A 288,358-nucleotide genomic window follows, 5' to 3' on the forward strand; every position below is an offset into this window, starting at 1 on the left:
AATGCCCGAGTTGAGATATATGAAGTCTCCAACAAGTTCTATAGCTGCAAGATACAGGAGAATAGTTCTGTCAGTGAACATATACTCAAAATATCTGGGTATCATAACCACTTGACTCAGTTGGGAGTTAATCTTCCTGATGATAGTGTCATTGACAGAGTTCTTCAATCACTGCCACCAAGCTATAAAGGCTTCGTGATGAACTATAATATGCAAGGGATGGAAAAGACAATTCCCGAGCTCTTCGCGATGCTAAAGGCTGCGGAGGTAGAAATCAAGAAGGAGCATCAAGTGTTGATGGTTAACAAGACCACTAGTTTCAAGAACAAGGGCAAAGGTAAGAAGGGGAACTTCAAGAAGAAGAACAAGCAAGTCGCTGCTTAGGGGAAGAAGCCCAAGTCTGGACCTAAGCCTGAAACTGAGTGCTTCTACTGCAAAGGGACTGGTCACTGGAAGCGGAACTGCCCCAAGTATTTGGCGGATAAGAAGGATGGCAAAGTGAAAGGTATATTTGATATACATGTTATCGATGTGTACCTTACTAATGCTCGTAGTAGCGCCTGGGTATTTGATACTGGTTCTGTTGCTCACATTCGCAACTCAAAACAGGGGCTACGGATTAAACGAAGATTGGCTAAGGACGAGGTGACGATGCTGGTGGGAAATGGTTCCAAAGTCGATGTGATCACCGTCGGCACACTACCTCTACATCTACCATCGGGATTAGTTTTAGACCTGAATAATTGTTATTTGGTGCCAGCGTTGACCATGAACATTATATCTGGATCTTGTTTAATGCGAGACGGTTATTCATTTAAATCAGAGAATAATGGTTGTTCTATTTATATGAGTAATATCTTTTCTGGTCATGCACCCTTAATGAGTGGTCTATTTTTGTTGAATCTCGATTGTAGTGATACACATGTTCATAATATTGAAGCCAAAAGATGCAAGGTTAATAATGATAGTGCAACTTATTTGTGGCACTGCCGTTTAGATCATATTGGTGTAAAGCGCATGAAGAAACTACATGCTGATGGGCTTTTGGAATCACATGATTATGAATCACTTGATGCTTGCGAACCATGCCTCCGAAACAATGGAGCGAGCAACTGACTTGTTGGAAATAATACATACTGATGTATGCAGTCCGATGAGTGTTGAGGCTCGCGGCGGGTATCGTTATTTTCTGACCTTCACAGATGATTTGAGCAGATATGGTTATATCTACTTAATGAAGCATAAGTCTGAAACATTTGAAAAGTTCAAAGAATTCCAGAGTGAAGTGGAAAATCATCGTAACAAGAAAATGAAGTTTCTACGATCTGATCGTGGAGGAGAATATTTGAGTTATGAGTTTGGTCTTCATTTGAAACAATGTGGAATAGTTTCGCAACTCACGCCACCTAGAACACCACAGCATAATGGTGTGTCTAAACGTCGTAACCGTAATTTATTAGATATGGTGCGATCTATGATGTCTCTTACCGATTTACCACTATCATTTTGGGGTTATGCTTTAGAGACGGCTGCATTCACGTTAAATAGGGCACCATCTAAATTCGTTCAAACGACACCATATGAACTGTGGTTTAGGAAGAAACCTAAGCTGTCGTTTCTTAAAGTTTGGGGCTGCGATGCTTATGTGAAAAAGCTTCAACCTGATAAGCTCGAACCCAAATCAAAGAAATGTGTCTTCATAGGATACCCAAAGGATACTGTTGGGTACACCTTCTATCATAGATCCGAAGGCAAGATATTCGTTGCTAAGAATGGATCCTTTCTAGAGAAGGAGTTTCTCTCGAAAGAAGTGAGTGGGAGGAAAGTAGAACTTGATAAGGTAATTGTACCTTCTCCCGAATTGGAAAGTAGTTCATCACAGAAATCAGTTCCAGTGATTTCTACACCAATTAGTGAGGAAGTTAATGATGATGATCATGAAACTTCAGATCAAGTTACTACTGAACCTCGTAGGTCAACCAGAGTACGGACCGCACGAGAGTGGTACGGTAATCCTGTTCTGGAGGTCATGTTACTTGACCATGACGAACCTACGAACTATGAGGAAGCGATGATAAGCCCAGATTCCGCAAAATGGCTTGAGGCCATGAAATCTGAGATGGGATCCATGTATGAGAATAAAGTGTGGACTTCGGTTGACTTACCCGATGATCGGCAAACCATAGAGAATAAATGGATCTTCAAGAAGAAGACTGGCGCTGACGGTAATGTTACTGTCTACAAAGCTCGACTTGTTGCGGAAGGTTTTTGACAAGTTAAAGGAGTTGACTACCATGAGACCTTCTCACCCGTAGCGATGCTTAAGTCTGTCCGAATCATGTTAGCAATTGCCGCATTTCATGATTATGAAATTTGGCAAATGGATGTCAAAACTGCATTCCTTAATGGATATCTGAAAGAAGAGTTGTATATGATGCAACCAGAAGGTTTTGTCGATCCTAAAGGTGCTAAGAAAGTGTGCAAGCTCCAGCGATCCATTTATGGACTGGTGCAAGCCTCTCGGAGTTGGAATATACACTTTGATAGTGTGATCAAAGCATATGGTTATACAGACTTTTGGAGAAGCCTGTGTTTACAAGAAAGTGAGTGGGAGCTCTGTAGCATTTCTAATATTATATGTGGATGACATATTGTTGATTGGAAATAATACAAAATTTCTGGATAGCATAAAAGGATACTTGAATAAGAATTTCTCAATGAAAGACCTCGGTGAAGCTGCTTATATATTGGGCATCAAGATCTATAGAGATAGATCAAGACGCTTAATTGGACTTTCACAAAGCACATACCTTGATAAAGTTTTGAAGAAGTTCAAAATGGATCAGTCAAAGAAAGGGTTCTTGTCTGTGTTACAAGGTGTGAAGTTGAGTCAGACTCAATGCCCGACCACTGCAGAAGATAGAGAGAAAATGAAAGTCATTCCATATGCCTCAGCCATAGGTTCTATCATGTATGCAATGTTGTGTACCAGACCTGATGTGTGCCTTGCTATAAGTTTAGCAGGGAGGTACCAAAGTAATCCAGGAGTGGATCACTAGACAGCGGTCAAGAACATCCTGAAATACCTGAAAAGGACTAAGGATATGTTTCTCGCTTATGGAGGTGACAAAGAGCTTGTCGTAAACGGTTACGTCGATGCAAGCTTTGACACTGATCCGGATGACTCAAAGTCGCAAATCGGATACGTATTTATATTGAATGGTGGAGCTGTCAGTTGGTACAGTTCCCAACAGAGTGTCATGGCGGGATCTACGTGTGAAGCGGAGTACATAGCTACTTCGGAAGTAGCAAATGAAGGAGTCTGAATGAAGGATTTCATATCCGATCTAGGTGTAATACCTAGTGCATCGGGTCCAATGATAATCTTTTGTGACAATACATGAGCAATAGCCTTGGCGAAGGAATCCAAATTTCACAAGAGAACCAAACACATCAAGAGACGCTTTAATTCCATCCGCGATCAAGTCAAGGAGGGAGACATAGAGATTTGCAAAATACATACGAGTCTGAATGTTGCATACCGGTTGACTAATCCTCTTCCACGAGCAAAACATGATCAGCACCAAGACTCCATGGGTGTTAGAATCATTACTATGTAATCTAGATTATTGACTCTAGTGCAAGTGGGAGACTGGAGGAAATATGCCCTAGAGGCAATAATAAAGTTGTTATTTATATTTCCTTATATCATGATAAATGTTTATTATTCATGCTAGAATTGTATTAACCGGAAACTTAGTACATGTGTGAATACATAGACAAACAGAGTGTCCCTAGTATGCCTCTATTTGACTAGCTCGTTAATCAAAGATGGTTAAGTTTCCTAACCATAGACATGTGTTGTCATTTGATGAACGAGATCACATCATTAGAGAATGATGTGATGGACAAGACCCATCCATTAGCTTAGCATAATGATCGTTTAGTTTTATTGCTATTGCTTTCTTCACGACTTATACATATTCCTATGACTATGAGATTATGCAACTCCCGAATTCCAGAGGAACACTTTGTGTGCTATCAAACGTTACAACGTAACTGGGTGATTATAAAGATGCTCTACAGGTGTCTCCGATGGTGTGTGTTGAGTTGGCATAGATCGAGATTAGGATTTGCCACTCCGAGTACCGGAGAGGTATCTCTGGGCCCTCTCGGTAATGCACATCACTATAAGCCTTGCAAGCAATGTGAGTAATGAGTTAGTTGCGGGATGATGCATTACGGAACGAGTAAAGAGACTTGCCGGTAAAGAGATCGAACTAGGTATGATGATACCGACGATCGAATCTCGGGCAAGTAATATACCGATGACAAAGGGAATGACGTATGTTATTATGCGGTTTGACTGATAAAGATCTTCGTAGAATATGTAAGAGCCAATATGAGCATCCAGGTTCCGCTATTGGTCATTAACCGGAGATGTGTCTCGGTCATGTCTGCATAGTTCTCGAACCCGTAGGGTCCGCACGCTTAACGTTCGATGACGATTTGTATTTTGAGTTATGTGTTTCAGTGACCGAAGTTTGTTCGGAGTCCCGGATGAGATCACGAACATGACGAGGAGTCTCGAAATGGTCGAGAGGTAAAGATTTATATATTGGAAGGTTATATACGGACACCAGAATGGTTCCGAAGAAGATCGTAGATTTTTCGGAGTACCGGGAGGTTACCGGAACCCCCGGGGAAAGTTAATGGGCCTATTGGGCCTTAGTGGAGCAGAGGAGGCAGACCACGGGCGGAGGCGCGCGCCCCCCTTGCCACAATCCGAATTGGAGAAGGGGAGGGGGTGCAACCCCCCCTCTTTCCTTCTCCCTCTCTCTCCCTTCCCCTTCCCCCCTCTCCGTTGGAAGGAAAGGGGTGGCCGAATCCTGCTAGGAACGGAGTCCTAGTAGGACCCCCCCCCATGGCGCGCCCCCCTTGGGTCGGCCTCCTCCTCCCCCCTCCTTTATATACGTGGGCAGGGGCACCCCAAAGGCACAACTGTTGTTTCTTAGCCGTGTGCGGTGCCCCCTCCACAGTTTACCACCTCGGTCATATTGCCGTAGTGCTTAGGCGAAGCCCTGCGCGGATCACATCACCAACAACGTCGCCATGCCATCGTGCTGACGGAACTCTCCCTCGACCCTCTACTGGATCAAGAGCTCGTGGGACGTAATCGTGATAAACGTGTGCTGAACACGGAGGTGCCGTACGTTCCGTACTTGGATCGGTTGGATCGTGAAGACATTCGACTATATCAATCGCGTTACTAAACGCTTCCGCTTTCGGTCTACGAAGGTACGTGGACACACTCTCCCGTCTCGTTGCTATGCTTCTCCTAGATTGATCTTGCGTGATCGTAGGAATTTTTTTGAATTACTACGTTCCCCAACACGGGCCGCCCGCGTCGCCCAGACAGCGCCTGCAGGCGAGGGGCCCCCCGCCATTCCCCTTCGCCTGCGACCAAGGCTGCCACCGGCCCCGCGACCCAAGAGCAGCAGGCTTCGTTGCTGCAGCCTTCTGTGCGGCGTGATGGGCGCAATGCCACTCCGTTAATGATTCCGGCGGCTGCTTCGTCTTCTAATGCTCGTCGGGGGCCGGCGAACGCGCAGGCTGCGTTGCTCATGGGACGCGAGCTCCTGCGCTATTGCCCGACCGACAACTTCTATGAGGACTGGCTGGACCGCATCGCCGAGCTCGTCAGCACCGCCGGAGAGGCCCCTGCACCATCCCGCTCGCTGCCTCCCCGCTGCCTCTTGCGGGCGACATGGCACACGGTGCGCCTCCTGCACCTCCCAGGCAAGACGTCGTCCCCGAGCCAAGGTGTGAGGCTCCACGGCGCCAGCGCGCGACGAGGAAAGCTGCCAAGTGGCGCAGTGGACCCAAGGAGAGGCGCGTGCGCTCCCAGCACTGCCATGTCAAGACCGCGTGCCGCCCGAGCTGGTGGTGCACGAGCGCAAAGATTAGGCTCCGCCTCCACGGCGGGCCCCTGTGACCACGGCAGGATGTCGTGCGTTCACCCCGGAGCTACGCCCCATCGTCTGGCCAGGGAAGTTCAAGCCCGACCTGCCTCCACGCTACGACGGCACCCCGACCCTGCTGAGTTCCTACAGCTCTACCAGTTGAGCATCGAGGCGGCCAACGGCGACGAGAAGGTCATGGCAAACTGGTTTTCCATGGCCCTCAAGGATGGCACACGCTCGTGGCTCCTGAACCTCCCCGCGGGATCGATCTCCTCCTGGGATGAGATGCGAGAGCGTTTCGTCGCCAACTTCCAGGGCACTCGCGACCGCCCGCCGGCTGTGGGTGACCTTCGGCGCATCAAGCAGCAGCCAGGGGAGACCTTGCAAAAATACATCTAGCGCTTCAACAGTGTTCGCCTCAAGATTCCCAAGGTGTCGGACGAGGCCATCAATTTGGCGTTCACTGATGGCGTCCGGGATGTCAAGATGAAGGAAGAGCTCGCCATACACGAGGACATGTGCACGGCTCTAGAGATGTTCAACATGGCAACCAAATGTGCAAGAGCTGAGGAGGTCGCCTCTCCCTCCTGGAGCTTCCGGAGGCTGACCCAGAAGACAAGAAAACCAAAGGCAAGGACGTAAAGCGCAAGGGGACAGCTGTGCTCGCGGACGAACCTGAGATGAAGCGCAGCTGCGACCACCCGGAGTCATCCAAGAGCAGCCGCCCATTCTGTGTCTTCCACAACGTGCATAGCCACAACACCAGTGACTGCCAGGAGCTCAGGGCCATCCGTGACGGGTGCCTCGGTCGTCGCCCCGAGCGCAACGATCGAGGCTACGACCGCGGAGGAGGCCGAGGCGGAGGACGCTGGGACAACCGCGACCCCGCCAGGACTAGCGCGATCAGCCTCGTGAGGACCGCTGGCCAGGCCAGCCTCGCGAGGGTCCCTGGAGGGATCAGCCTCGTGAGGACCGTCCACGGGGCAATGCTGGCCTCCCTCCGCTGCCGCCACCGCCAAGAAGGAATGATGATCACCACAAAGATGATGGGGCTGGGGGCTTCCAAGAGCCTCGTGCCATCGCGTGCATCCTAGGCAGCGCTCAGGCCCCTGCCTCCCATCGCATCTTCAAGCAGTTCGCTCGCGAGGTGAACGCAGCCCTCCCCAAGCTCGAGGCAATGCGTCCGCTTAAGTGGTCCAAGTACGCCATCACCTTTGACTCTACTGATCAGCTCAAGTGCGCGGCCACTGCCGGCGCCCTCCCCCGATGCTCTGCTCGCCTACCATCAGCAATGTCCTCATCACCAAGACAATCAGCGATGGCGGCGGGGGCTCAATGTTCTCTCCATCGAGACGTTCGACGGGCTCCAGGTTCCATACGACCAGTTTCAGCCTACCAAGCCCTTCTCAGGAGTGACCGACGGCTCCGCCACCCTGATAGGGCAGATCCGCCTCCCTGTCACCTTCGGCAAGCGCGAAAACTACCGCACTGAGCTCATCGACTTTGACGTCGCCCACATTCGCCTCCCGTACAACGCCATCCTTGGGTATCCATCCCTGGCCAAGTTCATGGCTGCGACTCACCATGGCTACAATGTTGTCAAGATGCCGGGGAGCGGAGGCATCATCACGGTCGCCTCCGACGAAAAGGACGCGGTGTGCTCCATCGAGCGCGCCTACCCGGCTGCGGCGGTCGAGAACCCAGATAATGAGGGCGCTGTCTATCCTCCTGAGGCCATCCCCAAGAAGACGAAGCACCTGCTTCGGCTCGGACCTCATGAGGATGGGGTGGCTAGTGGCCCTGCCTCAGGACCTGCGCCCACTGATGGGGCGCCTTCCCCTCTCGCATAGGAAGGCACGCCCGGCGCCCCTTTCAGGGAGGGCTCGGGGCTCTTCTCTAGAGGGCCTCTGACCTGGCCAACATCACGAGGGAGGTGCTCGGGCACCATGTGGAGGCGTGCTTCAACGCGCGCTTCCACGAAAAGGGCGTAGGGCGCGAGGCACCAGGTGCTCAGGAGTTCATCACCAAGGCGATCAAGGAGCTTCAGGAGGCGCAAGCCATGCATGGCGAGCGTCGTCGCCCACCCCTCGGTGCAGCTGCTACCCCTGACGAGGGCAGCGAGCTGCGCATCTGCGTCAACATCCCAGGGCTCAACACAGCCGCGTCTCAGGAGCTCTTCTGGCCGTCCCAAGTCGGCCGGTGCGAGGGCCCCACTCAAAGCTATGTTCGCATGCCCTTTGGCCTGTCGAACACGGCTGCTACATTCCAGTGCCACATGCAGGCCGTCCAGGAGGCTTGCGTGGCCAGATGTAGGGCGATCTAGATGGAGGTGGCGTCGGACCCCCACGAGCACCCCGGGCCTCCAGAGCCTCATGAGGTTCAGGACCCGGACGACTCATGAGGAGCTACTTCTGCAGCGCGGGTCTTCAGCTACTTCGACACTTCTTCAGTAACGGTGCCATGTGACATTTTTTGGTTTGTTCAGTTGGGGGCGCTCCTCGGGCTGCATTATCGCCAAGCCGTGTGGGTCCGTTCCTGCGGTATGTATCATTCTTTGCATCTATCAGAACTGGCTTTATCTCTTCCACGAGTTGTTTTATGATTATCACCTGCCTATCCGGTGCTTCGTCGCCATGAACGTCGTGCGCCCTTGCAAACCCGCCCACGACCGCCTCATGATTAAGGACTGGCACGGCGTCTGTGCTCGGGTCCGTCCCTGCAGCGTTGCTAAACCCAAGTGGCTGAGCTATGGCTCGCGGGCCAGCTCCCGTGCACATCACCTCCCATGGTCCTTGGTGCTTTGTTCTCGCATGAGCTAATCGGGGCGGATGAGTTAGGGCGCGCGACCCGGTGCCTCACCGCCGTGGGAGCCGTGCGCCGGTTGTCTTTCTTCAGGACTTTCGCATGAGAAGACTGGGCACGGTGTCTGTGCTCGGGTCCATCCCTGCAACGTCGACAAACCCAACGGCTGAGCTCTGTCTGGCGGGCCGGCCCCGTTCACATCACCTCCTGGGGTCATTGGTGTTTGGCCTTTTCATGCGATAACCTCAGGAGATTCACTCGGCGCAGGCCACCTAACCATCTTGCGGGACTATCACAAGTGTTCTGAATCAAATTCAGGCGCAACCCGCCTTGAGGTAGGGCCTCGTGAGTCCCGTGCTGGCTCACGAGTGCCCATACACACCTCCTCCATCCCTGTCGTGCAAGCCACGTGTCAGGGCGGGGCTGTACATGCCCCGGAGTCTCCTCTCAGAGGGAGCTCCCACCCACGTACTACTGGAAGCCCCATGCTCCGCGCTGGCCGACGACACGGTCGAGGAGCCGCTATCCCCGTGCAAGATTGGAAGCACCATGCTCCGCACTGGTGAATAAACAACTGAGGGCAGCCTCACAGCTGCAGTAATATCAGGAGAGCCACCAGGGTCGCTGCTCAGCCTCACCGCGCCGCTTTTCCCTCGGGAGGGTTGCGCAAGGGGGCTGGGCACGGGGGCTACGCTCAGGTCATGCCTGGCGTACGCCACCTCGCCAGGTCCCTCGGACCTGGTCTTCGCGTGCCCCTCCCGAGCGAGAGCCCGGCGAGGAAAGGTGTGGAGGTTTGTTCGTACGTCAAGGGGGACTCCCGAGAATCGCGTCTCAGGAGCCTCACTGGTCATGTAGCCCCTCACTCCTTGGTCTCGTCCTGGTGATCCGGATGCCCCAACGGCAGCTGAGGTATGCGTGGGGCCGGGCCCTGCCGACGCAGAACGCTAAAACCTACACCCGCATCTCCTTCCCAAGGGTTGTTCGTACGTCAAGGGGGACTCCTGAGCATCACAACTCAGGAGCCTAACTGGTCACGTCGCCCCTCACCCCTTGGTCTCGTCCTAGTGATCCGGACGACCCAATGGCGGCTGAGGTATGCGCGGGGTCGGGCCCGGCCGACGCAGAACACTAAAGCAAATGGAAAGGAAATCGCAGAACCCTAGCAAATTATTACAAAACATACTATCTCTTAAATCTCAAAGCATAAAGTTCTTACGCCTCCACGAGGCACGATAAATGTTGCAGGACTAAAACAAGGGGAAGCGCCGCCTTCGAGCCTCTTCCTCAGTCTTGGGCACCGCCGTCGCCCGCCTGGGGAGGCCCGCCATCGATAACGTCGCCACCGTCCTTGCCATCAGCCGTGGTCGCGGGGTCGACGCAGAGGAACTTCTGTAGCAGGGCCTCCACCTGTACCACCACGGCCTTGGCAGCAGCGTCGTGGAGCTTAGGATCCACAGGTTTGAGTAGCGCACCAAGGTCGAAGCTGGCATCCCGAAGATGGAGGTGGCTGAAGATGCGCATCGCGTCCGAGGTAAAAAGCGCGTGGGCCTCTCCCTCCTCCATGGGGCCCACTCCAACGATGATGCCCTCGAGCGTCGTGGCAAGCTTGGGGAGCAGCTCGGCGGGGCCTTCCTCTGGAGTCGCCATCAGCTTCTCGTACCCTTCCCTGTAGAGGTCCTGCAGTGCCTTGTGGGACCTCGGCTCGAGGGAGACAAAGGTATCCCGCCCCACGGCGGCCGCCTTCTCGGCCGCGGCGAGGAGCTTCTCCCTGGTCTCCAGCCGAGCTTCGTCCTCGGAGACGAGCTTGGCGTGGGACGCCTGGGCCGCCTCCACCTCCTCCTTCAGCTTCTCTAGGCGACTGCGTTCCATGGCCCGTTCCTGGGCTGCCTGCTCCAGCTCGGTGTCGCGGTCGGTGAGCGCAGCCTCCCGGGCTTTCAGCTTCTCCTCCTGCTCCTTGAGCTGGCGGGCGGGTGGCCTGCTCGTCGCGAAGGGCTTTTAGCTCGGCCTCCGCCGCACGGCATCGCTTCTTGGCGGATGCTGCGTCGTTCAACGCCGCATCGTGAGCGGCTGCGGCTACGCCGACCACCTTCCTGCCCTCCTCGGCGGCAGCCTCGGCATGGCCCCTGGCCGCCCTGATGGACGAGTCGGCCTGGAGCCACCCCGAAACCAGCTCCAGGCGCCCTGTCGCCCTGCATCGGTCGGCTCCCCGAAGATCGGCCCGGAGCCGGTCCAGCGCGGAGAAGGCCTCCTCCAAAGCGCCAGGCATGGAAAAAGAACCATGGCCCGCTGGCGTGATGGCTTGGGGAGGAGACGACACCGGCGCCTGGGTCGGCGAAGCAGCAACAGCAAGGACGGCAGGGGGCTCCAGAGCCCTCGGACCCCCTGCAGGTGCAATGGAGATGGGCACCTCCGGAGTAAGCTCAGCCATGGAGGTGGGCTTCTCCTGAGGCTGGGCCCCCGAGCCTCGAGAGGCCAGCTCCATCGTAGGAGAACGTGAGGCAACCTCTTCCTCCCGCACCAGGGTCGCCGTGGGCGCAGCAGGCCTCTTGGCCTCAGCGGCCCTGGCCTCCTCCCGCTTCCTCTTTGCCGCCAGTGTCAACCTAGCCACCGAGAGGAGAACATCGTGAGCACGGCGACAAGAACAGGAAACAAAGACGAGGTGAGACCCTTACTCATCATCAGCCATGTACGACCTCTTCCAGCCTAGGAGCGCGGTGCCCCCGAGCTTCTTGAGCACAAGCGTCGCAGCACTCTCAGGAGCGGACGAGCGCACGACGGCAGGATCAGCGATGTTGGCGGCCGGCGACAAGGTGGAGGCGTTGTCGGTTCTATATCTGGCGTATCTCGTAGTAGGGGTCCTAAGCCAGGCATCTTGGAGTGATGGTAACACGGACACAGGACTTTACCCAGGTTCAGGCTCTCTCGAAGAGATAATACCCTACATCCTTCTTTTGATTGTATTCATATTGGGGATAGTACAGAGTACATACATCTACCACAAGATTGTTCTAATGAATATGAGATTATCTATTGACTAGTCTGGCCTCGGTTTATATAATACATCGGAGGCCTAGGGTTTTAGGAGAATCCTTGGCTTGGGCGCCAAGTCTTGTGGCGTCTTCCTTGTATGCGGCATGGGCTGCCCAAAGTGGCCCATTGGTAAAACGCCATGTGGGGTCCTTGGCCCAACCCACAGGTCGAGAGACGACGTGACGAGTACCCCCTAGTCCAGGACACCATCAGTAGCCCCCAGAACTGGTCTTCAAGTTGGGGACGCTCCTCGATTCTTTTGAACCGTTCTTCATCTTCGGTCGTCGGTCTTGAAAACTGGCTCAACAAATCTTCTCATCTTCGATCTTGAGGATCGCCGAAGTGAATCCGAAGAGTTTACACGTCGGGTATCCGAGGAGCCCCTTTAAATTTTTGGCCTCTATCAATGCATTGTTATTTTTATGCCACGCCTCGGGTTTGAAGTTGTTCCCGTGCGGCAGTGTCCTCTTGCGTCCGAGCTCCAACGCCGACTGCATCTGAGGTATCCTCTTGCAGCCGAGCTCCAACGTCGGACTGCATCCGAGCTCCAATGTCGGACTGCATCCGAGCTCCAATGTCGGACTGTATCTGAGCTCCAACACCGGACTGTATCCGAGGTGTCATGCATCACCTTGGTTCGAAAAAGTTGAAGGAGTTCTGCCGAGCTTAATGCCAGAAATGTCCTCTATGGAGCCAGCCATTTGTATCCGAGCATTATGCCAGACAACATCCGAGGTGGTGTACCACCTTGATTTTGGGCTGATTGTTCACGGATTTTATGTTATTTGCTGACGAGATGTATAGCCAGTAGCCCACAAGGTGTGTGTCGGCCTAAAATCCGAGATGCACATTTAGAGGAGATAGTGATCGGCGGACGGGCCCTTGAGAGAGGGTTTTGAGAAGTCACCGTAATATATTAGCTTGATGCCAGATAAGTCCCAGATGGTACCTATTGTTGTCCGAAGACGCATTTGCCCATAGCTCAGTCAAGCCGAACACTTCGAAGTTTGAATTTTCTGCATTGAATAGGCAATGCAGTAGCCCCCGAGCCACTGGTCAGGTGGCAACACCAGATCAGGGGATCGATGTACCCTATTAACGGATTTTAAGTGAGAAGCGCTAAGCCCAGTAGCCCCCGAGCCTTAATGTGGGCACGGGTGGCCGAATTAAGGATCGATATCCAGAGTAAAATCATAATTTATGTGTAATGATTCTATGTATCCAAGTACTTTACATCAGTAATGCTCGGATCCGCATTGTACAAGGCTTTGTTGACCGACCATCAGCGTCAACCTCCTCGGCCAGTAGCCGGGGAGTGTTTGTCCTACTTTATAAACCCTTTATGAGGGCAAAGATTTACGACAAACAAGGCAATCCGGCCATACGGTTTTATAAACAAAGGTACACGGAGAGACATGTTATATTACTTTTTAACGTAGAAAACATTTTCCAAAGAAAATAGTCCCGCTATCGGTACCTTTTTTGGGTTGTCATGCTGACCACGATCATGAAACCTCACCTCTGGTCAATGTGGGAGGAAAGTATTGAGGATTTAGTTTGGGGAAAGTTCCCAAACTCTACGGTCTAATGAACCGAAATTTTTCACTTACGTCGTTGCCGACCAATTATATCCTTTAAGATGACTAGCTTTCGGCTTCACCCTGTCTGAGGTACTAACTCGGATGACCCGATAGTAACAATCACAGAGGTGCTCCCTTTACCGCCTAGCCGAACGATCAGGAACATAGGGGTAAGCAACGGAGCCAGGCAACCCAGCTTGGCCAAAATCTTAAGTCAAATTGATGCATATTTTATGGCTTTATAACGATAATTACAGAAGGCAGCGCTTTTATAATAAATACAAACGCTGATGAGATATGTATATTTTGACTCGTTGCGACCGTTTATCATTTGAAAGTGGCCCATCGTCGGCTTCTACCCCTTTGTAGATGCTACACAGGGTGTTTCCGCAGTGACAAGATGTAACACCCCGCATGTAACTTGCCATATTTGTAACTCCGACTCTTGCCATTTCCGGCTATGTGATATGTTTTTCCCTCCGTTGTCGGGTTTTTGTCTTTCGTTTTGTATTTTGTCATGTCATGCATTTTCATATCATGTGCATTGCATTCGCATACGTGTCCGTCTCATGCATCCGAGCATTTTCCCCGTTGTCCGTTTTCCAATCCGGCGCTCCTATTTCCTCCGGTGCACCCCTCTTGTTTTTTTTCGTGTGCGTGTGTCAAACTTTCTCGGAATGGACCGAGGCTTGTCAAGTGGTCTTAATATACCACCCGGAGACTACCGGTCAAGTTTCGTAACATTCGGAGGTCGTTTGGTACTCCAACGGTTAACCGGGCATCCGCAAAGTCCATTTGAGTATCCAGCAAAAAACCCCTCCAAAACCAGCCCATAGCCCACCAAACTCTCTTCCATGCTCTAGTTCGTTCGATCACGATCGTGTGGGCGAAAACCGCACCTCATTTGGAGCCTCCTAGCTCCCTCTACCTATTTATAAGTGGGCATCCCGAAAAACGGATTCGCAGACGAACCCTAGCTTCTCCACCGCGCGCCGCCGGAGAAATCATCCCCCGCCGGACACGTCCGCCGCCGCCTCCTCGCCCTATCAACCGCCGCCACGTCACCCGGGCGCCGCCCGCGCCGCCGCGGCCCGCGAGCCCACGGCCGGCCCGCCCCGGGCCGCACCGGGCCCGCGCGCCTCGCCACCCGCGCCGCCGGGCGCCGCCGCCGCCATCTCCTCCGGCCGCCGCCGCGCCATCACCGCCGGACGCCGCCGCCATCACCGCCGGCCCCCGCCGCCGCGCCATCACCGCCGGCGCTCGCCGCCCCCGTCGGCGGCCCCTCCTCCGGCGCCGCCGCCTCGCCTCCGGCCTCCGGCCCCCTCGCCCGCCGGCCCCTGCCTCGCCTCCGGCCGGCCCGAGCAACTCCGGCCGTCGAGCTCGGGCTCGAGCGTCGAGCCAGATCCGATCCAGTTCGGTACCCGTTGACTTTTTCTCGCCCTAATTTCTTCCAAGTCCTAATTTCCATCAGCATGTGCTCCTGTTCCCGATGCGATAACTTTGTGCATGTAGCTCCGATTCACGCGTATAATATGTCAAATTGTTCGCCTCGTGATGCTCTTCATTTTGTTCAATTGCACCATGTTCATTAGAGGTCATCTTGATGCCCAAATCTTCGTTGGAAGAGGGCTAGTTGCTGTTATTCTCTGGTTCTTATCAGAACTTGGAGATTTGTCATTTTTGTATCATTTATTATGTGTGTCTTTTGAGCATAAGCTCTATATGTATTTTGAAGTATGTCATGCCATCTTTCCAGTGGTGTAGTCCATGTATTTTTGTGATCTTTGTGGTGACTAGCACAAGCATGCAAAGTAGGCCCCGTAATATTTCTGATTTCAGGGACTTGGTGATTTCTCTCAAGTCTTTGTCTGCTGTAATTTTGTTGCCATGTAAACTTCATGCTACAGAGAGATCCATGCATATTTTGGAGATGTTCAGTAAGGATGTTTTGTAGCTATAGTTGTAGTTGATGCATTCCTGCAATTGTTTGCAATTTTAGAGTACCATAGCATGACTCAATCTTGCTCTACGTTTGCTATAAAATATTTCTGGCAGATTCTTAACATGACATGCATTTTTGCCAAGCTTATTGTAGTTGATCCATATATGCTATGCAATTGTTCTTGCCATGGATAGCTTCATAAACATGCCATCTTTCTGTAGGTATGCTTGGTTTGTCATGCATTACTCTGTAGTGAGCGCATCAAGCTCACAAAGAGGCCTACATATTAATATTTCTGCCATGCTCTGTTTTCTGCTAAGTCTGAAACCTGATAACGAAACTTGCTATGTTTACATGCTTGCCATCATATCTTCTGGTCCTTTTTGGCTTATGGTCAGTAAGGGACTTTTGTTCTGTGAATTTAGTAGATTAATTCCATGGCTTGTTTTGCTAAGTTAAGTTCCTGTAGCATGTTGATTGCTTGCTCTGAACATTGCTACCTGATGCTGTTTCAGGCATGTCCAGTAATTTCACCAAGTCTGTGAACCTGTTATCTTTTGCACTTTTGCCATGCTTGTTTGAGCTTGATATGTTGTGAACTAGCCGTAGCTCAGTGTTCATCTTTTGTCAAGCATCTCCTTTAGATTATTGTCATGTGCTTTGTTGCTATGTTGGGGTGCTGTAGCATTGTTACTTGTTGTATTTTAAGTGCTATCTTGCTGTTTATCGCAGATTAGTGTCATTCTTGTTTTGCTTGCCATTTGCAAACCGTGCATCCGATTCCGGTGATCTTTATATCGATTTCGACCGAAATCATCTCATCTTTCTAGTGACATGCTTGGTCTGCCAAGTTACTGCCATGTTCATCATTTTCCTTCCGGAGCACGCATACGCATCGCATATCATATCTTGCATATCATACATGTTTTGCATCATGTTACTTGCGCATTTCTCGTTGTTGATTGTGGTTTCGTTTGTCTGTGTTCTTGTCTTGGGTAGAGCCGGGAGACGAGTTCGTGAACGAGGAACCTGTCGAGTACGCTTACGAGGATCAAGCTTTCGAGAACTCTGAGAATCTTGCAGGCAAGATGACCCTTCTTGCGACAAAACCACTATGCGGTTATGCCTCTAAGTCGTGCCTCGACACGTGGGAGATATAGCCGCATCGTGGGCGTTACACAAGACAACCCTTAGCTGACGTCTCGGTGCCCGGAGGCGGTTGTGTTCGCGGAAACAAGGCAATCGGATATGCAGGCTTTATAACTTTCACTTAGTCATAGGAGCTCAAAGTTGGGAGGCCAGCTACTAGCCACCGGTTAGTGTTCGGCGTCAGCCGAGGTTAAGCCGTTAACACTTCGGCCAATGTTATGAACGGCCCATCGTTTAACACGGGGTGATCTCCATCGGTCTTATAGTTTAACACCGTCATCGAATCGCTGACCAGTTTACGCTTATTGTGATAGTCAGTTTTCGGCTTTCTCCACTGAGGCGCTTAACCATGCAGGCTGGAAGCACAGTCGCAGTGGTTCTCCCTTTGCACACCTAGCCGAACAAAGCGAAACATAGGAGGCAAGCACAGGAGCCGGGCAACCCAACTATTGACCGAAGACACAACTCATAACCGATGCATATAAAGCAATATCCGAGAACGTTTTGCCGAGGACTCCTCGGAGTACCTAGGCTTTTCGCGGGTTCGACTCTAGTCGCAGCTCCGCGTTTGATATTACCGAAGCTTTAAAAGTGTCAGGCGTTGTACTGCAAGACTAATGCTGGAAACACACAAATAAGTTAAAAGTGCCATAAGCTTGGAAAACCAAAAACTTCAGTAAAAACTTTACGTCCGAACTAAATCAAGTTTTTGGTGCTAATCCGAAATTGGTCTTAAAATTTTTGTGCTTCTGTCGTGCATTAATATGACACATCCGATCTCAAGACTTCAAGTGGGTCAGCCTACGCCTGCAACCTCCTATCCCGAAGGCGGAGTACTGCTCGTTAGGCCAGTTTAGCGAACTAAAGTCGAGCGGCTTTGAGAGAGAAACTAGGCCATCTAGCGATTGACCATACACTCGAGTCGAGAAAGGAGTGGTAGAAAAAGACTTTGCAATGACTTAGAAGAAGAACACTTATTATAAAACAGCTCATATGAAGTTAAGAGCCCCCAGTTAACATGGGTTGTTTTTCACAAACAACTTTTTGTTGACAAACTAAGTTTTTAACACCAATATAATGTTTGGTCGAACCGAACAAGAATTAAAAAAACTGAGCATGGAAGCGACTTAGCTGGTTAATGTGCTCGGTGTCGATGCACGGTTCGAGCTTATGGCGGGACGAGGTCCCAGCCCCCAAGCCGGTCTCGAGGTGGCGGAGCGAAGAGCTCGGCACTCCGATGTGGCGATATAGCACGGCCAATGTGGCGAGGTGGAACCCCCAGTCCAACCGAGGCGACGGAGCAGGCCGGCAGTATGACGCCGGACCCCCCACGTCAGCCGACATGTCGAAAACAGGTCAGCGATGAGGATGTCAGTTTGATGAAGCGTACCGCGCCATGGAGACCACACATCTTTGTCGGCGGAGGCGGGACGACGACATCGGCACGCCGAGGTGACTGTGTGACACAGTCGAAGTAGACTATACCTGCACATATAAAATAAGGCAAGCAAGAAATAATAATAATATTTGAAAAAATTGCATAATTAAGTTTACGCAAGGTAAGTTATAGAAGAAAATATGGTCAATGCGCTGAAGTTGGATCGTCAACATGAGTCAGAACTTGCAACGCGGCGCGACATCGTCCAAACCATGGGGCGATGTGGACGAAGTTGGATCATTAACATGAAACTGGCCAAGCTGCACACTAAGCACCACAAAGATAAAAGCTAGATGACGTGGTGCCTCCATGTGGATTAGTATAGCTCGTCCATGATGCACTGTTCACCGGTCAAATCTCAAGAAACGTGCTTAACATGGAGTAATAATATTAGAAAAGAAAAGGAATCAAGCTAGAAATACAACTCCGTCGTGTTTCCTTTGAAAAGAAAAAATACTTAGCTGATTAGGCTGTTTTGCCAGGTCGGACGTGGTGATCAGTAACACGTCAGGACACCTTAAATGGGCGAGAAAAAACTTCATGGGCAGTTCCATGCGGGTGCATGCACCGCCCTGTGACTAGGACAATAGCAACCCTAGGCCTTGGGACGTGTGCGTACTGCCTCGGATCCTAGCAGCAATTTTCCTCGGGTGATGCTAATCGATCAAGGGACGATGGGCAGCAGCTCAAGGTATAAAATTAGACCTGCTTGCCGAGTTGACCTCCACGAAGGAGTTGCAATAGCAATTGATGAAAAATAGCAAGAGTCAAAGTATTAGGTTTAGTCCTCACGTGAACAAAGCAAGGTGGAGTATTTATCTATTAAATCTTGAAATTTGTGCTTGTACTGGGACTAAAAGTAGTACGTATCAGTTGGTGAATTAGGGGGTGTTTGATTCAGAAGTCCTAGGACTTTTCTAGTCCCTGTAAAAAAAGTCCCTCCCGTTTGGTTTCTAGGGACTTTTTAGGGACTTTTTCTAGTCTCTGGGACTAAAAAGTCCCTGAACCAAACAACCCCTTAATAAAACAAGTCTAAAAAGTAATAATTTAATTGACTTTCCTGATGGTCCACGTGGAGAGGAATTAGCAGGAGCTTTGATTGATTCCCTGCAAAGATGGAAAAAGGTCTACGGCATCGCGGCCGTCCCGAGACCACATGCGAAACCAAAAGGTTGTAGTGGTCGCAGCCTAATTCGGATCCGACATAATGGAACCCATGTCCGTATAGATTGAAATTCTCCAGATGATGATGTTCGCACGGTCCAACGACAAATGTGGTGGTGCTGGCGCCAGCCATGGTTGTCAGCTCAACGAGGCCATGGTGAGGCGATTCCTACATAGGGTTGTGTGCCAAGGTGGTGACACTACTTGGCAATACGAGCAGGACGACGACTTCGGCACGCTGAGGTGGCCGAGGTGACGGCGTGTCCTGTTAAAACCCTGTACACACAACATAGTGTGTGCCCAAAAATAATATCAAGAGGTAATAGCACCAGCAGTCCTGGAACTTGTCCAGGATGTGATGATCTAGTCCAAAACTTGCAAAAGCAAACTATTGCATCCCACAACTTGCATCCAATGTGCAAATTTGGTCCTAGCCAATCAGACGACGACAAGTGGAGCCTAGTCAGCAGAGCCGGTCAGCGCAGCACATTTTGCAATTACCCCCCTAGACTTAGCACTAATGAACCCGCACTACACAATTATTCACGTAAGAACAAGAGGCAGCATTTCCTTGGTCTTCACTGCGTTCATGAAGGAAGGCTCCAGCTTCTTGTTCTTCCAGTTGTAACCTGTGAGAATTGCATCATCGGAGCACGGATATGTCGGTCAGTCACTGGATCATCATCGCGCAAACGAAGATCAACTGAATGTTTGGTGCCATGTCAACGACGTTACCAAACATCTTGTGGAAATGGAACCAATCGTAGGAGCAGCCCGACATGTGCAGGTGCAGGTCGAGGCCGCCCCGGCCGTTGTCCTCCTCGAAGGTGTTGCCGACGTGCAGCGACCACATCTGCGACGGCGCCTCGACGGGCACGGTCCAGTCGCGGCCGCTGGCCACGGCCTCCGTGGAGCGCGGCAGCAGGTAGACCGGCGTGGTCCGCCTGCCCGGGTCCAGCGCGAGCGCCGCGATCATGGGGTGCGTGCGCGTCATGGCCAGCATCGACCCCGGGATGTCGAGCCTGATCTTGTTGCCGAGGACGACGTAGTGGGAGTCGGTGAAGGCCCAGTCGTGGATCATGAGGTGCGCTGGCAGCACGAACTCCATCTTCTGCACCAGCCTGAAGCCGGCGTCGAACTCTGCATACGTACCATCAGTGATTTGATTTTAATGGGCATATGGATGGACAAGGGGGTGCTGCCGACCGTAGAAAGTGAAGTTGGCGCGCGGGAGGAGCATGTCCTCGGTGTTGCAGGCCACCATGAGCAGCCGGTTGCGCTTGGGGTCGACCTTGTAGTGCGCCAGCAGCGGCATGCTGAACACGCCTGCACGGGATAATGGCGACCGGGCCGGCGCACAAATGTCAGATCATCCACGCTAGCTCGGTGCGCAACGACTAGTCTACTCTACTCAAAGTGAACAGCACGCACCACTGAGCACGGGGCGCAGCAAGCGGGTGGCCGCGTCGAGCCCGGCCTCCGCTGCGGTGCTGCAACGCGATGCTCACCGGGCTGGCCGTGCACGGGCAGGCACACGAGGCGGCGGCGCTGTTCCACGACATGTGGAGGTCGGGGCTGAAGCCGGACGGCGTAACATTCACGGCGGTGCTCACCGCATGCCGATCCATGGGCCTGGTCACCGAAGCCTGGGAGTACTTCGACAACATGGAGGCCAAGTACGGCGTGGCGCCGACGGCCGAGCACCACGCTTGCATGGTCGACCTGCTGGCTCGGTGCGGGTACCTGACGAGGCGATGGCCTTCATCGAGCGGTCGCCGGCCGACCCCGGAGCGAGCTCCTGGGGCGCGCTCCTCACCGGCTGCGCCATCTACGGCAACCTGGACCTCGCGGAGTCCGCGGCGAGGCACCTCTTCAAGCACCAGATGTTCAACGAGGCGGAGAGCCTCAAGTACGCCATGAAGGCGAGAGGGGTGGACGCCAGGCCGGGGTGGAGCTGGACGCAGGTCGGGCGGAGCGTCCACGTCTTCGAGGTCGACGGCGGGTCGCCGCCGTACCCGGAAACGCCGGAGATATACGGCGAGATGAGCCGGCTGGTTTCGCAGATCAGGATGGTGGGGTACGTGCCGGACAACGGCTGCGTCGCCTACGTCCTCCCCGAGGAGGAGAAGGAGCGGCTGCTGCTCTGCCACACCGAGAACCTGGGATCCTCGAATTCATTAGTGCTAAGTCCAGGGGGGGTAATTGCAAAATGTGCTGCGCTGACCGGCTCTGCTAACTAGGCTCTACTTGTCGTCGTCTGATTGGCTAGGACCAAATTTGCACATTGGGTACAAGTTGTGGGATGCAATAGTTTGCTTTTGCAAGTTTTGGACTAGATCATCACATCCTGGACAAGTTTCAGGACTGCCGGTGCTATTACATCTAATATCAAACAATAATAATAGTGATAATAAATTCTTTGCATAATCAAAATATATAAAGTAAATTATTAAAAAGATGAGGCCTGGGCGCCGAGGTCGATGTCGACACAGGTCGGCTGGCCGATGTAATAGCGAGAGGCTAGCCGGATCGACGTCACGCACGAACGTCGGTAGAATATCTCTGCAAAAATAAAGTACCAACCAACAGAAAATATTCTGTGTGTAATAATTTTACATGCTAAACGAATAGCCAAGATAAATAAAACCTGTTTGCCGACGGTGACCGTAGCAGACCGAAGCGAATAAAAGAAGCCGACTTGTGTTGTACCAGTACCGACTAGTACCAAGAACGTGAAGTAGTATTACTAGTTGAATAGCTAGTTTTTATCAGCTACTAGGTGAATGCCCGTGCGTTGCAACGGGATACAAAATATGGAGTATTAAGAAATGATAATCAAGGTCATAATTCAACTTCATGGGTATTACATTTAACTTCCACCTCTACTATGACCAATGTGCACCTGAAAAGTATTGCAGACTGTTTGTTTCCACAGGGTACATATAGTCATGTGAATGCATCAAGCAAATGCCATCCTATTTTCTAGCATAGGACAGGCTCCATTCATCTACTGGGACCACTATACGCCCCGTTCCTTCCTTTTCATTGACATCTCCAAACACACCCTCTTGGAAGTAGCCCAACACTACTAATCAAATGCACTAATAAGGGAATTGGTACTATTGACATGATAAATAACGTGATCTAAAATAAACATGAATTCCTTGGATATGAACTATAATAATCAAACGAGAAGTTGGATCTGGGGGATCTTGAATAAAGCTGGATCGGTGACCCCAGATTAAAGAAAATAATTGTACAATGAAATAACAAAGAAAAATGATATGCTTCGACGAGCACCGCAATATCCGCAATGGAAAAGCTATTGTAACACAAAAAATGGAAAAACATTGGATTCAATGGATACTTTGTAATGTCTCTATGAAGTAAGGGCAAATGATAACTTGCATGAACTGGTTGTAAAATTAGATTGCAGCCAGCGGCAACAAAATCATAGCGAAGGTTGATGCGCTTCCTACAACACAAAAAAAAACAGAATAGACCGTTAGAGAGCAACATAGGGGAATAATAAAGGGGGAAGTAGAAAGAGAACCAGAAAACAATAATCCACTTCGGAGCCCGGGTTCAGATGAGCCCGGTGAAGTAAAATCGCAAAAAATACAAAAATAAATCAAAAAATCCAACCCAAAAAATTGCAAGCGAGATGCGCATGTGCGTGATGTTCGTGCAATTTTTGGTGATAATTGGAAATTCGAAACGTGCGCGGCAAAAAAGATAAATCTGTACTGTTTCTGAGATGTTTCTCTCAAACCGGATTTTTTTTTGCCACGAGCTCCTCGAATTTCCAAATGTCACCAAAATTTGCACGAATATCATGCGCCTAAGCATCTTTCACCATAACTGTTTTGAATTTGTTTGATATTTTAAACGCATTTAGATGAGCCCGGGATGTGGGAGCCAAAACTCTGCTCTCATGAGACGTCCTTCCATGACCTACATCCGCACAAAATAATAAGAAAATATAAAGAATGCTCAACATCCTGTTAATTGCGGCAACACATGATCTTAGGCATGGTTGTTCTGCAACCTGCAGATGTGTATAAGAAAACCTAGTCAAATAACCAGCCCACTTGAGCTTCTACTTGGCTAATCCTATAGTTATTACCATAATCCAATAGTTGTCAGCTATCTTACATATACTATATAACCATTCATATACTATACTGCATCTATTTATTTTGGAGATCAAACTTGATATAAGCTATGGTTTACGCAATTCACAAAATTTGGGGTGTTGTCTCAAGTTCTTAAGTCGCCAAACACTCCATTAACTACAAGTTCACTGGTTCTTGTTGTCCAAAGAAGTTTATTGAACTCGAAAAGATCCAACATTCTAAGAAATTGGGCAAGTGAGGAAGCACAAAGCAAAGGTATACCTTGTGCTATGTGTCAACGAATCCACTTGGAATCCAATTTCTCTATGGGGGGCTCTCTGGGAGCTTTGTTTAGCTTTGGACTGACCATGATTTCTGGATTATCAGGCAGAGGTACAACATTCTTTATAGAAGTTGATTGGCTTGGGCCAACAGGTTGTTTCTAGCAGTTGATGCGAGGGAACTTCTGGGCACATGAGGCACATTTGAGTTCATGAAGAAGGATGATTTTTTATTTTGTGTCGTCTCAGGTTTATCACAAACTTTACTTGTGTCAACCTTGCCATACTTCTCCCGCATAAACATGGCACACATCTCTGCTTTTTGGATATCATCTGCAGATAATGGTCTGCTATTATTGTACATATGCTCCTAGCAGAATGAGCATTCTTCCCGGCAGCTTCCCGATTTGGATGTTCTATAAGTAGAACTTTTCTTCTTTCTTTGGACTCTATAAATTAGCTATAGAAATTGAAACACGCAGTGTGAACTATGCTAAATGTCAAGATAAGTAAAGTAACGGAGTACAAAATTCAATTTGAAGATGACAACATGCACAATTATATACTTATTATTATTTTTATTACTCATTAACCATCCAATTTACACAGTTAAAACAACGGGTCTGTCTAGGACACATCTATATGTGACATAGTTGTGTCACATCTAACCTGATGTCCACTATGCTTGTGGTTTATTTATTTTTTGTCTCAGCTTTTTTTTGTTCCTTGTTGCTACATTATTTGTGGGAGCTTAGATGTGACATCCTCAGAAAACATCTAGATGTGAATTAGACAAACTGTAAAACAACAATAGACAGCAAGACTGCCTTTTTCAGGACCTATGTGTCCACAAGCTGTAATTGAAGAGAAAACAGAAAAGAAAGCTATTAGTCATACAATTTTAACCAGACACAACACACATCAACTAAGGAGAAAATAAAAATTTAGGATTTCCTAAAGAGTCCTTATAAGACGTGCAAGATACTTATTAAACTACCAAAAAAGCCACCAGATCTTAGTACTGATTAATTAAGTAGACACTACTATTTGCTAAGAATGAACTATAATATGAATGTGACTGGAACAATAAAATATCCTATGATAGCATATTGTAAACACACACACGCAACAATATGTTCAGAAAAGAGAAGTAAAACTGGTAGCAATCTACTATAAACATAATAAAAGGATACTTGTATGCTCAGGACTCTTTTTTATACGACTAATTAGCAGAAGCAGTGAAGCAGCAGTAGAGTTTTCTTGGGCTCAGACTTTCTGCACAGTGGCACATAGATCAAGTGGAACATGGGCCGACGTCCAAGAATGCTGATGCTGGGTTGTAGTTTTACAGATAAACAGAGCACATACACCATCGATGGACAAAATACCTTCACGTGACCAAAGCCACCACCAACATGGAAGTACAAGAAACGCGCCGCACACGCCAGCGCCTCTGCAAACCGCTTGCTCGAGGCCGCCCTCGTCGCACGGCTGCTTCTAGGCCGTCATTGCCGTGCTCGAGCAGGACGTTCCGAGACGTTGTCTGTCATCTGCCGTTGCGACAGGACCAGGGAGCTCGCGGCTCATGGCAGGAAAAGTGAGGATGGAGGTTGGACGAGAGAGAGAGAGGGGTCCGAGGCGAGTGGCGGCGAAGGATGAGTACGGATGCAGATCAGTGCGGCGGCGCGGGAAGGAAAACGGGGCGTGGACGAGGGGATCGGCTGCTCCGAGCCTCCGATCTGGAAAGGAGAATCCCCATCCCTATTTTTTGGGAGGAAGTAAATGCCATTAATTGGGGCTAAAAATCATGGCAAGTGCGGAAGGAGGGAAGGACGTGCGGGAGGGGGAGGTCGGACGAAGTGGAGAACGTAAGAGGGGAGACGGATCCTTATGTTTCTTTTAGGTAGTAGAGATAAATCTTGGAGACCGTGCTGCAAAACTAATCGTTGACTGCATTAGCACTTCCGTGTATGGAAGTAGCAAAGACTACTATAAGAGGACAATAGCGGCTGCCTATGCGTAGAGTTAAAAAAGGAAATACTAGCATATAGAAGGAAAAGGACAAAAGAAGGAAATCTCCCTGGATGGCCGCTGCCCTTTGTTGATCATTGATCCCAACAAGTACTAGTACTTCTCGCAAATGATCAATAGGTAGTCAAATCCGAAGACCTACGCAGCTTCAGCCGCTTTTATCTAGTGACAGACTGGACGTTCGTGTCAGATTTTGTAGCCGACGCTTGAACTTCCATGGGAAGGTCGACTTTGTGGTCGACGCGCCTTTTCTTGGCGGCAGCAAACCAGACTGCTTCCGAGCAATATCTACTGCAGTCGGTCAGGAAGCCGTAGATAATTCGGATCGGTTGGCTTCCCCTGCCGACGTGTTGAACATCCCCGAATCTGCGAATAAATTTACAAACGGGCAGCAACAGTAGTTCATAAAGAATCTAACCTATGCGACACAATTATAACCGAAAACAAAAACACCTGATTTGGCATCAGTTGAGGATCCCATTGCGCCACGACGACACCTTAGCAGGCTCTCAATAAAAACACCAATGTCGGTTCTATATCTGGCGTATCTCGTAGTAGGGGTCCTAAGCCAGGCGTCTTGGAGCGATGGTAACACGGACACAGGACTTTACCCAGGTTCGGGCTCTCTCGAAGAGATAATACCCTATATCCTGCTTTTGATTGTATTCATATTGGGGATGGTACAGAGTACATACATCTACCACGAGATTGTTCTAATGAATATGAGATTATCTATTGACTAGTCTGGCCTCAGTTTATATAATACACCGGAGGCCTAGGGTTTTAGGAGAATCCTTGGCTTAGGCACCAAGTCTTGTGGCGTCTTCCTTATATCGCATGGGCTGCCCGAAGTGGCCCATTAGTAAACCGCCATGGGGGGTCCTCGGCCCGACGCACAGGTCGAGAGACGACGTGACGAGTACCCCCTAGTCCAGGACACCGTTAGGCGTCGCTTCGGGGAAGTGACGTCGTCGCGCCCTTCTTCAGGGTCCCCTGCTTCAGCCTCTTTAGAGGGGTGCCTCTGGACCTTGTGGCAACCCCGGTGGAGCGCGGCGACCCCTCGAGCAGGTACTCACCAGCATCGGCGTCGTCGGAGAGGACACGGAGGAGATCGCACTGCTGCTGGGGAGAGGTCTCCCCCACCCCCTCCAAGGTCGCCTCCGAGCCCCCCTTCTCCTCCTCCTCGGAGTGCTCGGCGGAGGACACCATCACCGGGGAGCTAGGGGGACGTGAGGGCTTCAGCGGCACGAGCCCCTGCTTGTTGAAGATGGGCATGGCGGCGACTACCTTCTCTCCATTATCGCGGCAGTACAACGGGAGATAGGCTTCAGGGAGGCTGCCTGGATCCTTCTCGAGCAAGGTGTGCACGGACTTGCTCAGCTCCTCATCGGACAGGTCGCCCTGGCACAGCCGGAGGTCATCTTCTACACCCTTGAAGCTCCACAGAGGGCGCGAGTGCGCCTGGAGCGGGGCCAGGCGCTGCGTCAGGTACTCCCTGACGAGCATAGCCCCTGTTAGCTTCTCCGCCTTCAGGTCAGCGGTCATCTTCTCCAGCAGCAGCTCCGCCCGGGCATCGGTGAGCTTCTCGTGAGCCCACCGGTCCAGCTTCGTCGGCAACGCGGTCGGCAGCTCCAGCCGAGCATGGGAGCGCTTGGCATCCATAAAGATCCACTTGTGCCGGGAGTCCTCCACCTTCTTCCCGGCCCTCGAGATCGCGTTGCTACCATGAGACGAGACGAAGCAGATGCACCCGGAGTGGCCGCTGCCCATCCGGAGGTAGAACAAATGGCGGAATAGCGCAATGGAGGGCGCCACCCCCACAAATGCCTCGTAGTAGAAGGCGAAGATCGACAGGAGGAGGATGGAGTTGGGATGAAGATGAAGGGCGTGGATCTGGTAATGGTTGAGGATGGCGTAGAAGAAATTGGAGAAAGGGGGACAAGCCCAGCGAAAACGCTGTACAGGAAGAAGGGGTAGAAGGTTTCCCCCAGGGATTCCGGATCAGCGGAGCCTACCTGAAGCACCGTCTCCCGCCCCTCATTGGCATTGCTCGCCGTCAGTGGGAGCACGTCGGCAAGATGCTTTTCCTCAGTGACGGTGGACGCACTGAGGGCCGGCTCGGGTGCGGAGGCCGAGCGTGCGGCAGGAGCTACTGACTTCGCCTTGTCGGTGACCATCGGTGGCGAGCTTAGGGAAAGATCCAGCGGATCTCTAGGTGCACTGAGTAGGGAGAGAAGGGGATCTGGAGCAAAGACGAAGGGAAGGCGATGAAGGCTCAACAGCAAGCGCCGACCTTTTTGTCAGCTCGGGACGGTTGCCAAGGCTGCGTGGTGAAGCGGAGACGCCCACATCCCATCAAGCACCACGCGTCGACCGAGGCCGCAGGCGGCTGGGGCCCGCAGCGCTCAGCACTTGCCCTTTGGCTTCACCTTGAATCCAAGTCCGAGCGCGCCTTGGGCCCGGGGGCTACTGTCGGCGTTCTAGGAACCGGGGTACCCAGACTTGCCTGTCTGCGGCCCATCGCGTGGCTCCATCGACGGCCTGGTATGTCCCATCTTCAGCACCAGTAGCACAAGACCCTCGTGAGGGGCCAAGCCTCGCGAGGCGGACGACATCAAGACCTCCAGAAGGAGCGGCCTCCTCAGGCTGGCTCCTGAGGAGCGGAGATTTCCATGCAAGCCCGCACCTTGTGAGGTTCCGATGACGCAAGCCATGACGACCAAGCCCAGGCAGGCGCCAGCGGGCGCAGAGCAGCAAGTTTCCTCTTTGGTGCTAAGGAGGCAAGTGCAGGCGCGGAGTCCCGAGGAATCAACTAAAGGTTTCCATTTCCATGCTACAAGACCAAGACCGCCAGGACGGCACGACGGAGGTCATCGCTGAGCCCACCACGGCGTCATGACCAGAGGCTTTGCACACGAGGACCACCTTTCGTCAGGATAAGATGTACTAGTTGTCTCCCTTCGAATTTGGCCATTGTGGGATCCCTTCCTGCCTTCATTTTGGGAAGAGGACCAAGGCCACTATAAATAGGGCCTAGCCACCACCATGGAAGAGGGGAGATCGGATCGGGTCCAGTCCATCCTCACACCCACCAGCTCACCCAAGAACACAGCTCCTGAGGTTGTTCTTCCACTGTACTAGTTCATCCTCAACCCACCTCGAGGCTAATCCACCACAAAGCAGGCGTAGGGTTTTACACCGCAAGGTGGCCAGAACCTGGGTAAACTGCTGTGTCCCGTTTCCTTCCAGTTCATCAAGCTAGGCTGTGGGATCGACGAGTTGGCAGACTGGGGAGGTTGAGTTCTTCGCGCGCACCCCAGAGTTCGAATACATCCAGGGTCTGCGGAGCCCGGAATCCAACAAATGATAGTACCACTTTCTTGTGGCACTGCCGCTAAGGTTGTATTGGTGTAAAGCGCATGAAGAAACTCCATGCTGATGGACTTTTGGAGTCACTTGATTTTGAATCACTTGACACATGCGAACCATGCTTCATGGCCAAAATGACTAAGACCCCGTTTTCCGGAACAATGGAACGGGCAAGTGACTTGCTGGAAATCATACATGCTGATGTGTGCGGTCCGATGAGTGTTGATGCGCGCGGTGGATATCGTTATTTCCTCACCTTCACTGATGACCTGAGTAGATTTGGCTATATTTACTTAATGAAGCATAAGTCTGAAACGTTTGAAAAGTTCAAGCAATTTCAGAGTGAAGTTAAGAATCATCGTAACAAGAAGATTAAATTCCTACGATCCGATCAAGGGGGAGAATATCTAAGTTATGAGTTTGGCAATCACTTAAGACAATGTGGAATTATTTCAGAGTTGACGCCACCTGGAACACCACAACGTAATGGTGTGTCCGAACGTCATAATCGTGCCTTATTGGATATGGTGTGTTCTATGATGTCTCTTGCCGATCTACCACTATCGTTGGGGTTATGCATTAGAGACAACTACATTCACTTTAAATAGGGCACCATCTAAGTCCGTGGATACGACACCGTATGAACTGTGGTTTGTCAAGAAACCTAAGTTGTCGTTTTTTAAGGTTTGGGGCTGCGATGCTTATGTCAAAAGGCTTCAGCTGGAAAAGCTCGAACCCAAAGCGGACAAATGCATCTTCATAGGATACCCAAAAGAGATGGTTGGGTATACCTTCTATCTCACATCTGAGGGCAAAGCGTTTGTCGCTAAGAACGGGTCCTTTCTCGAGAAAGAGTTTCTCTCGAAAGAATTGAGATGGAGGAAGATAGAACTTGATGAGGTTGTTGAACCTTTACTTCAACCAGAGAGTAGTGCAGCACAGAAAGATGTTTTTGTGGCACCTATGTCAGTTGAAGAGGAAGCTAATGATGATGATCATGAAGGTTCGGATCAAGTTACTATCGAACCTCGTAGGTCGACAAGGGTACGTACAGCTCTTGAGTGGTACGGTAACCTTGTCTTAGAGGTGATGTTGTCGGACAACAGTGAACCTACGAGCTATGGAGAAGCGATGGTGGGCCCGGATTCCAACAAATGGTTAGAGGCCATGAAATCTGAGATAGGATCCATGTATGAAACCAAAGTATGGACTTTGGAAGTATGACCTGAAGGGCAAAAGGTCATTCAAAATAAATGGATCCTTAAGAAGATAGACGTTGATGGTAATGTCACCATTTATGAAGCTCGACTTGTCGCAAAGAAGTTTCCGACAAGTTCAAGTAGTTGACTATGATGAGACTTTCTCACTCACAGCAATGCTAAAGTCTGTTGGGATTATGTTAGCAATTGCTGCATTTTTCGATTACAAAATCTGGCGGTTGGATGTCAAAACAAAGTTTCCTCAACGGTTTCCGTGAGGTAAGGTTGTATGTGATACAACCAGAAGGTTTTGTCGATCCTAAGGATGCTAAAAGGCATGCAAGCTCCGGCAATCCTTCTATGGACTGGAGAAAGCATCTCGGAGTTGGAATATACGCTTTGATGAGGTGATCAAAGCTTTTGGGTTTATACAAAGTCTGCAAGAAACTTGTATTTACAAGAAAATGAGTGGGAGCACTACAACATTTCTAATAAGTATATGTGGATGGCATATTGTTGATCGGAAATGATGTACAAGTTCTAGAAAGCATAAAGGGTTGTTTGAAAGGAGTTTTTCAAAGGAAGACCTGGGTAAAGCTGCTTACATATCGGGCAACAAGATCGATAGAGATAGATCAAAACGCCTGATAAGACTTTCACATAGCACATACCTTGACATGATTTTGAAGGAGTTAAAAATGGATTAGTCAAAGAAGGAGTTCTTGCCTGAGTTGTAAGGTGTGAATTTGAGTGAGACTCAAAGCTCGACCATGGCAGAAGAAGAGAAAGGACGAAGGTCGTTCCCTATGCCTTAGCCATAGGCTCTATACGGTATGCCATGCTGTGTACCACACCTGATGTGTGCCTTGCCACGTGTCTGGCAAGGGGGTACAAGAGCGATCCAAGAGTGAATCACTGGACAACGGTCAAAATTATCCTTAGAGGAATAAGGAAATGCTTCTTGGTTATGGAGGTGATAAAGAGTTCGGCGTAACGGGTTACGTCGATGCAAGCTTTAACACCAAGCTGGATGACTCTGAGTAGCAAACCTGATACATATAGTGGAGCAACCATTTGGAATAGCTCCAAGTGGAGTGTGGTAGCAGCATCTACAATATGACATAAAGATTTCTGAAGTACACATGGATCTGAATGTTGTAGACCCGTTGACTAAAACCACTCTCACAAGCATAACATGATCAAACCCTAAAACTCATTGAGTGTTAATCACATGGTGATATGAACTAGATTATTGACTCTAGTAAACTCTTTGGGTGTTAGTCACATGGCGATGTGAACTAGATTATTGACTCTAGTGCAAGTGGGAGACTATTAGAAATAAGCCCTAGAGGCAATAATAAATTGGTTATTATCATATTTCCTTGTTCATGATAATCGTTTATTATCCATGCTAGAATTGTATTGATCGGAAACTCATATACATGTGTGGATACATAGACAACAACGTGTCCCTAGTGAGCCTCTACTAGACTAGCTCGTTGATCAAAGATGGTTAAGGTTTGCTAGTCATATTAGACATGAGTTGTCATTTGATGACGGGATCACAACATTAGGAGAATGATGTGATGGACAAGACCCAAACTATGAACATAGCATATGATCGTGTCAAATTTATTGCTATCATTTTCGGCATGTCAAGTATATGTTCCTATGACCGCGAGATCATTCAACTCACTGACACCGAAGGAGTACCTTGTGTGTACCAAATGTCGCCACTGGGTGACTATAAAGGTGCTCTACAGGTATCTCCGAGGGTGTCTGTTGAGTTGGCATGGATCAAGATTGGGATTTGTCACTCCGTATGACGGAGAGGTATCTCAGGGCCCACTTGGCAATACAATATCACAATGAGCTTGCAAGCAATGTGACTAATGAGTTAGCCACGGGATCTTGTATTACGTAACGAGTAAAGAGACTTGCCGGTAACGAGATTGAACTAGGTATGGAGATACCGACGATCGAATCTCAGGCAAGTAACATACCGATAGACAAAGGGAACTGCATAAAGGATTAACTGAATCCTTGACATCAAGGTTCGACCGATAAAGTCTTCATAGAATATGTGGGAACCAATATAGGCATCCAGGTCCCGCTATTGGTTATTCACCGTAGAGGTGTCTTGGTCATGTCTGCATAGTTCTCGAACCCGCAGGGTCTACACAGTTAATGTTTGGTGACGATATAAGTATAGTTGAGTCATTATGGTGGTTATCGAAGGTTGTTCAGAGTCCCGGATGAGATCCCGGACATGAGGAGGAACTCCAGAATGGTACGAAGGTGAAGACTGATATATTGGACGAAGGGTATTGGAGTCCGGAAGTGTTCGGGGGGTACCGGGTGATGACCAGCATGACGGAAAGGGGTTTCGGGAGGCCCCGGCAAGTGTTGGGGGCCTCATGGGCCTAGAGGAGGGGGCACACCAGCCCACTAAGGGGTTGTGTCCCCAAGCCCCCTTCCCACGTTGCTTGAGGAGGTGGGGTGCCTCCCTAGGATTTCCTCCACTTGCCTTGGGGGCCAAAGCACCTAGGAGGAGGCGCCCAAACCCATCTAGGGTTTACCCTTGGTGGCCGCCACCCCTAGATGGGATCTAGGGGCGCCCCTCCCTCCACCCTTCCCCCTATATATAGAGGAGGGGAGAGAGGTTAGCGGACCCCATACGCATCTATAGTGCCACGGCGCTGCTCTTCCTCTCCCTCATATCCATCTTCTTCTCCGTAGTGCTTAGCGAAGCTCTGCTGAGATTTCTCCACCACCACCACCACCACGTCGTTGTGTTGCCGGAGGACTTGAGCTACTACTTCACCATCGCTCGCTGGATCAAGGAGGTGAAGGCGTCATCAAGTCATACATGTGTTGAACGCGAAGGTGCCGTCCGTTGGGCACTTGGATCGGGAGTTCGCGAGACGGATCGTGATTGGATCGCGAAGACGTTCGACTACATCAACTGCGTTTCCTAACGCTTCCTCTTAGTGATCTACAAGGGTATGTAGACGCAATCTCTCCTCTCGTAGATGGTAATCTCCTAGATTGATCTTGGTGAGCGTAGGAAATTTTTTGTTTCCCATGCAACGTTCCCCAACAATGTCAGGGATGTATCTTTTTTTGTAGTGATTAGATGGTGGCTTCTCCTAGTTTAGTATGCTCTGTTGGAAAAGTCAGTGCCTAGGAGCCGCTTAGGCACGCCTAGGCGCTAGGCAATGGCCAAACGCCTCGCCTAGGGCATAAATGGAGGTCTAGGCAGGGCAAGCAAGGAATTGCCTACCCAAGCAAGAAATCATGCCACATACTGCACTAATATGCCAAACGGGTTATATTCCAATGGTAGTAACGGAAATTAACTTATTTATATGCCCTAAACTAATATCAACACCCATATAATAATCACAAATACACTACAAGTAAAAACTATATTACCGCCTAGGCCACGCCTAGGGCGCTTAGGCACCGCCTAGGCACTAGGCGAAGGCCAACCGCCTCGCTTACGCCTACCGCTTTTTCCAACCTGTATGCATGTAATTGTTTATTGAGGTGCGTGTGAATGTTGTCTATACTCACTTATGCAATTGGATGTTTAATTTGGTTATGCAATCATGTTTTTGTAAACATATAAGTTGTTGTTCAGTAGACCGAGCATAGATGTTGTGAAGACAGAGCAAATCACATCGCACACGGACTAAACTACGAAACTCGTCGATGATGATTTCAGCAACCACTGACAATTGTATACCAGCAATCGTTTGCCCACAACACACACGACTTAATTAGCAGGAACCATGTGTGTTATTATCGGTCTTCCCACACAGTTCTGATTACTGACTTGTTTGTCGTGTATCACACGCATCTTGTTAAGCTGAATTGTTTGTGTTTATTTTGGCTCATTGAAAATATTTCATCCGAGTGAACTGTATGCCGTCTATCACACACACACCTTGATATAGCTGACCACTTCTGTTGTTTTGGCTCATCCCAAACAGTTCATCCGAGTGAACTGTATGTTGTCTATCGCACACACCTTGATCTTGCTGACATTTTCTATTGTTTTAGCTCATCACAAATAGTTCATCCGATTGAACTGTATGCCGTCTATCACACACACCTTGATTTGGCTGACCGTTTCTATTGTTTTGGCTCATCGTAAACAATTTGTATGGATCAACTGTATGGCATGTATCGCACACACAACTCTAATCTGAATCGTGCTTGACATTTTCGCCATCGCACACAATTCGTTTTATTGGTGACAATTTTGTTACGATACCGTTTGCGATTGATGCATCGCACACAGTTTGGTGGATTGGTCTCCTATACATGTGTCGCATTAGGACCTTCCTGCAGTAGTGCCCGCTCCAACGTATCTATGTCATACTCTCTTGTTATCAGAGGCAGTCACCCCGGCAATGTGGGATTCCCCTGAACATATAAGAACAACTCAGGAGGACCGACATTTCTTGCACACCCTTAATAGTAGCAGCTGCAAGCAGCATCCTATGACCTATAACAAACAAGAATGCGCATGCTAATTACATTCTTGCAGCCCCTGCATCACTATGCTATAGGGTTTTGTACCAAAACTACGAACAAGGAAGGAAAGCTTCCTGATTAGGGGCATCCGTCATCAGCAACGATAACAACGACCACGTCAAGCCCGAGGTTGAGATCACCAAGGAGGTGGCATTGGTCCCCCAAGGCATCATCATCCTCACTGAGGCCCCTAGGGATATTGGAGAGCTTGTGTACCTTGTTCCCTACAAGCTCGCGGATATTGGAGAACTTGTCTACAAGATGTCGGAAGAAGTCGATCAGGTTTGTGATGGGCAACGAAGCATGAAAATTAAAAAAAATCCTATGAACACCCAAGATCTATCTAGGAGAAGCATAGCAACGAGAGGGGAGAGTGTGTCTACGTACCCTCCTAGACCGAAAGCGGAAGCGTATATAACACGGTTGATCTAGTCGTACTCTTCGGGATCCGATCACAATCCAACCGATCTAGTGTCGAACAGACGGCACCTCCGAGTTTAGCAAACGTGCGGCTCGATGACATCTCCTCCTAGTTGATCCTGCTAGAGAAGGCGGAGAAGTGGATGGGATCGCAACCAGCACAACGGCGTGGTGGTGATGGTGGTGGTGGAGTCGAAATACCGGCAAGGCTTCACTAAGCGAAAAACCGTGGACGAGAACTATGCCAGGAGGGAGAGACGGGGTAGCAGCCAAGGCCAATGTGTTGGGGGTCCTTTCTGCGCCTCCTCCCCTATATTTATATGTGTGGGAGGGCTGGGAGTCCAGCCCTACTCCTAATAGGAGTTGGCGCCAAGTGGGAGAGGACTTCGACTCCCAAGTCCAATCCTATTCCTACTAGGACTCCCTTGTTTTCCCTTCCCTAGCTGCATGAGCTTGTGAGGATTTGGTGCGCCTAGCCCAATAAGGCCAGGGCACCTCCCCTCAGCCCATGCCAGCCCTTGGGACGTGGTGGACCCACTTGTGGACTTCTGGACCCCTCCGGAATCCTCCAGAACCTTTTTGGTAGTGCAATGGTAGAGAGCTATGATGTGTCTGTTACAAGACAAAAAGATCGACCCCTTGCGAGGCTATGGTCTCCCATATTTATAGTGTCGAGGGAGGACCGGTCGGAGGCTTCAATTGATTGAATATACATTCGAGTAGGCTGGTCTAGCGTGTACCACGGAGGCATAGATGCCCACGACATGCTTGCACGTGTGATGATGATGACTTCTCGGGGCAGTGTGTTGCCCCCCCCCGGGTACTTACATGCCTCCTTTGGTATACATCGGAAGGTGATGTCTTGCAAGTGCATAGGGCTATGTAGCAATTTCGTGATAAGTACAGTTTGTTGATCCCACAGGGAGCGAATAGGATGGCACCACAATTCCCGCAGCTGTGTCGTCATTTACACAACCACGCTCACACCCAAACCAGAGTTTGGAAATAACTCACTTAAGTAAGTTGCAAGGGAAAGGTAAAAAAGAGGAATTAAACTAAGTGCTAGAGAGAATGGAAAATAAATACTAAACTAAGCAGAAGAAATAAACTAAGAGAAGTATGTGATGTTTTAGATGAGATTGCTGGCATCTAAGAACGGCCTCGTTCGGTACGGGCACATAATGGAGATAGGGTTTTAGGACTATGCCACATTGTGACTAAGTCAGTACCTGCATTATAGGATACGGTGGTCTACCTCTGGTGGGTGGTCCCTCACATAACATTATCTCTCAAGATGCGCTATTGAGATAACTCATTTATCCTGCTTCTTGTCCCATACCTGAGGCAGCTAACAAAAATATATTAAGGTCCTCGTGGTTTGAGGACCGGACAAAGGTATTAGGTTCTGTGGACAACTCTGCCCCTAGAATAATCGTGTCCCCCTTAAGATATCTGCACTTGTCACATCGCAGGTCTCTCAGTTTCCACAACCATCTATATACTTCATGTGTGGCCTGGGGAGTTGGATGTCTCCAACTACGCCAATGGATAGGACATCTCCCATCACTAAATTACTGGTAGATATGCAACACAAAGCAACACGCATAATTAGACAACACATATCAAATAACCACTTACTAATCGATAGACCCATAGCCAACAATTACTCAAATAACATCACATATAAGGGGGTTCAAGAGTTGCTACAACCCATCACGGAGACCGTGATGGAGGAGGAAGAAGGAATGGTAATGGTGGTTATGATGGTAGCAACGTGGATGATGATGATGGTGATGACGACGGCGTGGCGGTGGTGGCCCATGGCGGCGCCCCACCATGGCGGCGCCCTTCTGGTCTCCTTCAAGGTTGCAACAATGGTGTTCTTGAGGTGGATGGTCACTGGTACTGTAAGGTGCTATACAAACGGTTTTTAACCCCTTTCCGCGACGGCATTTGGAACCGTCGCCAAGTGAGTGACTGCAATTAGGGGGTCCTTCCCACACGACCCAGAAACCATCGGGGATAGGCGAGCGGCTACTGATGATCGCCATAGAATAAATGTATGAGAAGCCGCCCCAGTCCCACACGTTACATCTCGACGTTACGTTTCTGATCCGAGAGACATCCCAAACGATTATGCCGCTATAGTCGTGTGAAAAGGGTGGACATCAACATTTAATCTATCGATATGTTTGCGATAGGTACGTTATCGCACATAGTTCAAGAATGTAAAATGTGTGTGGTGCCGCTATTAACGCCAACTTGTACATTTTCATAATTGTGTGTGATAGGTATCCCTATCACACACGCACACTGGTTTGAAATGTTTGTCATATTACCATGAACCGCACATGCATATGAGAGGAAACCGTGTGTGCGTCCGTCGGGCATCGCAAACGTTTCGCGTCAAAGAACCGTCTGTTCTTTATTTTTCATCGCACACGCTGTTTTCTTTCTAACCGTGTGCACATTATTTTATTCGCTCCTGTATAATTTTATTTTTCCCTGTAATTTATTATTCGAATTGGAAATTTTGAAAAATGAAACGTGGAATTCAAATTTTCAACACAATGGTTCAACAACGAATCCATAAATAAAATTGTCAGTACAATATGTTCAGTAATTACAGGATTAGACATCAATTAAATATAATGAACCACAATATTTAGAGGAGGTAAAGGTGAAGAGACAAGTGTAAATCATTTTGGCTGCCGATGGTGTTGAAGAAGCGGAATGCCCATAATGTGTCATCCTGCATGCCATAGGCACGAACAACTTTTGTCCAACCCCTTGTGACGATCGCCCGCCCATCCTTCACCGCCTTCGGGAAGACTTCTAAGAGCATTATCATGGTAGCATGAATTATATACTTTAACCTTAGTTGCCTCCACTCTGGTCATGTTGTTTGCAAGGTAATCATCAGTAAATAGCTTTAGAAACCACTGAAAAGAGAAAAATTTCAGATACTGAGGTCTAATAGAGTAACTTGTCGTGGGCACGGGAAAAGGCAAAATATTACTTACCATCCTAAAGTTCACTGTTGTCTTGGACAAAGTGTAAATAAAGAGCTTAATTCCCATTATCCATTTCTTTCGCATAACAATCGTTCTTAGTTTCCTCACTTGATGCTTGTTCATGAATATCTCATTGCCCCATACGCAAAAGGGATCGAAGCATGGATCAGTACCGCTCATATATGTACCTACAAGCAACCAGTAAATGTTAGAAGCTAAACTGAGATTGCACAAATGATGTAAAATACAACTACCTACGTTCCTAAGTACAAGTATTTTTAGAGATTTCAATATGAACTACATACGGATGTATATAGAATTATAGATATAGTTTAGATTAGAATCTAGATTCACTCATTTTGCTCTGTATGTAGTCTATATTGGAATCTCTAAAAATACTTATATTTAGGAACAGATGGTGTATAAGACATGGGATGCAACTAACCTCGGCGGCAAACAACAGCATCACCCATTGTAGCCCTGTGTAAGTACATGGAAAGCCAATGTTAACTACAACAGGGTTAACATCCACCAAAAATAGCAAATGGTAACAAAACGACAGCATCTGTAGTGATATCTTCATTGCGAAAGAGTAGCACGGTAGCAAAGGGCCGGATTAAAAAATTGATAGTTTACTGCAACACACAACCTAGTATAGCCATTGAAACTAGTACTGATAGAAATTAAATTGTAAGAGTTAAACATCGCAAGGCAGGTGCTACTAGAGCAGAGAATGGCCCTGTTGTCTATTAAAAGGTAGGGAAAATAGATAAGAGGGGCTAGGCGTGTTTACTTCAACATGCTTAATACATGAACCGTACAAAACATGGCCATTGCAATTGGTATTGGTAAGATGCAACTGGTGAGTTCATACTTGGTAAGTCCTGAGGGGTAGTGGCTGGGGCACTTCATATGGACAAGAGCCCGCCCCAAGTTGGCCGCAGCGGAGGCGGGGTGTTCATCCCGGTCGAAGAGTGGATCAGTGCCGCCGACATGTGTACCTACAGGAAGCAAGTAAATGTTAGAAGCCAAACTGCAATTGCACAAATGATATACAATTTTGTAAGACATGCGATGTAGCTAACCTCAACGGCAAACAACAACATCGCTCGTTATGGCCCTGCGTAAGTACATGGAAAGATATGTTAAGTACAACAGGGTTAGAATCCATGAAAAATAGCAAATGGGCAGCATCTCTAGTATATCTTCATTGCGGAGAGTAGCACGGTAGCAAAGGGACAGATTAAAAATGGATACAACTGTTAATTCAGGCTTAACAGCATCCTAAGTCATGTTTTGTAAGTTTGTAGCCATTGAAATACAACTATTTAAAAATGGATACAACTGTTAATTGCAACAGGCTTAATAGCCATTGAAACCGGTACTGATAAAAATGCAATTGGCAGAGTTAAAGATCGCAAGGCAGGTGCTGCCAGAGTAGAGAATGGCCCAGTTGTCTATAAAAAGGTAGGGAAAATAGCTTAAATGTGTTAGACATGTTTACTACGACATGCTTAATACATCGACCTACAAAACATAGCCATTAATTGCAACTGGTATTGGTAAGATTGAACTGGTGAGTTCATAGTTGGTAAGTCCTGAGAGGTAGTTGCAGGGGCACTTTATCTTGGCCAGAGCCCGCCCAAAGTCGGTGGTGGCGGAGGCGAGCTGTTCCTCTGGGTCGAAGCGTGGATCGGTGCCTCTGACATGTGTACCTACAAGAAGGAAGTAAATGTTAGAAGCCAAACTGCAATTGTACAAATGATGTAAAATACTGGACGACACGGGATGCACCTAACCTCGACGGCAAACAACAGCATCGCCCGTTATGGCCCTACGTAAGTACATGGAAAGGCATGTTAAGTACAACGGGGTTAGCATCCACCAAAAATAGCAAATGGCCAGCATCTCTAGTATATCTTCATTGCGGAGAGTAGCACGGTAGCAAAGAGACAGATTAAAAAATGGATACAATTGTTAATTGCAACAGGCTTAACAGCATCCTAAGTCATGTTTTGTATTGTAGCCATTGAAATACAACTGTTTAGATATGGATACAACTGTTAATTGCAATAGGCTTAATAGCCATTGAAACCGGTACTGATAAAAATGTAATTGGCAGAGTTAAACATCACAAGGGCAGGTGCTGCCAGAGCAGAGAATGGCCCAGTTGTCTATAAAAAAGTAGGGAAAATAGCTAAAACGTGTTAGGCATGTTTACTACAACATGCTTAATACATCGACCGTACAAAACATAGCCATAAATTGCAACTGGTATTGGTAAGATTGAACTGGCGAGTTCATACTTGGTAAGTCCTGAGAGGTAGTTGCTGGGGCACCTCATCTCGGCCAGAGCCCGCCCAAAGTCAGCGCGGCGGAGGCGAGCTGTTCCTTCGGGTCAAAGCATGGATCAGTGCCACTAACATGTGTACCTACAGGCAACCAGTACATGTTAGAAGTTAAACTACAATTGCACAAATGATGTGAAATACTGTAAGACATGGGATGCAGCTAACCTCGACGGCAAAAAACAGCATCGGCCGTTATGACCCTGCGTAAGTACATGGATAGGCATGTTAAGTACAACAGGATTAGCATCCACCAAAAATAGCAAATGGGCAGCATCTCTAGTGATATCCTGAGTCATGTATTGTAAGTTTGTTGCTGGTATTGGTTAAATTGAGCTGGACAGTTAATACTTGAACATCACACGGTGTGCAGTACTGAAATAAACAAGGCACGAACATGCTTAATACATAAACCATACAAAACATAGCCATTGCAAGTGGTATTGGTAAGATTGAGTTGGTCAGATCATACCTGGTAAGTCCTGGGTGGTAGTCGCTAGGGCACTTCATTTGGGCCAGAGCCTGCACCAAGTCGGCGGCGGCGGAGGCGAGGTGTTCCTCTGGGTCAACACGCACAGCGACCATCGCGCCATCGACCGCCATAAGCTCCTCGACCTCCATGTGATATGTGGTTGGGCTTGCACGGTGATGCTCTAGAGGTAGGGCGGTGGGGATTTGGAGGCATGAGGATGTTTCGCAGGCGCCATTTAAGCAATCAGGCCGGGGCCGTGATAGAGATCGGTGGGTTACCTAACTAGATCGATGATGCTCGGGCAGAACATAGATGTGGTTGAAGCTGTGGTTGTGGCGGCGACGGTTTGAGCTGCCGGTAGGGGTGAGGGGGGAAATACTGAGGAAATTTCATGTGTGGGGATGTGGTGGGAGGAATAAATTCTAAAATCACGTGCCTAATGAAAATTTTGCTGCGAAACTTGAAACTTGGGCGGGGGAAACACACAACACAGACGAAGCACGTAAAATACTCATGTGCGAGAAAAGAGAAAATTGGCAGATCCCGTCTCTTGATTTTTTCGGTCAATGGTACGCCTAGTTTATTAGGAAACATCGCACAGGTAACTGACTTATGGATCATTAACATGAAAAAACGCACACGGGTATGCCATAGAAACCGTGTGTTTTGTGATCTTATAATAATTCTTATATCTATCAGCATCTTCAACGGCACCTAATTTCAAAAATCTCTATCATTGTATTAGGGTTATTCAATGTACATGAACGAGGCAAGGTGACACCCGATGAGCAATCATCGGTTTATGAAATGCAATCAAGTGTCCACCTACCTCGCTCGCATAGCCAGATTTGATCCTATGCAACAAGAGGGAAGCTTGCTGCCATTTGCCGACGCGGCAATTTAAGCTGTGCGGACAACTCGCACAGCGAGGTGGGACAAAAAACCAGCTGCAGGCGGATGTTCGGGAATATTTAGGGCCGGGGTGCGGCTACAAAACTTCAGTGAACACATGCTAATCAACGTTCAAAGCCCTCAAAGGATGCGCTTACCGACATTGTATGTTAATAATAGATAGTACCAACTTAAAGTACTACTGGTAATTTGCTCTAAAACTAGTACGTATGTAGTACTGGTAGATGCTCATAATTAATTATACAAACTTACGGGCGACACACGCACTAACTACTTCTCACATGCTGCCATCGGGGCAATGCTGGCCAGACGTCGGCGTTCTCCTTCTCGGCCTTGTAGGTGGCAGCCCACCGTGCTTCGATCTCCGGCGAGCTCTCCTCAGCACAGCGTGCGGCCTCTTATTTCTTGCGGTGGCGGGACTCTCTTTTCTTGACTGCTTTCTGCCTTTTCCACTCCTTCTATGCGGCTTTGGCCGCCTCTCGATCCACCGCCCATTCGGCCATGGCAGCCTCAAAGTCCGCCCACGTAACTGTGTGGCTGTTGGCGGTGATGAACTCAGCGCGGCTAGATGCCATCGCTTCGTTAAAATGTGTGCGGTCGCGGGGGACGAGGAATGCGGCGCGGCGGGATGCCATCACTTCCTTACCAGTTACTGTGCGCCGCAGTGCCATGAACGACGCTTGGAGAGAGCTCTGGGACGGAGTGGCCGGGCAGCCGTACAGTGCAGTGGTTTTTAAGAGCTCAACGAGAAACGACGAAGGAAATTTGGCTTCCCTTACAATTTCGCTCCTTCATTATCGCACACGGTTCATCTCCGTCGCCTCCGGAAATAGTGTGCGCTGAGCCTATTGTGTGTTGCTTTATGATTGGTCGGAACACGCAGATCGCGCGTGTGCACCGTAGGATGCACCGCGATAGAACGGCAATCCACGTCCCTCACATCACACCTGTGCAGCTGTAGCTGGATTGGATATATATGCGCTAAATGCCTAGAAAATGCACATAATCCCCTAAATATGGTAAATGAGCCCGGAAAAATGCCAAATTTGAACACGGTGATTTGCAGGGTGTATATTCGTCGTAGAAAAAAACTCTAGGGCAAAGAACGAAGAAAATTTGGATTCCCCTTCAATCTTGGTGATTTCCCTCTTGAAAGCATGGAACCTCCTCGGTGATGGTTCGATTTATGAAGGGCGTGCATGATGACATAAGCCAAACCTTCTCAAATTTTTACCAGGGCATGGTGAGGCCATACCATGGCACCATGCCAGGCGTCATGTTTTTGAAGCATTTATTTCATTTTTTTATAGTTGAAAACCCAATAAACAAATGTTTGCGGTTGACTATAGCCACACATTTCATCGAAATATCTAGCCATTCCTTGTAAAAGTCATGAGAATTTACTAAATGGCACGAGCATGGTTTTCCAGGCCGTTCTTGTGCACCCTTTCATGCACCGATTGTTTAAACTTGAGAGTTTAATCTTTGGAGTTTTGGAGGCCCTAACTAGTTGCGTGAAGAAGAACTTTTTTATCGTGAAGAAGAAGCTTCTTGGACCTTGGTTACTAGTGGTTCGCGTGCACGATTTGCTGCCGCCGTCAATGCCTCCAGCGATCAACTCCGGCCATCGGTTTTTGCTCGTCTCGCGAATTTACCGAGCTCTAGCAATAATTTGGTCTCGGACAATAATGAGTCCTTAAGGCAGAGTTTTAATACCTCAGGAGAGGTTCACGCTGAGGCTTCCTAGGGCGGCAATCAGGGTTTTTCAAATGGCTCGCTTAAGTGTTACGCGTGTGGTTTACTGGGCCACTTTGCCAGGGAGTGTCACGTGCAGCGGCTACCTGGGCTTTTCCCTTTTCTTCGGTTTGCCTCCTTTCCACGCCCTCCCCATGAGGCCTGGAACCTGGACACGGTCCAGGACTGGTTTAAGTCAGTTGGCCCGGCCCGCGACCCTTCGGTGGTTTCCTCTTTCAGCGAGCTCTCCAAGGGATCTTTTCCTAATTTCCAGCCTCGATTGGCACTTGCCTCCTCAACCTCTCCTCATTCTGCCTCTGCTCCACCACAGTACACAAACTCTGCTTCTGTCACCTCCAGCGCGCCTGCGACGGTGTGCGCCTCTCCGGCTTCTACGATGGCCAACATTCCGATTGACCCGCGACCATTTGTGCCTCATGGGTTCGCCATCCAGCAGATTGCGGGCCGCAACGGGGTGGCACGGGTCGTCCTCCCGCATCATCCTCGTCGCCATGAAGATTGGGCTATTGCTACTATCCATCCGCTCCCTGCCGATGCTCCTTTCCCCAATGTAAGAGATGTTCTCCAAGAGTTTATTGTTGAGCATAGGCAGTTAGGTCTAAGAGACATCCAACGATGCCCGTTTGGAGAGGCGTATGTGCGTCTGACGAGGGTTAGAGATAGGGACAAGCTGGTGCTTGATAGCCCGCATGAATTTGGCGACGTTTTCATCTCTTTTGTGAAGCATGATGAGGGCAGGAATCATAGGAGGGTGCATTTCAATAGAACAGTTTGGCTGCTGCTGACAGGAGTTCCTTTCGACTTTCGCAATACTGAAGATTTGGCCTATGCTGTTAGCAAGTTTGGGCGCATGATCTCCTGGGACAAGGAGGATGACCACATGGGCCATATTGTGGTAAAGGCTCGTGTTATGAGCCTGGATATCATTCCAAAAAGCATGAGATGGTCTGAAGGAGATGAGTTTGACGAGGATGGCTGGTCCTCTTCGATTGAAGTTTTGGCTAGTGAGCTTCTTGGTGGGGGCCCAGCAGATGAAGACCCAATTCCACCTGACAATGTGGATCCACACCCCTTACCTGAGAATGCTGAGCCTGGTGCTGGCTTTCACAATGCTGCACTAAACAACAACAACTTAGATGTTTAGCATGAGGCCAACTGGGAGGAAGAGGACAACTGGAATATTCCACAACAGGACAACCTGCATGCACCTCTTGAGGACATTCTGGATGTTGTGCAGCAAGAAGAGATGGCCTGGGCAGATGGGGAAGAGTTATTGCCTGCTTTCAGCAACAGCAGTTTATCGTCAGGCATGTCTTTTTCTAAAGGAGATAATTAACCTGTTGCTCTGCCTCCTCCTGCCAACGTGGTTGCAAATGGCCTTCAAAACATTATTCGGGCATGTCAATCTGATGATGAGGAGCCCAATGTGTTGCATGAGCAAAATGTGGCTGCTTCTTTTGTTGCTGAGGATCTTCCTGTTCAAGTTATTGCAAGCCAGATGCAACAAATGGATGATATTAACCTTGCTAGGGGTGCAGAGGAAGATCTTGTGCCCAGTTCTGAGCCTGGCTTGGCTGCTCAAGTTGGTGTTTCTTCTGAACAGGCCATTCAGTGCAGGCCTGTTCATATCAATACCTCCAGAGGAGGGCTTGAACCTGTGACAAATATTGAGAATCTTCAGTCTGGTCTTCAAGGTAACTGGGTAAATCAAATTAATGAGCATTTCAGTATGGCACCCTCTCTTCTTGGTTTGAAATGTATACAGCTTGTTGCATCTGCTAATAATGATCATACTGTATCTGAAGAAGGTCTCTTTCTGTGGAAGAAACACTTTCAAGAGGAGTCTGTGGATAGCAAAAACTCCTTCTCTGCCAACATTCCTGTAAGTTGGTTTAATTTCATTGTCCACCTTCTCTTGACTCCAGATAAGTTTGATTGGACTGTCAACATGCTAAAGTCTGGAATGTGGGAACTTTTCTCTGCTGTGGAGAATATGGAACAAGCTACACTGTTTCATATATCTGATAAGTGTCCTACTTCACATGCTCCCATTTATCAGGCCATTGACCTGGAGGAACAGCTTGCAAAGGATAAGGACAAGGAGAATATTGAGGTGGCCCCCAACATGCAAGACATGGAGTCCCAGGCCCTTCTGCAGCCTTTTGGCTTTGACAACCTCAGGAAGAGAAGGAGTGGTAAAACTCCCCTGGTGGAAACAGAGGTAAGGAGGAGTGACAGAATTAAGAAAGATAATGATGGATATAAAAGAAACTCCTGCTCAAATCATAGTTGTCTACCTTGTCATGCTGTCCCTCCTGTCATTCAAAATTCAGTTGTTAGAAACCTCACTGCCTCTTTCTGTAAGGTTGCTGAGGGGGAGCTGGATGATAAGCTGGCCAAGAAGCCAAGAAGAAAGCTTGTTGAAGAGTTGGTCAAGGTGCCCTTGGCTACTGGAGAGGAAAACACTTCCACATCTGCATGATGATTGCTGGTCACAATTGGAATAATGGTTGGGGGGTAGTTTGGTTGGATCTCCATGTTCTCTTTTGGACAGTTCTTTCTATGATGTAATCATTGGTTACTGGTACTTTAAGCGACTATTTCCTTTGGAGATGTACTCTCTTAATGGAACTCCTGTGATGTATGGCCTTTGGATATGTTGCTGGTGAAGGAAATATGCCCTAGAGGCAATAATAAAGTATTATATATTTCCTTATATCATGATAAATGTTTATTATTCATGCTAGAATTGTATTAACCGGAAACATAATACATGTGTGAATACATAGACAAACAGAGTGTCACTAGTATGCCTCTACTTGACTAGCTCGTTAATCAAAGATGGTTATGTTTCCTAGCCATAGACATAAGTTGTCATTTGATTAACGAGATCACCTCATTAGGAGAATGACGTGATTGACTTGACCCATTCCGTTAGCTTAGCACTCGATCGTTTAGTATGTTGCTATTGCTTTCTTCATGACTTATACATGTTCCTCTGACTATGAGATTATGCAACTCCCATTTACCGGAGGAACACTTTGTGTGCTACCAAACGTCACAACATAAATGGGTGATTATAAAGGTGCTCTACAGGTGTCTCCAAAGGTACTTGTTGGGTTGGTGTATTTCGAGATTAGGATTTGTCACTCCGATTGTCGGAGAGGTATCTCTGGGCCCACTCGGTAATGCACATCACTATAAGCCTTGCAAGCATTATGACTAATGAGTTAGTTGCGAGATGATGTATTACGGAACGAGTAAAGAGACTTGCCGGTAACGAGATTGAACTAGGTATCGAGATACCGACGATCAAATCTCGGGCAAGTAACATACCGGTGACAAAGGGAACAACGTATGTTGTTATGCGGTCTGACCGATAAAGATCTTCGTAGAATATGTGGGAGCCAATATGGGCATCCAGGTCCCGCTATTGGTTATTGACCGGAGACGTGTCTCGGTCATGTCTACATAGTTCTCGAACCCGTAGGGTCCGCACGCTTAACGTTACGATGACAGTTTTATTGAGTTTTGATGTACCGAAGGAGTTTGGAGTCCCGGATGAGATCGGGGACATGCGAGGAGTCTCGAAATGGCTGAGACGTAAAGATCGATATATTGGACGACTATATTCGGACTTCGGAAAGGTTCCGAGTGATTCGGGTATTTTTCGGAGTACCGGAGAGTTACGGGAATACGTATTGGGCCTTATTGGGCCATACGGGAAAGAAGGAAAAGGGCCTCAAGGGTGGCCGCACCCCTCCCCTTGGTCTGGTCCGAATTGGACTAGGGAAAGGGGGCGCCCCCTTCCTTCCTTCTCTTTTTTCCCTTCCTCTTTTCCTATTCCATATGGGAGGTGGAATCCTACTAGGACTAGGGAGTCCTAGTAGGACTCCACACTTGGTGCGCCCCCTCCTAGGGCCGGCCTCCTCCTCCCTTGCTCCTTTATATACGGGGGCAGGGGGCACCCCAGAGACACAACAATTGATCCTTGAGATCTCTTAGCCGTGTGCGGTGCCCCCCTCCACCATATTACACCTCGATAATACCGTTGCGGAGCTTAGGCGAAGCCCTGCGTCGGTGGAACATCATCATCGTCACCACGCCGTCGTGCTGACGAAACTCTCTCTCAACACTCGGCTGGATCGGAGTCCGAGGGACGTCATCGAGCTGGACGTGTGTAGAACTCGGAGGTGCCGTACGTTCGGTACTTGATCGGTCGGATCGTGAAGACGTACGACTACATCAACCGCGTTGTGATAACGCTTCCGCTGTCGGTCTACGAGGGTACGTGGACAACACTCTCCCCTCTCGTTGCTATGTATCACCATGATCTTGCGTGTGCGTAGGATTTTTTTTGAAATTACTACGTTCCCCAACAGTGGCATCCGAGCCAGGTTTTATGCGTTGATGCTATGCACGAGTAGAACACAAGTGAGTTGTGGGCGATATAAGTCATACTGCTTACCAGCATGTCATACTTTGGTTCAGCGGTATTGTGAGATGAAGCGGCCCGGACCGACATTACGCGTACGCTTACGCGAGACTGGTTTCACCATTGCGAGCACTCGTTGCTTAAAGGTGACCGGCGGGTGTCTGTCTCTCTCACTTTAGTTGAACCGAGTGTGGCTACGCCCGGTCCTTGCGAAGGTTAAAACATCACCAACTTGACAAACTATCGTTGTGGTTTTCATGCGTAGGTAAGAACGGTTCTTGCTAAGCCCGTAGCAGCCACGTAAAATATGCAACAACAAAGTAGAGGATGTCTAACTTGTTTTTGCAGGGCATGTTGTGATGTGATATGGTCAAGACATGATGTGATATAATGTGTTGTATGAGATGATCATGTTTTGTAACCGAGTTATCGGCAACTGGCAGGAGCCATATGGTTGTCGCTTTATTGTATGAGATGCAATCGCCATGTAATAGTTTTACTTTATCACTAAGCGGTAGTGATAGTCGTAAAAGCAATAAGTTGGCGAGACGACAACGATGCTACGATGGAGATCAAGGTGTCGCGCCGGTGACGATGGTGATCATGACGGTGCTTCGGAGATGGAGATCACAAGCACGGTGCTTCAGAGATGGAGATCACAAGCACAAGATGATGATGGCCATATCATATCACTTATATTGATTGCATGTGATGTTAATCCTTTATGCATCTTATCTTGCTTTTTTTGACGGTAGCATTATGAGATGATCCTTCACTAAATTATCAAAGTATAAGTGTTCTCCCTGAGTATGCACCGTTGCGAAAGTTCTTCGTGCTGAGACACCACATGATGATCGGGTGTGATAGGCTCTACGTTCAAATACAACGGGTGCAAAACAGTTGCACACGCGGAATACTCAGGTTAAACTTGATGAGCCTAGCATATAACAGATATGGCCTCGGAACACGGAGACCGAAAGGTCGAGCATGAATCATATAGTAGATATGATCAACATAGTGATGTTCACCGTTGAAACTACTCCATCTCACGTGATGATCGGACATGGTTTAGTTGATATGGATCACGTGATCACTTAGAGGATTAGAGGGATGTCTATCTAAGTGGGAGTTCTTAAGTAATATGATTAATTGAACTTAAATTTATCATGAACTTAGTCCTGATAGTATTTTGCAAATTATGTTGTAGATCAATAGCTCGCGTTGTTGCTTCCCTGTTTTATTTTGATATGTTCCTAGAGAAAATTATGTTGAAAGATGTTAGTAGCAAAGATGCGGATTGGATCCGTGATCTGAGAATTATCCTCATTGCTGCACAGAAAAATTATGTCCTTGATGCACCGCTAGGTGACAGACCTATTGCAGGAGCAGATCCAGACGTTATGAACGTTTGGCTAGCTCAATATGATGACTACTTGATAGTTTAGTGCACCATGCTTAACGGCTTAGAATCGGGACTTCAAAGACGTTTTGAACGTCATGGACCATATGAGATGTTCCAGGAGTTGAAGTTAATATTTCAAGCAAATACCCGAGTTGTGAGATATGAAGTCTCCAACAAGTTCTATAGCTAAAAGATGGGGGAGAATCGCTCAACTAGTGAGCATGTGCTCAGATTGTCTGGGTACTACAATCGCTTGAATCAAGTGGGAATTTATCTTCCAGATAAAATAGTGATTGACAGAATTCTCTAGTCACCATCACCAAGTTAGTAGAACTTCGTGATGAACTATAGTATGCAAGGGATGACGAAAGTAATTCCTGAGCTCTTCGTGATGCTGAAATCGACGAAGGTAGAAATCAAGAAAAACATCAAGTGTTGATGGTTGACGAGACCACTAGTTTCAAGAAAAGGGCAAAGGGAAGAAGGGGAACTTCAAAAAGAACGGCAAGCAAGTTGCTGCTCAAGTGAAGAAGCCTAAGTCTGGTCCTAAGCCTGAGACTAAGTGCTTCTACTACAAAAGGACTGGTCACTGGAAGCGGAACTACCCCAACTATTTGGTGGATAAGAAGGATGGCAAAGTGAACAAAGGTATATTTGATATACAGATTATTGATGTGTACTTTACTAGTGTTTATAGCAACCCCTCGGTAATTGATACTGGTTCAGTTGCTAAGAGTAGTAACTCGAAACGGGAGTTGCAGAATAAACAGAAACTAGTAAAAGTGAACAAAGGTATATTTGATATACAGATTATTGATGTGTGCTTTACTAGTGTTTATAGCAACCCCTCGGTAATTGATACTGGTTCAGTTGCTAAAGAGTAGTAACTCGAAAACGGGAGTTGCAGAATAAACAGAGACTAGTAAAAGGCGAGGTGACGATGTGTGTTGGAAGTAGTTCCAAGATTGATATGATCATCATCGCACACTCCCTGTACTTTCGGGATTAGTGTTGAAACTAAATAAGTTTTATTTGGTGTTTGCGCTGAGCATGAATATGATTTGATCATGTTTATTGCAATACGGTTATTCATTTAAATTAGAGAACAATTGTTGTTCTGTTTACATGAATAAAACCTTCTATGGTCATACACACCAACGAAAATGGTTTGTTGGATCTCGATCGTAGTGATACACATATTCATAATATTGAAGCCAAAAGATGCAAAATTAATAATGATAGTGCAACTTATTTGTGGCACTGCCGTTTAGGTCATATTGGTGTAAAGCGCATGAAGAAACTCCATACTGATGGGATTTTGGAATCACTTGATACTTGCGAACCGTGCCTCATGGGCAAGATGACTAAAACGCCGTTCTCCGGAACTATGGAGAGAGCAACAGATTTGTTGGAAATCATACATACAGATGTATGTGGTCCGATGAATATTGAGGCTCGTAGCAGGTATCATTATTTTCTGACCTTCACAGATGATTTGAGCAGATATGGGTATATCTACTTAATGAAATAAGAGTCTGAAACATTTGAAAAGTTCATATAATTTCAGAGTGAAGCAGAAAATCATCGTAACAAGAAAATAAAGTTTCTACGATCTGATCGTGGAGAAGAGTATTTAAGTTACGAGTTTGGCCTTCAGTTAAAACAATGTGGAATAGTTTCACAAATTCATGCCACCTGGAACACCACAGCATAATGGTGTGTCCGAACGTCATAACCGTACTTTATTGGATATAGTGCAATCTATGATGTCTCTTACCAATTTACCACTAATCGTTTTGGGGGTTATGCATTAGAGATAGCTGCATTCACGTTAAATAGGGCACCATCAAAATCCGTTGAGATGACGCCTTATGAACTGTGGTTTGGCAAGAAACCAAAGTTGTCGTTTCTTAAAATTTTGGGGTTGCGATGCTTATGTGAAAAAGTTTCATCGTGATAAGCTCAAACCCAAATCGGAGAAATGTGTCTTCATAGGATACCCAAAGGAGACAGTTGGGTACACCTTCTATCACAGATCCGAAGGCAAGACATTCGTTGCTAAGTATGGATCCTTTCTAGAGAAGGAGTTTCTCTCGAAAGATGTGAGTGGGAGGAAAGTAGAACTTGATGAGGTAACTGTACCTGCTCCCTTATTGGATCACAGAAATCTGTTCCTGTGACTTCTACACCAATTAGTGAGGAAGTTAATGATGATAATCATGTAACTTCAGATCAAGTTACTACCAAACCTCGTAGGTAAACCAGAGTAAGATCCGCACCAGAGTGGTGCGGTAATCCTGTTCTGGAGGTTATGTTACTAGACCTTGACGAACCTACGAACTATGAAGAAGCGATGGTGAGCCCAGATTCTGCAAAATGGCTTGAGGCCATGAAATCTGAGATGAGATCCATGTATGAGAACAAAGTATGGACTTTGGTTGACTTGCCCGATGATCGGCAAGCCATAGAAAATAAATGGATCTTCAAGAGGAAGACGGACGCTGATAGTAGTGTTACTATCTACAAAGCTAGACTTGTCGGAAAAAGGTTTTTGACAAAGTTCAAGGTGTTGACTACGATGAGATTTTCTCACTCGCAGCGATGCTTAAAGTCTGTCCGAATCATGTTAGCAATTGCCGCATTTTATGAAATCTGGCAAATGGATAAACAAAACTGCATTCCTTAATGGATTTATTAAAGAAGAGTTGTATATGATGCAACCAGAAGGTTTTGTCAATCCTAAAGGTGCTCACAAAATATGCAAGCTCCAGCGATCCATCTATGGACTGGTGCAAGCATCTCGGAGTTGGAATATACACTTTGATAAGTTGATCAAAGGATATAGTTTTATACAGACTTGCGGTGAAGCCTGTATTTACAAGAAAGTGAGTGGGAGCACTACAACATTTCTGATAAGTATATGTGAATGACATATTGTTGATCGGAAATAATGTAGAATTATTCTGCAAAGCATAAAGGAGTGTTTGAAAGGAGTTTTTCAAAGAAAGACCTCGGTGAAGCTGCTTACATATTGAGCATCAAGATCTATAGAGATAGATCAAGACGCTTGATAAGTTTTTTCAATGAGTACATACCTTAACAAGATTTTGAAGTAGTTCAAAATACAACAGTCAAAGAAAGAGTTTCTTGACTGTGTTACAAGGTGTGAAATTGAGTAAGACTCAAAACCCGACCACGGCAGAAGATAGAAAAAGAATGAAAGTCATTCCCTATGCCTTGGCCATAGGTTCTATAAAGCATGCCATGCTGTGTACCAAATCTATTGTATACCCTACACTGATTTTGGCAAGGGAGTACAATAGTGATCTAGGAGTAGATCACTGGACAACGGTCAAAATTATCCTTACTAGAATAAGGATATGTTTCTCGATTATGGAAGTGACAAAAGGCTCGTCGTAAAAGGTTACATCGATGCAAGTTTTGACACTAATCTAGATGACTCTAAGTCTCGGTCTAGATACATATTGAAAGTGGGAGCAATTAGCTAGAGTAGCTCCATGCAGAGCATTGTAGACATAGAAATTTGCAAAATACTTACGGATCTGAATGTGACAGACCCGTTGACTAAAATTATCTCACAAGCAAAACATGATCACACCTTAGTACTCTTTGGGTGTTAATCACATAGCGATGTGAACTAGATTATTGACTCTAGTAAACCCTTTGAGTGTTAGTCATATAGAGATGTGAACTATGGGTGATGTGAATTATTGATGTTAAATCACATGGCGATGTGAACTAGATTATTGACTCTAGTGCAAGTGGGAGACTGAAGGAAATATGCCCTAGAGGCAATAATAAAGTATTATATATTTCCTTATATCATGATAAATGTTTATTATTCATGCTAGAATTGTATTAACCGGAAACATAATACATGTGTGAATACATAGACAAACAGAGTGTCACTAGTATGCCTCTACTTGACTAGCTCGTTAATCAAAGATGGTTATGTTTCCTAGCCATAGACATAAGTTGTCATTTGATTAATGAGATCACCTCATTAGGAGAATGACGTGATTGACTTGACCCATTCCGTTAGCTTAGCACTCGATCGTTTAGTATGTTGCTATTGCTTTCTTCATGACTTATACATGTTCCTCTGACTATGAGATTATGCAACTCCCGTTTACCGGAGGAACACTTTGTGTGCTAGCAAATGTCACAACGTAAATGGGTGATTATAAAGGTGCTCTACAGGTGTCTCCAAAGGTACTTGTTGGGTTGGCGTATTTCGAGATTAGGATTTGTCACTCCGATTGTCGGAGAGGTATCTCTGGGCCCACTCGGTAATGCACATCACTATAAGCCTTGCAAGCATTATGACTAATGAGTTAGTTGCGAGATGATGTATTATGGAACGAGTAAAGAGACTTGCCGGTAACGAGATTGAACTAGGTATCGAGATACCGACGATCAAATCTCGGGCAAGTAACATACCGGTGACAAAGGGAACAACGTATGTTGTTATGCGGTCTGACCGATAAAGATATTTGTAGAATATGTGGGAGCCAATATGGGCATCCAGGTCCCGCTATTGGTTATTGACCGGAGACGTGTCTCGGTCATTTCTACATAGTTCTCGAACCCGTAGGGTCCGCACGCTTAACGTTACGATGACAGTTTTATTGCGTTTTGATGTACCGAAGGAGTTTGGCGTCCCGGATGAGATCGGGGACATGACGAGGAGTCTCGAAATGGCCGAGACGTGAAGATCGATATATTGGACGACTATATTCGGACTTTGGAAAGGTTCCGAGTGATTCGGGTATTTTTCGGAGTACCGGAGAGTTACGGGAATACGTATTGGGCCTTATTGGGCCATACGGGAAAGAAGGAAAAGGGCCTCAAGGGTGGCCGCACCCCTCCCCTTGGTCTGGTCCGAATTGGACTAGGGAAAGGGGGCGCCCCCTTCCTTCCTTCTCTTTTTTCCCTTCCTCTTTTCCTATTCCATATGGGAGGTGGAATCCTACTAGGACTAGGGAGTCCTAGTAGGACTCCACACTTGGTGCGCCCCCTCCTAGGGCCGGCCTCCTCCTCCCTTGCTCCTTTATATACGGGGGCAGGGGGCACCCCAGAGACACAACAATTGATCCTTGAGATCACTTAGCTGTGTGCGGTGCCCCCCTCCACCATATTACACCTCGATAATACCGTTGCGGAGCTTAGGCGAAGCCCTGCATCGGTGGAACATCATCATCGTCACCACGCCGTCGTGCTGACGAAACTCTCCCTCAACACTCGGCTGGATCGGAGTTCGAGGGACGTCATCGAGCTGAACGTGTGTAGAACTCGGAGGTGCCATACGTTCGGTACTTGATCGGTCGGATCGTGAAGACGTACGACTACATCAACCGCGTTGTGATAACGCTTCCGCTGTCGGTCTACGAGGGTACGTGGACAACACTCTCCCCTCTCGTTGCTATGCATCACCATGATCTTGCGTGTGCGTAGGAATTTTTTTGAAATTACTACGTTCCCCAACAGCTGGTCCTATCATGTGCTGTGGCTCAGAGTCCTTGATAATGTTTTCTCACTTTTAATTGTGGATCAAGTGCTGGTGCATGATTTCTGGTGCAATATACATCTTTGTGTCCATGAATAGCACAAATATAAGTTGGAACATTCTTAACTGGAACATTAGAGGTATGAATTCACAGGATAAATGGTTGGCCTTAATGCAGAAAATAGATGAGAGTGACTGCAATATTTTGTGCTTACAAGAAACTAAGAGAGAGAACTTTGATGATGCTTACATAAATTTTTTTTGTCCCAATAGAATCAATAAGTTTGCTTTCCTCCCTTCTATTGGAGCTTCAGGGGGGCTCCTAGTGGCTTGGAATGGCTCTCATTTTGCCGGAGAAGTTATTGCCCAAAATAGATTTTCACTTTCCATTCAGTTCACCATTTTGCTCTCCAATCAGTCCTGGATTCTCACTAATATATATGGTCCATGTGACCCACATGACAAAATTGAGTTCATTGAGTGGTTTTTGAATATTCACATGCCTGATGATGTGGACTGGATTCTTATGGGAGATTTCAATTTCATGAGGGCTCCATCAGACAGAAACAGACCTGGTGGAGATGTTAATGAGATGCTTATGTTCAATGAAGCAATTAGTAATCAAGGTTTACTTGAGCTACCTTTGCATGGAAGGAAATTCAGTTGGAGTAACATGCAACAAAATCCTTTGCTGGTCAAGCTTGACTGGTTTTTTACTTCTGCCTCTTGGATGACCACATTCCCAAACACTATGGTTCTACCTCTTGCAAAACCAATATCAGATCACTTACCATGTGTCATCAAAGTTGGTACTTCTATCCCCAAAGCAAGAGTTTTTAGATTTGAGAACTATTGGTTGCATCACTCTGATTTCAAGCAGGTGGTTAATGTTGCATGGAGTATTCCAGTGGGGAATCTTGATTCTGTCAAAAGTTTGAATGCTAAGTTTAAAAACTTAAGGAGAGCTCTGAAGTTGTGGGCCAGATCTTTATCTTGTCTTAAAACCCAAATTGCTAAAATCAATGAGCTCATTTTCCTTGGGACTTTTTTGAGGAGTTCAGAGAGTTGGACACTTATGAGTGGAATTGTAGGATCCTTCTCAAAGAACATTTGCTAATTCTTCTGAGGAACCAAAAGATTTATTGGAAACAGAGGGGGAAAATTAAAGGGGTAAAGTTTGGGGATGAAAACACCAAATTCTTTCATACCAAGGCTTCCATCAATCACAGGCACAATCATATAGCTGTCTTGCAAAATGAGGCTCAAGTTGATATATCTGATCATGCTGGGAAGGCTGCTATACTCTGGGATACTTATAAGAAAAGAATGGGGACTTCTCACAAAACTTCCATGCATTTTGATTTGGAATCATTGTTTGGCCAGAGACAAGATCCCACACTGTTTGATACCTTGGAATTGCCTTTCACTGAGGAAGAAATCAATGATGTAGTAAAAGAATTACCTCTGGACAAATCACCTGGCCCTGATGGTTTCAATAATGAATTCTTTAAAGCTTGTTGGGACATAATTAAAGGAGATGTGCTCAAATTCATTTCTGATTTTCATGCTGGACAAATCTCTCTAGAAAGTTTGAACACCTCTTTCATAACTTTAATCCCTAAAGGAAGTACTCCCCTCACAGCAAATGATTACAGGCCAATCTCCCTCCTTAATTGTTGTCTCAAGCTAGTCACTAAATTGCTGGCAAACAGGTTACAGAGGGTAATCTTAAAATTGGTCCACATTAACCAATATGGCTTCCTCAAAGAGAGATCCATCCATGATTGCTTGGGTTGGGCCTATGAATATCTGCATCAATGCCATAAATCCAAGGAAGAGATTATTGTGCTGAAACTAGATTTTGAAAAAGCTTTTGACACCATTGAACATCAGGCAATTTTGGACATTCTAAAAGCTAAAGGTTTTGGAGATAGATGGATTAACTGGATCAAAATGTTGTTCACTTCTGCCTCATCTGCCATATTGCTTAATGGTGTTCCTGGTAAAAAATTCTACTGTTTGAGAGGAGTGAGGCAGGGAGACCCTCTGTCACCACTTCTGTTTGTGCTTGCTGCAGATCTTCTTCAATCAATCCTCAATAAGGCCATGCAGCTGGGTTTACTATCTCCACCTTTGCAAGTGAATTCCTGCCCTAATTTTCCAATAGTTCAATATGCAGATGACACTTTGGTCCTTCTTCAAGCAGATGCCAGGCAACTCCACTGCCTCAAAGCCCTTCTAAACACTTTTGCAGATGCTACTGGTCTAAAAGTTAATTACTCCAAATCCAGCCTCATCCCACTCAATGTGTCTGAGGAGAAAGTTGAGATTTTGACTAATACTTTTCAATGTAAAAGGGAATTTTTCCCCATTCAATATTTGGGTGCACCTTTGGGTATTCATAAACCAACTGTTGAACAATGCCTAGCTCTGGTCACAAGGCTGCAGAAGAAACTTATGGGACTATCTTCCTTCATGACCATGGCTGGAAGGCTGCTGCTGGTAAAATTTGTGCTCAACTCTCTGCTGATTTACCTCATGGGATGCCTTGATGTGCCTGTCACTATTAAAACTCAAGCTATTAAATTGTTGAGGCATTGCCTCTGGAGAGGCCCTGACTTGGAGGATCATAGGCCAGCCATGGTGGCTTGGAGAACTGTTTGTAGACCAAAAGACCAAGGAGGTTTGGGAGTGATGGACATCTTTGTCCAAAACAAAGCTTTGTTACTTAAGAATCTGCACAAGTTTTACAACAGACACAACACTCCATGGGTTAATTTGATCTGGGAGACACATTATAATGGTGATTTGCTGCCTGGCAACAGATGGATTGGATCATTTTGGTGGAAGGCAAATCTTAAGCTCATTGACAACTTCAAATCTCTGGCCAGATGTCACATTGGAGATGGCAAAAGTGCTTTTTTCTGGTCTGACCTATGGCACTCAGCTTACTTGCAGGACATGTTCCCCCATCTCTTCTCTTTTGTGAAGAATAGGAACTCCACTGTGCACACCATTATTCACACTGAATTTCTGGAGGATCTATTTCATTTACCATTGACAGTGCAAGCATTTCAAGAATTTGAAGCAATGGAAGACATTTGTATAGCTTTGAGGGGTTCTGAATATCTGGAATGTACAGATACCTGGAGCTACATTTGGGGAAATGGTCAATTTTCAGTTGCTAAGGCATATAAACTGATGATGGGAGTTAAAATAGTGCCCCAGCAATTTAACTGGATCTGGAATAGCTCTTGTCAACCTAAGCACAAGGTGTTCTTTTGGAGGTTATTACATCACAGGCTCAATACTAGGAATCTCCTTCGAAGGAAATCTTTTCAGTTGGGTAACTATAATTGTGCTGTAAATAATTGCCAGCAGGAGGAAACACTTCACCATCTCTTCTGGACATGTCCTTTTGCTGCTCAGTGTTGGGACCTGATTTGTCCCTCTAGACAGGCCAATGTTTCAGTGCTTGAAGCTTTTGCTGATTTAAAACTAAAACTTCATGTGCCTTTCTTCATGGAAATCATCATCCTAGCATCCTGGGCCATCTGGATCTCTAGGAACAATCTCATTTTTCAAGCCATTCAACCAAGCATACAGGGATGGCAAGCCATCTTCTTGGAGGAGCTCAACTTGCTTAGGTTTAGAATTAAAAAGAGCTATGCTAGAGCTTTCTGTCTATGGCTTGACAGCCTTGTACTGTAATTTAGTAGCTTTTAGTTTTTTACTTCTTTTTATTTTTTTGGCTTTTCTCAAGCCTCTTTGTACTGCTAGACATCTCTTTTTTGATATAATTTAAAAATTGCAGTGGGGTTTTGCCCTACCGTGTATAGTCAAAAAAATGCTTAGAAAATGCACATAATCCCCTAAATATTGAAAATGAACCCGGAAAAGTGCCAAATTTGAATACGGTGATTTGCAGGGTTTATGTTCATCATAGAAAATAACTCATAGACAAAGGACAAAGGAAATTTGGATTCCCCTTCAATCTCGGTGATTTACTATCACACACGATTCATCTTCGTCGCCTCTGCGAACTGTGTGTGTTCACCCACACATGCAAAAGGAAAAAAAGAAAACCTCGCCCACTTCGTCCCCACCCACTCGCCGCGGACTCCTCCGCAACTCTGCACCTCATCAACTTCTATCGCGGGGGCCACCCTAAGCTCGACGGCTTTCGTCAATGGGCGGAGGTCGCGCTCCAAACGGCACGGATTTCGCCCCTACCACTTGTCGCCGCCTATCTGCACCGACATTCTAGACTCTTGGTCGATTGGGGTTTTCTGCTGGATTGGGCCGGGGATTTTTCTCATGGAGAAGGTAATCAGTTTAGCGAAATATGCACTCATCTCTTATCGTAGTCCATCCGTCGCTGTTAATAAACCAGCGGAAATCGCCGTTGATTTATTTTTCTTCTAGCTGACTCGAGGGTTTCCATTCATGTGCCCACAGTGCGAGCACAAATCGGGCAAGTGTGGTCGCGACCAGTCAGAAACAAAGTTCTACCTCACCATTCTGGATGACTTCAGGGAGCGCTCCGTATGTTCAATCTCACCCTACCACGGTCAGAATGGCCTAAATTTGTGAACATATATCGTCTGTTGCTACATTTGGATAAAAGGTATGGTGCCACGTGCAGCCCAGATGTCGAAGCCGATTTGCCCCTATATTAGGCAAATTTATGATGTATTGTTCATTTAGTTACTCTCATATTTGGATCAAATCTTTGTTGCATTATCTTTTTTTAATTATATATTTTTGTACTTTGCCTTCATCTATATATTGATCGGTTCTATCAGTTACTCCCATATTTTGCATCTTGCTCTGTTAATTCAATGTATCTAATTTACGATCTTAGTTTTCATTTCAAGCAGTACATCCCTTTCTTTGCAAGAATAGGAGTAGAAGGAAATCTTGGGCTTTACTTTGTTGATGAATCCATGGATGTCATATTGACAATGCAGCATGGATTTACAATGACAGTTAGCGTAAAACTTGATAATGATGGTCACTCCTATTTTGATGTGGACCTTTGGAGAAAAATGTCTAAGTGTTATGAACTGAAAGCTGGCAATAAAATTCTAGTGCGTGCACCACAGTCTGGTCTAATTAACATGGATGTTTACTTCCCCAATGTCATGAGCCGATCAAAGTCTGATCGAGGTTAATGTCCTTTCAACTTTCTCCATGCTGGCATATTACTTAGCAAAATCGGGGTATTTGTTCTGACTAATTGATCACTATTTAAGCAACCAATTGTGATTTCATTTTCTGACTCCGTTCCTAGGCAGTAACAAATTCTATTTACCAATTTATGCGCACTATATATTCTTTTGCCATGTTCTGAATAAATAATACATTTCCACCTTTTAAGCAGGATATGTTGGATGCATAGTGAACGATTTGTATGTTACTAAGCATACCAAATTTCAATGAAGGACTTGAAGCATGTCATAAACTTTGTTGATAATCTGACAGAGATAGCACAACGTATGAACTCTGGATTTTGGATGGGATTAATTATACCTATGGTGCACACATTAAACAAGACCAATTGTGTGCACAAAACGCTGGTACAAAGTCTTACTTTTATGTTGATGCTCATAAACTATATATATCTTCAACGATATGTTACAGTTGGTTTTTATTCTACATTTCAACAGAAATTGCCCACTGTAGTTGTTCCTGGATCGATTTCCCGGCGTGGTCGAATCACACTTGTGCCAGCTAATAACGCCAAAGTGATTGCAAGGTACTGCATTTCCCGCAGAAATGCAACCATTCAAATTAACAAGTTCTCGCTTGTCATGGCAATGCATCCATATTGGAAAATTGGAGACACTGTTCTACTCATGCTCTACCAAGGCACAAGAGGGCTCTTCCTTTTCACTGACGAGATGCCGAGTCGCCACGATCAAGCTTCTTCTAGTGGATAGTTGTGGTTGTTGTCCCTCAGCCTCTTAAAATGTGCTAGTTGTTACTATGTTAAGTATGTAGATATGGACCATATGGTTGCCTCTTAAAATGTGATAGTTGTTACTATGTTAAGTATGTAGATATGGACCATATGGTTGTCAAAACTATGTTACGAAGATCCTCCTTTTATCGAATAGTGTACTATATATATGTTACTCAAATGCTGTTAGCCAAGTTCTTAAATTTTCACGGAAAGTATTAGTATCGTACACAGTTCATTGAGTTTAAGCGTGTGCCCGGTAGAGCGGTAGAGTAGAGGACGCCCATATTTTGGACATCGCGGTCAGCACCGATGTCCAGAAGGCATTTGCATATTAATTGTCCATATTGCAAATTCACACATGTGTTAACATAAGGAAACGTATGTGTAACTTACTAATCATCGCACACGAGTACTCGCAGTCGCATCGTGTGCGATACTCCTAGTCACCGCAAGCAACTAGTTTGCAATTTTCAAAGTTTTTTGTACACACAGAATCGCACACGAGTTAACTGTAGCAACCGTCTGTGTTGTAATTTCTCATCGCAAACATTTCATCTGAGTGGGCTTTTGCCGCATATCACACACATCTTGTTTACATGACTCGTTTGTATTCTTTTGGCCCATCGCAAACAATTCATCTATGTGAATCGTATGCCGCATATCACACATATCTTGTTAAGTTGAACTGTTTCTGTTGTGTTCCCTAATTGAAAACAGTTCGTCCAAGTGAACCGTATGCCGTATATCACACACACCTTCATCTGGCTAACCGTTTCCGTTGCACTCCCTAATAGCAAACAGTTCATATGAGTGAACTGTATGCCGTATATCGCACACACCTTGATATGGCTGCCTATTTCTGTTGTTCTGTCTCATCGCAAACAGTTCGTATGGATCATCTATGTGCCCTGCATTGCACACGCAACTAAAATCTGAACCGTGTTTGATGTCTCCGCCATCGCAAACATTTTGCATCTTTTTTGATGGTTTTTTACATCACCGTTTGCGATTAATGCATCACACACAGTTTCGTCAAAGGGTCTCTGATCGTAGTGTCACGTTAGCAGCATCCTGCAGTAGTGGGTGGCTGGACCTGGAGATGAGATGATGAATGAGACGTCATGATGATTCGAGATAGTAGCTAGGGTTGACTGTGTTTATATAAGAGCTCTCCCATAGCCTCCTCCATTGATGTGGCTTCTCTCCTTTGATCCAAGGGCTCTAAATGAGCCGAATCCTCTCCCAAATCATCCCTTGAAGGCCAAGAAAGTCATGGGAACAAATGGGGCCAAAATCCACGAAGAATCCCATCACAAGAGACAACTATTGAGGTTCATACGGGCGCTCAAACGACCGCACGCGGTCGTATGAAATGCCGTCTTTCATACTCATTTCTTCTACTGCCTCCCTTCGGTAAAACGACTGCCATTTCTTCATACAAACTCAGAATTTGAGGTTCTTAGGCTCGTTCGATTCGTATGAACGATGCCGATCTATTTCTAGTTTTATATTTTGATTTGGAGCACTTTGGGAAAATGATTTTTTTTCCACCTTCGAAATGGCTAAGTTTGGGTCCTATATGTCCATTGTTTGAACTCCTTTCATCGTGCTAAGTACTTGGGAAGTCCATCTCACCTACAAGACACACTAAGACAAATAAAACTAATAAAAACTAACAAAGAATAAAGATTATCAATGCTCGTGGTGAAAAGGATAAAAACTGGAAATCAAGCATATGGACATGTAATTGGCTCAATGGAACATGGTATGACTTGATATACAGAGATAATGTGCAACAAATGAGCTCTAAAGATGCGTAAAATATGGAGTCATCAGAAGGCAGCTGTCACGCCCAATATGCGACTCTATCCTAAAGGAACTCGAAGGTCCCACCAAGAATAGAACCGCATATTGACACGCTTTTGCAAGATGGATATCATTACATCGTACCATTACATAATAGTTGGGGATACATACAATAGGCATACAACGCCACAAGAATACATCAATACATCATACATAGAACAAAATCAGACTACGGATGAAACACAAACAGAAACTCAACGACATCCACCCTGCTAGCCCAGGCTGCCGACCAGGAACCTAACCCAAGATCGACGAAGAAGAAGAAGAACTCCAAGACAAGTAAACATCGCTCTCACGTCATGTTCATCGCATTACCTGTACCTGCAACTGTTGTTGTAGTAATCTGTGAGCCACGAGGAGTCAGCAATCCCATTACCATGGGTATCAAGACTAGCAAAGCTTAATGGGTAAGGAAGGATAAGTGATGAGGTTGCAGCAACGGCTAAGCAATGTATGGTGGCTAACTTACGAGTACAAGAATAAGATTAGAAACTACGCAACGGTCGCAGACTAGTAATGATCAATAAGTGATCCTGAACTACTTACGTTCAAACATAACCCAACCGTGTTCTCCTCTTGAACTTCCCCGAAAAGAGACAGTCACGGTTACGCACGTGGTTGGTGTATTTAAATTGAGTTTGCTTCAAGTCCTCTACAACCGGATATTAACAAATTCACATCTGCCACATAACCGCGGGCACGGCTTTCGAAAGATTAAACCCTGCAGGGGTGTCCCAACTTAGCCCATGACAAGCTCACGATCCGCGGAGACAATCCTCCATCGCGGGACCCTCCGATCAGACTCAGAATCCCGGTGCACAAGACATTTTGACAATGGTAAAACAAGTCCAGCAAAGCCTCCCGGCGTGTCGACACCCTGATAGTAGTCGCGCGTATCTCGTCTCAGACCACGTCCGGATGGGTCAGCCTACAGGTATATACCAAATACCTCGGGTTTCTCCGAGGCGGCCCCGCAGTCTGCCCGTTTGGGACCAACACCATCAGCACTGGCCCCTCCCTGTATTATGTTGAAAGAATCCTCAGGGACGCGACCCCCTATGCAAATTAATTAATTATCAGGTTTAGTTATTATGTTGGGAAAATGGTAAAACCAATGTTGGGCCTTGCTGGAAGAGTTTTATTCAAAGTAAATTATCAAGAGGGCCCCATACCCCTCACCGTGTTAGGGATGCAAAATCAAGGAACATAACACCGGTATGATGGAAACTAGGGCGGCAAGAGTGGAACAAAACACCAGGCATAAGGCCGAGCCTTCCACCCTTTACCAAGCATATATGTGCATTAATTAATAAAAGATATTGTGATATCCCATGATATCCATGTCCCAAACATGGAACAACCTGCAATTGCACCTGCAACTAGCAACGCTATAAGAGGGGCTGAGCAAAGCGGTAACATAGCCAAACAACGGTTTGCTAGGAAGGGTGAAAAAGGTTAGAGGCTAACATGGCAATTTGGGAGGCTTGATAAACAAGTGGTAGGTAGCGCAACATAGCGATAGCATCGAGACAAATGAAAATGAACCACCGGTAGGATTTGGGAAGAACGAATGAATTGGTATGATAAGAATGGAAGTAAAATTCTTAAATGAACCACCGTGGCAATGAAAACGAACGAAGATAAGAGAACGAATCGCCGGAAAGAATTAGAAAATGAACGAAGATACTTGAGTGAATCAAGATGCAAGAGAACAAAGAGGTCGCGAACTGATTAAGGAATGCTTGAACGAAGCACCAGTACAAATATGGAGATGAACGAAGCCAAAAACTTGGAACGAAGAAATATTCTGCAATGGAGGCCTCCGGATCATCGAAACAGAAACAAAAACTCCTGAAATACTCTGGATGGGTAAGAAACGAATTTCTGACAAACGGAATAATTTGAGAGGATAACATGAAGCTAGCGCCACGAATCTTCGGGAGAACGGACAAGATTTAGGAGAAACTCTTCTTCGGTCTTCAAATGTTGAGAATGACAACGAGGAACACCACCAAAATTGTTGAGATACTCCGGGAGAATGAAAAGCGAATAGGTTGAACCAACAATGAAAATAATTTGAAATCGATCTTGGAAAGGCATCTGACTGGTGAAATTCATTCTTACGTCAAACTTTGAAAAGAATTTGAGAATAATTCTGGGAGAATTAAAAGAGTCAGGTAAATCCTTGGAAAAGACTTGTGGGTTAGGGCCCACTGAAAAGAAACACCGTTGGAAAGGATTGTTGGAGAGAGAGATGATGCACCGGAATGACTGAAAGACTCGAATGAGGTGACAACCTCGAATTAATTGAATGCAGACACGAATCTTCTGAGATGTCTTGGGCACTTCGGAAGGATAAACTGACGAGAGGCGAACGAGCAATGGGAAACACTTGAACTGACGGAAAGAATATGATCGATTCGGAATACTTGAATTGAATCCACCAGAAAGAAGACGAGACGAACAATGATGAACTTGACAAAAATTCACCAGTTGAGACAATTGAGAAAAGAATGAAGAGGCTTCGCACGAATGAAATTGATGCTCGAATAGAGGCTCAGACTCCGGGAATAAAAGGGGTGGGAGGGCGGGAAAATCAAAGGCAACTTGGAACGGGGAACCGACGACTAACTTGAAGAGGAAACCCACCGGTTGAAATAATTGAGGAAAAAAAGCAAAGGCTTCACATGAGTAGGATGGATACTCGATTACGGACTCCGGCTACGAGAAGAAAAAGGGTGGGCGGGTGGAAAAAAGAAAGACAACTTCATACGGGGGAGCAACGTCGTTGATAAAGAACTGAGGATTGATCTTGCAAAAGACAAAGAGGGTCGAATGACTCGAGTGCGCTGGATAGAAGAGCTGACATCGCAACGAACGAAAACTAACTGTGTGATCCTAAAAAAATTTGAAGGGAAGAGGAGTATATCAGAACACCTACGTCGAGATTTCTCACCAGAGCGACGAAGGGCTGAGGAGTAAAAAGAATTCCTACTCTCCGATATAACTAGACTCCAAAAAAAAAGTTTTCTTCTAGACTCGACAACGGCAAACTACGAACAATCAATGGGGGCTCCTATGGTTAGTCGAGGCTCTGATACCAACTTGTCATGCCCAATATGCGACTCTATCCTAAAGGAACTTGAAGGTCCCACCAAGGATAAAACCGCATATTGACACGCTTTTGCAAGATGGATATCATTACACCATACCATTACATAATAGTTGGGGATACATACAATAGGCATACAATTTCACAAGAATACATCAATACATCATACATAGAACAACAGCCGACTATGGATGAAACACAAACAGAAACTCAACGACATCCACCCTGCTAGCCCAGGCTGCCGAGCAGGAACCTAACCCAAGATCGACGACGAAGAAGAATAAGAACTCCAAGACAAGTAAACATCGCTCTCACGTCATGTTCATCACATTACCTATACCTGCAACTGTTGTTGTAGTAATCTGTGAGCCACGAGGACTCAGCAATCCCATTACCATGGGTATCAAGACTAGCAAAGCTTAATGGGTAAGGAAGGATAAGTGGTGAGGTTGCAGCAGCGGCTAAGCAATGTATGGTGGCTAACTTATGAGTACAAGAATAAGATGAGAAACTACGCAACGGTCACAGACTAGTAATGATCAATAATTGACCCTGAACTACTTACGTTCAAACATAACCCAACCGTGTTCTACTCTCGAACTTCCTCGAAAAGAGACAGTCACGATTACGCACGCGGTTGGTGTATTTTAATTGAGTTGCTTCAAGTCCTCTACAACCGGATATTAACAAATTCCCATTTGCCACATAACCGCGGGCACGGCTTTCAAAAGATTAAACCCTGCAGGGGTGTCCCAACTTAGCCCATGACAAGCTCACGATCCACGGAGACAATCCTCCATCGCGGGACCCTCCGACCAGACTCGGAATCCCGGTGCACAAGACATTTCAACAATGGTAAAACAAGTCCAGCAAAGCCTCCCGGCGTGTCGACACCCTGATAGTAGCCGCGCGTATCTCGTCTCAGACCACATCCGGATGGGTCAGCCAACAGGTATATACCAAATACCTCAGGTTTCCCCGAGGCGGCCCTGCAGTCTGCCCGTTTGGGACCAACACCATCAGCACTGGCCCCTCCCTGTATTATGTTGAAAGAATCCTCGGGGACGCGACCCCCTATGCAAATTAATTAATTATCAGGTTTAGTTATTATGTTGGGCAAATGGTAAAACCAATGTTGGGCCTTGTTGGAAGAGTTTTATTCAAAGCGAACTGTCAAGAGGGCCCCATACCCCTCACCGTGTTAGGGACGCAAAATCAAGGAACATAACACCGGTATGACGGAAACTAGGGCGGCAAGAGTGGAACAAAACACCAGGCATAAGGCCGAGCCTTCCACCCTTTACGAAGTATATATGTGCATTAACTAAATAAGAGATATTGTGATATCCCATGATATCCATGTCCCAAACATGGAACAACCTGCAACTGCATCTGCAACTAGCAACGCTATAAGAGGGGCTGAGCAAAGCGGTAACATAGCCAAACAACGGTTTGCTAGGAAGGGTGAAAAAGGTTAGAGGCTAACATGGCAATTTGGGAGGCTTGATAAACAAGTGGTAGGTAGCGCGACATAGCGATAGCATCGAGACAACTAGCATAGCAATGATAGTAGTGAGATCCAAGGTGACGGTCATCTTGCCTGAAATCCCGCTAGGAAGAAGAACGAGTCCATGAAGAATACGATCCCACGTAGTCGAACGAATCCTCACAATCGCAAAGGAACGGGATCTATCGAGAAGGAGCACAACCGGAAAGAAGCAGACAACATGGTAAACACACAAGCATGAACAAGACATGATGCTCAACCAAGTATGATGCATGACAAGGCTATATGATGCTACTCATGGCAAGAGATGATGTATACAGGAACAACACATCAAAGCAAATTTAAATGAGTCCGGAAACAACATATAACAATTCCGGAAAAACCCCGTGTGCATATTTCGAATTTGGTATTGTGCTGCCCTATACACAATTTTAATGGTGTTAAACAGCAAAATAAAGTGCAGCAAGTTAATCTATGCATTTTTCTACCCCCATTTACATATAAAGTTTATTTAATTTGGAGCTACGGTTAAATAGTTATGAAATAAACCGTTTTAATATGTTACTGATGCAAATTAGTGCAAACAACAATTTTAAACATTTTAAACATGGATGAAAGTTGGAAATTGTGAAAGTGCATAAAAATCTGAGCAAGATGCACATATGACATGTTTCATTTGGATGCATGGATATTTAGTTATTAACAATTCAAAATGATGACATTGGTGTGAATATACTGAAAAAGAATAAATGCTAAATCACATGGGACCGGAAAAAAACATACACGGGCCGGAAGCATTAGAGTGCAGCGGCCCAGAATGGAATCAGGTCCATGTGTGTGAGCCGGGGAACAAAACAGAACTCAAAACAAAATAAAAAGAGGTGACGGTCATCTTGCCTGAATCCCGCTAGGAAGAAGAACGAGTCCATGAAGAAGACGGTCCCACGTAGTCGAACGAATCCTCACAATCGCAACGGAACGGGAACTATCGAGAAGGAGCACAACCGGAAAGAAGCAGACAACATGGTAAACACACAAGCATGAACAAGACATGATGCTCAACCAAGTATGATGCATGACATGGCTATATGATGCTACTCATGGCAAGAGATGATGCATACAGGAACAACACATCAAAGCAAAAGTTTAAATGAGTCCGGAAACAACATATAACAATTCCAGAAAACCCCATGTGCCTATTTCGAATTTGGTACTGTGTTGCCCTATACACAATTTTAATGGTGTTAAACAGCAAAATAAAGTGCAGCAAGTTAATCTATGCATTTTTGTACCCCATTTACATATAAACTTTATTTAATTTGGAGATACGGTTAAATATTTATGAAATAAACCGTTTTAATATGTTACTTATGCAAATTAGTGCAAACGGCAATTTTAAACATTTTAAACATGGATGAAAGTTGGAAATTGTGAAAGTGCATAAAAATCTGAGCAAGACGCGCATATGACATGTTTCATTTGGATGCATGGATATTTAGTTATTAACAATTTGAAATGATGGCATTGGTGTGAATATGCAGAAAAAGAATAAATGCTAAATCACATGGGACAGGAAAAAAACATACACGGGCTGGAAGCATTAGAGTGCAGCGGCCCAGAATGGAATCGGGTCCATGTGTGTGAGCTGGGGAACAAAACAGAACTCAAAACAAAATAAAAAGAGGGTGTACTAGGGCTTGAACCCAAGACCGCATGGATGTTTGAAAGTGTGGTCAACTAGTTGTGCTAGGATGCATCTGTGATGTGGGACGAGTTCGGCTCTGAAATACACAGAACATCGGACTGATCTGGAAAAAATAGGGGCGCCTGGGATTTGAACCCCTGCACTGAGAAGAACTACGATGGCCAGTTGGACTGATCGGTGCTCGTGATAATTGTGAGGATCGAACCAAGATGAACCAAGTGGGCGTGCGTGTGAAATATCAGTAACAACAACAACAACAACAACAAAAAATGTGGAGCTCACTAGGTTTGAACTCAAGACCTCCTGAACGAAAGACGAGTGCCTAACCAGCCGGGCCACTCTTAGGTTCGTGTTTAACAATGAGGAACGGCTCTACTTAACAGAAGGTAAAGGCAGCGCCTTAGAATCACCATGGACGCATGGTGATTGCCTGAGACGGCAGCGACCAAGCACGACGGCGCTAGCAGCAGCAGGGTAGTGGCGGGCGTACGGAATCCCTGAGAGAGTTCACTGAAGAAGGATGTGCGCGTGCGTGTAAAGAAAAAGAGAGAGGCTAGGCTGGGCTGCGGGCTCCTACTACTGGGCCGCGGTTGGGCTGGCAGGTTAGTCTCTTCTCCTGTTTTCTTTCTTCTGAAACTCTCTGTTTATAAAAACTAAACAGATCTTGAAGAAATGCACAGGGGCTTAGGAAAGGGATGTGAGAGATATAAAAATATCAATGAACTCCTGGAAATATGTACTATGTGAATAAATTGCTTAGGGCATTTTTAAAGGTAGAAAATTAAACCAAATTTGAATCAACTTCAAACTTGATGCAATTTTCAACCCAACCAAAACAACTTGAAAAGGGGTGAAATCCGATAGAGAACGTGTAGGCATGGTGAATTAGATATAGGGAAAGAATGAACATTAATGGAGGAAGGGAAAATAAATATCCCAAATAAATGGAAAAGAAGAAAGGGAAGAATATGATTATGCAATGGGTCATGGGTGGAGAAGAAGATGAAGAGGAGTTCACAAATATAACAAGCACAACAAATATACACACTACCAAGATGATCATGATGCAAATGCAACAAAAAAATGACAAAGGCAATATCACATCATGAAGCATAGAACAAAGCAAGGATGGTGCAATGCAATCTAATATAAGATGAACATGATGCAAGAAGCAAAATGACAAGGCACTCAACATGATCATGGCATAAACATATAGGAATGAAATATGCAAAACAATTATGATAATGCAACAAACACAATGAACACACGACAACAACTAGAATAAAGGAAGGCATCTAGAGCATTGGTCTCGGGGCGTCACAGCAGCAAAGTACACCACTTTAGTGATGTCAATAGTAGGCAAATCTTATTGTGGCCGCTACGGACGACTTTGGCCACACGGAACATACCGGGACCCAGGCGTGAGGACCGGTCGTACACCTTCAGCCTGCCACCTAGAGATGGTAGGCGTCCTCCAGGGCATGGGCTGCTGCTCATCTTCTCCTAGATCAAGGTCTTCTCTTCTTGGGCGTGCTAGATCCTGCTCCTGGGAGAATCCCGGGAAGTGATCCTGGTAGAGATACGTCTCCAACGTATCTATAATTTTTTATTGTTCGATGCTATTATATTATCTGTTTTGGATGTTTAATGGGCTTTAATATACCTTTTTATATTATTTTTGGGACTAACCTATTAACCGAAGGCCCAGTGCAAATTGCTGCTGTTTTGCCTATTCCAGTGTTTCGCAGAAAAGGAATATCAAACGGAATCCGAACGGAATGAAACCTTCGCGAGGATCGTTTTTGGAACAAACGCAATCCAGGAGACTTGGAGTGGACGTCAAGAAATCAGAGAGGAAGCCACGAGGCAGGAGGGCGCGCCCCAGGGCGGTTGGCGTGCCCCCACCCTCGTGGGCCCCTCGCAGCTCCACCGACCAACTTCTTTCGCCTATATATACTCTTATACCCTGAAACCTTCGGGGAGAGCCACGAAACACCTTTTCCACTGCCGCAACCTTCTGTACCCGCGAGATCCCATCTTGGGGCCTTTTCCAGTGATCTGCCGGAGGGGGATTCGATCATGGAGGGCTTCTACATCAACACCATAGCCTCTCCGATGATGCGTGAGTAGTTTACCACAGACCTTCGGGTCCATAGTTATTAGCTAGATGGCTTCTTCTCTCTCTTTGGATCTCAATACAAAGTTCTCCTCGATCTTCTTGGAGATCTATTCGATGTAATACTTTTTGCGGTGTGTTTGTCGAGATCCGATGAATTGTGGGTTTATGATCAAGATTATCTATGAACAATATTTGATTCTTCTCTGAATTCTTTTATGCATGATTTAAATATCTTTGCAAGTCTCTTCGAATTATCGGTTTAGTTTGGCCTACTAGATTGATCTTTCTTGCAATGGGAGAAGTGCTTAGCTTTGGGTTCAGTCTTGCGGTGCTCGATCCCAGTGACGGAAAGGGAAATGACACGTATTGTATTGTTGCCATCGAGGATAAAAAGATGGGGTTTATATCATATTGCTTGAGTTTATCACTCTACATCATGTCATCTTACCTAATGCGTTACTCTGTTCTTATGAACTTAATACTCTAGATGCATGCTGGATAGCGGTCGATGTGTGGAGTAATAGTAGTAGATGCAGAATCGTTTCGGTCTACTTGTCACGGACATGATGCCTATGTTCATGATCATGCCTAGATATTCTCATAACTATGCGCTTTTCTATCAATTGCTCGACAGTAATTTGTTCACCCACCGTAAAATATGCTATCTTGAGAGAAGCCACTAGTGAAACCTATGGCCCCCGGGTCTATTTTCCATCATATTAATCTCCCATCAACTAGCTATTTCTGTCGTCGTTTATTTTGCAATCTTTACTTTTCAATTTATACAAAAAATACCAAAAATATTTATCTTATTATCTTTATCAGATCTCACTTTTGCAAGTGGCCGTGAAGGGATTGACAACCCCTTTATCGCGTTGGTTGCAAGGTTCTTAATTGTTTGTGCAGGTACTAGGGATTTGCGTGTAGTCTCCTACTGGATTGATACCTTGGTTCTCAAAAACTGAGGGAAATACTTACACTACTTTGCTGCATCACCCTTTCCTCTTCAAGGGAAAACTAACGCATGCTCAAGAGGTAGCATGAAGGATTTCTGGCGCCGTTGCCGGGGAGATTTACACACAAGTCAAGACATACCAAGTATCCATCACAAACTCTTATCCCTCGCATTACATTATTTGCCATTTGCCTCTCATTTTCCTCTCCCCCACTTCACCTTTGCCTTTTCTTCGCCTTCTTCCCGTATGTTTTTTGTTTGTGTTTCCATGTGCCTTCTATTTGCTTGCATCTTTGCTTGCTAAAAATCTATTGATATGGATCCACGTAAAGTGTTCTACTTGGAACATCTTCGATCCTTATGCGCTCGTGCTGAAACCCCAACTAGCCTAGTTGATGGGAAATCTTTAGATGAGCATGCTCATTTTGTGCGTCACCGTCTGTCTGAAAAAGGGAGACTCTTATGGGATCAAATAAACAGATTGCTCTGTTATGCTTAATCTTTGTGAAATTTATGATTTTACTTGTTGCTCTAAGAACCCTAAAAACACCTCCCCTGCCTATGTGAGTTTAATGATAATTAAATCTTATCTTCTTATGCATAGGGTGTTTATAGTTACTACGATATCGAACAAATTGAGGAATTTGTTGCTTTTAAGGGTGCTTATGAAGTTGCTTCTTTGATTGAAAAGTATGATATTACTCTCTACGAATCTGAAAATTTTGACATACTTCAATATTGCTATGAAAACTATGCTCATAATGTCCATGTCAAAGAATTTATTGAAAGAATGACCGTTGCTTCTGAAGAAAATAATGATATGCATGAATCTATAGATAATTATGATTCCGATGACTTGATTGAAATATCCCTTGATGAACATGATGCTTGCTATTCTTGTGGCCATGATGCCAATATTTATGAAGATGAATTTGCTATAGTTCCTTATGTTAAACATGAGATCATTGCTATTGCACCCATACTTGATAGTTCCTTCGATGAAAAGCATGATTGCAATGATGTTATTATAAATTCTCTTAATGTCAATTGTGTTAGTGATATACAAAACCCTAAGCTTGGGGATGCTAGTTTTGCTATATCCACTACTTGTTGCAATGATCATGATTGGGGTGATTCTTCTTATGATCTTGAAAAATTATTTAAGCCTCATGATGAATATGAGATTGATAATAATGTTGGCAATAATATTGAACGTGGGTTTAGAAGAGTGTCAACTTTAGATCCCACATATTTGGAGAATGTTCAATCTTATGAAGTTTTTGATAAAAGTGGGTTTGGAGAGGTCATGACTTTAGTTAATGTTAATCCCACTATTTTGGAAGAGTGTCAACTTTGCATACATGTGGATCGTGTTAAGAATATGTTTTGTGATAGCTATATTGTTGAATTTGTTTATGATCCTACATGTAATTATTATGAGAGAGGAAAATATGGTTGTAGAAATTTTCATGTCACTAAATTTCCTCGATTGCTATTGTTTCTTTCTTCTTCCTTGCATATGCTAGATCTTGCTTGTCTTGCTAATTTATTTTCCTATAAAATGCCTATGCATAGGAAGTATGTTATACTTAGATGTGATTTTCACATGTTTTATGATACTCTCTTTGTGCTTCAAATCTTGTCTTTCATGCGAGCATCATTGAAATTATCAATGCCTAGCTAGGGGCGTTAAACGATAGCGCTTGTTGGGAGGCAACCCAATTTAATTTTTGTTCCTTACTTTTGTTCCTGTTTAGTAATAAATAATTCATCTAGCCTCTGTTTAGTAATAAATAATTCATCTAGCCTCTGTTTAGATGTGGTTGTATGTTTTAGTTAGTGTTTGTGCCAAGTAGAACCAATAGGATCTTCTTGGGTGATAGTTGTTTGATCTTGCTGAAAAAGATAGAAACTTTGCGCTCACGAAAATAATTGTTAAAATTCACCAGAAAATGATAAAATACCAATTATTTTTGAAGCAGATCAATATACAAATTATCCAGGTTGTTATAGTTTTTCAGAATTTTTGGAGTTCCAGAAGTATTCGAACAAATCAGATTTCTACAGATTCTGTTTTTGACAGATTCTGTTTTTCGTGTGTTGTTTGCTTATTTTGATGAATCTATGGCTAGTATCGAGGGGTACGAACTATAGAGAAGTTGGAATACAGTAGGTTTAACACCAATATAAATAAAGAATGAGTTCATTACAGTACCTTAAGGTGGTGGTTTGTTTTCTTATACTAACGGAGCTCATGAGATTTCCTGTTGAGTTTTGTGTTGTGAACTTTTCAAATTTTTGGGTAAAGAATTGATGGATTATGGAATAAGGAGTGGCAAGAGCCTAAGCTTGGGGATGCCCAAGGCACCCCAAGGTAAAATTCAAGGACAACCAAAAGCCTAATATTGGGAATGCCCCGGAAGGCATCCCCTCTTTCGTCTTCGTCTATCGGTAACTTTACTTGAGCCTATATTTTTATTCACCACATGATATGTGTTTTGCCTGGAGCGTCTTGTATGATTTGAGTCTTTGCTTTTTAGTTTACCACAATCATCCTTGCTGTACACACCCTTTGTAACATCCCAAAATTCTAAATTTTGGAATGTTATATTAAATAAATAATTGTGATTGTTTGTTTGATTTCTGTGTGATTGATTGTGTGAAATTGAGTGGAAATAGAAACTTTTTTGAAAGTTGAATGAGAGGGAATAAAAGGACTTTCCCAAAACTTTTCATCTTGCATTTTGATCTCCATGAATTCAAATTCATTTCATCACAAAACCCTAGAGTGAAGATAGTATGACTTCCTCCATTTAAAGAAATGAAAAGGGGTTTTGAAACAAAATGATTTGAATTCCATTTGAAACATTTCAAATTTAGAAACTTTAAGCAACTCAATGAGTTCATAAAATGACTTCTTCTAATTTGAAGAAAGAGAGTTGGGAGTTTCAAAGAAATAATTTGGAAGTCACTTTGAAGTTATTTGAAACTCATTTTTCCATTTGAAGTTGTTTGAAGTTCCAAATTCAAATCCAGTTGGGAGTTATTTGGGTTTCTATTCCAATTATTTTTCTCCTAAACATAAATAAACGAAAATAAGGGTAAAATGATTCCCTTCAACAGAAAATTAGGAGAAAATAATTTTGAAATAGTTTTGCTAATTAAAAAATGTTTTCATTGATTTTAAATGCAACAGTAGCACAATTTGACTTTTATGAATTTTTATGGAATTTATTTGAACTTGAAAAATAGTTCATCTTATTCTTGGTAAATTTCTGAACATTTTGGTATATAAAATGCCTATGTAGATTTTTTTTATTTACTTTCTCTGTGTTGCAGTTCTTCTTTCTGTAAAAAACAAAAAAAACGCGCACCACCCCCCTGGACCGAGGCCAGCTCAGCCCAGGAGCACCCGGCGGCCCAGCCGGCTAGCCGCGCCAGGCTAGGCGCACCCCCGCGGCCCAGCTGGCGATTGGCCAGGCAGCCCGAGCGCCACTTCGCTCGCCCGCCTCGTCTCTCTCTCACGCTCGCAGCCGCTCCCGCTGCCTGCATTAATATGCTATTTTATATTATTTTTGGGACTAACTTATTAACCAAAGCCTAGTGCCAATTTCTATTTTTTCCTTGTTTTGGAGTTTTACAGAAAAGGAATATCAAACAGAGTCTAGACGGAATAAAACTTTAGGATGATTTTTCTTGGACCAGAAGAGACACGTAGGACTTGGAGAGGAAGGCAGAAGAGTCCCTAGGGCTCCACAAGCCCTCAGGGCGTGCCCTAGGGGGGCGTCCCCTGGCTTGTGGGCCCCATGGGAGTCCTCCAACCCTAATCTTTGGCCTATAAATTCCCAAATATCCCCAAACCAACAAAAGCGTCCACCAAAATACTTTTCCGCTGCCGCAAGCCTCTGTTTTCGCGAGATCCCATCTTGGGGCCTTTTCCAGCATCCTGCCGGAGGGGAATTTAATCACGGAGGGCATCTACATCAACTCTATTGCCCTTCCGATGAAGCGTGAGTAGTTTACCATAGAACTACTGGTCCATAGCTAGTAGCTAGCTGGCTTCTTCTCTCTCTTTGATCTTCAATACTTGGAGATCTATCCGATGTAATCTTCTTTCGCGGTGTGTTTGTCGAGATCAATGAATTGTGGATTTATGATTAGATTATCTATGAATATTATTTGAATCTTCTCTAAATTCTTTTATGCATGATTTGATATCTTTGTATTTCTCTTCGAATTATCTGTTTGGTTTGGCCAATTAGATTGGTTTTTCTTGCAATGGGAGATATGCTTAGTTTTGGGTTCAATCTTGTGGTGTCCTCATCCAGTGACAAAGTAGGGGCAGCGAGGCACGTATTTGTATTATTTCCATCAAGGGTAAAAAGATGGGGTTTTCATCATATTGCTTGAGTTTATCCCACTACATCATGTCATCTTACTTAAGGCGTTACTCCGTTCTTATGAACTTAATACTCTAGATGCATGCTGGATAACGGTCGATGTGTGGAGTAATAGTAGTAGATGCAGGCAGGAGTCGGTCTACTTGACACGGACGTGATGCCTATATTCATAATCATTGCCTTGGATATCTTCGTAACTTTGCGCTTTTCTATCAATTGCTCGACAGTAATTTGTTCACCCACCGTATTATTTTCCTTCAAGAGAGAAGCCTCTAGTGAAACCTATGCCCCCGGGTTTATTTTCCATCATATATTTTCAAGATCTATAAACCAAAAACACCAAAAATACCTTGCTGCAATTTATTTTATTTTATTTTGTTTTACGTTTAGTAATCTTTTATATCTATCTCTATCAGACCTCACCTTTTCAAGTGACCGTGAAGGGATTGGCAACCCCTTTATCGCGTTGGGTGCAAGTGTTTGTGCAGGTGCATAGATTGGAGACTTGCGTGTATCTCCTACTAGATTGATACCTAGGTTCTTAACTGAGGGAATACTTATCTCTACTTTGCTGCATCACCTTTTCCTCTTCAAGGGAAAACAACGCAAGCTCAAGAAGTAGCAGCGCCCGACCCCGCCACCGCGCCCATCTGCGTCCGCCGCCGTCTCCGCGCCATCTCAGTCCGCCCCCACTACGTCAACCATCTCAGTCCGCTCTCGCCGCCACAACCAACTGCATCCACAACCGTCACCGCATCTCTGTGCAGGAGAGAAAAGAAAGGAAGGAGAAAGGGCCAATGAACTAACCTTCGCGAATGGCTCATCGATTTGCAGCCGTCGGCGCCCACGGGGAAGGAGAGAGTCGAAGGAACGAGGGGAAAGGATAGGGTTGGGGATTTTTGGAGAGATGAGCGGATTTTGGAGAGGTGGGCGGGGGCGAAAATGCTTCCGGCGCGAGCCTGGCTGCCCATGTCTGCGAGATTTTCGCGCGCCCGTGGAGCCGGATTTTTCAGGAATATTTGCAACATCTGGTTATCCATGTCCTACTCATCCCACCCCATCCCTAAACCAAACATGTGATATCCATCCTAAATATGGCTATGCCTGCTCCCTGGGTGGCTATCCCTCCAACCAAACGCATCCTTAGTCTCCCATGGGCCAAACGAATGGTGAGATATGTGGTGCATCCACTGCCAGGTTCACCGGGGTAGTATTGTCTGTTAGAAGGGATAGAGAGGGATTGACGGAATATGATGGATGTATTATTGAGCCTTGAGGGCGAGTATATATTGAGTACAAAACTTGGAGGGCAAGAAGCCCATCCTGGTGATAAAGTAGGAGACGGATTACAAATCCTAGAGTACCAAATACATGTGACCCAAATATATCTCTAACATCCCCCCGCAGTCGTAGCGGTAGCGTCGCAGACAACAGGAGCATCGCGGATGGTCAGACTGGAGAGAATAGCAGCCGACGGGCTGACATCCCCCCGCAGTCGCAGCGGGAGCGTCGTGGACGGTGTCGCGTCATGGACGCATTGACTGTAGAGGAAGCCGACGAGTTGCTCAAGCGAGGTGTGCCGTTGCCGAGGTAGCCGAGAGCGTGGGTGGTGTAGCCGTGGTCGAGGTAGCCGTGCAAAGAATGCCGTGGTTGATGTCGAGTCGGGGTAGCCGGTGTCGAGGAAGTCATCGTGGAGCCGCGGGCGGAAGGAGGTGCCGAGTTAGTCATGGGCGCAGTAGTGTCGAAGAAGTGGTGCGCCGGGAAGAAGAAGTTGTTGACGACGCGTCGGGCCGGGTTTGCCAAGCCCGGGGACACATAGTAGACGAAGGCACGCGTCGGCGTTGCCAGCACCGGGCATGCGCAGACGGACGTAGATGAAGTTGACAAAGCGCCGCACCAGGCTTGCCAGACCTAGGGACACGTCGTGGACGAAGGCACGCATCGATGTTGCTAGCATCGGGCATGCGTAGATGAGGGACCTGCACGAGCTGTAAGCCATGTCGAGGAGTCGGAGGGGCCAACAGAGAAGAAGACTCGACGACGGTTGTGGCGCCAATCGGCATGAGGGCCGATGTCACCAACGGTGGGCGGAGTAGACGAAATGGTCGAGGTAGATGACGGCGACACTGGCGATGGGCTGGTGCTTGGACGAAGATGAAGGGGGTGGACGGGCGGCGCCGGCGGTTACAGAGGTAGCGGCGGCGGCGACCGAAGAATGGCGGCGGTGGCGGCCTGACGGCGGCGACGACGACTAAGTTAGTAGCGTGGCGGCGATGCTCGAAGTAGGTGAGGAATGCGACAGCGTGACGAAGACCGGTACAGATGGTGGCATTCCCGCGCCAGGGAAGGCGGCGCGGCGCATACCATGAAAAAGTCAACGCACGGTGACGGCGGAGTGATCCGCTGGTCGCGGCGCTACGACCCGAAGGGGCGACGCAACAGCGGCGAGCGGGCGGGTCGGTCGAGGGCGGGAAGACCTCGGGCGGCGGCGGGGACCGCGGGCCGTGGCGATGCTGCCCGAAGGGGCGATGCAACACTGGCCCGCTAGTCGGTGCTGCCGCGAGGATGGCCTTGGGCGGCAGCGGAGACAGCGTGCCAAGCCCGCTACAGCCCGATGGGGCGACGCAGCGGCAGCACGCGGGTCGATGCAACCGTGAGGAGAACCACGGGGCGGCGGCGCTGTGGCCCGACGGGGCGATGCAGCGGCAGCCCGTTGCTCGATCGGTGGAGGGCGCGTTGAACTCGGGGACGATCTTCACGGGACCTGCGGAGGCGCGCAACCGACGGGCCAGGTCGGGCGCGCGACGTAGATGGGGCGGATCGCGGCGGCGAGCGGGTGATCAAGCCGATCGCGCGCGAGGTCAGGGACGCCGCTTGGTTGAGGCATGGTGGCGGCGGAGTCCGAGATGAGGCCGACGATGACGAACGGCGTGGGACGACATATGGACGAGCGCGTCAGTACCGGCACCCGGGCTGCCAAAACAGTGCCGGCGCCCGGGCAGCGAGGCCCGAACGACCAACGTAGCAGCGACGCACTAGCTGAGGTAGCCAACGAGCCTGACGCAGCTGGCCCGACGCAGCCGGGGACGAGGCCGACGAGGCATACCGCAGGGCCGCCGTGTAGACTCGGCGAAGACGGGTGACATGGATCGATGGGCGGGCCAGCGCGCGAACGACGACTGTGATGGGCCGTCGCATGGCGCGAGACCGCCGGGTTGGGGCGATGCAGGGGTCCCGGTCGAAGCAGGGAGGAGATGGCCAACGCAGGGCGACGGGTGGGCCGACGCGCGGACGACGGCTGGCCTGACGGGCCGCCTCGGCGCGCATGGCCGCCAGGTCGGAGGAGAGGCCGGCTGGTCGCGCCGAGGTCGAAGTAGAGGCGCGCCGAGGTCGACGGCGATGACGGGCGACGCAAACCGATTAAGAATATCGAAAAACAAAAAAAAATGCCGATCAAGATGACCGACGAAAGAAAGAAAAACCCGGAGCAAGGGCTCGAAGAAAAGACTCCCTAGGGCAGCCGGTCAACACGACCAGCGAACCAACGCTAGGTACGGGCGGCGCGGCGGTCATGAAGACCGACCGCCCCGAGGGCGGCGCACGGTGCGAAAGCAGCGGAGGCGGCTAGGGTTTGGATCTGTTAGGCTGATACCATGTTAGAAGAGATAGAGAGAGATTGACGGAATATGATGGATGTATTATTGCGCCTCAAGGGCGAGTATATATTAAATACAAGACTTGAAGGGCAAGAAGCCTCTTCTGAAGATGAGATAGGAGACGGAGTCTCAACTTTATATTGCTAACTTTAATATAAAATTATATCTCTAACATTTTTCAGTGGAGATCGTCGCTGAAAAACATCAGATTCCTTATCCGCCTCAAAGGCGAGTATATATTAAATACAAGACCTGAAGTAAAAAAGCCACTTTTAAAGATGAAATAGGAGACGAAGTCTCAATTTTATACTGCTAACTTTAATACAAAATTATATCTCTAACATTTTTTTCAGTGGAGATGGTCGCTGAGAAACATCAGATTCCTTATCCGCGGAAATCTCTCACATGCACAACGGTCGAGCTTTGCCACCAACTGCAGCAATGTCTTCGGCCACCCTCCCTCCGCCGGCGTCACCGAACCCGGAGGCGCCTCCGCGCGTCGTCCGCCCGCCGCCTAGGCGGTCACCGAGGTCGCCTGGGCCGCCGCTGTGGGCCAAGCGGCGGCCCTCCGTCTCCGTCGACTACGACCGCGGCCGCCGCACAGTCCGGGTCGAGGTGGACGGCGTAGGTGCCGACGCGCTCCCCGCGCGGCACCGCCTCCGCGTGGAGGGGAGCCGGTGGCAGCGGGACTGCAAGGTGTCCCAGGTCGCCGCGCGCGTGCTCGCGCTCCCGCGGGCCGACACCCATGCCGTCGACGCCGTGCTCAACTGCTGGGCCGGGCGCTTCGCCTGCCGTAACTTCCCTCTCCTTATTCGTGTAAGACACCTCTGCAATTTATGTGTTCGATGCAATGAGTCTCTCTGACTCCCACATACCGGCTTTCTATGTGTTCGATGAATGAGTTACTGGGCATCCATTTGGGTTTATCATAGGAGTAAATGAACAAAAAAACGAAAGATTATTCTGCGACTATTGCAGTCTTGTCTTGCAGCTGTTGGCCATTAAAGTGTCTCCGAAATGTCTAGATGGGAGTGTTGAAACTGAACGAACTCAATTTCTGTTTTGGATAGACATTCTAGTCATCTAGGTATTTTATAACACATGTGATTTCGTGCTTGATTCAAGCATTCGGATCTTGTATTGTTTCTAGTCATCTTGCACGTATTAGCTAGTTCTAGTAAACTGTGGGAGCATTATTGATTTTAAGGATTCTTGCTTGATCCTTGTAATCATTAGGTTTCTCATGGCATTTTTTTTAATGCTTTTGTCAGTAATTCCAAAATTCTAATTACTTAATTCATGTACCATCTTACCATCTTTCTGCTCCAATATATACATTGCTATTTACTAGAGAATGTGCTTCTGTACTCCTTATGAGCTTCTAGCTACTGAAGCTACAAGTCACATGTCAAGATTTCTCATTTTGTTAATAAACCTCCCACCTTTGTAAATCCACTGACATAAAGTGCTTACATGATCTACATCACTTGTAGGAAATGGCCTTTTCTGGGTCCTTGCAACATGCTGTATATGTGTTCTGCTGGATGAAAAACCAGGAGAACTACTGTGCCCGTAATGACATTTATGGTATGATGATACGATTACATGCCAGACACAACCAGGTTGATCAAGCACGTGGCCTGTTCTTTGAGATGCAAGAATGGCGGTATGAATAATATTAACTTGGGACATCAGATTTCATTTAGCTACCCTCGGTTTTCACCAAAAAGTCAATAAGCCATAATAGTCCTCATGTTATCTGTGTTCATGAGTCTACGTACAGACTATAGAACATGTTTGGCCTTGGTTGCCTCTGTTATGGATGCAACTTGATTGTATTGCAAGGCCCATGGGGCAAATATAGCCTAATAAAGACCCCTACAGCTATACCAATACTCCTGGACCAATACTAATACTCCTTAACACCTCAATGACAAAGCATATGCAATAGCTTTGCATTTGAAGAAGTGTAACACTAGAAAAAAAATGGTAATCCAAAATCCGCGTCTTGAGAGTGTCGTTGTAGCATGGAGAGTCTTGAAAGCTTGTTGAGTCAAGCCAAAGGGGATAAGAGAAGATGGTGCATCAACAGAAGACACCGCATCAATAGAAGATACAAAATAAGAGAATGGGCGTAAATCGACAATCCAAAAAGAGGCCACGAAAATCCTATAGAAAACAACAAGGACCGAAAAAGGCCACAAAAGCTGTATAGAAAGGACTAGAACCAGAAAAAGATGCTGACATATAAAGGTTTGATGGACTTACATGGCATGAGAAACAAAAAATATCAACGGATTTGGTGGACGCAGCAGAAAATATGGAGAACTAGAAGCAAGGAAGCACATACACAAAACGTATATCACGTGCTAGGATTGGGACCGGCCCTAAGACCGATGAATGTGACATGGTTAGGGGTACAACTGTAAGGAGTGAAGGTTGGCCAGCCATGGTGCCAGGGATGAGAGGGAGAGAAGGTTGGTGACATGGATTAGATCTTTACTAGTTTATTCAGGGATTAGATCTTTACTAGTTTATTCTTATCTACTATTTCATAATCCTTATGAGGTACGTGGTGTCCCTTTTATAGGGAAGACTCAACTTGATGCCTAAGAATAGAATCTCGACTTTCCTAACAAACCATATCTTAATCTTCCTAACTGAACCAATCTCTTTCCTAACTAAATAATTATCTCTAATGGGCTAAGTATGAGATCCACGCCTTTGACAACATAGATTCAAGAGCCATTGTGTATGCAGGAGAGTCTGTGGAGGAGGCCTTGCAGGTTGTTGAGCTTCATCCGCTAGCCAACGCAACTAAAAGTTCGAACTGATAGAAAGGGCTAGGCAATCCACATATACACTTCAACACCCCCTCTCACATGTGAGCGGGAAGTCAACACGTGAATAGATTCAGAGGTAGGAGTATGGCCCAAGAGGCCTATACGTGTGCACAGAGGGCGACAACAGCAATTTTTGAATAAATTGCAAAAGCCAGGACCTTAGGCTCTGATACCATGTTAATCTTCATGCATTAGCGAATGCAACCAAAAGTCCGAACTGATAGAAAGGGCTAGGCAATCTGCAATCCACATATACACTTCAACACAGGTGAGATGCCGGTGAGCAGCAGCGCGGAATAGCAACTAGCGGATGAACATGCAACACCGACGGAAGGTGCATGTGGGAGATGGAGTTGACGAAATGACCATCACCGAGGAATCACTAGAGACAAACGACATTGTAAACTTATTTTTTCATTTTTTAGAAGAGTTGAAGCTAAGGAGCACATAAGGCCGCAACATCAAGCATCTAGCGCACCAGCTAGAGCAGGGAAGAGCCACACGCTGAGCATACAACAACCAGTAGCGTGCAAAGCAAGCCGCTGCAAGGAAGAGCCAACACGCGAAGCAGCAAGCATCCCGCACGCGGGTCAGTAGCAGCCATGCAAGCAATGCACAAGTAGTCAAGGGAGAACCGCGTGCGAGGCAATAGAGAAGCAGTCTGCATGTTGTCCTCTGTCGGAGAGGTAGAGGTGCGTCATGACCAGGGAGGCATCTGCACCGGGAAGACGGTGGCCAGGGACTGCAGGCGGACGGTCGAGGTTGCTGGAGTTCCGGCCGGCGGGCAGCGGTGAAGCCGGTGTGAGGCGAAGCAGGCGGGGCGTGCCGACAGCATAGTCGTTCTCCTAGGGCAGCGGGGTGGTGAACTCCTGTAGCGGCTGCGATTGATCTGGACGGGGTGGCTTCTGTTGATCTAGACTAGATGATCGAGCGTGGGATGGCTGGATCGTGGGCATATCGATACGGAGATCGATCTGGCCAGCATTGGCGACGGCCGGTGCACGATATCGATCAGAAGAGGAGACCAAAAAAGTCCATCAAGAGCATGAGTTGCGGCACGCAAAAAATCCCTAAACCTGGGCTCATGATACCATGGCCTAATAAGGACTCCTAGACCAATACTATTACTCCTTAATAGCCTCGTTGGCTGCTTGCCGAAATCATGAACTCGTCTGTTTTATGAAGTGTATCCACTTAATTTTCTGCCAAAGGCATATTTTATATTGTTACATATTCGCCATTCTTACCACACATTACTAATGCCTTTACTGGAATAGCCAACTTGGCAGTTTGAAAAGCTGTACTATTATCATATGCACCAATATGATTTATCTCCAGTAATATGTAGGTTATAGCTGCCTTATAATGGTCTGTCTTGCACAAATGAGATAGGAAGTGGGGGCCTCTTCTACATCATCAGTTTAGTCTATGATTTTTTTACATAATCAATATTTATAGGTGCAAGCCAGATGCTGATATATACAACTCTTTGATCAATGCTCATGCTCGGGCTGGTCTATGGCGCTGGGCCATCAACATTATGGATGATATGCTTCGTGCAGCTGTCAGTACTGTTCGTTGAAATAATCATTGTGTTCTAATTGCTTTGTTTTCTTGAATATGACTGGTTATATGTGATTTATGTGTTCTAGTTGTTTTCTTGTACATTCCAAAGTATGCTATTACTCTCCTTAAAGAAAGTGACAGAGGTATGGGCCTTGTCCACTTATAATATTGCCTGGGTGGCACCAGTACTGTAGATGGATACTGAGTTCTGGTATAGAATTCCCTCTAGTCTCCAACAAAGCCATAATTGTTAAGCATATATGTAGATTAGTACTACCACATTAGTTTTGGTTTACAGTCTCTTAGAGTATTCATAGTTGACCCTTGGCCTACCAGATTAAAACCATCATAGCACTACTAATCCACATATATCCTTAGTATTGGCTGTGAATTATATTGCTGTTTAGTTTGGTAATGATGGGTGTTATCTCTATTTTATGTTGGCTTGCAGCGCTGCCTCATATTTCTTGAATTTCATTACTGGCCCACTTAGAAAACACTTGTACTTTTCCGGAATTATGGATGTTATGCTTAACTTTCTTCCTGTCCGAGGAAGTACTAATGTTTTCACCAATTCTTGCCTCTTTGCAATAGGTGCGAAAATATCTGCAGTAGTTCATTGCACCACTAGCAAATAATAAAGACCTATTGCTGAAAGGGGATCAACATCACTAAGATCACCATGAATGTACTACCAGGAATAAATTGCAAATCTTGATTTTCTATATAATGCAGTCTGTAGTTTGCTCCGGCAACCACTTTGGCAAATAACATTTCTGTAAATATTATCAACGCTCAGATACTTGTACCATTGTTGGTTGTCATCGTTGTGTTATTAGTTTACTTTCTGTGTTTGTCCTGCAGATACCTCCTAGCCGAGCTACATATAATAATGTCATAAATGCATGTGGTGCTGCTGGTAACTGGAAAAAGGCTTTAGAGCTTTGTAAGAAGATGATAAGAAATGGTGTAGGGCCAGACTTGGTTACACACAATATTGTATTATCTGCTTTCAAGAATGGCTCTCAGTATTCGGAAGCCATAGGTTACTTTGAAATGATGAAAGGAGCAAATATTGCCCCTGATACTTTCACTTTGAATATTGTCATCCATTGCCTTGTAAAAGCCGGACAGCACGGAGATGCTGTCGATTTGTTAAACTCGATGAGGGAGAAAAGAGCACAGTGTCCTCCAGATGTTGTTACGTACACTAGCATAATGCATTCTTATTATGTTTGTGGGCAAGTGAAAGATTGCAAGGCAGTCTTTGATATGATGGTTGCTGAAGGAGTTAAACCTAATATTGTATCATATAATGCACTTTTGGGTGCTTATGCCTCACATGGGATGCACACTGAGGCCTTGGGAGTTTTCAAGTTACTGAAACAAAATGGTCTGCGACCTGATGTAGTTTCCTATACCACTTTACTGAATGCCTATGGTAGGTCAGCACAGCCTGAAAAAGCTAGGGAGGTTTTTAACGAGATGAGAAAGAACTCATGCAAGCCAAACAAAGTCAGTTATAATGCACTAATTGATGCTTATGGATCTGCTGGAATGTTCAAGGAGGCCATTAGCTTACTGCATGAAATGGAGAAGGATGGCATTCCACCAGACGTTGTTTCAATAAGTACCCTGTTGACTGCCTGTGGCCGCTGCAGGCAGACAACAAAAATTGACACAGTTCTTGAAGCAGCAAAATTTCGAGGGATTGAACTTAATATTGTTGCGTACAACTCGGGCATCGGAAGCTATTTAAGTTTTGGAGATTATGAGAAAGCTTTGGAGTTCTACGCCGCAATGATGGCGAGCAATGTGAATCCAGATGCTGTAACTTACAATATACTCATCAGTGGATTGTGTAAATTGGGAAAATATGCAGAATCTCTGAAATTTTTTGAAGACATGGTGGACTTGCAAATTCCTTTAACCAAGGAGGTTTACTCGTCCTTGATTTGTTCATATGTCAAACAGGCAAGTGTTGATTTTCATTAGCTGTCTAGTTTTCTCTGGAAAGTTGATATGCTAACGATGGTTCCCACTCAGGACAAACTAGCTGAAGCGGAATCTACTTTTAGTTATATGAAAACATCTGGCTGCTTCCCTGATGTTCTGACATATACTGCTATGATTCAAGCCTATATTGATCATGGTAAGATCCTCTTAAAAGTCTTAGGTTGAGATAACATTTTTTCACTGATCATGTTTTTCTTATGGATCATAAGGGAGTTGGACGAGTGTGTGGGACCTATTCAAAGAGATGGAAGGAAATGCCATACTGCCAGATGCCATTATATGCTCATCCCTCATGGAAGCATTGAATAAAGGAAATCAACATGAAAGGGTCCTTCAGTTGATGAAATTCATGCACGATCGATCCATCCAATTGAACCAAAAAGCTTATTTTGAAATAATAGCTTCATGCAGCATGTATGTCTATCCACTCTCTTAAGTTGAACAAGCATGAATTGGTAATTGCGCTGTTATGATCTGAACAAGGTCACTACGGTAACACCGGTGGTCGTTACTTTATCATTTTAAGTATGTTCATATACTATATCTTAGATTTTCCAGCGACCTGCATGAATTTTTTTGCATGTGAGTCCATAGTTTTTAGTATATTTTGAAAATACTTTCATATTTATATATGCACATATTAACAATATACTAAAATAACAGTTCATGCTACCTAAAGAGTGGTATACTACCGAAATATTCTTATATACTACCTCCATTCATAAATATGTGTTTTAACTTTTATCTGAATCGGATGTATATAGACACGTTTTAGTTTGTTTGTTTGCTCATTCCAGTCCGTATGTAGTCCATATTAAAATATCAAAAACATCTTATATTTGTGAATGGAGGAAGTACATACTATGCCTACATACTCCCCAGTTTGACAGATACTACATACTCCCTCCGTAGTGAACTAAACGCTCTTATATTTCTTTACGGAGGGAGTACAACATACGAATCTCACTTGAGTGTAACTATCACCGGTTGTATGTAAAATATCTGGGGCACGTAGGTGCATGGGCAGCTTGTTCGGGTCCAACCCGTTATCGCATTTGGTTGCAAGTGGCATGCATCACTCTTGATTAGTTTCCTAATTTGTTTGCATGCAATTCTATCCATGTATGAGATAGCATCAAACATCTGAGATTTGATTCCTAATTAAATAACATTATTAGTTATGTTGGATTTCGAACCATTCTTGTCTATTTGAATCTGATATACCCACACGTACGTGTTACCAATTTAGGACGACACAATAATAACATTTTTTGGTATACACATACCCGAGATACCCACTTGTACGTGTTATTAGACGCGATACCAATTAGTGGGTATTATACCTAACGAAAATATTTAGTGTTGGTGTTATACCTAATCAAAATATATACACTCGAGGTATTATACCTAATGAAAATATACACATCCTGAGATACCCATGCGTACATGTTTGTAACTCAGTCAAAATATGAATGTGCAAACCCTCCTAATTACAAATAGTTCCTTCTCTATTCCTAATGGGTATCATGTACCTTCCATCTATGAACATGGAAAGAAACACGAGATAATTATTCATGACGCATTGATTTCTGATTTCTCTCTCCTATTATGTCTCTCAACATGGAACGTTGCCATGCATGGTATTTTTTATTTGCTGCTAAAGAAATGTTCAAACAAGTGATGGCGACACTGGTGACTTTCCAGTTAAAATAGGATTGCACCAAGGGTCAGCTTTGAGCCATTATCTTTTTTGCTTTGGTGATGGATGAGGTCACAAGGGATATACTAGGAGATATCCCATTGTGTATGCTCTTTGCGGATGATGTGGTGCTAGTCTAACGAGGGTTAATAGAAAGTTAGAGATGCGGAGACAAACTTTAGGATAGAAAGGGTTTAGTCTTGGTAGATCTAAAGCTGAGTACATGAGGTGTGGTTTTAGTATTACTAGGCACGAGGAGGAGGAAGTTAGCCTTGATGGGCAAGTGGTACCTCAGAAGGACATATTTTTAGCGTACTCCTTTTTACACACAAATATGAACGTATTTTAAATATATACTAAAAACTATGGACTCGCTTGTAATCTGAAACACACGCGCCAACGCATCAACGAGGCGAGCGAGAGGGCAAATAGACAGGCAAATGTATACCTTGGAGGCGCGGGTGAGGCGATCTCCGCTCTCGCCGACAGAGATGTTGAGGACGAGCTTCTGCACCTTGATCTCCCGCATGGGGTTTAGCTACTTCTTCTCCATCGACTGCGAGCACCAAAACACAAACAACACCGCACCGTCAGAACACCAGGAAGGATTTGGAACAATTGACAAAGCAGAGGGGAACTCACCATGGCTGCGGGATCTGGGGTGCGGCGGCAAGGGAGAGGAGAGGGAGAGGGGGAGGGTTTAAAGCGTGGTGCATGGCGGCGGCGGCAGGGGCTTTGTAGGGAGAGAGAGGAAACCCTAGCGCGGAGGGTGCTTATATGCCTACAATTACGTCCGTGCCCCCGTGTGCAGGTGTAGAATGGAGGGTGGTTTAATAATTTTGGTTAATCTGGCTTAGGAGCGCTAAAAAAGGACATGTAGCTTGCATTGGAATCTTAGATATAGTACTCCCTCCGATTCTAAATATAAGTCTTTGTAGAAATTCCACTATGGACTACACACGGAGCAAAATGAGTGAATCTACACTCTAAAATGCATCTATATACATCCGTATGTGGTTCATAGTGGAATCTCTACAAGGACTTATATTTAGGAACGGAGGGAGTATATGAACATACTAAAAATAATAAAGTACTCCCTCCGTCCCACAATGTAGCTTGCAAAAACGTCTTACACTGTGGGACGAAGGGAGTAGTACATATACTACCCCGTGGTAGTTGAGACGTGGGTGTAACTAGACCTGGTTGTAGGATGTATTTTCCCTACGGAAACATAAAATGGTTTTGTACTCCTGGAAGTATGTACTGCTCCTCATACACCACACAGATAAACTGATTAAAGCTCTTAATTATTTGACATATTTTGCTAATAATTACTAGATACCTAAGTGAGTTTTATGAAAATAATTGCCAAGTCCATATATTTTACGTAGTTTACATATGACGGCTTTTTTGTACGTAGAACTGTTATATTGCAAAAACTAGGGACCTAAGTGACAATTTTTTGTACTACTTGTACTGGGGTATCTTACAGTGATTACTATGGTATATTTAGAATGATGAGGTATACTATGGTATATTTAGAATGATAGAGGTATAATAGATGCATATGAGGTACATTGAATGTGGGAGTACGTACTCCCAGGAGTACAGAAAATTAGTCCATATATCTTATATTACTAGACTTTTAGATTACCATGTCTATTTATCAGGTTATCGTTCGAGTCACTTGCAACTAGGTCTGCTGTCTTCTGAGGCAACCATGCCGAATATACACACCATGGTTAATAAATAGAAACATAATAAAGTTGAATATTTATTGGGATAGCAGCATAGAGCTTTCTTGTGGTTGAGATGCCATCTAAATTGTGTTTGTTCAGTTTTTATAATAGCTGCATGGAACCGCCCTTGATGTATTGAATAGGTCAATGTTCATTTGTGTCGCTTGGTTACTTATCGACATTTTGCTTCCCCATAACAGGCTACGGGACTGGAGAACTGCAAGTGAAATAATTGAACATTTGGATTCCTCTCTCCCATCCATTTCTGTTGGGAAGCTAAACCATCTTCTGAATTTTCTTGGAAAATGTGGGAAGACAGAGAGTATGATGAAGGTACAATTGGTCTGCGTAACATAGCTTTCATACCAGAACCTATTTTTGTTATTTCCAACTTCTTCTATGCAATTGATGTAGATACTTCAGCATTATCTGTTTTCGTAGACCATCAATTTGTTATGTTGTTGTGTATATGAAGCGGAAGTTGTACCAACCAGTTCACCCAAAAAGTCTAAGCTTAGGGAGACGGTCAGACATTATACTCAAACACCCCCCCTCGCGTATGAACTGGGTTGGAGATATGATGTGTGCATCGGAAGTAGAGGCAGATCACAATTATTTATTGCATGTACTGGGTTTTGAACCTAAAATCTCTTGGATTCAAATTATGTGCTTGACCATTTCATCCATCAACTCAAGCTTAGAGGGGGTTAGATATGACATTCTGAACATGTTTGTTGTTGCTAGTTATGCTATAGACACCTAACAATATTTTTTTAATGCACTATCACTTAGTGTTTTTGTCCTTACCATGATCAATTTAGACAGCATGGCTCCTCGTTTAAAAAGAATGGACTGCTTGTGCATAATGGCTTGCTGGATCCATATATCAATCTTTCCCCTTGAAGTCTATTGTGTTTGGTTTGAGCCCAAGCCAACCTTGTCAAAAATTTGTGAGGGGGGAGGGGTAGTGGAGCGGGTACATGTAGTTACATCTACGCTCAGCTATTTACAATCCTAACCCTAGATGAACTGATGTACCTGAGGGCGGGTTGGCCTTTTACTTCTGTAATATCCTGAGAATATGCGTGGATCCCACTTGGTGCTGAAGATGTAGTTTTCCCGAGGCATCGAGCTGGTGGCATTCCTCAAGGTATTAACTTGGTGGAAATCCTATTGGGTCTCTGGTTGGTAGCAATTCCGCGGGGTGTCAAGTTGGTGGCGATCTCGAGAGGTTATAAGGTTTTCCACAAAGTCTAGTAAGATGTCGAGTCCAAGTAGCACAGTGAACCTTCCTCAGCAGTAGCCCCTCGTAGGCCTGGGCGGTAAAGTAGCGCATGTCCGGGCCGATGCACGAATCCTAGAGGGGTTGGCGTGCCGACCGGATCAATGAATTTTGAGGCATGCGTGATGATGGTTGAATCCAACCTCTATGGTTCATTGGATTTACTCATGCATCCTTTTGATCCCATCACTCAGCATACTAGTGGTTGTATGATTGATGCAGCTCGCAAAACCTCTTGCCTTGGTCGTTGACTTCGCGTCCTTGGTGATTGGGCCCATGACCTCGGCTCCGCTACCCATGGTCGCTTTGGCGCGCACGATCCTGGTGTTCCTCCCGCGTCACATGGGCTTGCAGATGCTATCCGTCTACCTTCACTCAGTAAATACCGTGAGGGCACAGTTGGGTATCTTCTTGGGTTGGCTTGAGTTGCCTCGTGGCAGCCTGCTCCTTGTTCGGTTGTTGCTCCCCTTACTCCTGGAGCAAGTACTTCCTCATGATGGCGTAGAGCCTCGTAGTTGTTGACCGTAGACTTTGATGCAACTTGGCGTAGATGGCTGGGTCACATATCGCTAGTCGCATGGCGGGCCACACGCTCTCATCGGTGATGGTGCTGATTTGACACTATATGCCGGTGAAGTGCTTTTGGAATGCTTTGATAGATTTGCGTGGATCTTGAATGAGCGCGTAGGGTTTGACGGCGGTCACCTCCTTCGTCTCATTCCCTTGGAAGTCAGCATGAAGATGCTAGCAAAGTTGTTCCCAAGTGCACCGATCTAGGAGCGAGCGCTAGGTATCATGACCGAGCCATCCCAGAGATCTTGAGAAGAAGGCTCTTGGCCATGGTGGTTTCGTCGCCTCCCGCCACCTACACGACGGCCTCGTACATAGGTGAACCCGCTCAAGTCGGCGTCACTTGCATAGCTCGGGAGGTCCGCTGGGCAAAGCTTGTGCGGCCATGGCTTCACTTCAAGTCCTAGGCTAAGGGGGTTGCGCTCGTCGGCAATGTTGATGACTTCACATCTTCGAGCATGCATTGTTTGTGCGGAGATGTATTTGTTGAAGCGCTCACTGTCTTCCTCTAGACCCAATGCGACACTCATCTTTCGCAGAGTAACCAATCTGGTCATGCCTGCGTAGGATGATGGTCTGGAGTGCTTCTACCTCCGAAGCTCCTCGGAGTGGCCGTCTCGCCCACACAATCATTTTTGCTATTGGCCATCTTTGCTCCTCGACGATTTCGGAATTCACCTTAACTTCCTCCCTTGCCGCATCACACTCTTGGGTTTGGTGGTGGCGAATTTCCTTGGTTTAAGCCATGCGGAGCGGGGGTTCGGCTTTGCCGAGGCTATTGTGGTCACTTGTCGTTCATGTATGTCGGCGGCCTCGCGTAGGAGCGCCGCCAAGCGAATGGAGTCTGCTTGAGAACACAGGTCTAGGATGGCTTGCAGTTCTTCTGCCCTTGTGCTCGCGTCTGTGGCTTGTTGCCTGAGTGCTTCAACTTCCTCCTTGTTGATAATGACTTGTGCAGATCCTTCCGAGCTGGCGACCTGCGCATCGGTGGAGGGTTCATGTGCTTTGTTAGACGTGCGAGCCTGGCGCATGCTGCTTGTAGGTGACGTGGGTTGAGTCGTCTCCTTCCTCTTTGACGCGCTTATGTTTCTGTGGTGCCATCTCCTTGCCTTCCCGTCCAGGCCTCCAAGAGAGTGCACGGGGTGGATATTAGCTGGCCTTCCGCATCGGTCCGTGACGTTTGTGCTCTCTTGGTCACACTACTTCTGGCTAGGTTCCCATAGACGGCGCCAACTGTCGTAGCATCGAGGCTAGACTGTGAACTTGTTGCACCCCTAGCCGGATACAAAGACTGCCACGAGGTGCGTGGGAAACTTGAGGTGGAGACACGTGCCCCCGTTTGCAGCGACCCAACGCGGAGCTACCTGAAACCAACAAATATTGCAAGGTAGGAAGACAAGTTACAAATCTGCCCTCCGGCTATTTATAATCCTAACCATAGATGAACTGATGTACTTGAAGGCGAGTTGGTCTCTTTCTGTGGGAATATCATGAGAATATGCTGTGGGTTCTGCTCGGTTCTCAAGATGTAGATTTTCCGGGGCGAGCTGGTGGCATTCCTCATGGTGTCAGACTTGGTGGCAATCCCGCGAGGTTATAAGGTTTTCCACCAAGTCTAGAAAGATGTCGAGTCCGGGTAACGTGGGGACCCTTCCCCAACACGAACAATCTTGGGCGACGTGGTTGGCCTCACGAGCAGAAACGCGTTCTTTTGTGGAATTGAGAACCATCTCTGCATATCTTGCCCATCAGGTAGGAGATCATGACTTTCTTGGTGGGCTGGAATTGAGAACCATCTCTGCATATCTTGCCCATCAGGTAGGAGATCATGACTTTCTTGGTGGGCTGGAATGGCCTTCTAATTCCACACCTAAAACCAATCTCTGTTTCTCTGAATTATGATGCTTGATGAGAGGCTTTACTGAAGGCTTGTGAAAAGGATATGCGAGGGTGTTTTAGCGGGCTGCTCATATATATTCTCTGGAATGTGTGGAAGGATACTCCAACTAGTGGATGTGGCGCCCTTGCTCATGAGGAGTTTGCCCTATGTAGATTGGCTTTGCTTAATATGTAGTCTGTTTGTTGGTAAAAAGTTGCTTGTATTTTGTCTTAGGAAAGGCTTAAGCAGTAGTTTTTGTTTACTCGAGTAATTGGCTTGTTGCTTCCTTGCGCTTGCTTTGGCAAGCTTTGTAACAAACTGCTTTTCCTTCTTTGTGAAAAAATATGCTAATATCTACAACATCAAATATATATAGTACTATATTTATGATGAATCTAATGAAGCTAATTTGGTGTCGTTAGATGTTAATATTTTTTTTGTAGACTTGGTCAAACTTTTTTAAGTTTAACTTGGGACAAAGCTAGAACTTCAAACAATTTTGTATGGATGGAGTACTTCATGTATCACCTATATAACTATATTTCTGATATTATTGGCCCGAAGAAGCTGGTTTTATAGTTAAGAACGCTAGCTTCTTGACTAGTTTCAAAACCATCAAATCACCGTCTTTTCTTTCATGAAAATACATTGATACTCGAGGGACCCATGTAATCTCGTATCTAAACACTGGACTTGTGAGGAAATAGTTTCAATAAAGGTGCTTAGATTATTGGATGTGCTTTCCAGTTTATGTTTTACCCCGAGTCCTTGTAAAGATGGGCCTAAGATATTTAATTTTTTCTAATGCAGCTGTTTTACAAGATGGTGAGTTCATGCTCTACTGTAGGCCTTTCTACTTATAAGGTTCTGCTGAGAAATCTCTTAGCAGTTGGAAAATGGAGAAAGTATGTCGAGGTAAAGATGGGTATTCACTAGTATCTGTATCACTTATGATTACATATTTGCATGGACATCTATATCTGGTACATTCAGTTTCCATAACTGTGCTCTGGCAGCATGATGGTGTACTGCAGATACACATTTATCTTGGAACAACTTCACATTTTTACCTCAGAAAAAAAACCTCACATTTTTTTCTTCTGTTTTGACCTGTATTATATTGGTCCTTGTAAAACCTGCACCAATATGTGCTTCTGGGATCATAAGAACTGTGGCAAAAGCAAGTGATTTGACATTACATTGAAAGTTTTGCTTGAGTTACTTCTTCCATGAGCAAAGCTCTAATGTCAGCAATAAAATGCTAGTACTGGACGGGTATTTGATCCTCCATTATATAAACAAAAAACAAGAATCGTGGTTGTTTATGGGCATGAAACTCAACTCCTTTGTTTTCTGAAACATGTAGGTTTTGCAGTGGATGGAGGATGCTGGAGTCCGTCCAACACTATATATGTATCAAAATGTTCTTCCATATATTTGGAGGGACAATAGCATGGATTATGTCACTCTTATGCAGGAAAAAATAAGTATGTTACTTCTTTAACTTTAGCAGAAGTACTATTTTATCATGCAAGAACCTCTTTCAACATTTCTGTTTTCCCCTTGCCATTAGTGATCTAGTCAAATCTAGGACATGTCTTGTTTGGTGCTTGTGGTTGTTGAACTATCATTGTTGTAGACCTGATCATTTACATGGTTTTATCCTTTTCCAGGAAGTGTCATATTTTGCAACAGTTTCTGTACAGGGAACATTTTTTGATATTTTAGTAGTCAATAAAGTGTCGAAGTATCTTATGTTTGTTAATTTATAGTTGTGATAGGAAAGAAATAGTAAAGACATAGCTACATCATGTAATCCAGATATTCAGAAAACATAAAACTGTGGCATTTAGACAGCGAACTGAACCATCTATGCTACCTATATGAGGCATAGCCTTCCATCATCTCGTATACTCCTTTATTGAGAAAATGCAAAAGCTTCTGTCTTGCATATATAGGAAAAGAGAGTCGTGTACGAGCCCAAGAGCGCCACACCCAAAAGTAGAATACCACACACCTGCAAGCTAAGGCGCCACCGGAAGCATCACCACAAGACCCAATGCTCCCACTGATGTAGGGTGGAACCCCAGGGGCTGATCTTTCACGTTTTGGAGGGGGATTCCCCAAGAACACGACGAACACACGAAGAACACAAGGGGAAAAACAAGAGTAAACACTTAAATTGACTTGATCCAATCACACATATGCTAGATCCATGAACACAAGAGATCACATGATTCAAAGACAACAAAGAAAAGATACAAGTAGCTAGTTCTTCTCCAAGAGAAGGTCTTGAATCCACTAAGGGATCTTCTCCGTGAAGAGGTCTTGAATCCACTTTGGGGGGTCTTCTCCTAGATGGAGGGCTTGGCTTGGCCTCCAATGGATTAAGTGGATGAGCAACACTCTATCTCTTAATGAGCTAAATCAATGCTAACCCTAAAACGTTGGGAAAGAAAAGTATATATATAGCCTAGGGGGACGAAGGGATACATGGGCTCCGGCCCTTTACACTGATGTAGGGTGGAACTGTAGGGGCTGATCTTTCACGATTTGAAGGGGGATTCCCGAAGAACACGACGAACACAAAGAAAAAAAAGAGGTGTCGGTGTTCTGGGAACGGGGGTCCTCAGACTTGCCTGCCTGCGGCCCACGACGTGACTTTGCTAGCAGGCCTATACGGCCCATCTTCATCAACAAGGCATTCAAGACCCTCGCGAGGGGCCAAGCCTCGCGAGGCGGACGACGCAAGACCTTCTCAGGAGCGGCCTCACCAGGTTGGCTCGCGAGGGGCGGAGAGATCAAGGCAAGGCAAACCTCGCGAGGTACTTGTGACGTGAGCTATGACGATCAAGATCAGGTGGGCGCCAGCACGCGCAGTGTCCTTGTTTCCCCTTTGGTGCTAAGGAGCCAAGCGCAGGCGCGGAGTACCGAGGCATCAAGCAAAGGTTTCCATATCAATGCAAGGAGACCAAGACCAGCAGGACGACAAGACGGAGGTCACCATGGAGCCCAAGACGGCGTCACCACCAGAGCCTTTTGCAGGCGAAGACCACTTTTGTCAGGATAAGCTATACTAGCTGTCCCTTTCAAATTGACCGTTGTTGGCTCCCTTCCCGCTCAATATTTCGGGAGAGGACCAGGGCCCACCACCGTAGGGGATAACTCATTCAGAGACATTCATCTTGAGTAATCCTCACCCACACAAGATCGCCAAGCACAAGAACACCTCATCCTCAGGAGGCTGTTCTTCCCCTTGTATTGTTCATCATCAGCCCAAGAGGCAATCCACCACCATCACACTAGAGTAGGGTATTACACCACAACGGTGGCCCGAACCAGTATAAACCTTGTGTCCTTTGTGTTGCGAGTTCGTTGAGTTCGTCCGCGAGATCTTAGTAAGTTAGGATGCAGATCGGTAGGGGGAGAACTTCACGCGCACCCTAGTGTTCGAACCTTAAGGGTTTTGCCGGAACCCGTGATCCGACATTTGGCGCGCCAGGTAGGGGTGCGCCGAAGCTTCCCTTCCGTCGCTCCGCGTCACGTCGCTTCATCGTCTCCATGGCGGACGCATGCCGTGCCCGCGCCGAGTGCCGGGCTGCCCTCGCCACCCGCGTCGCTCAGACGGCCCCTGTCGGCGGGCCACCTCGTCGTTCTCCGCCGCCTCCGCCAACGCCGCCACCGGCCCGGCGTGGAACGAGCAGCAAGCGTCCTCGCTGCATCCCTCGATGCGGCGGGACGGCCACACCGCCACTCCATCGCCGACTCCCGCTGGTTCGTCGTCTCACGCTCGTCGCGCTCCCATGGACGCACGGGCCGCGCTCCTCATGGCGCACGAGCTCCTGCGCTACCGTCCGGTCGATGACCTTTACAAGGATTGGCTCGACCGCATCGCCGAGCTTGTCTGCGCCGCAGGGGGCTCCCTTGCGCCGTCCCTCTCTCTGCCTCGCCCTCCGCCAGCTACGGGCGACGTAGCTCACGAAGCGCCTCCACCACCTCTGCACCAAGATGGCGCCTTGGCGCCAAGGCGCGCGGCTCCCGCGCGTGAAGAAAGAAACTGTTAAGAAGTCCCTCGACCGCAAGAGAATGCTCCGCCACTCCTCGCACCGCCGCGCCAGGATCGTTTGCCATGGCAAGGCCCTGCGCCGCTCGCCGTAGCAGCGCGCGGGCGTCAAGACCAAGCTCCGCCTCCAAGATGGGCCCCGGTGACCACAGCCGGCTGCCGCGCCTTCACCCCTGAGCTGCGTAGTGTCGCCTGGCCGGGCAAGTTCAAGCCGGATCTGCCTCCTCGCTACGACGGCACCCCCGACCCCGCGGAGTTCCTGCAGCTCTACGAGCTGAGCATCGAGGTGGCCAACGGCGACGAGAGTCATGACGAACTGGTTCCCTATGGCGCTCAAAGACGGCGCTTGTTCGTGGCTCCTGAACCTGCTTCCAGGCTCGATCTCCTCCTAGGACGAGATGCGTGAACGCTTCGTCGTCAACTTCCAGGGCACTCGCGACCGCCCCCCGGCCGCGGGTGACCTGCGTCGCGTCAAGCAGCAACCAGGAGAGACCCTCCAGAAGTACATCCAGCACTTCAACAACGTTCGTCTCAAGATCCCCAAGGTGACGGACGAGGCCATCATCTCCGCATTCTTTGATGGCGTCCGTGACGTCAAGATGAAGGAGGAGCTCGCCATCCACGAGGAGCTGTGCACGTCCCTGGAGCTGTTCAACCTGGCGACCAAGTGCGCGAGAGCTGAGGAAGGACGCCTCTCCCTCCTTGAGCTCCCGGCTGCGGACCCGGAGGAGAAGAAAGCCAAGGCCAAGGACGTGAAGTGCAAGGGAGCAGCCGTGCTCGCGGCGGAACCGGACACCAAGCGCGGCATAGACCAGCCCGAGTCATCCAAGAGCAGCCGACCGTTCCGCGCCTTTCATAACCTGCATACCCACAACACCAGCGACTGTCAAGAGCTCAGAGCCATTCGAGAAGGACGCTTCGGTCGACGCCCTGAGCGCAACGACCGGGGCTACGGCCGAGGAGGAGGACGTGTTGGCGGACGCTGGGACGACCGTGGCCCGCGCCAGGAGTGGCGCGACCGGCCTCGCGAGGGCGCCTGGAGGGACCAGCCTTGTGAGGATCGTCCTCAGGGCAACGCCGGTCTTCCCCCACTACCGCCGCCGCCAAAAAGGAATGGCGACCACCATCAAGACGAGGGGGCTGGGAGCTTCTAGGAGCAGCGCACAATCGCCTGCATCTTGGGCGGAGCTCAAGCCCCAGCCTTGCAGCGTATCTTCAAACAGTTTGCTCGCGAAGTGAATGCAGTCGTCCCCAAGCTCGAGGCCACACGCCCGCTCAGGTGGTCCAAGTGCGCGGCTATCGTAGGCGCCCTCCCGATGCTTTGCTTCCCAGTCATCAGAAACGTGCAAGTTACCAAGACCCTTATCGACGGCGGCGCAGGGCTCAACGTCCTGTCCGTCGACACGTTCGACAACCTCCAAGTGCCATATGACCAACTTCAGCCTGCCAAGCCTTTCTCAGGAGTGACCGACGGTTCCACAACACCGATAGGGCAGGTCCACCTCCCTGCCACCTTCGGAGAACACAAGAACTACCGCACCGAGCTCATCACTTCGACGTCGCGCACATCCGTCTGCCGTACAATGCCATCCTCGGGTATCCAGCCCTGGCCAAGTTCATGGCGGTGACCCATCACGGTTACAATGTCCTCAAGATGCCAGGAAGCGGCGGAATCATCACGGTCCCATGCGAAGAAAGAGATGCGGTGTGCTCCCTTGAGCGTGCCTTTCAAGCTGCAGCAATCGACGACCCCGACAGCAAGGGCGAGCGCCCTCCTGAGGCCACCCCCAGAAGAAGCAGCTGCGCCGTGTAGGACCTCAGGAGGATGGCCTCGCGATAGGAACCTCGTCAGGATCAGCGCCCTCGCTAGGGGCGCCTCCCTCCATGGCATAGGAAGGCGCGCCCGGCGCCCTTCTCGGGCAGGGCTCGAGAGGGTCTCAGACCTTGCCAACATCATGAGGGAGGCGCTCGGGCATCACCTGAAGGCGTGATTCATGGCACGTCTCCCTCAGGAGAACACAGGGCAAGGAGCGCCCACCGCTCAGGAGTTCATCGCCAGGACCACTCAGGAACTGCAAGACGCAAGGGCCATGCGCGGCGACCGCCGCTCGCGAGGCGCAGCTCCCCATCCAGGCGAGGATGCTAGGCTGTGCGTCTGCATCGACGTCCCAGGGCTCAACAAGGCCGCATCTCAGGAGCCCTTCTGGCCTTCGCGCGTGGGCCGCTGCGAGGGTCCACCGCACAGCTACGTTCGCATGCCTTTTGGCCTGCCGAGCGTGTCGTCCGCCTATCAGCACAACCTGCGAAGCATCCTAGCGGCTCAGGAGGCCAGACACCACGCTGTGCTGGCGGAGATGGAGACGGTCCTGAAGGAACCACCTGGACCCTCAGAGCCTCCCGAGGCTTAGGGCCCCGGTGGCTCATGAGGAGCAACTCCTTCGCCGCGTACCTTCAGCTGCCCCAACTCTCCCTTCATCAACAGAATGACATTTTCCAAGTTTATTTAGCTGGGAGCGCCCCCAGGGCTGCATCATTCCCAGGCCGTGTGGGTACGTCCCTGTGGCATGTATCTCTTCTTATGTCTTTAGCTTACCTTGCTGGGGCGCCCCTCGGGCTGCATCATCCCCAAGCCGCTCGGGCCTGACCCGGTGGCATGTATCTTACCTGCATTTACTTAAGCCTGCTGCTTCCATGCTTAATCTACCTATGACTATTACCTGCTTGATCGTCACCTATCATGGGAGCTGCGCGCCGGCCGTCTTTCTTCAGGATCCTTCGCGTGAGTAGGTTAAGCACGACGTCTGTGCTCGGACCCGTCCCTGCAGCATCGATAAATCCAACGGCTGGGCTCTGTCTGGCGGGCCGGCCCCGTTCACGTCACCTCCTGGGGCCATTGGTGCCTGGCCCTCTCCCGCGATATCCTCAGGAGATTCGTTAGGTGCAGGTTGTCTGACCACCTCGCAGGACCAGCACAACGAACAAGAACCAAGACCAGGCGCAACCCGCCTTGAGGTAGGGCCTCGTGACTCCCGCGCTGGCTCACGAGTGCCCAGATACACCTCGTCTAGCCCTGCTGTGCAAGCCACGTGTCAAGGCGGGGCTGTACACGCCCCGGGGGCTCTCCGCAGTAGGGAGCCCCCCTCCCACGCACAAGTGGAAGCACCATGCTCCGCGCTAGCCGTCGACACTGCCGAGGAGCGGCTATGCCCGTGCACAAGCGGAAGCACTATGCTCCGCGCTGGTGATAAACAACTAAGGGCGGCCCCACGGCCGTATCAACCTCAGGGAGCCCAGAGCTCAGTGTCCGGCCTGACCGCAACGCCTCCCCTCGGGAGAATCGCGCGAGGGGGCTGGGCACGGGGGCTGCGCTCGGGTCACGCCCAAGCGTACGCCACCCAAGCCAGGTCCCTCGGACCTGGTCGTCGCACGCCCCTCCCGAGCCGAGCCTCGGCGAGGGCAAAGGTATGGAGATTGTTTGCACGTCAAGGGGGACTCCTGAGCATCGCGACTCAGGAGCCTAACTGGTCACGTAGCCCCGCACTCCTTGGTCCGTCCTGGTCTCCGGTCGGCCCAACGGCGGTTGATGAGGACATCAATACCATTGTTACACCCACAGCCCCTGCTGCTATACATACTGGACCAATTACTAGAGCTCGCGCACGCCAATTAAATTACCAGGTACTTTCGTTTCTTGGTAATGATTCTAATGTTCATGAGAATATGATGCTGCCTAAATTGGATACATTTGTTTTGCTTACAAATGTCAAGACGAGCGCTGGGGTCACGAAGGTGCAGGTGGCTGAAGACCCGCGTCAGCGCGGCTGAAGAAAGGACGCGGGCCTCTGCCTCCGTCATGGGACCGATGCCCTCCACGACTTCCTCGAGCGCCTTCACCAAGAAGGGAAGCAGCTGAGCAGGGCCATCCTTGTCGGTGGTCAGCGGCTTCTCCAAGCCCTTCTCGTACAGTGACTTCAGCGCCACGCGGGATCTCTCCTCAAGGAGTGAGAAAGCCACACGGTCTTCTGCTAGGACCTTCGCCCTAGCGTCAAGATCGACCTTCTCCGCCTCCACCTTCCGCTCCAGCTTCTCCAGCCGGCCGCGTCCAGCGGCCTGCGTCTTCGCCAGCTCCCCAGCTCGGCGTTGCGGTTCTTGATGGCGTCCTCCCGAGCCCTCATCTCCTCCTTCGCCCGGCGGCCACGAGCTTCTTCTGCGTGCTCGTCGCGCAGGCCCTTCAGCTCTTTCTCCAACGCCCGGCAGCGGTCGTGGGCGGCCTTGGCGTCCTCCAGCGCCGCCTCGCAATCGGTCGCAGCCTGCGCGGCGGCTCGCTTCTCCTTCTCGGAGGCCGTTGCGGCCTGGTTCAGTGTCGCTCGGACCGCCGCGTCAAATTGAAGCCAGCCGGATGCCAGCTCCAGGCGCCCGGCCACCAGGCGCGGATCCGCGCCCCGGAGATCGTCCTGCAGCTGGGTCATCTCTGAAAGGGCACGCTCCAAGACAACAGAGGAGGCAGAAGAACCTGAGAACAATGGCACGGCAGGAGAAGGAGGCGACGCCGTCACCAGGGCCTGGGAGACCAAGGGCTCCTGAGCCTTTGGGGCCTCAGCGGCCAAGCCGAACATCGGCACTTCCGGAGCCAGCGGGGCCTGACTCCTCGTGACGACGCTCCTCCTGGTCTCGCGAGGGCGACCGAGCCGGGGAGGTGCGAGTGCCGTCACCCCCTTTCCTCGCGGAAGGGGGCGCGGCCGCTGCATCCTCCTTCCTCTTCTTCGCCGAAGGCAGCGGCCTGGCCAGCCAACGACGGACGTCAGGAGGCAGCAATATAAGCATAAACAAGACGAAGCTCAAGCACTTACTGGTCCACCGCAGCATAGTCCACCCTCCGCTTGGTAAGCTTGAAGCCCGAGAGCCTCGAGGCTTGAGGCGCGCGGGCGCGCCGGCTCCAGAAGCAGAGGACGACGCAGCAGAAGGGCCGGAGGTAGCTCCGGGCGGCGTCAAGGCGGGGGCAGCGTCTCGGGAGACCAGCGATGATCTGCCCCTTGTCGGGATGACGGGCAGCTCCCCCTCTTCCTGCCGGGCGTCGGTCTCGGCGTCGTCTGGCAGGGCGCGGAGGATGTCAGCTTTGCTCAAGGGGGAAGTTTCCCCCATCTCCTCGGGGGTCGCCTCCGAGTCCACCTCTTCTTCCTTCCCATGGGACTCGTCAGAAGACAGCTCCACCGGCTTCGGCGCTCCAGGGGCCCCAGTAGGCGCCAGCGGCACCAGCCCGCGCCCATCGAAGGTAGGCTTGGCGGCCACGACCTGGTCCCAGTCCGTGCGGCGGAACAGAGGAACAAAGGCGCTCGGAGGGTACTCTTGGTTGTCCCCGACCAAGAGGCGCAAAACTGCAGACAACTCATCGTCAGGCAAGGGCTCCGGGCTCAGGTGAATCTTGTCCTCTTCATCCCCGAGCCTCCACAAGGGGCAGAGGAGCGACACGCAGCGTCAAGAATTCCCTCGGGAGCATGGCCCCGGTCACCTTGGCCGCCCTCGCATTTCCCGGCTTCAGGTCGGCCTTCATCTGCTCCAACACCGACGACGCCCGCTCGTCAGTAAGCTCTGCACGAGACCACCCCTTGTGGGACTGGGGCATCTCCGTCGGCAGCGCCAAGCGCGGGTGGACGCACTTGGCGCCCATCATGACCCATTTGGCCCTGAGGTTGTCGGCCTTCTTCCCGGTGTTCGAGATCGAGTTGGCCTTGCCGGCTGCAATGAAATTGGCGCACCCGGAGATATGGCCCTCGCTGACGCGGAGGAAGAAGTGTCACAGCAGAGCCACGGACGACATCACGCCCAGATACGCCTCGCAATAGTAGGCGAAGATGGACAGGAGAAGGATGGAGTTGGGATGAAGATGCAGCACCTACAGCCTGTAGTGGCCGATGACCTCATAGAAGAAGTCAGAAAGGGGGGAACCAACCCCGCGGCTATGTTGCTCGTGAAGAAGGGGAAGAACGCGCTTCCCTCGTGCTCCGGCACGTCGGAGGCAACCCGGAGCTCCGTCTTCCCCCTCTCGTTGCTCTCCCCCGCCGCCAGCAAGCGCGTAGCAGCGAGGTTCTTCTTCGAGACATTGGGCGCGTCAAGAGCGGGTTCGTACCAGGTCGACGACGAGGAGGGCTTGACCTTGCGCGGCGCCATCGGTCGCTGGAGCGAAGGAGGATGGAAGCAGATCTGGAGGTTTCGGCAGTAAGGAGCGAGAAAGGGGATCTGGAGCAAGGCGAAAGGGAGCAGTAAAGGCAAGCACTGTCTGTGCTAGCCCTTGTCAAGACGGGCAGTTGCCGAGGCAGCGTGGGGAAGCGGAGACGCCCACGTCCAATCAACCGCCACGCGTCGACCAGGGCCGCAGGCTATTGGGGCCCGCGACGCTCTCCACTTGACCTTTGGCTTCGTCTCGAAGCCAAGCCCGAGCGCGCCTTGGGCCCGGGGGCTACTGTCGGCGTTCTGGGAACGGGGTCCCCAGACCTGCCTGCCTGCGGTCCATGGCGTGGCTTTGCTAGCAGACCTGTACGGCCCATCTTCATCAACAAGGCATTCAAGACCCTCGCGAGGGGCCAAGCCTCGCGAGGCGGACGACGCAAGACCTCCTCAGGAGCGGCCTCACCAGGTTGGCTCGCGAGGGGCGGAGAGATCAAGGCAAGGCAAACCTCGCGAGGTTCTCGTGACGTGAGCCATGACGATCAAGATCAGGCGGGCGCCAGCACACGCAGTTTCCTTGTTTCCCCTTTGGTGCTAAGGAGGCAAGCGCAGGCGCGGAGTACCGAGGCATCAAGCAAAGGTTTCCATATCAGTGCAACGAGACCAAGACCAGCAGGACGGCAAGACGGAGGTCACCATGGAGCCCAAGGCGGCGTCACCACCAGAGCGTTTTGCAGGCGAAGACCGCTTTTGTCAGGATAAGCTGTACTAGCTGTCCCCTTTCAAATTGACCGTTGTTGGCTCCCTTCCCGCTCAATATTTGGGGAGAGGACCAGAGCCTATATAAGGAGAACTAGGCACCACCGTAGGGGATAACTCATTCAGAGGCATCTCATCTTGAGTAATCCTCACCCACACAAGATCGCCAAGCACAAGAACACCTCATCCTCAGGAGGCTGTTCTTCCCCTTGTACTGTTCATCATCAGCCCAAGAGGCAATCCACCACCACCACACTAGAGTAGGGTATTACACCACAACGGTGGCCCGAACCAGTATAAACCCTGTGTCCTTTGTGTTGCGAGTTCGTTGAGTTCGTCCGCGAGATCTTAGCAAGTTAGGATGCGGATCGGTACGGGGAGAACTTCGCGCGCACCCCAGTGTTCGAACCTTAAGGGTTTTGCCGGAACCCATGATCCGACAAGAGGAAACACTCAAATTGACTTGATCCAATCACATATATGCTAGATCCATGAACACAAGAGATCACAAGATCCAAAGACAACAAAGGAAAGATACAAGTAGCTAGTTCTTCTCCAAGAGGAGGTCCTGAATCCACTAGGGGATCTTCTCCGTGAAGAGGTCTTGAATCCACTTGGGGGATCTTCTCCTAGATGGAGGGCTTGGCCTCCAATGGATCAAGTGGATGAGCAACGCTCTATCTCTTAATGAGCTAAATCAATGCTAACCCTAAAACGTTGGGGGAGAAAAGTATATAGTCTAGGGAGGCGAAGGGATGTTCGGACAGGCAGGGTCCAGTTTCGGTGCTCTCTGGATAGGCGCGGTCCGGATTTTCGGGCTGGAGTTCGGATGCCCGGTGGCTCATGTCGGGCTGGATGTCAGGCCTGAGCCGGATGTCTGGGCTGGCGGGGGCCGGCTTCGGTGAGGTTCTGTGAAGGATGCCGGATTTCCAGGCTGGGGCCGGATGTCCGGGCCCTGTAGCTCGATGGCTGGGCGGCTGCTGGTGACACTTCCAGGGGCCGGATGTCCGAGGTCCTGGTCAGATATTCGGGTCCTGGGAGTTGTTCTCGGTCCCTTTCGTTGGTTCCCTTCATCCATGAACTTGGGGACTTGTTCGTCTTCGTATGCATCTCCGAGAGGGTCCTCTTGATATCTGATCATGCACAACATTTCGGACTTATGTAGTAGCCATGTCTCGAGTGAGTCATATGGAATATCACTAAGGAGAATGTCACCTCGGTCTCGAGAGCTCTAGCTCATGCTCGTGTCATCGGTCTTCTTGGCACTTGGTGAGACAATGGTAGGTCCATGGGGATGACCATAGGATGCTCCGCATCATCTCCCCCCTGGGAAAGACCCGACCTCGAATCAGAAGCCTCATCACCATGGTAGGGAGAGAGATCCTTGACGTTGAATATGTCGCTCACGAAGTACTTGTCGCGTGGGATGTCGATCTTGTAGGCGTTGTTGTTGTAGTGTTCTAGCACCTTGAAGGGTCTATTGGCTTGTGGTAGGAGCTTGGACTTGCGTTCGTTGGGGAAGCGTTCCTTGCGAAGGTGTAGCCCACAAGATCTCTGGTGTTGAATATCATGGGATTCTTGTTGCAGTTGACCTTGGTCGCGAGGCGTTGTACTTGGCGCTCGATGGCATCCCTTGTATCTTCATGCATCTTCTTGAGATAGCTCGCTCGTGCACTCGCGTCCATGTTGATGCGCTCTTGTAGTGGTAGAGGTAGAATGTCCAATGTGGACAACGGGTTGAAACCGTAAACGACCTTGAAGGGGGACTTGCCGGTAGTCGAATGTCTTGCGCGATTGTAGGCATACTCGGCTATAGGTAAGCACTCTTCCCACTCGTTGATGTTCTTTTTTATCAACACGCGTAGGAGGGTAGATAGCGTCCGATTCGTGACCTTCGTTTAGCCGTCGATTTGTGGGTGGTATGTCGAGGAGAATAGGAGCTTGATTTCGAGCTTGGGGCATAGAGTCTTCCAAAAGTAGCTTAGGAACTTGACGTCACGGTCCGATACAATAGTCTTGGGCACTCCATGTAAATGCAAGATTTCTCTACAAAAGAGATTGGCAACATGTGAAGCATCGTCTATCTTGTTGCATGGAATAAAACGTGCCATCTTAGAAAAACGGTCCACAACAACAAACACAGAATCTTTGCCATTTCGAGTTCTAGGCAAACCAAGCACAAAGTCATACTAATATCTCCCATGGGTGATATGGAATAGGAAGTGGTATATAGACACCATGGGATTGGGCTTTAAACTTAGCTTTGCGACACGTAGAGCACCAGTTTGTGTAGCGAGAGACGTTACATAACATCTTGGGCCAAAAGTAGTTCTTGGAGAGCGTAGCGAATGTCTTGTCGCGTCCAAAGTGTCCCATAAGATACTCCTCCATGAGCTTCTTGCAAAAGTAACAAAGCAAGAGAAGACTCGGGGTACATAGTTTGTTAGCTCGCATAAGATACTCATCCTTGATGTAATATCGTTCCCAAGATGTATGCGTCAAGCATTTGGCATATGGAATAGCAAAAGTAGCATCATGCGCATACAAGTCTTTTATGTGCTCAAAGTCAATGGCATTCAATTCAAGTTTAGTTACAAGCATGCATTTGCGGAAGCATCCGTCACAACATTTTCCTTACCTTTGATATACTTGATAACATAAGGAAATGACTCAATGAATTCACTCCATTTCGCGGACACTTGTTCAATTTAGTTTGACCCTTAAGGTACTTAAGCGTTTCATGATCCGTATGGGTTGCAAATTCATGAGGGCGAAGATAATGTTCTTACACATGCAAAACTCGCACTAAGGCATATAGCTCCTTGTCATAAATTGGGTAGTTTAGTTGTGCTCCAGAAAGTTTCTCAGTAAAGTAAGCTATGGGGCGCTTCTCTTGCATTAACACACCTCCTATACCGTTGCCACTAGCATCGCAATGAACTTTAAAAGTTTTGTTAAAATTGGGCAAGGCAAGCAAATGAGCATGTGTAAGCAAATTCTTAAGCTTATGAAATGCGGTATCTTGGGATGGTCCCCAAACAAATGGTGCATTCTTTTTACTCAAGGCATGCAAATGGGATGCAATAGTGCTAAAGTCCTTAACGAATCTATGATAGAAACCGGCTAAGCCAAGGAAACTACACACTTTGTTGCAAGTTGGTTGATTGTGGCCAACTTTTAATAGCATCAATTTTAGCTTCATCTATATGAACACCCTTAGAAGACACAACAAAACCCAAGAAAACTAGCTTATCAAACCAAAAAGGGATTTGTCCATATTAGCTAAAGGCGCTCTTTTCTTAGAGTTTGCAAAACGGTTCTAAGATGGGTGAAATGATCGTATAGGGACATGCTAAACACAAGAATATCATCAAAGTTGACCACAACAAATACGCCAATGTAAGGGCGGAGAACATAATGCATTACACGCATACAAGTGTCGGGTGCTTCGGAGAAGCCCATAGGCATAACGAGCCATTCATACAAGCCAAATTAGGTTTTGAAAGCGGTTTTCCATTCATCACCTTCTTGAATGCGGATTTGGTAATAATCACTTTTAAGATCAATCTTAGAGAAAAGTGTGGCTCCGCTAAGCTCATCTAGTAAGTATATCATCAAGGCGAGGAATAGAATATCTATAACGAACGGTGATAGCATTGATAGGACGACAATCAGAACACATGCGAAAACTACCGTCTTTCTTAGGCACAAGAATTACCGGCACTGCGCAATGACTTAAACTTTCACATACATGCCCATTGTCAATGAGTTGTTGTACTTGCCTTTGAATTTCTTTGGTTTCTTCCGGGTTGACGCGGTAGGGTGCCTAGTTTGGTAACGCTGTGCTGGGGATGAGGTCGATTCGGTGTTCGATACCGCGTAGAGGAGGTAGTCCCGGAGGTAGCTCATCGGGGAAAACGTCCTTGAATTCCTGCAATAGAGAAGACAACACTAAAGGTAGATGGTGAGAGGTGTTAGTTTTTGTTGCCTCGTCCTTGCACAATAGGACATAGTGTATAACACTTGATGGGTTCTCACACACTTCTCTCATCTCACTTTTGGTAGCAAATAACACTAAGTTTTCCTTGTCGCTCATCGTGGAGGCACTCAATTTTGGCTTTTGGCGCTCACTCTCTTTTTGGTGGCTCACTCTCTCATTATTCTTTTCGTGATGGGTAATTGCTTGCTTGTCGGTGATCACTTGGCTTGGTGACATAGGTCGTAGCACGTACTCCTTCCTCTTCATCTTGAAGCTATAGTGATTGGTTCTTCCATTGTGGATGACACCGCGGTCGAATTGCCAAGGTCGCCCAAGCAAGAGGTGGCAAACGGACATAGGAAGCACATCACACTCCAAAGTGTCTTCGTATGCACCAATCTTGAAGGAGACTTGAACGGTGTGCTCCACTTGGATGGTGCCGGAGTCGCTAAGCCATTGGACCTTGTAGGGACGAGGATGCTTCATCTTGACCAATTGTACCTTGGAACATAGCTCTTCACTTGCCAAATTGTGGCAACTTCCTCCGTCGATGATGACCTTCACAGACCTTCCATTGATGCCCGCCTTGGTGTGGAAGATATGACATCTTTGGTCTTTGTCTTGTTGATGTTGATGCGTCAAGATCTTGGAGACAACGAGAGCGGGGCTCGAATCATTGTCACAAAAGACTTGGTCATCTTCATCTTCATTCACTTGCCGGTGCATAACCACATGCTCAAGGGCTTCCATTTCTTATTCACTCATAGAGTTGTATGTGCCATCGTCGTTGGCAATCATGGTGCGCCCTGTGGGACTTTGGTAGGTCTTGTGGCCTCGGCCTTGGCAAGTAAAACACTTGATGGAACTTGTCTTGTCGGTCTCATCGTTTGGAGTCGTTGATGAAGCTGTTGATGATGAAGCACTCGGCTTGAAGTTGCTTGTAGTAGGAGGACGACTTGAAGATGTCGAAGTTTTCTTGTAACTTGACTTGTCGCCGGTGCTTGTAGAAGGTTTGGTTGAGGTAGAAGGCGTTGTAGTCATTGAGGCTTGTATGAACCGGTGTGGCTTGGAAGAGTACTTGACATACTTGTAGTCTTCTTGCACTTGACGCTCCGCCTTGGTAGTTTGGTGCACGAGTTCGATGAGGGTGGAGTAAGGTTGGAAGTCGGCGATCTTCTTAATAGGATGGTTGAGGCCATTCAAGAAACGCGCCATGGTTTGCTCCTCATCTTCCATGACATTTGCTCGAATCATGGCAATCTCCAACGGTCTTTGTGCCTTGCTTGAGGAGTTGTAGTGCTTGAAGAGGTCGCGACTATAGTACATGGGTACAAAGCGCGCTCGCTTGACATCCTACATTCGATTCCATGTTGTGATGTGTGGGTCACCTCTTGCCGCTCGACGCTCAATGACTTGCTCCCACCAAATGAGGACATAGTCTTGGAACTCAAGAGATGCCATGGCGATCTTCTTCTCTTCTTCATGGTTGTGCAAGCGAAAGATCTTGTCAACTTTCAATGCCCATGGAAGATAGTCTTCGGGGTCGTTGCTTCCGGAGAACTTAGGCATGGTGAACTTGAGCTTGCCGTAGCGTTGCTCTTCATTGTGTTGGGGACGATGGCGATGACGCTCTTGACGTGGAGGAGGGTCTTGAGCCTCATGCTCTGCTTGATTGTTTTGTCGTTGAGGTTGTGGAATTCTTGCGCGGTTCCTCATTTCTTGGCGCTCCTCAAGGCGTGCGGCTTATTCTTGTCGCTCTTGTCGGAGGGCCTCTTCTTGAAGTCGTGCTTGGCGGTTGCGCTCGTCGACGGATAGTGTAGCTTCGCATAGAGTACGTTGGGCTTCAAGGTTTTGTTCCTCACGACGATGTTTTTCTTGTCGAGGGGCATCATCATCTTGTTGTTCTTGTTGATCTTGGCGTATTCGAGCTTGCCCTTGGACCGGATGATCATTAGCTTGTCGCCGTAGGCGGTCACATTCACGTAGGCGGTAACCCATTGCGGTGGAATGGATTTTCTGGAGCTTGATGAACTTCATGGTCTTGGCGACGATGTGAACGAGCTCGAGGAGGACTTGCATCTTAAGAAGATTGCGAAGAATGTCGACTTGAGTGGCTCCGTTTTGAATAGGACGAAGATGTAGAAGAGCGATTGACCATCATTGCTCGTATGTCTTCCTTGAGAGTTGCCATCGATATGTTGAAGTAGTCTCTTGTACGTTGCTCGGATTGTTGTAAGTCGGTAGCGAGTATGTCGATGCGGTCGCCCAATACTTCATTCTCTTGATGCAAAGCTCTTTGCGTGCCAAAGAGGTGGTTCTTGGTGATGTAGATGTTTGGGTCATCATCTTGCTCGATGAAGAGTGGGTTCGAAGAGGTAGTTGGCCTATCCATCATCTCAAGCAAACATGAGTGGGAGAAAGAAAAGAACTAGACCAAATGTACCTTACTCGATGTTGAAATGGATCAATGATCACTCAATAGTGAAACAAGGAAATAACACAATTGGTATCGGATCTCGTCAATTCTCACACCTACAAATTAAAGCCTTTGGTGAAGGTTGGTGGCACAAAATTTGATGCGAATGTTAGCAAGACTCAATAATGTTGAAAAAGATTCACAAATTCACAAATGCAACAAGTAGACCAATAGCTATATGTGTTACACGGAAACACACACACACACACACACAGATAGATAAATGGGGTCGTGCAACCAAGGAAGGAGCTCAAAATGTGGAATCCACAAAAATGCTCTAGTTGCACAACTCTAGAGAGACGCTAGCACGATTGCACAATAGGCGGATACGAAACTTGTGCACAACCTACAAAGCAAAAATGCAACGACTTTCTATCCCAAGTATTCTATTATGTATGATGTTCGGGTGATATGATCCAAGATGATCGAGTATGACCAGTATGATGCTGTGGTTCTTGCTTAAAAGCTCTTTGCTTATCTTTCTCTTTTGCTTAAAAGCTTTTTGGCTCTTTCTCTTTTGATCTCTTTCTTTGGCCACTTATGCGCAACTTCACAAACCAAGATAGCAATTGTGTAAGCGGAACAAAGATGTTGCACTAGTGATGACACTATGATACCAAGATGGGTATAGCTAGATGATGTGGTATATATGCAATGGAGATGATGATCACTAATGTGCACAAGTAACGTTGCCGGCAATACTCAAAGGCTAGTCTCGATGGGTAAGTGACGCAAAAGGAAGGCTACGGGGTTATCAACGCAATGGCAAGGGAGAATGTCCGAGAGTGTCGTCGAAGTTATCGCCCTTGCTTACGGTTAGTGGTGTCAAAATGGTGAAGTGGTTGTTGTCGATGACGAGTCCGTGGCGAAGATGAGTGGCGGTGATGTCGTTGTCGAACCGTCCCTAAGTAGCCGAAACACGTTAGGAAACGGAATCCGCAACTCAAATTCTCAAAGAACAAAACGTGTCAAAATTGTCGGAGTGGTAGTGGGTAAGCGATGGTGGTTGCGGAACGCGGTGGTGGTATGCGGAAGTATTGGTGGAAACCCGAGCAAAGTTGGTGAAAGTTAGGCGGAAGATGGAGTGGAGGATGAAGTGATGCTGCGGGAGGCCTGATGTCCGGGGTCCACGGGCCAGATGTCCGGGGCTCCAAATCCGTGATGAACTCGGTGGATCTAGTGGGAAAGAAAAAATTTCGGGGCAAAATTCGAGGGATTTCGTGGATGAAATTGGGGAAAAAGTTAGGAGAAGCTAGATCTACCTACAACACATCAAATCCACAGATCAAATTCAACAAAACATCATCAAACCAACAAATCACAAAAAAAGTTGGAGCTATTTTTCGTGGGGATTTTCGAATTTAGGAAGAAATATAACAAAATTAGGCTAGAAAACGGGGGTAGGGGCTCCAAATTCGTGATCAACCTGGCTCTAATACCAAGATGATGTAGGGTGGAACCCTAGGGGCCGATCTTTCACGATTTGGAGGGGATTTCCAAAGAACACGACGAACACACGAAGAACACAAGGGAAAAAACAAGAGGGAACAATCAAATTGACTTGATCCAATCACACATATGCTAGATCCATGAACACAAGAGATCACAAGATCCAAAGAGAACAAAGGAAAGATACAAGTAGCTAGTTATTCTCCAAGAAGTCTTGAATCCACTAGGGGATCTTCTCCGTGAAGAGGTCTTGAGTTCACTTGGGGGATCTTCTCCTAGATGGAGGGCTTGGCCTCCAATGGAGTATGTATCAGGTGGATGAGCAAAGCTCTATCTCTCATATGAGCTAAATCAATGCTAACCCTAAAACATTGGGGGAGAAGAGTATATAAAGTCTAGGGGGGCGAAGGGATACATGGGCTTCGACCCTTTACACTGTGCGCAGACAGGGGGAGTCGGATGTCCAGGCTTCGGGCCGGATGTCCGGGCAGGCAGGGTCCAGTTTCGGTGCTCTCTAGATAGGCGCGTTCCAGATTTCCAGGCTGGAGTTCGGATGTCCGGTGGCTCACGTCGGGCCGGATGTCCGGGGCCTGAGCCGGATGTCCGGGCTGGCGGGGGCGGCTTCGGTGAGGTTTTGTGAAGGATGTCGGATTTCCGGGCTGGGGCCTGATGTCTGGGCTCGTGTCGGGCCGGATGTCCGGGCCCTGTAGCTCGACGGCTGGGCGGCTGCTGGTGACACTTCTAGGGGCCGGATGTCCGGGGTCATGGGAGTTGTTCTCGGTCCCTTCCGTTGGTTTTCTTCATCCATGAACTTGGGGACTTGTTCGCCTTCGTATGCATCTCTGAGAGGGTCCTCTTGATACCTGATCATGCACAACATTCCTGACTTAGGTAGTAGCCATGTCTCGAGTGGGTCATATGGAATATCACTAAGGAGAGATGTCACCTCGGTCTCGAGAGCTCTAGCTCGTGCTCGTGTCATCGGTCCTCTTGGCACTTGGTGAGACGATGATAGGTCCATGGGGATGACCATTGGATGCTCCGCATCACCCACCTTCTCCCATAGTGGGGCCTCAGCTTTAACCATATTATAGGCTAGCGATACTGAGTTTGCACACCCTTGAAAATGGCCGCGTTGCGATGCTCCCAAATTCACTAGACCATGAGCATGATCACCGTGGAGGTGCCCTGACCTTACGACCGCTGGGATGGAGGTGATGGCTGTTTCCACCAATCTGCAGAAGACTGGCCTATTGCCACTAATCTCGTGTATTCTTTCAGTGTCTACTGTGAGTTTACCTTATGCTGCCAATACTCTGAAAGATGTGGCATTTGAATAATTTGGTCATGAGAAAATTTGCAGTCCCTCGGGGTTTAAGAAACCATCAAGCAGCCATAATACCCGCTTCATGTGAAATCTTTATTCTTTAGCTGTTGAAAGAGGCACATATTAGCTTCATAAGAAATAGTTAGCTATTTAAATAGACATACGCTACATGTTCTAGAATATACAGGGGGCGCTTGGTTGGTCGTTTCCTACCCAATACCAGCGTATAATATGAAGTATGTTTCTTTTCCAATCTCAGCGATTGGAACATAGTTTTCTTTTTCCACCAAAGGTTTATGCATGGTCTGGCCCAGACTACAACTGTAAAGTTTACAGACCAATCGAGGCCACACACACAAAAACAAGCGCATCAACGATGGCCGGCCTCCCTCGCCCCCATCCTGCACGCCAGCAACATCCACGTTGTTGAGCGCCGCCGCGGCCAGTACTGTCTCCCAGATGGAAGTGGTGAGGAGCTTGAGCTCACCCCGTGGCCGAGATGGCGGACGCGCGACGCCTGCTCTACCTGACAGAGCGAAGGTCATGCTAGAGGCTGACAGGGAATAGGAAGAAAAAGAGGCCGAGGCTGGCGATGGATTCGAGGACCAGCGTCATGTTGTCCTCTTGTGGCCGCCGACATAGTGCACAAGAGAGTTTCTCCAGATCTGCCATTTCTTTTCTTCCCCGCTTCCTTGCTCACCTTCCTCCTTCCCAAGGCGAGCATCCGCGGTAGATTGATTCGATTTTCATACGATCTTTAGATTTCCTCCCCTTCAATTCATTTGCCTCCACACAACCACTCCAATTAATACGCTCAATCTGGTGAGTGAAATACAGTTGGTGGTGTTACGACCCAGGGTGCCTCAACATACAGGAAGCCGGCCCGGCCCCCCTAGGCCGGTTATGCCTTGGGCCGACATATCGGCTCATGGGCCTTACGAAGATATGACTCGGAAGCCTTGGAGTACACGACAAGGACTCTAGAACCGACTAGGATCATGTAACCCTAGACCCCGGTACCCACATAAGTCGGGGCTAGGCTAGTCGATAGGACAGGAACCCAAGGGTTGATACTCAATCTCTCGATCACCTTTGTAACCCCTATACACAATCAATACAATCGAGCAGGGGGTAGGGTTTTACCTCCGTGAGGGCCTAGACCTGGGTAAGCTCTCCCTTGTTGCCCATCCAATCTACTCGTCTGGCCAGAGTACCCTGTCGAGGGATCTGCCAGATATAACTCCGACAACTATCGTAGCCAAACACAGGATATTACAACGAAAATGATACGTGTGTGTTCTACATGTGCCCACTAATATACATCAGTAATCATTTGCAGTTGTAAAGTTGTACAGGGCTTCCAAACGTGGTCTTAGCGGTTTACATAGGCATATATTATCTTCACCAAACTTGGACTTTTCTGGATTTTTCTTTTGGAAATATCCTACCAGAAGGAAAAACGGTAATTTCTGATTTCTGTCTACTTTGGTCACCATCTGGATCTAGAATCTGGAACTCTACCATCTTCTTTCTTGGGCGTTGCTTCTTTGGCGCAAAGTACTGGGCATGTTTGGTTGCGTGCAACACCCCAACAAGGCCCTAGGAAGCAATTTTGGCATATTTGCTTGCCTGGCATGCACTGATATCTTGGCCCGCACGCTTCTTAAAGCACTACTCGGCCTGGCTAAGGAGGAACGCTCGAATCGGCCTTTTTCCCAGAGCCAGACTCCAGTGAGCCACGCGTCGTCCTCGCCGGTACCCCTTGGGAAGCGGGAGAGACGAGACGACATTACTCCCCACTCCTCTTCCCTCACCCCAAACCCCTGATTCACACCCCTCTCTTAATGGCCTTTCGTTCGCACCGATGGCTGCTGATGCTCCACCACCCCGTCGCCCGACTCCTTGCCCTGCCGATGAAAGCAACCATGACCGTTGGCTTGCTGCCATGACAAAGTGGGGGCCTCACCCCCAGGCAGTTGGCGAGGATGATGAAGGCGGGCCCCTTCCCCCCATCTGCACTAAGCGACCGACAGTGACGAGGAGTGCGGCGGTGACGTCGGCCGCTGGAGGGACGGGGATGTTTTCTTTCTGCCGGAGTTTGCTCCGGCGCCATCCGCTCCCGCTCCACCTCTAGGGTACGTTGAAGTACTCAATGTTGCTTCTTCAGTTGTGCTGATCCTGTTTAGCGGTTAGGGTGTTTTAAGGTGTTGCTAGGATTGATTTTGCATAGTGCCGGATCGATTTTTGCATATTTTGCACCGATTCGATAGACTTTAGCACTGATCAGCACCGGATTGACTGGATCAGATTTTAGCACTGATTATGTAGTGAGTGTCGATTTAGGGTTAGTTTTTGGGGGGGGGATCTAAGTTCGATGAGGGGGTAGATCAGTCCTACTTGTGCGAATGACAGTTTGATTAAGGACCATGTTTAGTATTGATCTTCACTGATGTGCAGTCCATATATTAGGGTGAACATTGGTACGAGAGTTCGTCTACGCATTGTAGTCTGATACTTGTACAAGCTCTCCCCTTCTACATGACAACATGCAGTGAAGATCATCACCCTGGACATGCACATTGTGATCGTACACATTGTAGTTCGGTTTACATTATAGTTCGGTGGTGTGTTGAGCCTAATGTTCTTAACTGTTGCGCTCTGCGGGCACTGAGGACCGGGCAGCTGCTCCAAGGGCAAGGTTGTAGTAGAAGACAATGTCTCAAGGACCATGTTAAAAGTAGCTGGGTTGGATCTACTTCCGATCCTCGATGCCTTCCATGAACACATGACCACTATCCGTCATGAAATCGTTCTCATGGGGAACACCAGTTGCAACTGGAGGGTGAAGCTCTGGGAAAATCATGCTCTTTAGAATATCAATAGAAATTTGGAGTACTTATTGAAGCTGAAGGACAAGCCCACCACCACATCATCATCATCACCGAAGAAAGACACTTGAGTACACAGGTATGGGCATCACCCTAGATTTGTGCCAAGCTTGGGGGAGGTGCCCCTGTATCGTATCTTTACCTATCTTAGTTCGATCCTTAGTTATTTCATGGTTTAGAAGAATAAAAGTTTAGTATGTTCTATTTTTGAGTGATAGTTTCTTGATCTATCTATTGATACGTCTCCAACGTATCTATAATTTTTGATTGTTCCATGCTATTATATTATCCATCTAGGATGTTTTATATGCATTTATATGCTATTTTATATGATTTTTGGGACTAACCTATTAACCTAAAGCCCAGTGCCAGTTTATGTTTTTTTTCTTGTTTTTGAGTATCGCAGAAAAGGAAAACCAAACGGAGTCCAATTGACCTGAAATTTCACGAAGATTATTTTTGGACCAGAAGAAGCCCACGGAGTATCGGAGATGGGCCAGAAGAGTCCGGAGGCACCCACGAGGGTGGGGGCGCGCCCTACCCCCTGGGCGCGGCCCCCTACCTCGTGGCCGCCTCGGAGACCCCCTTGACTTGTTCCCGACGCCAACACCTCTCATATATACCCAAACTTCCAGAACATAACCTAGATCGGGAGTTCCGCCGCCGCAAGCCTCTGTAGCCACCAAAAATCAATCGGGACACTGTTCCGGCACCCTGCCGGAGGGGGGATCCCTCACCGGTGGCCATCTTCATCATCTCGGCGCTCTCCATGACGAGGAGGGAGTAGTTCACCCTCGGGCTGAGGGTATGTACTAGTAGCTATGTGTTTGATCTCTCTCTCTTGTGTTCTTGATTTGGCACGATCTTGATGTATCGCGAGCTTTGATATTATAGTTGGATCTTATGATGTTTCTCCCCCTCTACTCTCTTGTAATGGATTGAGTTTTCCCTTTGAAGTTATCTTATCGGATTGATTCTTTAAGGATTTGAGAACACTTTATGTATGTCTTGCATGTGCTTATTTGTGGTGACAATGGGATATTCACGTGATCCACTTGATGTATGTTTTGGTGATCAATTTGCGGGTTCCGTGACCTTGTGAACGTATGCATAGGTGTTGGCACACATTTTCATCTCGACTCTTCGGTAAAAACATTGGGGCACTCTTTGAAGTTCTTTGTGTTGGTTGAATAGATGAATATGAGATTGTGTGATGCATATCGGATAATCATACCCGCGGATACTTGTGGTGACATTAGGGTTTTTGTTGATTTCTGTCTGAAGGTGTTATTCTACTACGAACTCTAAGATAGATCGAACGGAAAGAATAGCTTCATGTTATTTTACTACGGACTCTTGAATAGATCGATCAGAAAGGATAACTTTGAGGTGGTTTCGTACCCTACCATAATCTCTTCGTTTGTTCTCCTCTATTAGTGACTTTGAAGTGACTCTTTGTTGCATGTTGAGGATAGTTATATGATCCAATTATGTTATTATTGTTGAGAGAACTTGCACTAGTGAAAGTATGAACCCTAGGCCTTGTGATGACTTGATTTCCCTTGCACATCATAATGAACTTAGTTTGCTTGTGGGTTATGAAGAAATGAAACGTATAACTAAGGATATGCCAGAATTTGTCCTTGATAAAGTTCTTGATTTTGATCTAGAGAAAATTTGTATGTATTGTGCGGTGAATTGCATTGAAAATCCTTATATTGCCAATTACATAAAGACAAGAAAACAAATAAAAGATGAAGAGAATACTAATGAAAGGGAAGATATTTCCTAATATCCTCCTATTCTTTTTTATGATGAATCAGGTAACGAGGAGGAGCTTTCTATTCAACCAATCTCATTAATAAGGAGCTCCAAAAAGAAGATTAAACCCACACATAATGTGAAGAAGAAGAAAAAGATGGAGAAACAAAGGTAAAAAGGTATCCCTCCCAAATGATGTTGCTCCTATTATTCATTGTGATGATGATAATTGCTATACTATTGGTGCTATTCATACTATTAATGATGAGAGTGATTATGCTTATGATATGGAAAGGCCCAAGCTTGGGGATGCTATGTTTGATGAGAATGACATGTTTGAGAATTTATTTGATGCAATTAATGTTTGTCCCAAGCTTGGGGATGCTATGTTCTATGAAGATGATATTTTTAACCTCCCAAGTTTTGATATGTAAATTTATTATGATGATAGCATGCCTCCTATTTTTTACATTACTCTTTTAATGTGGAAACAATTTATAGTATTCGAGTTTTTTTATGATACTCCTATTATTTCGAATGAGAAGAATTTTGCTTATGTGGAATGTAGTAAATTTTCTATGCTTGTAGATCATAAAAAGAATGCTTTATGTGATAGTTATATTGCTGAATTCATTCATGATGCTACTGAAATTTATTACGAAGGAGGAACATATGCTTGTAGGAATTGCAATAATATCAAGTTTCCTCTCTATGTGTTGAAAATCTTGAAGCTATGCTTGTTTTGCTTTCCTATGCTAGTCGATTCTTGTTCCCATAAATTGTTTGCTCACAAAATCCCTATGCATAGGAAGTGAATTAGACTTAAATGTGTTAGTCATATTCTTCATGATGCTCTCTTATGTTTAAGTTCATATCTTTTATGTGAGCATCATTGAAATCATCATGCCTAGTTAGGGGCGTTAAACGTTAGCGCTTCTTAGGAGGCAACCCAATTTTATTTTTGTTTTTTGCTTTTGCTCCTGTTTATTAATAAATAATTCATCTAATCTCTGGTTAGATGTGGTTTTACGTTTTAATTAGTGTTTGTGCCAAGTAGAACCAATAGGATCTTCTTCGGTGATAGTTGTTTGATCTTGCTGAAAAAGACAGAAACTTTGTGCTCACGAAAATAATTGTTAAAATTCACGAGAACGTGATAAAATGCTAATTCTTTTTGCAGAAGATCAATATACAAATTATCCAGGTTGTCCTAGTTTTTCAGATTACTACAGACTGTTCTGTTTTTGACAGATTCTGTTTTCTATGTGTTGTTTGCTTATTTTGATGAATCTATGAGTAGTATCGGAGGGTATGAACCATAGAGAAGTTGGAATACAGTAGATATTACATCAATATGAATTTAGAATGAGTTCACAACAGTACCCAAGTGGTGGTTTTATTTTCTTATACTAACGGAGCTTACGAGTTTTCTGTTGAGTTTTGTGTTGTGAAGTTTGCAAGTTTTGGGTAAAGATTCGATGGACTATGGAATAAGGAGTGGCAAGAGCTAAGGTTGGGGATGCCCAAGGCACCCCAAGGTAATATTCAAGGACAACCAAGAGCCTAAGTTTGGGGATGCCCCGGAAGACATCCTCTCTTTCGTCTTCGTTCATTGGTAACTTTACTTGGAGCTATATTTTTATTCACCACATGATATGTGTTTTGCTTGGAGCGTCATTTTATTTTATTTTCTTTTTTTTGCTGTTTAAATAAAATACCAAGATATGAAATTCTTAAATGTTAGAGAGTCTTCACATGGTTACATAGTTATTCAACTACTCACTGATCTTCACTTATATCTTTTGGAGTAGTTTGTCATTTGCTCCAGTGCTTCACTTATATCTTTTTAGAGCACGGCGGTGGTTTCATTTTGAAGAAATAGATGAACTCTCATGCTTTACTTATATTATTTTGAGAGTCCTAAACAGCATGGCAATTTGCTTTGGTTATGAAACTAGTCCTAATATGATAGGCATCCAAGATGGGTATAATAATTTTTTTCATATAAAATGCATTGAATACTATGTGAAGTTTGATACTTGATAATTGTTGTGAGATATGAAGATGGTGATATTAGAGTCATGATAGTTGAGTAATTGTGAATTTGAGAAATACTTGTGTTGAGGTTTGCAAGTCCCGTAGAATGCACGTATGGTAAACGTTGTGTGACAAATTTGAAGCATGAGGTGTTTCTTTGATTATCCTCCTTATGAGTGGCGGTCGGGGACGAGCGATGGTCTTTTCCTACCAATTTATCCCCCTAGAAGCATGCGCGTAGCGCTTGGTTTTTGATGACTTGTAGATTTTTGCAATAAGTATGTGAGTTCTTTATGACTTATATTGAGTCCATGGATTATATGCGCTCTCACCTTTCCATCATTGCTAGCCTCTTCGGTACCGTGCATTGCCCTTTCTCACCTTGAGAGTTGGTGCAAACTTCACCGGTGTATCCAACCCCCGTGATACGATACGCTCTATCACATATAAACCTTCCTATATCTTCCTCAAAACAGCCACCATACCTACCTATTATGGCATTTCCATAGCCATTCTGTGATATATTGCCATGCAACTTTCCACCGTGCCATTTATTATGATAGGATTCATCATTGACTCTCTGGTAGAAACTTTGGGGCACTCTTTGAAGTTCTTTGTGTTGGTTGAATTGATGAATCTGAGATTGTGTGATGTATATCATATAATCATACCCGCGGATACTTGTGGTGACATTGGAGTATCTAGGTGACATTAGGGTTTTTGTTGATTTGTGTCTTAAGGTGTTATTCTAGTACGAACTCTAGGATAGATCGAACGGAAAGAATAGGTTCATGTTATTTTACTACGGACTCTTGAATAGATCGATCAGAAAGGATAACTTTGAGGTGGTTTCGTACCCTACCATAATCTCTTCGTTTGTTCTCCGCTATTAGTGACTTTGGAGTGACTCTTTGTTGCATGTTGAGGGATAGTTATATGATCCAATTATGTTACTATTGTTGAGAGCTTGCACTAGTGAAAGTATGAACCTAGGCCTTGTTTCCTAGCATAGCAATACCGTTTGTGCTCACTTTTATCATTAGTTACCTTGCTGTTTTTATATTTTCAGATTACAAAAACCTATATCTACCATCCATATTGCACTTGTATCACCATCTCTTCGCCGAACTAGTGCACCTATACAATATACCATTGTATTGGGTGTGTTGGGGACACAAGAGACTCTTTGTTATTTGGTTGCAGGGTTGCTTGGAGAGACCATCTTCATCCTACGCCTCCCACGGATTGATAAAACTTAGGTCATCCACTTGAGAGAAATTTTCTACTGTCCTACAAACGTCTGCACTTGGAGGCCCAACAACGTCTACAAAAAGAAGGTTGTGTAGTAGACATCATCTATCTATGTAATCGAGTTGAGAGTTATATAATAAAGAGTAGTTTGAGTTTTGCTTCTTTACTTTTATGCTTCAATCTTAGCAATGGAAAATAATAGAAAGATCATATGCTAATCCCATGAAAAGTAATGACTTTACATAAAGAAAAGTATAATTGATAAATTTGTTGGAAGTTAACAAACATAGTAGTGGTCAATGATGCAATTCATGGAAGATTAATAAGGAAAGAGATCACATATAAATATACTATCTTGGACATCTTTTATGATTATGAGCACCCATTAAATATTCTATGTCAGTTTGTTGACGTTGGGCAAGGAATACAATGTAATGAGTTATGTTTCCTTATATTCACATAGAAGTTATATTGTCATGGATCCTCCAACATGTGCTGCTTCCTCCATATCTTTTGCTAGCTAAAAATCCGAACCAAGTAGAGATACTACTTGTGATAGTTTCATGCCATGAGAGTCCACTATATCTACCTATGGATTTAATAAGTAAGTTGTCATCGGTGCATAAAGCACTAAAAATTGCCCATAAATATGTTTGATCTTTTATTGTAAGGGAAAATAAGCTTTGTAAGATCTTGTGATGGTAAAGAAATAAAAGTGACATACTGCATAATAAATGTTGCTATCACAAGGGGCAATATAAAGTGACGTTCCTTTACATTAAGAGCTTGTACGTCCAAAAATAAAAAGCGCATGACAACCTTTGCTTCCCTCTGCGGAGGGCCTATCTTTTATTTTGATGTATTTACTTTTAAGTCAATAGTGTTTTTCTCTATCCCTTTTTCATTTTTTTCTCTTTGCAAGCATCATGTGGTGGGGAAAGATTTAGGCATATATATCCAGTTGGATATGAGTGATCATGAGTTATTGTTGTTGATATCACCCTTGAGGTAAATAAGTTGGGGGGGGGGGGGCGAAACTATAAGCCCTATCTTTCTATGTGTCTGACTAAAACTTTTGCTCCATATATATGTCGTGAGTGTCAGCAATCATAGTAGATCAAATGATAGTTGAGTATGTGGACTTGCTAAACAAAAAGCTCTTACATGAGACCCTTCCTGAGAATATGATGAATTGCAATTGCTTTGTTGATTGAGAACATAGGTTGTTAGTTTTCAAGAAAGTTTATGCTTTATACTTCGTTATTGTGATGAATTGTTACTTGATCGTGAGAAGTTTTATGATAATATATTGCTGCTATGATAATGATCATGATGCTACTATGTCCGTATTTGGTTTTTATCGACATCTCTCTCTCTCTAAACATGTGGTCATGATTATCGATATCGGCTTTCGCTCGTGGACAAACGAGGTCTAAGCTTGCGGGAGTTGATACGTCCATTTTGCATTATGTTTTCCTACTATTATTTATAATGTTTTTTTATCATTACAACCCTTTATGATGCAATTCTAATGCCTTTTCTCTCTTAATTTGCAAGATTTACATGAAGAGGGAGATTGCCGGTAGCTGGAATTCTTGACCTGAAAAAGCCAATTCAGAGATACCTATTCTGCACAAGTCCAAATGAGCTGCAATTTCATGGGGAATTTTTATGGAATATATGAAGAATACCGGGGCAAAGAAGTATCAAAGGGGATCCACTAGCTTCCCACAAGGTAGTAGGGCGCGGACACCCCAGGGCGTGCCCTAGTGCCTTGTGGGGACACTGGTAGGCCTCCGGCCCCCATGTTCTGCTATATGAAGGGTTTTGACCTAGAAAAAGTCAAGAGAGGATTTTTGGGAGGAAGCGCCACCGTCTCGAGGCAGAACCTGGGCAGGAGCACTTTTGCTCTCCGGCGGTGTCGGGACCCCGATTCCAAGTCACACCGATCTAGCCTGTAACACCTCATATCACTTTGCGGCCTCACGCACGGTACTCCCACGGGTGTCGCCTTACCATGGCCCGGGACCGTTTGCGCCTTTTGGCTCGCGTATATGACAATGTTGCTAGCATCCATATGACAGAGAACCCGGGCCGACATGGCTAGTCGTGAACCCAAAGCGGCACTAACGTATGGGGACAGGCATACATGAATCAACATCGAACGTGTCGGTCAGCAGCGTGCAAATCCGGGCTGTAGCACTGGGCTAACAGGACTCCGGGAACCCGGGCTGTAGCAAGCTAGGCAGGACTCCGGATGTCACCGCGTGACATTTCCCCGAAGGGACAGACACAGGAACGAAGTGGATCACATGCCGGCCAGTCAAGTGTTCCGGAGCAGTAGTGCTGGGCTAGCAGGACTCCGGTGAACCGGGCTGTAGCGGACTACTATGGCTCATGGAAGCACAAGACTACATTTCCCCATAAGAGAGGCTACCAAGGATACACAACTAGGTTGTCGGATCCCACACATTCCAAGCATTTCAATCATACACACAATATGCTCGATATGTGCAAATACAACATGGCATCACAACAAGACTCTACGACTCAGAGTATTTATTCGTTAGGCTCCGAAGAGCCAGATATTACAAACATGGGTCTCATGACCCAACATTCAGAGCATACAAGTCAAACACATGCGGAAGCTTAACATGTCTAAGTACACACATCTACAAATGAAAAAGGCTGAGAAGCCTGACTATCTACCAGATCCTGCCGAGGGCACAAGATCGTAGCTGAGGTATCAAGCTAAACGTCGAAGTCCACACGGAACTACTAGCGAGACTGGCGTCTCTCTGCAAAACATAAAATAGGCAAACGTGAGTACAAATGTACCCAGCAAGACTTACATCAGAACTAGCTACATATGCATCGGTATCAACAAAGGGGGGTGGTGGAGTTTGACTGCAGCAAGCCAGCTTTGACTCGGTGGCTATCCTAAACTATGACTGCAAGTAACTCTTTGAGGTGGCGCACACGAGTCCACATAATCACCATACCAATACACCCCTATGGATCCGCTCCCGTCTCCCTACGAGGACGCCATCCATAGCACTCACGCTTATCTTGCGCATTTTAGAGTATCCACTTTCACTTGTCTATGAACTGTTATAGGCAACCCAGAAGTCCATTTCCGCGGACACGGCTATTCGAATAGATGATGTTAACCCTGCAGGGGTGTACTTCGACACACACGCTCTCACCACTTACCGCCGTTTACACGACATGTACTCGGCAACCTTCAAGCGGAAGCCCAGCGAGGGTGTCGGCCACAGCCTACCTAAACACTCAAGTCTCTAGTCCAGGTTTATCGCCTATTCAGGTTCCATCCGCAGGGAGTCCGGCCGAGGTTTCCACATATGGCCCGAACGATGTGTGCGGGGTTCCGAGACACCAAACGGGCGCCCGGCATGCCCGGCCACGTGCCTACCGCATCACAGCCCACCCCTCCGGTCAGCGCTGCCCACGGCCTCCAGCATACTACAAACACCAGAAACTACTTGCAACTCCTGGACAGAGGACAAGGGTGATTAAGAAGCCGAGAGGGTCCATTGGTTTCGGGCCCAATGCGTGGTAGTAACTGTATCATGGATCACAAACACAGAACTCAAATCCCGAGGACGGCTGCAATGAGACAACCCACCATGTACTCCTACATGGCCTCTCACCGCTACCTTTACCAAATCGTGTTCACACACTTAGCTCATACACAGTAGGACATGTTCATCACCATTCCAACTCATCCCCGATGAATCAGACCTGACACAACTCTAAGCAATAGCAGGCATTACAAACAAGCATGAATGAGTAGGCACACCAGGGCTCAAACAACTCCTACTCATGCTAGTGGGTTTCATCTATTTACTGTGGCAATGACAGGTCATGCAGAGGATAAGGGGTTCAACTACCGCAACAAGTAACAGTTGAATCGTTGTTGTCCTAATGTAGTAAAAGAGAGCAGGAGCGAGAGAGTGGGATTGTATCGGAATGAACAAGGGGGTTTTGCTTGCCTGACACTTCCGAAGATAGTATAGCTCTTCATCGGTGTCATCGATCTCATCGTCGGAATCATGGCTATCGAGAGGGGACAATCACCGGCAAACAAGGAAGAACACAATCAATGCAATGCACAATATGATGCATGATCATGACATGGCAATATGACATGATTTGGCCTAATGCAACTAGCAACAGAAAGGTTTGGGTTGATTTGAACTCAAGGTTCAAATTCAAATTCAAACTATGAATTCAAATAGTGCATTATCATGTTTTCACCTATACAGCAGGTATAACTTAGTTTGACATGCATGAAAATGATACAGATGGATAAATTGCATTTTTCTGATAATTTTTCATATATAAATTATTTCATTCTGAGCTACGGTTGATTTTATATGATTTTTAGAAGTTTATACTATTTTCTAGAATTTTCTGAATAAACTTAAATCCAGATAATGCTTTACTGCGTCAGCCTGACGTCAGTGTGACGTCAGCAGGTCAACTAACCCGGTCAGGTCAAACCTGACCAGTGGGGTCCACTGGCAGTGACTCAGTCACCTAAGAGGGTTAATTAGCACTAACTAAAAGTTAATCTAAGCTAATTAGTCCATGGACCCACACGTCAGTGGTTGTGTGTTTAAACTTAAGTTAATTTAACACTTAGCTAATTAACAGGGGCCAGGGCCCGCTAGTCAGCGGCTAACCTAACTAACCTAAATAGGATTAGCCCTAACTAACTTAGTTCGTCGGGCGGGCCCGCATGTAAGTGAGAGAGAGAGGTCAAACCTCTGGTCAGACGGGGTCAAACCCCAGGTCGAACGGGTCAAACACGCCGGCGACTCGACGCCGGCGAGTCCAGACGCGGCGGAGCACGTCGGAAATCGTCCACTGGCGACCATTTGGACAGCGGGTTGGTGCTACGCGCAGCTAGCAGTGCAAGTGGGAGGGTCTGGGGTGGACGGAGTTGACGACGGCGGGCTCTTTGCGGCCGCCGGAGTTCGGGCGAGGTTGGGAACGGGGCTGTGGGGCACGGCGGAGCGAACGGCCGGGTGCTACGGCCTCCAGGTGATGTGCTGAGCGAGATGATGAACTCCGTTTTGAGCTCGGGTGGACGTGGCCATGGCGGCAATTTGGCCGGCGGAGCCGAGCTCTCGGCCGTGGTGGCAGGCGGGGTTAGAGAGCGACTTGGACAGCGCGTCTAGGGGTTAAAGAGAGAGGAGCTCACGGCGGTTGCGACGGTGGCCTCGGGGAGCTCGGGGAGGGGCTGACGACGACGGGAGGTCGCCGGCGATCTCGGGGCAGAGGCGGCGAAGATGGCGGTGCAGAGGGTGATGCAGAGGGTTCGGCGTCGCGCGAGTTGACGGAGAGGCGCGGAGAATGGAGGCGGAGCTCCTGGGCATGTCCAGGGCGAGGGGGAGGCAGTGGCCGCGGTGGTGCTTGTCGGCGGCGACGGCTGCGTTCGGGTGGACGCGCCTGAGGGAGACAGAGGAGGGGATGAGCTCGAGGGAGAGGTCGAGGTGTCGGGGGGGGGGGGGGGTGTCGTGGCGCCGTCTAGGTGCATCGGGGAGGAGCCAGGCAGGCTGGAGGTGGCATGCAGTGGCCGTGCGCGCGTCGGGCACGCGCTATGCGTCCGACTGGCGGGAGGAAGAAGACCTCCCTGCCCCTGGTGGGCTGGGCCGGCCAGATGGGCTGCTAGGTGAGCGCCAGGTAAGTGCGGGTAGGTTTTCTGTCCTTTTCTTTTGTTTCAGTTTTCTATTTTTGCTATTATGTTTTGATTCTGATCAAAGACCAAACCATTTTCAAAATTCATGAAAATAATTGTGTAAACCAAATGGACTTATCCAAAGCTACACAACAATTTCCAGAAGTATTGAACATATATTTATTATATAACAAATATGGATCCAATTCAAATATTTATTGGATTAATTCAAAGGCCCAAAATAAATATGTTAAACCTTCCAAAAATATTGGTTTGAATTTTATTCTTGCCAATATTTTTCAAGGTTTAACAGGAACATTTTCTTAGGCTTCTTTGAGAAGATTTTAATGTTGATCATTTTTAAAAGGTTTCTGAGGCTTTGAAAATTCCTCAATTCAAATTTCATTTGAATTTAAACATGATGCAAGATGATGATGCAATGACAAGCAAGGCCAAGGCTAGGGCCGTGACAGGCGGAGCGATTTCGCCGGGGATACTTCCCTTCGGGAGGAGGAAATCGAAGTCATCGTCTCCATCAACAACCCTCTCATTATGGGAGGATCAATCTTCATAAACATCTTCACCAGTACCATCTCATCTCAAACCCTAGTTCATTTCTTGTATTCAATCTCTGTCTAAAAACCTCAGATTGGTACCTGTAGGTTGCTAGTAGTGTTGATTACATCTTGTAGTTGATGCTAGTTGGTTTATTTGGTGGAAGATTATATGTTTAGATCCTTGATGATATTTAATACCTTTCTGATCTTAACATGAATATGATTTGTGAGTAGTTACTTTTGTTCTTGAGGACATGGAAGAAGTCTTGTCATAAGTAATCATGTGAATTTGGTATTCGTTTGATATTTTGATGGTATGTATGTTGTTGCTTCCTTTAGTGGTGAACGTCGACTACATTACACTTCACCATACTTGGGCCTAAGGAAAGGCATTGTGGAGTAATAAGTAGGTGATGGGTTGCTAGAGTGACAAAAGCTTAAACTCTAGTTTATGCGTTATTCCGTAAGCGGCTGTTGGATCCATATGTTTCATGCTATGGTTATATTTATATTAATTCTTCTTTCATAGTTGCGGATGCTTGCGAGAGGGGGTAATCATAAGTGGGAGGCTTGTTCAAGTAAGAATAACACCCAAGCAACGGTCCACCCACATATCAAGTTATCAAAGTAGCGAACGTGAATCAAATGAACATGATGGAAGTGACTAGATGAAATTCACATGTGTCCTTGAGAATGCTTTGCTTACTATAAGTGAATGTTCCGGCCTGTCCTTTGCTATAAAAAGGATTGGGCTACCTTGCTGCACCTTTGTTACTATTACTACTTGTTGCTCGTTAGAAATTACCTTGCTATCAAACTATCTGTTACCGATAATTTCAGTGCCTGCAGAGAATACCTTTGCTAAAAACCGTTTGTCATTTCCTTCTGCTCCTCGTTGGGTTCAATAATCTTACTTACTGTTGGGGATATTACCACTGGGCGTAAACCGACCAGGAGAGGCCGGGTTAACTTCATAAGTAGTTCATCTGAAGCCCATGAAGACATACAGTGACGCTTCATGGAGGCCCAGGGCCCAAAGCCAGTTTAAGGCATGTAGACACAAACCGACATTGAGATGTAAACTTGTGTTGTAAGATATGCATAGCAGAGACTGAGCCGGACACGATTATGAGCCGGCCTCGGAGTCTGTAAACCGACGGGCGTCAACCCATGTATATAAGGGGACGACCCGGCGGCGGTTCAGGGACAACAAACAACAACTCGAGACTCAGGCAAAGCGTATTCGCTCCCTGGTCATCGAAACCCCATCAATTCCATCACAACTAGACGTAGGCTTTTACCTTCATCGAAGGGGCCGAACAAGTATAAAACTCTCTTGCGTCCCTTGTCCGCTTTAACCCCTTCAAGCTAACCCGTAGCGATGGCTCCACGACTAAGTCCTTTCTCTAGGACATCTGCCGTGACAAAACCACGACAGTTGGCGCCCACCGTGGGGCTATCGCACGATGGTTTCAAGTTCTTGGAGGGCAGCTTCGAAGGACTCAAGGGTTACGCTGTAGGCCGGATGACCAAGAGTCGTCGCGGTAAGCTCTACATCGACGATGCAGGCTGGGGCCCCGAGGCCGGCTCAATCGAGTATGGGTACCGGGTCCCCTTTGGTGGCATACACGTTTTCATTGGCAAGATCGGTGAACCGGGCCCTGAGCCGGACATCTGCACCGACCTCGTCGAAACGGCTCAGTGTGTGAGATCTGCCCGGGTCAAGCCTGTCATGAAGCGTGCCTTCGTGGGAGTTATCCATGGAGGTGAATCTGAGGATAGATCGGAATCTGGTGGTGAGACCGTCGTTTATTCCGGCGATGAGTCATCGACTGGAGAGACAGAGTCGTTATATCAGTTACAAGATGGCCGGATTGGGGGCTGTTCCGATGGCGACAGTATTCCGGACCCCTTCGATCTGCCAAACCGGGTGGCGATCTTCATGGCCGGCACACAACCAGCGCTCCACTCTTCAACCGTAGTGGCGATGATTTTCGGGTCAGCAGCGGCGACAGCTGCTGGGGCAGGAGGCCCTGTGCGACCGCCAGCTCAGGTTCTATCTGATTTGTTTGATGTGTTGGCAACGCTGATGGCGGAGGTTAACCCGGCGGATCAGGATGCACACAATGCGGAAGTCGCGAAGGTGAAAGATCAGATCACCCAGGCAAAAGCCAACTTAGCAGCTGAGGATACCAGGATAGCCGCGGAGCGGGCCTCTTTGGATGCATAAGCTTACCGGATTATGCTGGATTAGAGTGCGTCGAACGAAGTTCTGAAGAGGAGGCACCGATCTCGCCTGCCGCCGGTTTACAACGCTAGAAATCTCTTTAACACCCCAGGGGCAGGAACCAGTAATCCGCCGGTGATAAACCGGGCAGAGGCGCCCGGAGCAGGGGCGCCGGTTCAGCCACGTTTGGTGGATCCGCCTCGTCAGAACAACGTTGTGGTACCTCATGTCCCCACGCCACCGGGTCATTATTCTAACCCAATGGACAACATTGTCGCTGTCGCTTCATGGCTGGCGGCCATCCCGATCGAAGGCGATTCTCCAGCAGCGGTCGAGACGCGTCGGGTTAAGGAGCTTCTTCAGACAGCCTTGATTCAATAGGAGGCTTATTCATATAGTCGCGATCGGATTCATTCCACTCCTCGTCCAAGCCGGATTTATAGCAGGCGTATGGATGAACCGGCAGTGTCAAGCAATGTGCGGAACCGTGATCCACCCCGTGGCCATAACCCGGCGGGTGGTGCCGGTGATGCTCAGGATGTGGTGGACCGGGCTTGGGCACGCAGAGAGGCCGAGTTAGCAGCGCAGCACGAGGCCCGTCAGCTTACTCCGGTTCGTCCAACCACATCGGTGGAACCAGGAGTTACCTCTAGTTCCTTGGGAGTGCCATGTCTTGTCCCGGCGTTGCGCAATGTGCGCCTGCCCAAAGATTTCAAGGGCCCGCGCAAGGTGCCGAATTACACCGCTGATTTATCCCCTGAAACATGGGTTAAAAGCTATGAGATGGCCATGGAGATGCTGGATGTGGATGATGCGGCATGTGCGAAGTACTTCACCATGATGCTAGAAGGAACGGCCCGCACTTGGCTAAAGAGTTTACCGGCTAATTCTATCAGGTCATGGGCTGAGTTGAGAGCCCGGTTTGTTCAGAATTTCAAGGATACATGCAAGCTGCCCATGTCAATTGTGGACTTAGCTGCCTGTGTCCAGGAGGAAGGAGAGTCAACAACCCATTGGGTGCGCCGGGTTTCGGAGATTTTGCATTCATCAGATCGCATCAACGCTGACACCGCAGTTTTAACATTGGAAGGCAATTGCCGGTTTCAACCCTTGAAGTTGAAGTTGGGATGGCTCAAACGTCATTGTAATGACATGGGAACCCTCATGGCTGCACTGGTGAAGTATGCCGACTCTGATAGTACCAAGGATCCCGAGTCTGACGATGATAAGACAGGGAAGGGAAAGAAGAGCGGCAACGCCAAGGGACAGCACCACAACCCGGCGGGTCATGGAAACGGCGGCAAGCGTAAAGCGGACCACGGTTTAGACTTTGTGGCTAACACTAATACGCACGACAAGGGCCAGCGGCGTAAGGGTAAACCGCCCCGGCGCAATGGAATGCCAAATCCTAACCCGGACCGTTTGTCGTATCTGTTAAACCAGCCCTGTCCAAAGCATGGGACGAAGGAGGAACCATCCACACACCTCTGGAAAGATTGTTACATCATGCAAGAGTTCAAAAATTCTGACTCTTTCCGGTATGATCATGGATCAGGGGGCGGTTCAGGCGGAGGAAATTCCGGTTCAGGATTCCACGGCAATCAGGGTGGACATAACAATCAAAGTAATCAGGGTAATCAAAGTGGCTATAATCATCAGGGCAATCAGCAGCAGCAACAGTCAGGTTACCAGAGCAACCCAAAGCAGTTGAACAGCAGATAGTATCATGTCTTTACCACTAGCTTGGACAAGCGCGATCAGAAGCTTCATAAAAGGGTAGTGAATGCCGTTGAACCGGCCGTGCCCCGTTATTTGCGCTGGTCTGAGCAGCCGATTGTGTGGAGTAGAGAAGATCATCCACCCCGGGTTGACAATCCGGGTCATCTGGCTCTGGTGGTGGCACCTCAGGTGGGAGGTTATAAGTTCACTAAGGTACTCATGGATGGAGGGAGTAGTATCAATATCCTTTATTATGAAACTTTCCGTCGCATGGGGCTGACAGATAAAAATCTTAAACCCTCCAATACGGTGTTCCATGGTGTGGTGCCTGGCAAGTTGGCCTATCCTGTTGGTAAGATAGCCCTGGAGGTGGCTTTTGGAGATGAGCATGACTCGAGATCAGAAACCTTGACCTTTGAAGTGGTGAAAATCAGAAGCCCGTATCATGCCCTATTTGGACGGCCAGCTTATGCCAAGTTTATGGCACGACCTTGTTATATCTATCTACAACTTAAGATGCCGGGTCACAAGGGAACTATAACCGTGCTTGGAAGCCGCAAAATTGCTCTGGAGTGTGAGGAATGTGATGCGGCTTATGCGGAGTCGGTTTGTGCAACAGAGGAGTTGAAGTTTTACAAAGACAATGTTGATCCGACAGATATGACTTCGTTGAAGAAACCAACTATGGAGCATGATCCGGTCCTGAAGTTTAAATCGGCTGATGAGACTAAACTTGTTGACTTCGTGCTTGGCGATTCGTCCAAGCAGTTTAGCATCAGCGCTAACTTGGATCCGAAATAGGAAAGCGCGCTCATCGAGTTCATCCATGAGAATCGGGACATCTTTGCATGGAAGCCTTCTGACATGCCTGGTGTACCGAGAGAACTCGCTGAGCACACCCTCAATGTTGATCCTAAGTATAAACCGGTCAAGCAGTTTCTCCGCCGGTTCAATGAAGAAAGACGCAAAGCTATTGGAGAAGAAGTAGCCAGGCTCTTGGCGGCTGGATTTATCGTTGAAGTATTCCATCCCGAGTGGTTGGCTAATCCGGTGCTGGTCCTCAAGAAGAATGGCACTTGGCGTATGTGTGTGGACTACACAGATCTCAACAAAGCTTGTCCAGCAGATCCTTTTGCCCTCCCCCGTATTGATCAGATTATTGATGCTACGGCGGGTTGTGAGCGGTTAAGTTTTTTGGATGCATATTTTGGTTATCATCAGATCAAGATGGTAGTTAAGGACCAGGAGAAGACGGCCTTCATAACTCCCTTTGGAGCCTTCTGCTATATGTCCATGCCCTTTGGGCTCAAGAGTGCACATGCAACTTATCAACGGTGTGTGCAGGATTGTCTTCATAAACAGATCGGCCGCAATGTTCACGCCTATGTGGATGATATTGTGGTGAAATCAAGGAAAAAGGAGACATTGATTGATGACTTGAAGGAAACCTTTGATAACCTGCGGGTTTATAAAATGATGCTTAATCCGGCCAAGTGCGTCTTTGGTGTACCTGCGGGCAAGCTTTTGGGTTTTTTGGTGTCTAATAGGGGCATTGAAGCTAATCCGAAAAAGATCAAGGCCATCACCTCCTTGGCTAAACCAAAGTGTATCAATGATGTTCAACGCCTGACAAGCCGGATTGCCGCGTTGAGCCGGTTTGTCAGTCGTCTTGGTGAGAAGGCCATTCCTTTGTATCAGATGCTGAAGAAAACGGATAACTTCGTCTAGAGTGACGCCGCTAATGAAGCATTTGAGGACTTAAAGCGGCAGCTAGCTAATCCGTCGATTCTCGCTGCTCCGGTTGATAAAGAACCGTTGCTGCTATATGTGGCAGCTAACGCTCGGGCTGTTAGTGTGGCTATTGTGGTGGAGCGCAAGGAGGCAGGAAAGGAATATCCGGTTCAGCGGCCGGTTTACTATATTAGTGAGGTACTCATTGAATCCAAGCAAAGGTACCCGCATTGGCAAAAATTGGTGTATGGGGTTTTCATGGCAAGCCGGAAGCTTAAGCAGTATTTCCAAGGTCATCCCATCACGGTGGTCAGCTCTGCTCCTTTGGGGGATATAATCCAGAATAGGGAGGCAACTGGTCGAATTGCTAAGTGGGCTATCGAGCTCGGGCCTCACGGGTTGAAATACATACCCCGAACGGCGATCAAATCTCAAGCACTTGTGGATTTCATCAATGATTGGACAGAATTACAAGCGCCAGAAGAGAAGCTGGATCACACTTATTGGACTATTCATTTTGATGGGTCCAGGCAATTGGAGGGCTCGGGGGCTGGAGTCATGTTAACTTCCCCACGAGGTGATAAGTTTTGTTATGTTCTCCGTTTAATGTTCCCTTGCACTAATAATGCAGCTGAATATGAGGCCTTACTCCATGGTCTACGGATGGCTAAGGAGATGAATCTCAGCCGAGTCAAATGCTTCGGTGACTCGGATCTGGTGGCTCAACAAGTGTCTGGCACTTGGGATTCCAAGGACCCACTAATGGCAGCATATCGTCGTGAGGTGGATATTGTTGCAGGTCACTTCAAAGGTTATCAGGTGGATCATGTGGACCGGCGGAAGAATGAAGCGGCAGACGCTTTAAGCCGCCTGGGTTCCCAATGTAAACCGGTTCCACCTAATGTATTCCTGGATGTTTTGCATAATCCGACCGTCAAGCTCCCTGGTGAAGAGGATTTGGCTGTTCCTGATCCGGAGGCTCAGTTGGTGGCGGCTTTACATGTTATCCTGGATTGGAAAGTTCCGTATTTGGCGTATATAAACCGGGGCGAGTTGCCAGAGGATGAAACTTTGGCCAGACAGATAACCCGGCGGTCCAAGTCCATGACTATTATCAATGGAGAGTTACATCATTGCAGTGTGACAGGGGTGTTTCAACGCTGTGTATCTCCTGAGGAAGGCTGTGAAATTTTGCGTGAGATCCATGAAGGAGATTGTGGGCACCACGCCGGTTCAAAATCTTTGGTGGCCAAGGCATTTCGTCATGGTTTCTATTGGTTGACAGCTCATGCTGATGCCGAGGACTTGGTAAAAAGATGTGATGGCTGTCAGAAATTCTCACGGCGTGCTCATGTACCAGCTCAAGAATTGAGGATGATTCCAATCACCTGGCCGTTTGCAACTTGGGGGCTGGATATGGTTGGGCCTTTCAAGAGGTCCAAAGATAAGAAGACCCACCTTTTGGTGGCGGTTGATAAGTTCACGAAGTGGGTGGAGGCAGAGCCAGTTAGTAAGTGTGATGCAGCCACGACAGTTCAATTCATCAAAAAGGTGATTTTCTGGTTTGGCTTTCCACACAACATTATAACAGATAATGGTACCGATATGTCAAAGGGTGCCATGAAGGAGTTCTGTCAACGTGAGCACATCCGGCTTGATGTATCATCAGTGGCTCACCCCCAGTCCAATGGTCAAGCGGAGAGGGCCAATCAAGAGATCTTGAGAGGCATCAAACCTCGGCTTATGGTTCCTTTGCAACAGACGCCGTGTTGTTGGGTTGAGGAGTTACCTTCAGTGTTATGGAGCATCAATACCACACCCAACAGATCGACAGGCTACACGCCGTTCTTCATGGTTTATGGAGCGGAAGCGGTTCTTCGTAGTGACATCCATCATGACTCGCCTCGTGTAGCGGCATATGTTGAAGCGGACAACGAGAAGGCACGGCAGGAAGCCCTTGACCTGTTAGATGAGGAGCGTGACATGGCGGCAGCCCGTTCGGCGATTTACCAGCAAGATCTGCGTCGTCATCATAGCCGCCGGGTTAGAACCAGAACCTTTCAAGAAGGAGATTTGGTGCTTCGACTCATCCAGGATCAGACGGATATGCACAAGCTATCCCCCCCTTGGGAAGGGCCTTTTGTGGTCAGCAAGGATTTGCACAATGGGTCATACTACCTAATCGATGTTCGAGAGCGCAAAGACTCACGTAAATCGGAGGAGGAGACCAACCGGCCGTGGAATATTGCTCATCTTCGGCCCTACTATACTTGAGCTACAGGCTCTGCTTATGTACATATTATGACATTATATATATTATGATCAATATAATAAACCGGAACCTCAGCTAAAGCGGGGTATCTGTTGTTTTCTTACATCACGTGTGGTTACATGGAGCTTACAAAACGGCGTCCGGTTTACCCCTTGATTTAACTTCTTAAAGCTTGATATCAGATCACTTGGGGGCTTGGTCGTATCCGAACCATAGCTACACCTCTTGATCGGCGCAATGCCACAACATCACTTAGGGGCTTGGTCGTATCTGAACCATAGCCACGCCTCTTGATCGGCGTAATGCCATAGCATCACTTGGGAGCATGGTCGAACCCGAACCATGACTACGCCTCTTGATCGGCGTAAAGCCACAGAATCACTTGGGGGCTTGGTTGAACCCGAACCATAGCAATGCCTTTTGATCGGCGTAATGCCACAGCATCACTTGGGGGCTTGGTCGAACCCGAACCATAGCAACACCTCTTGATCAAATTTGGGGCCTGGCAGCCCGTGAAAAGCCTCGACTACAACGGTTTTATTTGCCTTTTGCTAAGTTTATTTTCCTTTTGCTAAGATTTGTGATGTTTTCAAACCAGTGTTTATCAACCCGGTTGGGCTGTCAACTACAAGTTGTCAGTACATGACCAAGTTATAATCCGGAGACTATCAACTCATAGTCACCAGTATGGAATAAGCCGGTGTTTATCACAACCCGGAACGGTTTTGTTGTAAACCGGCATTATATAACAGGAGATACTTTTACTCCGGATTAAGGTTATTACCTTCATTACAAGGTTGGTCAGCCAACACTATGCCTAAAGGTCGCAGGTATCATATATTTCCATACTTGGTTATCTTTTACAACCTTGGTTATAAAACTTGGTCATATATAGTTGGGTATCATGACCCGCCCGGTGGTAAACCGCCAGGGAGCTTTAAGATTTTTATCTGCAGGAGCAACTGGAATAAATAGCTATGGATTATGAACATCATATCTCAAGCATGACGGATTAACACGCATCAGTTGCAAATAAATATGCACGAAGGCATAACAGACCAAGTGTTTTAACTAGCCTATTACAAGGCGTTTCAGTGCCCAAAGGAATAATTGTTTCTCAATAAACATTGCAGTATGGAAGGTTAAACCGGCCTCCGGTTTATGATCACTGAGCAGCTTGACCTGACGGCTGCGGGTCATCTTACACCGGTTCTTCTTCTTCATCCCTACCCAGCGGCTGGAAGTCAACAGTTGTCCAGTCAATCCCAGTTAAAGCTTGGAACACAGCTTCGTCGCTTATAAGGGTGGACGGTTCAATATCAGGGGCATAAGTGTGCTTACGGATTGGAGGGATCAGGCTTTGAGTTTCAAGAGCTGGTGCAGCAACCCGCTTGTTATTGATATCATAACTCACCTGATAATGTGAAAGATCAGCTTCTTCAGCAAGTTGACAAGCCAGTGGACGTACTTCCCGGTTTATGGCGCGGAGGTCTTCAGTGCAAAATTCTGATCCGTCCTCTTTCAAGCTTGGGTAGCCTTTAGCCACGTCCGTCGGATCAAGATCAGGCACCCATGCTTTTGCCCGGGTTAGCGCGGTCAGAGCGCCAGCCCTTGCAGCAGACCTCTTCAGCTCTTCTATCCGGGTAGGCAGCATAGATAGCCTGTCTGAGGTATCCTTGATCAACGTCGGGGGTGGCTTATTGTGCGAAGCAGTGCAGATAATCCGTTGTGCGTCGGTATAAAGTTGCTCTATCAGCGTGTAGGCAGCTTTCAACTTCTTCTGCACATCTGAGCCCAGATGGCTAATGCGGGTTCCTGTATCATTACAAACATCAGTAAACCGGCAACGCATGAGAGGATATGTTGAAAGCATAAAGGAAGGATGCTTACCAAACACAGCAGAGGTCATGGCATGCACTTGCCGCTTTACACCAGTCAGCTCGTCAACCACCGGTTTAAGAGCAGCTTCTGCGTTTTCAGCCCTTTTTATCAAAGCGGCTTTTTCAGTCTCCCAATCCGCCTGCTCTTTGTTGAAGCCCTCTTTTAGTTTCTCCATAGCGCCTAGCACGGGGGTCAACTCTTCCTTCGCTTTGGAGGCTTCATCTTGCTGGGTTTTGATGTTCTCCCGCAGATCAGCGATTTGGCGTTCTTTCTTGCTCAGCTCCGCCTGTAAAGAGACAGATACATAATGAGTTGACAGTACATATTTGAAGTACCAAGCACATAACAAGTTATGCACTTAGTACTTGGGGGCTAATGCATATTTGCGTTTACTCAGAAATTTCTACAAGTCCCAAACACAGTACAAGTATTAAGCTTGGCACTTGGGGGCTAATGTGTGTTTGCTCAAAAAGCTGTTGATATGGGAATTCTTCTACAGTCCTGGTTCATCTTTATAAGGTTAAACCGGCCCTTGGGGACTATACTGGCGAAAGAGAAGTATGGCAAATTATAAGGAACCGGTTCATCTTAACAAGGTAATCCGGTCCCTGGAGGCTAAATAGGCAAGGTTAAGTTATGACAAAAGTCCCGGTTTAGATTGGTATCATAAACCGTCACTTGGGAGCTAGTACGAGCCGATGAACTGCAATTGGACAAAGGAGAAAAAACAGTAGTTACCTCATATCGTTCCTTCATCAAGTTTACCAAACTAGCTTCATAGTCACGACTGGTATACAGACGGTTCAAGAAGCCAGAGTGAATATCTTGAACATTGAGGTTGGCAAAGCTTGATAAATCGGCATTCCATTTGCCTTTGCCGATAGCAGAGAGATCATCCTTGGCAGTATGCTTTGACAAAGCTACAAGGTTGCCTGGAGTGGAGTGGCCAGTGCTAGTAATCATAACATCATCATCTTGTTCATCTGCAGCTCTTGCCGGAGTTGGTGGTTTATCAGTGTCCTTCGTTGGACTGACCGGTTTGTCACCAGTTCGGACAGGGCTGGTTGGCCGGTCTGCATGACTTGTAGTATCAACTTGCACTTGTTCAGCAAGGAAATCATGGTCTTGAAGCGGCGGATCATGAAGCATGGCGTCAGCATCGGTTTCTTCCAGATCTGGAGTTGTTTCCGGTTCAGCAGCTACATTTTCATCAGCCGGTTTGTTCAACCGAGCTTTCTTGCTGGGTCTTGGCTTGGTGCTGCGAAAAGATAAGACATAAGGATCAGTACAGTATGAAAAGATAACATATCAAGAATAAATACATGTGCATAACTCACCCAGGAACTGTTTTGAGAGGTGGAAGCTGTGTGGCCGAAGACTCGCCAGAGGATGAGTGACAAGTACCCTGATAATTTGAATCAGACGGGTTAAGAGGCTGATGAAAACAACCTGCTTTTGGGCATGAAGTATCAATGGGATAAGAGACCTCTGATCGGCGTTTCCGAACCGGACATAAGCAAATTCAGATACAAAGGATTATATGATTCTTACAACTGGTGGTTTATTGAAGGTGCAGAAAGGGAGCAGCCCGGTTTGGGCACAGACGGCCTCCGGTTCGTTCAGTATTTTCTTTACAGCCTCAGTGACTTCGTCATCTGTAAGCTGAATGTCAATGTGCCGCTGAGCATCCTTCAAACTCCCCGTGTACTCACACATCAAACCGGGGCGCCGGCTTAAGGGAAGAATGCTCGAGCTTATCCAGCAACGAGCAAGATCGACTCCTGTCAAACCGTTCGCCATGAAGGCTCTAAGCTTCGAAAGTTGGGGAGCATAGTTGGCCCGTTCTCTTGCTGTCAGCCTATGAGGAAACGAGTGTGTTGCTCAGGCGTTCAGGGCGGTAACCCGGTAGGGGGTTTTCGTCAGATGGAGAGGTATCCATGTAGTAAAACCAAGTTTGGTTCCACTCTTTGGGGTGACTGTGGAGTTTGGGATGGGGGAAGGTGACTTCTTTTCTCTTCTGAACCGCCATTCCGCCCAGTTCCGTATTGGGTCCATCTGAGAACTCGGTGCGACTGTTTAAATGAAAGAAATCCCTAAACAGTTCGACTGTAGGTTCCTCTTGCAGATAAGCTTCACAGAATACTTGGAAGTGGCAGATATAACAGAGTTGGGACCGATGTCTTGAGGGCGCAGCTGAAAATTGGCTAGCACGTCTCGGATTTTTTTTGAACCGGGAGGGCTAAAGCCTCGTCCGAGATGATCAGCAAACACGATTACTTCTCCATCCTTGGGTGTAGGAGGATTCTTCGGGCCAGGGACCCTCCAGTGGATGACATCTTTCTTGGCTAAGGCGCCCGTTTTAACAAGGTTGTTTAATTGCTCCTCGGTCACTCGAGAGGGAGCCCAATTGCACTCATAAACTTGTTTAGCCATGACAAGGAAAATCTGAAACATGAGTATTACCGGTTTAAGATTTACAGTGGACAACTATACATCGGTATGAGGATACTAGCATATTGGTAAACCGGAGTCTGGCAATGGAACAGTGTAATGCATTGGCGGTTCAACAAGGGACTAATGGTATCTACCGGGTCATCATTTTTTTCTGTGAGGTTAAACCGGCCAATCTGGTATTCAAAGGGTGTAAGAGAAGGAGGAAACAAGTTTCACATCTTGCTATGGTAATTTTAGATCTAACGCGCGTAGGAAAAACAAAGTATATTCTGACCTAAATTCCAGTGTACTGAAGGTTCACCAAGACGAGATGAGTTGGATACCAAACAGGTGCTGAAACTGCTAAAGTACGAGATCTATGAGGTTTAAACTACTAACACACGAGACCTATGTGGTTTTTGGATCTAACCCACGTATATAAATAAGGGAAAGGAAAGGCGGCGACGAACACCGATGAACAACAGAAACCCTAAGCGCAGATCTGTGGTAAGAGAAAGGGGAGACTTACGGATGGTGTTAAGCAGCGGTGGCGCGCGGAGGAGCTCTGGTACGTTCATGTCGATGCAGCGGCCAAAGTTGGTGCAGCGGTCGAAGGTTGACGGCGGCGGCTGAGGTCGAGGGTTCGGGCGTCGCGAGGATGAAGATGAAGCGGAGAGGCACGAGGTGGAAACTGGAAAGACCCCCTGGCCCTATTTATAAGGAGATAAAACGACAGATGCGAAAATCGAGGAGCCGGATTTTTGGATATAATGTGATGCTGTTGCCTCGATTGTCGGAGGCTCGTTAATGACAGGTGACGTCACGGCGGTTTACCAAGATCCTAGAAGATGATGTCATGGCGGTTTACAAGACTGTGTGAAGATGTTGAAGAAGAAATTTTCTCAAGTATTGAGGATTGACATGAACCAGTTCAAATCAATCTGGGGCCTAATGTTGGGGATATTACCACTGGGCGTAAACCGGCCAGGAGAGGCCGGGTTAGCTTCATAAGTAGTTCATCTGAAGCCCATGAAGACAGACGGTGACGCTTCATGGAGGCCCAGGGCCCAAAGCCGGTTTAAGGCATGTAGACACAAACCGGCATTGAGATGTAAACTTGTGTTGTAAGATATGCGTAGCAGAGACCGAGCCGGACACGATTATGAGCCGACCTCGGAGTCTGTAAACCGACGGGCGTCAACCCATGTATATAAGGGGACGACCCGGTGGCGGTTCAGGGACAACAAACAACAACTCGAGACTCAGGAAAAGCGTATTCGCTCCCTGGTCATCGAAACCCCATCAATTCCATCACAACTAGACGTAGGCTTTTACCTTCATAAAAGGGGCCGAACTAGTATAAAACTCTCTTGCGTCCCTTGTCCGCTTTAACCCCTTCAAGCTAACCCGTAGCGATGGCTCCACGACTAAGTCCTTTCTCTAGGACATCTGCCGTGACAAAACCACGACACTTACCGAAAGGACTATGATTTGATCCCCTATACTTGTGGGTCATTAGGCCTCCTGCCTAGGACCTCCGAACTATTCCTGGTCATCGGTCTCCACGTAGTAGGCACCGTCGGGATAACCTGTATCCGCGGTGCTACCAGTTGTTGCAGCAACCGGGTCGAACAAAAAGATTAGCAAAGCAACGGTGAATACTCATCTAAAGTACTCGCAAGACTTACATTAGAGCTATAGCAGATATGCATTGGTGTGAAAGGAATGTGGTAATATCTATGGACTAAACTGCAAAAATGCTATAGTAAGGGGAAGAAGCTCATCCTATCGAAGGCAACATCTTCCAGCAATAGAAGAGAGGAGCGTATATGGTATCATTTTGCACATACATATAGCAATAACCAGGCTAGAGATCCTCTCCACGTAACCTTGTGAGACAGCGATCTCCGGGGGTATATGTCTGTTATCTGGGTGTGTTTTATCAAGTATCCAGTTTTAGTTGTAGGAGGTTAGGATACAAATCCAAGTCGTCCTGTTACCGTGGAAATATGACTATTCGAATAGATTACTTCCCTGCAGGGGAGCACCACATTTTTCGATACGCTCGATTACCTCTGATCAGACACACTTTTACGGCTAATACCTAGCCTCGGATTATCGACATGCCGTAGTCCTACCTAGGCTCTCCAGAGAAGTCACCCGCCGGTTTACATCCTAAGCGTGAACGGGTCATGGGCCAATCACCCTAAGCACTCCTGCATGTCGCATGACTGGCCAGGGACCAAGCTGACGTGTTGTAGGGTGAAACCATAATGGATGATCTTTTCACACTTAGAGGGGAAAAATGAAGAATAACGAAAGAATCACTCAAACAAAACCTAACAACACATCCACTAGAATAACATAGTTGAGATGCACAAGCATACAAGTCCAATCAAAGGAAAACAAGCACAATGGCAGAGTTCTTCTCTAATCCAAAGAGACGAGGTCTTGACGATCTAGAGAGATCCTTCTCCCTTAGGAGGTCTTGATGATCCTATGATGGGGATCCTTCTCCCTTAGGAGGTCTTGGTTCCCCAGGGTGGAGGTACAAGGAGCAAAGCTCTTTCTAATGTTTCATAATACTTTGCTAACCCTAAGAAATGGCCTAGGCAAGGAATATAGGGTAGCTTGGGGCGAGGGACGAGTTGGAGGGCAAAACAGGAAGCTCCACGACCAAATCCTGGGAGGGCCATGCAGACCGGCTAAGTTGGCCCTGTGCGCACGCGGTAGCTACAACGGCAAGGCCCGTGGACACGCGGTCTGGAGGCTCGTGCGCATGGGGTGTGCATCTTCACTTCCAATAGCTCTCTGGGTAGTCCGTGTGCATGGGGTCTGGAAGGCCCGTGCGCACAGAGTCGCTTCGGAGGTGCTGCCTTCTTGATGGTGGCCTCCTTTTTCCTTGTAGCCTTGGCATCCTTGTCCTAGGCCTTGGGGATGTTCCTTAGCTACTAGATGGGGGTCGTCCTCGTACCTAATGACATATAGCATTCTTTGTTGAGGAAGCATCCAAGTTCCATCCATATCCATATCAATCTAAAAAAGGAGTGAGTTCACCTCATTTTCGATGGCACGTGCACGAGCTCTTGTCATAGGTCCACATGGTGCTTGATGAGTTGGCGTAGTGTCCATGGGGATGATCGAGGGATGCTCCGCATCACCCCCCTTGGAGAGATCTGTCCTCGGATCATAAACTTCATCACCACAGTAGGGAGATAAGTCCTTGACGTTGAAGACGTTGCTCATGTTGTACTTGTCACGTGGGATGTCGATCTTGTCGGCATCTTCATTGTATCGTGCTAGCACCTTGAAAGGTCCGTCAGCGCGAGGTAGTAGCTTGGACTTGCGCTCGTTGGGGAAACGGTCTTTGTGAAGGTGTATCCACACAAGATCTCCCGGGTTGAACACCATGGGGTGCTTGTTTATGTTGAGCTTGGTGGCGAGGCAGTATACTTGACGCTCGATCGCGTGCCTTCTATATTCTTGCGTCTTCTTGAGATAACTTGCTCTTGCGCTCGCGTCCATGTTCACTCATTTTTGTAGCGGTAGTGGGAGGGTGTCCAATGGCGACAAAGGGTTGACGTCGTAGGCGACCTCGAAGGAGGACTTGCCGGAGGTAGAGTGTCGTACTTGATTGCAGGCATACTTGGCGATGGGAAAGCATTCCTCCCATTCCTTGATGTTCTTCTTGATCAACACACGAAGAAGTGTAGAGAGCGTTCGGTTGGTGACTTACGTTTGCTCGATGGTTTGCGGTGATATGCTGAAGAGAATAGTAGCTTGATTCTGAGCTTGGCGCATAGTGTCTTCCAAAAGTAGCTTAGGAACTTGACGTCACGGTCTGACACGATCGTTTGGGGCACTCCATGCAACCTCAAGATTTCCCAACAAAATAGATTTGCAACATGTGAAGCATCGTCTATGTAATTGCATGGGATGAAATGTGCCATTTTAGAGAAATAGTCCACAACAACAAATATGAAATCTTTTCCATTTTGAGACCTAGGCAATCCAAGCACAAAGTCCATACCAATATCTTCCTATGATTGATATGGAATAGGAAGTGGCATATGTAATCCATGAGATTGAGCTTGTGACTTAGCTTTGCAGCATGTAGAGCACCGGTTTGTGTAGCGCCGAAGTTGCGAAACATCTTTGGCCAATAGTACTTGGATGAGAGCGTGGCAAAGGTCTTGTCATAGCCGTAATGTCCCATAAATCTGTCGGGGGATTGATTCTAAGCCGCGGGAAATCCTCCAAAACCCTGGTTCGAGCTCTGGGGCCTGGCTTTGCGTCTACGAGGCTACGAGCTATGCGCGACAAGGACACAACGAGCTACCCTGGTTCGGGCCACCGTGCGGTGTAATATACTACTCTTGCTTGGTTGTATTGCCCGTGGACAGTGCTCTGCGAGCTAAAAGATGAGCCAAAGCTCTTCGAGGTTTAGCAATGGCGCTAGGATTTGGGCAGGAGTCGATCCCTTGCTACGGTGGCCGCCATGTCCCTTATATAGATGCCTTGGGCCTCTTCCCCGTAAATATTAGCGGGAAAGGGCTACCATAGGGCGGCAATTCGAAAGGGGACATGCGCCGATGCTCCTCCTGACAAAAGGTGGTCTTCGCTTGCTAAAGTGCTTATCCATGCTGCGCTAGGGGCTCCACGATGACCTCCATCCTATCGGGCTACTGCCTTGGTCTTCTATCATCGAAGGGGAAACCTTTGGGACTTGCTTTGGGGGCAGGTAGGAACAGCTGCTCCCTTAGCACCGAAGGGGAAACTGTCCTGGCCGCAGAGGCTCACGCCTGCCTGGATGACCTCACCCATGTGATGTGTGGCACCTGCCCCGCGTGGCTCCTCGGGAAGCGTCAAGGGAGGGCGCCTCGCGAGGGAGGCCTCATGAGGCCGCTCGTCGTGATGGTAGTTTTGGTGAAGTCATTCGTAGGAGAAGCCCCTCACAGGGCAGGGCCCTCACGAGGCTGCTGGCTTCACGGCACCCGCTGGTGGGCTACCCCATGAGTTGGGCCAAGGGGCCCTTCCTAGGCCGTAGGCAGGTGGCCTGTGGTACCCTGGTTCCCACAGGGCCGACAGTAGCCCCTAGGCCCGCGACGCACATGTTTTGCCCGTTGAGGAGTGAAACGACGCGGGGCCAAAGACTGCCGGGCCCAGGCAGGGTTGCATGGTAGCGAGACGGGACGGAGGCACCCCACTTCCTACCACGCCTCGGTAACCGTCGTCTTGGTCATACAGCTTGCTTGCACAGAGCACGGGCGCATCATTGCTTCCCATCTTGCTCCCTGCCTTCATGCGTACTGCAATTCTATTTCCTCTACTTCTGCCGCCACCGCCGCCATGGCGCCCAAGAAGGCCTCCGCCGTTGCGAAGGGTAAAGTGATGATGGAGGCGGTGCCCCCACCGGAGTCAGCACCGGTGAAGGGCAAAGGCCGTGCCCGCGCACTCGCTACTATGATGAGGGCTCCCCCTTGAGCCGGATGTGCTCTTCGGTCGCCGCCGCGGAGGCCGGCTCCAGTGGTTTTGGGATGCCATGACCCACAGTCGTGGGGGGCGCGACGGAGCGCCCGCCCCTCTCTTCCCGGCAGAAGCCCACACAATGGTGGCGGCGCACGAGTTCATCGTGGGGCTGCATCGCCGGCCCCGCAGCGGGCTCCGACTCCCGAACTCCATTGCAAGAGCGATGGAGGACGGCAAGCCCCTGGGTCAGTGGTTGTAGGCGGACTACTGCTGCAACGGCCCCTCCTCGATGATGGTGGAGTTCTCTCCTACGGGCTTCATGTACCTGACGCGGGGGTGGAAGTCATTCGCCCGCTCCCATGGCCTGAAGCGCGGGCAGGCTATCCAGTTCAGGTAGGATGGAGACGCCAGCCTCTTCATGAAGTTCTTCGGGGTCTCCAGTGGCTGCCTGGAGTGGTACATGGAGAGCGAGAGTGTAAGCGACACCGACTGCACTAGCGGGAGCGAAAGCGAGTAGATCTCCCGGAGGATCAAGAGCGAGGGCGACGATTCCGACTAGGTGCGGGCGGCGCCTGAGTCGGACTTTTGGAGACGGTTCCCTTCGTTTGTTCTTGTAGAACCAATGTTGCCCCACTGGAATGTGAGGACGATGCTTTATAAGGACTTGTCTTAAGTACTTAATGTTTCGTTGCTGTATGCACTCGTCGCGAGGACTATTTTTTCTTCTTGCATGCTCTGGCGCTCTACGTCGTCAAGAGCCTGCCCTCGAGCATGGTACGACCATCGCTGGTATGTTAGGGTGTGTGCATAGACGAGGCCAGAGGGTGTAGGACTCCCAGAGGAGGTAGGGGTTCCCGAGGCGCGATGCTCAGGAAGAGAATCCCCCCTTTGACATGCAAGCGGCTTGCGCGAGGAGAAAAATTGGCGATCCTCGAGGTTTGTGAAGGGAAGAATTTAGGAGATGTCGCGACTGGCCTCCGAGCCACGCTAGACTAAGCTTATCGTGGCATAACGCGGCGTGGTGCCCTCCGCAGGGCACGGCTCGCCAGGGATGCTTGCTCACGAAGCCCTCTTTTCCACAGGGCATTGCCCGTGAGGCCGCTTGAGGAGGGGGGCCCCTAAGGCTTCCGGTGCCCTGCATCAATGAGACTGCCAAATTTTTGCAAATATAGCCCAAATAGAGAGACGACACACTCTCATGAGGCTGCTTGCGGGTATTACATGAGGAGACAAGTACCAAGGACCTTGGTGACATGACATGCATGAAAGCAGGCCCATGAGCCAGAGCTCAGTCGCTTGGGTTTAGTGGCGCTGCTGGGTCTGGCTCAAGAACATCCACCGTGTCTAGCCCCCGCTCGCGTGATACGCACAAGGGAGTCCACGAGCGTGCACTCCGCCTGAGGGTACTTCACGACAAGCACTCACAATACTTATAAAATGAAGTTTTACTGATGCACAAAAGGTATACTCCTTCGGGAAGCCCTTGGTCTTCATGGCCCGACACCCATCATGCCTTCGACGCATGCCTCCGCACTCCTTCATGCCCGGGACTCCAGGCTAATGCATATTTGCCTCGCAAAGGTGGCTCCCGCATTCTCCAGGCCAAAGGGCATGCACGGGTGGCAGAGCGGTTCCACGATCTGACTGATCCATAGAAGGAAGAAAGGGTCCTTGAGACAGGCCTTGTTGAGGTTGGTGAAGTTGAGCTTGCTACCATTTTCCTTGGGGACGATGACGGGGTTGGCGATCCACTCCGAGTGGAGCACCTCGCGGATGATTCCCACCTCTTGTAGCTTCTCGACTTCCTGGATGATGAACTCTTGCTTCTCAGGCACTTGGCTCCGCACCTTCTTCTTCATGGGCCGTGCGTTGGGGCACATGGCTAAGTGGTGCTCGATCACCTCCCTCGGTACGCCGGACATGTCTGATGCTGTCCAGGCAAACATATCAGCATTTTCCCGGTGGAAGGCGACGAGCGTGCCTTCCTATTTGGGGGAGAGGTCGACCCCGATGGTGAGGGAGCGGCTCGAGCTGCTGCCGTCCAGCGACACCTTCTTCGTCTCCGCGCGAACATGCGAGAATTACATCTTGTTCTTTGCGGGGGTGTCCTCGCAAGGCCCTACCTCGTCTTCGTCTGCCAGGTACGTGGTGGTGGTAGCCTTGTAGGCATGCTTGAGGGTATGCATGGCATCCTACTCATCACAGTGGACGGTGATGGACCCGATGTAGCCTAGCATCTTGACGGTGTTGTAGGCATGGTGGGTCACTGCCATGAACTTGGCGAGCGCCGGGTAGCCCAAGATGGCATTGTAGGGCAGGCCAATGCGTGCCACGTCGAAGTCGATGAGCTTGGTGTGGTAGTTCTTGCAAGATCCGAAGGTGACAGGGAGGCGCACGTTCCCCAGGGGCACTGTGGAGCCGTCAGTCACGCCTGAGAAGGGCCTTGTGGGATCAAGCGCTCGTAGGGCACTTGGAGCTGCTCGAAGGTGTCCACAGAGATCACGTTGAGGCCGGCGCCACTGTCGATGAGTGTCTTGGTGACTGCCACGTTCTTGATGGTGGACGTGCACAACAGAGGGATGGTGCCCACGGACTTTGTAGACTTGGGGTGGTCGCGGTAGTCGAAGCTAATGGGGTGCTGTGACCACTTGAGGGAATTGGCGTCTGTGGGCTCCGGGAGGGCTGCATTGACCTCACGGGTGAACTGCTTGAAGTGGCGGTTGGATGGGGGAGCCTGAGCTCCGCCAAGGATGCAGGCCACCACGCGAGGCTCCTGGTAGCCCCCGACATCTTCCTGAAGCATGTTGTCGTTATTCCTGTCGGCGCGCGGCAGGGCCGCGTTGGCCAGCTAAGGTTGGCCTCATGAGGATTGGCTTGCCGAGGCTGGTTCTGCCAACCCTGGTGGGATTTGTTGTCGTTGTCACGATCCTTCCAGCATCCACCCTTGCGGCTGTCGCTGCGACCTGAGCCGCGGTCGCTGCGGTCACCGTGCTTCTCCTGCCGCTCATCGTGAAGCAGCTTGAGCTCGTGGTAGTCTTGAGTGGCGTGGGAGTGCATGTTGTGGTAGGCGCAGAAGGGGTGATCGTCCTTCTTGGCCTCGTCGCAATCGTGGCCGCACTTCCGCTCAGGCTCCACCGCAAGCACGGCGGGGCCCTTGTGCTTGGTGTCCCTGCCCTTAGGCTTGGCACCATCGAGGTCGGCGTCAGGGTCGGTGTGGGCGAAGAGACAACCCTCCTTCGCCTTGGCGCACTTGTCAGCGAGGCCGAAAAGCTCCTCCATGGTGTCGAGCTCGTAGTGGACAGTGGCTTCCGCGCATCCTCACGTTTGTGACGCGTGAGGAGAATGCAGCGATGACCGCATCGTCGGAGGTGCGTGGGATCTCGTTGCTCACCTGGCTAAAGCACCGGATGTATTTACAGAGGGATTCGTCGGAGCACCGGTGGATGGCGCGCATGCTACTGAGCGCGAGAGGGTGATGAGGACATGGCTACCATAGTTACAGCCACAACCCATGCTACTATACCTATTGGATCAATTACTAGAGATCGCGCACGCCAGTTAAATTATCAGGTACTTTCGTTTCTTGGTAATGTTTCCAATGTTCATGAGAATGTGAAGCTGCTGAACTTGGATACATTTGTGTTGATTATAGTTGAAGGGCCTAGCATGGACAAGAAGGATGAACATTGGAGTGTGATCAAGCATGGAGATGAAGGCACGCGCGAAGGGAACAAGAATGGAGTTTTGATACGTCCATTTTGCATCATGCTTTTATATCGATATTTATTGCATTATGGGCTGTTATTACACATTATGTCACAATACTTATGCCTATTCTCTCTTATTTTACAAGGTTTACATAAGGAGGGAGAATGCCGGTAGCTGGAATTCTGGGCTGGAAAAGGAGCAAATATTAGAGACCTATTCTGCACAACTCCAAAAGTCCTGAAACTCCACGAAAGTTATTTTTGGAAATAATAAAAAATACTGAGTGGAAGAAATACCAGAGGGGGCCCACACCCTGGCCACGAGGGTGGTGTTGGGGAACGAAGTAATTTCAAAAAAATTCTACGCACACTCAAGATCATGGTGATGCATAGCAACGAGAGGGGAGAGTGTTGTCCACGTACCCTCGTAGACCGAAAGCGGAAGCGTTAACACAACGCAGTTGATGTAGTCGTACGTCTTCATGATCCGACCGATCAAGTACCGAACGCACGGCACCTCCGAGTTCAACACACGTTCAGCTCGATGACGTCCCTCGATCTCCGATCCAGCCGAGTGTTGAGGGAGAGTTTCGTCAGCACGACGGCGTGGTGACAATGTTGATGTTCTACCGATGCAGGGCTTCGCCTAAGCACCGCTACGATATTATCGAGGTGTAATATGGTGGAGGGGGGCACCGCACACGGCTAAGAGATCAATGATCAATTGTGTGTCTAGAGGTGCCCCCTGCCCCCGTATATAAAGGAGCAAGGGAGGGTTCGGCCGGCCAAGGGGAGAGGCGCTCCAGGAGGAGTCCTACTCCTACCGGGAGTAGGACTCCCCCCTTTTCCATGTTGGACTAGGAGAGAGAGGGGGAAGAGGTGGAGGGGAGGATGGAAAGGGGGGCGCCGCCCCCCTCTCCTTGTCCTATTCGGATTGGGGGGGGGGGGAGGGGCGTGCGGCCCTGCCCTGGCCTCCTCTCCTCTCTTCCACCTAGGCCCACTAAGGCCCATTAAGTTACCGGGGGGTTCCGGTAACCTCCCGGTACTCCGGAAAAATCCCGATTTCACCCGGAACACTTCCGATGTCCAAACATAGGCTTCCAATATATCAATCTTTATGTCTCGACCATTTCGAGACTCCTCGTCATGTCCGTGATCACATCCGGGACTCCGAACAACCTTCGGTACATCAAAACATATAAACTCATAATATAACTGTCATCGTAACGTTAAGCGTGCGGACCCTACGGGTTCGAGAACTATGTAGACATGACCGAGACACCTCTCCGGTCAATAACCAATAGCGGAACCTGGATGCTCATATTGGTTCCCACATATTCTACGAAGATCTTTATCGGTCAGACCGCATAACAACATACGTTGTTCCCTTTGTCATCGGTATGTTACTTGCGCGAGATTCGATCGTCGGTATCTCGATACCTAGTTCAATCTCGTTACCGGCAAGTCTCTTTACTCGTTTCGTAATACATCATCCCGCAACTAACTCATTAGTCACAATGCTTGCAAGGCTTATAGTGATGTGTATTACTGAGTGGGCCCAGAGATACCTCTCCGACAATCGGAGTGACAAATCCTAATCTCGAAATACGCCAACCCAACAAGTACCTTTGGAGACACCTGTAGAGCACCTTTATAATCACCCAGTTACGTTGTGACGTTTGGTAGCACACAAAGTGTTCCTCCGGTAAACGGGAGTTGCATAATCTCATAGTCATAGGAACATGTATAAGTCATGAAGAAAGCAATAGCAACATACTAAACGATCGAGTGCTAAGCTAACGGAATGGGTCAAGTCAATCACATCATTCTCCTAATGATGTGATCCCGTTAATCAAATGACAACTCATGTCTATGGCTAGGAAACATAACCATCTTTGATCAACGAGCTAGTCAAGTAGAGGCATACTAGTGACACTCTGTTTGTCTATGTATTCACACATGTATTATGTTTCCGGTTAATACAATTCTAGCATGAATAATAAACATTTATCATGATATAAGGAAATAAATAATAACTTTATTATTGCCTCTAGGGCATATTTCCTTCAGTCTCCCACTTGCACTAGAGTCAATAATCTAGATTACACAGTAATGATTCTTACACCCATGGAGTCTTGGTGCTGATCATGTTTTGCGCGTGGAAGAGGCTTAGTCAATGGGTCTGCAACATTCAGATCCGTATGTATCTTGCAAATTTCTATGTCTCCCACCTGGACTAAATCCCGGATGGAATTGAAGCGTCTTTTGATGTGCTTGGTTCTCTTGTGAAATCTGGATTCCTTTGCTAAGGCAATTGCACCAGTATTGTCACAAAAGATTTTCATTGGTCCCCATGCACTAGGTATGACACCTAGATCAGATATGAACTCCTTCATCCAGACTCCTTCATTTGCTGCTTCCGAAGCAGCTATGTACTCCGCTTCACACGTAGATCCCGCCACGACACTTTGCTTAGAACTGCACCAACTGACAGCTCCACCGTTCAATGTAAACACGTATCCGGTTTGCGATTTAGAATCGTTCGGATCAGTGTCAAAGCTTGCATCAACGTAACCATTTACGATGAGCTCTTTGTCACCTCCATAAACGAGAAACATATCCTTAGTCCTTTTCAGGTATTTCAGGATGTTCTTGACCGCTGTCCAGTGATCCACTCCTGGATTACTTTGGTACCTCCCTGCTAAACTTATAGCAAGGCACACATCAGGTCTGGTACACAGCATTGCATACATGATAGAGCCTATGGCTGAAGCATAGGGAACATCTTTCATCTTCTCTCTATCTTCTGCAGTGGTCAGGCATTGAGTCTTACTCAATCTCACACCTTGTAGTACAGGCAAGAACCCTTTCTTTGCTTGATCCATTTTGAACTTCTTCAAAACTTTGTCAAGGTATGTGCTTTGTGAAAGTCCAATTAAGCGTCTTGATCTATCTCTATAGATCTTGATACCTAATATATATGCAGCTTCACCGAGGTTTTTCATTGAAAAACTCTTATTCAAGTATCCCTTTATGCTATCCAGAAATTCTATATCATTTCCAATTAGCAATATGTCATCCACATATAATATCAGAAATGCTACTGAGCTCCCACTCACTTTCTTGTAAATACAGGCTTCTCCAAAAGTCTGTATAAAACCAAATGCTTTGATCACACTATCAAAGCGTTTATTCCAACTCCGAGAGGCTTGCACCAGTCCATAAATGGATCGCTGGAGCTTGCACACTTTGTTAGCTCCCTTTGGATCGACAAAACCTTCCGGTTGCATCATATACAACTCTTCTTCCAGAAATCCATTCAGGAATGCAGTTTTGACATCCATTTGCCAAATTTCATAATCATAAAATGCGGCAATTGCTAACATGATTCGGACAGACTTGAGCATCGCTACGGGTGAGAAGGTCTCATCGTAGTCAATCCCTTGAACTTGTCGAAAACCTTTCGCAACAAGTCGAGCTTTATAGACAGTAACATTACCGTCAGCGTCAGTCTTCTTCTTGAAGATCCATTTATTTTCAATAGCTTGCCAATCATCGGGCAAGTCAACCAAAGTCCATACTTTGTTTTCATACATGGATCCCATCTCGGATTTCATGGCCTCAAGCCATTTTGCGGAATCTGGGCTCACCATCGCTTCTTCATAGTTCGTAGGTTCGTCATGGTCTAGTAACATAACCTCCAGAATAGGATTACCATACCACTCTGGTGCGGATCTTAATCTGGTTGACCTACGAGGTTTAGTAATAACTTGATCTGAAGTTTCATGATCATTATCATTAACTTCCTCACTAATTTGTGTAGGTGTCGCAGAAACTGGTTTCTGTGATGATCTACTTTCCAATAAGGGAGCAGGTACAGTTACCTCATCAAGTTCTACTTTCCTCCCACTCACTTCTTTCGAGAGAAACTCCTTCTCTAGAAAGGATCCATTCTTAGCAACGAATGTCTTGCCTTCGGATCTGTGATAGAAGGTGTACCCAACAGTCTCCTTTGGGTATCCTATGAATACACATTTCTCCGATTTAGGTTCGAGCTTATCAGGTTGAAGTTTCTTCACATAAGCATCGCAGCCCCAAACTTTAAGAAACGACAACTTTGGTTTCTTGCCAAACCATAGTTCATAAGGTGTCGTCTCAATGGATTTTGATGGTGCCCTATTTAGAGTGAATACAGCCGTCTCTAAAGCATAACCCCAAAACGATAGCGGTAAATCAGTAAGAGGCATCATAGATCGCACCATATCTAGTAAAGTACGATTACGACGTTCGGACACACCATTACGCTGTGGTGTTCTGGGTGGCGTGAGTTGCGAAACTATTCCGCATTGTTTCAAATGTAGGCCAAACTCGTAACTCAAATATTCTCCTCCACGATCTGATCATAGAAACTTTATTTTCTTATTACGATGATTTTCAATTTCGCTCTGAAATTCTTTGAACTTTTCAAATGTTTCAGACTTATGTTTCATTAAGTAGATATGCCATATCTGCTCAAATCATCTGTGAAGGTGAGAAAATAACGATATCCGCTACGAGCCTCAATATTCATCGGACCACATACATCTGTATGTATGATTTCCAATAAATCAGTTGCTCTCTCCATAGTTCCGGAGAACGGTGTTTTAGTCATCTTGCCCATGAGACACGGTTCGCAAGTACCAAGTGATTCATAATCAAGTGATTCCAAAAGTCCATCATTATGGAGTTTCTTCATGCGCTTTACACCGATATGACCTAAACGGCAGTGCCACAAATAAGTTGCACTATCATTATCAACTCTGCATCTTTTGGCTTCGACATTATGAATATGTGTGTCACTACTACCGAGATTCATTAAAAATAGACCACTCTTCAAGGGTGCATGACCATAAAAGATATTACTGATATAAATAGAACAACCATTATTCTCTGATTTAAATGAATAACCGTCTCGCATCAAACAAGATCCAGATATAATGTTCATGCTCAACGCTGGCACCAAATAACAATTATTTAGGTCTAATACTAATCCCGAAGGTAGATGTAGAGGTAGCGTGCCGACGGCGATCACATCGACTTTGGAACCGTTTCCCACGCGCATCGTCACCTCGTCCTTGGCCAGTGTTCGCTTAATCCGTAGTCCCTATTTCGAGTTGCAAATATTAGCAACAGAACCAGTATCAAATACCCAGGTGCTACTGCGAGCTCTGGTAAGGTACACATCAATAACAAGTATATCACATATACCTTTGTTCACCTTGCCATCCTTCTTATCCGCCAAATACTTGGGGCAGTTCCGCTTCCAGTGAGCAGTCTGCTTGCAGTAGAAGCACTCAGTCTCAGGCTTAGGTCCAGATTTGGGTTTCTTCTCCTGAATAGCAACTTGCTTGCTGTTCTTCTTGAAGTTCCCCTTCTTCTTCCCTTTGCCCTTTTTCTTGAAACTAGTGGTCTTATTGACCATCAACACTTGATGCTCCTTTTTGATTTCTACCTCCGCTGCCTTTAGCATTGCGAAGAGCTCGGGAATTGTCTTATTCATCCCTTGCATGTTATAGTTCATCACGAAGCTCTTGTAGCTTGGTAGCAGTGATTGAAGAATTCTGTCAATGACGCTATCATCCGGAAGATTAACTCCCAGTTGAATCAAGTGATTATTATACCCAGACATTTTGAGTATATGCTCACTGACAGAACTATTCTCTTCCATCTTGCAGTTGTAGAACTTATTGGAGACTTCATATCTCTCAATCCGGGCATTTGCTTGAAATATTAACTTCAACTCCTGGAACATCTCATATGCTCCATGACGTTCAAAACATCGTTGAAGACCCGGTTCTAAGCCGTAAAGCATGGCACACTGAACTATTGAGTAGTCATCAGCTTTGCTCTGCCAGACGTTCATAACTTCTGGTGTTGCTCTTGCAGCAGGCCTGGCACCCAGCGGTGCTTCCAGGACGTAATTCTTCTGTGCAACAATGAGGATAATCCTCAAGTTACGGACCCAGTCCGTGTAATTGCTACCATCATCTTTCAACTTTGCTTTCTCAAGGAACGCATTAAAATTCAACGGAACAACAGCACGGGCCATCTATCTACAATTAACATAGACAAGCAAGATACTATCAGGTACTAAGTTCATGATAAATTTAAGTTCTTTTAATCATATTACTTAAGAACTCCCACTTAGATAGACATCCCTCTAATCATCTAAGTGATTACGTGATCCAAATCAACTAAACCATAACCGATCATCACGTGAAATGGAGTAGTTTTCAATGGTGAACATCACTATGTTGATCATATCTACTATATGATTCACGCTCGACCTTTCGGTCTCAGTGTTCCGAGGCCATATCTGCATATGCTAGGCTCGTCAAGTTTAACCTGAGTATTCTGCGTGTGCAAAACTGGCTTGCACCCGTTGTAGATGGACGTAGAGCTTATCACACCCGATCATCACGTGGTGTCTGGGCACGACGAACTTTGGCAACGGTGCATACTCAGGGAGAACACTTTTATCTTGAAATTTTAGTGAGAGATCATCTTATAATGCTACCGTCAATCAAAGCAAGATAAGATGCATAAAAGATAAACATCACATGCAATCAATATAAGTGATATGATATGGCCATCATCATCTTGTGCTTGTGATCTCCATCTCCGAAGCACCGCCATGATCACCATCGTCACCGGCGCGACACCTTGATCTCCATCGTAGCATCGTTGTTGTCTCGCCAACTATTGCTTTTACGACTATCGCTACCGCTTAGTGATAAAGTAAAACAATTACATGGCGATTGCATTGCATACAATAAAGCGACAACCATATGGCTCCTGCCAGTTGCCGATAACTCGGTTACAAAACATGATCATCTCATACAATAAAATATAGCATCATGTCTTGACCATATCACATCACAACATGCCCTGCAAAAACAAGTTAGACGTCCTCTACTTTGTTGTTGCAAGTTTTACGTGGCTGCTACGGGCTTAGCAAGAACCGTTCTTACCTACGCATCAAAACCACAATGATAGTTTGTCAAGTTGGTGCTGTTATAACCTTCACAAGGACCGGGCGTAGCCACACTCGGTTCAACTAAAGTGAGAGAGACAGACACCCGCCAGTCACCTTTAAGCAACGAGTGCTCGCAACGGTGAAACCAGTCTCGCGTAAGCGTACGCGTAATGTCGGTCCGGGCCGCTTCATCTCACAATACCGCTGAACCGAAATATGACATGCTGGTAAGCAGTATGACTTATATCGCCCACAACTCACTTGTGTTCTACTCGTGCATATAACATCAACGCATAAAACCAGTCTCGGATGCCACTGTTGGGGAACGTAGTAATTTCAAAAAAATTCTACGCACACTCAAGATCATGGTGATGCATAGCAACGAGAGGGGAGAGTGTTGTCCACGTACCCTCGTAGACCAAAAGCGGAAGCGTTAACACAACGCAGTTGTTGTAGTCGTACGTCTTCACGATCGACCGATCAAGTACCGAACGCACGGCACCTCCGAGTTCAGCACACGTTCAGCTCGATGACGTCCCTCGAACTCCGATCCAGGCGAGTGTTGAGGGAGAGTTTCGTCAGCACGATGGCGTGGTGACAATGTTGATGTTCTACCGATGCAGGGCTTCGCCTAAGCACCGCTACGATATTATCGTGGTGTAATATGGTGGAGGGGGGCACCGCACACGGCTAAGAGATCAATGATCAATTGTGTGTCTAGAGGTGCCCCCCTGCCCCCGTATATAAAGGAGCAAGGGGGGGGGGGATTGGCCGGCCAAGGGGAGAGGCGCTCCAGGAGGAGTCCTACTCCTACCGGGAGTAGGACTCCCCCCCTTTTCCATGTTGGACTAGGAGAGAGAGGGGGAAGAGGTGGAGGGGAGGAAGGAAAGGGGGGGCGCCGCCCCCCTCTCCTTGTCCTATTCGGATTGGGGGGAGGGGCGTGCGGCCCTGCCTGGGCCTCCTCTCCTCTCTTCCACCTAGGCCCACTAAGGCCCATTAAGTTACCGGGGGGTTCCGGTAACCTCCCGGTACTCCGGAAAAATCCCGATTTCACCCGGAACACTTCCGATGTCCAAACATAGGCTTCCAATATATCAATCTTTACGTCTCGACCATTTCGAGACTCCTCATCATGTCCGTGATCACATCCGGGACTCCGAACAACCTTCGGTACATCAAAACATATAAACTCATAATATAACTGTCATCGTAACGTTAAGCGTGCGGACCCTACGGGTTCGAGAACTATGTAGACATGACCGAGACACCTCTCCGGTCAATAACCAATAGCGGAACCTGGATGCTCATATTGGTTCCCACATATTCTACGAAGTTCTTTATCGGTCAGACCGCATAACAACATACGTTGTTCCCTTTGTCATCGGTATGTTACTTGCCCGAGATTCGATCGTCGGTATCTCGATACCTAGTTCAATCTCGTTACCGGCAAGTCTCTTTACTCGTTCCGTAATACATCATCCCGCAACTAACTCATTAGTCATAATGCTTGCAAGGCTTATAGTGATGTGTATTACTGAGTGGGCCCAGAGATACCTCTCCGACAATCGGAGTGACAAATCCTAATCTCGAAATACGCCAACCCAACAAGTACCTTTGGAGACACCTGTAGAGCACCTTTATAATCACCCAGTTACGTTGTGACGTTTGGTAGCACACAAAGTGTTCCTCCGGTAAACGGGAGTTGCATAATCTCATAGTCATAGGAACATGTATAAGTCATGAAGAAAGCAATAGCAACATACTAAACGATCGAGTGCTAAGCTAACGGAATGGGTCAAGTCAATCACATCATTCTCCTAATGATGTGATCCCGTTAATCAAATGACAACTCATGTCTATGGCTAGGAAACATAACCATCTTTGATCAACGAGCTAGTCAAGTAGAGGCATACTAGTGACACTCTGTTTGTCTATGTATTCACACATGTATTATGTTTCCGGTTTATACAATTCTAGCATGAATAATAAACATTTATCATGATATAAGGAAATAAATAATAACTTTATTATTGCCTCTAGGGCATATTTCCTTCAGGTGGGGGGCGCGCCCTACCCCCCTGGGCGCGCCCCCTGCCTCGTGGGCCCCCTGTTGGCCCTCCGGTGCCCATCTTCTGCTATATGAAGTCTTTCGTCCGAAGAAAAATCATAAGCAAGCTTTCGGGACGAGACTCCGCCGCCACGAGGCGGAACCTTGGCGGAACCAATCTAGGGCTCTGGCAGAGCTGTTCTGCCGGGGACACTTCCCTCCGGGAGGGGGAAATCATCGGCATCGTCATCACCAACGCTCCTCTCATCGGGAGAGGGCAATCTCCATCAACATCTTCACCAACACCATCTCCTCTCAAACCCTAGTTCATCTCTTGTATCCAATTCTTGTCTCTAAGTCTGGGATTGGTACCTGTAGGTTGCTAGTAGTGTTGATTACTCCTTGTAGTTGATGCTAGTTGGTTTATTTGGTGGAAGATCATATGTTCAGATCCTTTATGCATATTAATACTCCTCTGATTATGAACATGAATATGCTTTGTGAGTAGTTACGTTTGTTCCTGAGGACACGGGAGAAGTCTTGCTATTAGTAGTCATGTGAATTTGGTATTCGTTCGATATTTTGATGAGATGTATGTTGTCTCTCCTCTAGTGGTGTTATGTGAACGTCGACTACATGACACTTCACCGTTATTTGGGCCTAGAGGAAGGCATTGGGAAGTAGTAAGTAGATGATGGGTTGCTAGAGTGACAGAAGCTTAAACCCTAGTTTATGCGTTGCTTCATAAGGGGCTGATTTGGATCCACTTGTTTCATGCTATGGTTAGGTTTACCTTAATACTTCTTTTGTAGTTGCGGATGCTTGCAATAGGGGTTAATCATAAGTGGGATGCTTGTTCAAGCAAGAACAGCACCCAAGCACCGGTCCACCCACATATCAAATTATCAAAGTACCGAACGCGAATCATATGAACGTGATGAAAACTAGCTTGACGATAATTCCCATGTGTCCTCGGGAGCGCTTTTCTCTATATAAGAGTTTGTCCAGGCTTGTCCTTTGCTACAAAAAAGGATTGGGCCACCTTGCTGCACTTTATTTACTTTTGTTACTTGTTGCTCATTACAAATTATCTTATCACAAAACTATCTGTTACCTATAATTTCAGTGCTTGCAGAGAATACCTTGCTGAAAACCGCTTATCATTTCCTTCTGCTCCTCGTTGGGTTCGACACTCTTACTTATCGAAAGGACTACGATAGATCCCCTATACTTGTGGGTCATCAAGATTCTTTTCTGGCGCCGTTGCCGGGGAATGAAGCGCCTTTGGTAGGTGGAATTTGGTAAGGAAAAATTTATATAGTGTGCTGAAATTTATTGTCACTCGTTACTATGGAAAGTAATCCTCTGAGGGGCTTGTTCAGGGTATCTTCACCCCGACCAGTAGAGCAAAGAGTTGCTCCTCAACCTATTGAACCTACCGAACCTACGGAAAATGAAAATGTCTACTTTGAAATTCCTTCGGGTATGATAGAAAAACTGCTAGCTAATCCTTTTGCAGGAGACGGAACAATGCATCCTGATGAGCACCTAATATATGTGGATGAAGTTTGTGGATTATTTAAGCTTGCAGGTGTGCCTGATGATGTTATCAAGAAGAAGGTCTTCCCTTTATCTTTGAAGGGAGATGCATTGACATGGTATAGGCTATGTGATGATATGGGATCATGGAACTACAAACGATTGAAATTGGAATTTCATCAGAAGTTTTATCCTATGCATCTTGTTCATCGTGATCACAATTATATATATAATTTCTGGCCTCGTGAAGGAGAAAGCATCGCTCAAGCTTGGGGGAGGCTTAAATCAATGTTATATTCATGCCCCAATCATGAGCTCTCAAGAGAAATGATTATTAAAAAAAATTATGCTCGGCTTTCTGATAACAATCGCACCATGCTTGATACTTCTTGTGCTGGCTCTTTTACGATGAAGACTATTGAATTCAAATGGGATTTATTGGAAAGAATTAAACGCAACTTTGAGGATTGGGATCTCGACGAAGGTAAGGAGTCAGGTATGACACCTAAGTTTGTTTGTGTTAAATCTTTTATGGATACCGATGTCTTCCGTAAATTTAGCACTAAATATGGACTTGACTCTGAGATAGTAGCTTCTTTCTGTGAATCTTTTGCTGCTCACGTTGATCTCCCTAAGGAGAAGTGGTTTAAATATCATCCTCCCATAGAAGTAAAAGTAGCTGCACCTATTAAAGTTGAAGAAAAGACTATCACTTATAATGATCCTATTGTTCCCACTGCGTATGTTGAAAAACCACCTTTCCCTGTTAGAATAAAGGATCATGCTAAAGCTTCAAATGTGGTTCGTAAAAGCAATATTAGAACTTATACACCTCCTGAGCAAGTTAAGGTTGAACCTAATATTGCTATTGTTAAAGATCTCTTGGCTGATAATATTGATGGGCATGTTATTTATTTCTGTGATGAGACTGCTAGAATTGCTAAACCTTGTGCTAAAGATAAACATAGACCTGTGGTAGGCATGCCTGTTATTTCTGTTAAAATAGGAGATCATTGTTATCATGGCTTATGTGATATGGGTGCTAGTGCTAGTGCAACACCTATTGACTTATACAAAGAAATTATGCATGATATTGCACCGCCTGAGTTAGAAGATATTGATGTCACGATTAAACTTGCCAATAGAGATACTATTTCACCCATGGGAATTGTTAGAGATGTTGAAGTTTTGTGTGGGAAAACTAAATATCCTCGTGACTTCCTTGTTCTTGGTTCCCCACAAGATAGCTTTTGTCCCATTATATTTGGTTGACCCTTCTTAAACACTGTTAATGCTAGGATAGACTGCGAAAAGGATGTTGTCACTATTGGTTTGGGTGATATGTCTCATGAGTTTAATTTCTCTAAATTTCGTAGACAACACCGTGAAGAGGAATTGCCTAGTAAAGATGAAATTATTGGTCTTGCTTCTATTGCCGTGCCTCCTAGTGATCCTTTAGAACAATATTTGCTAGACCATGAAAATGATATGTTTATGAATGAAAGAAGGGAAATAGATGAAGTATTCTTTAAACAGGAACCCATCCTGAAACACAACTTGCCTGTTGAAATCCTAGGGGATCCTCCTCCACCCAAGGGTGATCCCGTGTTTGAGCTCAAACCGTTACCTGATACTCTCAAATATGCTTATCTTGATGAGAAAAAGATATATCCTGTTATTATTAGTGCTAACCTTTCAGAGCATGAAGAAGAGAGATTATTGAAAACTCTGAAGAAGCACCGCGCTGCTATTGGACATACTCTTGATGATCTTAAGGGCATTAGCCCCACTCTATGCCAACACAAAATAAATTTGGAGAAAGATGCCAAACCAGTTCGTGATCACCAACGACGGCTGAATCCTAAGATGAAAGAAGTGGTAAGAAAGGAAATACTAAAGCTCCTTGAAGCAGGTATAATCTATCCCGTTGCTGATAGTCAGTGGGTAAGTCCTGTCCATTGTGTCCCTAAGAAGGGAGGTATTACTGTCGTTCCTAATGATAAAGATGAATTGATTCCGCAAAGAATTATTACAGGTTATAGGATGGTAATTGATTTCCTCAAATTAAATAAAGCTACTAAAAAAGATCATTACCCCTTACCTTTTATTGATCAAATGCTAGAAAGATTATCCAAACATACACATTTTTGCTTTCTAGATGGTTATTCTGGTTTCTCTCAAATACATGTGTCAGCCGATGATCAATCAAAGACCACTTTTACTTGCCCTTTTGGTACTTTTGCTTATAGACATATGCCTTTTTTTATGTAATGCACCTGCTACCTTTCAAAGATGCATGATGGCTATATTCTCTGACTTCTGTGAAAAGATTTGTGAGGTTTTCATGGACGATTTCTCCGTCTATGGATCCTCTTTTGATGATTGCTTAAGCAAACTTGATCGAGTTTTGCAGAGATGTGAAGAAACTAATCTTGTCTTGAATTGGGAAAAGTGCCACTTTATGGTTAATGAAGGTATTGTCTTGGGGCATAAAATTTCTGAAAGAGGTATTGAAGTTGATAAAGCCAAGGTTGATGCTATTGAAAAGATGCAATGTCCCAAGGACATCAAAGGTATAAGAAGTTTCCTTGGTCATGCCGGTTTTTATAGGAGGTTCATTAAAGACTTCTCAAAAATTTCTCGGCCTCTGACTAATTTATTATAAAAAGATGTACCATTTGTCTTTGATGATGATTGTGTAGAAGCATTTGAAATGCTTAAGAAAGCATTGATCTCTGCACCTATTGTTCAGCCACCTGATTGGAATTTACCCTTTGAAATTATGCGTGATGCTAGTGATTATGCTGTAGGTGCTGTTCTAGGGCAAAGAGTTGACAAGAAATTAAATGTTATTCAATATGCTAGTAAAACTCTAGACAATGCTCAGAGAAATTATGCTACTACTGAAAAAGAATTCTTAGCAGTTGTATTTGCCTGTGATAAGTTTAGACCTTATATTGTTGATTCTGAAGTAACTATTCACACGGATCGTGCTGCTATTAAATATCTTATGGAAAAGAAAGATGCTAAACCTAGACTTATTAGATGGGTTCTCCTGCTACAAGAATTTGATTTACATATTATTGATAGAAAGGGAGCTGAGAACCCCGTTGCAGACAACTTGTCTAGGTTAGAAAATGTTCTTGATGACCCACTACCTATTGATGATAGCTTTCCTGATGAACAATTAAATGTCATAAACACTTCTCGAACTACTCCATGGTATGCTGATTATGCTAATTACATTGTTGCTAAATTTATACCACCTAGTTTCACATACCAGCAAAAGAAAAAGTTTTTCTATGATTTGAGACATTACTTTTGGGATGACCCACATCTTTATAAAGAAGGAGTAGATGGTGTTATTAGAAGTTGTGTACCTGAGCATGAATAGGAACAGATCCTACACAAGTGTCACTCCAAGGCTTACAGAGGACACCACGCTGGAGATAGAACTGCACATAAGGTATTGCAATCCGGTTTTTATTGGCCTACTCTCTTCAAGGATGCCCGTAAGTTTGTTTTATCTTGTGATGAATGTCAAAGAATTGGTAATATTAGTAGACGTCAAGAAATTCCTATGAATTATTCACTTGTTATTGAACCATTTGATGTTTGGGGCTTTTATTATATGGGACCTTTTCCTGCCTCTAATGGTTACACACATATTTTAGTTGCTGTTGATTACGTTACTAAGTGGGTAGAAGCTATTCCAACTAGTAGTGCTGATCATAACACTTCTATTAAGATGCTTAAAGAAGTTATTTTTCCGAGGTTTGGAGTCCCTAGATATTCAATGACTGATGGTGGTTCACACTTTATTCATGGTGCTTTCCGTAAAATGCTTGCTAAGTATGATGTTAATCATAGAATTGCATCCCCATATCACCCACAGTCTAGTGGTCAAGTAGAATTGAGTAATAGAGAACTCAAATTAATTTTGCAAAAGACTGTTAATAGATCTAGAAAGAATTGGTCTAAGAAACTTGATGATGCATTATGGGCCTATAGAACTGCATATAAAAATCCTATGGGTATGTCTCCGTATAAAATGGTTTATGGAAAAGCATGTCACTTACCTCTAGGACTAGAACATAAGGCATATTGGGCCATTAAAGAGCTCAACTATGATTTCAAACTTGCCGGTGAGAAGAGGTTATTTGACATTAGCTCACTTGATAAATGGAGAACCCAAGCCTATGAGAATGCCAAATTGTTTAAAGAAAAAGTTAAAAGATGGCATGACAAAAGGATACAAAAGCGTGAGTTTAATGTAGGTGATTATGTATTGCTCTACAACTCTCGTTTAAGATTTTTTGCAGGGAAACTTCTCTCTAAATGGGAAGGTCCTTACATTATCGAGGAGGTCTATCATTCCGGTGCCATAAAAATCAACAACTTTGAAGGCACAAATCCGAAGGTGGTGAACGGTCAAAGAATCAAACATTATATCTCAGGTAATCCTATAAATGTTGAAACCAATGTTATTGAAACCGTAACACCGGAGGAATACATAAGGGACACTTTTGGGAACGTTTCAGACTCCGAAAAGGAATAGGTATGTGGTACGGTAAGTAAACCGACTCCAAAACAGTTCTAATGGCAATTTTTCTCTGTTTTGGAATATTTAGAAAAATAGAAAAATAAGAAGCAGTCCGGGAAGGACACGAGGGCTCCACGAGGGTGGAGGGCGTGCCCCCTGCCTCGTGGGTACCTCGTGCGCTCTTCGGACTTCGTTTTCTTGCACGATACGTATTTTGGTCGGTAAAAATTCATTATATAATGTCCCGAAGGTTTTGACTCCTGTATCACGCAATTATCCTCTATTTTCGTTTCGAGCTGTTTTTCTGACAGATCTAGATCATCATGACGTCTCCAAGCGCCCCCAAGGACAAGTTCTTCAAGAAGGTCATCAACCCTTACCTCGCGGAGGTGCTGTGACACCCTCAAACCATTGAGATGCGTGATGGGTTGCTGCACATCCGCGATGTTGAGGGACCAAAGGGGACCGGAAGTGTGGAGACGAGGCTCGAAGCAATGAAGCAACAAGTTTTCAAGTGCCAGGGGATGGTGGAACGTGGACTCAACTCCAACCACATGATGATCGCGGAGTTCACCAACAACCAGAAGCTGGATGCCCAGAACATTGGGGATACCATCTTCAAGATTCACGAGAAGATCGAGCACCTCCAAGCCCAAATCTATGACCTGCAAAACCAAAACTGTGAGTATGAATATAGATTCAAGAGGATGAGTTTGGCTGCAGATTTGAGGATCTCGGAGACTCGATCATCCTTCTATGATGGTGAGCCTATGCCTTGGAAGATGGACGACAAGCCCACATCATCAACAACTCCACCACCTTCCTCTTCAACAAAGGAGATATAATCACATGGGCATGGGCACTCCCCTTGGCAACTGCCAAGCTTGGGGGAGATGCCCCGGTATCGTATCACCACCACATCTCCTATCTTTACCTTTTTCTTAGTTCGATCCTTTTTAGTATTATATTGATCTAGTAGAATAAAAGTTTTGGTATGATCTAGTTTTGAGTTTTGCTTTATGATCCCTCTATGTAATCGAGTCCGTGAGCTATATATAATAAAGATTAGTGTTGAGTCAAGGGCTTGATTATCTTGCTATGATCTTGAGGGAATAAAGAAAGAGAAAAGAATAAAAAGAAACAAAGAGATCATATTGATCTTATGGAGAGTAATGACTTCACATAGAAAGAGTATGATGATTAAAAGTTGTTGAGAGTTGACAAACATAGCTGTGGTCATCGTTGCAATTAATAGGAAGTAATAAAGAAAGATAGGTTTCACATATAAATATACTATCTTGGACATCTTTTATGATTGGGAGCACTCATTAAAATATGAGATGCTAAAGAGTTGATGTTGGACAAGGAAGACAACGTAATGGGTTATGTTTTCTTATATCTGAGATAAAGTATATTTTCATGGATCATCCAACATGTTGAGCTTGACTTTCCCCCTCATGCTAGCCAAATTCTTTGCACCAAGTAGAGATACTACTTGTGCTTCCAAATACCCTTAACCCAGTTTTGCCATGAGACTCCACCATATCTACCTATGGATTGAGTAAGATCCTTCAAGTAAGTTGTCATCGGTGCAAGCAATAAAAATTTCTCTCTAAATATGTATGATTGATTGGTGTGGAGGAAATAAGCTTTATACGATCTTGTGATGTGGAAGAAATAAAAGCGACGGACTGCATAATAAAGGTCTATATCACAAGTGGCAATATAAAGTGATGTTCTTTCGCATTAAGATTTTGTGCATCCAACCCTGAAAGTGCATGGCAACCTCTGCTTCCCTCTGCGAAGGGCCTATCTTTTATTATTACCTTCTACCTTATGCAAGAGTCATGGTGATCTTCACCTTTCCTTTTTACATTGTATCCTTTGGCAAGCACAGGATGTTGGAAAGATCCTGATATATATATCTAATTGGATGTGGGTTAGCATGAACTATTATTGTTGACATTACCCTTGAGGTAAAAGGTTGGGAGGCGAAACTATAAGCCCCTATCTTTCTCTGTGTCCGATTAAAACTCCGTAACCACAAGTATTGCGTGAGTGTTAGCAACTGTGAAAGACTAAATGATAGTTGAGTATGTGGACTTGCTAAAAAGCTCTGACATAGACTCTTTCTGATGTTATGATAAATTGCAGCTTCAGTGACTGAGATTATAGTTTGTTGGTTCTCAATAAAGTTTTTGATTCATACTTTGCATTGTGAATAGATTATTACTTAAGCATAAGAAATCATATGACATTATCCATATATGTTGCAGTTATGAGATTAACCATGATGCCCTCATGTCCGTATTTTATTTTATCGACACCTCTACCTCTAAACATGTGGACATATTTATCGTTATCAGCTTCCGCTTGAGGACAAGCGAGGTTTAAGCTTGGAGGAGTTGATACGTCCATTTTGCATCATGCTTTTATATCGATATTTATTGCATTATGGGTTGTTATTACACATTATGTCACAATACTTATGCCTATTCTCTCTTATTTTACAAGGTTTACATAAGGAGGGAGAATGCCGGCAGCTGGAATTCTGGGCTGGAAAAGGAGCAAATATTAGAGACCTATTCTGCACAACTCCAAAAGTCTTGAAACTCCACGAAAGTTATTTTTGGAAATAATAAAAAATACCGAGCGGAAGAAATACCAGAGGGGGCCCACACCCTGGCCACGAGGGTGGGGGGCGCGCCCTGCCCCCTGGGCGCCCCCTGCCTCGTGGGCCCCCTGTTGGCCCTCCGGTGCCCATATTCTGCTATATGAAGTCTTTCATCCGAAGAAAAATCATAAGCAAGCTTTCGGGACGAGACTCCGCCGCCACGAGGCGGAACCGATCTTGGGCTCTGGCAGAGCTGTTCTGCCGGGGACACTTCCCTCCGGGAGGGGGAAATCATCGCCATCGTCATCACCAACGCTCCTCTCATCGGGAGAGGGCAATCTCCATCAACATCTTCACCAGCACCATCTCCTCTCAAACCCTAGTTCATCTCTTGTATCCAATTCTTGTCTCTATGTCTGGGATTGGTACCTGTAGGTTGCTAGTAGTGTTGATTACTCCTTGTAGTTGATGCTAGTTGGTTTATTTGGTGGAAGATCATATGTTCAAATCCTTTATGCATATTAATACTCCTATGATTATGAACATGAATATGCTTTGTGAGTAGTTACGTTTGTTCCTGAGGACATGGGAGAAGTCTTGCTATTAGTAGTCATGTGAATTTGGTATTCGTTTGATATTTTGATGAGATGTATGTTGTCTCTCCTCTAGTGGTGTTATGTGAACATCGACTACATGACACTTCACCGTTATTTGGGCCTAGAGGAAGGCATTGGGAAGTAATAAGTAGATGATGGGTTGCTAGAGTGACAGAAGCTTAAACCCTAGTTTATGTGTTGCTTTGTAAGGGGCTGATTTGGATCCAATTGTTTCATGCTATGGTTAGGTTTACCTTAATACTTCTTTTGTAGTTGCGGATGCTTGCAATAGGGGTTAATCATAAGTGGGATGCTTGTTCAAGTAAGAACAGCACCCAAGCACCGGTCCACCCACATATCAAATTATCAAAGTACCAAACGCGAATCATATGAACGTGATGAAAACTAGCTTGACGATAATTCCCATGTGTCCTCGGGAGCGCTTTTCTCTATATAAGAGTTTGTCCAGGCTTGTCCTTTGCTACAAAAAGGATTGGGCCACCTTGCTGCACTTTATTTACTTTTGTTACTTCTTGCTTGTTACAAATTATCTTATCACAAAACTATCTGTTACCTATAATTTCAGTGCTTGCAGAGAATACCTTGCTGAAAACCGCTTATCATTTCCTTCTGCTCCTCGTTGGGTTCGACACTCTTACTTATCGAAAGGACTATGATAGATCCCCTATACTTGTGGGTCATCAAGTTTCCAGTGAAGATTTCCGCACTTTGAAGCCACCATGATGAAATACAAGAAGATGGATGAAATATACAAGATGCCCATTCATAAAATTCGTCCATAGTTTATTGTAGGTGCTGCGCCACCTTATTTTTTGGGCCAGGCCCATGTAATTTTGAAATACCTCTTATTAGGCTGTTTTTAGAGTTCGTATTGTAGAGGAAATGACTTAGGAGGTGTGTTGAGGATATAGACCTGGGGGTCACCCGCCAGGAGGGCCGGGTTACTCCAAGGATCATTACCAGAAGCCCGGAGCTAAGTTTCAGGATAATGGGCCAGAGATGGGCTGAGACCCGGATATGGCTTAAGGCCCGTAGTTACAATCATTGTTATAGTAGACTTGTAGTGTAAGGCAAGTATTGTTTTAGAGCCCGAGCCGGACACTCTTATGAGCCGGCTCGGGACTCTAAGGGCTGCTGGGCGTCAGCCTCCCTATATAAAGGGACGACCCGGCAGCGGTTTGGGGACGACAACAATCTCTCCGAGAGCCGGGATAAGTGTTTAGTTCCCTGGCGATCGTAACCCTAATCAATAACACCTCGAACTGGACGTAGGCTTTTACCTTCACCGTAAGGGGCCGAACCAGTATAAACCCTCGTGTTCCTTGTCCCGCATAACCCCTTCAAGCTTCCTAGTTGCGATGGCTCCACGATTAAGTCCTAGCCCAAGGACATCTGCCGTGACAATTCCACGACAGTTGGCGCCCATCGTGGGGCGAGCGCACGGTGGATTTGAGTTCTTGAAGGGCAGCTTCGAAGGGCTCAAGGGATACGCTGTGGGCCAGATGACCAAGAGTCGTCGCGGCAGGCTCTACATCGACGACGCGGACTGGGGCCCCGACGCCGGCTCAGTGGAGTACGGGTACCGGGTCCCCTTCGGCGGAATTCATGTCTTCATTGGCAAGATTGGTGAGCCGGGCCCCGAGCCGGGTCTCTGCGCCGATCTCATCGAAACGGCTCAGCGCGCCCGATCCGCCCGGGCCCGGCCAGCCTTAAAACGCGCTTTTGTGGGATGCATCCATGGAAGGCCCTCCGATCCATCTGGGTCTGGGGATGAGGCGGCCGCCGGCTCTGACGGCGAGTCGGCCGCTGATGAGTCAAACTCGTTGTACCAACTTCAAGATGGCAGGCTCATGAGTTATTCCGATGGCAACAGTATTCCGGACCTTTTTGAGCCGCCAAGTCAGGTCGGAGTTTTTATGGCTGGTACGCAGCCTGTTCAGAACCCCGCTACCGGATCAGAAAATCCGGAGCCTTCCCCGGCTCAGGTGCTGATGGATCTCACAGATAAGATGACGGCCCTGTTAACTGCCACGGTTGACCCGGCAGATCAAGCCCAGCATGACGCGGAGGTGGCACAGTTAAAATTGGATCTGATGAAAGCAAAAGAGGATCTTGCAGCAGAAGGGATCAGGCTGGCGGCGGAGCGGGCGGCTCTCGACGCCCGGGCTCAGTTGATTCAGGCGCAGTCCTTCCAACTCACGATGGATCGGAACGCGGCCAACGAGGTCATGAGAAGGAGGCATCAGAAGGCCCAGTCTCGACTCCCGCCGGTTTACGATCCGCGCAATCTATTCAACACGCCGGGTGCGGGATCCAGTAACCCACCAGGTGTCATTGCGCCCGGGTCGGGACCCCTTATTCAGCCACTAGTAATGGGGCCTCCCCAGGCGCCCCCTGCCCCGCCTCAGTATGTGCCAATACCCCCGGGTCGTTACGATAACCCGCTGGAGAACATGGTAGCAGCGGCAGCACGACTGGCGGCTCTTCCCGTTGACGGGAATTCTCCGGCAGCCGTGGAAACCCGCCGGGTCAGGGAACTCCTGCAGACGGCCCTAGCGCAGCAAGAGGCGTACTCCTACAGCCGGGACAGGATCCACTCAACTCCTCGCCCAGGCCAGAGCCCGAGCTACAGCCGGCACATGGTCTCGGCGACCGGCTCAAGTAATGTCCGACGCCATGGCCCGGCTCATGTTGGAACCTTCTACGCCGCAGACCAAGCACGGCAAGAGGCGGAGCAGGTGCCGCAGTTGACGGCTTATCAGACCCCCCCCCCGGCTTATCCAACGGCGTCCGTTGATGTGGGTATTTCTACCAGGACCGGGGGTGTCCCTTGTTTGGTGCCGGCCATCCGTAATGAACGTTTACCTAAGGATTTCAAGGGCCCTAGGAAGGTGCCTAACTATACAGCTGACTTACAGCCTGCGGCCTGGATTGAGAGTTATGAGATGGCCATGGAACTGCTAGAGGTCAGCGAGGCGGCCATGGCCAAATATTTCACCATGATGTTAGATGGAACTGCCCGCACGTGGTTAAAAGGGCTGCCACCGAACTCCATTGGGTCTTGGACCGAGCTGAAGGCCCGGTTCATTCAAAACTTCAAGGATACCTGTAGGCAGTCTATGTCAATTGTGGATTTGACTAACTGTAAGCAGCAGGAGGGCGAGTCCACGACCCATTGGGTTCGCCGGGTCAAGGAGATCATACATTCATCAGATAAGATGGACGCCGGCTCTGCAGTCTTGATGTTAGAACAGAATTGTCGTTTTGTGCCCCTAAAGATGAAGCTTGGGCGGCTTAAACGTGACTGCACGGATATGGGCACACTAATGGCGGCTCTTGTCAAATACGCTGATTCCGATGGTACCAAGGATCCCCCTTCAGATGATGAAAGGACAGGGAAGGGAAAGAAGAACGGCAATGGAAAGAGCCCTCAGTTTAACCCGGGGAATCAAGGAGGAGGCAAGCGCAAGGCCGATGGCAGCCTGGAGTTCGTAGCCAACACCCAAGGCAACAACCAGCGACGCAAGGGGAGGCCCCCTCCCCGAGGCGGCGGGTCAGGACCTTCTCTGGAGCAGCTGTTGAATGAACCTTGTCCGAGACACGGCTCTAGAGAGAAGCCAGCGACTCATCTGTGGAAGGATTGTGCTATCATGAAGGCCTTTAAAAACTACAATGGCCCGGGCGGCGGCCCAGGCGCAGGCGGCTCCGGCGCTGGCGGCTCTCATGGCCCGGGTGGCGGGTCAAATTCCGGTCCTCAGAACGGTCAAGGGGGCTTCAATCAACAGTCTGGTCAAGGTCATCAACAGCAACAGGGGGGTTATCAGACCAACCCGAAGCAACTTAGCGGTGGACAGTATCACGTGTTCACCACTAGTTTGTGCAAACGAGACGAGAAGCTTCACAAGAGGGCTGTTAATTCTGTTGAGCCGGCGGTTCCACGCTACTTACGGTGGTCGGAGCAGCCCATAGTGTGGAGTAGGGAGGATCACCCTCCCCGGGTGGATAACCCGGGCCACCTGGCCTTAGTAGTGGCTCCTCAGGTGGGAGGCTATAAATTCACAAAGGTACTCATGGATGGAGGCAGCAGTATCAACATCCTCTATTATGGGACTTTCCGTCGTATGGGGCTAGTTGATAAGAACCTCAGCCAGTCAAATACTATCTTCCATGGTGTGGTACCCGGTAAGTCGGCTTATCCAGTCGGCAAGATCGAATTGGAAGTGGCTTTTGGTGATGAGAACAACTACAGGGTGGAGAAGTTGACCTTTGAGGTGGTCAAGATAAGAAGTCCATACCATGCTATATTCGGACGGCCGGCTTACGCCAAGTTCATGGCACGGCCGTGTTATGTGTACTTACAGCTCAAGATGCCGGGTCACAATGGGACCATTACAGTTCACGGCAGCCGGAAGGTGGCTCTGGAGTGTGAGGAAGGTGACGCGGCTTATGCAGAGTCTGTTTGTGCCACAGAAGAGTTGAAATTTCATAAAGACAATGTTGACCCAACAGATATGGCCTCCCTGAAAAAGCCAACCACGGAGAATGAACCAGCAATGAAGTTTAAATCGGCCGATGAGACTAAACTTGTTGATTTTGTTCCAGGTGACTCGTCTCAGCAGTTCCGCATCAGTGCAAATCTGGACCCGAAATAGGAAGGCGCGCTCATCGAGTTCATCCGTGAGAATAGGGACATCTTTGCATGGAAACCTTCTGACATGCCAGGTGTACCTAGAGAACTCGCTGAGCACACTCTCAATGTGGATCCAAAATTTAAGCCGGTCAGACAGTTCCTTCGACGGTTTAACGAAGAGAGGCGGAAGGCTATTGGTGAAGAAGTGGCCCGGCTTTTGGCGGCCGGGTTCATTGTTGAGGTTTTTCACCCAGAGTGGTTGGCTAACCCGGTGCTCGTACTTAAAAAGAACGGCACCTGGCGGATGTGTGTGGACTACACGGACTTGAACAAGGCGTGTCCGGCTGATCCTTTTGCTCTCCCCCGCATCGATCAAATCATTGACGCCACGGCAGGTTGTGCACGCTTAAGTTTCTTGGATGCTTATTCCGGGTATCATCAGATTAAGATGGCAGTTAAGGACCAGGAAAAGACGGCGTTCATCACTCCCTTTGGAGCCTTCTGCTATGTGTCTATGCCCTTTGGACTCAAGTGTGCACAGGCGACTTACCAGCGTTGTGTGCAGAATTGCCTTCATAAGCAGATCGGGCGCAATGTTCACGCTTACGTGGACGACATTGTGGTTAAATCCATCAAGGAGGAAACCCTGATAGATGACTTAAGGGAAACCTTCGACAATCTCCGGGTCTATAAGATGATGCTTAACCCGGCCAAATGTGTTTTTGGTGTTCCTGCAGGCAAACTATTGGGCTTCTTGGTTTCTGACAGGGGCATTGAGGCTAACCCAGAGAAGATCAAAGCTATCACTTCTCTAGCTCAGCCGGCATGTATAAATGACGTTCAGCGTTTGGCGGGTCGCATCGCTGCGTTAAGCCGGTTTATAAGCCGTTTGGGTGAGAAGGCTATGCCCTTATATCAATTGATGAAGAAAACCGATAACTTTGTCTGGAATAATGCAGCTAATACCGCCTTCGAGGATTTGAAAAAGCAACTGGCAGAGCCCCCCGTCCTTGCTGCTCCGGTTGATAAGGAGCCCTTGCTACTGTATGTAGCGGCAAACGCACGAGCTGTCAGCGTGGCTATTGTGGTGGAGCGCAAGGAGGCAGGTAAGGAACATCCGGTTCAGCGGCCGGTTTATTATGTCAGTGAGGTGCTCATTGAGTCCAAGCAGCGGTATCCGCATTGGCAGAAGCTCGTATATGGGGTATTTATGGCGAGCCGGAAGCTTAAGCATTACTTTCAAGGTCATCCCATCACTGTGGTCAGTTCCGCCCCTCTCGGTGATATTATCCAGAACAGAGAGGCTACAGGGAGAATTGCTAAGTGGGCTATAGAACTTGGACCTCATGACCTCAAATACGTGCCACGCACTGCTGTTGAGTCTCAGGCCTTGATAGATTTCATCAATGATTGGACAGAGTCACAAGTACCCGAGCAAAAGCCGGATAACACTTATTGGACTATTCACTTTGATGGGTCCAGGCAGCTGGAGGGCTCGGGGGCTGGTGTGGTCTTGGCTTCCCCTAAAGGTGACAAGTTCCATTATGTGCTACGGTTGATGTTTCCTTGCACTAATAATGCGGCTGAGTACGAGGCTTTGCTCCACGGTCTTCGGGTGGCTAAGGAGATGAGCTTAAGCCGGCTGAGGTGTTTTGGTGACTCAGACTTGGTGGCTCAACAAGTATCAGGCACCTGGGATTCTAAGGATCCTCTAATGGCGGCTTATCGCCGCAAGGTTGATGCCATTGCTGGGCACTTTCAGGGATATCAAGTGGAGCACATTGACCGCAGGAAGAATGAGGCGGCTGATGCTTTAAGCCGGCTCGGCTCTCAGCGAAAGCCGGTGCCGCCTAACACTTTCCTGGATGTCCTATATAACCCTTCGGTTAAGTTGCCTACAGAGGAGGACTTGGCTATCCCTGACCCGGAGGCACGACTGGTGGCGGCTCTTCATATCACACCAGACTGGACAATGCCATATCTGGCTTATATAACCCGGGGAGAGGTGCCTGAGGATGAAATTCTGGCCAGGCAAATAACCCGGCGGGCTAAGTCAATGATTGTTATCGATGGCGAGTTGCATCATCGCAGTGTTTCAGGGGCATTCCAGCGTTGTATCTCCCCTGAGGAAGGTCAAGAGATCTTGCGCGAGATCCATGAAGGGGATTGTGGCCATCATGCCGGTTCAAAATCTCTTGTGGCCAAGGCTTTCCGTCATGGTTTTTATTGGCTGACGGCTCACGCTGATGCAGAGGACTTGGTCAGTAAATGTGATGGCTGCCAAAGGTTCTCCCGACGGGCTCATGTGCCGGCTCAGGAATTGAGGATGATCCCGATCACTTGGCCCTTTGCGGTCTGGGGGCTTGATATGGTCGGGCCTTTTAAACGGTCCAAGGATAAGAAGACCCACCTCTTGGTGGCAGTGGACAAATTCACGAAGTGGGTGGAAGCTGAGCCAGTTAGCAAGTGCGATGCAGCCACGGCGGTTCAATTTATGAAAAAGGTGATCTTCCGCTTCGGCTTTCCACACAGCATCATAACAGACAACGGCACTAATCTGTCCAAAGGCGCTATGGAGGAGTTTTGTCAAAGAGAGCATATCCGGCTTGATGTCTCTTCAGTGGCACACCCCCAATCCAATGGTCAAGCTGAGAGAGCTAACCAGGAGATTCTGAAGGGCATTAAACCCCGGCTCTTGGTCCCTTTGCAACGGACGCCAGGTTGTTGGGTGGAGGAGTTGCCCTCCGTTTTATGGAGCATCAACACTACTCCTAACAGGTCTACAGGCTTCACGCCTTTCTTCATGGTTTATGGAGCAGAAGCAGTTCTCCCCAGCGACATCCGTCATGATTCACCTCGTGTGGCGGCTTATGTTGAGACGGATAATGAACAGGCGCGCCGAGATGCTCTGGACTTGCTGGACGAACAGCGTGATGTGGCAGCCGCCCGTTCAGCGATTTACCAACAAGACCTGCGCCGTTATCATAGCCGCCGGGTCAAATCCCGGGTCTTCCAGGAGGGCGACCTGGTGCTCCGGCTCATCCAGGATCAAACAGATGCACACAAGTTATCCCCACCTTGGGAAGGGCCTTTTGTGGTCAGTAAGAACTTGCACAACGGGTCATATTACCTCATTGATATCCGGGAGCATAAGGACTCACGTAAATCTGAGGAGGAGACCCGTCGGCCGTGGAACATAGCTCAGCTTCGGCCTTACTACACTTGAGCTTCCGACTCTTGTGATGTACATATTTATCCCAGCCATGTATATATTATGATAAAGCAATAAAGCAGGACCTCTGTCCTTTGCTCTCTTCCAAAAATGTGTGTTGTTACATGCTGACTTACAGAAGATCCGGCTTATGATCATCTTCGAATCTAGCTGTAAGCAGTAAAGTCGCTTGGGGGCTTCCTGTTCACACATGGGTCGTATTCGAACCAAAGAGAACATAGCTGTCGATACCCATTTGATTGGCAAAGTGCCGAGTTCATTGGGAAGTTGCCTCTGGTCATATTTGAATCATAGTGTAACCCCTCTGAGAACCGACGTGGATCGTATTCGAATCAGCGTCGTTAAACAAATTTTCAGAATCACTTGGGGGCTTCCTGTTCAAACATGGGTCGTATTCGAACCAAAGAGAACATAGCTGTCGATACCCTCTTGATTGGCATCGCCAAACCCACTGGGGGCTATATGATCGTATCCGAATCTTAGCTTAACCCCTTTGGACCTGGTTTCTGGTCGTATTCGAATCGGAAGCCCTTAAGTTTTTATATTTTACCACAAACTTGCTTTGATCATGTCAAAGTATGTACTGCCGGGTTTCACTTGCCGGCTTAATTTTGGTTTATCTTGTTAGTTGAGCATCATGGATGTCATCAAGACAAATAAATTCGAGTTAAGGTACCAACCGTGCTACCCGGGCTATTTAACCCGGAAGTATGCTTACAGGCTGTTAAGTGTGTCATCACAGCTATGTTCGAGTATAGTTAAGGACCGATCTTTTTTGGTTCGTATCCCGGGTTATCCATCTCAAACACCTGATTCTCAGGGCGGTAAGCCGCTTTGCGACTTGTAATTTGCCTTTCTATGCAGATATTTAAAGGCACTCTTTAAGGTTGAAGAAGGACAAGGGGATAATTCCGACCCGGAGGAGCATCAAAAGAATGACTTCAAAGGATTTCAGCATTCATTACGTGCACGATGGCACGGCAGAGATAAATTGTTGCACCTACTCTATTACAAAAATCTTTCAAAGTTTCAAGGATGGGCGTTGTTTGGTGAGCCGCTAGCCGGTTTATGACGCCTGCTGAGTTGAAGTCCCCGGCTCATCTTTTGCTTCGGCTGATCCCAAGGCTTCGAAGGTCGACGACTTCCAGTTGATGCCGCTGAGAGCTTCGAACTGAGCTTCTTCGTCAATTAACCCGTCCGGGTTAATCTCCGGGGCAAAGGTGTGCTGGCGAGCCGGAGGAATCAGATTGATGGCTTCATAGCGAGGGGTTGGAATCCTCTGATTCTCCGCGTTGTATCCCGGCTGATACTTGGTTAAATCGGTGTCGTTCCCGATGATGGTGGCCACCGGGCGCACAGCTTTCACACAAGCCGCGAAGTCCTTCTGGTCGAACGCTGAGCCGTCTTCTTTCAGGCTGGGATAACCCAGGGCGATGTCTGCCGGGTCTAGCTCCGGCAAGAAGGCTTTGGCCCGGCTCAGTGCGGCAATTGCTCCGGATCTCGCGGATGCTCGTCGTAGCTCCTGGATCCGCTGTGGCAGAACTGCGAGCCGGCGCAGGACTTCGGCCAGATGAGTCGGCACTTCATTCGACAGGGCCACCACAGCTAAAGCCCGCTGTGACCCGGTGTAGAGCTGTTCCACCAGGGTGTACACGGCCTTTAACTTGGTGACCACGCTCTGGTTCAAGTTGGCGCTTCTGGAACCTGTTTAACAACATCAGATGACCCGGTGGTAAGGATGAGTTAAGAGATGTAAACATTCCAATGTGAATGAAAGCCGGTGAGGCGACTTACCGAAGATGGCAGCTACCATTTGGGACACTTGGCGCTTTAGACCGGAGAGCTCAGCGGTCTTCTCAGTAAGGGCCTTCTCCGCCTGTTCTGCCCGGGTCACCAGTGCAGTTTTCTCCTCAGCCCAGGCCTTCCGCTCAGCGTCGAATTCAGTCTTCAACTTTTCCTGAGCGGCGATGCTGGAGACAAACTTGGCATTTGCCTTCCGGGTCTCCATCTCTTGTGCCTTCAGCCGGCTCTTGAGATCCGCCAGGTCTGACTCTAATTTCTTGCCAACAGCCTGCATATATTTCCGGGTTATTAACAGTCATCCTATAAAGTCCCAAGCGCTTTCCAAGCAAAGACACTTGGCACTTGGGGGCTAATGCATATTGAACGTATCTATCTATGTACGGCCGGCTCAGTTCAGTAAGCCAGAATCTAAAGTCTACAACATATTCAAGTATAAGTCCTAGACTTGGGGGCTAGAATGGCAAGGATCACTATGCGGAAAGTAAGAGAACAGCAGAAGGTTACCTCAGATTTGTGTTGGATCTGGTTGACCATGGCGATCTCGGCGTCCCGGCTCTTGTGAACCTGGCTGATATAGCCTGAGACGAGTTCTCCAATACTTAAGTCGGTGTAGCTGGAGAGATCCAGATTCACCCGGTGGGGTTGTAGCAACTCCCCCCTTGCGGAGCATTTGGCCAGCGCGGTCGGCCTTCCCGGCTCAACAAACTCCGTCCGGGTAATTACCACGTCCGGGTCATTAGCTGGTGGGGCTTCAGGCGCCGTATCCATGGCAATGGTGGCTTCAGGGGTGGAGGCGACTGGCGGCTCTTGAGCCGTCGTCTCCGGCTCAGGCAAGTCGGGCACTCCGGCTGACCTGGTCTTCTTTACTCTTTTGGTGAGCTTTGCCTGGGCACTGAAAAGGCAAAAGTGTTAGGCATACAAAGGGTAAGTACAGACAGATAATGTAAGGAGATTGTTATTACCCGGGGGCAGTCTTGAAGGCCGGCAGACTTGACTGCATGGAGTCACCCGAGGAGGGGGAGGTCTCCTGGTAATTGGAGTCAGAAGAGTTGAGTGGCTGACGGATGACACCCGCCAACGGATGAAAAGGGTACAGGTGAGAAAAAACCTCAGTGCGGCGTTTCCTCGTTGCGTCGGGTAACCCAGTGGAGAGGTCGGTGTCCTTGCGGGCCCGGGTGTGACGCCGGCTCTCGTGAACCTGCTGCTTCAAAAGAAATTGAGGGTCTCGGTGAGCTAATCGATGGGAAAAGCTTATTTTCCGAGTTACCCTTCGGACTTTCAGCTGTGGTAAAGGCTCCGAGCCGGAGGAAAGTGATGTTACCTCTTCGACCACCGGGTTACTGGCGCCGGTGTCATCCTGTCAATAAGCAAGTGTTGATAAGGCGGACAGCATCAGACAACATATACTGCAAGAATTTAAAAGATTTAAGGGTTACCTCTGATTCGGAGCTATCGCTTAATTGCAGCAGCTCCGAAGCAGTGGGTCTGTTTCCCTTTTTGCGAGGGGCGGCTCTCTTGGCGGCTTTCTTCGCCTTCCTGGCCTTCTTGGCCGCCTCGTGGTCATACTTGACCCGCCAGAATTTATCATCAGCCTGAGAAATACAGTAATGAGCTCTTAGTAAGATGACAGGTAAAACAAAATGGAAAGGTTAAAGTCAGCGGCTTACCGCTGGGGCTGGATTGGTCTTGCAGAACGGGGCTAGCCCGATTCTTCCACAGTCTGCCAGGCTCTCGTTTAAAAGAGCCTTGGTCTCTTCTTCAGCAACGTCTTCTGGAAGATCATTGCGACTGTGCCTCTGCGGGTCATCCTTTCGCCCGGTGTACTCACACATTAAGCCGGGGCGGCGGCTCAATGGGATCACCCGCCATGAGATCCAGACCCGGACCAGGTCAATTCCGTTCAGACCATTGCCTAGCAGGGCTTTGATCTTGTTGATCGTTGGAAGCAGAGGCTGGCGTTCTGCGGCAGTCAGTTTGTCGGATAATGGATGAGTTGGCTCCAGGCGCGTTGGGCGAAAGCCGGGCAGCGGGCTCTCATCAGCCGGGGACGTGTCTTGGCAGTAGAACCAAGTCATGTTCCAGTCCTTGGGGTGACTTGGCGGTTCTGCATAAGGGAACAGACACTCCCTGCGCCGTTGGATGGAGATGCCGCCTAACTCTAGACTTGGACCGTTTGCGCACTCGGTTTGGCGGTTCAAATAGAACAGCTCTCTGAAGAGCAGCAGACTCGGCTCTTCTCCAAGATATACTTCACAAAAAACTTGGAAGTTGCAGATGTTGGATATGGAATTGGGTCCTATATCCTGAGGCCGAAGATCAAAGAAGTTGAGCACGTCCCGGAAGAATTTTGAGCCGGGCGGTGCGAAGCCCCGGCTCATATGGTCGGCAAAGATCACTACCTCCCCGTCTCTCGGCTGTGGCCTTTCTTCGGACGGGTCAGGGGCACGGTAGGACATCACTTCCTTCTTAGGCAGATATCCGGATTTAACGAAGTTGGCCAGGGTCTCTTCGGTGACGCTGGATTTCATCCAGTTGCAAGTGATGGGAGCCTTGGGAGGCATGGTGACGGTTGGTGGTCTACGAGGAAGAGAAAAGTGTCCGGGTTAATTATAAGCCGGAGTATATCATTCAAGTTACAATGACGGCTTATGAAGGGGATTAATGGTATGTCTTGATACGGTGGGTTATCTAAGCCGTCGGGGTTTTCAGGATAAGTTGGTCGTCTACGGCTTACTGCGGTTAAGTCGGAAGATACTACAGAGCATGATTCTCTTTAAACCGGAAAGTTCTACGGCACGTGTTTTCTCTAAGTCGGAAATATAAGCCGCCAAGATTCAAGGACTGCAGTTTTTACTAAGTGTGGTAAACAGATTTCACATATTACAGTAACTTTTTTGGATCAAAGTAGTCGGAACAGAGAAAGTTTTCTAGACCTAAAAAACAGAAGCAGGGGAGGTTCTTGAGATGGAACCCAGTCCTTATGCAGTAAAAAGAGGTGTTCTTGCAGAAGAAATGAACCTCAGATATCTACCGCGGTGGTTCTACACAAGCCTAAGGATCAACGGGGGCAGTGGCTACAGGGGTTACCGAAACTTGCGGTAACAGTGATGAACATGAAGAACACAGATGAACTCTGTCCTAGATCTATGCTAGTAAGGCAGAGGGGACTCACCGGAGCTGGAGAAGAGCGGAGGCCGCCGACGTTATCTGGTCCGAGTCAGGTTGATGCAGCGGCCGGGTTGAGGAAGACCAGTGGTGCGACGGCGGCGGCGGCAGAAGCTCGGGCAGAGGAACGGCAGTGCGAGGAAGAAGAAGGAGAATGTGAAGAAGAGAGTGCCGGGCCGGCCTATTTATAAGGCCGAGTCATAAGCGGGCGCGGGATTTGAGGAGGCCACGGCGTGGTTATCTCCCCCCTCATGGCGCCTCGATTCTCGGAAGGTCAGTAAAAGCAAAGATCCGTTGCGGATCTGGCGGAGTAAAAAACGGATTTAGTGGAGGATGACGTCACGGCGGATTACCCGGAGTCCAGAGGATGACGTCACTCCGGGTTATGACCTTCACATGAATGATAAGCCGGAGATTTTTTCTGACTGCGGAGCTGAAGATTGACACGAGCCGGCTCAAGTCAATCTGGGGCCTAATGTTGAGGATATAGACCTGGGGGTCACCCGCCAGGAGGGCCGGGTTACTCCAAGGATCATTACCAGAAGCCCGGAGCTAAGTTTCAGGATAATGGGCCAGAGATGGGCTGAGACCCGGATATGGCTTAAGGCCCGTAGTTACAATCATTGTTATAGTAGACTTGTAGTGTAAGGCAAGTATTGTTTTAGAGCCCGAGCCGGACACTCTTATGAGCCGGCTCGGGACTCTAAGGGCTGCTGGGCGTCAGCCTCCCTATATAAAGGGACGACCCGGCAGCGGTTTGGGGACGACAACAATCTCTCCGAGAGCCGGGATAAGTGTTTAGTTCCCTGGCGATCGTAACCCTAATCAATAACACCTCGAACTGGACGTAGGCTTTTACCTTCACCGTAAGGGGCCGAACCAGTATAAACCCTCGTGTTCCTTGTCCCGCATAACCCCTTCAAGCTTCCTAGTTGCGATGGCTCCACGATTAAGTCCTAGCCCAAGGACATCTGCCGTGACAATTCCACGACAAGGTGCTTTAGTCCCACCTTGCCAAGGGTGGACGAAATTCCTTCTCTTTTCCCCCATAGATACAACCCTTAAGGCACTGTTTAGAGTTGGGTTTTAATTAGTTAAAAGTTAGCCACAACTGCAACTTTGTGTACTTCATTTGTGTCCAACGACCAGACCAAGACCGCTTTTAGAACCCTACTTTTGTCAACACTTCATATATATTTGCAATATTCAAATTGCTTTATCATATTCTTGCTTGTTGTTCGATTGCTTGCAGGAATAGACCTTCGTGGTCAGGTTGATCGTGCTCCGGCGTGGTCAATAACCTCTTGGAGTTAGTTTAGCGATTGCTAAGGCACAACATAATGCATGTTTGTAGTCGGATCGTCCAAGTCGTCTCCACCAAATCGATAGTTATCATCTCACCGAAGATCGGGACACCCTCACCTCTATCTGTTTTGCGTAGTATTCAGCAAAACAGGCATATCTTTTTCATACGAAGTCTGTTTTGGCTCCACAAGTACTCAAATTAAAGCTAGTGACGAGACGCATCTGAATAGTTACAGAATCTTGTTCAATATTTGACATCTCAAAATCGGCTTCTAAATAGGTCTTTTTGCCCTCCAGAGTTTGCGAACACAGTTTATTCTAGTTTTTCAGGCTAGTTTTAGAATTTTCTGACTCCTCATATCAACTCGGACTCGAGTGATTCTTTTTGCATTTGAAAGCTTGATTCAGTAGCATTCTTTAGAAAAATTATCAAAAGATTGGCACAAACATGGGAATTATCCACAACATTGGCATTGGTGGCCCAAAGTAAGGATATGGATTTACATGAGCATAAGGAGGTATCCACGACATTGGCATTGGTGGCCCAAAGTAAGGATATGAATATGCTGCATTGAGATTCTCACTTTGCCAATACCGATCCTCAGATTTGCGCCTAGGGGGTGATCTTGGTGCTTTTGCATTAGTTGGCCGATAAGCACCTTTTTCTTCACTCTTCTTTTCTAATAATTGTGCAAAAGTGACTTTGGATTTCTTGCATTTGTGCTTATTGCGGCCTTTATCTCCTTTGTCTTGACTTGCATTGATCTTTGGATTTTCTTGTTGCCCCCAGTCCTTGGCGTCTTCATTGTAGCTTCGATGGAATTCTCGCCCTCAAGATTATGTTCATTGTGCTCTTCAACAACTTCAGCACTTGAAAGCTTGATCCCATCACCTGTAGTTTTTACCTTCTCTATAAATGGATCGGCTAGAAGCAGCCGATGCAAAAACCTTTTGCCATCGGGACTAATTGGAATAGACTCGTCATCTCTTGGTGTCTCAACAAATTTCAATCGTCCTTTATCAATGGCCGATTTAACTATTTGACGAAACATGTTGCAATCCTCAATATTATGCTTGAACGAATCATGCAACTTACAATACATTCGTCCTTGGATAGATGGCTTGACATGGTGATCAAGAATTCTAATGTAATTATTTTTCAACAACAAATCAAAGATTTGATCACACATGTTTGAATCGAAGGTATACCTTTTGTTTTCTAGCCGATCTTGGTGTGTGAACGACTCTGGAGGTAAGAAAACGAATGGTTCGGATTTAGAATCTCCCCATTCGGCTATGCATTGTGTTTTGCACTCTATCTCCGATGTCTTTGGATAAGATATAATATTAGCATCGAATTTCTCAAAAGAATTTAACCTTAGCTTTATATTTCTGAAACGAAAATAGTTAGAACACACTTATCTCAATTGAGACCAAGTGCAAGCCAAGTATGAAACAAGCAAAGCTACCCAAGTAGATATAAACTTTTGATAAAGCAATGGAGAAAACTTTGGCTGCAATAGTAAGTTACTGTCGGTCTTTATAAATGGCACAATAGGTTGATCGATATAGTCTATAAGAATTTAATTGCTAACAAGGAAATTATGCTTCTTCATTGGTCTTTCAAAATTACTTATGATGATTTTTCTTATAGAAGCATCGACAATAAAGTTGCGACCTAATCGAAAGATAGGTAAATCACTTGCTAGAAATACCTCTTCAATTACGTTGGGAGAGCATGATGGTTGTATCACTTGAATAATACTTTGTTCCACTTTTGAATGACTCTCCAATGCCTTGGAATCCTATTTTTCTTTGATAGATTCGGTACACATACTATTTGATTCAGCTTTTTCAATAACCAAACTTTCTTTGTTACCCGAATCAATAATTTCTCTTTTTGAATTTGCAAGGCTTCTCACTCTTGTCTTATTTTAGCCCACATCTCAGCTTGGCGAGCTTTAAACCTTTTCATCTCAATTTCCATCCACTCCGCATGAGATTGTGCCCCAATACTTTGAGACTCTTTCGGCAATGAGGTGCCAAAACTTTGCGACTGTTCAGGGGGTACATTGGATGGTATAACACTGGACGACTGCATCATTTGCACAACTCTAGCTTTTACAGCAGCAAAATCATGAGGCTTCCCGCCTTCTATTAGTTCCTGCAGAATAGAGTTGCACAAATCCCAAGAGAACGTAAGTGTTTCTCAGTTACCTAGTCTGGATATGGTTTCCCCCCGATGCTTTTAGATTCTTTCAGCAATGAGATGTTGCCAAAATTCTGTAACTATGTAGGGGGGGGCATGATATGCCACGGTAGTAGGTGAAGGCATTTGTGCTCCTGCAGAACTTTTACTTATTCGACCATGACCTTGAAGGTGCGGAGCCGAATTGTGGACATCAACAGTTGCGTATGGTCCCAAAAAATTAGTAGCATGAGGTGTAGCATATGATGTTTGAGGGTAATTGACCGAATAACTAGTAGTAGCATGACCAATTCCCCAATCCACCGGCATGTTTGGATTAACATGTTGCAAATTAGTTGCCGATGAATAAAAAGATGAAACACTATGTTGCATGCCATTGAAAGTTCCTACATGGGGTGTTTCAACTTGATTAACCGAACTCATCATGTTGTTCATCGGCATATAGATTTGTGGGGTTGCCGATGGATGAGAGTTGGGATACATATGTTGCATGTTGCTAAAATTATATGAAGTTGAAGCACGAAGATTATTTTGAATCGGCTGTTGCACATAATTAGATGCATGATTGATAAAACTAGGGCTAGCCGATGCATTATGCTCATTAAACGATCTAGCAACAACATATGCATCATTTGCATCTACATAAGTGAGTTGGGTATCATATTACCTTCGTAGATTGCAAACCCTAGATGACGATCTCTTCGTAGCAAGAATGGGCTGGAGACCGTTCAAAGCTTCGTCCCCAGCTGAGTCGCCAAAAATTGTGTTGACACACGAACACGTCACATGTACTCTCGACGCCGGGGGTGATGCACCGCAGCTCACGTCGAAGGAGACCCAACCGACAGCGCGATACACAAGACAGTCGACGGGTGCTCTTTAGACCCAAAACCCCACATGCCCGGGAGGGACCCCGTCTGGGCGCATGGTGGCTATGGGTTGCTCCAGGTCGATTCGCTCGCCCCTGGAGCCTCGTGGATCCGCAACCCTCCATTGCTGAAGAACGACGGAGAACGAGAAGAAAGATACAAGGGTAGGGGATAGATGAACACGAAAAAGTAGTAGATGTGTTTGTTCAATTGTGTGTTGTTTAATCGGCCGTCACCACTTAGGTGTATAAGAGGCGGATGGACTTCCCTTACAAGAAAAGGACTCCAAATCACATCCAAATCACGTCCAAATCTTTCCAAAATTAAGCGAACTCGGATTTAGATAAGTCTGGAACATCGGTTCGGTTTTTAGGTCCCACATGCCACAAACTACCTTCGATGAAGATGATCCCAATAGCAAGTTTGACCGTTTCGACGAGACGAACAACTTTTGTGTTGAACGTTTTTCGACTCGAGGCCATCTTGAGGGCCGAATCTCTCACGCAAGATAGCCGATTGGTGGCACTACCCACCAGACACGTGTCTGGTGGGGTGCGCCATATTTTACCTCCTGGCAGGGCTGCATTCTGATTGCTCTAACTTTTGCATATGAACTTGGATTGGGATGGTTTTTATATCAAATCGACGCACAACTTTTGTGTTAAAACTTTTTGCATCAGAGTCCATCTTAATTGAGTTTCTACCATTCTTTAATCTGGTGTCAACATGAGCATCTCTGAACTTGTCATAACTATTGCATAAGAGCTCCGTTTTTTACCATGTTCATATCCATCTCGATCTTATTAAATAGAGCCATCCGGAGGTGACTTCCAATCATAAGTTTGAATTAGTCTTGATATAACTTAAAGCTACTCTATATGATTGTGCCACTTTTGAGCGTCAACACACATATTTCTACACCGTGTATACGTACGTTCCCTTGGCAATCGCTTTACTCAATCTTTGGAATTATTTGACACCGTTGGTTGCCTGTCACCACCTACTACATGGTAGGAACTTGTAAGATATTGATATTTGCTTTACCATGAGCGTTTTACCACCACATCCTAGTAGTTCATAACATTATTCTCAAATTTTATTTCTTGTTTCTATTAATCATGACAGGTTCCGGAGATAGATGTTCTTGGATGACTGATACATCTTCACCATCACGAGAGGTGGGACAACACACAAGCACATGGTCAGGTTATCTCTTTACCATCATTTGAGGGTATATTTAATCCTGCTATTTATCTAGCTTGGGAGCTTCAAGTAGAACAAGTATTTAGTCACCATGATTTTTCTGAACTTGAGAGAGTACGAGCTGCACTAGAGCATTTACTGGTTTTTCTTCCGTTTGGTGGAGTGTACATTGTAAGAAAAACAGTGATAACCAACCCATAACTTGGAAAGATTTGAAAGCTGTAATGGGACAATATTTTTTTCCTCCTTACTATCGTCGTGAATTGCTTCGCAAATTGGAACAATTAAAACAAGGCAGTAACACTGTTCATGCTTACTACCAAGAGTTCAAATCTTATATGCATCGTCATGACATAGAAGAATCTGAGGATGATACAATGAATAGATTTTTTGGTGGTTTGAACCATGATATTCGTGCAAGATTTTAGTATATTCCTCGTTGCATTACCGGTATGTATGTTTGCGAATGTACCTTTGAGAGACAGATACATGAGGATGCATTGGGTGACTACAAAAACTACTATTCCGGTTCATGCTCACCACCACCGGTTGGTTCCTCCACCGTTGCACCTACAAGAGCTACCACACCTCATATTGTGAGTGCGACATCATCTCAAGGGTATGGTACATTGTCATCGTTCGTACCTACATCAGCTACATCTTTGCGACAAGGTAACAGTAAAGGTATTGACGAAATAACTTCACATGAGAATGATGCATGCCTAGTTAACTTGAATACATCATGTGTTGAGTTACCTGTTGATTTGAGCACACCCCTTATTTTATAGAATCATGTTACTATCATGAATGCGTCATGTGATCAAATAGATGAAATACCAACAATTTTGAGTGCACCCATCGAATTAACTGTTGATGCAAAAAAAATGTTTAATCATTTTGATATGACCTCTAATCTTGGTGATGATTCTGTGTCAAATGACTTATTGCATGTTTGCTTATTTAAGCATGTTATAGCATGTAAATTTGATGCAAGTAAGGTTTATTCACCGATTTCAGGATGGTTTAATGATGAACATTGTCAATCTTTGGATATGAATAAGAGCTTCACTTGTATGTGCAAACTGAGTTGTAATATTTTCATGCCTTCTACTTCTTGTGATAATGTTTTGGCTTTATATTTTATGAACTATGAAAGTTACTCTTGTATGCATGTGTCATATGTGCAAAAACCAAGGGAAGTAAAAATGGATGACATATACATATACAACATGTACACCTTGTCTCTTCTATTAGCCACATTTTAGATTAAGCAACGCCGAGGACGGCTTTGTTTTCAAGAAGGGGAGGATGATGAGGACATGACTACCTTGGATACGACCAAAAATATTGCATACATGCATATTTGTGAGGTGTTTTGTAATGAAAACTATGCAATAATTTATTTTTGTTATCTAGGACAAAAATACTTCTCAAACTTTTGTGCCATGTCTAATTGAAGGTGTATGGGACATTTGTACAATCCACATATGAAGATAATGGAAAAAATAGAAGTTTACGTGCTGTCCAAAAAGTCGTCTCACATCACTTTCGGTCCAAGAAAAGATAGAGTCCAAGTCCATCACGTTCTGGACTCAGATTCGGACTGCACAGACATACCTGACTCAAAACGCCAAGATATCTTTCATATGGACTCCGAATTGGGTGATTATTTTTTTGTTGGAAAGTAGATTTCGTGCTCTTTCTAGTCCAATTGGTTGCACCTTCAAATTCGACCGGAGCGTTGAGATATTGATGAAACAATCTGACGTTGCAGTAGAATCCAAGTCAAACTACAAGTCCAAAGGTGTTGCTTCACCTCCACTTGGGCCCATGGGCCTTGTACGACCTAGGGTTAGTTTTAGGCTGTCGTGGGACGTCCTCCCACCTCCTTGGCCGCCACCCCTTGATCCTGTATAAGTAGATCAATCTAGTAACTTTTTCTTTGGGATTAGTTTAGTTAAAAGTTAGCCATTGCAACTTCGTGTACTTCGTTTGTGTCCAGCGACCAGACCAAGACCGCTTTCGGATCCCCACCTTTATCAATAATTTAACTATATTCGTAATACCCAGATTACATTATGATATTCTTGCTTGTTCTTCGATTGCATGTAGGAATAGACCTTCGTGGTCAGGCTGTTCGTGCTTCCGGCATCGTCAGTAACTGAGGGAGTCCTGGATTAGGGGGTCCTCGGATGGTCGGGCAATGTGACGTGGGCCGGACTAATGGGCCGTGAAGGTACAAGATAGAAGGCCTTTCCCTGTGTCTGGATGGTGCTCTCCTTGGCGTGGATAGCAAGCTTGGCGGCTAGTCGTCTAGTTTCCTTTCTCTATAAACCGACTTTGTACAACCCTGGCCCTCTCCGGTGTCTATATAAACCGGAGGGTTTAGTCCCTAGAGGCGAACACAATCATACATGCTAGACATCTAGGGTTTAGCCATTACGATCTCGAGGTAGATCAACTCTTGTAACCCCTATACTCATCATAGTTAATCAAGCAGGAAGTAGGGTATTACCTCCATTAAGAGGGCCCGAACCTGGGTAAACATCGTGTCCCCCGCCTCCTGTTACCTTCGATCCACATACGCATAGTTCGGGACCCCCTACCCGAGATCGGCCGGTTTTGACACCGATAGTAACCTCAGGAGATTGGTTTAGCGATTGATAAAACGCAACGTCGTGCATGTTTGTAGTCGGATCATCAAAGTAGTCTCCACCAAATCGATAGTTATCATCTCATCGGAAGATCGGGACACCCTCACCTCTATCAGAGGGCGCTCGGACGTGCCTTTGAAGTTTGTGAAGAATTGATGGCATAGCTCGGCCCACAATGAGATGGAGCCCTCAGGAAGGTTCATCAGCCACGAGCGCGTCGCATCCTTGAGGGCCATGGGAAACCATTTCTCCATGACCTTTTCGTTTCCCTCGGCGGCCTGGTGCTCAAGGAGTAGAGCAACAGGAACTCCATGGGGTTGGTGGTGCCACCGTAGCAGGGAGGTAGCTCCGGCCTAAAATTCGCTAGCCACACCATGCGGGGGCGGCGCGGTTCTGGTGCCCGACGGTCGCAACCTCCTGGACGGTGCAATTCTGGCGCTCGTGTTGCCTTTCGATGAGCACCGCCGCGTTGGGTCACTCGCACTGGATGATCTGGTAGCTCGGGTTGTCGTCTGCGGAGGGGAGGAGCCATGTGAGGGCTTAGGTGAGCGCTCGCGGTGGTGACGCGCCGCACCTCGTTGCGCGGAGGAGGTGGAGGAGGCACGTTCTGCCCTGCCCGCGTGTCACGTGACAGCGGAGGTGGCAGGGAGCAAGATGGCGCCGGGGCATCTCCAACAACGTTGATGAGCTCAGTGATGCAGACGAGCCAGGCGTCTTAGCCGTCCTTAGTGTGGCGGTAGTGCAGCAGCTCCTGTGCCATGTCGACCGTAACCTCCGGGGCCGGCGGGTCGCAGCGGGCGAGTGAGGTCACCATGGTCGTGCGCGTGGGCGTCTGTTGCTACTGGTGTTGTGCGACCGAAGGGTGGTCATAGGAGGAGCCCTTCTTCGGCTCCGCGCCTATGTTGGCTGCGCGAGCGCGGCGGACGCGAGGGACGACAGGCTCCGTCTGTATGCGATTGGCCCGTCGCTGGGCACGGGCACATTGAGCGTCGGCCATGGCGGTGCTGAAGCTTGAGGCGCAAAAACAAATCCCCCTACCTGGCGCACCAAATGTCGGGGGATTGATTCTGAGCCGCGGGAAATCCTCCAAAATCCTAGTTCGAGCTCTAGGGGCCTGGCTTTGCGTCTACGAGCCTACAAGCTAGGCATGACGACGTCACCACGAGCTACCCAGGTTCGGGCCACCGTGCGGTGTAATACCCTACTCCTGCTTGGTTGTATTGCCGATGGACAGTGCTCTGTGAGCTAAAATATGAGGCAAAGCTCTTCAGGGTTTAGCAATGGCGCTAGGGTTTGGGCAGGAGTCGATCCCTTGCTACGGTGGCCGCTCTGTCTCTTATATGGATGCCTTGGGCCTCTTCCCCGAAAATATGAGTGGGAAAGGCACAGGGCGACAATTCAAAGGGGGATATATACTGGTGCTCCTCCTGACAAAAGGTGGTCTTCGCCTGCTAAAGTGCTTATCCATGACGCGGTAGGGGGTCCATGATGACCTCCGTCCTTCCGCGCCACCGTCTTGGTCTTCTATCGCCGAAATGGAAACCTTTGGGACTTGTTTTGGGGGCAGGTAGGCACAACTGCTCCCTTAGCATCGAAGGAGAAACTGTCCTGGCCGCGCAGGCTGGTGCCTGCCTAGACGATGTCACCCATGTGATGGGCGGCACCCGCCCCGTGTGGCTCCTCGGAAGGCCTAGAGGGAGGGCGTCTCACGAGGGAGGCCTAACGAGTCCGCTCGCCATGATGGTAGTTTCGATGAAGTCCTTCGTAGGAGAAGCCCCTCGCGGGGCAGGGCCCTCGCGAGGCTGCTGGCTTCACGGCGCCCACTGCTGGGCTGCCCCATGAGTTGGAACAAGGGGCCCTTCCTGGGCTGTAGGCAGGTGGCCCGTGGTACCCTGGTTCCCACTGGGCGGACAAAGTCCTCTGCTGTGAGCCTTTTGCAAAAGTAACAAACGAAAATAAGACCCGGGTAGACAAAGTTTGTTAGCTCACATAAGATAGCCATCCTTAAGATAGTATCGCTCCAAATAAGTGTTAGCTTGACATTTGGCATAAGGAATCACAAACGAAGGATCATGCGCATATAATACTGTGTTTGGTAGCAAAGTATTATATAAACCAAAGTATCAAAAACTATAGTAATTTTGCCTATAGGTATGAGATAACATGATTTTACCATAACGGAGTATTTTGAAGTATTCACAATACTTAGAACCTATTTGGCTGTTGCCGTGAAACATAGTATTGCTGCCTAGCTGTTGAAACACTGGTAGCTACCTACTATCTCTGTCCTGGTGTATTAGTCCCCTTTGTAATTTGTGCTAAATTTTGACCAAAGATTTTATTGACAAAATGTTTGTGCATGTCAATAAAAATTATATCGTTGGATTCGTATTTGAACATAGTTTTCTATGATATAATTTTTATTGACATGCATGAATATTTAGTTAGTTAAATTTATGGTCATAATTTGGCACAGATTACAATGGGGACCAATAAACCAGGACGGAGGTAGTAGCTGTCAGCAGTGCGAGCGCACGCAGCTGGCCAGCCGTTTGAATACTCTTTCTATTAGGCTTTTGTAGCTAGAAAACGGGGCCTAAATCTTTAATGTGCTCAAAGCCAATAACATTCAGTTCAAGTTTAGTAACTAACTGCACTTCCAGGAAAGATCGTCCACCACAACATTTTCTATACCCTTAATGTACTTGCCTACACAAGGAAACGATTCAATGAATTCACTCCATTAGGCATGCCTTTTATTCAAGTTGGTTGGACCTTTAAGGTACTTAAGTGTCTTGTGATCGGTGTGTATGACAAACTCATGTGGTCTATGGTAATGCTCCCACACATGCAAGACTCGAACCAAAGCATACAATTCTTTGTCAAATACGGGGTAGTTAAGTTGTGCACCGGAAAGTTTCTCACTAAAATATGAAATGGGTCACTTTTGTTGCATTAACATGCCACCTATACCATTGCCACTAGCGTCACAATGCAGTTCAAAAGTTTTGTCAAAATTAGGCAATACAAGTATTAGAGCATGTGTAAGCAAAGATTTAACCTCATTAAATGCGGTATCTTGGGGAGGTCCCCAAACAAAAGGCGCATTTTTCTTACTCAAAGCATGTAAAGGTGAAGCAATATTGCTAAAATCTTTAACAAAGCGATGGTAAAATCTAGCTAGGCCAAGGAAACTACGCACTTGAGCGAGATTGGTTGGTTGTGGCCAAGTTTTAATAGCATCAATTTCAGACTCATCAACTTCAACACCCTTAGAAGAGACTACAAAACCCAAGAAAACAAGCTTGTTAACACCAAAAGTGTATTTTTACATGTTTGCATAAAGGTGCTCATTTCTAAGAACTTGCAAGATGTCTCTAAGATGTGTGACATGATCCTTAAGAGATTGCCTAAAGACAAGAATATCATCAAAGTAGACGACAACGCAAATGCCAATGTTTTTTTAAGAACATAGTGCATGACTCTCATAAAAGTGCTAGGCGCTTGAGATAATCCCATAGGCATAACCAACCATTCATATAGACCAAATTTTGTTTTGAAAGACGTTTTCCATTCATGACCTGCTTGCATGTGAATTTGATAGTAGCCACTTTAAGGTCAATTTTTGAGAAAATGGTGGCACCACTAAGTTCATCTAGCATGTCATCTAGGTGTGGAATGGGGTGATGATACGAAAGATGATAGCATTAATGGGATGAAAATCAAAACACATGCAGAAACTACCATCTTTCTAAGGCACAAGTATGACCGGAACGACACATGGACTTAAGCTCTCGCGTACATACCCGTTTTCCATGAGATGTTGTACTTGCCGTTGAATCTCTTTTGTGATGTAGGGTGGAACCCTAATGGTCGATCTTTTCACACTTGGAGGGGGAAAAGAGAGGAAAATCAAGAGAAACACAAGATGAACACTCAAAGAGACAAGATCCAATCACACATATGCTAAATCCACATGCACATAAGGAGATACAAGATCAAAAGTCAATACAAGAGGATATAGCGGGTAGCTAGTTCATCCCAATCCTTGAAGGAGAGAGGTCATGAAACCTAGTTCCCATGAAGGGGTCTTGAATCCACTTGGGGAATCTTCTCACATGGAGTCCTTGAACTCCATGGGAGTGGTAAGTGGATGAGCGAAGCTCTATCTCAAATGAACCATTGCTAACCTTAGCTAGGAGGGGGGAGAGGTCCTTATATAGTAGTCCACGAGGTAGGAGGGGGGAAGGGGGTGTACATGGGCCTCCGGCCCAGTTAGGCACGCGCAAGTGCTGGACGTCCGGGCTAGGGGCCGGATGTCCGGGGCTTTGGGACGAGCCAGATGTCCGAGGTCATGGCCGAATGTCTGGGCTGGCTTCGATCCAGCTTCTGTAGGTTTCAGGATGGATTTTCGGGCGGGGGCCGGATGTCTGGCTGCTCGCGTTGGGCCAGATTTCCTGGTCTTGTAGCTTCGCAGCCGCTGACTTGCTGCTATAGTTGCACCCATCAGGGGCCGGATGTCCGGATCCTGTAGCATTCCAGAGGTTCCTTTCGTTGAGCCTCTTTGTCCATGTACTTGGGGACTTGGTCTTCATCCTAACATCTCCTAGAGAATCTTCTTGGTATCTAAGCACACATACCATTCCGGATTGAGGTAGTAGCCATGTCTCATGTGGGTCATACGAAATGTCACTAAGGAGGGATGTCACCTTGGTCTCGAGAGCTCTTGCATGTGCTTGTGTCATTGGTCAACTTTGCACTTGGGGAGACGAAGTTTGGTCTATGGGGATGACCGCAGGATGCTCCGCATCATCTCACCCCCTTGGGAAAGATCCGACCTCGGATCGAATACCTCATCACCATGGAAGGGAGGTAGATCCTTGACATCTAAGATGTTGCTAACGTTGTACTTGTCGTGTGAATGTCGATCTTGTATGCATCGTTGTTGTAGCGTGCTAGCACCTTGAACGGTCCATCGACGCGAGGTAGTAGTTTGGACTTGCATTCGTTAGGGAATCGATTTTTATGCAGGTGTACCCACACAAGATCTCCGGGGTTGAAAACCATGGGGTGCTTGTTGATGTTGATCTTGGTCGCGATGCGTTGTAATTGGCGCTCGATGGTGTGCCTTGTATCTTCATGTACTTTCTTGAGATAGCTCGCTCATGCACTCGCGTCCATGTTGATGCACTCCTGTAGTGGTAGTGGTACAATGTCCAATGGGGGCAATGTGTTGAATCCGCAGACGACCTCGAAGGGGTACTTGCTGGTAGTAGAGTGTGTTGATCGATTGTAGGCGCACTCGGCGATGGGTAAGCATTCCTCCCACTCCTTAATGTTCTTCTTGATCAACACGCAGAGGAGAGTACATAGCGTCCGGTTGGTGACCTCCGTTTGGCCCTTGGTTTGTGGATGGTATACCGATGAGAACAGTAGCTTGATTCCGAGCTTGGCGCATAAGGTCTTCCAAAAGTAGCTAAGGAACTTGACGTCGCATTCCGACACAATAGTCTTGGGCACTCCATGTAGATGGAAGATTTCCCTACAAAAGAGATTTGCAACATGTGAAGCATAGTCTATCTTGCTGCACGGAATGAAATGCGCCATCTTAGAGAAATGGTCCCCAACAACAAATACCGTATCTTTTTCGTTTTGATGAGGACATCAATACCATTGTTACACCCACAGCCCCTCCTGCTATACATACTGGACCAATTACTAGAGCTCGCGCATGCCAATTAAATTACCAGGTACTTTTGTTGCTTGGTAATGATTCTAATGTTGATGAGAATATGGTGCTGTCTAAATTGGATACATTTGTCTTGCTTACAAATGAAGGGCCTAGCTTGGACAAGAATGATGAACATTGGAGCAAGATCAAGCATGGAGATGATGGCATGCGCAAGGGGAACAAGAACGGAGTTACAAGTGATGATTTCAGGATTTTGGAGCCACCATAATGAGTGCATAAAGCCTTGGACGAAATATACAAGATGCCACTTTATAAATTTCGTCCAGAAGCTATTATAGGTGATGCGTCACCTTATTATTAGGTCATGCCCATGTAATTTCGAAATACTGAAGTATAGGTTGTTTTTAGAGTCCGTATGTGTGGGGAAAATAGAGTTAGGGTTGGTTTCGGACCCCTCCTCCAAGGGGCCACAAAATTCCCCCTCTTCCTCCATATATACAACCCTTAGTGCGTCGTTTAGACTTTGGGTTTTGTTTATATTAAAGTTCGCCATAGATGCAACTTCACGTACTTCATTTGTGTTCAACGACCAGACCAAGACGACACAAAACCCCACCTTGATCAATAAAGCTTTCCTCTTATATTCACAATATCCAGATTGCAGTCTCAGTTTCTTGCTTGTTCTTCATTTGCTTGCAGGAAATAGATCCTCGTGGTCAGGTTGATCGTGCTCCGGTGTGGTCACTAACCTCTCGGAGTTGGTTTAGCGAGCGACGTCCTCGCACGTTCGTAGTCGGATCGTCAAAGTCTGCTCCACCAAAAAGATAGCCATCATCCCATCGAAAGACGGGACACCTTTGCCTTTATCACGTTTTGATGTCTTCCCATGGGTGATAGGGAATAGGAAGTGGCATATAAAGACCATGGGATTGAGCGGTAGACTTAGCTTTGCGACATGTAGAGCATCGGTTGGTTTAGCGCGAGACGACACGAAACATGTTGGGCAAAAAGTAGTTCTTGGAGATTGTTGCGAATGTCTTGTCACATCCAAAGTGTCCTATAAGTCCTCCGTCGTGAGCCTCTTGCAAAAGCAACAAATGAAGAGAAGACTCGGGGATACAAAGCTTGTTAGCTCGCATTAGATAATCATCCTTGATACAATATCGCTCACAAGATGTATGCTTTAGGCATTTTGCATAAGAAATAGCAAATGAAACATCTTGCGCATACAAGTCTTTGATGCGCTCAAATCCTATGGCATTCAATTCAAGGTGATTTACTAGCATGCATTTGCAGGAAAGAGCATCCTCCATAACATTTCCCTTACCCTTGATATACTTGATCACATAAGGAAATGACTCAATGACCTCACTCCATTTGGCATGTCGCTTGTTCAATTTTGTTTGAACCTTAATATATTTAAGCATCTCATGATCCGTATGGATGATAAATTCACAAGGGCGAAGATAATGTTCCCACCCATGCAAGACTCTCATTAAAGCATATAACCCCTTGTCATAAATGGGGTAATTAAGTTGTTCTCAAGAAAGTTTCTAGCTAAAGTCTGCGATTGGGCACTTCTCTTGCATTAACACACCTCCTATGCCATTACCACTAGCGTCACAATAATTAGTAAATACAAACATAATACTTGACCTTTTCAATATTTTAAAATATATAAAATTTACCAAATGCTCTGAGACTTTTTGTGCAACACCAAAATATTGTACATGATTTGTGTGCCAAGTTTCATAGATAACTGTAACATCCAAATTTTTATTAAATTTGGATGTTAATAGAACCATTCAATGCATATCATATTTCTTTGCATTTTGGAGTTTTTGAAATATTCAAATAATATTTTTCCACTCGAGAAAAACAAATGAGAGGGGATAAGATGACTTCCTCAAATTTATAAAAGAGTGGGAAATTTTATTTTGAATATTATTTGAAGTTTTGGAGTTTATTGGTATTTATTTTATTTGCAAAAAGTGCATTAATTGCATTAGGAAAATATTTTCAAAATGTAATGTGCTTAAGTTAATGTTCATTAGGTTCTAAATATTGTATAGTTATTTTAGAAATTATTGTGGTGTTTTTATTAATTCATTTGAATTATTTAGGGCCACTTTAGTGTTCGGTTAAAAAAAAACACGCACGCACGCACTCACCCGCCTGGACCGAAACCAGTTCGGCCCAGGGACGCACGCGCCCAGCTAGCCCACCGGCCATTTTCGGCCCAAGGCCGCCCGCGCGCCCGAAGCCTCCCGCCCGGTCGACCGCCCCGCGCTCGCCCTCGCTCGCCTCCTCTCGCTGCCGCTGCCAGGCGGGCCCCGCACGTCAGCCCGTCCCCAACCTCCCGCACCGCGCGGGATAAACATCCGCGCCTCGCCGCCCGCAACCACCGGCCGCCTCGCGCTCGGATAATGCTTATCCGTCGACCCCAAGCCCTCTGCCCTCGCCTATAAAAGCCCCTCGACCCCCTCTTCCACCCTGGTCGTCCCGCTTCTTCCCACGCCGCTCACAGCCGCCACGCTGCTCGTTCGCATCTCGCCGGAGCCGCGCAACTCGCCGGAGCATTTCGTCGCCCGTAGACCACTCCGACCCTCCTTTTTCTGTATTTGTTTCTTAGCTCGCCGAGGCGCATCCGTTTGACATAAATTTTGCCCCCTAGGTCCCGTCGGAGCCGCCGCACCGTCGACGCCGGAGCCGCCGGAGCACCGAAGGCCGCCGTCTTCACCCCGCCCTGTCCGGACGCCGCCGATGCACGCCACCACCACCATCCGGACGCCGACGCCGCGCCGCACCTCCCCGTCTTCTTCCCCGACGACGAGGACCACCGTAGCCGCTGCCCCGCCACCGCCCGACGCCGCGCCGCCGTCCTCTGCTCGTCGCTGACGTCACCAGCCGCTGTAAGCCGCCGCCCCACTCCTGCCCGTTAGATCGATCACCGACGGCCCAGATTAGATTAGGTTCATTTTTTTTATTTTGCGAAGAGGTACGCGGTTAACCGCGGTTCCCTTAGACCGTGCGGTTTATTTAAACCGAGCGTCGGTTTTTCTTTAGTTAGCCGTCGCCGTTGTATTTTTTCTATTTAGCGGCCGTTCACCGTATAGCCTCCGCAGCGGACGCTGCTCGGCCAGCCAGGAGCCGCCACGTGGCCAGGGACTTGGTTGCGATAGTTTTCTTCTCTGTTTAGTCCCTGTAATTAGCAGATTAGTCCCTGAACTTCGAGTAGCCACAACTTTTTAACCGTAGATCCAAACTCGATGAAACCAGCGGAAAATTCTTCGTCATGTTTAGGTCTATCCAGTGGTATCCTTTTTGTAAACTTTTGTCTGATTCAAATTTTAATTTATTCAGATACGAGTTCTAAGTTCAAATGACCATATCTCCCAAACCGAAGCTCCGATTAAGTTGATTCTTTTTGCACTTTGTCACCGTAGCCAAACCCTATCACCTGGACCTTTGTCACAATAATTTTCACACACTAGAATCTGTCCATTAATATTTTTACTTGTATTCATAGTATGCACTATAGTTCACATCACTTCTTGAACCATAGGCCCATGTGGTTTTGCACTTAGAATATTTTTGTGCTAGTTAAGTGTGTTGTTTGTTCATTTGGTTTTTCCGAGACTTTTTGCTTTGCATGTCTTCTTGGTTCTCTGAAATGTTTGCTTATGTTTGTTTATCTTCTTTGCGATAGATTGCCCGGAGTGCGAAGCAGAATATTATCAGTCTTTAGAATTCAACCAGCAGTACCAAGGCAAGTTAACATTTGACCATTCCCCCAATTACCTATGTTTATATTATGCACTTAGTCCTTTTGTGGTAGGATTGCATCGTAGGATTTATTGTTGCCAGATGGCTATGCCGTTACCTAGTAGTTCATTTGAGGTAGGTCTGATCTATACATCCTTGTCACCATCGTGTAAGTTTATTTTTGCCTCGCTAAATGTAGACGTGGTTTGGGAAGTGTTCATGCCGAGCCTTGAGTGACAAAGTAGTAACCAGGACCAAGACTTGTAAATGAACTACCTGGGCGGTATTTGGTTTGAATGGTGGCGAAGTACAGTGGGAGCATGCATGGTTAGTCCATGGTGGTGCACCACTAGTGGTCAGCCGCCCAGGCTCAAAGAGATCAATCGTATTCTCATGTCTAGAAGCTTACGTGTGCAGCCACAAGCCAATATGGGCTCTGGCTTAGTTGAGTAGTTAGTGTGACCCCTTCCGGGATGGGCTAGCAGATGTAGAATGAGTAGGTGTACCGGCCTATCCGTGGGTTAAGGGGAAATACTTTAGAAAGACTATGTCTCGGTCATCCTGTTCTCAAACACCAGGCAGTGCGAGAATTTCAAGGGACGCGATCGAGTCTTGTGGGGAAAAGTGCGCAAACCTCTGCAGAGTGTTAAAACATAATCGATTAGCCGTGTCCCCGGTTACGGACAACTTGAGCATCTAGTAGTGAAAATGCCGGGAGATCTCCTCACCCTAATTAAACATTTGGGTTTTAAATGAAACTTGGGATTGGATTGAGTTGGGTTTGCCAACTCATTCTATGCTATACTGTAATGATAGAATAATATATTTTATTCTAGGGAAAAACTAGCTTTATGCAAAAAACTAAACTTAGAGCTTTCCACCAGCCAAATTGCATGTACAAGTAGGTTCTTTACACTTATGATGTGACTTGCCAGTACATTCAATGTACTGACCTATATGGCTGCAACTTATCACGTTGCAGATATATCCGACGAGGATTAAGGTGCGATAGGTCGATGTTCTACACTCAACCTTGCTCGTGGAGTTGGACTCATTTACTACTTTGCTTCTGCAGTATTTGTTTATTGGCTCTATGCCCTATTTTGTAATAAATGCATGGCTCCTGGACTATCGATGTAATAAAGAGATGTGTGTTATTTCTATTATTCCATCGAGTACTGTGTGTGCTAGCAAGTCGATCCAGGGACTAGCACGGTAAGCACAGAGACTTCGACTTTTACCGAGTCGGGTCACTACAAGATGGTATCAGAGCACACGTTGACTGTAGGATGCAACCCCTTGAAAATCGAAAAGCCATAGGATAAAAAGCTATATTTTTCACTTTCCCTATATATCCTTTGGTCTCGTACCTTCTCTGCTTCATTACTAATTTCTTCCCTCTTTCAAAATGTAGATGTCTTCCGCCATTGTCGAGTTCGAGCAGCCCGATGAGACCATGCCCTTTGGATGGCAGCTGATGAAGATCGTGAAGCACCTGAAGATTGGGCTTCCCACATTCACTGGAACTTTCACTACCACCTTGCCCGAGGAGACGCGTTGGAGGATTGATGCCCATATCCCCGGACGCATCCTCGAAAACCGCACCAAGCCCATTGATTTCCATGTGGATACTGCAACATGGGGCTTGGGCAGGGGCATCGCTGCTCACATTGCTCTCGGACGCATTCGGGAGGAGTATGACGAGGACCTCAAGAAGACCTCCTTCGTGATGTACGGATGCCGCGACGCAAATGGAGATGTGGCGCGTACCCTGGAGGACGAGACGATAGCATCCCATATCCAGGACATGGAGGATCACATTCGTATGATGGAGCTGGAGCTGTCTGACAACATGATCATCATCAAGAACCTCATGACTCGTAAGGCCGATCTCGAGGAGGAACTCCAGGACGCTCGCATCGAGCATGAGGGAGAGCTGGACGCACTACAGGAGAAGATCGACGACCTGAAGCTTGAGCTTGAGGAGGCCGAGGAGAAGCTGGATGAGGGAGAAAACATCCAGGAGGATCACTCTTATGGAGATTTCGTCAGCCAGGACAAGGACCAGGATGATGAGCTTGGAGATGACGACACAGACAGTGATGCAAGGACACCTGATCTCAACATGGTTGACTGGTCTTCATCCGATGAGAGTTAGATTTTATACCACCATGAGAGTTAGAAATTCGATTTCGTTATCCGATTAGTTTTACTTCATTTGTAAGACCTTGTCAAATCTTGTGACATGGCTTACCTTAGGTTTGATTATTTGTGTGAACCTCTTTGTTTGAAATTGAATTGGAGTGATTTGAAGTTTTATTGCTATCATGTGCATATGGGTAGTGTGATTTTACTCACTAGGCCTCATTCTATTCTAACTCCTCATCCACTCTAAACCCATCAGATGCCTCCAAGACGTGACCCCGGATTCAACTTTCCGCCGGAGCTCACGCAATTGATCCAGCAGCAGAATGCTCTTATGCAGATGCTCATTCAGAACCAGAACCAGAACAACAACAACAACAACCCACCGCCGCCACCCCCAGTTGACAGTCTTACCCGTTTTCTGAGGCTGAACCCACCCGTGTTCTCCAGCGGCACGGAGCCGATTGTCGCAGATGACTGGCTCTGCAAGATAGGAAGGGAGCTGGCCACGGCAGGATGCAATGATGCTGAGAAGGTGAAGTTTGCCGCCCATCAGCTGGATGGCCCGGCCGCTGCTTGGTGGGAGAACTACACCACCACATACCCCTTGGAGAGTGTGACTTGGACTCAGTTCCAGCAGGCGTTCCGCACTGCTCATGTCTCAGCTGGAGCCATGAGTCTGAAGAAGAAGGAGTTCCGCAGCTTGCGCCAGGGAGGACGCACGGTATCCCAGTATGTTGATGAGTTCAGTAAGTTGGCCCGTTATGCCCCAGAGGACGTGGCCACTGATGTAGCCAAACAAGAGAAGTTTCTGGAGGGACTGAACAATGAATTGGGAGTTCAGTTGACTGTGGCGACCTTTGCGAACTATCAGGAGCTGGTTGATAAGGCTACCATTCTCGAAGGCAAGCACCAGCAGATGGAGAATCGTAAGAGGAAGTACGGTCACGGGAAGTATAACTCTAGAGTTCAACAGAAACCCCGCTACAGCCCGTACTCAGGAAGTTCTGGATCAGGCACTAGCAAGTTTGGAGGGAATCATCATAACCATGGAGGCCACATTCAGCATGGAGGAAATGGACACAACCACCATGGTCACAAGCATGGAAATGGCAATGGCAATGGCAATGGAGGGAATGGCAACCAGCACCATTTCAACTCTTCTACACCAATGAAGAAAGATCTGAGTCACATCACTTGCTTCAAATGCAAGAAGACAGGGCACTACTCCAATGAGTGTCCCGAGCAGCAGAATGGGAATGGAAATGGGAATTCTGGAGGCAAGAAGCCTAATCCTTTCACTAAGGGGCATGTGAATCATGTCAATGTGGAGGAGGTCTATGAGCAGCCTGACGCAGTGATTGGTAAGTTCTTGGTTAATTCATTTCCAGCACTCATTCTTTTTGACACTGGTGCATCGCATTCATTCATATCAATGGGATTCGTGGATAAACATAAGTTGCCTACCATAGCTCTTAAGTCACCCATTCTAGCGAGTTCCCAAGGAGCCGAGTCTATGGCTAGTCAGGGATGTTTCCAGTTGCCTTTGGACATAGGGGGGCATGTTTTTCCCACAGACATGATCATACTAGAGTCGCAAGGGTTGGATGTAATCCTAGGGATGGATTGGATGTCCAAGTATGAGGGGAACATTGATTGTGCTAGTAGATCAATTTTTCTCACCACCCCAGAGAAGAAGAGGATCAAGTATGTATCTAGGCTTAAGCCTAAGAGGACTCAGGTGAACTCTCTTACGGGAGTTGTCCAGGAAGAAGTACCAGTGGTGAAGGATTATCCCGATGTATTTCCGGAGGAGTTACCGGGTATGCCGCCAGATCGGGAGATTGAGTTTTTGATTGAGTTGCTGCCAGGTACAGGACCTATCTCCAAGAGGCCGTATCGGATGCCCGCTAATGATTTGGAGGAAGTCAAGAAACAGATTAAGGAGTTGCTAGAGAAAGGGTATATTCGCCCGAGTTCATCACCTTGGGGAGCCCCAGTACTCTTAGTGGAGAAGAAGGATGGAACCTTGAGGATGTGTGTGGATTACCGCTCTTTGAACGAGGTGACCATCAAGAACAAGTATCCCCTACCGATGATCAATGACTTGTTTGACCAGCTAGAAGGAGCTAGTGTTTTCTCCAAGATCGATCTTCGATCGGGTTATCACCAATTGAAGATCCGTGAGAAGGATATACCCAAGATCGCTTTTACCACAAGGTATGGGCTTTATGAGTATACAGTCATGTCCTTTGGTTTGACTAATGTTCCTGCTTATTTTATGAGCATGATGAACAAGGTGTTCATGGAGTTCTTGGATAAGTTCGTTGTGGTATTCATTGATGACATATTGGTTTTATCCAAGAATGAGGAGGAACACGCTGAACATCTGCGCTTAGTTTTGGAGAAGCTCAGACAACATCAACTTTATGCCAAGTTCAGCAAGTGTGAGTTTTGGCTCAAGGAAGTCGGATTCCTTGGACATGTAGTGTCAGGTGAAGGGATTGCAGTGGACCCTACCAAGGTAGAGTCAGTCATAGAATGGAATGCACCCACCACAGTTGGCGAGATTCGTAGTTTCCTTGGACTTGCTGGATATTACCGGAGATTTATTGAAATTTCTCCAAGATTGCAAGGCCCATGACAGCGTTGTTGAAGAAGGACACCAAGTTCGTTTGGACTGAAGAGTGTGAAGCCAGCTTTCAAGAGTTGAAGAAGCGTTTGGTCACAGCCGCAGTGCTAATCCTGCCTGACGTGCACAAGGACTTTCAGGTGTATTGTGATGCTTCACGTCTGGGACTTGGAGGTGTTCTTATGCAAGAGGGAAAGGTTGTAGCTTATGCTTCACGACAGCTTCGACCTCATGAGTTGAACTATGCCACGCATGATTTGGAGTTGGCAGCCGTAGTGCATGCGCTCAAGACATGGAGACACTATCTTATTGGGAATCGTTGTGATGTTTACACGGATCACAAGAGTTTGAAGTACATTTTCACGCAGAAGGAGTTGAATCTCAGGCAAAGGGGATGGTTGGAACTTATAAAGGATTATGACATGAGTTTGCATTATCATCCAGGAAAAGCCAATGTTGTGGCGGATGCTTTGAGCCGTAAGAGTTATGTTAATACCCTTACAGCAGGAGGTTTACCTCAGGAGTTATGTGATGAGCTTAGAGACCTTCAGTTGGAAATAGTTCCAAGAGGTTATGTTGCTGCACTCGAGGTACAATCCACCTTGTTGGGAGGAATCAGAGAGGCCCATAAGTTGGACCAAGGTATTGCTGAGATAAAGGAAATGATGAGCAAAGGGAAAGCAGAAGGATTCCGTGAGTATGAAAATGGAATCATATGGTTTGAGCAACGGATTTGCGTACCCAATGACCCAGAGATCAGGAAGTTGATTCTTCAGGAGGCTCATGACTCACCATATTCGATACACCCAGGCAACACCAAGATGTACTTGGACTTGAAGGAAAGTTTTTGGTGGGCCGGTATGAAGAGAGAGATTGCCGAGTATGTGGCAATATGTGATGTATGTGAGAGAGTAAAGGCGGAGCATCAGAAACCAGCAGGTTTACTTCAGCCGTTGCCGATACCTGATTGGAAATGGGATATACTTGGTATGGACTTTATCACGGGGTTACCCAGGACCCGTTCAGGTTATGATTCCATTTGGGTGATAGTGGATCGTTTGACCAAGGTTGCTCACTTCATTCCAGTGAAGACCACCTATACAAGTGCTAAGCTGGCAAAGATATATATGACCAGGATCGTATGTCTACATGGAGTTCCGAGGAGCATCGTATCAGATAGAGGAACACAGTTTACCTCAAAGTTTTGGAATCAGTTGCATGAAACTTTGGGTACCAGGCTAGAGTTCAGTACAGCCTTCCATCCACAGACTGATGGGCAGACAGAGAGAGTCAATCAGATTCTGGAGGACATGCTGAGAGCTTGTGCGCTAGACTATGGGTCTAGTTGGGATGATAACTTACCCTACGCAAAGTTCTCGTACAACAACAGCTACCAAGCCAGTTTGCAGATGGCCCCTTTCGAGGCATTGTATGGCAGGAAATGCAGGACACCTTTGATGTGGGATGGAGTTGGAGATCGCAAATTGTTTGGACCTGATTTGATTAGGGATTCTGAGGAGAAGGTCAAGTTGATTCATGACAGACTTAAGATAGCTCAGTCAAGGCAGAAAAGTTATGCCGATGCTAAACGCAATGAAGTGATCTATGAAGTGGGAGATAGAGCATATCTTCGAGTGTCTCCACTTCGAGGTATTAAGAGATTTGGAGTCAAAGGAAAGTTAGCACCACGGTTTGTGGGACCATACAGAGTTCTGGAACGTAAAGGAGAGGTTGCATACCAGCTGGAATTACCAGAGGCTTTGTAGGGAGTTCATGATGTGTTTCATGTTTCCCAGCTGAAGAAGTGTCATGCAGAGATGCCGGACATTCCTTTGAGAGATACAGTGGCACTGGAGGCAATTCAGTTGGAGAATGATCTGACTTATGAGGAGAAACCTATTAAGATTCTTGAGACTGCAGAGAGAATCACTCGTACCAAGATCATCAAGTTCTGCAAGGTTCAGTGGAGTCACCACACCGAGGAGGAAGCTACTTGGGAACGAGGGGAAGATCTTAGACAGGATCATCCACACCTTTTTGCTGGCCAACCCGAATCTCGAGGACGAGATTCATCTTAAGGGGGGGTAGGTTTGTAACATCCCAATTTTTATTAAATTTGGATGTTAATAGAACCATTCAATGCATATCATATTTCTTTGCATTTTGGAGTTTTTGAAATATTCAAATAATATTTTTCCACTCGAGAAAAACAAATGAGAGGGGATAAGATGACTTCCTCAAATTTATAAAAGAGTGGGAAATTTTATTTTGAATATTATTTGAAGTTTATTGGTATTTATTTTATTTGCAAAAAGTGCATTAATTGCATTAGGAAAATATTTTCAAAATGTTATGTGCTTAAGTTAATGTTCATTAGGTTCTAAATATTGTATAGTTATTTTAGAAATTATTGTGGTGTTTTTATTAATTCATTTGAATTATTTAGGGCCACTTTAGTGTTCAGTTTAAAAAAACACGCACGCACGCACGCACTCACCCGCTTGGACCGAAACCAGTTCGGCCCAGGGACGCACGCGCCCAGCCAGCCCACCGGCCATTTTCGGCCCAAGGCCGCCCGTGCGCCCGAAGCCTCCCGCCCGGTCGACCGCCCCGTGCTCGCCCTCGCTCGCCTCCTCTCGCTGCCGCTGCCAGGCGGGCCCCGCACGTCAGCCCGTCCCCAACCTCCCGCACCGCGCGGGATAAACATCTGCGCCTCGCCGCCTGCAACCGCCGGCCGCCTCGCGCTCGGATAATGCTTATCCGTCGACCCCAAGCCCTCGCCTATAAAAGCCCCTCGACCCCCTCTTCCACCCTCGCCATCCCGCTTCTTCCCACGCCGCTCACAGCCGCCGCGCTGCTCGTTCGCATCTCGCCGGAGCCGCGTAACTCGCCGGAGCATTTCGTCGCCCGTAGACCACTCCGACCCTCCTTTTTCTGTATTTTTTTCTTAGCTCGCCGAGGCGCATCCGTTTGACATAAATTTTGCCCCCTAGGTCCCGTCGGAGCCGCCGCACCGTCGACGCCAGAGCCGCCGGAGCACCGAAGGCCGCCGTCTTCACCCTGCCTCGTCCGGACACCATCGACGCACGCCACCACCACCATCCGGACGCCCACGCCGCGCCGCACCTCCCCGTCTTCTTCCTCAACGCCAAGGACCGCCGTAGCCGCTGCCCCGCCACCGCCCGACGCCGCGCCGCCGTCCTCTGCTCGTCGCCGACGTCGCCAGCCGCTGTAAGCCGCCGCCCCGCTCCCGCCCGTTAGATCGATCACCGACGGCCCAGATTAGATTCGGTTCGTTTTTTATTTTAGGAAGAGGTACGCGGTTAACCGCGGTTCCCTTAGACCGTGCGGTTTTATTTAAACCGAGCGTCGGTTTTTCTTTAGTTAGCCATCGTCGCTGTTTTTTTTCTATTTAGCGGCCGTTCGCCGTATAGCCTCCGCAGCGGACGCTGCTCGGCCAGCCAGGAGCCGCCACGTGGCCAGGGACTTGGTTGCGATAGTTTTCTTCTCTGTTTAGTCCATGTAATTAGCAGATTAGTCCCTGAACTTCGAGTAGCCACAACTTTTTAATCGTAGATACAAACTCGATGAAACCAGCGGAAAATTCTTCGTCATGTTTAGGTCTATCCAGTGGTATCCTTTTTGTAAAATTTTGTCTGATTCAAATTTTAATTTATTCAGATACGAATTCTAAGTTCAAATGACCATATCTCCCAAACCGAAGCTCCGATTAAGTTGATTCTTTTTGCACTTTGTCACCGTAGCCAAACCCTATCACCTGGACCTTTGTCACAATAATTTTCACACACTAGAATCTGTCCATTAATATTTTTACTTGTATGCATAGTATGCACTATAGTTCACATCACTTCTTGAACCATAGGCCCATGTGGTTTTGCACTTAGAATATTTTTGTGCTAGTTAAGTGTGTTGTTTGTTCATTTGGTTTTTCCGAGACTTTTTGCTTTGCATGTCTTCTTGGTTCTCTGAAATGTTTGCTTATGTTTGTTTATCTTCTTTGCGATAGATTGCCCGGAGTGCGAAGCAGAATATTATCAGTCTTTAGAATTCAACCAGCAATACCAAGGCAAGTTAACATTTGACCATTCCCCCAATTACCTATGTTTATATTATGCACTTAGTCCTTTTGTGGCAGGATTGCATCGTAGGATTTATTGTTGCCAGATGGCTATGCCGTTACCTAGTAGTTCATTTGAGGTAGGTCTGATCTATACATCCTTGTCACCATCGTGTAAGTTTATTTTTGCCTCGCTAAATGTAGACGTGGTTTGGGAAGTGTTCATGCCGAGCCTTGAGTGACAAAGTAGTAACCAGGACCAAGACTTGTAAATGAACTACCTGGGCGGTATTTGGTTTGAATGGTGGTGAAGTACAGTGGGAGCATGCATGGTTAGTCCATGGTGGTGCACCACTAGTGGTCGGCCGCCCAGGCTCAAAGAGATCAATCGTATTCTCATGTCTAGAAGCTTACATGTGCAGCCACAAGCCAATATGGGCTCTGGCTTAGTTGAGTAGTTAGTGTGACCCCTTCCGGGATGGGCTAGGAGATGTAGAATGAGTAGGTGTACCGGCCTATCCGTGGGTTAAGGGGAAATACTTTCGAAAGACTATGTCTTGGTCATCCTGTTCTCAAACACCAGGCAGTGCGAGAATTTCAATGGAGGTGATCGAGTCTTGTGGGGAAAAGTGCGCAAACCTCTGCAGAGTGTTAAAACCTAATCGATTAGCCGTGTCCCCGGTTACGGACAACTTGAGCATCTAGTAGTGAAAATGCCGGGAGATCTCCTCACCTTTAATTAAACATTTTAAATGAAACTTGGGATTGGATTGAGTTGGGTTTGCCAACTCATCCTATGCTATACTATAGTGATAGAATAATATATTTTATTCTAGGGAAAAACTAGCTTTATGCAAAAAACTAAACTTAGAGCTTTCCACCAGCCAAATTGCATGTACAAGTAGGTTCTTTACACTTATGATGTGACTTGCCAGTACATTCAATGTACTGACCTATATGGCTGCAACTTATCACGTTGCAGATATATCCGACGAGGATTAAGGTGCGATAGGTCGATGTTCTACACTCAACCTTGCTCGTGGAGTTGGACTCATTTACTACTTTGCTTCTGCAGTATTTGTTTATTGGCTCTATGCTCTATTTTGTAATAAATGTATGGCTCCTGGACTATCGATGTAATAAAGAGATGTGTGTTATTTCTATTATTTCATCGAGTACTGTGTGTGCTAGCAAGTCGATCCAGGGACTAGCACGGTAAGCACAGAGACTTCGACTCTTACCGAGTCGGGTCGCTACAATAACAAAATTCATTTGGTGGACCAACTAAATACAAAACAGTGGATAAATAAATAAGACATAACAAAAACAAAAGGAAAAAGATTAAACGGAAAGAAGCAACTATGCACTTAGGCCCATTGGAATAGTACACAACCCAGTCCACCAGCGCCCCTCCTTCAACCTCTGTTCATCAGGGGCACGCTGGCCGTCATGCGCCAGTCCACACCGCGGATGTCACTGCGTCGATCATCCTGCGGATCCCCGAGATGTATAAGACCCTCCCCGACACGGTGGACAACCCTAGCATCCACATCTCTCTCCCCTTCCCTCGCTCTCTCCCTCACAGTACCCCACCGCGCTACAGCCGCCATGGCCATCACCGACGTCGCGGCCACTGACCACCCAGGCGCATGAAAAAGATGTTCAGAAGCTGCGCCATGGACATATCCTTCCACTAGGCACATTATTTCGTGCGGGCAGCCACCGTGTGCTTGCCATCATCGATCTTCTTCATCGATGGCCGCCACTACCACCGCCATGGATCCGCGCCCCCGGACTTCCCCAGCCCACTTGAGCATGTCCCTGACGCTCCTCTCATTGAGCCGCGCCAATTCCCCTTATTTCACCCTTCGATTTGTCGCCGCCCCCATGCTCGCCCGTGTCCGCGCTGGAGCTCCAGCTGCTCCTGTCACGTGTGCCTACTTCTAGGATGCGCCCGGTCGGCCTCACGCACGCGCCCACGAAGCGACACGCCTGCTACTACCTCCAGCACCACTTCTGCTGCTAATGATTGCTAGGTGCTGCTGCTTTGTTGTCGCCACTGCTTACTGTTGCTGCGGCTTCCTACTGCCGCTGCCGCCCGCGGCTAGGCTCAACGCCGTCTGCCACTGCTCGCCTGTCATCGGCTGCGCTGATCGTGCCCATTGCTTTGCTTCCCCCCACGCACCACCGCCCCTGGCCGTGGCCAAGGCCATGGCCGAGCCCTCTCTGTGCGCGTGTGCACAACCAGAGGGGCTGGCTTGTGCCCCTGGCCAGTGGGGTCGGCCCTGTATAACTTATTAGGCCAATCTAATTATCTGTTTAGTTTAATTAATAGACTATGATATGTGGGTCCTGTTGGAAATTAATCTGAATAACTAAATCAATTAAATAATCAGTCTATGACATGTGTGGCCCCTGGACAGTTTGACTAGTCAACTGCTGACTAAGCAGTCAACTAGACCTGTCTGTCAGCCTCACGCAGCTCCTGGCTAGGTACACTTCTAGGTGCATCTAGCAATTTAGCTATTTAATATTTTGAATTAGTTTAAACTCAGAAAATCAATACAACTTTGGAAATTCATAGAACATAAACCGCAACTTAGATGAAAATGATTTGTATATGAAAGTTGCTCAGAAAAATATAATGAATCCGAATATGACATCCACATACCTGCCGCACCCCTCTAACATAATGAAAATCGACATTTTGCCCCTAGATCAATATACCGAAAAATACTTGGAGCTGGGAAATATTACCAAATGTTTTCCCTCTTATTTTAAAATGCTTAGAATTGCATTAGGTCACATCAAAACCACATTTTGCAATGGCATGCATTGTGTTGCATCTGATTGCTCCATTATTTATCAGTTTCCCCTCTCACCTATTCTTTGGGTAGACCCTGAAACTGCCGGTGAGCCCCAGTATGACTACGTCGACGACGACCCTTCCTTCTCAACAGAGCTTCCAGGCAAGCAAAACCCCCTTGATCATCCATATGTCACCCATTCTTTCTCTCATATTCTTGCACTAGATTTTGCTACTGTTGTTTGTTCTGGTAGCTCCTATTATGATGCATAGCCTGTTTTTGATAACCTACTATTAATACTTTATTTGTTATCCTATATGCTTAGAATAAATAATTTGGTATACCATCAGTGACCTGATGAGGACATCAATACCATTGTTACACCCACAACCCCTCCTGCTATAAATACTGGACCAATTACTAGAGCTCGCGCACGCTAATTAAATTACCAGGTACTTTCGTTTCTTGGTAATGATTCTAATGTTCATGAGAATATGATGATGCCTAAATTGGATACATTTGTCTTGCTTACAAATGAAGGGCCTAGCTTGGACAAGAAGGATGAACATTGGAGCAAGATCAAGCATGGAGATGATGGTGTGCGCAAGGGTAACAAGAATGGAGTTACAAGTAATGATTTCGGGACTTTGAAGCCACCATAATGAGTGCATGAAGCCTTGGACGAAATATACAAGATGTCACGTCATAAATTTAGTCCAGAAGCTATTATAGGTGCCGCGTCACCTTATTATTGGGCCAGGCCCATGTAATTTTGAAATACTTGAGTATAGGCTATTTTTAGAGTCCGTTTGTGTGGGGAAACAAGAGTTAGGGTCGGTGTCAGACCCCTTCTCCAAGGGCCACAAAATTCCCCCCTCTTCCTCCATATATACAGCCCCTAGGGCACCGTTTAGACTTTGGGTTTTGTTTAGATTAAAGTTCGTCATAGCTGCAGCTTCGCGTACTTTGTTTATGTTCAACGACCAGACCAAGACGTCACAGAACCCCACCTTGATCAATAGAGATTTTATCTTATATTCGCAATATCCAGATTGCAATCTTAGTTTCTTTCTTGTTCTTCATTTGCTTGTAGGAAATAGACCTTCGTGGTTAGGTTGATCGTGCTCCGGCATGGTCAATAACCTCTCGGAGTTGGTTTAGCGATTGCTAAGGCACGACATCCTCGCACGTTCATAGTCGGATCGTCAAAGTCTACTCCTCCAAAATGATAATCACCTTCTCATCGAAAGACGGGATACCTTTGCCTCTATCAAGTGGTATCAGATTTCCAGGTTGCTCGGTGAGATTTTGTAGTTTTTCATAGTTTAGATCGAGTCTGTTCTTCATACCTACAGTCCATGAAAAAGCCAAAAAAATAGGGTTAGTTCATCATATCCGAACCAATCTGGGCCTTTGCCTAATATTTTTAGGGTTTTTGCTTTGTTGAATTTGCGGTTGCATCATCATGTCGAGTGCTGGTCTTGGTGTCTAGTCTTTTAGAGTTTTGAGTTCTGGTCACTAGTTGCCATGTTGCCGCCACACCATCATCATCGGCCCTGCCATATAGCACCACCGCGTATCCGCCAGCTCTATGAGTCCATATACCACCACCGATCCGAGTTCATATACCACCATCGATCCGAGTCCATATACCACCATGGATCTGAGTACATATACCACCACCAATTAAGTCCATATACCACCACCGATCCGAGTTCTATTCATATTAGATTTGTTTTCAAGATCCATCTATTTTCTGATTTGTGTTTCCTTGCCTGAGTAGGTTTCGGAAAAAAATGTCTGGAGACCCCCGGGCAGTTTTTAGGCCAAAATTTCAGCAGGTGAAAATATTTTTTCCATATCATGTTTTTAGGGGTTTCTGAGTCTTTTGAGACACGTGCCATCATACTAATTTTTAATCGCACTTTTTGGTCATCGCTGCCTTGATTTCTGAAAAAATAGTCAAAAAAATTTCGTGCTAATCCTGCTATTTTGACTTGGGAAGAGTTTTGAGACACTCGCCATTATAGTGATTTTCAGCAAAGAAAGGAGCGCAAAAAAAGAGCGAAAAAAATTCAGAGTGTGCTTTTCCTTTGTTTTCGTGCAGTGCCGTGATTTTGTTAGTGTTCTAGGCTCGCGTCTCTAGCACGGTCTAGCCGAGGACCAGCAAGTATCGTCGTTGAGCGTTTATTCAACTTTGCATCTCTGAATTGATTATTGCTGACATTTTTTCCACCATATCATAAGCCTTCCTAGCTCCACATACATCTACATCGTGCATTTGACACCCCCCGGCAATCGCTCTGTCCAAGCTTTGAGAGTTCTGACTACAACGGTTGCCGATCACCACCTGCTGCTGGGTAAGAACTAGTAAGAATTTGAGATTTTGTTGACAGATTTGTGACACCCCACCACCACCACTTTCTAGTAGTCTATAGGATCATATTCTTGTCTGTTTTCTATTGCTGCTAACCATGGCAGGACCACAAGCTGACGAGATTGACTAGGAGAACATGACGAAGAAGGAGCTTCATGATAAATTTCAGCAAATGTTGGGTTAACAGGTGGAAGACGTGATTGCCAGCTTTGGAAAGGCACTCGAGAGGATTGATGACATTGAGAAGACAATTGACACCACTGGACGCCATGTTCGATGAAGTACTCGCGCGTCTACCACAACCACCACCTGCATCTGCTACACCATTGCAACAACATAAACAACCACCACTTCGCGATCCAGCAGGGCGAGCGCAGCGTGTTCCTCTTGAGCCAGGACAAACTTCTGGTGCCGCTGCTACTGCTGTTGATGCTTCTGTAGCTCCTTCTGCTACTGTAGCGGAGGAGGACTATTATGAGGATGAGGTTGATCAAAATCATAACTACGTGCAACCACCACCACCACCACCAGGTCATCCTCATAAATATAATCGCAACGGTAGGGCTGCTGCACCACCACCTCAGGTACGAGATCATGACCATATTACTAAACTGAAATTGAATATTCCACCATTTGAGGGTAGATATGTTCCTAATATATATCTTATTTGGGAGTTAGAAACCAAACAATGTTTTACATGTTTACAATATCTTGAGGAGAGACGTGTTGCTGCTGCTGTTTGTGCTTTCACTAGCTTTGTATGTGTATGGTGGTCTGAACATTGTAGATTATATCCCCTTTCAGCTACTTGGGCTGCTTTGAAAACTACTATGCGTACTCGTTGGGTTCCACCATATTATCAACGTGAATTAATTCAAAATTGCAGCATTTAAGATAAGGAAAAAATTTCGTAGAAGAATATTATCAGGAATTACAAACTGACATGATTAGATGTGGTATTGTTGAGGATAATGAAGCTATGCTTGCACATTTTATGGGTGGATTAAATAGAGAGATTCAGACCATTCTAGAGTATAAGGAGGGCAATAATATCACTTGTTTATTCCACCTTGCTTGCAAAGCCTAACATGAAGTGCAGGATCGACAAGCATTGGCGCGAACTAATTTTTCTGCAGGTCAATCTTCATCATGGACACCACGTACATCCTCTACTTCCACACGTCCTACTGCAGCACCACTGACTTCAGCCTCCAACTCCAATCGAGATACAAGAAAGTAGGCACCACCACCACTATCTTCCAGGATCACACCTTCTCGTCCTGCACAGAGCTCTTCTTCATCCGTGGCATCAACAGGGCGAACACATGAGGTTATATGTCGTCGTTGCAAGGGTGAGGTCACTATGCGAGCAAATGTCCATCTCCTCGTGTGATGATTGTTACTGAGGATGGTGGGTATGAGTCCACTAGTGACTATGATGAGGACACTTTGGCTCTTATTGAAAGTGAAGAACACGGTGAAAATGATTCCTAACAAGAGATGCAATACATGACTGCTGAAGATGCTGATAGGTATGAGAGTTTAGTTGCTCAACATGTTTTGAGTGTGCATGTAACACAAGCTGAGCAAAATCAGAGGCATAATTTGTTCCATACAAAGGGAGTTGTGAAGGAACGTTCTGTCCGCTTCATCATTGATGGAGGGAGTTGCAACAACTTGGCTAGCATGGATATGGTGGAGAAGCTGTCTCTCACCATAAAACCCCATCCGCATCCTTACTAGATCCAATGGTTCAACAACAGCGCCAAGGTTACGGTAACACGTACTGTTCATGTGCATTTTAGTAACACTACATATGCTGATTATGTTGATTGTGATGTGGTACCCGTGCAAGCATGTTCCTTATTACTTGATAGACCATGGCAATTTGATAAAAATTCTATACACTGATACATCTCCGACGTATCTATAATTTATGAAATATTCATGCCATGTTTATAACAATTTTATATGGTTTTGGTATGATTTGATTAGAACTAACCCGGACTAACATTGTTTTCAGCAGAACTACCGTGGTGTTGTTTTTTGTGTAGAAATAGAAGTTCTCAGAATGGGCTGAAAATTTACGGAGAATATTTTTGGAAAATATAAAAAATACTGGAGCGAAAAGATACCAGAGAGGAGTCCCGGGGTAACCACAAGGGTGGGGGCGCCCCACCCCCCTAGGGCGCCCCCTACCTTCTCGTCGCCTCGTGGGCCCCCTTGACTTGTCCTGACGCCAAACACTCCTGTAAATTGTGGAAACTCCAGAACGAAACCTAGATCGGAAGTTCCGCCGCCGCAAGCCTGTGTAGCCACGAAAGATCAATATAGGCCCTCTCCGGCACCATGCCCGAGGGGGCCATCATCACCGGAGGCCATGGAGGAGGATCCCGGAGGGGGCCATCATCACCATGGAGGCCAAGGACCAGAGGGAGAACCTCTCCCCATCTAGGGGGGAGGCCATGGAGGAGGAAGCACAAGGGAGAGACTCTCTCCCCCTCTCTTTCGGTGGCGCCGGGGTGCCACCGGGGGAACCATCTCCGCGGTGATTGTCTTCATCAACATTACCATCTTCATCACCATCCTCATCTCTTTTACGCGGTCCACGCTCCCGCACCCTGCTGTAATCCCCTACTTGAACATGGTGCTTTATGCCACATATTATGATCCAATGATGTGTTGCCATCCTATGATGTTTTGAGTAGACTTCCTTTGTCTTTTGGGTTGATTGATGAACTAGATTGGTTTGAGTTGTATGTTTTATTTTTATTGCTATCCTATGGTGCCTTCCGTGCAGCGCACGTGTGAAGGATTCTCGCTATAGGGTGTTGCAATACGTTCATGATTCTCTTATAGTGGGTTGCTATGCAAACAGTTTTTAACCCCTTTCCGCGACGGCATTTGGAACCGTCGCCAAGTGAGTGTGGGCGATAGGGGGGTCCTTCCCACACGACCCAGAAATCGTCGGGGATAGGCCCTCCTAGGACACCAAATGAGCTCGTGTGCGACCACGCGAGGCATCGAAACCCAATCATTTCCGTAGGTATGAACATACCACACGGTGAATCCCAGAAAAACATTTCCGTAGGTATGTGCATCCCACACGGTGAATCCCAGAAAAACATTTCCGTAGTTATGTATATCACACACACTCAATCCATGGAATACGTTTCCGTTCTTATGTACATACCACACAGTCAATCCAGAGAAAACGTTTCCCTTCGTATGTGTATCACACATAGTCAATCCAAGGAATACATTTCCGTTCTTATGTACATCCCACACAGTCAATCCAGTGAAAACGTTTCCGTTCGTATGTACATCCCACACAGTTTTATGTGTAGGCTCGTGTGTGAAAGGTGTAACTATCACACACGCTCTGCCTTGGTTAACTGTTTGCTTTTATCAACTACATCACACACGATTTGATGAAGAAAACTGTGTGGCATTGGGCTATCCATCACAAGCGCTTTTACTGCTAGAACCGTTTGCAAAGTTCCATGACACATTTAGCAGGTTTATTAGTTTACAATTAATAATTCCAGTATTACGCAAATTCACATTTCATATCAAACAACTGTTTGCCAATTTCATATGAGGCACATAAATATATTATAACATCACAGTACGATAGCTACCTGAAAACAACACAGTACAACATATAGCTAGTTCAACTTCATAAGAACAACATTAGAACAATATGTGCATTTCCCTAATCGAGATCATCCAGGCTCGTCTTATCCACCTCTGCTTTTAGTTCAGTAAGAACCTGTTTTGCACAGGCCAACTAGGAAAGTGCCTCCTCCTTCGCCAACACCATCTTAGCAAAGTCTGATTTAAAAATCCGAGCTCATTCTCCACCTTCAACTTTTTATCCTGCATCTTCAAATATTCTTCAGCGTTGACAATAGTTTCTCTAAGCCTACGTCTGTTCTCTTCCTCATACATGCTCCAGAGCTTCGCTAGGCACATCTGCAAAGACCGTGGCCACTCTTGATCAACCCACTCCAAGTAAGAACACTTCCGTTCATCCTATAATATTTAAAACTAGATCAGTAACAATTGTAGGGGAAATGGGTTTATAGCAACGTAGAAAATCACCAATGCTTATTTTGAAAAACTGAAAAAACATGTTAATTATGACATATCTTCTTAAAAAGATCAATGTGCAAATGAATTAATTTCTACTAAGACAACAACCAAATTCTGGAACATCAGAAGCTATAATTAACTACAACAACGCTACAAGTTCTTACTCATGTACAATAAATAACAAATTGAAAATTTTATGAGGAAGGTAAATATAACTGCAACAACATAGCGACAGTGTTTGGATGACAGCAAATTGATACTAATAGGTGTGTACATGCACAAATTTTTAGTAACATAGAACTAATAGCACTAAGGCCGTCCACTATGTATGCCAAAACTGGGGTAAAGACAACTGTTGCTACATCTCGCACCGGTGCCCTGCACTGACGAGCCGATGCAGCGGAAAAAAATCAGGGTCCCGGACTCCGGAGCACGTAGTTGCTCCGATGCCCAGTTCCTTCATGCCATAAAGATTTAGTATTTTACTGCTTGGCTGCTCGGATGTGTGGACCAAAGTTGGCTGCACAAACTACTGAAGCGGTGCCAAATAATTTTCTAATGGCACCGCTGATGAGATGGCAACAATTTAAGATACTAGGTACAAACTGTGACACTGTCTTAGGATCGTTTGGTTGAAGGTGTGGTATGAATGGGTTGGGACCATGATAGTGTCTGAATCACATCTAACAAATGATTTGTAACAACGAAAGAGGGTCTAACCTTATCTGCACATGCCAGAAACTTCCTCCCACTGTCCACATATTCAAACGCAACTAGCTTCACGCATGGAGATTGATGGTGACAATGAGCAGATAGATCTTCAGCCACCCCGCTCCATTCATTGCCACTGATGGTCCTTGGGAGCTACAAGAGGAAGAAATGACTCAAATCGACCGCCGGGTAAAAATCCTTCATTCCAAGTCATAGCCCGAGAGAGAGAAGAGAGGCATACCCGGGTGGTGAAGGAGTCGTCGCCGGAGGAGGAACCGCTGGAGAGGTCTTTGAAGAAGACCATGGCGACCCCGGCGGTAGGATGTGAGACGGCGAGAGCGAGGAAGCGGCTATAGCTTAGGAAGGAAGGAAGGAAGGAGGAAACAGGGGAAATGTGACTTGTGGTTGGGGAGAAAGGGGCTGGGGAAGGGGGGAGGGGGGCGAGGGTAGATATTTTGGCGGTAGGCCAAAATTCTGGAAATGTGGAGGGAAACTTTGCGCGCGGTGCCGCTGGACCATTCACTTTGAACGATTATGTGCATCATAAACGATTCTTCTGCTTTACACGCATGGGATGAGTTTGATAATTCAAATTTTGGTGGAAATTTCCCCGGATACGTCATTGCATAATTTAACATCGCGTGCTAATTTGGGCACACGAAAGAGCGTAGAGCAGACATACCACACTTACTGAATCAAGCAATTTTAGTAAATAAACAGAGCTAGTTTACCTAAACATTGCTCTAACAAAAGATCAGCATTAAAAACAAAGCCTAAGTACGCATAATTTTAACAAATCCGCCCCCGCGCCGGCCTATGCATCACTGGTGTGAGATGAGATGCCGATGACTTGTCCTGGCGACATGCCGCCTTTGGTGGACTCCGCGTCCCCCCTGCTGAAGTCGACCGCGTCCTCATCCTCGGCGCCGCCCTCAAGGTTGTAGTACTTGTAGTAGTGGTTGCGCTAGAGCTCGCGTTCGTACTCCACCGCCGATTCCTCGACGGACATACTCTTCTCTACCTCGACCTCGGCCACGCGTAACTCCTCCTCCCGACGCTCCTCGATCTCCGCCGCCTCCAGCATCTCCAGCTCCCACTCGGCGACCTCATGAGGAAGCAGGTGCTCCATGGCCACCGCCGCCTTTTCGGACGTGGGTTGCATGCTGGAGTCTGAGGTGGCCTGGAATATCTTGGCGTGTGCATCCTCGATCTTGGAGTGGATGGCCTTGACCCGGGCCAGGGCGACATCGGCGGCACGGACGGCAGCTCGAGCGCTCTCGGCGTTTGCAGCCGCCGTCGCAGCAGCAGCTGCAGCCGTCTCGGCTGCTGCAGCTGCCCTGTCGACTGCCGCACACGCCCTCTTGGCGGAAGCGGCCGTGTTCAATGCGGATGCGGCGGCACTCTCGGCGTAGGCGGCCGCGCTCTCAGCGCAGGCGGCGCGCTCGGGGGGGGGGGGGACGCGACCACCATACGGGCCTTCATGAAGCGTTTCCACGGCGTCATCTTTGCAAGAAGGGGGTGCAGGAATGGGGATCGGGATTCGTGGATTCGGGAGTTGCCGGCACTGGAGCAGACGAGTCGGCGAAGCTTAAGGAGGGAGACTTAAATAGACCTAGATATTTTCATCGCAAACGGTTCCTAGAAAACACCTGTGTGATGTTGTAGATATTTTTTATTAGTTGTGAAAGACGAATTTGGAGTAAAGTGGCAACGGATGGTGTTTTAAATGTACGAGAAAATTTGTAGTACTAATAGAACTGTCATGTCAAATTTTGGAAAATTTCAGGGGTCATTTGACCTTTTAAGACATTTAAGTGATTTTCTAGCCATTTAATGACCATAATTGAAATTTGAACAACATGTACATGCAACAGCTAACCATAACGGTTTGAAAACTCATATTTTGTGTACTTGTGTGCGATTTAATTCCATGTGCAGTAAATTGGAAGGAATTTTCAAACATATTGGTCTAACGGCTATGACACAATTAAGCATGGAGTGACATGGCATTTTAATTCCAAAAAATTTAAAAAATATCAGAAACACATGAAACCTTGGTTGATGTAATGTCATGCCACCAAGATGATGTGGTAAAATTTTTGGCATGTTTGACGAAAGTTTGGACACACACCCCTCACAAACCGGAGCAACTCACTAGAAGGCTCATGGTTCCGAGAGGGAACAATGCATGTTTGATGACTAACGGGAGATAGCTTCCTCTTACGGCCTTCAATTTTTTCTACGTTTAACGTGCACTACTACAACTGTAATGTGAAATTTTGGAAAATTCTAGGGGTCATTTGACCTTTTAAAGACATTTAGCTGATTTTCTAGCCATTTAATGACTGTAATTCAAATTTCAACTACATCTACATGCAACGGCTAAACATAACGGTTTGAAAAATCATATTTGTGTACTTGTGTGCGAGTTAATTCCATGTGCAGTAAATTAGAAGGAATTTTTAAACATATTTGTCTCACGACATGGACACATGCATATGTATGCATGGAGTGACATGGCATTTTAATTCCAAAAAATAAAAAATATCAGAAACACATGAAACCTTGGTTGATGTAATGTCATGCCACCAAGATGATGTGGTAAAAAAATGAGAGAATTCCTTATTTGACACTACCTTAAAATGTGGTTCCCTATTTGGCCCTAAAGAAATTTTTCCTACGTATTTGACAAGTAGTCTAAATTTCTTTCCCAATATGACACTCTAGTGCATTTTGTTCACTAACGGTGTTAAAGACAGACGTGAAAAGACCTTTTTGCCCCTGGTGCATAAGGTGACCAAAAATCTGTACATGACAATATCTACAGGTATGTTACATATTTGATCATAACCTCCCCTGTAATTTGATCCCATATCTTACACAATTCATATATATATAGAGAGTGTTGTACCTCCTCGTCCAGGTAGGCAACTATTTCTCTTTTATTTCTGATTGGGTCAATCGAACGTGAGGAAGCATTCTATGCCCATATGCTCACAGGCAAATAATCCACATTCGGAATGGGGGTTTTTTCTTCTGTTCACGGTTACTATGAATTTAATTCCAAATTCTGGTTAACCTTAATGAGTAGAAACTGTATAACATTGACCAGTAATAGTATTTTGGCTACATGCGTATTTATCTGGAGTACTGCAAGCTTATACTTATTCAGCACAATAATGATTTCTCTGTTTCGCTTCAGATCATTCCATAGTGAAAGTGTCTTCAACTCTGAAAAACTGTTCGCTTTGTTGATCACATGGATTGATCAAGAGGGTACCACAATATGGTCAATGGAAGCAACAGTTAACGTATAGATCATATGTACGATCAAAGAGAAAATCAGTTCTCTCTGTAAAAAAGAGAATTACTCAAGAGTTTTGTAGTAGTATATTTTCCTCTGTTACCATGTGTAGTCAGACTGAATGTACTACCATCTTTAATGAAGGATATGTAATACCTGTGTGTTGGCCTGAGATTTCTCTAAGACTTTTTTCTCTGTATCCATGTTTATTTTGGATGGACTGATAGTCGCCCATTAGGAAGTATAAGCCTTTCGGTTCAATTTACCACTTCTGTTGTCATATAAACTCTTTCTGAAGTGGTATATACCCATTAAAAATGCATTATATACCCATTAAAAATACCATGCAGTATATACTTCTTAAAGAGTGCAGTATAAACCCATTAAAAATACCATGCCGTATATACTCCTTGAAAAATGGTGCAACATATACCCCTTATAAATACTGCATCGTTTTTTTTGCAGTTTATACCCTTAAAATTGTCCAATATATACTCCTTGAAATATCGTAAAGGCTAATTTTTCGGGAATTTTATATTACACAAACGGAATACTGCATTGTTTGCATATCTTTCAAGATTATAGTATACATCCTGGATACTATACAGGTATATATATATATGTACTACCAGTTCTCTTGGAGACATGACATATATATACTGTATCAACCATATGTACGCTCACTCGCAAAAAAAAACCATATGTATGCTGCCTAACTTCCTCCTCGTATAAAATATACTACTTTTCTCCTTCGCTTGGTTTGCTACTACTGGGTGCAAGCCCACAAAGGGGTGGGAGTATGGTCTCTTGTGAGATATGGGATCAAATTAAAGGGGAGGTTATGACCAAATATGTAACATAACTGTAGATATTGTCATGTATAGATTTTTGGTCACCTTATGCACCAGGGGTAAAAAGGTCTTTTCATGTCTGTCTTTAACACCGTTAGTGAACAAAATGTACTAGAGTGTCATATTGGGAAAGAAATTTAGATTACATGTCAAATAGGGAAGAAAAATTTTCTCAGGGCCAAATAGGGAACCAAATTTTAAGGTAGTGTCAAATAAGGAATTCTCTCTAAAAAAATTGGCATGTTTGACGAAAGTTTGGACACACACCCCTCACAAACCGGAGCAATTCGCTAGAAGGCTCGTGGTTCCAAGAGGGAACAATGCATGTTTGATGACGAACGGGAGATAGCTTCCTCTTACGGCCTTCAATTTTTTTCTACGTCTGACATGCACTACTACAATTGTAATGTGAAATTTTGGAAAATTCTAGGGGTCATTTGACCTTTTAAAGACATTTAAGTGATTTTCTGGCCATTTAATGACCGCAATTCAAATTTGAAGTACATCTACATGCAACGGCCAACCATAACGGTTTGAAAAATCATATTTGTGTACTTGTGTGCGATTTAATTCCATGTGTAGTAAATTAGAAGGAATTTTCAAACATATTTGTCTCACCACATGGGCACATGCATATGTATGCATGGAGTGACATGGCATTTTAATTCCAAAAAATTAAAAAAATCAGAAACACATGAAACCTTGCTTGATCTAATGTCATGCGACCAAGATGATGTGGTAAAAAAATAGGCATGTGTGACGAAAGTTTGGACACACACCCCTCACAAACCGGAGCAACCACTAGAAGGCTCGTGGTTCCGAGAGGGGACAATGCATGTTTGATGACAAACGGGAGATAGCTTCCTCTATGGCCTTCAATTTTTTCTACGTCTAACGTGCACTACTACAACTGTAATGTAAAATTTTGGAAAATTTTAGGGGTCATTTGACCTTTTGAAGACATTTAAGTGATTTTCTAGCCATTTAATAACCATAATTCAGATTTTAAGTACATCTACATGCAACGGCTAACCATAACGGTTTGAAAAATAATATTTGTGTACTTTTGTGCGAGTTAATTCCATGTGTAGTAAATTAGAAGGAATTTGCAAACATATTTGTCTCATGACATGGACACATGCATATGTATGCATGGAGTGACATGGCATTTTAATTACAAAAAATAGAAAAATATCAGAAACACATGAAACCTTGCTTGATGTAATGTCATGCCACCAAGATGGTGTGGTAAAAAAATTGGCACGTTTGACGAAAGTTTGGACACACAGCCCTCACAAAACGAAGCAACTCACTAGAAGGCTCGTGGTTCCGAGAGGGAACAATGCATGTTTGATGACGAACGGGAGATAACTTCCTCTTACGACCTACAATTTTTTTCTACGTCTAACATGCACTACTACAAGTGTAATGTGAAATTTTGGAAAATTCTAGGGGTCATTTGACCTTTTAAAGACATTTAAGTGATTTTCTAGCCATTTAATGACCCTAATTCAAATTTGAACTACATCTACATGCAATGCCTAACCATAACGGTTTGAAAAATCATATTTGTGTACTTGCGTGTGAGTTAATTCCATGTGCAGTAAATTAGAAGGAATTTTCAAACATATTGGTCTCACGACATGGACTCATGCATACGTATGCATGGAGTGCCATGGCATCTTAATTCCAAAAAATTAAAAAATGATCAGAAAAACATGAAACCTTGCTTGATGTAATGTCATGCCAGCAAGATGATGTGGTAAAAAAATTGGCATGTGTGACGAAAGTTTGGACACACACCCCTCACAAACCGGAGCAACTCACTTGAAGGCTCGTGGTTCTGAGAGGGAACAATGCATGTTTGATGGCGAACAGGAGATAGCTTCCTCTTACGGCCTTCAAAATTTATTCTATGTTTAACGTGCACTACTACAACTGTACTGTGAAAATTTGGAAAATTATAGCGGTCATTCGACCTATTAAAGACATTTAAGTGATTTTGTAGCCATCTAATGACCGGAATTCAAATTTAAACTACATCTACATGCAACGCCTAACCATAACGGTTTGAAAAATCATATTTGTGTACTTGTGTGCGAGTTAATTCCATGTGCAGTAAATTAGAAGGAATTTTCAAACATATTGGTCTCACGGCATTTTAATTCCAAAAAATTAAAAAAATGATCATAAAAACATGAAACCTTGGTTGATTTAATGTCATGCCACCAAGATGATGTGGTAAAAAAATTGGCCTGTTTGACGAAAGTTTGGACACACACCCCTCACAAACCAGAGCAACTCACTAGAAGGTTCGTGGTTCCGAGAGGGAACAATACTTGTTTGATGACGAACTGGAGATAGCTTCCTCTTACGACCTTCAAATTTTTTTCTACGTTTAACGTGCACTGCACTAATACAACTGTCATGTGAAAATTTGGAAAATTTCAAGGGTCATTTGAGCTTTTAAAGACATTTACGTGATTTTCTAGCCATTTAATGACCATAATTCAAATTTGAACTAGATCTATAGGCAACGCCTAACCATAACGGTCTGAAAAATCATATTTTTGTGTACTTGTGTGCGAGTTAAAAAATCATCAGACGATGTAAATATCTGGTGTTCAAAAAAGAAAATGTAAAGATCTGGCAAGACAACCGGCCCCCACACAATTGGCACTCTATCTCGCGGCTCGAGGTTTGGTAGGTGAGTGGTGGGGATCATTAATCAGACACGGTTCTGTATTGGAATCCGTCAGCTATTATGTTCACACACGGATTTTGCTGTGGGAATCGTGTGTAATTCAAACTACAGTACTCGTAAATTTTGGGGACCGGCGTGTGTACTGTCCCCGTCGATCTAGATTCCGCCCGCCAATAAATACTACCTTGCTGATGTCGTCCCACATGCATTGTCATATACATCCTCACCTCACTCGCCCTCTCTCTCTCTCAAATCTCTGCCATGGCGCCACCGGTCTGCGCACGCGCCGACGAGGAGTCGCCTCCCCCGAGGACGCTCACTCCAATAGCAACGACAAGGACCCCTACGCGCCGCCGGACGAGGTTGCGCCGGACCCCCCAACTTTGGATTGGTTTTGGGGCCAGTACAATCTTTGTCTGTGGAAGTCGCTGCCGTCGGCTGAGAAAGCCAGGCAAGTGGCGTTCAAGAAGGAGATGGCGAAGGAGGAAGCCAGGTACCAGGCGGCCTGTGAAGCCCGTGATGCCGCCTGGAAAAAGGAGGCGATGGAGCTTTGGGGGCGGGCGCGTCGTCGTGCCGAGGAGGCGTGCGAAGACGGGTACTTCACGAGGAAGGTTATAGACGCTGGGCGCCTCGTCGCTGCGTGGAGGTGGCCCGATAAGCTCCAGCATGCCACCGATGAGGAGCTCCGGTAGGCGCCCAACGAAATGGCAAGATCGTTCGCGCGCGTCCGCCAGCAAGAGGTAGGTCGGTACGTCAAGCGTTGCGAGGTGGAGGAGGCGGAGTACTTCCTCCGCACTGGGAAGACGCGGCGCACCAGGGAGCTGCTAGCGAGGGGCTGCCGGAATACTTGCCCCAAGAGGGATTATTAATTTTAGTATTGTTCGTTTCAAGTTTATGCATTGTACCTAGTAGTTAAGTATCATCACGTATATGTGATGATATTATATATATATATATTCTGTGATGAACTAATGAACAATTAATTTTCTATCTATTTTTGTGTACTAATTTGAATGTAGCTGTTATCATCCACATATACAGAATGGAAAGCATATATACACACATTGAAACAGAACATATAAGAACAGAAAATAGAGTACCCACATAGAAACAGAGGAATAAATAGAGCAATACTATGATTGCTGTGAATACATAGCTATCCACGTCGAAACGACTCAACGAAAGAAAATGCGTCCATGAGACCATGACCAGCAGCCCTTGCCTACGGTAGCTCTTGGCTCTTCCTGAACTCGTGCAGGCATTCGTCCAAGCGGTCGACACGCTCGCGGTACATCTGGAGTATGATCTCGAGCTCCAAGTTGGCTATTTCATCAGAGATCACCAGCTCGAGGATGCGACGACCATGTTCCTCTACTGCGCCCAGGTGGACACCTGGGCCAAGGAGGCAGTCGAACCTACAGACCAACGCGTTGGCATCTAGCGGGCCGCGGACAAGGCAAATGGCGCCACCCATGCAAACGGCGCGGCGGGCGTCCGGTGCAACTACGGTGTGGCCGGCCTCTGGTGCAAGTACGGCGCTGAGGGCCTCCGCCCACTCCTGGCGAGGAATGGGGGTACTGACGGGACGTGTACCCAGTTGCGACGCCGTGTCGACAGCAGGAAAGCGCCGATGGATCCGCCCTTGCTATGCGGCGCGCCGCGCCTCTCACTCTGCGGCGCACCAACGGTCTCGCCGTGCGGCGAGCCACAGCCAATCGGTGCGGACACGCCTAGCTTGCTCAGCGGCGCGCCATCGATCATGTTGTGTGGCGAGCTGCAGCCTGTCGGCGCTGACATGCCTATCTTGATCCGCAGCGCTCAAGCGCCATGCGCCAAAGGTCTGCTCAACCCTGGCGATGACGCGCATCACGACATCGTCCATCGCGTCGCCGGGGAGCGCTTCGGCCTCGACGGGCCGTGGCGTGTACTCGTTTTCCTCGTCGACGAGGTTGATGGGAGAGGCGGCGCTTTGGTGGGTTGGCATGCTTGGAAAAGGTGGATGTGCTACAGGCTGCGCTTATCGCCTCCGTGCGTCGCCCACCGCCTAGGTTTATGCGCAATATCGCTGGGTGGCGGGAAACAGGTGAGGAAATGGTGGGAAACAGTGCATGATCTAGCAAATGCATCAAAAAGACAGATCTGATGGAAGAGACTAGGCAGCACATTATACGTCAACACTCCCCCTCACGTGTGGCTTCCTCAGGCCTAAACGTGGACCGAAAATGGGCTGCAATTTAATTGCGCGAGCCGGGTCTTGAACTCAAGACTTCTGGGCTCTGATACCATGTGTTGGAAATTCGCCCTCAGGATCGATCAAATCAAAACACGATGAACACACGCGCATGATCACCCACAGGTATAGGGGATCTATCGTAGCCCTTTTGATAAGTAAGCGTGTCGAACCCAACGAGGAGCAGAAGGAAATGACAAGCGGTTTTTAGTAAGGTATTCTCTGCAAGCACTGAAATTATCGGTAACAGATAGTTTTGTGATAAGGTAATTTGTAACTGGTAACAAGTAAAAAAAGTAAAAAAGATGCAGCAAGGTGGCCCAACCCTTTTTGTAGCAAAGGACAAGCCTAGACAAACTGTTATACAAAGGAAAACGCTCCCGAGGACACATGGGAATTATCGTCAAGCTAGTTTTCATCACGCTCATATGATTTGCGTTCATTACTTTGATAATTTGGTATGTGGGTGGACCGGTGCTTGGGTGCTGCACTTTCTTGGACAAGCATCCCACTTATGATTAACTCCTATTGCAAGCATCCGCAACTACAAAAGAAGTATTAAGGTAAACCTAACCATAGCATGAAACATCTGGATCCAAATCAGCCCCTTACGAAGCAATGCATAAACTAGGGTTTAAGCTTCTATCACTCTAGCAACCCATCATCTACTTATTACTTCCCAATGCCTTCCTCTAGGCCCAAACAATGGTGAAGTGTCATGTAGTCGACGTTCACATGACACCACTAGAGGAAATACAACATACATCTCATCAAAATATCGAACGAATACCAAATTCACATGACTACTTATAGCAAGACTTCTCCCATGTCCTCAGGAACAAACGTAACTACTCACAAATCATATTCATGTTCATAACTAGAGGGGTATTAATATGCATAAAGGATCTGAACATATGATCTTCCACCAAATAAACCAACTAGCATCAACTACAAGGAGTAATCAACACTACTAGCAACCCACAGGTACCAATCTGAGGTTTTGGGACAAAGGTTGGATACAAGAGATGAACTAGGGTTTTGGGGAAGATGGTGCTGGTGAAGATGTTGATGGAGATTGACCCCCTCCCATTGAGAGGATCGTTGGTGATGACGATGGCGATGATTTCCCCCTCCCGGAGGGATGTTTCCCCGGCAGAACAGCTCCACCGGAGCCCTAGATTGGTTCTGCCAAGGTTCCGCCTCCTGGCGGTGGTGTTTCGTCCTGAAAGCTTGCTTATGATTTTTTCCAGGGTAAAAGACTTCATATAGCAGAAGATGGGCACCAGAGGCCTGCCAGGGGGCCCACGAGGCAGGGGGCGCGCCCCCACCCTCGTGGATGGTGGGTGGACCCCCTCTGGTTGATTCTTTCTCTAGTATTTTTTTATTAATTCCAAAAACTGCCTTCGTAAAGTTTTCGGACTTTTGGAGCTGTGCAGAATAGGTCGCAAATATTTGCTCCTTTTCCAGCCCAGAATTCTAGCTGCCGGCATTCTCCCTCTTCATGTAAACCTTGTAAAATAAGAGAGAAAAGGCATAAGTATTGTGACATAATGTGTAATAACAGCCCATAATGCAATAAATATCGATATAAAAGCATGATGCAAAAATGGACGTATCAACTCCCCCAAGCTTAGACCTCGCTTGTCCTCAAGCGGAAGCCGATAACGAAAAATATGTCCAAATGTTTAGAGATAGAGGTGTCGATAAAATAAAATACGGACATGAGGGCATCATGATCATTCTTATAACAACAACATATATATATATATATATATTGTCATATGATTCCTTATGCTAAAGTAACAATCTATTCACAATGTAAAGTATGAATCAGAAACTTCATTGAGAACCAACAAACTATAATCTCAGTCATTGAAGCAATTGCAATTTATCATAACATCGGAAAGAGTCAATATAAGAGCTTTTCAGCAAGTCCACATACTCAACTATCATTTAGTCTTTCATAATTGCTAACACTCACGCAATACTTATGGGTATGGAGTTTTAATCGGACACAAAGAAAGATAGGGGCTTATAGTGTTGCCTCCCAACCTTTTACCTCAAGGGTAATGTTAACAATAATAGTTAATGCTAACTTACATCCAATTATATATATATATATATCTTTCCAACACAAGGTGCTTGCCAAAGGATAAAATGTAAAAAGGAAAGGTGAAGATCACCACGACTCTTGTATGAGGTATAGGACAAAAGTAAAAGATAGGCCCTTCACAGAGGGAAGCAGAGGTTGTCATGTGCTTTTATGGTTGGATGCACGGAATCTTAATGCAAAAGAACGTCACTTTATATTGCCACTTGTGACATGGACCTTTATTATGCAGTCCATCGCTTTTATTTCTTCCACATCACAAGATCGTATAAAGCTTATTTTCTCCACACTAATAAATCATACATATTTAAAGAGCAATTTTTATTGCATGCAACACGACAACTTACTTGAAGGATCTTACTCAATCCATAGGTAGATATGGTGGACTCTCATGGCAAAACTGGGTTTAAGGATTTTCGGAAGCACAAGTAGTATCTCTACTTGGTGCAAAGAATTTGGCTAGCATGAGGGGGAAAGGCAAGCTCAACATGTTGGATGATCCATGACAATATACTTTATTTCAGATATAAGAAAACGTAACCCATTACGTGGTCTTCCTTGTCCAACATCAACTCTTTAGCATGTCATATTTTAATGAGTGCTCACAATCATAAAGGATGTCCAAGATAGTATATTTATATGTGATTGCAACGATGACCAAAACTATGTTTGTCAACTCTCAACAACTTTTATTCATCATACTCTTTATATGTGAAGTCATCACTCTCCATAAGATCAATATGATCTCTTTACTTCTTTTTATTCTTTCTTTTTCTTTTATTCCCTCACGATCATAGCAAGATAATCAAGCCCTTGACTCAACACTAATCTTTATTATATATAGCTCACGGACTCGATTACATAAGGATCATAAGGCAAAACTCAAAGCTAAATCATACTAAAACTTTTATTCTACTAGATCAAGATATTACTAAAAGGATCGAACTAAGAAAAACGGTAAAGATAGGAGTGTGATGGTGATACGTTACCGGGGCACCTCCCCCAAGCTTGGCAGTTGCCAAGGGGAGTGCCCATACCCATGTGATTATATCTCTTTCCTCGGGGGTGGTGACGATGGAGTTGTTGATGATGTAGGCTTGTCGTCCATCTTCCAAGGCATAGGCTCACCATCATAGAAGGATGATCGAGTCTCCGGGATCCTCAAATCTGTAGCCAAACTCATCCTCTTGAATCTATATTCATACTCACAATTTTGATTCTGCAGGTCATAGATCTGGGTTTGGAGGTGCTCGATTTTCTCGTGAAGCTTGAAGATGGCCTCCCCAATGTTCTTGGCATCCAGCTTGTGGTTGTTGGTGAACTCCGCGATCATCATGTGGTTGGTGTCGAGTCCGCGTTCCACCATCCCTTGGCACTTGAAAACTTGCTGCTCCATTGCTTCGAGCCTTGTCTCCACGCTTCCAGTCCTCCTTGGTCCCTCAACCCCTCACGCATCTCCATAGTTTGAGGATGTTCCAGCACTTCCGCGAGGTAGGGGTTGATGACCTTCTCGAAGAACTTGTCCTTGGGGGCACTTGGAGACGTCATGGTGATCTAGATCTGTCAGAAAAACAGCTTGAAACAAAAATAGAGGATATTTGCGTGGTACGGTGGTCAAAACCTTCATGAGATTATATAATGAATTTTTACCGACCAAAAGAAGTATCGTGCAAGAAAACGGAGTCCGGAGAGCACACGAGGTGCCCACGAGGCAGGGGCGCGCCCAGGGGGTAGGATCCGCCCTCCACCCTCACGGAAGCCTCGTGTCCTTCCCGGACTACTTCTTATTTTCCTTTTTTTTTAATATTCCAAAACGCAGAAAAATTGCCATTAGAACTGTTTTGGAGTCGGTTTACTTACCTTACCACATACCTATTCCTTTTCGGAGTCTGAAGCATTCTGGAAAGTGTCCCTTATGTATTCCTCCGGGTTTACGGTTTCAATAACATTAGTTTCAACATTTATTGGATTACCTGAGATATAATGTTTGATTCTTTGGCCGTTCACCACCTTCAGATTTGTGCCTTCGAAGTTGTTGATTTTTATGGCACCGAAACGATAGACCTCCTCGATAACGCAAGGACCTTCCCATTTAGAGAGCAGTTTTCTTGCAAAAAATCTTAAACGAGAGTTGAATAGCAACACATAATCACCTACATTAAACTCACGCTTTTGTACCCTCTTGTCATGCCATCTTTTAACTTTTTCTTTAAACAGTTTGGCATTCTCATAGGCCTGAGTTCTCCATTCATCAAGTGAGCTAATGTCAAATAACCTCTTCTCACCGGCAAGTTTGAAATCATAATTGAGCTCTTTAATGGCCCAATACGCCTTATGTTCTAGTTCGAGAGGTAAGTAACATGCTTTTCCATAAACCATTTTATACGGAGACATACCCATAGGATTTTTATATGCAGTTCTATAGGCCCACAATACATCATCAAGTTTCTTAGACCAATTCTTTCTAGATCTATTAGGAGTCTTTTGCAAAATTAATTTGAGCTCTCTATTACTAAGTTCTACTTGACCACTAGACTGCGGGTGATATGGAGATGCAATCCTATGATTAACATTATACTTAGCAAGCATTTTACGAAAAGCACCATGAATAAAATGTGAACCACCATCAGCCATTCAATATATAGGGACTCGAAACCTCGGAAAAATAACTTCTTTAAGCATCTTAATAGAGGTGTTATGATCAGCACTACTAGTTGGAATAGCTTCTACCCACTTAGTAACGTAATCAACAACAACTAAAATATGTGTATACCCATTAGAGGAAGGAACGGTCCCATATAATCAAAGACCCAAACATCAAATGGTTCAATAACAAGTGAATAATTCATAGGCATTTCTTGGCGTCTACTGATATTACCAATTCTTTGACATTCATCACAAGACAAGACAAACTTACGGGCATCTTTGAAGAGAGTAGGCCAATAAAAACCGGATTGCAATACCTTATGCGCAGTTCTATCTCCAGCATGGTGTCCTCCATAGGCCTCGGAGTGACACTTGCGCAGGATCTGTTCCTGTTCATGCTCAGGTATACAACGTCTAATAACACCATCTACTCCTTCTTTATAAAGGTGTGGGTCATCCCAAAAGTAATGTCTTAAATCATAGAAAAACTTTTTCTTTTGTTGGTATGTGAAACTAGGTGGTATAAATTTAGCAACAATGTAATTAGCATAGTCGGCATACCATGGAGCAGTACGAGAAGAATTATGACAGCTAATTGTTCATTAGGAAAGCTATCATCAATAGTAGTGGGTCATCAAGAACATTTTCTAACCTAGACAAGTTGTCTGCAACGGGGTTCTCAGCTCCTTTTCTATCAATAATATGCAAATCAAATTCTTGTAGCAAGAGAACCCATCTAATAAGTCTAGGTTTAGCATCTTTCTTTTCCATAAGGTATTTAATAGCAGCATGATCAGTGTGAACAGTTACTTTAGAATCAACAATATATGGTCTGAACTTATCACAAGCAAACACAACTGCTAAAAATTCCTTTTCAGTAGTGGCATAATTTCTCTGGGCATTGTCTAGAGTCTTACTAGCATATTGGATAACATTTAATTTCTTATCAACTCTTTTTCCTAGAACAACACCTACAGCATAATCACTAGCATCACACATAATTTCAAAGGGTAAATTCCAATCAGGTGGCTGAACAATAGGTGCAGAAATCAAGGCTTTCTTAAGTATTTCAAATGCTTCTACACAATCATCATCTAAGATAAAATGAACATCTTTTTGTAAGAGATTAGTTAGAGGCCTAGAAATTTTTGAGAAGTCCTTTATGAACCTCCTGTCAAAAACCGGCATGACCAAGGAAACTTCTTATACCTTTAATGTCCTTAGGACACGACATCTTTTCAATAGCATCAACTTTAGCTTTATCAACTTCAATACCTCTTTCGGAAATTTTATGCCCCAAGACAATACCTTCGTTAACCATAAAGTGGCACTTCTCCCAATTCAAGACAATATTAGTTTCTTCACATCTCTACAAAACTCGATCAAGGTTGCTCAAGCAATCATCAAAAGCAGTTCCATAAACGGAGAAATCATCCATGAAAAACTCAACAATCTTTTCACAAAAACCAGAGAATATAGCCATCATGCATCTTTGAAAGGTAGCAGGTGCATTGCATAAACCAAAAGGCATACGTCTATAAGAAAAGGTACCGAAAGGGTAGGTAAAAGTGGTCTTTTCTTGATCCTCTTTTGACACAGGTATTTGAGAGAAACCAGAATAACTATCTAGAAAGCAAAAATGTGTATGTTTAGATAATCTTTCTAGCATTTGATCAATAAAAGGTAGAGGGTAATGATCCTTTTTAGTAGCTTTATTTAATTTGCGGAAATCAATTACCATTCTATAGCCTGTAATAATTCTTTGTGGGATCAATTCATCTTTATCATTAGGAACAACAGTAATACCTCCCTTCTTAGGAACACAATGGACAGGACTTACCCACTGACTATCAGCAACGTGATAAATTATACCTGCCTCCAGAAGCTTTAGTATTTCTTTTCTTACCACTTCTTTCATCTTAGGATTTAACAGTCGTTGGTGATCAACAACCAGTTTAGCGTCTTTCTCCAATTTTATTTTGTGTTGACATAGAGTGGGACTAATGCCCTCAAGATCATCGAGAGTATATCCAATAGCAGCACGGTGTTTCTTCAGAGTTTTCAATAATTTGTTTTCTTCATGCTTTGAAAGGTTAGCACTAATAATAACAGGATATATTTTTTTCTCATCAAGATAAGCATATTTAAGAGTATCAGGTAATGGTTTAAGCTCAAACACGGGATCACCCTTGGGTGGAGGGGGATCCCCTAGGATTTCAACAGGCAAGTTGTGTTTCAAAATAGGTCCCTGTTTAAAGAATACTTCATCCATTTCCCTTCTTTCATTCATAAAAATATCATTTTCATGGTCGAGCAAATATTGTTCTAAAGGATCATTAGGAGACACGGCAATAGAAGCAAGACCAATAATTTCATCTTTACTAGGCAATTCTTTATCATGGGGTTGTCTATGAAATTTAGCAAAATTAAACTCATGGGACATATCACCCAAACCAATATTAACAACATCCTTTTTGCAGTCTATCCTAGCATTAACAGTATTCAAGAAGGGTCTACCAAATATAATGGGACAAAAGTTATCTTGTGGGGAACCAAGAACAAGAAAATCAGCAGGGTATTTAACTTTCCCACACAAGACTTCAACATCTCTAACAATCCCAACTGGTGAAAAAGTGTCTGTATTGGGAAGCTTAATTGTAACATCAATTTCCTCTATCTCGGCAGGTGCAATATCATGCATAATTTCTTTGTATAAGGAATGACGTATTGCACTTGCACTAGCACCCATACCACATAAGCCATGATAACAATGATCTCCTATTTTAACAGAAATATTAGGCATGCCAACAACAGGTCTATGTTTACCCTTAGTATCGGGTCTAGCGATTCTAGCAGCTTCATCATAGAAGTAAATAACATGCCCATCAATATTATTGGCCAAGAGATCTTTAACCATAGCAATACTAGGTTCAACTTTAATTTGTTCAGGGGGTGTAGGTGTTCTAGTATTACTCTTACGAACCACAGTATAAGCAGTAGGAACAATAGGATCAACATTATAAGTGATAGTCTTTTCTTCAACTTTAATACGTGCAACTACTTTTACTTCAATGGGAGGATTATATTTAAACCACTTCTCCTTAGGGAGATCAACAGGAGTACCAAATGATTCACAAAAAGAGGCTACTATCTCAGAGTCAAGTCCATATTTAGTGCTAAATTCACGGAAAACATCGGTATCCATAAAAGATTTAACACAATCAAACTTAGGTGTTATACCTGACTCCTTACCTTCGTCGAGGTCCCAGTCTTCAGAGTTGCGTTTAATTCTTTCCAATAAATCCCATCTGAATTCAATAGTCTTCATCATAAAAGAGCCAGTACAAGAAGTATTGAGCATGGAACGATTGTTGAGAGAAAGCCGAGCATAAATTTTTTGAATAATAATTTCTCTTGAGAGCTCATGATTGGGCATGAATATAACATTGACTTAAGCCTCCCCCAAGCTTGAGCGATGCTTTCTCCTTCGCGAGGCCAAATATTATATATATAATTACGATCACGATGAAAAGATGCATAGGATAAAACTTCTGATGAAATTCCAATTTCAATCGGTTGTAGTTCCATGATCCCATATCATCACATTGCCTAAACCATGTCAATGCCTTTCCCTTCAAAGATAAAGGGAAGACCTTCTTCTTGATCGTAAGCTTAAATAATCCACAAACTTCATCCACATAGATTAGGTGCAAATCGGGATGTAATGTTCCATCTCCTGTAAAAGGATTAGCTAGCAGTTTCTCTATCATACCCGAAGGAATTTCAAAGTGAACATTTTCAGTAGGTTGAGGAACAAATCTTTGCTCTACTGGTCAGGGTGTAGATACCCCAAACAAGCCCCTCAAAGGATTATGTTCCATAGTAACAAGTGATAGTAAATTTCAGCACACTATATAAATTTTTCCTTACCAAATTCCACCTAACAAAGGCGCTTCACTCCCTGACAACGGCGCCAGAAAAGAGTCTTGATGACCCACAAGTATAGGGGATCTATCGTAGTCCTTTCAATAAGTAAGAGTGTTGAACCCAACGAGGAGCAGAAGGAAATGACAAGCGGTTTTCAGTAAGGTATTCTCTGCAAGCACTGAAATTATCGGTAACAGATAGTTTTGTGATAAGGTAATTTGTAACTGGTAACAAGTAACAAAAGTAAACAAGATGCAGCAAGGTGGCCCAACCCTTTTTGTAGCAAAGTACAAGCCTGGACAAACTCTTATATAAAGGAAAACACTCCCGTGGACACATGGGAATTATCGTCAAGCTAGTTTTCATCACGCTCATATGATTCGCGTTCATTACTTTGATAATTTGGTATGTGGGTGGACCGGTGCTTGGGTGCTGCCCTTTCTTGGACAAGCATCCCACTTATGATTAACTCCTATTGCAAGCATCCGCAACTACAAAAGAAGTATTAAGGTAAACCTAACCATAGCATGAAACATATGGATCCAAATCAGCCCCTTACGAAGCAATGCATAAACTAGGGTTTAAGCTTCTGTCACTCTAGCAACCCATCATCTACTTATTACTTCCCAATGCCTTCCTCTAGGCCCAAACAATGGTGAAGTGTCATGTACTCGACGTTCACATAACACCACTAGAGGAAAGACAACATACATCTCATAAAAATACCGAACGAATACCAAATTCACATGACTACTTATAGCAAGACTTCTCCCATGTCCTCAGGAACAAATGTAACTACTCACAAATCATATTCATGTTCATAACCAGAGGGGTATTAATATGCATAAAGGATCTGAACATATGATCTTCCACCAAAGATACCAACTAGCATCAACTACAAGGAGTAATCAACACTACTAGCAACCCACAGGTACCAATATGAGGTTTTGGGACAAAGATGGGATACAATAGATGAATTAGAGTTTTGGGGAAGATGGTGCTGGTGAAGATGTTGATGGAGATTGACCCCCTCCCGTTGAGAGGATTGTTGGTGATGACGATGGCGATGATTTCCCTCTCCCGGAGGGATGTTTCCCCGGCAGAACAGCTCCGCCGGAGCCCTAGATTGGTTCCGCCAAGGTTCCGCCTCGTGGCGGCGGTGTTTCGTCCCGAAAGCTTGCTTATGATTTTTTCCAGGGTAGAAGACTTCATATAGTAGAAGATGGGCACCGAAGGCCTGCCAGGGGGCCCACGAGGCAGGGGGCGTGCCCCCCACCGTCGTGGATGGTGGGTGGCCCCCTCTGGTTGATTCACGTTTCACGAGAAAATCGAGCACCTCCAAACCCAGATCTATGACCTGCAGAATCAAAACTGTGAGTATGAATATAGATTCAAGAGAATGAGTTTGGCTATAGATTTGAGGATCCCGGAGACTCGATCATCCTTCTATGATGGTGAGCCTATGCCTTGGAAGATGGACGACAAGCCTACATCATCAACAACTCCATCGTCACCACCCCCGAGGAAAGAGATATAATCACATGGGTATGGGCACTCCCCTTGTAAAATAAGAGAGAAAAGGCATAAGTATTGTGACGTAACGTGTAATAACATCCCATAATGCAATAAATATCAATATAAAAGCATGATGCAAAAATGGACGTATCAGCGCACAAAAACTTTGACCAAGGGCCTTGTCGTGCCCCTTGTTCTCTTTATTTCTTTTCCCTTTTTCTCCACGACCTTACAAACTCACGGCCTGGTCACGCATATATATATATATATATATATATATATATATAGGGTGGGTCTATTATGATAACACCCTTAAGAGTCTTATTCTACTAACAAAATGTCTTATTCTGCTAACACCTCGGTACAGTCCGAGGCCCGTGAACTGAACCACCTAGCCCCAGAAAAGAAACCGCAACAAAAAAAGCCCCACCCCCACCCCACCTCCCGCACAACGCCCCCACTCACTCCTTTCGATCCAGATCCCCCACCTTCCCTCCACCTTCTGTCACACCACCGCCGCCCCGCCCCCGTCCACGTTCTGCCGCGTCGCCTCCGCCTCACTCCGCCCCCGTCCACCTTCTGCTGTGCCGCCTCCGCCTCGTCCCGCCCCGTCCACCTTCTGCTGTGCCGCCGCCGTCTCGCCCTGCACCCGTCCACCTTCTGCCCCCCCGTCCCACCTCCTAATCTAGCCACCCAAGATCCGCCGCCTCCAGCTCTAGCTCCGGCGCCGCCCTCCTACGATGCGCCCCTGCCTTCGGATCCGGCGAGCCGCGTCCTCCTGCGACGCGCCGCCACCGCCGCAGCGCCGCCACACCTCCTCACCTTCTCTGCCCCGGATCCAAAAGAGCACATGGCGCAACGCCCACCTCCTCCGCCATGGATCCATGATGGAGCCCCAAATCCCCCCTTCGTGGATTACTTCTTCCCCTCCATGGATTGTTGCTCGTTGGCCTCTAGCGAACCTCCCGACATCAAATCCTTCTATGCTGCTCTTTCTCTGAGCTGCCTCGCCACCCCTGTGCCGTTGGTCTCTGGCTGCTGTAGGTGGTTCCCGTGCCAGCGTGGTTCGCCGGGGATACATGGTGCAGTGCACCTCGCCGTGCGGTGCGGCTCAGAACAGTTTTTGCGCGTGGCTCGATTATCGGGTCGCTGCAGAAGCCCCCTACCCTTCTGCACCACTTCCTCTCCTCTCTCCTTCCCCCACGACCATCCCCAGCGAGGAGAAACCCCACTGCAGTTCGGTCGTACAACCGGCGACGAGCTCGTGCACATAAACGTGGATGCAGTGCGGTTTTTGTTTTGACCATAACAAAAGCAGCTCACTGTGTAGGTGCGGGGTTCAGAGACTCGATTGCAAAATTCTACCATGTTGCGAGGAGGAAAAAGAGGAAAAGAAAAACCTTGGAGTTCCTTACTCTCGATAGCTCACTGTGCATTTTTCAGTTCTGCATATTTGTAAAATGGGTGTGCCCGCGGTCCAGCGTGCTGCTGGCCTCCACTGTGCAGTACGACTGGGCATGCCATGCGGTTCGGCAGTGCTCTTCTGCACTTCACTGATTTTGTTGTTTCTGAAGACAAAAAAAAGTGCAAATGAAGTCCGCTATGGTTTGCTATTGAGGTTCGTCTTACTCATTTTTGCAGGGAAAGATGGAGTAATGCAGTTCTATTGGATGACCCATTGCTCAAATTTGTTGTTGTTGAAAATTGCACTTCATTAGTTCATTGTAAAAACACTGCAGTTCATTACCGCGATTCGGTTGGTGGAGAGTGCAGATTCTGTATGTGTGTATAGCTGTGTATAACAATCAGATGGATGTCCATCTTTTGGAGCTCACTTTGTTCTCTGATGCGGTTCGCTATAAAACTTCTCTGTTGTCCACTTGGTAAACACAAAACAAAAACATCTCAAAAAGAAGCTCGCTTCTATATTAGATGTAGTTCACTCGCCTAGTCCCTGCGGTCCACTCGCTTGGTCAACGCACGCAAAAACTTAATAAGTACGAAAAAAGACAACAAAAACTCATGAGGTTCCCTTTTGGTAGTGTTGTGGTTCACCTTCAGAAGTGTTGCGGTCCACCCAGTTCAAAAAAAGTTGAAAAAAAGACAACAAAAACTCATGCAAGAAAGTTTACGTCCGACAAAAAGAAATCATGAAGCTCACTCGACTGCCTGCTGCAGTGCGGTTTCCCGTTTGAAGCAGTGCGTTCTTTTGTCCGATGAAAGGTCCACTCGCTTGGTCAACGCGTGTAAAAAAATAATAAGTATGAAAAAAAGAACACAAGAACTCATGAGGTTGACTTTGGGTAGTGTTACGGTTCACTTTCGAAAGTGTTGTGGTCCACTCTTGTTCGAAAAAAAGTTGAAAAAAAAACAACAAAAACTTGTGCGAGAAAGTTTATGTTCGATAAAAAGAAATCATGAAGTTCACTTGACTGTATGCTGTAGTGCGGTTTTCCATTTGAAGCAGTGCGTTCTTCTGTCCGATGAAGTACACACGATGATTTAGGTCTCGCGAAAAACAGAGTGTCCGCTTTTCGGTAAAATCAAAACCGCTCTTAAACCGTAAGGAATTAGAGAGAGTGTTCTACATGAAAAAGTTGCGTCTCGTCGATATCTTTCCAACGGCGTATGATTTGAATAATTTCGACCAGCGGTTCGGAAAAATTTAGCAAAAAACCACCGCTGCCATTCGTCGTCCGCCGCACAATTTCTAAAATTAACTTAAAACCATAAGAAATCTCAAAAACATACCACATATGAAAGTTGCGCCTCGTCCATAGCTTTTCAACGGCGTATCACACTCATGTTTTGACAAACGGTTAAAAAACTGGAGCGAAAACAATACCAAAAATTTGAATTTTTTTGAAAAACAGAATTCGGTGATTTAGTAAATTTGAAACTGCTCTTAAACCGTAACGAATTAGAGAAAATAATAGATATGAAAAAGATGCGCCTCGACGATATCTTTCCAACGGTGTATCATTTGCTTCATTCCGACGAGCGGTTTGAAAAAAAAGCAAAAAAACGCTCGCTGCCACTCGTCGTGGGCCACACCATTTTCGAAACTGCTCTTAAACCGTGAGGATTCTTGAAAAGTGTTTAACATGGTGAAGTTGCGCCTAATCCATTTCTTTTCAACGGTATATTACACGTCTCATTCCAACAAACGGTTAAAAAACTAGAGCAAAAATGGTACCAAAAAAATACAAGCGTTCAGTTTTTTCCGACGCGAAGTTCACTCGCGTGAGTACTGCAGCACACTTGGTTCAAACAATGACGTGCACTTGCGTTGAGCATGCAGTGAGGAAGTGTTATCAGAAAGTTATTCTGCTAATACTAGCAGAATAGACCGGCTGTATATATATATATATATATATATATATATATATATATATATATATATATAGGGTGGGACTATTTAGAAACCCCCCTCTAGAGTTCCTAAATAAGCTTATTTAGGAATCACACCCTCCTAACCTGTTTCTTTTCCCGAAGGGAGCGAGTGAGGGAGCGAGCGAGCTCAGGTCCGGAATAAATTGTTCAAAAATTACGATAAAAAATTAGTGCGGAAAAAACGGTACCAGAAAAAGTCCGCCCGGCAGTTAACTAGTATATGACGCACAGTTAGCTTATCTGTTTTCGAGCAGTTAGGAACGGTTCCTGAATAGCTTATTTAGGAATGGATCCAGTGGAGGCCTTGCGCCCTCCCGCACACCTCCCCCTTCCCAGTCGACGGCCACGGCCACATCTCCAGTGCCTCTTCACCGGCCGACGAGCAAAGCATTTGTCGTTCCCCCTCCTTTCCTCGTGTAGGTGCTGGTCGCGGTTACCCATGTCCGTTGCAGCAGTTACCAGATAGGTAGGTGGGAGGGGCCAGTTGGGTGGCGCACACGGGGGAGGTTGCTGGTGGTGGCACACCGACGGGGTGGGCCGGGGTGGCGCACTGGCAGCCATCATCGCTAGGGACTCAGCGCCGACTCTCCCACCTGAAAACTCCATCACCTCCTCTGCTCCACCCATCTCTTCCTTTGCCATCGGCCGGGGTGACCTGATTCATGGCAAGCACGGCTGGATCTACTCCAACGCAGCTATCCACCAGTGCTCTCCTCCAATGCAGTTAGTGAACTAAAACTGTAGCAGTTGACTTGTGCTTAGATTAGCACTTGACTTAACTTGAACACTGAACTGCCATGCGCACTCGAGCAGTTAGCGTGACCTTGGCAAAAAAAAAGAACGAAAGAAAAAAAGTTGATATCTTCAGTCAAGCAGTTCACTAGTTCTTAACTGCCGCAGTCCCGGCAGTTTGGTATTTCAGGCCCCGCAGTTGGAATGACCCAGGGATAAAAAAAAAAAAAAAAAAATTAGTACCTTTAATCCTACAGTTAACTTGTTGTTAACTGCCGCAATCCCCGATAGTTAGCTATTTGAATACTGGCAGTTAGCTTGGTTCGGGAAAAACCAGGAAAAAACAAAAAAAAAGTGTCTTAAGTCACGGCAGTTAGCTCGGGTACAAAAAATAACTTTCTAATGAGAGGATTCAGTTTGTTTGCCAAGCCCCTGCTTGCGTGAGGTACAAAAAAATATTTTTAATCCCGGCAGTTAACTCGGTGTTAACTACCGCAATCCCTGGCAGTTAGCTATTTTACTCCCGACCGTTAGCTTGAACCGGGAAAAAAACAAAAAAAGTATTTTCAATCCTGACAGTTAACTATCGCAGTCTTGATAGTTAGCTATTCCAGTCCCGGCGGTTAACTTGAACAAGAAAAATAGAAAAAATTAATTAAAAACAAAAGAAGCAAAAAAAGTATTGTCAGGCATTGCAGTTAGCTTGCTCATCGTGTGCATTTAGGTATTTCATACCCGCAGTTAGCGTGACCCAATCAAAAAAGAAAACAACATTTTCAGTCCCGCAGTTAACTTGGTGCTAACTGTTGCGATTCCTAGCAGTTAGCTATTTCACTCCCGGAAGTTAACTTCACCTGATGATAAAAGTATAGAAGAAAAAAACAATTTTCTTCAGCCTCAGCAGTTAGCTTGTCAGCATATGTCAGTTAGCTATTCCGTGTGAGCAGTTAGCGTGTTCTGTAGCATTTCGGGCAAAAAATGTCGAAAATGATGTTGGTTTTTTGAAAACTGCTTTTAAACTGTAGCAAATCCGAAAACATGTTATATATGCCAAAGTTCGGGTTAATCGGTACCTTTCAAATGGTGTATCATACGCATCATTCCGACAAAAGCTTTGAAAATTCCTTTCACAAAAACATTGAAAACTCGTTTGATGGATTTTCAGTTTTTTGAATTTTGTTTAAAAACCGGATCGATTTTGGGAAAACGACCAAAATGAGTTTTTGCTCCTTCTCAATAGCTATCCAAAGGTATATCAGTTGCATCAATCCGATTAGCAGTTAAATTATTACGACCCAAAAACCAGTGCGAAAAAACGATGCTAGAAAAAGTCTGCTCTGTAGTTAACTAGTATAGTTCGCATAGTTAGCTGTCTGTTCTCGTGCAGTTAGGAACGGTTCCTAAATAGGTTATTCAGGAATGGGTTGCAGAATAGCTCGGATGTATATGTGTGTATATATATATATATATATATATATATATATATATATATATATATATATATATATATATATATATATATATATATATATATATATATATGTAGAACAAACCGATCTCTGTATGCCATATACCTATACGGACACGCTAGCTAATCTACCACGGACATATGAGTCGTACTAATCCAAACCAGACTAGTACTAGTCAAACACTTGGACTCCTACTACACGTACAAAACTAGCATCCCACGAACTTGCATATGAACTGGACTAGTACTCCTACGTAACTCAAATAATTCAAGATTACCTAACATTCTCTCCCTAATCTTGACACTTTGTTTTCTGTGCTTTTCTGGTCTTGACTCATTGTAGATCATTCCTTGTCGACTCATCCGCTCGCACTACGACAAGTCAAATTGATGGTCTTGATTGCTCGCAACAATCTCCCCCCAATTTCAACTTGCCGAATTTATGGACCACCTCAAATATGTCTTGGACTACCCAGCCTCGCTTATATCATGTGGAATACCCCACCCGGTGGACTTCACCATCCACCCTAGCAAGATACATGCCGACTCGTCGTGGATCACACCACCCTGTGGACTACACCGCCCACTCCAGCCTCATGTAGAGACATGGCCTCATTGAAGAGACTCACCTTCACTGGTTTACCGCCCCACATAGTTGAACTTGAATGAAAAACAACATTTACAACTAAGTTTGTATTATATGAGTGGTAAGTCATGCCTTTTGGGTTAACTAATGCACCTTGTACTTTTTTGAGATTAATTAATAAACGAAGTTTTATGTGCTTTCATTGGATGATTTGTGATAGTCTATTTTGATGATATACTGATTTGTAGAAGATCTTTGGAAGAATATTTCGAACATTTACGTGCTGTTTTTCTTGCTCTACGTGATGCACGTTTGTTTGGTAACCTTGGTAAGTGCACCTTTTGCACCGACCGAGAATCTTTTCTTGGCTATGTTGTTACTCCATAGGGAATTGAGGTTGATAAAGCCAAGATTGAAGCTATTGAGAGTTGGCCGCAGCCCAAAATGGTCACACAAGTGAGGAGTTTTCTTGGACCCGATGATTTCTATAGGCGTTTTGTGAGAGATTTCAGCACCATTGCCATACCTCTCAATGAGCTTACAAAGAAGGATGTGCCTTTCGTTTGGAGTACCGCATAGGAAGAAGCCTTCACGGTATTGAAAGATAAGTTGACACATGCTCCTTTACTCCAACTTCCTGATTTCAATAAGACTTTTGAGCTTGAATGTGATGCTAGTGGAATTGGATTAGGAGGTGTGTTATTACAAGATGGCAAACTTGTTGCATACTTTTCTAGAAAATTGAGTGGGCCTAGTCTGAACAATTCTACTGATGATAAAGAATTATATGCTCTTGTTCGGACCTTAGAAACATGGCAACATTATTTATGGTCCAAAGAATTGGTTATACATTCTGATCATGAATCTTTAGAACACATTAAAAGTCAAGCAAAACTGAACCATAGACATGCTAAATGGGTTGAATTCATTGATACTTTCCCTTATGTCATTAAGCACAAGAAGGGTAAAGAAAATGTTATTGCTCATGCATTGTCTCACCATTATACTATGCTTTCACAACTTGACTTTAAAATATTTCGTTTGGAGACTATCAAAGATCAATATGTGCATGCCGCTGATTTTAAAGATGTAATGCAGAATTGTAAAGAAGGAAGAACATCGAACAAGTTCATCCTTAATGGTGGATTTGTGTTTAGTGCTAACAAGCTATGCATTCCAGCTAGCTTCGTTTGTCTTTTGTTGTTGCAGGAGGCGCATGGAGGAGGATTAATGTGACACTCTGGTGTGAAGAAGACAGAGGATGCACTAGCTACACATTTCTTTTGGCCAAAGATGAGACGCTGTCGGTGCAACAAACTTTCGCGTATGTTGCCTGGACTGTACACAGGCACGACGGCAAGGAAGAAAACTTCACCAAGCATCCAAGTCAAAACCAAGCCAAACAGCTCTTTGAGGGATCAAAGGGCAGATCAAGAAGACCAAGACAAGCCAAAGCAGCAAGACATCACTAAGGGAAAGCCTCCCTTGCCGGGCAGGCGAGCCTGGTCAGGTCGAGGCCTCCCCAAGGATGAATACAAGATTTCCCCGGCAGGCTTGCTGGGACCGCTGAAGGGGAATCTCCCCCCAAGACTCCACCGCTCCACCGCACCGCGGCGCAAGTCATCTATCAGTGCGGTGTCAAGCCCCTAAGTGATTAAGAGGCTGTCATTTGGCACGTGGCAGCCATTTGGAAGGAAGATTACCCCTATATGACACCCGTCCAGAGGCGTGTCAAGCAGACATGCATGAGATGATTAAGCGGCGCAGCAGGCTTGTCGGGCTGCATCCTCAACGTGACACCTAGCAGTGCATTTAATGCACTTTGTCCTAACTGCCAGAGTTAGGTATGATAGCACTGTTGGCAATCTAATCACTAGATAATGACTGTTTTGCCACTGTGGTTACCCCTTAGCCTATAAAAGGAGGGCCATGGCATCCTAGAAAAGGATTCGGACCCTTGTATGCTCATCTGTGCGTAGCCGCTCTCCTCGCGGTAACCTTGTCGGGCTTGAGCGCAGCGTGTTCACCGTGGTCCTCCCCTCAATCCACCAAAGGAGGAGTAGGGTTTTACGCTTCCCAGCGGCCCGAACCTAGGTAAAAACCACTAGCGTCACCTCTGTCATGCTGTTTCATGGCTTCTGCTCTTTGTGCAACGTGACCTTCCCCCTTGCCGAACCACAAGGGGCTGATGGCCCCATAGGTGACCGTGTTCCACCCCGACATCTTTGGCGCACCAGGTAGAGGGAGCGCGTGCGCGGATCCGAGATTGTGAAGAGCGTGTCAATCTTCATCATCGTCTTCTTCATCATTGACTTCACCATCCATGGAGCCCAAGAAGCAGCCCGGCGGAACAACTCATCCTTCCACCTCGAAGGCCCCCTCGCATGCAGTCACTGATCCCGCAGGTGCTGCGGCAGTGTTGGGGAATGCGGGTGCTGTAGGGGACACGACCGGCGCAGGCGGCACTGTCGTCATCCCCCATACGGCCGAAGCAGGAGCGGAAGACGCCGGGGGAGGGCGACATCAACAACATCCCGACGGCCGTGCTCCACAAGGTCCGGGTGGGGAGGATGTTCAGTCTCCACCTCCCCACCGCGCTGGTGGGCGCAGCCGCAGCGACAACGCCCGCTCTGGTGCGAGCCGCGACCCCCTAGTTGTCCCTGTTACAGGCGCAGCTACAGGGCACACGCCTTGCCCTGGGGCGGGTAACCAAGACGAAGTGTTGAAGGGGGGCGTCAACCCCAGGCGCAGCCCTCTCGCCACCGTACTGCCGTGGCGACTACCTCGCAACGATGAGAACACAACGCCGCCACTACTGGTACTGTTAGGAGTCGTGCGACGTCGCGGTCTGCGTCATCATCTATGCCAAGCACTGGTTCGGAGGCCATGGCGCGAGCCCAGCTCCTGCTAAGATTCCCGCCAGCGGCCGATCAAATGGATGAGGGGAGAGCCACCATCTAGAGTTTGATCAGTTTTGCTGAGGCAGAAGGATCACAGCGGGGCACGCCCGCTGCGGCTCCCGCAAGCAACAACAACGGCCTGAGCTGCTGACCGTGCTGAAGGGGCCACTCCAACGGTGCAATCCCCTCCATCACAGCCAGCGCAGAGGCCGCAACCAGAACCGCGCGACCAGGAGCCCGACAAGGCGTCAATGGCTTCATTTGATCCATGGGCCCATCGAGATCAGTGGCAGGTCCTGGAAGATCTGCAGAGGGAAGATGCGCGCGTCACTATAGAGCGACGCCGCGAAACCCGCCGCCAATCTGACAGGCGCAATGACCCAGATATCGACGAACCCGCGTCTAGTGAAGGCGGATACTTTCCTTTCAAGGTTGGCGGCCTTGCCTTCACTCTCGAGCTGCGGCAAGTCCGTTGGCCATCTGCCCGCGTTTTCAAACCAGAAATACCAGAGAAGTATGATGGAAGGCTGAACCCGGCAGAGTTCTTGAGCATCTACACAATTGATGTTAAAGCCGCCAGAGGAAGAGATGAGAGGGTGTTCACCAACTACTTCCCTTTGGCACTCAAGCCAAACGTGAGGTCATCGCTGATGCACCTGCCGAAGAATTCCATTTCGTCCTGGGCTGACCTGTGCAATGAGTTTGTCAGTGCCTTCACAGGCGGCCACCAAGAGCCGGGGCGGCCCAGCGACTTGCAACTCCTTCCACAAAAGGAAGGGGAAATTTTGCGGAAGTACATGCAAAGGTTTAGCCGGGTGCACCGAAACATTCCAGATATCCACCCGGCAGTTGTAATTGCCGCGTTCCATTCAAACATGTGCAACAAGAGGATATGTTCCAAGATGAACGTCCGGTTGCCCAAGGTTGTGAATGAGCTATACACCTTGGTAGATAAGTGCGCCCGTACAGAGGAAGGAAGGCGACTCCTCGGAGAAGAAGACAACATCGAAGTTGACTCGGAGGATGATGACGATGCCACTAACACGAAGAGGAAGAATAAAACATGCAACAAAAAGCGTACAGAGAAGGCAGTACTGGCTGTTCAGGGTTCTGGCACCCCTAGTACTGGCAGGAAAGCCAAGACCGAAGCCCCTAGCAAGGAAGTTGTCGCGTGCACTGATTGCCAGGAGGCTGCAGCGGCCGAAAAAGCCGGGAAGACCGACGGGCCATACTGCAAGATCCATCGAACCAAGGGCCATGATCTCTAAGAGTGTCATCAAGTTGAGCAACTTGTTCAGAAGTAGAAGGCTGAGTATGAGAAGCGAACAAGGAGAGAGACCAAGAAGGTGCTGGCGGGAAGGGCCGAGGTGGCAAGACTCCCCAGTAGAAAGACAAGCCTGCTTGAGGCCATGAAAAGAAGGAGGGTGATGATGAAAGTGATGAAGGGGATGAGGAGAAAACCCATGAGCAAGAGTTCCAGAAAGCAACTGAGGCCCTGTGCATTGACGGAGGCGCATCTTTGCACTCCTCTCACCGCCAACTCAAGTAGTGCGCGCGTGAGGTCAATGTCGTAGAGCCACCAGCAGATTCCCGGAAACCATTGAAATGGTCTTGCATGCCTATCATCTTTGACAAAGAGGATCACCCTGACCGCAGCACTGCGGTAGGGTGTTTGCCGTTGTTGGTTTCACCAATAATCCGCAACCTCAAGGTCACAAAGATCCTAGTTGACGGTGGGGCGGGGTTGAATCTGATTTCCCCCAAGGTGATTAGCAAGCTTCAGATATCATATGAAGAGCTCAAGATTACTGGCACGTTTCAAGGAATCAACCCCGACAGGAGTCGTCCTAAGGGGAGGATTACATTGTCGGTGACGTTTGGTGGAGTACTGAACTACCGAACCGAGAGGGTTGTGTTTGATGTGGTCGAGCTCCCCTCACCATACAATGGGATTCTTGGTCGTCCAGCTCTGGCTAAGTTCATGGCGGCATCTCACTATGCATGCAACACTCTGAAAATGCTAGGGCCAATGGGCGTCATTTCCATCATGTCTGACAAGAAAGATGCAATCATATGCGTGGATAAGATGTACCGGGATGCAGTCGCTACCGAAGCCGCAGAAGCTGCAGCTCCTGCCAAGGAAAACAAGAAAGGAAAGAAGGCTAGCATGGATGCCGGCAAGGAATCCAGGAAGCGCGCCTCTCCGGAGTGCGCTGCACCTGTCGATGATTTGCCAGAGAGTTCCACTAGAAAGACATCCAAAGTTGCCTCGCCTGCTGTAAAGAAGGTCCCGGCAGGGCAGGATGGCGCTGATGGTACGTTCACCATCAGCTCCAACCTTGATTACAAATAGGAAAGCGCACTCATTGCCTTCCTGCGGGCGAATGTCGATGTGTTTGCTTGGCAACCATCTGACATCCCCGGCGTTCCAAGGGAGGTAATCGAGCACCACCTTGCTGTCTGCCCTCATGCTCAACCCGTCAAGCAAAAGGTCAGGAAGCAAGCTTTGGAGCGGCAGCAATTCATTGCCGAAGAGATCAAGAAACTTGAAGCGGCTGTTTTGGTAAGAGGAGTATTCCATCCGGCGTGGTTGGCAAACCCGGTGGTGGTGCGCAAGGCGAATGGGAAATGGAGGCTTTGCATGGATTTCACAGATCTGAACAAGGCATGCCCAAAGGACCCTTTCCCCTTGCCGCGCATCGACCAGATTGTGGATTCCACTTTTGGGTGTGATATGCTTTCCTTTTTGGATGCATATTCCGGATAACATTAGATATTCATGTCCAAGGAAGACGAGGATAAGACAGCGTTCATAACACCATGTGGCATGTACTGCTTTGTGTGGATGCCCTTCGGGCTCAAGAGCGATGGATCCACTTTTGCAAGAGCAGTACAAATTGGGTTTGAGCCTCACTTGCACAGGAATATTGAAGCTTACATGGATGATATAGTGGTCAAAACCAAGGACAAATCATTACTTATTAAAGACTTGGAAGAGACCTTTGCAAACCCGCGCAAGATCAACTTGAAGTTGAACCCTGAGAAGTGTGTGTTTGGCGTTCCCTCCGGAAAGCTACTTGGCTTCTTTGTATCTCACCGAGGTATAGAGGCCAACCCCGTCAAGATCAGAGCGATCGAGCAGATTCAAGCACCCAAGACAGTCAAGGACGTGAGGCGTTTAACTGGATGTGTTGCTGCGTTGAGTAGGTTCATTTCCAAGTCTGCCGAGCGCGCCCTGCCGTTCTTCAAATTCTGAAGAAGGCAGGGCCAATGAAGTGGACCCCAGAGGAAGAAGCAACGCTACGAGATCTGAAAGTCTATCTTTCCTCTGCTCCCACCTTGGTCGCTCCTAAACCACAAGAGCCGTTGCTGCTATACTTAGCGGCAACTAATCAAGTGGTTAGTGCAACACTGGTGGCGCAGCGGGAAGCAGATGAAGGAACATCCGCAGCTACTGGCCCCCCAAAGAAGAAACTGGACCAGTCATGGCAAGGTTGGATGCAGATCAGGGAGAAACATGGCAAGCTGGCAGTAGCAATTCTGAAGCCACGATAAAGAAAAAGGTAGTGTAGCGTCCAGTTTACTTTGTTAGCTCCCTATTGCAGGGGCTAGGTCAAGGTACTCCGGAGTGCAAAAGTTAATCTTTGGCCTCATCATGGCCTGAAGGAAACTGCGCCACTACTTCCAAGCCCATGAGATCACAGTTGTCACTGTTTCCCTTTGCAACGCATACCGAGGGACCCTGAGGCCACCGGCAGAATAGTTGAATGGGCATTAGAGTTGTCAAGTTTTGTTCTGAAGTATGAGAGTACCTCAACCATTCAGAGTAGGGCACTGGCGGAGTTCATTGCATAATGGACACCCACTCCAGATGAAGAGACCCCAGAAATAGTTATCCTCGGCAAGGAGGCGCCCCAAGAATGGATCATGTATTTTGACAGTGCCTTCTCGTTACAAGGCGCAGGGGCTGGCGTGCTCCCTACTGCGCCCACTGGAGAACACCTCAAATATGTTACCCAAATGCATTTCTCTGGGAGAAAGCCACCAACAACACTTCGGAATATGAAGGGCTCCTTGCCGGACTCAGAATTGCAACGGAGTTGGGAATCAAGAAGTTGATCATTCGTGGGGACTCACAGCTCGTAGTGAGACAAGTAAACAAGGATTACCAGAGCCCATTAATGGAAGCATATGTAGAGGAAGTGAGGAAGCTGGAAGAGCATTTTGATGGATTACAAGCAGAGCACGAGTCGCGTGCAGAAAACAGCATTGCTGACCATCTTTCAAAGTGCGCTGCACAAAAACTTCCTGTGGAACCAGGAACTTTTATTCTCCACTTGACTCAACCCTCAGTATTGTGACGCCCGGATAATTAAGCTACAGTAACCCTCTGCTAATGATGCCATGTCATTTTGATTACTGTTGCTAATCTCGCGTTAGTTCAAAACAATTCATATTCAAAATCAAGTCAAACATTTAAAGTTTTCAAAAGTCAAAACTAAAATGTTGTAAAGGTGTTAAATAAATCATGGGTAATAATGGTGGAGAAACCTAAATTTAATAAAATGTTTAAGTGTTCAAAATAATTAAAATAGAGGTTTAAATATTAAAATAAATGCCTTTTGAATTTTATAAAATATTAAACTATTTTAATTTAGGTTGAGAATTAATGTGGCAATAGTATATTTAAAAGTATTAATTTAAGTGCTAGTGATAATTTTTATAAAACTAAAATAAAAGAAAACTAAAAGTAAAACAGTAAAAGAAAAAGAAATAAAAGGAAAATAGAAACCAAAGAAAAGAAAGGCAAAGCCCCCCTCCCCCTGGGCCATTCGGCCCAACTAGGCATCCAGGCCACCAGGAGGCCCACCCCATTCCCCCTTATCCCCCCGAGCGACCGAACCCTAGCCCAAACACCCCCCACGATCCCCCCACTCTCCCTTGTCTCTCCCACACCTCTCGATCCCGATCTGAATGGGAAGGGGGGATCGAACCCGGCGACCCCGACGCCATCGCCCCGGCGCCTCGGCGCCCTACGTCGCCACCTCACCGGCGCCGCCCCCCTGCCGCTGGACCTCGTCGCCTCGTCCTCGACCTCCTCTCCACGCCCCACTGCCCGTGCCCTACTCCTCCTGTGTGAGCTCCCCCTCCCTCCTCTCTCTGCCGTGGTCGCGCCCTCTCCCCCCGCGCTCGGCTCCGCCACCTTACTTCGCCCGCGGACAGCCGCACCCGGCCAACCCCGCGGCGCTCGCGCCCTCACCGCCCCGCCGCTTGCCGCGCGCGCCCCGCACGCTGCTTGCTCGCGCGCGCCCACGTTCGGCCACCGCACGCATAGCCGCGCCTGCGCGTGACCGCGCCCCTCTGCTCTTGCCACGCGCGCGCCGTCGCCGCTCGTCGCGTGCCGCGTCGCCCGCTCCGCCCTCCAGCTGCTCGCGCTCCGGCCGTCACCCGTGCTCACCGCCGCATGGCCGCGCTCACGCGCACCCCTGGCCGCACACGCCCCGCACCGCCGTCAACCGCCTGGCCCCGCGCCCGCTCGCCCCTGCTTCTGCTACTCTGCTACTGCTGCCGCTGCGTTTCCCTGGCGCCTGCCTCGCCGTGGCTTCCACCGGGCCACTTCCCCGCGGCCATCCGCCGCGCTTCACCCACTGCTGCCGCTCGCCGCCGCCCAGCCTCACCCGCTCCGGCCGTCGCAGCTCCTCTCGCCTGCGCCCGCCAGCGCCCCGCCGTGGCCGCGGCCATCGCTCAATTCCGCCCCGACGGGCGCCCCCGCCAGCGCCCGTGGCCCGTTAGCCGTCGCCCGCTAAGCTCCCCAGGCCCACTGACCAGGGGGCCCCACGCCCCTTTTCTATACAGACAGGATTTACAAAAATATAAATAATAATAATAATAAATAAAATTAAAATTAAAACAAATAATAAAAATAAATTTAATTAATTAATTAATTAATTGAATTAATTAATCTTGTTTAAATTAATCTAATTAATTAGTTAATTTAATTAAACAGTAATTAATTAGCTAAACCCGAATTAAACTAAGCAGTGCATGACATGCGGGACCCGCACGTCAGTTTGACCCTGACGTCAGCATGCACTGTTCTGGATAATGTTGTATTAAATTAATTAAATAAATGCTAAAATTAATTTAAATCTTTTAAAATTAATATAAAATAAACCGTAGCTCGGATGGAAAAACTTTGTACATGAAAGTTGCTCAGAACGATGAGACGAATTCGAATACGCTGTCCGTTCGTCCGCCACACATCCCTAGCATAGAGAACACACAACTTTCCCCCTCCGGATCACCTGCCCGAGAACGCGAAACACCGGGAAAACTTCCCGGATGTTTTCCCCCTTCGCCGGTATCACCTATCCCTATGTTAGGTCACCCCTAGCACACGTATTGCCGCATCTTGCTTTGTGTTACATTTGATTGCTCTATTATTTATTGTGTTCCCCCTCCGTTACTTCTTTCCGGTAGACTCCGAGACCGCTGCCGATGTTCGTGTGTTCGACTACATCGAAGACGACCCCTCCTTCTTGCCAGAGCAACCAGGCAAGCCCCCCCCCCTTGATCACCAGATATCGCCTATTCCTTCTCTATACTGCTTGCATTAGAGTAGTGTAGCATGTTACTGCTTTCGGTTAATCCTATACTGATGCATAGCCTGTCATTGTTGCTACAGTTGTTACCCTTACCTGCTATCCTACTGCTTAGTATAGGATGCTAGTGTTCCATCAGTGGCCCCACACTCTTGTCCGTTTGCCATGCTATACTTCTGGGCCGTGATCACTTTGGGAGGTGATCACGGGTATATACTATATACATTATATACATGACACATGTGGTGACTAAAGTCGGGTCAGCTCGAGGAGTACCCGCAAGTGATTCTGATGAGGGGGCTGAAAGGACAGGTGGCTCCATCCCGGTAGAGGTGGGCCTGGGTTCCTGACGGCCCCCGACTGTTACTTTATGGCGGAGCGACAGGGCAGGTTGAGACCACCCAGGAGAGAGGTGGGCCTGGCCCTGGTCGGCGTTCGCGGTTACTTCAAATAACACGCTTAACGAGTTCTGGGTATTTGATCTGAGTCTGGCCATTTGGTCTATACGCACTAACCATCTACGCGGGAGTAGTTATGGGTATCCCGGCGTCGTGGTATCAGCCGAAGCCTTCGTGACGTCAGCGACTGAGTGGCGCGCGCCGCATTGGACCGTAAGCTCACGCTTGTATTAAGGGGGCTAGGTCTGCTTCCGGCCGCGTACGCAATGTGCAGGTGTGCAATGGGCGATGGGCCCAGACCCCTGCGCGCATAGGGTTTAGACCGGCGTGCTGACCTCTCTGTTTTGCCTAGGTAGGGCTGCGACGTGTTGATCTTACGAGGCCGGGCATGACCCAGAAAAGTGTGTCCGACCAAATGGGATCGAGCGTGTTGGGTTATGTGGTGCACCCCTGTAGGGAAGTTTATCTATTCGAATAGCCGTGTCCCTCGGTAAAAGGATGACCCGGAGTTGTACCTTGACCTTATAACAACTAGAACCGTTTACTTAATAAAATACACCCTTCCAAGTGCCAGATACAACCCGGTGATCGCTCTCTAACAGGGCGACGAGGAGGGGATCGCCGGGTAGGATTATGCTATACGATGCTACTTGGTGAACTTACCATCTACTCTCTTCTACATGCTGCAAGATGGAGGTGGCCAGAAGCGTAGTCTTCGACAGGACTAACTATCCCCCTTATTCTGGCATTCTGCAGTTCAGTCCACTGATATGGCCCTTTACACATATACCCATGCATATGTAGTATAGCTCCTTGCTTGCGAGTACTTTGGATGAGTACTCACGGTTGCTTTTCTCCCTCTTTTCCCCTTTCTATACCTAATTGTCGCAACCAGATGCTGGAGTCCAGGAGCTAGAGATCCCGAGGATGATTCTACATGGAGTTCGGCTTCGAGGAGTAGTTAGGAGGTCCCAGGCAGGAGGCCTTGCCTTTTTGATCGTTGCTACTTTTGTACTAGCCTTCTTAAGGCAAACTTGTTTAACTTATGTTTGTACTCAGATATTGTTGCTTCCGCTGACTCGCCTATGATCGAGCAATTGTATTCGAGCCCTCGAGGCCCCTGGCTTGTATTATGATGCTTGTATGACTTATTTATGTTGTAGAGTTGTGTTGTGATATCTTCCCGTGAGTCCCTGATCTTGATCGTACACATTTGCGTGCATGATTAGTGTACGGTCAAATCGGGGGCGTCACAAGTTGGTATCTGAGCCGACTGCCTGTAGGAATCCCCCTTTCCAACTCCTTGGCCGAAGTCGAGTCTAGTCATTGGAAAAGTTTTTACTAACATGGCTGTGTGTCTTACGGGCCACGTCGCCATTGGGTGGTACTAGGATCTTTTACTCCTCGACCTTTACTCTGGGACTCTGACCTCTCTCCTATTCGGGTTAAATGAATTTTGCTAAATCTAACATTAGGATCTCGTTATCACTTTCACCCGGAGAGCCCCTTATTACTGATGATCGTCTGCTGCACGTGAAGACCCTGAAGATACTCTCCGCTGATAACCCGAGAACTTGTGTTCATCGCTTTTGCAATTCCCTTTCATCGATAAACTCCTATGGATAACCACGTATACTCGCCATTCATACAATGTTTCCCAGTTGATCTTGTTATTACAAGATACCCCGAAATTCTCTCTGTTGTTCCGAGAATCCTTTGAGCTTACTACCTTGCTGTTCTTTGTCACCTGAATACCCCTACGGATAATCCTTGCACTTACCGAGTATCCGCTCATCCCCAGTTGATTCAAGTATTTCACAAAAGTGTTCAAAATATCATTCGATCTTCCGAAAATCTTCAGGAGCCTTTTGCTCTTGAAATTCTTGCTTACTTGCATTATGATTAATCTTAAGTCTCGTAATCTTATTGGCATCTCTTGTCATTATCATTTTGAGTCCGTTGATTCAGTATGTTGCGAATTCTCGCAGTCCTCAATCAGATCCTAGAATTCTTCCTTCTGGCTCAAACGTCATTTTAAACATGAGCTGGTATCGACCAATCAAATGCCATCGATTGTACCCCTAAGGCTATTCAACTTATCCATCCTTAATCAGAGCGTTTGCTTCTGATCCCTTGATTTGGAAATCATAATTCCTTTGCATTTGAGCTTTGAGTTAGCCAGTTGTTTCTATAATCTGATCCCCTTGCATTCTTTCTTCCTCTAGTTGAGTATCGATGCTCACATCTGATCCCTTGTGGACCACCAAATCCTTTGTTAGATTATTATCCGACAGTGCCCTCATATTTAATCACCTTGTGAGTTCTTTCCCTGATACATAATGCCTTTAGTAAATTGTATCCTCTCGTTTTGACACCCATGCTCTACTATCGAGCTTGAGTTATTTACCCCTGAAGCTTGTGGTATATGTTTCCACGATGCCCCGATGGGTTGAACCTATGCCTTTCATAATATGTGTGAACTCGAAAGTTTTCATGAGTCATACTCTTTTGGTATTTTGCCAGATAAAAATTTTCAACACTGCAACTTCATCAAACGCGAGAAGTGAATGAAAGGTTTTGCATTGAAGAAGTGGGAGTCGACCTTGAACTTTGCGTTCATGCCCATGGACACGATGTAGATCTTACCATTAAAGCTTTTCTTAAATTAATTATTCCCTTGGTATAAGTTCATCTTATATCTGGGATCTGGCCTTTTTCAATCGTCGTTTTGACCATGTTCTCCTTTAAATACCATTTCTCGTGCAAGTTTAAGCACTTGTACTTTGCAGAGCAATACCCCCGTCCAACCTCTACTTTGGTCTGTCGTCGAGTATTACCCCCCCTGGTATCTCGAGAATGCCAAGGAACTACTTAAGTTCTTATGAGTTCTTCATCAACTAATATTCTTGCCGATTCCATTTTTCCAACGGGTTCTGAGTTGTTAGAACCCCTCAAGGACACCGATAAGTGAATCAATTCCACACTCCGATTCAATAACTCTAAGTAATTTTCGTTGCTTATGAGTTTAATAATCATTTAAGTCATCCCTAGCCTAATCGGCTATATCATTAGCGTGCTAAATTTTAACTGTGCTACCTGGTCCTTAACCGTGGAGCACAACTTTCGATGATGAGCTAAGCTTATGTCGATCCTCCTCATCTTATCGTTTCACCTCCAACAACAAGCTTGGTTTGGAGTTTGTGTCGTACCCTTGGTTCTAATAACTTTTCGCTTCACCATTCCTTTGACTTGATGTCATTGCCGATCGATTACATCTTCAAGAAACCTCTCGACAAGTGTGTCGTGATCATCGTCAACATTTTAATTTCGTCCGAGATATCAATTGAAATAATGATGGGAAATTCCATGCTTGTCCCTCGATGATCTGTGTTATCATCGACCACATCCATGCCTTCCTTTCAAACACAGACTTGGTCTTGTTTGAATGAACTTTAAGTTCCTTGCTATCCAGCAATTGTTCTTCTTTACCTTGGAACATTAACATCTCTTTTGTCCTCAATGTTGTGAGAATTTCACCACCTCTTAAGAAATCTTGGTATGGTGATACTTCTCACCATCACCATTCCTTCTTGGGTCCTTGTGTTGATTCCAACCGGGGTACCAACGAGTGAGCGGTGCTGTTTGGATCCTGCCCTTCTAGCAACCCTATTGCTTTGATGTTAATGGTCGGCCGTTCATTCTTAGACTATTGATTATTGAATCACCATTTCGACGTTGGTCGTGCAACCCAGCCCATATTTCGAGTGCACCGTCAACCAAGATTCAATCGTGTATGTTTCCTCGAGCATACCTCATTATATCATTTGAACTGACAAAAGCTATCTCCTTGTACACATAATTGTGGAAATCCATCTTTTGGAAATCTCAATGGAATGTCGCTGAGTCCATCAGCCACCTCCTAACCCTCACCTTGGTTTAATGATGAACTCTTGTTTCGGAACTTGCTTTCATAGTTCATTTCCCGAGAATCTTACAATGTCATCCCATCAATTTGTGTTGCACCTTTCTTCTCAGACATCCTGAGTCTAAGGTATCCTGAAACCAATCAGATCTGAATCTCGGTCAGATATGATGGTTGGAACATATTTCCAAGAGTTATACATTGGTCTTTATATGACCCGGTAGGGTGATGTCATGCCTAGCACAACTGGCCGGAGGACCTATTGTTATAGTTCTTCCTTTCAGCAAGGTTATCCATTCTTCCATGAGGAAATTGTAAGACTTATTCTATAAGTTGTTCCTGATGGATCCTTTTTGTTTCCAAAGTCTGATCTTCACCTGTTGACCATGTCAATGCTATCTCGAAGCATGTCTATGGTACTCCGATTTTCAACAGGAACATTTGAAGCCCAATGCTAAATGTTTCCTGCTCAATTATCCAAACACCGTTGTATGGGTAATGTCATGAAATTTCTCTCCCCTTACCTAAAGGGAACTACATTATATCCTGTCATGGATATCATGCTCTGCTTGTCCTTGGGAAGGATATACCCTTGAAATATGTGTTTAAGCACATTTTCCTTTCCATTGTTCTGTTTACTCTGATAATCATATTTTCCTTTCCATTGTTTTGTTTAACCTTTCTTGTAATCTGACGTAGCTGAGCAGAGATAATTCCCTACTTAGTTGAGCACCTCTTTGTACCACTCTCTCAGTAGACCATGTTACTTTTGTTGATGACATTTCGGTAGCCACCGATGGATGAGAACTTTGCCTATTGGTCCGCCTCGTTTCAACGAGCAGGAAAATGGTTCTCTTCGTCCCTCGCCCTTGGTACCAACGTGTTGCCGACATAACTGACAGGGTACTCTCTGACATGCCTTGCTATCATGACCGTGCAAGATGTCACTGCTCCTATAAAAAAAACCACATGGTGGGCCCATAACCCACAGTTCCACAGGATCGAAACCTGACTCTCTTGTACACCCCTGTTCCCAAGGTTATTCCTCACGCTTGGCTTCGTATGTAATTCACGTGCCACCTTTCGTGAGATCATCAATTTTGGTATCAGACACAATACTTATTCCCGTTGCTCTGAACCCTTCAGGCATCGAACGATTGCCTGCCCGCTCGAAACTTCCCCACGATACCTCCTTACCTTGCTCTCGATATTGTATTAAATTTCCATTCAAGAGTTACTTTCCGCCACCTTCCCCGATATTATCAACCAGATAGTCAACCGTTCAGAGGTCTGTTATTCCGAAGTTACCCCTTGTCCTTCGTAAGTACGATGGACTTCCCGAAGAAAGGATGCCAGCTTCATCATGATGACCTTGAGCAGGAAAAATGAAGACATCAACGTAATGGATCAACTTCTTCGAGAAGAGCAACCAAGACCGAGAAGATTCGTTAGAATTCCGTAACCAGAACTTTTCGCCGTACTCCCCTCTTAAATCTCGGGACGAGATTTCTGGTAGTGGAGGAGAATTGTGACGCCCGGATAATTAAGCTACAGTAACCCTCTGCTAATGATGCCATGTCATTTCGATTACTGTTGCTAATCTCGCGTTAGTTCAAAACCAATTCAAATTCAAAATCAAGTCAAAGATTTAAAGTTTTCAAAAGTCAAAACTAAAATGTTGTAAAGCTGTTAAATAAATCATGGGTAATAATGGTGGAGAAACCTAAATTTAAGAAAATGTTTAAGTGTTCAAAATAATTAAAATAGAGGTTTAAATATTAAAATAAATGCCTTTTGAATTTTATAAAATATTAAACTATTTTAATTTGGGTTGAGAATTAATGTGGCAATAGTATATTTAAAAGTATTAATTTAAGTGCTAGTGATAATTTTTATAAAACTAAAATAAAAGAAAACTCAAAGTAAAACAGTAAAAGAAAAAGAAATAAAAGGAAAATAGAAACCAAAGAAAAGAAAGGCAAAGCCCCCCTCCCCCTGGGCCATTCGGCCCAACTGGGCATCCAGGCCACCAGGAGGCCCACCCCATTCCCCCTTATCCCCCCGAGCGACCGAACCCTAGCCCAAACACCCCCCACGATCCCCCACTCTCCCTCGTCTCTCCCCCACCTCTCGATCCCGATCTAGATCGGGAAGGGGGGATCGAACCCGGCGACCACGACGCCATCGCCCCGGCGCCTCGCCGCCCTACGTCGCCACCTCACCGGCGCCGCCCCCTGTCGCTGGACCTCGTCGCCTCGTCCTCGACCTCCTCTCCACGCCCCACTGCCCGTGCCCTACTCCTCCTCTGTGAGCTGCCCCTCCCTCCTCTCTCTGCCGTGGCCGCACCCTCTCCCCCCGCGCTCGGCTCCGCCACCTTACTTCGTCGGCGGACAGCCGCACCCGGCCAACCCCGCGGCGCTCGCGCCCTCACCGCCCCTCCGCTTGCCGCGCGCGCCCCGCACGCTGCTTGCTCGCGCGCGCCCACGTTCGGCCACCGCACGCATAGCCGCGCCCGCGCGTGACCGCGCCCTTCTGCTCCTGCCACGCGCGCGCCGTCGCCGCTCGTCGCGTGCCGCGTCGCCCGCTCCGCCCTCCAGCTGCTCGCGCTCCGGCCGCCACCCGTGCTCACCGCCGCATGGTCGCGCTCACGCGCACCCCTGGCCGCACACGCCCCGCACCGCCGTCAACCGCCTGGCCCCGCGCCCGCTCGCCCCTGCTTCTGCTACTCTGCTACTGCTGCCGTTGCGTTTCCCTGGCGCCTGCCTCGCCGTGGCTTCCACCGGGCCACTTCCCCGCGGCCATCCGCTGCGCTTCACCCACTTCTGCCGCTCGCCGCCGCCCAGCCTCACCCGCTCGGGCCGCCGCAGCTCCTCTCGCCTGCGCCCGCCAGCGCCCCGCCGTGGCCGCGGCCATCGCTCGATTCCGCCCCGACGGGCGCCCCCGCCAGCGCCCAGACGGGCTGGCTCCCGTGGCCCATTAGCCGTCGCCCGCTAAGCTCCCCAGGCCCACTGACCAGGGGGGCCCACGCCCCTTTTCTATACAGAAAGGATTTACAAAAAAATAAGAATAATAAAATAATAAAAATAAAAATAAAACAAATAATAAAAATAATTAATTAATTAATTAATTAACTAAATTAATTAAGTTAATTAATCTTGTTTAAATTAATCTAATTAATTAGTTAATTTAATTAAACAATAATTAATTAGCTAAACCCGAATTAAACTAAGCAGTGCATGACATGCGGGACCCGCACGTCAGTTTGACCCAGTCAACGCCCTGTTGACTGCTGACGTCATGATGACGTCAGCATGCACTGTTCTGGATAATGTTGTATTAAATTAATTAAATAAATGCTAAAATTAATTTAAATCTTTTAAAATTAATATAAAATAAACCGTAGCTCGGATGGAAAAACTTTGTACATGAAAGTTGCTCAGAACGATGAGACGAATCCGAATACGCAGTCCGTTCGTCCGCCACACATCCCTAGCATAGAGAACACACAACTTTCCCCCTCCGGATCACCTGCCCGAGAACGCGAAACACCGGGAAAACTTCCCGGATGTTTTCCCCCTTCGCCGGTATCACCTATCCCTACGTTAGGTCACCCCTAGCACAACGTATCGCCGCATCTTGCTTTGTGTTACATTTGATTGCTCTGTTATTTATTGTGTTCCCCCTCCGTTACTTCTTTCCGGTAGACTCCGAGACCGCTGCCGATGTTCGTGTGTTCGACTACATCGAAGACGACCCCTCCTTCTTGCCAGAGCAACCAGGCAAGCCCCCCCCCTTGATCACCAGATATCGCCTATTCCTTCTCTATACTGCTTGCATTAGAGTAGTGTAGCATGTTACTGCTTTCGGTTAATCCTATACTGATGCATAGCCTGTCATTGTTGTTACAGTTGTTACCCTTACCTGCTATCCTACTGCTTAGTATAGGATGCTAGTGTTCCATCAGTGGCCCTACACTCTTGTCCGTTTGCCATGCTATACTTCTGGGCCGTGATCACTTTGGGAGGTGATCACGGGTATATACTATATACATTATATACATGACACATGTGGTGACTAAAGTCGGGTCGGCTCGAGGAGTACCCGCAAGTGATTCTGATGAGGGGGCTGAAAGGACAGGTGGCTCCATCCCGGTAGAGGTGGGCCTGGGTTCCTGACGGCCCCCGACTGTTACTTTATGGCGGAGCGACAGGGCAGGTTGAGACCACCCAGGAGAGAGGTGGGCCTGGCCCTGGTCGGCGTTCGCGGTTACTTCAAATAACACGCTTAACGAGTTCTGGGTATTTGATCTGAGTCTGGCCATTTGGTCTATACGCACTAACCATCTACGCGGGAGTAGTTATGGGTATCCCGGCGTCGTGGTACCAGCCGAAGCCTTCGTGACGTCAGCGACTGAGTGGCGCGCGCCGCATTGGACCGTAAGCTCACGCTTGTATTAAGGGGGCTAGGTCTGCTTCCGGCCGCGTACGCAACGTGCAGGTGTGCAATGGGCGATGGGCCCAGACCCCTGCGCGCATAGGGTTTAGACCGGCGTGTTGACCTCTCTGTTGTGCCTAGGTAGCGCTGCGACGTGTTGATCTTACGAGGCCGGGCATGACCCAGAAAAGTGTGTCCGGCCAAATGGGATCGAGCGTCTTGGGTTATGTGGTGCACCCCTGCAGGGAAGTTTATCTATTCGAATAGCCGTGTCCCTCGGTAAAAGGACGACCCGGAGTTGTACCTTGACCTTATGACAACTAGAACCGAATACTTAATAAAATACACGCTTCCAAGTGCCAGATACAACCCGGTGATCGCTCTCTAACAGGGCGACGAGGAGGGGATCGCCGGGTAGGATTATGCTATACGATGCTACTTGGTGAACTTACTATCTACTCTCTTCTACATGCTGCAAGATGGAGGTGGCCAGAAGCGTAGTCTTCGACATGACTAGCTATCCCCCCTTATTCTGGCATTCTGCAGTTCAGTCCACTGATATGGCCCTTTACACATATACCCATGCATATGTAGTATAGCTCCTTGCTTGCGAGTACTTTGGATGAGTACTCACGGTTGCTTTTCTCCCTCTTTTCCCCTTTCTATACCTGATTGTCGCAACCAGATGCTGGAGTCCAGGAGCTAGAGATCCCGAGGATGATTCTACATGGAGTTCGGCTTCGAGGAGTAGTTAGGAGGTCCCAGGCAGGAGGCCTTGCCTTTTCGATCGTTGCTACTTTTGTACTAGCCTTCTTAAGGCAAACTTGTTTAACTTATGTCTGTACTCAGATATTGTTGCTTCCGCTGACTCGTCTATGATCGAGCAATTGTATTCGAGCCCTCGAGGCCCCTGGCTTGTATTATGATGCTTGTATGACTTATTTATGTTGTAGAGTTGTGTTGTGATATCTTCCCGTGAGTCCCTGATCTTGATCGTACACATTTGCATGCATGATTAGTGTACGGTCAAATCGGGGGCGTCACAAGTATCCCCGACAATGATGGCCAGAAAAAGGAGGAAATTGGACTCCGGCAAGCATCTCCCGGCAGGGCTTCCCGAAACCCCCGGTGGAGAGGCTGCCGGGGATAACTCCACTTCGCCTGGTGATTAGCACCCTCCCGCCGAACCACAGGTTATTGCGGTGATATGCGCTCCCACGAACGAGGAGGTGCCATTTGTCCTTGTTGCTGAGCCTCAAGCTCCAACTTGGGCATGAGACATAGTCCACTTCCTCCAAACTGGAGAACTTCCCGAGGAGCAAGAAGAAGCCGAAAGAGTAGCCTGAAGGGCCAGTCTGTACCAATTTGTTGATGACACATTGTACAAAAGAAGGCCCAATGGTGTGAAATTTAAGTGCATTTGCCGGGAAGAGGGGAAGGAAATGTTGGCAGAAACACACAAAGGCGTGTGTGGCTCCCATATTGGATCAAGAGCCTTGGTCGGAAAAGCTTTCTTGCAAGGTTCCTACTGGCCCACAGCCCTCCAAGATGCAATTGAGCTAGTCACCAGATGTGAAGCCTGCTAGTTCCACTCCAAGAACATCCATGAACCTGCTCAAGCTCTCCAGACGATGCCTTTGTCATGGCCATTTTCGGTCTGGGGGCTCGACATCTTAGGCCCCTTCCCCCGTGCTACCGGGGGCTCTGAATTCTTATATGTCTCAATCGACAAGTTTACAAAGTGGCCGAAAGTGGAGCCTGTGAGAAAGTTAACCGCACAATCAACTATCAAGTTCTAGAAAGGATTGGTGTGCCGTTTCGGAGTACCCACCAGTCATCACTGACAACGGCACCCAATTCACAAGTCGCGCCTTCATGCAATGCGTTCAAACCCTAGGAAGTGAAGTTTCATTCACCTCTGTTGCTCATCCCAGGAGCAATGGATAGGCTGAGAGGATGAACGTTGAAGTGCAGCTTGGGCTCAAGACAAGGACTTTTGATAAGTTGCAAAAGTGTGGCAGACGCTGGATCGACGAGCTGCCGGTGGTTCTTTGGTCCCTCTATACGACACCAAATCGAGCTATCGGCTAGAATCCCTTCTCCCTAGTCTATGGGCAGAAGTAGTGCTCCCCACGTAACTCATATACGGGTCGCCTCTAGTATTTTCCTACGATGAAGTAGAGCAAGAGCAGCACCGACATGACGATGCTGTGCTCTTTGAGGAGGACCGTCTCTGGGCAGCTGTGTGTGCTGCATGCTACCAGCAAGCCCTGTGCCGTTATCATAGCCGTAGGGTCCATGCCCGGAGCCTTGAGGAAGGCAACCTTGTCCTTAGGTGTGTTCAGTGGTGCTAACGAGTTGACGCCAAAGTGGAAAGGCCCTTACAGGGTAGTACAAGTCACCAGACCTGGCGCAGTCCGTCTGGAGACCAAAGATGGCATCAAAATGCAAAACTCATGGAATATTGAGCATCTTCGCAAGTTCTACCCATAAGGCGCGGCTGCCGGGCCCAGCCCCGGCAGCCACACTTTTATACAAGCCTCGCCGATGCGCATGTAACCCTTTGTACAAAGCCGGACGCAAACCATGAGCACAGATAATAAAATGAAGCACTGGCGCCCTAATAACTTGCATGCATGATTACTTTAGCGTGGATTTGACATGATCATTTAGATGAGTTCATATGCTTCTATGTTTTCCTCTACACTAACTACAGGGCTCTTGCTGTGGACTTGATTCCCGGAAGAAGAGATGAAAAGAAGCTTTCATATCGATCCCCGACAAGCCAAACAGATAAGTTTCCTTTTATCCATAATATGTCTCTGTAAGAGGAAGACTGGTGCATAAAAAAAACCTTGTAACTTTCAAAGACATTTGTGCTCCCATCCTTTGATCCGAATGATGTTTCGGTCAAACTGGTTGTAGTGGCTTTTGACAGAGAAACTTCAACAAGGGGCCGGTCCCCTTCCATAGTTTTGAGCCCGGCAGGCCAAGCTCCCGCAGCAACGACGGAAGGCACCGGCAAGATAACTTGCCGGAAAAACTTGTTTACTTGAAAGTATGTGGCAGAATGGTGCACGGAATTAATGGAAACCACCCCACTCCACCAATCTGGCCCCTCTGCGTCACCAATGGTGCATGGAATCAAGACCGCCCTCCTATACCTATCCGCGGCGACTGGTTTTCTGCTAGGGCACTCATTCCCACGCCCTCCGCGTCCGCCACCAACCCCGCGCAATGCATGCGGCATACGTGGCGGAAACGGCAGGAGTGGAAGAACGAGCAAAATGGCAGTTACCACCCGTGAACGTGGGATGTGGGCACCCCACAGATCATGGTGTAAATTCCCCCACGTCATCTTGCACGACGCACGGGAAAACCGGAAACTGACTCAAGCACAGATTAATGAAGAAGCAAGGAAATATCAAGGAATAGAAGAAAATTATCTCGAAGTGCCCTAGCTGTGTACCTGCTGGAGCATACCCCAATGATGCTCGGTAGCACGTTTGGACCAGGCCCGGGGGCTCCTGTCGGTGCAACAAACCTTCGTGTATGTTGCCCGGACTGTACACAGGCACGACGGCAAGGAAGCAAACTTCACCAAACATAATGCTACCTAGCATAAACTTGATCATATGTCTAATCATGGCATGAATATTAAGACATAAGTGATTCAAAGCAATAGTCTATAATTTGACATAAAGACATCGATACTCAGGCATCCCAACAAACAATCATGTCTTTCAAAATATCAACGCTAAAGAAAGCTATCCCTACAAAATCATATACTCTACCAGGTCAAAAAAAACATATACTCTTGTCATGCTGTGTCTTCTTAACACAATGTATTTATCATGCACAACCCCGATGACAAGCTGAGCAATTGGTTCATACTTTTTAACGCGCTTTAGCTTTTTCAACCCTCACGCAATACATGAGCGCAAGCCATGGATATAGCACTACAGGTGGAATAGAGTATGATGATACGGGTGAATATAGAGAAGACAAAAAAAGTAAGAAAGTCTCACATCAAAGCGGATAACCAACGGGCTATGGAGATGCCCATCAATTGATATCAATGCGAGGAGTAGGGATTGCCATGCAACGAATGCACTAAGAGCTATAAGTGTATGAAAGCTCAATATGAAAACTAAGTGGGTGTGCATCTAATCCTATAATGAAAAATTCCCACTAGTATATGAAAGTGACAACATAGGAGACTCTCCATATGAAAAACATGGTGCTACTTCGAAGCACAAGTGTGGAACTAGCATGCCCCTTCTCTCTTTCTTTCTTTCTTTTTTTCTCTTTTTTTCTCTTTTTTTCTTTTTATCTTTTTATCTTTTCTCTCTCTCATTGTCTGTAGTCTCATCCCGACTTGTGGGGGAATCATAGTCTCCACCATCCTTTCCTCACTGGGGCACTGCTCTAAAAGTGAATAATGATGATCATCACACTTCTATTTACTTATAACTCAAAAGAAATAAAAATTACAACTCGATACCTATGACAAAGTATGACTCTATATGAATGCCTCTGGCAATGTACCAGGATGTGCAATGATCTAGCGTAACATGTAATAAAAATGATGAATGGTGGCTGAGCCACAACTACTATGTCAGCTATATGATCATGCAAAGCAATATGACAATGAATGCTCAAGTCATCAAAACGGAAGCGGTGGAAGTTGCATGGCAATATATCTCGGAATGGCTATGGAAAGGCCATAATAGGTAGGTATGGTGGCTGTTTTGAGGAAGATATAGTAAGGCTTAGGTGTGATAGAGCGTATCATATCACGGGGTTTGGATGCACCGGCGAAGTTTGCACCACATCTTGAGGTGAGAAAGGGCAATGCACAGTACCGTACAGACTAGCAAACTGCGGAAAGGTAAGAGTACATATATTCCATGGACTCACATTAGTCATAAAGAACTCATATACTTATTACAAAAGTTTGTTAGCCCTCGAAGCAAAGTACTACTACGCATGCCCCTAGGGGGATAGATTGGTATGAAAAGACCATCGCTCGTCCCCGACCGCCACTCATAAGGAAGAAAATCAATAATAAATCATGCTCCAACATCATAGCATCATGAGAGACTACGTGCATGCTTCGGGAATTACAAACCTTAACACCAATATTCTTACTGACCACAACTGTTTACTAGTACCTCCCACATATTCCATCTCTATATCGCAAAACTATTGCAAGGAATCAAACATATCATATTCAGTGATCCACAAGTTTTATGTAGGATTTTATGACTAACCATGCAATTGACCAATTCTTGTTGACTCTCTAAATAGATATAAGTGAAACACGAGAGTTTAATTCTTTCTACAAAAGACCAAGCTCTAACAAATATAAGTGAAGCAAAAGAGCATTCTACAAGCAACGGTTTTCTATGTGAAGAGATACAAGCAATCCAAACTTCAAATGATATAAGTGAAGCACATGAAGCATTCTTTAAAGCCATACTCAAAAGATTCAAGTGAAGTGCAATGAGCATTCTATAAATCAACCATGGAATATCTCATACCAGCATGGTGCATAAAATAAAAGTGAAAACTAAATGCAAAAGACGCTCCAAGATTTACGCATATCACATGAACGAAATGAAGATGAAAACATACCGATACTTGTTGAAGAAAGATGGGATGCCTTCCGGGGTATCCCCAAGCTTAGACGCTTGAGTTTCCTTGAATATTTACTTGGGGTGCCTTGAGCATCCCCAAGCTTGATCTCTTGCCTCTCTCCCTTCATCTCATATCGAGACCTCCTCGATCTTTGATCACTTCATCCACACAAAACTCAACAAAAAACTGGTGAGATCCGTTAGTATAACAAAGCAAATCACCACTCTAAGTACTATTGCAAACCAATTCATATTTTGTTTTTTCATTGTAGGTACTGTAATATAACTTTTCCATGGCTTATACCACCGATAAAAATCAATAGTTTCATCAAAACAAGCAAAACAATGCATCAAAAACAGAATCTGTCTTAAACAGGACAGTCTGTAGCAATCTGAACTCCTACCATACTTCTGGTACTCCAAAAATTCTGAAAAATTAGTACAAAATAAAAAAATTGTATAGAAGGATTTTTCAAAAGGTTTCAGAACCTTTTGACGTTCCAGTAAAAAATGAAAATTCACGCGCTACAGCCAAAGTTTCTATTTCCGCATCGCACATACCAACAAGCAATCTAATCATCCTAAAGGCAAATCTTGGCACATTATTTTTATAATACATTGGAATTGTACAAGGGGATAATTATTTTTGGTGAAAAGTTTCTCTAATTAAGATTCACAAAGTTTCCATGGGCATGAACAAAGTTCAAGGCTAGCTCCCACTTTCACAATGCTCGTCCCTCTCAATTTCACTTTCTTTTTGTGAAGTTTTAAGTTCCCCTATATATTTTTTTCGTTTTAAAACTATATAAAAGCACTCAACAGAAATAAATGACTCTCTAAAACTTCCGGGTTGTCTCCCTAGCAGCACTTTCTTTAAAGCCATTAAGCTAGGCATAAAGTGCTCAAGTAGTGAATCCACCCGGATCCCAAGGTATATCAAAGCCAATTTTAAATAACAATGATTTGTAATTTAGTAGTGAGCACAAAGCAACATATATCAAGCAGTGACGAAGTCTAACTCTCTTCCTATGCATCGGCATGTCATACAAGAACAATTCATGCACATCAAGTAAAGGCCAATACATAGCATAAGCAGTTTCTTGCAATTTTATCGTGTTGGCAACATAGAGAGGCGAACATGTAGTTCCTTCATATAATTGCAAGTAGGAGAAGCAAGCACATGCATATTATATTCATCAAAATTATCATGTGAAATAGTAAAAGGCAACCCATCAATGTAATCCTTAATAAGAGCAAACTTCTCCGATATTGTGTAGTTTCGAGAATTCAAAAAGATAATAGGACTATCATGTGTGGGTGCAATAGCAAGAAGTTCATTCTTAATATAAGGAACTATAACAAGTTCATCTACATAAGCATAATTCATATTGGCATCATGGCCACCAGCGTAGCAAGCATCAAGTTCATCAAAAAAGGATATTTCAAAAGAATCAATGGGATCATAGCAATTATCATAGCATTCATCCTTCGGTAAGAACGAAGGGATATTAAATAATATATGGGTTGACGAGTTACTCTCATTAGAAGGTGGGCACGGGTGATCAATCTGCTCTTCGTCCGCTTGTTCTTCGCTCTCCTCCTCATCTTTTTCATCCAATGAGCTCTTTGTTTCATCAATTTCTTCTTCCATAGAATCCTGCAAAATATTAGTCTCTTCTTGGACAGTGGAGACTTTCTCAATAAACACATCAATATCGGAATTCTATTTATAATTATCATAGCAATATTTAAGGATGGAAAAAATTTCAGGTCTATAAACTGAATCATCAAAATCTTCAAACTTTTCAAACAAAGATTCAATTTCATAAGCACCCTTAAAAGCAACAAATTCTTCTATTTGTTCCACATCATAATAATCATATATACCACTAGCATAAGAAGCCAAGGTTTCATTTTCATTAAATTAACATGAAAAAGGGAAGATGTGGAACGTTCATCCTAGAGCAACAAGTATAATCATATCTCAAGCATAGCTCCCAAGCATACCAATGCAACATATGAATTTGATCCCATAACAATTTCCCTTTATGAGTCAAGCGATAATCCCTAAAGTATTCATGTTGATCCAACGTTACTCCCATTATATAGTTGAATGGGGTTTCCTCAGGATTATCGAAGTAGTGCATAATATCTTTCACATAACGTGCATCGAGGGTTTTAGGAGGTTCCCCATCTCCATGAGTAGCAAGTACCACTATTTTTTTGGTGTTTCGTGTTCCATATCCATAACTAAAGATAGACAACAACTTAGAACAGGAAATAAAAACTACTTAGTGATAAAGCAAACAAGCACACACGAGAATATTCACCCCACGCTATTGCTCCTCGGCATTGGCGCCAGAAAAAGGTCTTGATAACCCACAAGTATAGGGGGTCGTTTGTAGCCATCTTCGATAAATAAGAGTGTCGAACGCAACGAGGAGCTAAACGTAGAACAAATATTCCCTCAAGTTCTATCGACCACCGATACAACTCTACGCACACTTGATGTTTGCTTTACCTAGAACAAGTATGAAACTACTTTGAAAGAATAAAACTACGAGTACTCTGTGAGAATAAAACTATGAATAAATTGCAAGGTAGTAGAAGTGGATAGCTTTTGTCAACAAGAAAGTCATTTGTCCCTAGGCAATCGATAACAAGTACCGATAATCATTCTTTCAATTTTATATGAGGGGGAGGCATGAGCTAACATACTTTCTCTACTTGGATCATATGCACTTATGATTGGACCCCTAGCAAGCATCCGCAACTACAAAAGATCATTAAGGTCGTAAAACCCAACCATAGAATTAAGTATCAAGTCCTCTTTACTCCCATACGCCATAACCCACTTATCCGTGTTTGGGCTACTGTCATCCCCCGAAACACTGACAATAAGCAAACCATGAACATATTGCAACACCCTACAACGGGGCCCCTCACGTTTGCACGAGACGGAGGGCACCATAGGACAGCACCATAAATAAAATATACAATCATACCAACCAAGATCATGATTAACCCACAGGAAAAAACGGATCTACTCAAACATCATAGGATAGCCAAATATCATTGGGAAATAATATATGGAGTTGACCACCATGTTTAAGTAGAGATTACAGCGGGGAGAAGGGGTGTTACACCACTGTATAGAGGGGGAGAAAGTTGGTGATGACGGTAGCAAGATTGTTGATGTAGATCGCCGTCACGGTCCTTGCCTCGGCGGCACTCCGGCGCCACTAGGAGAGAGGGGGAGAGAGACCCCCTCCTTCTTCTTATTCCTTGGCCTCCCCCTGGATGGGAGGAGAGTTCCCCCTCTAGTCCATGGCCTCCGAGATTGGATCTCCCTCCCTGTTCTCTTCTGTTTCGTGTTCCCAGATCTGGCCGAATACAGTTTCTTATATTCTAGGAGATCCATAACTCCGATTGCGCTGAGATTTTAAAACGATTTTTCCGGATATAAGCTTCCTTGCGCCCGAAGTAGAGCCCCAACCGATGTACAAGGTGAGCACAACCCACCACCACGCGCCTGGGGCCTGGGGCGCGCCCAGGTGTCTTGTGGTGTGTGTGGGCCTCCGTTTGCGATGTTTCCAACTATCAAAAATCACAAATATTCCAAAATAATTCTCCGTAAAATTTTATTGCATTTGGACTTCGTTTGATATGGATTTTCTGCGATACAAAAAACATGCAAAAAACAGGGACTGGCACTGGGCACTGGATCAATAGGTTAGTCCAATAAATCATATAACAATTGCCAACAATATGCGAAAGTTGTATAATAATGGCATGAAACAATCGAAAATAATAGATACGACGGAGACGTATCAATCAATATGCCGTTGCGCATGCGTACAGTCGCTGCAGTACTGTACGGTGCAGTACTATCATAGCTATGTGGGACCCGGTCCCACATGTCATCCGCACTACAGCACCGTATGGTACTGCAGAGGATCTCAACCCCTCGCCTGCTCATGTCGTCTGCAGTCCCTCCTTGCGCTGACGCCACGCTGCAAAGCACGCGAGCAGGTCAAGTCGCGTCTATGCCTGCAGCATACGAAGAGGAGGAGGACAAGCGCATGCTCCAGCATGCCGGCGAGGAGGAGCTAGCGTGTCATTGTCGTCACCGCCCGCGCGGAGGAGGCTCACATGGCGGCTGTCACGGCGGAAGCCGGTCGCACCCGCGCCGAGCCCACAAACAGGGTGCGGATGTGGAATCTACCTTCGAGACCTTCAATGCCATGTTGATCATTCAATCTGAAGGAACAATTTGGGCCAGTCGACTCTTGTGAGCCGTTGGATGCAACATAGACGACCAGAAAAGCTTCTTCATCCTCCAAAAATGATGCACTGTTCATCTTCTCTCTCAACCGTCGAGCCGCCAGGCCGCCACAGGCCTAACCGCCTGCCGCCACCGCCCAGCCCTCCCCTAAACCGCGTGCCACCGCCATGCTCCACCCCACCCCTGCCATCCGTTTAACCCCGATGATACGTCTCCGTCGTATCTATAATTTTTGATTGTTCCATGCCAGTATTCTACAACTTTTACATACTTTTGGCAACTTTTTATATTATTTTCTTGGACTAACATATTGATCCAGTTCCCTGTGCCAGTTCCTGTTTGTTGCATGTTTTTTGTTTCGCGGAAAATCCATATCAAACAGAGTCCAAACGCAATAAAAACTTACGGAGATTTTTTGGAATATATGTGATTTTTGGGAAAAAGAATCAATGCGAGACGATGCCCAAGGAGTCCACAAGGCAGGGGGCGCGCCCCAGGGGGTAGGGCGCGCCCTGGGCCCCTGTGGCTAGTCCGTAAGGCGGTTGGTGCCCTTCTTTCACCGCAAGAAAGCTAATATCCGGATAAAAATCGTGTTAAAATTTCAGCCCAATGGGAGTTACGGATCTCCAGGAATTTAAGAAACGGTGAAAGGCCAAAATTTGAGAGCGCAGAAACAGAAGGAAATAGAGAGAGAGATCCAATCTCAGAGGGGCTCCCGCCCCTCCGCCGCCATGGAGGCCAAGGACCAGATTGGAAACCCTCCTTCCATCTAGGGGGAGGTCAAGGAAGAAGAAGAAGAAGAAGGAGGGGGGCCCTCTCCCCTCTCTCCCGGGGGCGCCAGAACGACACCGGGGGCATCATCGTGACGGTGATCTATACCAACAACTTCGCCGCAGTCAGCACCAACTCTCTACCCCTCTATGCAGCGGTGTAACACCTCTTCTCCCCACTTTAATCTCTACTTAAACATGTTGCTCAACGCTATATATTATTTCCCAATGATGTATGGCTATTGTGACGCCCCCGACTCGACCGTACACTAATCATACACGCAAACGTGTACGATCAAGATCAGGGACTCACGGGAAGATATCACAACACAACTCTAGACACAAATCAAAATAATACAAGCTTCATATTACAAGCCAGGGGCCTCGAGGGCTCGAATACAAGCTCGATACACAAGCATCAGCGGAAGCAACAATATCTGAGTACAGACATAAGTTAAACAAGTTTTCCTTAAGAAGGCTAGCACAAACATCAACGATCGAAGAGGCAAGGCCTCTTGCCTGGGACCTCCTAACTACTCCTGCTCGTCGACGGGCTCCACGTAGTAGTAGGCACCCTCGGGTGGTAGTAGTAGTCGGCGGGGGTGGCATCTGACTCCTGGGGTCCACCATCTGGTTGCAACAACCAGAAGGGAGAAAGAAGGGGGGAAAAGGCGGAGCAAAGCAACCGTGAGTACTCATCCAAAGTACTCGCAAGCATCAGATCTAAACTAAGTATGCAATGGTATCAAATGGAAGGGTTGTGTCTGTGGACTGAACTGCAGAATGCCAGAATAGAGGGGAAGGCCTAGCCTATCGAAGACTAGCATCTTCAAGCAGCACCAAGCATCTTGCAGCATGTAGAAGAGTAAAGAATAGCAGTTTATAATTAACAAGCATGTTGTAGTATTAAGGCCCAGAGATGCTTCCTCGACTCCCGGCGAGAAAGCAATCCCGGAGCCAACATATCCATCACATATCAAGTATCCATTTCTAGTTGTATAAGATCAGGATACAAGTCTGAACGTCCATTACCGTGGATAGGGTATTGAATATATATCTTCCCTGCAGGGGTGCACCACGTTACCCAACACGCTCGATCACTCTGGCCGGACACACTTTTCTGGGTCAATGCCCGGCCTCGGAAGATCAACACGTCGCAACCCTACCTAGGCTCAGCAGAAAGGTCCCCGCCGGTCTACACCCTAAGTGCCCCGGGGTCTTGGGCCCATCGCCTGTTGCACTCCGGGTCGTTGCGCGCAGGGTGGATACCAGCACCGCCTCGGATGGCCAGCACGATGCGACCGTGCCACCATGCTGAACTGGACGTCTGACAAAGCTTCGGCTGATACTGCGACGTAGAGGCCCATAACTATTCTCGCATGGTGGTTAGTGCGTAAAGGCCAGAGGCCAACTCAGAACAAATACCCAAACCTGTTAGTGCATTATTAAAAGAAGTGACGGCTGTTGGGACAAGTCCGGAGCTATCACCCCACCTGGGTGATACCGCTAAACAGCCAGCCGCCACCGTCACATCGCACCGGTGCTCTCCGGGCCCGCCCGACTTTCACCAATGTCTCAAGTAAGTCAAGGTAACCGTGTGTCCAAACATCAAGGGGAAAACCCGAGGAATCACCCCCGGAGGATTCCACTCGATGTGATCATCAAGGTGAACGTAAGAGGATCCACCCTCGAGGTTCACACTTGAGGTGTTGCACAATAGAGCCGTATCGGGAATGGTGAAAGAGGAAATCACCCTCATTGACCACGACCGAATAGCTACAATACAGAGATCTCATCAGGAGTGATGTAAGAGGTTCCACCCTCGGCACTCGATGGTAACTCTGCAGAGTCGAGCAACAAAAAGGGGCGTGATGTGATGTGAGGTGTCGGGCTCTGGTCGTCGATCACGTTGATCGAGTCGTCGATGATGAAGCAGGGGCAACAAGGACAAGGTGGAGGTCACTGATGGATCACTATCCAACCTATACTAAGCAGTTTAGGATAAGCAGGTAGGTAACAATAACAGGTACAAAAGCAGGCTATGCATCAGAATAGGAGCAATCAATAACAGTAGCAAAATCTAATGCAAGCATGAGAGAATGGAACGGGTGATATCGGGATGATCAAAGGTGGGGCTTGCCTGGAAGCTCCACTGAAAGGGAAGAAGGGTCATCGTCGACGTAGTCGATCATAGGGGCATCAGCAGCGGTCTCATGGTCTACCGGAGAGAAGAGGGGGAAGAAACAGTATATAATGCAAACAGATGCAACACAGATGCATGACGGCGATAACACGCAGGGCTAGGGGTGTTCTAACGCGGTGCTACATGATACCGGTGAAGGGGAAAAACATCCGGGAAAGTATCCCCGGTGTTCGGCATTTTCGGACAAGCGGACCAGAGGGGGAAGGTTCCATGTTCGCTATGCTAGGGGCGTGTGGTGGATGAATGGACCGTGTATTCGGATTCTTCTCGTCGTTCTGAGCAACTTTCATGTATAAAACTTTTTCATCCGAGTTACGGATTATATTCTATGATTTTTCAAAGATTTAAACAATATTCTAAAAATCCCTGAAATTTTGCTAAGTCTGAGAATTCACCAGTTTTAAACATCTTTTAGCTGTTTTCAAAATGCTACAACTATAGATCTGTGCCTCCTATGATTTTGTGCCTTATATCAATTTTGAGCATTTTTCTGTGATCTACAAGATAGTAGCACTATCATCTCTGTTAGAGTTCGTTTGCTTGATCATTAACAACTCTAAAGTAGCTATGAAATTAAAGCTGTTTTCGGCTTTTCTATTAACAGAACATTGAACTTTGCGATTTTCATAGGATTTAATCCATGCATCTAACGAATTTGGTCCAATGGAAACATTCGAGCCTTGTCAAGTGTACTACCTTCCCATATTTTTTTTAGCCTTCTAAGCAGTTGTTTAGCCGCAGTTTAGAGGCTGTCTAGAGGGTTAGTCATTGTAGATTTAGCAAAGCTAGCTAGTAGCTACAGTAGCTAGAAGTAAAGAGTACAACAAGCTAGGATGCAGCAGCAGCGCCGTGGTAGCAAGCAGCGGCAGGCGAGCGGGAGCAGCACGCGAGCGGCCGAGAGCGGCGGGCACGCGCGCGGGGACGCGGCCAGGCGAGCAGCTGCCGGCGAGGGCAGCAAGCCGCCGCGCGCGGGGAACAGTAATATACGTAGTAGCCTTAGCAGAAGCAGCGAAGCAGAGCAGCAGGCGAGCGCAACGCAGGCGGGTGCAGTGGGCAGCGGGGCGACGTCGCGGCCGGAGGCGAGCGTGGCCGGGCGGCTGCGGGTAGTAGCAGCGGCACGCTCGAGCAGGGCAATTCGCAGGCGGGCGACGGGCGCGGTGGCGCGCGCACGGGACGACGAGTGCGGCCAGGGGATAGAGGGGCGTTGGCCCTGGGCCAGCAACGAGGGAGCAACGACCGACACGGTCAGGCGCGATGGGGCGCGCGCGGATGGCGGGGGGTTCGTGGCCAGGGAAGGCGCAGTGCCGAGCGGCAGAGGCGGGGCGACCTCGAGCTCGAGCTCGTTGGCGGGGAGAGTGTCGGTGTCAAAACCGGTAGATCTCGGGTAGGGGGTCCCGAACTGTGCGTCTAGGATCGATGGTAGCAGGAGACGGGGGACACGATGTTTACCCAGGTTCGGGCCCTCTCTATGGAGGTAATACCCTACTTCCTGCTTGATTGATCTTGATGAATATGAGTGTTACAAGAGTTGATCTACCGCGAGATCGTAATGGCTAAACCCTAGAAGTCTAGCCTGTATGACTATGGTAATGAGTATTCGCCTATCCAGACTACGCTCTCCAGTTTATATAGACACCGGAGAGATCTAGGGTTACATGGGGTCGGTTACATAAGAAGGAATTTTCATAGTTGGTCGCCTAGCTTGCCTTCCACGCCAAGGAGAGTCCAATCCGGACATGGGTATAGTCTTCGGCCTTCATATCTTCACAGCCCATCAGTCCGGCCCAATGAATAACAGGCCAGACGGCCGAGGACCCCTTAGTCCAGGACTCCCTCAGTAGCCCCTGAACCTAGCTTCAATGACGAGGAGTCCGGCGCGCAGATTGTCTTCGGCATTGCAAGGCGGGTTCCCCTTTTTCCGAACTCCAAGATAGTGTTCGGATGCGATGATTGTATCCAGACCTGTTACACACACCATACACAACCGCAGAGAGAATATATATTTTTACACGAGTTCCATCCGCTGACAACTTTTTTTTGCAGCACGACATTACGTCCGACCGGTCATAATTCCAAACTGCTTTTATGTTTGATGCCCCACGCCCCGAGACACAGTTGCCATTGGCACGTCTTGTCAAAGCAAAGATCATGTCCCCTTATCGCGAGATTCTCATCAATGCGAGCATGGGTAACCCAACCGTGCCGTTTATACAGCCCTTGGGAATAGGCGAATCTTAAGGCGAGTGAGGAGGCGTTTAATATTTGTTGCCTTTATAAGGGGATAAGGATTCCCTCTTCCTCTTCTCATGCTCTCTCTCTCTGTCTCCGCCTTTCCAATCTCGAGCTCCAGCGCCCAAGTTCACATCTCGTTTCCACTCAAGCAACCATGTCCGGATCCGGTGGTCAGGGCAAGTGGATGGTCTCCTCCGTCAAGGAGGAGGACATTACTGAGCTTCGGGCGGCCGGATATTTGGCGAAGGAGATCGCCCACCGTCTGCCGGCCGAGGGACAATTCGTCCCCACGCTGAAGCCCACCGAGAGGGTAGTATTCATCCCCCATTTCTTCCGCGGGCTAGGGTTTCCACTCCACCCTTTCGTCCGCGGGCTGATGTATTATTACGGGATAGATTTCCATGATCTGTCCCCGAATTCCTTCCTCAACATCTCGGCGTTTATCGTCGTGTGTGAGGCCTTCCTCCGCATCCAACCCCACTTCGGGCTGTGGTTCAAAGTCTTCAACATGAAGCCGAAGGTGGTGGATGGCCAGCACGCGGAGTGCGGGGGAGCCATGGTGAGCAAGCTATCCAACGTCTCCTGGCCCAAACGCACTTTTGTGGAGACAGTAAAGGAGTGGCAGAAGCAGTGGTTCTACATCACAGAACCTTGCGGCACCACCTGGGCTGCAGTTGCCGAATTCCGCTCCGGTGCTCCCATGCGACTCACCTCCTGGGTCGAGAAGAGTCCGGACTGGTGTTCACCTGACGAGTTGATAGCGCTGCAGACGCGTGTTCAGAGCATGGTGACCAAGAATGTCAAGCTTGTTGACGTAATCCAGGTGATGCTGGTTCGCCGGATTCTTCCGTGCCAGCGCCGAAGCCGCCCTCTGTGGGAGTTCAATTCGAAGAAGCACCAGACCTTGATAAGGCTCTTCGAGACTACTCACGAAGGCGCCTGGAAGTTGCTTTTTAAGGGCAACGAGAAGCCACCGGCCACGGATTCAGACCATGGTCACGATTGTAAACACCCCGCCAGCGAGGTATGTTATTTTTTATGTACCCCCAACTTAACTGTTTCGAGGATGATGTGTGAGCTTTTATTATTGCTTTTTCAGGACAGGATGGAGAGTGCGAAGCGGATCCAGTGTCCGGCTCCGCTTCCTGAAGAACCAGTCATCCCGCGTCTAGCGAAGATGCTGGTGCCGGCGCCGTATAAGGCGCCGGAGAAGAAGGCCAAGAAGAAGGCCAAGGGGGGCAAGAGTGGCCCCCGTCGCAAGGGCACTTCGGACGTGACGTCCGAAGACGACGAAGCCCATTCCTCTGTCCCTGAGGACAATGACGAGGAAGAGGAGGAGGAGGAAAACAACCCTCCCCCCGAGGAGAAGAAGAAAAAGAGGGCGGCTTCGGCGCATCTGGAGGCGGAAACGCCCAAGAAGGGGAAGGGCGTCCCAGCGGTCAACACCGCGTGGGACGTTGACAGCAGTCTGAAACGACGCCCCCGCACAAAGCCCCAGGCAGCATCGTATGTGACATGGCTCGCTCGTGCGCACATTCGGCCCTTTCTCTTTATTATCTTGACATGGTTAACTGCACTATCGCAGTCCGGCCCGCGACCTTATCCAGCGATCCTCATCTGGAGGTTCGTTGGCTCCGTCGGAGATGGCGAGCATGTCGCCACCGCCGGCTTATTCCCCCGGGGCCAGGGATGACACCGAAGTGTTGTCCCGGAGGACTGCTCTGAACCGGGGAGGAGCCCAGGACGCTGTCCGGGAGGCGCCACAAGGCAAGACCTCCACTACCGGACACGCAGGAGAGCCGATCCCCATGGAGATCCCCATGGACACGCATCCAGTTCGGCCCTCAGCCGAATATGATTCCGGAGACCCAGATGGCTCCGGAGTCGGGCGAGCAGCCCCCTTTGAAGGAGGGGGGTGCGCCGCTTCCACCGGTGGCCCCTGTCTATCCAGGGACGCCGGACAACCTGATGGAGGCGCTACGAGGTGCCTCCGTTATGGACGAGCACCGTGTCCTTATGGGTGCGGTGATCGAGAAGGTTCAGTCCGCCAAGAGTGGACTGAATGAAGCCTGCAGCAACCTGTTGACAGGTTTCGAGGTAAGTGACATAGAAAGAGAAAAAAATCCCATGTAGTCAGTAGCCCCTGAGACATTGTCCGGTGTTCGGCGAAAAGAACCGGACAGAGGATCAATCTTCTATTGTAGGAGACTAACGTAATATGTATGCATAAGCAGGCGTCATTGTTGGCCGCAACCTCGCATGCTGTCGACGTCTCTGAATTGAGGCAGAGGCTGGAGCAGACCGAGAACGAGCTCGGCGAGGTTAAGGTTCGGCTCCAGGAGAAGCAAGGTGAGTAACGACTTGCTGTGTGTTCGGAAAGCGTAGGCGCTGTATATTGACTGTAGTGTCGTAATATGTGCAGGAGCCGCGACCGAGGTCGAGGCCCTAAGGAAGGCCCTGGGCGAGGCCGGGGAGAAGGCTGTCCAGCAGCAAGCCGCCCGTAGGAAGCTCAAGGCCCGGGTCAAAGAAATCCAACAGGAGCTCCAGGATGCGGTGAAAAAATGTGAGACCTTGGAGCATGATGCATCGACTCAAGGGGCCAAACTCACCAAGGCTCGTCAGAGCACGAAGACCGCACGGAATTAGGCCCAGGCCGCCCTCCAGGAGATCTAGGAGGCCAAGAAGATCACGGCGGGTAAGGCTTTTAAGATGCAAAGCAAGTATGCGGCGAAGCAGTACCTTTTACTAACCCGGGTTCGGAGTTCCCCAGGGGATTTTGCGGATTTACCATGCAGTGTATCGGACGCCGTGGAGTTCTATCGAGCCAAAGGAGGGGGTTCGACGAAAAAGCTATTCTGGTCGCAATATGCGGCTCCAGAACCTCCCGTGCCCTTCACCGATCAGCTGAAACAGCTGGTGGAGCTGCATAGGGTGGCCGAACTAGCCATGAAGGATTTGATAATCCGGCTATGGCCAGCCAAAGCTATGCCTCGCAGCTACTTAGGACTCGTGAGGCGGATGGTGAACGTCTGTCCTCGGTTGGACGTCGTCAAGCGCTCTGCCTGTATTGAAGGTGCCGGCATGGCCTTCACTCGTTGCAAGATGTGGCGGGCGAAGATGAACGCCATTGAAGTGGCCAGAGGGCCGCCGGAGGGCAAGGAGCACCGCACACCCGAGTGATATTTTGCGGATGTCATAGAAGGGTCTCGACTTGCAGCAGCTAAGTGCGGGCAGGACATTATTTTCGAATGAAAACATTTGTGTTGCCTTTGCCTTGTATGATGAAAACAAAGCCTGTTTTGTAATGTAATTTCGTTATGCTTTAATTGTTTCCTCCTGTGCGGCCGTGTTGTATGCAATCTGAGGGTTGGCCAGTCGTCGGCTTCTGCCCTCGCGTAGGTAGTACGGAGGTGTTCGGGATGGAATCTAAACAATCTTGATCCAATTATATGGTCCTTGAAGGAGTTGTTTAGCACAACGAACAAGGCAATCAGACTATACGTCTTAAACGCCCTCAATTAGCCATAGGAGTTTTATAATAAAGCATGGGCGCAGCCCCTGGTACAAGCCAGGGTGCTGTCAACATCTGATCGAGAAGTGCCGATCCTTCGCATAACGCGGAAAAAATCTCCAACGATTTTGTAACCCTCGAACAGCTAACGGACTCTCGCCGTATCATGATAGTTAGTTTTCGGCTTTCTCTACTGAGGTGCTCATCTGGTCAAGGCCAGGGCACAATCGCAGTAGTTCTCCCTTTACTACCCTAACCGATGTAGCGGAATGTAGGGTAGCAAGCACAGGAGCCGGGCAACCCAACTATTGTCCAAAGACATGATTTGGAGCCAATGCATATAATGCTAAATTCGGGGTGCCGAACTTATCTATAAGAAGTGTTCGGGCTTTGCTGCCGTATTGTGGGGCGACAAGTAGCCCCTGGTGAATATGAAACGTACAAAAGAGTACCGATGTAGCCAATAAGCAGATCGAAATAAAATGAAGTAAGAAGCGAAGACCACAGAAACTGGGCCACAAACCATTTTCATTATAACTGGATGGATACGTCAAGGCATATCTTGTACAGATGGTGCGATAAGTATCCGGGCTATTTAACATGCCGGAATCAATAGGGCGCAGCATGCGGGTCCTGAGAAATAAGTATGAATACCGTCGAGAAGAACGTATAGAGGTTACCCTACACACCTGTGCTACTTGCCTCCATTGTATGCCAATCCTTCGAAAGGACTTGTGATCAGGCCCGCGGAAAAAGGAACCTGAAACAAGAAGAAAAAGTGAAAGTATGTGTGTCCGAGATCGGTCTGGCCGAACTGTAGAACCCGGATTAGCTTGTGCCTCCGTCGATGTCCATGGAATTTTGAGTGCGTAATTGTGTACGCGTGTTACGAATGCCACTACCTCATCGGGACTGGGACGGAGGCCGAATTGCTAATCGAACTCTTGACGAGCCGCGCCGTCCTGTTGCAGTGTAGTCCGGAACCTCTTAATGATGTCCGAGGGCTCGACAGCCGTACTATGGTGCTGCTTGAGAAGGCCGCTCTGTACTTTTGCTGCTAGGGCGGCGGTGTGCTCCTCTGTTCGGAGGGAGTGCTCTCTATTGCCATTGACTGTTATGACGCCGCGTGGACCGGGCATCTTGAGCTTGAGATAAGCATAGTGTGGCACTACATTGAATCTAGCAAACACGGTTCGTCCGAGCAGTGCGTGATAGCCGCTGCGGAAGGGGACGATATCGAAGATTAACGCTTCGCTTCGGAAGTTGTCCGGAGAACCGAAAACCACCTCCAGCGTGATTGAGCCCGTACAGTGGGCCTCTACGCCTGGTATGACTCCTTTAAAGGTAGTCTTTGTTGGTTTGATTCGTGAGGGGTTAATGCCCATCTTCCACACTGTGTCTTGATAAAGCAGGTTGAGGCTGCTACCCCCGTCCATCAGGACTCATGTTAGGTGAAACCCGTCAATAATTGGGTCGAGGACTAGTGCGGCTGAAACGCCATGGCGGATACTAGTTGGGTGATCTCGACGATTGAAGGTGATCGGGAATGATGACCACAGATTGAATTTGGGGGAGACTGGCTCTACCGCGTAGACGTCCCTAAGTGCTCGCTTGCGCTCCTTTTTGGGGATGTGTGTAGCATATATCATGTTCACCACTTTGACTTGAGTGGGAAATTTCTTCTGTCCCCCAGTGTTCGGCTGCCGGGGCTCTTCGTCCTCGTCGTCACTTTGTGATCCCTTTTCTTTGTTTTCAGCGTTTAACTTGCCAGCCTATTTGAAAACCCAACAGTTTCTGTTGGTGTGATTGGCTTGTTTGTCTGGGGTGCCATGTATCTGGCACGAACAGTCGAGTATGCGGTCTAGGCTGGAAGGTCCTTCATTGTTTCTTTTCTAGGGCTTCTTCCGTTGGCCGGACTTGGAGCCACTGAATCCGGCGTTAACTGTGGTGTCATCGGTGTTGTCGCCATTGCTTTGGCGTTTGTGTCTATTGCGCCGGAGCTTGCTGGTGCTGTTCTTGGCCTCAGAGGGGCCTGCCTCGCTGGCTGTGTTCTTGCTACGAGCCAGCCAGCTGTCCTCACCCGCGCAAAAGTGGGTCATGAGTGCCGTAAGGGCTGCCATAGACTTCGGCTTTTCTTGGCCGAGGTGGCGTGCTAGCCATTCGTCACGGATGTTGTGTTTGAAGGCTGATAGGGCCTCAGCATCCGGATAGTCAATGATCTGGTTCTTTTTGGTTAGGAACCTAGTCCAGAATTTTCTGGCTGATTCTCCAGGTTGTTAAACTATGTGGCTTAAGTCGTCGGCGTCTGGTGGCCGGACATAGGTTCCTTGGAAGTTGTCCAGGAAGGCTTCTTCCAAGTCCTCCCAGCTGGCGATAGAATTTTCAGGCAGGCTGTTAAGCCAGTGCCGAGCTGGCCCCTTGAGCTTTAGTGGGAGGTATTTAATGGCGTGGAGGTCATCTCCTTGAGCCATATGGATGTGGAGAATAAAATCTTCGATCCATACTGCAGGATCGTTTGTGCCGTCGTATGATTCGATATTGACAGGCTTGAACCCCTCGGGGAATTCATGATCCAGTACGTCATCTGTGAAGCAGAGAGGGTGTGCGGCGCCTCTATATCGGGCCGCATCATGGCGTAGCTCTGATGGAGTCCATCTGCGGCCTTCGGCCCGGGCGTGGTTAGGTTTGTCACGTCTGAATAGGTAGCCGTCGTCGTGCCTCGAGGCACGTCCTCGTGATCCGTAGATCGATCTTGTATGTCCTGCTCTACTGTCCAGGGTCTGCCGGAGGTCGTACGTATGACCCCGAACTCTTCTGTCTCTATCTTTACGGGGCGGTGGGGTAGGCTGCTGTTCGGCCTGAGTTGCCGCTTTATCCCGACCGCGGGGTGGCCGGTCGGCCGCCCTGTCTCGACCACGTGGTCGTCGTTCCGCACTACGCGAGGGAGATGTGTACTCTGGTGCCTCCTCATCAAATTGAGGCAGCAGTCTGCGTTTCGGGTAGCTCTTGGCTGGGCGCTTAAGGCCGTATTCTTCGGCTGTCAGGACATCAGTCCATCTGTCGACGAGCAGATCTTGTTCAGCTTGAAGCTGCTGCTGTTTCTTTTTCAGGCTCCTTGCAGTGGCTATGAGCTGAAGCTTAAAGCGCTCCTGCTCTAGAGGATCCTCAGGCACGATGAAGTCTTCGTTGCTGAGGCTTGTCTCCTCCTCGGACGGTGGACGGTAACTATCGTCCTCCGAGTCATCTTCTATGGCCTGTTCATCAGGGTTATCTTGCCCGTTGTCGTGTTCCTCCTGTTCGGATGCAGCTCCGACAGGGTCTTCATTGTTTTCGGCGTCGCCCGGAGTACTATTTTCTCCGGTGCCAGTGTTGCCATCCTTTGAGCGACGGGGCTTAGAACGGCGTTTGGGCCGCCAGCGCTTGGACTGCGTCTCAGAGGGTTTATTCGCATCTGGCTCTTCTTTGTCGTCGCCAGATCCTTTAGGTGTATCAACCATGTACACGTCGTACGAAGAGGTGGCCGTCCAACGTCCAGTGAATGGCGGGTCTTGGCCTTGCTCCTTGTCGGCATCGTCGTCCATACCATCGATGTCTTCGGAGCCATAGTCAAACACGTCGGTTAAGTCATCGACAGTGGCTATGAAGTGGGTGGCGGGTGGGAAGCAAAGTTCCTCGTCATCCGCCTCTAGCTCAAACTGAACATAGTTCGGCTGTGAGTCTTCCTCCAAGGACAAGTTCTTTAAAGAGTTCAGCAAGTCACCAAAAGGTGAGTGCTGGAAGATGCCTGCGGCGCTGAATTCGAAAATCGATAACCGATCCAGCTCGATGTCCGCGGGCGTATCTGGTCCGGAACTTGTAGCCGGAGATGAGTCCGGAGTTCCACTGACGCAATCATTGCAGGATGTCGAGTCCGTGTGTGGATCCAACGCCACGGATTTTGTGGCCTCGGAGGGCACGATCTGCTTCGGTTCTAAGGCCGTTGCAACGACAGGAACCATCTCCTGGATGTGATCCGATGACAGATCTAAGTCATGTTCATCGGGGCGAGGGGGAGCGATTGCCGCGGTCTCAAATCCATTGAAGATCAAGTCTCCACGGATATCCGCGACGTAGTTCAAGCTTCCAAATCTGACCTGATGGCCAGGGGCGTAGCTGTTGACCTGCTCCAGATGGCCAAGCGAGTTGGCCCGCAGTACGAAGTCGCCGAACACAAAAATCTGTCCGGGGAGGAAGGTTCCTCGTTGGACAGCGTCATTATCGACGATTGAAGGGGCCATCGGACCTTTCGTCGACGGCACAGAGGAACTCTCAATGAAAGCACCAATGTCGGTGTCAAAACCGGCGGATCTCGGGTAGGGGGTCCTGAACTATGCGTCTAGGATCGATGGTAGCAGGAGACGGGGGACACGATGTTTACCCAGGTTCGGGCCCTCTCTATGGAGGTAATACCCTACTTCCTGCTTGATTGATCTTGATGAATATGAGTGTTAGAAAAGTTAATCTACCACGAGATCGTAACGGCTAAACCCTAGAAGTCTAGCCTATATGACTATGGTAATGAGTATCCACCTATCCAGAATACGCTCTCCGGTTTATAGACACCGGAGAGATCTAGGGTTACATGGGGTCGGTTACATAAGAAGGAATCTTCATAGTTGGTCGCCTAGCTTGCCTTCCATGCCAAGGAGTGTCCAATCCGGACATGGGTATAGTCTTTGGCCTTCATATCTTCACAACCCATCAGTCCGGCCCAATGAATAACAGGCCGGACGCCCGAGGACCCCTTAGTCCAGGACTCCCTCAGAGAGAGCTTCGGCCGGAGCAAAGATCGGCAATCGGCGGGGCTAGCACTACAGATCGAACGAGAGAGGCGAGGGGACACGTCGAGTAGCTCACCGTGGAGCACAAGATGGCTCGGTGAGCGGCTTAGTAGCAGCAGAGCATGGGATCGAGGCGACGAGGTTCCAGTGGCCACGGGCGTTAACGGAGACAACGAGGCCATTCCACTGCTCCCCGAGACGAAGCAGAACACCAGCTCGACGAAGACGAGGGCCCCGGAGCTCGTGGCCAGGACACAGGGACGAGTCGACGCCGGTGGCCGTGGCTATGGCAAGGGCGTGGCCATGACAGCGCTTGGGAGCTGCGGATCTGGAGGGGGAGTGCGAGGGAAGAGGGGTTAGGGTTCGGTGGCGCGAGGGAGGCGACGGGGTAGGTCATATAGGCACCGAGGTCGCCGGGGTAGCCGCCGGATGGTCGCCACGGCGATGGCTGGGGCCGTGGCAGCCATCGGTGCTGTCCACGCCTTCTCTATGAACAGAGGAGGGGCGGAACAAGGGCGTAGTTGGCCTGCCTGGTGGCCTGAGCCGCTTCGGCCGACTGGGCCAAGTGGCCCAGAGGGGGGGTTTCCTTTCTTGGTGCTTTTGTGTTTTGTTTTTCTTTTATTTAGTTTTTGTTTAATAGTTTTCTATTTTATTCTCACATTATTTTAGCTTAATAAAAATATGAGACCAACACCTAAATTAGTGTTTCAGTTTAACCCTCTGCAACAAAAAAGTTCTACTCCCAAATAAAATAATTTGCTATTTTATAATTTAAAAAGGGCATTTAATTAATTATGAATGCCATTGTTTTAATTATTTTAAGGCATTTAAACATTTGATAAAAGTGTGGTTTCTTCACCAATATTAACTATGAATTAATTGTCACAGATTGCACATTTTAGTTTTGGCATTTGAAAACTTTTATTTTCGACTTCAATTTTAAATTTGAATTCGAACCGATTTGAATCTAAGCTAGATTAGGAATAGTAACAGTGGTGACGTGGGCTCATTAGTAGAGAATTACTGTAGCTTAATTATCCGGGCGTCACAATTCTCCTCCACTACAAGAAATCTCATCCCGAGATTTTAGGAGGTAGAAAGAAACAACGCTGGGTATTCATCACAAAGATGATTCGCGCTCTCAAGTGGCTTCAGCTTTAGAATGATTCGACTACTGAGCTTTAAGAAATTCGATAGCCCTCAGATTTAGCAAAGCTAGCTAGTAGCTACAGTAGCTAGAAGTACAGAGTACAACAAGCTAGGATACAGCAGCAGCGCCGTGGTAGCAAGCAGCGGCAGGCGAGCGGGAGCAGCACGCGAGCGGCCGAGAGGCGGCGGGCACGCGCTCGTGGGCGTGCGTGGGGACGCGGCCAGGCGAGCAGTCACCAGCGAGGGCAGCAAGCTGCCGCGCGCGGGCAACAGTAATATACGTAGCAGCCTTAGCAGAAGCAGCGAAGCAGAGCAGCAGGCGGGTGCAGCGGGCAGCGGGGCGATGTCGCGGCCGGAGGCGAGCGTGGCCGGGCGGCTGCGGATAGCAGCAGCGGTAGGCTCGAGCAGGGCAATTCGCAGGCGGGCGACGGGCGTGGTGGCGCGCGCACGGGACGGCGAGTGCGGCCAGGGGACAAAGGGGCGTTGGCACTGGGCCAGCAGCGAGGGAGCAACGACCGACGCTGTCAGGCGCGACGGGGCGCCCGCAGATGGTGGGGGGTTCGTGGCCAGGGAAGGCGCAGTGCCGAGCGGCAGAGGCGGGGCGGCCTCGAGCTCGAGCTCGTCTGCGGGGAGAGAGCTTCGGCCAGAGCAAAGATCGGCAATCGGCGGGGCTAGCACTACGGATCGAAGGAGAGAGGGGAGGGGACACATCGAGTAGCTCACCGTGGAGCACAAGATGGCTCGGTGAGCGGCTTAGTAGCAGCAGAGCAGGGGATCATGGCGACGAGGTTCCAGTGGCCGCGGGCGTTGACGGAGACGACGAGGCCGTTCCGCTGCTCCCCGAGACGAAGCAGAACACCAGCTCGACGGAGACGAGGGACCCGGAGCTCGTGGCCAGGACGCGGGGACGAGTCGACGCCGGTGGCCGTGGCTATCGCAAGGGCGTGGCCATTACAGCGCTCGGGAGCTGCGGATCTGGAGGGGGAGTGCGAGGGAAGAGGGGTTAGGGTTCGGTGGCGCGAGGGAGGCGACGGGGTAGGTCATATAGGCACCGAGGTCGCCGGGGTAGCCGCCGAATGGTCGCCAAGGCGATGGCCGGGGCCGTGGCGCCCATCGTTGTTGTCCACGCCTTCTCTGTGAACGGAGGAGGGGCGGAACGAGGGCGCAGTGGGCCGGCCAGGTGGCCTGAGCCGCTTCGGCCGACTGGGCCAAGTGGCCCAGAGGGGGGGGTTTCCTTTCTTGGTGCTTTTGTCTTTTGTTTTTCTTTTATTTAGTTTCTGTTTAATAGTTTTCTATTTTATTCTCACATTATTTTAGCTTAATAAAAATATGAGACCAACACCTAAATTAGTGTTTCAGTTTAACCCTCTGCAACGAAAAGTTCTACTCCCAAATAAAATAGTTTGCTATTTTATAATTTAGAAAAGGAATTTAATTAATTATGAATGCCATTGTTTTAATTATTTTAAGGCATTTAAACATTTGATAAAAGTGTGGTTTTTCAACAATATTAACTATAAATTAATCGTCATAGATTGCACATTTTAGTTTTGGCATTTGAAAACTTTTATTTTCGACTTTAATTTTAATTTGAATTCGAACCGATTTGAATCTAACGAAATTAGCAATAGTAACAGTGGTGACATGGCCTCATTAGTAGAGAATTACTGTAGCTTAATTATCCGAGCGTCACAGCTATCCTATGATGTTTGAGTAGATCCGTTTTGTCCTTTGGGTTGATTGATGATCGTCATTGGTTTGAGTTGCATGTTTTATTATTGGTGTTGTCCTATGGTCTTCTCCGTGTCGCGCAAGCGTGAGAGATCCCCGCTGTAGGGTCTGCAATATGTTCATGATTTGCTTAGGGTGGGTGGCGTGAGTGACAGAAGCGCAGACCCGAGTAAGTAGGTTGTTTGCGTATGGGAGTAAAGAGGACTTGAAACTTTAATGCTATGGTTGGGTTTTACCTTAATGATCTTTAGTAGTTATGGATGTTTGCTAGAGTTCCAATCATAAGTGCATATGATCCAAGAAGAGAAAGTATGTTAACTTATGCCTCTCCCTCATATAAAATTGCGATAATGATTACCGGTCTAGATATCGATTGCCTAAGGACAAATAACTTTCTTGTGACAAAAAGCTCTCTACTAAAACTAACTTAGTTGTGTCTTTATCTAAACAGCCCTAGCTTTTATTGACGTGCTCTTTATTATCTTGCAAACCTATCCCGTCACACCTACAAATTACTTCTAGTTTCATACTTGTTCTAGGTAAAGCAAACGTTAAGCGTGCGTAGAGTTGTATCGGTGGTCGATAGAACTTGAGGGAATATTTGTTATACCTTTAGCTCCTTGTTGGGTTCAACACTCTTATTTATCGAGAAAGGCTACAACTGATCCCCTATACTTGTGGGTTATCAAGACCTTTTTCTGGCGTCGTTGCCGGGGAGCAATAGCGTGGGTGAATATTCTCATATGTGCTTGTTTGCTTTATCACTAAGTAGATTTTATTTGCTGTTCTAAGTTGTTCTCTATCTTTAGTTATGGATATGGAACACGACATACCAAAAAAATTAGGTGTACTTGCTACTCATGGAGATGGGGAACCTCCTAAAACCCTCGATCCACATTATGTGAAAGATATGATGCACTACTTT

At 46.9% G+C, this 288,358-nt stretch overlaps 3 protein-coding genes across 12 annotated transcripts; 2 read left to right on the top strand and 1 right to left on the bottom strand.

Moving 5' to 3' along the window:
* Window positions 1–19,357: 19,357 nt before the first annotated feature.
* Window positions 19,358–20,864, bottom strand: LOC120974537 (carotenoid cleavage dioxygenase 7, chloroplastic-like). The gene is made up of 4 exons (XM_045232998.2): window positions 20,500–20,864; window positions 20,275–20,394; window positions 19,804–20,208; window positions 19,358–19,697 (listed from the first exon to the last, which is right to left on the bottom strand). Exons 2-4 carry the CDS (start codon window positions 20,381–20,383, stop codon window positions 19,612–19,614), a joined length of 600 nt encoding a protein of 199 aa, XP_045088933.1. The 5' UTR covers window positions 20,384–20,394; window positions 20,500–20,864; the 3' UTR covers window positions 19,358–19,611.
* A 59,560-nt stretch (window positions 20,865–80,424) lies between these two features.
* On the top strand, window positions 80,425–211,232 carry LOC109749075 (pentatricopeptide repeat-containing protein At2g41720). 10 transcript variants are annotated; one of them, XM_073508472.1, is made up of 10 exons: window positions 80,425–80,991; window positions 81,669–81,841; window positions 84,477–84,582; window positions 85,449–86,558; window positions 86,631–86,736; window positions 86,810–87,014; window positions 90,239–90,371; window positions 94,580–94,684; window positions 95,136–95,256; window positions 210,729–211,232. In XM_073508472.1, the coding sequence occupies exons 1-10, from the start codon at window positions 80,581–80,583 to the stop codon at window positions 210,848–210,850; spliced, it is 2,592 nt and encodes an 863-aa protein (XP_073364573.1). In that variant the 5' UTR covers window positions 80,425–80,580; the 3' UTR covers window positions 210,851–211,232. The 10 variants fall into 10 exon arrangements, 4 of the variants coding, with proteins under 4 accessions (XP_073364573.1, XP_020163655.1, XP_073364574.1 ...); XR_012202460.1 differs by having other exon boundaries at window positions 80,514–80,991; window positions 86,810–87,125; XR_012202459.1 differs by having other exon boundaries at window positions 80,514–80,991; window positions 86,810–87,083.
* LOC141041643 (uncharacterized) lies at window positions 96,295–211,232 on the top strand. Its single transcript, XM_073508474.1, has 2 exons — window positions 96,295–101,510; window positions 210,641–211,232. Exon 1 carries the CDS (start codon window positions 98,231–98,233, stop codon window positions 98,984–98,986), a length of 756 nt encoding a protein of 251 aa, XP_073364575.1. The 5' UTR covers window positions 96,295–98,230; the 3' UTR covers window positions 98,987–101,510; window positions 210,641–211,232.
* Window positions 211,233–288,358: the final 77,126 nt, after the last annotated feature.

Source organism: Aegilops tauschii, chromosome 2 (genome assembly GCF_002575655.3).
Source record: "Aegilops tauschii subsp. strangulata cultivar AL8/78 chromosome 2, Aet v6.0, whole genome shotgun sequence".
Lineage (NCBI taxonomy): Eukaryota > Viridiplantae > Streptophyta > Magnoliopsida > Poales > Poaceae > Aegilops > Aegilops tauschii.

What these genes read in the sequence shown, in the direction of transcription:
- LOC120974537 (XM_045232998.2), bottom strand. Translation starts at nt 20,383, where the DNA reads ATGCCGCTGCTGGCGCACTACAAGGTCGACCCCAAGCGCAACCGGCTG. An exon ending in CGCCAACTTCACTTTCTACG is followed by an intron (nt 20,209 to 20,274) that starts GTCGGCAGCACC and finishes GTACGTATGCAG; the next exon opens with AGTTCGACGCCGGCTTCAGG. An exon ending in CCATTTCCACAAGATGTTTG is followed by an intron (nt 19,698 to 19,803) that starts GTAACGTCGTTG and finishes CAATTCTCACAG; the next exon opens with GTTACAACTGGAAGAACAAG.
- LOC109749075 (XM_073508472.1), top strand. Translation starts at nt 80,581, where the DNA reads ATGCACAACGGTCGAGCTTTGCCACCAACTGCAGCAATGTCTTCGGCC. An exon ending in ACTTCCCTCTCCTTATTCGT is followed by an intron (nt 80,992 to 81,668) that starts GTAAGACACCTC and finishes CATCACTTGTAG; the next exon opens with GAAATGGCCTTTTCTGGGTC. An exon ending in TTTGAGATGCAAGAATGGCG is followed by an intron (nt 81,842 to 84,476) that starts GTATGAATAATA and finishes CAATATTTATAG; the next exon opens with GTGCAAGCCAGATGCTGATA.
- LOC141041643 (XM_073508474.1), top strand. Translation starts at nt 98,231, where the DNA reads ATGCGTGAACGCTTCGTCGTCAACTTCCAGGGCACTCGCGACCGCCCC.